Genomic DNA, 243,793 nt, shown 5'->3' with positions numbered 1-243,793 from the left:
TGAAGGCTTGAGGCCAGCTCCACCAAGGGACAGACCCTGCTCCCATCCCTAGGCCCAGGGAAATGGGATACCTCTCCATTCTGAAATGTTGATGAGCTGTGGAGGGGAGAAGGACAGTCGAGCAGATGGAATTCCTGGACAATTGTTCCAGCTGTCACCAGAGAGGACAAGCAGGAGGGAGCATTGGATAATTTACAGAGGAACAGATGCTAAGGCTTCTCTGGAACCATCTGGCCAAAAGAGAGGCCTGGGCTAGGGGTGGATGTTGTCTTTTAGATCTGAGTAAACTTTGGCCTCCAGCCCCCTGTTCCAATCCCCTCTGCCTGAATTGTGGCTTTCCCAGGAGGGCTCTGCTTCCTGAGTACCCACCTCAGAGTTCCACTTGGCTCTTATTCTATTCCTTCCTTCCTTCCTTTTTTTTTTTTTTTTTTTTTTTTTGCAGTTTTATACCTTTATTTGACAATCAGTGATTAGTTCTCATCCACATTAACAGTCTGTAGATTTTTGAAAGTGGTGACAGGTACGTAGGTAACCAGCATGTAGAGCTTGTTTGGTGAATCTTCATCCTCATTACGTTTTCTGGACAACCGCACACGGATACAGTATGGAACACTCCTTATTCCTTTGGCCCAGACAGCTTTGTTGAGCCTGGTGTCAATGCGCACATCTGGAGTTCCCGTCTCCTTCATGGCAAATTTCTGGATCTCTTTGAGTGCCCGAGGGACACGCTTCTTGAAACCCACTCCATGGATACGTTTGTGAATGTTGATGGTGTATTCTCTGGTCACTACCTCGTTGATGGCAGAACGGCCCTTCTTCTTCTCGCCACCCTTCTTTGCAGGAGCATTCTGCCGGGCCCTAGTTGGAAAGGCTACTCCTTCCTTTTTGAGCGTGGCTTCCGTCTTTGCTACCATTCCTGATAGGGTCAACTGTGACCTTGGGGACCTGTAACTTCCACCTATGCATTCCCCTATTTTGTAGTGTTTTCAACCTCTCCCCCCCACCACTATATTCAAAATTCTATCACTCATCTCCGTGCCATTTATTCGTTGAATAAATGTTTATTAAGCACCTACTATGCCTTCCATTGTTTTAGACACTGGGGATACAGTGATGAATGAGAAAAAGTCCTAGATCTCTGGAGTTTCCACTATAGGTGGGAAATGGTAATAAGCAACTATCAGATAGTGGTGAGTGCTGTAAAAGGAAACATTAAAGCAGGGTAAGAGTGAGTTACTGGGGATGCTGTTTTATAGTGGCCAGGGAAGGCTTCTCTAAGGCTGTGACATTGAGCAGAGACTCTAATGGAAGTGAATAGGTGGAGGAACATTCCAGGCACAGGGAAAAGCAACCCTAAAAGCCCTGAGTATGCTTAGTGCATTGGAAGGTGCCAGGCTATTTATTCATTAAGCATTTATTGTGTGCCAGGCACCTCCTAGGGAATATGAACATGCAATCAGACACAGTTTTTGCCCTGAAGGAGCAGCAGCTTAATGAGGGATGAACCATTTAAATAATTATAGCAGGGCAGCCCCGGTGTCTTAGCGGTTTAGCGCCGCCTTCAGCCCGGGGCGTGATCCTGGAGACCTGAGATCGAGTCCCGCGTCGGGCTCCCTGCATGGGGCCTGCTTTTCCTTCTCCCTCTGCCTGTGTCTCTCTCCCCCGCCCCCCGTGTCTCTCATGAATAAATAAATAAATCTTTAAAAATATATATAGCATAGAGTAGCTACAATGAAGTTATGTGCAAGTGATGCTAGAGATGCCCAGCAATGAAGTTATGTGCAAGATTGGACTAGAGATGCCCAGCAAAAGAAGCACCAAGTGCAGTCTTGGGTCCTGGGGAAGACTTTCCGGAGGAGGTGACAATTTGAGCTGAGGGCTGAAGGAGGCAGAGAATTTATTATAAAAGGGGAGGAGAGGGCTTGGACATGGACATTTTGAGGGTTGATGGCCTGAATATACAGGACAATTAGGAATCTGAAATCTCCAAGAGAGGTGGAAAATTAGTCTGGTGAAGGTGGAAGAGGGTGAGTCATTCGGACTTAGAAAAGTCCGAATTCGGTAAGTCATTCGGACTTACCCGTGCAAACCGAAAAACTGTTTTTATCCTTTGGATGATGGGGAACAAGTGCTAGCACTATTCCACTATATTTTTGTGTGTATATGGTTGGGTTTTTGTTGTGGTTGTTTTGTTTTGTTTTAGTACCAGAATCTTTTCTCAGCCTTCCCTCTATTGCCCTGCCCCTGCCACCTCCTTCCTTCTCCAACCGCCAGGCCTCCAAACCCTGCTTCTTAGGACATCCCCATCTTTCCTCATCACCCAGTGCCCTAATTCCCCAACCCGAAACCACGCCCCCTAGCCACGCCCCCGATGACGCGCGGCGCCCGGTGCGTGGGGATTCCCGCGGCCCTGGCCACTACCCGGCCTGCCCCGCGGCAAGATGGCGGCGTGAAGGCAGCGGGCAGCGGCAGAAAGTTTGTTGCGGGATTGGAGTAGTCGGGCCGGGAGACTAGAGTTTGGGGGGGATCGTGGGGACACTAACGCAGAGTAGGGGCGGGGAGGAGGGACTAGCTCCGGGGTTAAGAAGAGGAAATGGGATGTTGGAATTTGGAGGCGGAGAGAAAAAAAGAGGGAGATGGAGCAGAGCGGAGGGGAGGGGGCCTAGGATCCGGCGGCGGCCTTGGGGAGGGGTCCGGGGCGGGGCAAGCAGAAGTAGGTGTGCGGACCCGGGAGAAGCAGTCACAAATTGGAGGGGAATTTCTAAGCCGAAAGTAAAGAAACCTGGAGCTTGTGGCCGAGGCCCGAGTGTACTGGGCCGGTAGGAAAGAGGTCTTTCCCGTAGAGGAGGAGAGTGGGGAAGAGAGACCTGGAGAATGCTGGACAGGCTTGGTATGGAGGGAACTATAAAGCCAGTTCTCCAGACTTACATCAGCCTTTCCAGAGTTCCTATAGCATCTGCCCCAATTTCAGCTGAAGACTCAGGGGCCCCGGGGACTGGAAGAAATCACAGTGCCTGCTTGGAAAGAAGAAGAGGTAGCGATTTGCCCGAGCTCTCAACCCCAGAGCGGGTAAGGTGGCTCCAGTGACAGGCTGGCATGCTCCCGGCAAGCAGTATGCATGGGCTCAGAGTGATACCGAGAGTCAAGTAGTATGAAAAGGGCTCTTTTCTATGGAGGTTGCCCTTTGCCTGTGGTCTGTTAGTGTTCTGTTTAGATTGTACACTGATTTTTAAGAATTGGGTGTAGCATTGAACCTTGTATGCCTTCACCTGTGCAAGTGAACATGGTCAAGGACCTAGAGATCAGGCTGAAAGTACTTTAACACATCCCTGTCACAAGCAGTTTCCTACATGCTCGCTGTATCTTTTCTGATCTCCCCATCATATCTTAAGTTTGGCATCCTACCTGAAGTAGAGATTGGTGGGTGACAGATCGGAGGGGGAGTCATGAGGAAAAAGTCTCATTGTGTTCTGACACCAACTCCTGAATTTACTCTTGCACAGGTCTACTTCTTTTGATCTTTCTTTGGGTAAGAAAAGCTCATGTATTCCTTTGGGTTTGTGGATTTGGTGGGTAGGTGGGGTCAGTGGAGGAGGAAAAGCAGGTTGAGGTTAGGGAGAAGAAACCCAAGTCAGTTTATCAGTAAGGGGTCGAGTTGTCTGGTGTAAAGCTCTGGGATTATTTATTGTATCACTGTCTGTACTTGAGATCCCTGATATGTGAGAACTGTTTTACAGTCTGGATCAGTGTGGTGATGGAAGGAAAGAATTGTAGAACTTTTCTGATAGCTTTCTTCTTTTCCCATGTATTCCCCCCATCAAACCACATTTAAAGAAAATCAGTTTCACTAGCCAGACTAAGCATGTCTTAAGAGATAGTGGATTTGAGGTTAGAGAAAAGGGAAGGGGTCTGGAGCCACAAAGTACAGTGAATATGGTCCTCACTTCCTTTGATGCCTTTCCAGAGTTCCTATAGCATCCCAAGCCAGAGTTGGGGGCAGGCTTTTTACAGAAGCTCATTTCATGACTGACATCTGCTCCATGATTAGATTGGGAGGTCTAGTTTGATCCAAGACTCCTCACTAACCATGTCTGTCTCCCTACAAAAGGCTTGCTGTAGACAACCAACCCAAATCACCATTACTAGGCCAGCTTCAATACCTTCAGGTATCTGAAGAACTGATGTTATTTAGCTGTGACTCTAATAAAAGGTTGGGAGCTTTCTCTTTCTTCCTTCCTTTTTTTTTTTTTTTAAGATTTTATTTATTTATTCATGAGAGACACAGAGAGAGGCAGAGGGAGAAGCAGGCTCCATGCGGGGAGCCAGACGTGGGACTCGATCCCAGGTCTTCAGGATCACGCCCTGGGCCAAAGGTGGCACCAAACTGCTGAACCATCCAGGCTGCCTGAGCTTTCTCTTTCTGATCATTTGTGGATACTCCTTAGAGCAAGGACAGTGTGGGGAGCACACAGAGAAATTAAGATACTGACTCTGGAGCCAGAATTCCTAGTTCAAATCCTGGCTTTGCCCTTTGTAGCTTTGTGACCTTTGGAAATTGTAGAGTTCTCTGTGCCTCAGCTTTCTAATCAAATGGAGATGGTAAAAGTACTCATCTCATAAAGTTGTTGTGAGGGTTAAATAAGTTAATATATTAATGTATTTAGAACAGTGACTGACACTCCATACGTATTTGTTGTTGATCAGGTCTCAGTACAAACTTCTGCTTCACGATTGAACCTGGTGTCTCTCTATGGAGACCCTGTACTGGTTTGAGCTGCTGTCGTGATGTTAGAGAGATGAGGCACAGCTTTTGGATAGTAGAGATGTTGCATATAGTGAGAACATCTTCATGAAACTACTTAAAGTGATGTTAAAATGCCCATGATTTCCCGTTTGAAGTTGTGAAGTTTTAGAATTATCTTTGCTGTTGAGCTATAACAATAATAGTACTTATTGAGCACATTCTGTGTGTCTGGCACTGTTGTAAGTGCTTTAAATGTATTAACTAATTTAATTTTTATAACGACCCTGTGAAGCAAATACTTTTATTGTCCTCATTTTACAGATGAGTAAATAAGGGTGCAGAGAAGTTAATTTGCTCAAGGTAAAGGGCAGAGCTGGGATTTGAAACCAGACGATCTGGCTTCAGCAATTGAGCTTTTTTTTTTTTTTTTTTTTTTTTTGACTTGGTATGAAGTTAACCCTTTATTAAATATGCCTAGTGGCAATTTGCATCTCTTGTTTGTCATGATGGTTAGGTAGTAGTAAACTTTTTTGAGTTATTTCAAACATGTTTTAGGAGCTGAGATCTTCACAGCTGTCTCCTTCTGAGAGAAAAACTGGTTTAGGGACTGTGGGAGGGAGCCCTCTGCCACGTTAGCCAAATCTGGACTCTTTCTTCATGATTCAGCTTGGTAACTGCCCTTTGGAAAACCTTGGACCTGGGTTGGGTGAGCAGGCTGACCTGAGGGTCCACTCTTAGCATACCTTAAAAGGGTGTGTGTATCAGTGTAGACAGAAGTAAAAGGCTCATCTCTGACTTTGATTACGGACAGGAGCAGTTGAAGTAGCCATAGTGTTAAATTCATAGGCAATTTAATCTGGATGTCATCTTAGTTTTATATTTATTTATTTATTTATTTATTTACCCATCTTAGTTTTAAAAATAGTAGGTAGCAAACTACTACAGAGAAAACAATAGGTGGCATTTTAAACAGTGCCAGCCCCTCAGCTTCAGAGGAAAGTGGAAAACTGATGTGCTTCTGCTGAAGCTCCTGTGGTAGAGGAAGGTCCTGACGCAGTGCGCTGTCTCTTTAGCAAAGCTGGAGGCCTGTGTGTGCAGCCTTGGGGCAGAGGTGTGCCCTTGGTTTGATTGACTGGCTTTCCTTTGCCCTGCACTTAAGAATCACTCTTCCCCTCCTTCTGAGTCACGTCCTGTCTATTTAACACGCCCTCAGGGCCCATCTTTTTCTTTAGTAACTGACTGCCTGGCCAACTGAGTAGGCACGCGCCTGATGTCTGCCTGATGTCTGACCAGAATTCAGAGGAATAGGGAGCTCAAGACTTAGGGCTTTTTCTGGGAATTCCGACCTAGCTCTTGGATCACCTTTTTCTACTTATTGTGGCATATATGAGATTTTGAGAGTTAGTCTCTGTCAGTGGCTGTTCCCCTCCACCATTAACTGAGGAGCGATATATGTCAGGATAATGTATTTTATTTCGATTTGTGCTGCAGTCAGCATGCTGGAACGTGTAATCTCCACAGAGTACACCTTTGTGTTTTGGTACAAGTCCTTAGACTTCCTGGATTCTGGCCTCCTTTTAGCAAATGATTGAACTGCAGGGTGAAGGCTGATGGATTTGGAGGTGGTTCTCTGCCTTTACTGTTCTGGTTTTGTTGTTTTTGAAGTCCATTTCTTCTCTCTTTCTTTCTTTTTTAAAAAAGATTTCTGTATTTATTTATTCATGAGAGATAGAGAGAGAGGCAGAGACATAGGCAGAGGGAGAAGCAGGCTCCCCACAAGGAGCCTGATGCAGATCTAGATCCTGGAACATCGGGATCATATTCTGAGCCAAAGGCAAACGCTCAACCACTGAACCACCCAGGCATCCCTCCATTTCTTCTTTTAACACCCCTTATTTATGTGTAATCTTTGTATATAATCCCTTCACCATTTCCTCACCACCATATTTTGAGTGCCAAGGACCTCTGGGAAACTAGGCCGTGGTTTCTCACCTGGATTCAACCTCTTAACAGCTCTGCGAACTTATTCTCTGGTTTCTGGGCCTTTACACATACCAGCCGTGCTGTCTGGAATGCACTCTCTCCTTCACCCTTTACCTCCCTCTTTGTCCTTTCTTTATTTCTTTGTAAGATTTTATTTTTAACTAATCTCTACACCCAGTGTGGGGCTTGAGCCACAACCCCAAGATCAAGAGTTTCATGCTTGGGGTGCCTGAGTGGTTCAGTCAGTTAAGCGTCTGCCTTTGGCTTGGATCATGATCCCAGGCTCCTGAGCTCCAGCCCTGTTTCTGGCTCCCTGCTCAGCGGGAAGTCTGCTTCTCCCTCCCCCTGCTCTTGTGCCCTTGCTTATTCTCTCTCTCTCCCTCTCCCTCTCAAATAAATAAAATCTTTTTAAAAAATGCCTTGGCTTCTCCCCTGTTCAGGAGAGTCTACACTCTAGCTCAGCATGCAGAAAGGTTGTTTATACTCTGGCCCAAACTCAACCTTCTAGCCTGAGTTACTGTCACTCTACTTCATCTGCTCTGTGCTTCATTGCTCCTGAATTTCCCACTACTCCTGAACCTTTAGGGCCATCTATTTACTTTATTCTTTTTTGCTTGTGCATTTCCCTCTCCATGATGCTCACCTGTCTCTGAAACTCTGCTTATCCCCTAGGACCCAGCTCAATCTGTCACCTCCAGTAAGGAGTCTTCCCTGCTTTCCTTTCCTCCTCTCGGCCCCCCCAGCACTTTGTGGGGGCAACCTCAGTTCCAGCACTTACCATATTATATGGCAATTTCTCTGTTTACTTCTTGGCCTCTTTCACTGAGCTGACTGACCCTCTCCTGAAGAGGGACCCTGCCTAATCATGAGATGAGGGTGTGGGGAGTTCACAGTAAGGTGAGCAGTGTGATAGAGTATGATTTTGGAGCGAGGCCAAGCTGGCTGAAATCTTGGTTCTGCCTCTTACCAGCTGTGTGACTTTGGACAAATTACTTAACTAGTAGGACTTTTGGTCTTGTCCCTTATAAAATGAGGGTGACAATATCTTTTTTGTAGGAGTTTTGAGCATTTGAGATAATGAGTTCATGGCGTGTAGCATGGTAACAGTTACGTGAAGGATACTCAGTTAATGTTTGTTTAATAAATGAATGCTATTCTGGAAAACACAATGGATAAGAAAAGGCTTTGTTGTTTTCAAGCTGGAATAAGCCTTTTAGTTTCTGCCAGGTAGCCAGAAGCCTTTTTGAGGTGGGAGTAAAATTGGGAGAATCTTCTTATAATGAAGCAACATAAAAGATGAGGTCAGGGACATCATCCCTGAGTAGCCTATGCAAAGAGTTGATGTTTCTCCCCATCTTTTGTGTTGTAATGACTTGTCTGATGGATCACCTTTATATGAGATTGGTGGTGGTGACCTTGGTGGATATAGGTGGGGGTGTATAGGTGGTAGATTTGTAATGAAGTTAAAGCTGTGGATGACTGGATGGGGGTGTTTGAGGATTCATGTTCCCCTAGTTTTCTTAAGGACTTTAAAGATCTTGTGTCACAGAATGGACTTAACTCAGATGTTCCCCAGAAATAGGGCTGGTAGCTGGGGGTTCACTGTCCATTCTTTGCCTTTTTGTTTTTAGTGTAGTTGATAGAGCACCAGTTCCCCCAAAACACCAATGAAATGTGTTTGGAATGTGTTTCTAGAAGTCTAGACCTCTTAATTGTATAATGCCAGTGGTGCTCAAATGCCAGTTTGAGTTTACAGTCCAGATGAGGAAGATATGTTTGAGTTTTTCAGAGGGCAGCCTCCTTGTCGGGTCCTTGAACCCCTGCCCCAGCCAGGTGCCTCTCCTCTAGGCTCTGAAAACATGTCCCAAACTGTAATGCAGATGGCTGTTAACCTGTCCCTCCCCTACGCAGGGCAAGATCTTTTATCTCTGAAACCTTCTTAGGGGCTCTCCGTGGCAGGTGCTGAGCTATCCTGGTTACTGTGTGACCCAAACTGGTCCTTCCTTCTTGAAATGAAAGCAGATAGGATCTATCTGGCAAAATCCTTTGAACTCTTAGGAAGCAAGGTCCTGCATAAACAAAAGATGATAGTATTAGCAATAGCATTACCAATTATTGTCTAGAGTTGAGTTAATGTGGTTAAATGATCTTCCAGGTGCTTGGCTTTAGCTCTCTCCCTTTTTAGCCTTCTTATGTTCTTGTAACATATCCCTGAGTCAGCAGAAGAGGTTAAAAGCAGAAGTGAAGTACACACCGGTATATTTTCTTGCTAATCACCATCTTCTACAAAGTCTGGATGCTAGCATCCTCTTTGTTACTCATTAAGTTCCTTTCAGTGCCCCACAACCTGCTTGCTTTTCTGGCTGTTTTGCTCATTTCTTTCTAGGTGTACTCCATGCTCACAGCCAGGAACTACTACAACCCTAGTAGTTAATGCCTAGACAAATCAAAAGGATGAGACTGGTGACTGAAAGTGACGTGATGGAGTTCTCCCTGGGTTCTACCCCTTGTCCCTCAGTGTGGGAGCGCACATTGCAATGTGGCATATCTTCACCGATGGCATCTTGGCAGGGCTGGTGAGCGGCATTGTATGTTCAGCAGATTTGAGAGGAGATTGGGTGAGCCAGCAGGACTGGGTTGTGTTGTGTATGCTTAGGCTTCAAAGGGGCTGAGTCTTCCGGACTGGCCATGAGTGTGAAAGTGGGACCTCTTCTTTGTTGGTTACTATCTCATAAGCGCCAGCCGTTTGTGAGGTGACGTTTGGAAGCTGTAAAGGACATGGCCCCCTATTCGTGAAGAGCTTCTGTGCTTTCCCAGTGAACTGTGGGGGAAGTGACCTGCCTGTTGGGAAGTCAGTCTAGATTGCACTAGCCTCGCTGTGTGCTTCATTCAGCTAGCTTCACTCAACTAATGGTAGGATAGCTGAATTTATCATTTGGGGTACTGAACAGTGGCCTCTGTGCATTCCCGGGTAAGCCCATGGGGACTTCAGTCTCAGAAACCTTTGAGGGTCTTTACATCAGGGCAGAATCGTCAGGGCTTTCCTTTGGCTTGCTAGAGGAGGCCGTCTTCCATGCTTTGCAGTGGGATCGGAAACAGGGTTCTATCCCAGTTCTCTCTGTGCTCTTGAGCAAGTCACTTGTCTTCTCCTTTCAGAATGGGAGAACTCCACCTATTCTGTGGGCCTCATGAGGCCACAAGGATCAAAGGACATACAAGTGGAAGGGAAATGACTTCCGGGATGGTAAAGCACAGTGCAGATGGAAGGATTTTGTCCTGTTTGTCCAGGAATTCTGTTTTCATCATAAGTATGATCTATGTCCTTGCATGAGAGACTAGGCATACAGAAACATACACAAAAGAAAAAGTAAAAACACCCTCCCTTTCTTCCCCCACTGCTCCTGTGTAAGCCCCTTTCCCAGAGACAGAGAACTACCCTGTATCCTTCGAATCATTTTTCTGTGCTTCTAGACATTCCTAATTATGTAGTTCTTGTAAAATAAACACAACTCAGTAGTGGTTCATGCTGTTCTTCAGCTTGCTCTGTTCACCTAACAAGTCAGGTCAAGTAGCCCCGATTGGAGCCTCCTTCCCAGCTTAGAGGCTTCCTCTGGGGCTGGCTTCTTGGGAGGGATGCAGAATCTTTACTAGAAGTGAAGATCACGGCAGACATGCTGGTTATCTCTGAGGGATGGTTCTTCATCCTGAGATGAAGTTGTCTGGCAGGAGTGCCCTGACTGGGAATTGGGATGGTTATAAACACGGTGTGGGCATCATTGCTTCACCTCATGCATTTCTCCCTCCACCCTTTTGTTATCTATGGCTGGGAAGAGAGTAAACGTACCTGATTTCTCAACTTCAACTTCTGTTTCAATGCAGAGACAGTCCCTGATTTCTGAAACCTTGGATTACCTAGGTTACTTGCTGCCGTGTTTTGAAAGCAAACCAGACCTGGCTGGTGTTTTTCAGTTTTATTTGTGGGCGAGGATTCTGAAGGTAGCCTGTCAATGGCCTTGCCTTCTTACCAATCTAGGGAAGAGGTCAGAGCCTATAGAAGAGTTGTTCTCTCTTCTAGGTGGTTATATCCCCCTCCTTAGTCAGGCCTTGGCCTTTTGAGCTCTGGGGCTGTTGTCAGTAATACGGGGAGCCCCAGGAGTAGGCAATTGGGAATGATTAACCTAGGTTTGGAAGAATGGCCAGGCCCATATGTGGTGCCAGGGTGGTCTCTGTTCTCTTCCCTCTGCCCTGAGTCATCTCATTATCCACGGGGCTTTCCAGACAAAAGAGGAATTTTTTTTTTCCTTGCCCACATGCTGCCCTTCTCTATAAGCACAAGCAGTATTTGCTGCAACGTTTGCTGTAGCTCCTCTGCTCTAGGGGTCACATCTTGTGGTGTTTCTGGACTTCACTACTGTGGCTCCATTTGCCTTGAGATTTCTAAGCTAGAGGTTGTCATTTCCCCTAGAGTGGTTCTGGAAGTGACAGGAAAGATTTTTTCTGCTGTTTCCTGGGCTTGCTGTGATGGGAACGCTAGCCTCTCTGGGCATTGCTCATTTTGAGTGGAGTAGTCGCTGCCAGAGTCTGAGGAGCCTGGCTGCAGCATGGCTTTCCTTTATCCTTGCTCTTTGGGTTCCTCTGGGGCTAGCTCCCTGGGAAGCACCATCCCCCTGGCCTTTCAGAAACTGAAAGGTGGCAGTGTGCCACCCCTTCCCTTGGCTGGCCCAGCTCTGGGCCAGGTCATACACTGCCCCATTGTATTGTGCCTTCGATGCAGTTCTTGTTGCAGCCTCTGATCCCTGGGCCAGTTCTCTCCCGGCCCCTTGCCTTGGAGTCTGTGGGAGGTGGTGGGGTGGACTTTACTGGCACAGACATGGGATGGGTGGCAGCTGCAGCTGTGGCTGGCTTTGTTCTGACAACCCAGCTTTTGGAGCTATGGTGCAGCCTGGCAGCAGTGTCCAGGGAAAAGGCAAGACAGGAGAGCTGCACCTGGCAGCAGTGCCTCCTTCCACCACAGCTCTCCTCTCTTTTGGTTGACCAACCAGAGAGCCCTATTCCCTGGGGTCAGCCAGCTGGCCTTGCTGGTTGGCAGGGGGTATGCTGCACTTCCACCTGGCATGATTTTTGGATGGGAGAAAGCCCCAGAGGTGTCTAGTGATAAGTCTGGAGGAGCTTCCCCTTCTGAAGAGTGCAGTGTGTTCCCTCAGGCATCTTGCAGTTTGGCATTCCTTCTGCTCTCTCTTTGCAGCTCCAGAGCTGGGCTGCTCTCAACCAAGCTGTCTGTTTATATGGAGTGGCTGGAGGGCATCTGCCATGAGTCTGTCGCTAACGCTAACCGTGCTAACCAGGAGAGCTGGCTGGTTGGGGAGAAGACACTAACCCTGTGAGTCTGATGTGGGCCAGCTAACTTGCCCTGGCGGTACCACCAGCAGTGCCTCTGTCACACACGCCCTTACCCCCAGCCTGGCTGCCTCCTCCCCTTAGCTTACCTCATGCCTCCTCTGTGCTCTTGTCCTTACTGCTGTCTGTCCATTTTCCCATCTCCTTGCTGGGGTGGTGGTGGGGGGGGGCGGGCAGGAGGGAATGTGCCCCCTCTAAGGCAAGGGGAGGGGATTTCCTGTACACAGACACCTGCCCATCTGCCAGCCTGCTGCTGGCCTCTGCCAACTCCACACTCCCCTCAGTCAGTATCTCATTCTCTATCCCTCAGCTGCCTCATCCCTTAAAACAGTTGGATAGAGGTTCTGTTCAGTCTTCTTCAAGCATTATAGAGTGTGAGAATATTTTGCAGTTTCCATGCTCTGTTTCACACCTCTGAGGCAGATGGAGCTAGAGTGGGAGGGGAGTTTTCTTCTCAACTGGATAGTTGCTTCCTTTTGTCACGTGGGGAAGATTGAATGGTGTTCCCATTATTCTCACTCCAGGATAATAATTTAGGATCAACTGCAAGGTTCTCTTCAAGGTAGGGGGTTTGAGGAAAACTGTGGCCTGGCTGTGAGAAGCTCCCTGGACAGAGAGTGAAGCTGAAAGCTATAGTCCAGAACCAGGTATTCACCCGAGATATAGCTCATGGCACCTGTTGCTCCAGTAAGTGGAGTGGGTGGAGTTTGGCCCCCCAACGCCTTCCACGTGTGGAGCTTCAGGTGGACTTTAGCCGAGAAGACCTGGAAGGGCAACCTCAGTCAGAGCAGGGAGGACCCAGCTTTGGACTCCCCAGTGAGCCTGGGAGAGGCCTTGGTCTCAGATTGGGAGCCTGGTGAACAGCCTACCATGGAGAAGCTCCCACCAGACTCCCATCTTCTTCCAGGGTTGGATAGGAGAAGGGGGCTTTGGGGATAGCAGGAAGGCCAATTGCTCGGGGCTTGCTGGTGTTCTGCACAGGTAACTCCTTAGCCACCCTTCTGGCTCCAGCCTCTGGAGGCAGTGCATACAGGGTAGGCTGGGTGGGGGAACTTGGGACTTGAGAGCCCTCTGGGTGGGCTTTGTTTCTCTTGGACCAGGAGGAAGACACAGGGAGCTTCCTGCTAGTCTGGGGTGGGAATGTGTAAAAGTGAGAGGGTGTAGGGGCTGCATGGATGTGTAGGGACCCTGAGTCGGGAATAGCAAGCTGGAGTCCTTGGTTACTGGGCTCTGACCAGGAAAACAAAAAGGGCCTGGAGTGGAGGGAGGGCTGGCTCCAGGCCACCCCCTACATTGCCCTGCCCTCGGTAAGGGCATAGGGACTGCTGTCAAGTGCTGGTTGATCCTGGGGACTTTCTGGCCCTCCCTTTGTTTAGGGGGAGGTTGCTTGGATCATCATCAATTGTTGTCTTTAGCCCCTTTGTTCCTGTCCAGTGTTTGCTTGAGTGAGAGGCCAGCTGCATAGTCTTCGGATATTTGCTCAGGTGGGAGCCAGATGAGCTCTCGTAGGTCCCCAGCACTAGCTTGGGAGTCCTCAGGATTACTCTGGGGCAGAATAATTCCTAGCCACTTTGGTTTTTAAAAACCTGTCAGTGGATTCCGCTTAGAGCAGGCAGAAGGCCAGGTCAGGGCCGCAGGCAGCTTGTCCCAAGAGGGTGAGGTTGTATTTGCCCAGAGGGGGGTAGTAGGCATGGCTGTTGGAGGGGCAGCAGGGCTGGTCTGGGCACAGACTGGCATCTTCCAGCCTAGTCATCGGCCCAGAGCAGAGCCTGCTCAGGCCCCACCCCATGCTCTGCTGGCTGCCTGCCTGCCACGCGCCCAGGATTGCTAAGGGCTTTGCTCATGTACCTCAGGAACAGCTGCATGCCGGAAACTGGGGGCTGGTAGCAAAGCAGGAGGGGCATTGGGTGGGGGGCGATGTGGGCAGGGCTGAACCCAGCCAGCTTGGGTGGGATGGGCTGGATGTGCTGAAGGACTCAAGGTGGAGAGGGGCTGTATTAATGGGGGGTGGAGGTCCTTGTGGACAATCTCTGGGGCCTCCACTGGATTACCTGGCTAAAGGACTGGCCTTTGCAGGGTGGTAGTTTGTGTTTCTTTGGCCTCAATTGGATGCAGACCCTGAATTTCAGAAGCTTGAGAAGCAGCCAGATTTGTATGGCAGAAGGGTGCCCTGCCCCCACGAAGCGCTGCTTCTTCCAGACCCGTAGAATTCAGACTCTTTATCTAGGGCTTAGAGCTGAGGATGAGCTCAGAGGAGGCACTGGTCCCTGTGTGATCAGACATTCGTGTTTTAGCATTGAGGCTTTAGGAAGGGCCTGTGTTTGTTTTTGTTACTTGTGTCTTGCTGAGTTCCACGGGGCGGGGGGGGGGGGTGCATTAAGGCAGCATAAAACACAGCTGGAGTGTTCTGGAAAAGGGCTGGTTTCCTTTCATTCTCGAAGCAGTAGTGATTGCTAATTGAGTGATTCTATTTGACTTTCTTCAGGTGAATTATGAAGGAGAGCCTTAATGATTTTTGTGGTGATGTGTGGCCCATCCCTGACGGTCCCTCACTTGCTTGAGTCAGTGATAGCTCTGAGTAGAAAGGCCTGTCAGTAGGTTCAGAAATGGTCTGAACTCACCTACACTATTGGGGCCATCATTTCTTACAGAGTGTGAGTGATGTGGGGAGCAGGGGAAGCATTTGGTCTTCCTAGGGCAAGGCAAGTGAACTGGGGAGGGTGGAGTGAGGTAGTAGTGCAGAACTGGGGCAGCTGAAGGAGACCTTCCTTGGGGTAGGCTGAAGTCTGAAAAGTCAAAGAGCCACACTCCTGTCTCCTTCAGCTGGGGGAGAGCTGGGTGCTCAGACTTCCCTTCCTCTCTTGCACCTTTGACTTTGCCCTTGGACAGACCAACAGAAAAGATGGCAGAAGGAAGTGAGAGGGCGCCCTGGTTCTTGGGCTTGAACCTTCTTGCTGTTACCTACCTTCGGGTGTTGCAGAGAGTGGGAGGAAGGATATGGTTTGGAGAAAATCAGGATTCTGAAGGTTTCTCCTTACCCTGCTCCATCTCTAGCAACGGTGACCCCTGACCATGGTGGAAGGCCCTGGTCACATCCGGGCTTTAGCCACAGAAGGGAGCAGGTGTGAGTCCAATCTCCTGGTTAAAGAGGGAGGCTGGGCAAATTTTTGGTCCTCTGATTAAAGGCGACTGCCCAGTCAATGTCTAGCACACATTTTTCCTTATATCTGCCTCTGACCATCCTCTGCTCAGCTGTTCAGTGGGTTCACGGTGCAGGTTTGCTGTGCGTGCTGAGTCCCATTTCTAATGAAAGTAGACTTTGTTCTCTGGAGGCAGCTAATCGTGCCCCATGGGCTGTAATCAGGGGAAGGTATTTCATACAAGGCAGGCGGCAACAGGCGGCCTGCACTGACTGGCGGATTGCAACATGGCAATTAGGAAGCTCTCACCCCCCTCTCCCTCTACCCCAGCAGAGCTGGCTGAGGCTCTCCTCACGGAGTTTGAGTGAGTGAGGAATGAATGCTATGCCGAGCAGGAAGTGGGAGGCGGGAGGCGGGGCTCAGTGGGGTAGGGGCCTTGAGGAGAGCACTTTCCCTTCTCACTGCTGTTGGGGTGTCTCCTTCAGCAGTGCCTGAAGGGCCCCGGACCAGACTGGGTTAGCCAGAGGTTTTCACCTGGGCCTCAGCCTTGGCTCCCAGCGCACAGCTGTTCTGGTAGTGCACATGACCACATCCTGAGCTTTCTTCAAGCCCCAGTTCCTTGAAGCTCTTGGAGTCTGGGATTCTTCTCTGTCAATTTGTAGACCTCCCAAAAGACCATTTTCTTGGAGGTGCCTTGGAGCCAGCTCAGCAGCAAGAGGCCAAGAGACCCCAAAGGCTGCTCGCTTGCTTATCATAGCCCATATCCCATTCTGAGTTATCCAGCTGCTTTTCCCCGGGGACTTCCTCTTCTTGACATCGGGTTGGGAGTCCCCTTGGGCTGAAACACTCCAATGCAACGTGGGAATCTCTGGGTGAAGGAGACGTGGCCAGTGGAGGCCGCACCTGGTGGCTAGGTCTTCCCAGTGGGACTGCTCTGCTGTCTTGCAGCTCACCTTTTATCTTCTCCTGGCTGTGGGCCTGGCATCCTGCTGCTTCTTGCTTTGTTCTCCAGTGCACCTGGCATTGCTCTCACACTCCAGGGTCTGTCCTTCCCTGCTGAACTTCCAGTCAAGGACAGTGGCCTGTCAGGCCCATTGCATTCCTATGTAGTGCTAGAATTGGGTGCCACTCTCCCCCCCCACCCCCAATCACATCATCATGAGCTGGATCTAGGGCACTTAGCAGATTTCAGGAGTTGGAGCTAGGGCCTCAACATGTACTAGTATTTATGGACGTGGGGCAGGGAGTAGAGTGAGACGGACTGCCCTTCACTGCCCTTCACGGGCTTGTGTTGAGGACATTGCAGGCTCCCTAGCAGACTCTCCCTAGTAGGCACCGCCTTCTGCTTCCCCAGTTGGGAGTGGCTCCCCTCCTTGCGGCTCTGATGTATATGAAAAGAGTAGACTCTGGCCAGGAAAGATAACTGCCTGCCGTTGCCAGCACCATTCATCCTGGAGCGTCCGTGTTTGTAGTACTTCCCCTGTCTCCCTGCCAGCCACTTCCACACTGTCCCCTCAGCAGGCCAGGCTCTCTGGCCAGGAAAGCCCTGGGAGTATGTGCTGTGAGGCCAGGGAGTGGAGACTTGAGATCAAGATGAGGCAGGATGTGTGACAAGTAGAGCTAGGGCTGCGGGGCATGGGGCGAAGGCCACTCTCCTTCCAGGGAGGATCCTGATACCTGAGCACGTCAGGATGCTCTCTGCCCGCCCTCCTGCCACCCATTCAGCTGTCCTGGTGCCTAGAGGACAGAGTGGGTATTGGCAGGATAGGGCTGAGGAAGAAAAGAGGCTGGCAGTCAAGGGGGTCCAAAACAGGGCTTGCAGGGAGAGGGGACTAATGGGGGGAGGAGAAGGGGAAGGGAGCAGGCTCAACTCGGGAGCACCCCTGGGTTTTGCAGCGGTTCTTGACTGCCTGTGTGTCTTACTTTGAGTCCCTCGCTGTCCCCTTTTCTAACTCATATACTCTGTACTTACAGCCTCTGAGTATCAGCATCCAGCTATCCAGGCTGGCTTGGGACTTTCTGGGACTTTCTCTCCCCCAGGCCATGGGAGCTCCCACCCTGGGGCCCTCAGGAGGGGTAGCCCCAGGGAACCTGCGGGGGTGACTTGTTTGCTCCCCCACACCCCAGGAATGTGCTGTCCTTTTGGGCCCGCCCGGATTCCTGTGCAGGGAGTCAGCTCCACACAGCACGCCGCATGTGCCCTGTGGGGACATGTCCGCCTCACCATCAAAGGGGTGGAGGTTGGCGGCTCGTGCCTGCTGCCATGCCCCAGCTCCCCCCAGAACTCCAAGCCAGAGACCAGGCTGCCCAGACAGGAGGGAGGCCACTCCTGCTTCCCCGCCCTCCCTACCCCCTCACCATTCTTCCTGCCTCAGGCTCTGTTGGAATGTGACAGGAGTCGTGGCTAGGGCATGTCCCGACAGCGGGTACACATGCTTTAGCCCGCAAGGCTTCCCTCAGCCCCCAGTTCTATTAGGAGGATGGTGGTGGTGGCGGCGGCGGCGGCGGCGGCGGCGGCGGCGGCGGCGGCGGCGGCAGGGGCAGGATTGTTTATGCCCAAGCCACCTAAGGTTACTGCTTCCATTGGTCCCTGTGGTGACTGCTGCCCCCATGCTGCAGCCAAGCTTATTACAGGTGGGGGCAGAGCTCAGCGCTCCCAAGAACCTGCAGGGGATCTCGCAGGTCACTCAATCCAGGCACCTCTGTGTCAAAGAGTAACCAGTGCAGGACTTAGCCTGGGCCACACAGTGTGTCAGAAGTAGCATAGGCTAGATAGAGCCCAGTGTCTCAGCTCCCCAGACTCAGGCTTTCTTAGCCTGGGTGCAGTCAACATTGTATGCTGCTAATTCATTGTTGCGGGGGCTGTCCTGTGCGTGATGGGATGTTTAATAGCATCCCCGGCCTCTACCCACTAGATACCACTAGCTCTTCCCACCGTTGTAACAGCCATTCATACATGGGCAGGTATCTGGAAGGGGGCAAGTGAGGGAGGTGGGGGCTACAGAATCAAGCTTGTTGAGATTGTTCAGTCATTCCTCTGCTGCTTTTTCAGATTTTACTCTCTTGGTCCTACCCTTCCTCATTACAAATGGTTTACAACCATTACACACAGTAGTCCTCTTTGGCTCCTGGAAACATTGCTAGGATTCTCTCCCAGCATCTTCTCAGTCTCTATTAGGCCTTTTTCTGGTGTTCTCTTCTGCAAGCTGTGTTCCCCAAATCTTTTAGTTTCCAGACTCTGAGAGGCCTGGGTGATGAATAGGACAGATGTGGGGTAGGATAGGGATAAGACAAGACCAGACCTATTCCAGAATCAGGCATGTGGTAAGTGGAGACCATGAACACATACAATACACACGTGTGTTCTCTGGGCCTGTGACAGTGCTTTCATGGAGAAAGGAGCCCAGTGCTTTCTGTCCTCTCCCGCCTCCACTGCTTACCCGAGATCCCCTGCTCCATGGCTTTTCTGCCTATCTCTCCCTGGGGGACCTTCCACTTCTTGGACTGGGTAGGCTGGCCTGTGGCACTGACGGACCCGCAGCTGACAACCTGGTTTCCACTTTCTTCCCTTCTCTGGTTTCAGGAGCTATCGGCTAGAGGAAGTGGAGGGGCTGTGGGATGCGGAGAGCCGAGGGCTAACTCCAGGACAGCGGAACAGAGAGAGCTGCCGACAGTCAGATGGTATGTCCCTGTGAGGCCTGCACCCCGCCTTGGCTCCCTTCCAGAGAGGCTGGCAGGTGAGGGGCAGGCAGGTGGCCCCTTTTGGTGGGGGCTGATGAAAAGAGAGTGGTGGAGGCCAGGGAGGCTTGGCGTTCCCCACGTGGAGCCTGGGCTGAGGGAGCATCCTCAGACCCTTACTTTCTGGTTACTGGTTTATTTATTGTGGGGGTTTTCTTGAGCTTACGCTTATGGAACGTTTCCTCAGTGCCAGGTAACTGAGGTTAGTGGCTTATGTAATCTTTGCAGTAGGTCTATGAAATTGGTGCTCTTTTCATCCCCAGTTTGGAGTTGAAGAAACTGATGCAGATGGAACAGTTTTTCCCTTTGAGGCATTTTTGTAAGCCCACAAAGGCGAGCAGTGGGCTGCTCTCAAATACCTTGTCCCACTCCTAGGCTGTGTCCATTCTTCTTGGTACTCAGGCCATGGGTCCTGCCTTTCCCACCCACCTGGTCACATTGGGTCCTTGTCCCCTCCCACACTCCCCTGACAGTGAGTGCTGATATACCAGGGTCCAGGTTTCTAATGACCCCAGCAAGGGCCCAGGCCTGTGTGTGTCCCAGTGGCTCCTACGTATATCCTTTTTACTGTCCTTTTTCCCTAAGGCCAAAGGCCTCTTGCCCATGTCTCTGAACCTCCTCCTTCCTTGCTCCCCACAGCAGGCTGAGGAGCTCTCACCTCCCAGAATGACCAGTGCAGCCTCGGCTAAGAAACCATACCGTAAGGCACCACCTGAGCATCGGGAGTTGCGGCTGGAGGTTCCAGGATCCCGGCTGGAGCAGGAGGTCAGAAGACCCCTACTCTTACCCTGGCTGGTAGATGCGGGCCCCTGAGGCCGGGTGTCTGACTGACTCTTCTCATCTGAGGGGACTTCTGGGCCAGATGCTGGCATTCTCATAGATGCTTGGGATCTCCTGGCTGCAGCACTGCTGGCCAGGCCAATGTAGGTTTGTTTATAGGACAGCTGTGAGCACATATTCCTATGGCAGGGAACCCCAGAGTCTTCACAGCTCAACAGAAATGACCCCAGGCAGTATTGTTCTTCCTGCAAGAGGCAGCCCACCAGGCTGAGGGGTCCTCATTCTGGAGCCCAGGATTCTGTGGAGGAAGTGGTGCTCCGGCTTCTTCCTACTAGACCAGCTGTTCTTTGCTGTCCCTGGAAGTCCAGCCCTTCCTCCAGCTTTGCCTTGTTGGGCTAATGTTTGTTTGTTTGTTTGTTTATTTTGGGCTAATGTTTATTAAGTGCATGCTCCCTGCCAGGAACTGTGTTAGGTTCTTAGGAGGTCTTTTTCAGGCAACTGAAAGATTCTCCAGGGGTGCCTGGGTGGCTCAGTTGGTTAGTGTCTGCCTTTGGCTCAGGTCATGATCCTGGGGTCCTGGGATCAAGCACCAAGTCTGGCTCCCTGCTCAGTGGGGCACCTGCTTCTGCCTCTCCCACTCTCCCCACTTGTGTTCTCTCTGTCAGATAAATAGAAATCTTAAAAAAAAAAAAAAAAAAAGATTCTCCAAATTGGCTGTCCTCCCCCATTCGGCTTCATCTCAGGAGGAAACGAGTGTTGTAGTTGACCTGGCTGCTGTGTCCCCACTGTGTTGCCACACACACTGCATGTTTACAGAAATTGAGAGATCCTCTGTGCCTGCTGAGCATCAGGCTTACCATGGCCTGCTTTGGTCCAATTCAGGGCAGGAATGCCGTGACTTGCCCATTTTCAGTTCAGGGAACTGAATAGTCAATAAAAAGGCCAGGTATTGTGCTGGTGTCACCCTGGGGGGCATTCCCTTGGTTTTGTAGATGAGGACACTAAGGTTCAGCAAGGTTAGTATGAGCAGAGTGTGGTAGGATGGGAGCAGATCCAGGTGTCACTGGTTCCAGAGTCCTAGTCTGGGCCACCCACCTCATTTTCCTGCCTGTGATTGGCATTCTGAAGCAGTTGGCTCCATTTGGAGTGGGCCTCTTGACATTTCCCTGCTTTGTGGCTCTTGGACCATGACCAGTGTGGGGGCTTGAGCAGGACGGGGTGGGAGGTTCACAGCAGGACAAGGCTAAGACAGGTCACTCCTCACAGTCCAGACTAGTCCAGAGGCTCTCCTTCATCCATATTCTTGTTCCTTCTGAGGCTCTGTAAGGCCTGATTCTGACCCATCTTTCCTCCTGGGACCAGGAGAACTTTGTTAGAGCTCAGAACCCTACTGTAGCTTGCTTGATGACTTCACTTCTCTGGAAGTCTCTGCCATGTCTACAGGGCCCACTAGGAGCCCAGTGAACAGCTGAGAGGCTTTCTTTACCCCTGGGAGATGGAGCATGGGTACCAGAACTCATTTGCAACTTGCTCTAGAATTATGAGAAGGGTTGGAAGTGGTGTGGGTAAAGGTTAATGTTAGAAGGGATTCTCGAACCTTCTGGTTGGCATGGGAGAGTAATCTAGGCTTGTCCAGGCGTTACTGGATTGCCTCCATCTCTACAGGGCCCACTTCCATGACATTGTTTGGGCATCAGACATGGCCCTTTCCAGGGCTTTTTTGGAGGGCGGGCAGGCAGGGTGGGCCAGGGGTCGGTTTAGGGCTGAGCCTCAAGCTTCCATTCTTTTTATGCCCAGGAGCCCCTGACTGATGCGGAGAGGATGAAGTGAGTATTTGCTGACAAGAGCCTGCCCCGCCTTGCCTCAGTACTCCCTCTTAGCTTCAGGCAAGGCTGTTGGTACAGTTGGGCTTTTCATTGTATTAGGTAGAAGTAAAAGTTGGGTTGGGGTATAGGGACTCTGGGGGGGAGGCTTGATGTGGATATTCCTTCTGGAGAGAGTTTTTGTTCCATGGGCTCCAAGAGAACCTGGAACCAAGGAGGTAGGTGCTCTGAGAGGCCTGCCCTCGTCAAAGAGCCCTTCCCCAGCTCTGGCCCTCCTGTGCTGCCTGCCTCCCTGTGCCCCTTTCTGTCAGCCACAGGAGGCCTTTGGAGAGGAGGGCAGCGCTGGGCTGGATTTCCAAGAGATTAATAATGGAGCAGCCTGATTGTGCAGTGGGGAAACAGGAGCTAGAGGGCCTGGTGGCCGGCTGCTTTAGGCTGTAACCAGAGACAGCCTGGGAAGTCTTACCCCCCACAGCAGTTGTTTTCTCATTCTTTTGGGGGGTGGGGGTGGGGGTGGATTCTCCTGTCCCCTTTGCTCTCCCCACCCCCACCCCCACCAAGTTAGGCTGTTAGGCTCATGGAATCTGCTGCCCCAGATTCTGGCTCCTTCTCAGGGAGTCCCTTGCCCCCCAGTTGTTTGTGTTCATGTCATTCCCTCCTCCTTCCTGAGGCCAGCCTGGGGTCCCAGGGCTGGCCCGTCTTCACTCTGATGCCCCTCTGCCCTTGATCCTCCCCCACCCCCAGGCTTTTGCAACAGGAGAATGAGGAGCTCCGCAGGCGCCTGGCCTCGGCCACCAGACGCACTGAGGCCCTGGAGCGCGAGCTGGAGATTGGGCAGGACTGCTTGGAGCTGGAGCTGGGTCAGAGCCGCGAGGAGCTGGACAAGTTTAAGGACAAGTTCCGCAGGTGTGGAAACAAGGGGCCAGTTACACAGGCACACGTCCCCCTGTTCCTAGGAGGTTAGCCGGAAGGGGCCTCAGAGATCATCTGATTCTGATGGGGGAATGAAAGCTCTGGGAGGAGGATGACCTGCCTCCGCACCCCACCCCAGGTGGCACCTGGGTTGGGGAGGGTTGGGGAGGGCTGAGATAGGGCTAAGGAGGGGCAGGAGAGCAGATCATGACCCAGGGATCTGCTGGGTGTTCCTCCCCAGGCTTCAGAATAGCTACACGGCCTCTCAGAGGACCAACCAGGAGCTGGAGGACAAGCTGCACACGCTGGTAATCTGTCAGGGGTGGGGGGCGGTTGGGCTGGCACTGTGCTCCCAGTGTAGCAGGGGGTGGGGACTTGCCCTGGGAGTGCCACCGCGCCCCTGGGGCTTGGGGAGGGGGCAGGGGACCGCAGTGTGCCACACAGTCAGGACTGTCTTAGTGCTCACACTGTTTCTCTTCTCTCCTGTCTTCCCCTCACGCTGCTGCCGCCGTTGCCGCCCTCTCCTGTCAGGCCTCTCTTAGCCACAGCTGGATCTTTGCAGTTGCGTCTGAGTTTGTGTGTTTTCTCCCTTACCCTGGCCTCCTCCTCAGCTGGGATCTGGGGCTGCTGGGGCCCCAGCCCTTTCCCTCTGCCCACTGCTGTCCTCTTCCTTACATGAGGCATGGCACGTTAGGTACGTGCCTCCCTCCCAGGGCACAGTTGCAGAGCCTGCCCTCGGCTCAGGCAGAGGTACAGGTTGATGTCACTGCTGAATACTCACAGCTTCTCAGCTGCGGTGGCAACAAGCCCAAGCCGAGTAGGGGGAGGGGAGCCCCAGTCCCTCAACTGAAGAGCCATGAGCCTGTTGCTCCTTCCTGGTTCCACTAGATGATCTCACAGGTGCCCCCAGCTACCACTTGGCCTCACCCCTCCTCCCTCTTCTAGCTTGAGCCTGGAAAGTACTCCACTCAAAGCCCTCAGCCCCTGGGTTTGCACACTTACTCCTCCTCAGGTCCAGCTGCCTGGCCTGCTATGTAGAGCCTCTGGGTGGGCAGCTCTCGTATCGCCTCTGTCTTAGGTGGTGGCAGGTCATGTTCAGAAAAGCCCCCACCCCACCACCAGCCCAGAAAACAGGAGAGGTGGCTGGCCTCCTTCTGTCTGTCCATTGTCTGTCTATTCTGTCTGCCTTGGCTGCCCCAGCACCCGTGGCTTCCTGTGTCTCTGGGCTGGGAGGAAGTGGAGGGGAGGAAGGTCGGCTGGGGTGTGGGTGAGGTTCACACAAGTTTTGTGCCTCAGATTAAGAAGGCCGAGATGGATAGGAAGACACTGGACTGGGAGATCGTGGAGCTGACCAATAAGCTGCTAGACGCCAAGAACACCATCAACAAGCTGGAGGAGCTCAATGTACGTGTGCCATGGGGGGGCCCATGCCTGCTGCTGGCTGTGCCCTGGCCTGGCCCTGCTGCCAGGGTGAGTGAGGGGGAGGCTGGTGACCCTCGCCTCTGTGTGCAGGAGCGGTACCGGCTGGACTGCAACCTGGCTGTGCAGCTCCTCAAGTGCAACAAGTCCCACTTCCGCAACCACAAGTTCGCTGATGTGAGCAGAACACCCTCCCTGTGATGCTAGCCCTGCCTCCTTAGGACTCCTCTAGCTTGGGTTTTTATACCTCACTCTGTCCTCCTGCCTTAACTCCCCCTTTCTGCTTTGCCTTTCCTTTGCATGCATGTCTCCTCTCAAGTCCGTCAACTCTGCCACTGTCACCAGGGCTGGTATTTCTGGAACAGGAAGGGAGAGAGGCGCTCAATTTTGGGATCCCATGCAGGAAGGTGGGGGTGGCAGTTGGCCCTAAGAATATGGAGAGGGGATTAGGCCCACCTGACGGCCTCCTCACCTCAGCAGGCAAACTCTAGCCTCAGGCCCAAAGCTAGTGGGGTCTGTAGGAGCAGAGAGGGCCTCCCGAAGCTGCTGGCCAGTACGGATCCTCACATTTCTGTTTGGTTTGGGCAGAAGCCACTGCTGAGATGGGGGTGGAGATGGGAGTTTGAGAGGGCCTGGGCCTTAGTGCTCTGGGAGCAAATGCTGTGTTCCTCAGAATCTTCCAAGTTATTTCACCCCTGCTGAGCCTCAGTTTGTGAAACGAGGCTGTCCCCTGGCATGGAGTGAGACCAGCGCGCGGTGCTGGGCACACGTTGCTGCTTGTGTGTGGTAGCCATTATTTCTGAGGTAGGGAGTATTCATATCCCTCTTCCCTTCTCCCACTTTTACCCCAGCTACCCTGTGAGCTACAGGACATGGTTCGGAAACATCTGCACAGTGGTCAAGAAGCCGCCAGCCTGGGCCCCACTGCTAGCCTGGCACCGGGGGCTGTGGTACCCACGTCGGTCATTGCCCGAGTGTTAGAGAAGCCAGAGTCTCTCCTGCTCAATTCAGCCCAGTCGGGCAGTGCCGGGCGCCCCTTGGCCGAGGATGTCTTTGTGCACGTGGACATGAGTGGGGGTGGCTCGGGTGACTCAGCTGGTCCCCCGGCCCTGGGCAGCCCCATTCCACAACCCAATGGAGAATGCCACTCTCTGGGCACTGCTGGGGCTTCCCCAGAGGAGGAGTTAGCCCTGCCAACCTTTGAGAAGCTGAGCCCCTACCCCACCCCATCTCCACCACACCCGCTATATCCTGGCCGCAAGGTAATAGAGTTCTCTGAGGATAAGGTGCGAATCCCCCGCAACAGCCCCCTGCCCAACTGCACGTACGCTACCCGCCAGGCTATTTCCTTGAGCCTGGTGGAGGAGGGCAGTGAGCGGGCCCGCCCCAGCCCAGTGCCCAGCAGCCCTGCCTCGGCCCAGGCCTCGCCCCACCGTGAACCCAGCCCCCTCCCCCCAGCACTCCACGCCCCTGCCAGCTCTGAGGAGGACCTGCTAGCTAGCTGGCAGCGGGCATTCGTGGACCGCACTCCACCTCCAGCTGCCGTGGCCCAGCGCACAGCCTTTGGACGGGATGCACTCCCTGACCTGCAGCGCCACTTTGCTCTTAGCCCCACTGACAGAGACGAGGAGGTTTTGGCACCTTCCCCACCTGGTGAGAGTGGGCTTTTGCTGCCAATGGAAGCGGACTCTGGCCTTCTCAGGGAGGAAGAAGAGCTGAACCTGCCCATCAGCCCTGAGGAAGAATGCCAGAGTCTGCTGCCCAGTGACCGTGGCGCCGAGGAGGGCTCAGTCTCTTCTCAGGCTTCGGGCAGGGCCTGGGCACTCCCCAGCTCCAGCCGCCCCCAGCGCAGCCCCAAGAGGATGGGGGTGCACCACCTGCACCGCAAGGACAGCCTGACCCAGGCCCAGGAGCAGGGCAACCTGCTCAACTAGGGCCCCTGTTGCCTTCTTGCCACCGCTGCACGGGGCCCCCTGGAGGCCCCACCCCAGCACTCCCCCCTCAGGCCTGCACTGCTGTCTGCCCCTCTGCAGGGAGGGTCAGGTGGCGGCTACCCCGGGCCTTTAACTGCATCCACTGACTGGTACCAGCTTGCCTCATGGCTTTCCCCTTTTTCTTGGAATATTTACTCCCCAAAGGTAACATGCAGCTGGGGCTCAAAAACCTTCGTCAGCCCAAATTGGGCTGTTCGGGCCCTGAGGGGTCTGTTACATCAGTGTTTATCCTCCATCCCCCTTTCATACCCACGGATTTTCTTGTTTCTTTGTTTTTCCAGGGGTGGGAGGGGGATGTCGTTGGGATTATTAACCTCTAATTTCTATTTTCTGCCTGCTTTCCTCTCCCCTCAAGTCCTCTGTACGAGCTGTTGCCTTCAAGGGGCCCTTGGGGGATGAGGGAGAGGACTCACTCAGGGCTCGCCTCCGCTGTGTCCATCCTCCCTCTGGAAGGGAGGAGAGGGAGGGCCTCAAGGGCCTCAAGCTGGGCTCTGGGTGAGGCCTGGCCCCCTCCCAACCTTGGCTCTAGACTGTTACTCCCAGCTTTGGGACGTTTTCACATCGATGACTATTTTAAAATTAAAACTATTTTACTGACATGGCCTAATTTGTCTCTTAATGATTTTCCTTGTGCAGTCTTCTCCCCATTCTTGAGCATTCCCAGTCCTAGCTGAGTTCTGGTCTTCGCTAGTGAGTGTCCCCTGCCCCGCTCTGCCTGGGGTGTCTGTGGCCACAGAGCATCAGGCAGTGGGAGAAGTGCACCTTAAGTAACCTCAGCAGGGCCCCAAGTCTCCTTGAGGTAGGATCCAGCCCAGCTCGGGAGCTGGGCTCTTTACCTTAGCTATCTATGATCCTACTGGGGGTCTGTGTAGGGGGTCATCACCCCAGAATCCCAGGTCCTACAATTTGGAGCCCTGAGCTAGACCTATTCAAGACCTTTGGGGCCAGTGGAAGCTGCCTGGAGCTTGGGCTGTGAGGTGGCACTGCCCCCTAGTGTCTAACAGTTCCGATTCCTACCCTGCTGCCAGCCCCCAGTGAGCACAGCCACACGCCAGGTTGTAGAGGTCATAAAATCTCTTCCGAGCCAGCGGGTTGCAGCCAGAGCTGCTAACAAGTCCAGAGGCTTTGCCTTGGGTTCAAGTGCCCCCAAGGCTGTTGCTTAGCTTCCAGAGCTTCCCATCGCTGCCCAGAGCTACCAGAGCCCCAGGCACCACCCCCCCATTCCCATCCCAGGCCCCAGGGCCTGACCCTGATATCCGGGCAAAGTGCTGGGGACATAGACAAAATGTAATGATGTGTAGGAGCCCAAGTGGAGGGTCACATCTCGGTCTCAGCCAACAGACTGTCACCTAGTCCTGAAGTCATGAGCACCATCTGAGAGCTGGGATCTGTGGAGGGGCAGAGGGGCAGGGACACAGAGGTGAGAGGGGGCCTAGGTGTCCACACCCACCATCCCTGGTCCCACGCCTCTTCCAGACCCGGCTCCGATCAGCCCCGGGGCTCTTACCACTGGGGCACATCCAAGAGCTGCTGCTCCTCTGGTGGGCAGCAGGCTCTCGCCCCCTCTCTCGTTCCTGGGTGTCACCAGCCCCTCCCGCCACCTCTTCCTCCTCCTCTCCCTCCGACAGGAGGTCACAGATCTGCTGCTGCAGCTCTGGGCTAATGCTGTTCTCAGCCAACACCAGGCTCCGCAAAGCCGTGGGGTAGTTTTCTACCATGTCCAGCAGGGTCTGAGGCGGAAGAGGATGAACCGTTAGGGCAACCCCCCAGACCCCAAACTGCCCCCCCACCCCCCTGGTATGTCCACAGGCACACCGGCTCACCTGCACCCCCACCTCTAGCCCGTCCACAAATGTGAAGGCTTCTCACCTGAGCTGACTGGTTGGTAAGCCCCGTGCCCTCCAAGTCTAGGACCTCTAGGGTGCGGCTGGAGGCCACAGCTACAGCCAGCATCCCTGCCACGTGGTCACCTGGGGAGGCGGCACCCATGCACACGGTCACCCGCAGTCATGAGCAGGCCCGCTGACCCTCCCCACAGCCTCCCCTGTGCCCTAACAACCTTGAACCCCACCCGCGAGCCAGCACATGCTGATACCTGGCAGGTGTTCAAAGGGGCCACCGTGAATGGTGAGTGAACGGGTGAAGCAAGCCAGGCCCAGGAGGGGTGACGGGTACTTTGATGTACCTTTTGGTCATTTGGTCCTCCAAACAGGTGGCTTCTCTACTGCCTCCCAGGTTCCCCCTCCTTTTTCCCTCCCCCGGTGAGGGGGGGTTACCATGCCAAACAATGGTCCCAAGTTCTTGGATGGGGCTGGGATGGTGAGACTCACAGGGGGCTTCCTTGAGCCTCACCCAGCGGGTTGTAGTCCAGATTGAGGACGCGGACCTGGGAGCTGTGGGCCACGGCAATCGCGAGGCGGCTCCAGCCCTTGGGGGTGATGCCAGGGTTGGCACTCAGCGTTAGCTCCTTCAAGCCTGGGCAGCAACGAAGCGAGAAACCAGGATGGAGGTGGGGCCCTCTTCAAGCCCCTCCCCTGCCCTGGATCGCTGGGGAGTCCCTGGTAGCTGAGAGACACCCTGTCCCACCACAGAGTTTAGGGACCATTAGAGACCCCTGCCTTTCCTGCCCACCACAGCCTGGATGCGTGAGTCTCCATTCTGCTTAGCCCCCAATCCTTCTCCTTCCTGAGAGGATTGAAAAACATTCTCATCCCCAGTCAGAGCCCTCAGCTCTGGGTACACAGGCCCCTGCCCCCCGCACCTAGCTTTTTCATCAAGGCCACTAGCCCGTACCCTCAGCGGAGCCCCCTTGCTCACCTGACTTGGCTCCATCTGGGGGCAGGAGGCCACAGATGAGGTTGATGGCTTCATCACCCAGCATGCAGTCCCCCAGGTCCAGAGCCACAAGGGCAGGGTGGAGGGCCAGGGCTGGGTTCAGCAAGGCCAGCCCCGCATCTGTCAGGGGGCTCCCATGCAGGCTGGCGGGCGAGACCAGAGAGCAGAGGTTACTGCGGTCACCAGCCTTATCTGTAGGGGATGGAGCCCCTTCCCTTATGTGAGCCCGAGGGTGAGCAGGGCCCTTGTCCCAGCACTTGGGAGAAGCCTTGGGAAGGGAGAAAGAAAATTCTAGATTCTAAAGGAATACAGGTAGAAGAGTCTGGTTTCTTTTCTGGGGCAGGGATTAGGATCCAGGACAGAGCAGAGAAGGTGTGTGGGAGGTGGACTGAGGCTCTTCAGCGGGCAGAGTGTAGGGGCAGGGGTCTAGGCCCCAGGAGAGTTCCTTCTTGAGACCCGCGGAGCGGTCCCCAAGTAGTCAGTGCCAGCGATTAGGTGGCGAGGTACGCGCGCCCTGCCAGGAGGGGGTGGGCATCCCATCTCATTTGGGGTGGGGCTGCGGGTGTAAAGTCGGGAGGTGAGGGATGCGCTCGGAGGGTGTCGTGGACGGGCTCGGGGAGAGGGATGAGGCAGGGGCCAGGGAGGGGAAGGCAGGCTGGTGCAGAGGCGGCTACAGGAGGGCGTGTGGAGGACCCGGCAGTGGCAGGGGGCGTGAAGAGGGGCGCGGCGCCCGGGGCCCCTTGCGAGGAGCGCACTCACAAGAGGGACTGGATGGAGCGGTTGGTCCGCAGCGCCTCCGCCAGCTGCTTGATGCGGCTGGGGCTGGACACGACGCCCAGGTTAAGGTTGAGCTGCGCCAGGGACGTGGCCCCGGCCAGGGCCCGGCAGATGCGGCCGAAGTCGCGGTCGCAGAGGCGGCAGCCGCGCAGCGAGAGCAGGCGCACGGCGTTGTCGCGCAGGCCGCGGCAGATGTCCCGCACCTCGGCGCCTGACAGCGGCTCCCCCGAAATCTGGATGGAGCTGGGCAGCATGGTACCCGCGGCCGGGCCTCCGGGGCCGGGGCGCGGGCCGCGGCCGAGGTTGGCGGGGCCGGGGCCGGGGCCGGGGGCGGGGCCGGGGCCGGGGCCGGGGGCGCGGGCGGAGCGGGGGCAGAGGCGGGGGCAGAGGCGGGGGCAGAGGCGCGGGCGGCGGCGGCGGGGGCGGCGGGGGCGGCGGGGGCGGCGGCGAAGGCGAAGGCGGCGAAGGCGGGGAGCGGCGGGGGCCGGGCCGGAGGCGGCGGGCGTTGCGGAGGCGCGGAGGTCGCGGGCCGGGCTGAGACCGCGAGGCGCGGGGGCCGGGGCGGTCCGTGCCGTCCGTGTCTGGGCGACCGGCCGAGGCGCGCGGGCCGGGGGCCGGGCGGGCGCTGCTTCGTGCTCGTCCTCGTTTCTCGCGGTCGCGGCGGCGGCTGCGTGGCCTCGGCTCAGGACGTGCGGGACGGGTCTTGGCTCGAGGGCCGCATCTGCTCCCTCCCTCCCTCCGGCCCGGCTCCCCTACAGCCCCGCAGGGAGAGCCCGGGGCGGGCGGGCGGGCGGGCGGCAGCTCCGGCTCCGGCTCCGGCTTCGGCTCCGGCTCCTGCGCCGGAGCGGGCGGCGGGTTCCCATGGCAACGGCCGCGTCACCGCCGCTCGCCCCGCCCCCGGCCCGGCCTAGGCCACGCGGCCCGGCTCCGCGCCCCCCCGGGTCTGGGAGCGCCGGGGCTGGGCGTGGGCTGAGGCCGGCACGAGCAGGGGCGTGGCGGGAGGATGGAGGCGCGTCACGTGGCGATGGCCCGCGAGCCTGTCCCCAGCTGCTTCTGCCCCTCCGCCTCGGGGCCAGCCCCTCGGGCACGCCCGGCCGCCCTGCTTGGAGGGCCCGCCCCCGAGACGACAGGCGGGAGTGCGGCGGGGACACCCAGCCCCGGAGGACTCCCCCGCGCGCCCCCCGCCAAGATGGCGGCCCCGCAGCGGAGGCCCCCGGGCCCGGGGCGGCGGGTTCCTCCGACAGGTGAGCTGCACGGAGGTGCAGGGTGCAGGCGGCGGACGTCCCGGGGCACTGGGTAGCCCAATTTTAAAGGGGGTGCTAGGTCCAGCCACCTGCCTTGGTGGCTGGCAGCTGGGTTAGGTGGGCTGGAACTTTCGGGAAGGGTCCGCCGCGCGGTGCGGGTAGTGCTGTTTGCACTTTGTCCACTGGTGATGGTGTGGGGTCCTCACGTAACATCGGGTCACACAGGGCAAGTGGAGGGCACGTCTTCCTTAGGCCCGTTGCTAGGAGGAAGAGATGCCCGCCCACATTTACTAGGGTAACCATTTAAAAAAAAGAATGTAAGCCTAGTGAAGGGAGGACAAAAATTCTATTTCATCAACCACCTGACAAACTCCTTAAGTGGAACAGGTTAGAGATGCACACAGGGATGGATGGTGCTACGCTTGGGGTGGTGGTGGTTTTGAAGAGTGAACAGCACTCTTCAAGGAGGAGAGCAAACTCCTAGTGATGGCTTTGTTCCTCTGGCCCCAGTATTACCAGGACACAGCCAGGTTTAACTTCAAAGGTGTTCTCTGTCAGGAAAGTTATTCCTATGCAACACCCCAGGGGCGCAAGGGCCTTGTAAGGACACAGGGTTGAATCTGGAAGTTTTTAAGCAATTGTCATTTGTCATTGTTTCATTGGTGTCCCAAGAGTGAGGACGAGCCCGCTCAAGCGGGGTGCTCTCCTCCATCAGACTTATGGTTCCTGTGCTTGAGGCCTCCCTGCTGCTCCGAGGGTGTCCCCTGCCCTCAGGGGCAGGTTCCATATTCAGTCATTGCTTTCAGTGGTAGTCTGGGCTGTCCCACCTTCATCCTGGCTGGATGAAGGTATCAAGAAGAAAACATGTGACATTATCGCCAGTGAGAGAACAGGGAAGTGTGCAGGAGGTAGGGTGGCAGGGAGGACCACTAGAATGGCAGCTGCAGTTCCAAACTTCAATCAGTATTTTAATTACCAAGTCTATATTTAGCAAGACAAGGGGAGAGATAAAGAGGAAGGAAGGAGTAGGTGGAGAGAGGGCCTCAGAGGAGCTGAGCCACTTTCTGCACTGGCTGCAGAGCCCTGCAGTCCCGGCCAGGCCTTCCTGGCCTTGTGCCCTTCAGAAGGCCCACAGGCGTCAAGGAGTTGGCTTAAGTGGCTACAGCTCTGAGGCAGCTGCAGACCCCATCAAAGAGACACACATCATCAGTACTGTTCTTTAATCTTCCTCTGCTCCGCAGATGGGGGGATGGGGGCCAGCCAAGGGGCTCAGGTGGGTCAGTGTGATTGCAGGGTCACCGCGACAGCCTTGGCTGTGGCGTTGAGTACAGTAGCAGAGAGCCTAGCAGCAGGGAGTGCAGCAGGGATGTCTCTGGGGACCCTCTGCATGGGCGGGATGTTGGGGCCCTCCAACGTGTCCAGGATCCCTGAAAGGAGAAGGACAGAAGGTGAGCAAGAGTTGGCTGGGCCCTGCCCAGGGAGGCTGTTCCCTTCCCCCGAAGCCCAGGCCCTCCTGTCACTCACCCTCCACCACCTTGTGGTAGGCAAAATGCAGATACAGCAGGAAGAGCATGTGCAGGGCAGCCAGGGTGCCACAGAGAAGCAGCCGCTGAGTGGGGCCCACAGTCCTGGACACCAGCACTGCCACCTAGGGCCACAGGGGTACAGCTCAGAGGACCTAGATGCAGCGTGGAGAAGACAGTCCTACCCACAGGAGAATTACCTTTGGGCTCTTCCCACCCATTCAGAGCCCTTTGTGGGGTTTAGCCCAAGCTCCGGCCTGTCTTCCCGAACTCTCTGGGAGGTCAGCCCACCCCTGGCAGCCTTTTGCCCAGCTTACCATGCGGAGGGTTGAAAGCCCACCCACCAGCAACCAGAAGAGGTAGAAGAGGGCATGGAGGTGGATATTATAGGTGATGAACAGGACAATGCAGTGCCCAAAGAGGCCGTAGCCCTAGGAAACAAAACGGCGGAGAGGAAAATCGCTCAGGCTGGGCTGACCTTTGATCTCTCACAAGGACCCTGAGAAAGAAATGATCTGCTGGCCAGCTCATCCCATTCCAGCCCCTGCGGCCCCAAGACAGAGGCAGACTGAGGCCTAGCTATTCTTTTTAAAGACTACCCTTGCCCACCACCATGCTGGACTCCTTACCAGCAGTGCCAGCATCTGGAGCATGGTGATCTGGGCGTTGCACAGGTAGGCGAGGAAGTAAATGAAGGACGAGACACCCAGCCAGTAGCCGAAGCAGGTGCCAATGGCTGTGCCCATCAGGGTGCCCTCCCGCTGTGGGGTGAAGGCTCTGCTTAGTCCTGGGAGGCCTCTAGTCTCAGCCTCACCCAGGGCTTCCCTCAGGGGCTGCTTCTACCTCACTCCACCAACCTCTCCTTGGGTAGCTTTCGACTTAGGTCAGCCACCCCCCAAAGTCCTTTGTCCTGCTTACGATAATGGTGTCAGATGTCTTCATCCCATGGAGGAGGATGGCAACCAGCGTGAAGACCAGCATGAGAGGTCCATAGAGTTCACCTGCAATTTTCTGTCAACATAGCAACTCACTCAGGCTGGAGGGTTCAATGGCTCTTCTTGTTTGTGTCTTCCTGGGATTTGCCTGGTGGCCCCACCCTCTGCCCTCATGCCTCCCCCAGCTCCTCCAAACATGCTACCTTGGGTATTCACCTGGGGGAAGCTGACCATCTTGACAGGGATCATGGACTCCAGGAGCCTGGGAGAGGAGAGGAGAGATGAGAGCCAAGGCAGCACTAGGCTATGAGGTTCTGGAGGGTCTGAATCTTATTCATCTCTAACTCCAGAGAACATGCTAGATGGTAAAGGAGAAGAGAGTAAAGACAGACTAGGAATGAGAAAACAATTTCCTTGTCGCTAAAAATGCGTCCAGGAAGGACAGGCTTCTGATACCCTGCTGACACACAGCAGCAATATGGAGACCTCGGAGAGTGCACCTGGGCCTTGAGAGAGGGCTTGACAATTTACCTATTTGACCTGCTCCCCTTTAAAAGGCCAACCTCAGCAGAGAATGCCCAGAATTCAGGGCTGTGATGGAGAAGCCCTGGAAAGTTTAAAAGGAAAGTTTTACTGAAGGCAGTAGGTCTCCTGCCTCTTTCTGCTTACCATTCCTCAGAGCACCGCTGAGCATTTTCTTGAAAAACATCTTTGATGTGGGATGAAAACTCACTTCTCCCTACTTTCAAGAATTAAGTGGCCAGTTCCTATTAATACCTTGAATTTTGGTTGGATCCTATTTCTTTTGGGAAACCTGCCCTGTTCCACCCTCTAGCCTCCTCTGGGTCAGGTGTCCTTCCTGTGTGTCCCAACATAGCGAATGAGTGGTGTATTGTAATTGCACTTGAGGGCAAAGCTCCCATCTTATCTTCACCCTCTGTCTTCAGTGAGACAAAACCACTACAGTGCCCAGCACAGAGCAAATGCTCAATGATAGCTGCTAAGTGGTACTGGGTGTCTGATGGGCACTGCTTAAGTTAAAGGACAAAGAACCAAGCCAAAATTAGATCCACTTCTTGAAAAGTCATTCAACAACTATGTACCGATATTCTGGCTCAGAGACTGTTCCGGTGCTGGGAATAAAAAAAATAAAAATAAAACAGAGCTTGTTTTTGAGGCGGTCTCTGGGGAGCCAGCCCCAGGAATAAAAAAGCATAGCACTGCTGAGGTGTTATCTGTTAAAGGAAAGCACAGAGTTCTCTAGGATCACCAGCAGAGGACAGAGTGGGGATGGGGTTGAGGAATAGGGAAGAGGAAGCAACATTTGAGCTGGCTGTTGAGAGAAGAATAGTTTGCTGGATGAAGAAGAGGAGGAAGGCAATGTGTTATCACTATGTCCTGTTCTGTGACTGGTAAGAGGTATGGTGTAGCTGGAGTACAGGTGCAGTGATGAGGGCTGGGTATCTGGTTGTAGTTTGGATGAAGGACTAGATATGAGAAGGATCCTCACCTGCTTCGCACCTGGGCTGGCTCCACATCGAAATAGGGTCTCAGGATGTCGATGTTGGCATACAAGCTGAAGGCCCTGGAGGCTTGTCTCTTCCCTGCCTGCCACATCTGCAGTAAGGAAGACGGAGTGAAGTGGGTAGGTACTGCGAGAGGTTCTTGGCCATAGTCCCTGTCGCTCACTTTCTATTGGCCTTCTACACAGTTCTAATGGGTTAGGCGACATGGGGGTGAACTTTAACATCAACTCCAGCACTTGGGGGCCTTCCTAAGTATACTTTTCCACCTGCTAGGGATCCAATCCTGCTTACCTGATCTGCCACTTGCCGGCTCAGCTGTCCCTTAAAGCCCTTCATGCCCAGGAACTCCCCATCCTCTTCTTCAGCAGCAGCTGCATCAGCATCTACTTCTTCTTCACGCAGGCGCTGATGCAGTTCACCCATATCCTCAAAGCTGGAGCCTGAGGTATCATCCATGTTCTCCATGTCAATCACAGCTGAGCCCCCACCCTGTGAAGACAATGGCTTCTAGAGTGCAGGCCCTTTCTGTTCCATCCGCGGGTCCTCCTCCGTTCCTCCCAGGATTTGGGACTTTGTTCTTCCACTGCTGGGGATATGGCTTGGAATCACCATAGATCATACCACTCTCTTCCCCTCATCTGCTCTCAGAATCCTTGGTTGTCTGGCTCTCTTTTCTAGCCTGGGAAACCTACCCCCTGTCTTGCATATATGTCTTTCTTCTACCTTCCCTATCAAATCCTCAGAGGGCTGCAAAAGTGCCCGTTTTGTCTTTTCCAATCCCCAAACAAGGCTGTGCACACAGCATGGTTTTAGCCAGCGCCGGTGAATACCGCCCACTCCCTCGCCATGCCTGGCCCCGATCGACCAACAAACTTGTCTCGAAAGCAAGAGCAGGCAGGCCCAGAGGCACGAGGCCCTCTGGCTGGAGCACCAGTCTGGACCTTTGAGGTCAGCACCAGTCCCACTACCTTCCGTGTACACCAAGAGCCAAAGGAGAGGACAAGTGTTGCAAATGGAGCAGACTTCCAAGCTCCCAGGGAGAGTCCCCGCGACGCTTCAGGACGGCTGCCGGCCCTGCGGCTGCCGGCAGCCGGAGCCCTGGGGCGATTACCTGGATGTTTTCTTCGAACCCTCCCCATTCCGGGCCGGCCCCGCTTCGGGCGCCGCCAGCCGGCGCCGCCGTAGTTGCCATGTCCCTCGAGGGCTCCCGTCGCTGAAGCCCGCGCTAGTCCCGCGCGCGGAGGAGGAGTGGGAGAGACGTGGGCCTGAAGGAGGGAGATGTCTAGGGGCGAAAAAGAGCGGTGGGTTCAGCCGGAACGCAAAAAGGAGAAACCCGGATGTTTGGCCCAAACCGACTTCCGGAAGCTGGGGACGTGGACGGAGGCTGCACAGAATCTCGCGATATTTAACATCCCGGGAGGCGGTGCGTTGCCATGGAGACGAAGGAGGGCGACTGGGACGCGCGCGCCAGTTTGCTGCCCTAGTCACGTGGAGGGGTAGAAGATGGCGGCCGCCCAGGCGGTGCAAGAGATGCGGACCCGCGTGGTTCTAGGGGAGTTCGGGGTTCGCAATGTAAGCCCGTGGCCTTGAACTCGGCAAGAGAAATGAGAGTGGAACAGGAGGGATGAGTTGGGATCGGAGTTGGGGCGGGTTTGCCCTACCTGCCCCTTCGCAGACTCGTCTCTCTTTGGTCTAGGTTCATACCACCGACTTTCCCGGTAACTATTCCGGCTATGATGATGCCTGGGACCAAGACCGCTTCGAGAAGGTAGGTGGGGCTGGAGAGGGTATTGGGAACGGATCGTGTGATCTGAGCGGCCTGTGCTTTGGAAACTGCCCGTGGGATTCGCTGCGTTCATAAAACGTTTATTGAGCAATATGCTAGGCCCTCCGTGTACATGGTCTGTGCCCTGTTCGTCGAACAAGATGTTTAATCTTGTTGAAGAGCACGCATAAATGACTCCAGTATGATGTAAAGGTGGTTGGTAGCGATAAGAAAGGACAGTCGTGACTAGGGTGACCCCTGAGGGGCACTTAATCTGGAACGGAAAGCGGGGTAGCGGTATGGAAGATTTCCTTCCTGCAGGAGATGACATCTGAATTGAGCCCTGAACGATGAGTAAAATCTGAGAAAGGGTAAGGGTGAAGGTGGGGGGACGAAGACTAGAAGCTACATTATAAAGGCTTTGTGAACTGTGTTCCAAGAACGTCCAGTTTATTATTGCTAGAATGTAAAGTCGGGCAGCATGAGTGCTAGGCAAGATTGAAGTGCATCTTAGACACTGTAGGTGATAGGGAAGTTTTGAAGAGCTCTGAGCCAGATGTGATCTGATTTGCATCCTTAACTGTTGGGAAAGATCATAGAGGGTAGTCAGATTTGTGACAGAATTGCATAGAGGAGCTGAGGTTGAAGGTATGAACTAAAATGATAATCAGGAAAGTAGAGCAAAAAGGAGACATGATAAATTTGGTGACTGTTTTGATGTGGGCTGTGAGGAGGGAGTATAAAATAACCTACCTTGAGGAACTGCTTTAATGGATGGTGGTGCCATTTACTGATGAAAAATAGGTCTGGGGAAGGGGAATGATGCTGCATTGTTTCCTGAATGTGAGGTCTAGCAGGCCAGTAAAATGTGTGTTTGAAAGGAGATGAGAAGTGAGAATTTGGGAGTTTTCTGTATATATAGTTGTTAAACCCATGAGCGTGATTGAGGTCACTTTGGAGAGAGATAAAAATCCAGAAAATAGTGACTTTATGGAGTGGGTAGGAGATAGTGAATTTAGAAGGATTCATTGGAGGAGAAAGAACCAGAAGATTGGTGCTCAGAAACCAAGGCAGAGTTGGAAAATGGAGGGATTCTATCAATGCCCGATGGAGGAGTCTAGTAAGAAAGGACAGAGTAGAATGGTCTCTGTGGGTGGTCTGGTTGGAGGATTTAAATGAATAGAGGATACAAATGGGAACTTTTCAAGAAGTTCATGAAGAATTGGGGGAGAAGGGAACAGCTATGAGGTACATCTGGCCAAAGGGAGGTTCTTGGGTGAGTGGGAACATTGTTGCTGGGGCTGGGGGATATCCAGAGGGACGGTATTGATTCCACAGAGGCCAAGGCTTCATTTAGTGCATTTTCTGTCCCTGTAGAATTTCCGTGTGGATGTAGTGCACATGGATGAAAACTCATTGGAGTTCGACATGGTGGGAATTGATGCAGCCATTGCCAATGCTTTTCGACGCATTTTATTAGCTGAGGTATTTATTGGTGGGCATGGTGGCAGGGACGGAGTTGGGTGGAAACTGAGCCATCACCTTACTTGGAGAATTCTTAGGTTGCTCCTTTCATTTTCCTGAGCATTCCTCCTGAACTTTTCATCAGGTGTTTTTCTGGGAATAGGGCCCCCTGTGTCAGGAAGTAGGAGTAAATAGGGAGTCTGTAGGGTCTCTGTAGATGAATGATTTTATTTTTTGGGCAGGTGCCAACCATGGCTGTGGAAAAGGTCCTGGTGTACAACAACACATCCATTGTCCAGGATGAGATCCTTGCTCATCGCTTGGGGCTTATTCCCATTCATGCTGATCCTCGTCTGTTTGAGTATCGGAACCAAGGTCAGCGCTTGAGAAAACGAAATTGTGGCAAAATGGGAACAGCTGTCTCCTAAAGTAGATTCTAGAGGATCTACTGCCTATGTTCAAATCCTGGCTTGATTACTGTGACCATGAGCAAATCACTAATGTTTTGGTACATCAGTTCTGATCTGTGTGAACACTTGCCCTGGTCTTCTGAAATTGGAAATTTGTCCGAGGAGTAAATGAGAAGTGTAGATTAATGCACTCAAATACTCAGTCGTTCTTTAAGAGCTGCCACTTTCATCCTTTGTTCAGGGGATGATGAAGGCACAGAGATAGATACTCTGCAGTTTCGGCTTCAAGTCAGGTGCACACGGAACCCCCATGCTGCTAAAGATTCCTCTGACCCCAATGAACTCTATGTGAACCACAAAGGTGAGTGGTGGTATGGTGAGTAGGAAGGCCCACCTCTTGATGGGTACTAGTTTTAAGGACTGAGGTTTTCCTGATGTGCTTTCTCCAGTGTACTCCAGGCACATGACATGGGTGCCCCTGGGGAATCAGGCTGACCTCTTCCCAGAGGGCACGATCAGACCCGTGCATGATGATATCCTCATTGCTCAGCTGAGGCCTGGCCAGGAGATTGACCTACTCATGCACTGTGTCAAGGGCATTGGTAAGAAACCTGTGGGTTGCCCAGGGCGGGAGGGTAGTTTGAGGACAGCGGGGGGGCAGGGTGTGACTAAGGGGCTGAGGTGAGATGTCCTAACAGGCAGAAAGCCAGTGGGCCTCTGCCATTAGGGGCTTTTTGAACGTCAAGAAGGGTTTCCCCACAGTCTCTGATATCTACCCTCCAGGAAAAGATCATGCCAAGTTTTCACCTGTGGCAACAGCCAGTTACAGGCTCCTGCCAGACATCACCCTGCTTGAGCCCGTGGAAGGGGATGCAGCGGAGGAGCTGAGCCGATGCTTCTCACCTGGTGTCATTGAGGTGCAGGAAGTCCAAGGTAGGACATTTGGGATGCCATGTGTTCAGGTCAGGAGTTAAAGTATGTTTTCTGCGAAGGGAGCAGAAATAAAAAGCTTCGGGCCTAGTTATTTAGAACAGGGTTTGTTTTCATTAGGTAAAAAGGTGGCCAGGGTGGCCAATCCCCGGCTAGATACCTTCAGCAGGGAAGTGTTCCGGAAGGAGAAGCTGAAGAAGGTTGTCCGCCTTGCGCGGGTTCGAGACCATTACATCTGTGAGTATCTGGTCAGGCAGAGGGTGGGGTGGGGCGGGTCAGGTCAGTTCTGTGGCACTGCGGTTTCCTTGCAGAGTCCAGGTGTGGATTCTATAGCACTGTAGCGCAGGAGCTGGTATACAGCCCCTACCTGGGCTAATGTGTGTCTCTGCCTCCCAGTCTCTGTCGAGTCAACAGGGGTGTTACCACCAGATGTGCTAGTGAGTGAAGCCATCAAGGTGCTGATGGGGAAGTGCCGACGGTTCTTGGATGAACTGGATGCAGTTCAGATGGACTGAGGTTTCCACCGGACTTACTGGCATGGCTGGCCTCGGATGCTCCTGAGCCAAGCTGAAGATCTTGGGTCCTGACCTGACCTCACAGGCCTGCTAGAGTCTGGTGTGACTGGAGATCCTGGGTTTTCTGGGATAGTTCCAGTCTTATTTTCAGTCAGTAGGTTTTGCTAAATGTGCCACAAAATGTGACCTCATGCCTTTGTAAGGCCTTAATGTAAATAAATTCACATCCAAATAAAGATCCTCTTGTCAGAGACTACTACCTGAGTTTTAGCCCTCAAATATGGAGCCTCACCTCAAAAGAGGCTTGGCATTATTTAGCCCTTAGGAACATCGGGTTCTGGGGATACTGCAGGTTAGGGCCAAGTCCCTCTGAAGCCTTGAGGTGTGCCAAAGTTGAGGTGGTTCCTGGGAGGGTGGGGGGGGGGACGGACACTCAGCTAAACCCGAAAAAGTATGTGCCACTTAACCTATTATCAGAGGAAGTTTTTGAGGAAAAAGCGTGGTTCACAGCTGTCCAGTCACACTGGGTGGGTGCCTGGCTGACTCAGATTGTAAATTCAAGCCTCACATTGGATGATATAGAGATTACTTAAAAATAAAATCTTGGGATCCCTGGGTGGTGCAGCGGTTTGGCGCCTGCCTTTGGCCCAGGGCGCGATCCTGGAGACCCGGGATCAAATCCCACATCGGGCTCCTGGTGCATGGAGCCTGCTTCTCCCTCTGCCTATGTCTCTGCCTCTCTATCATAAAAAAAAAAAAAAAAAAAAAAAAAAAAAAAAAAAAAATTTTTAAAAAAACCTCACACAAGGAACAGCAGGACTGTTCCCTTTGGACAGTCCCTTGGAGTCTGGTCCAACGGCTACAGAGAACACTTGGGAGAAGGTATGGGCTACCTGGTCTAGGTCTGTCAGAGATAGCAATCTTTTTCTGGTTGTCATACTGTTTGAGAAAGCTTGATATAGCAGGTCCATCAGTCACAGTCCTTTGTGTCCAGTCCCCTCAGCAGGATGCTCAGGAGCAGTGACACCAGATGTCACTGGTTTGAAAAAGGCAGATGGGGCCCTTTCTGTATGAAACTTGAGATCTTTACTGACATGCAGATGTGCTTTAGAGTTAATGTTTCTACAAAAAGGTTCTATAAACAATAGAAAACTTATAGCATGAAGTCACAGGATGTTAAAAATATTACAGCACAATAAATACAACTATGCCCTCCACAGCCCCAACCACAGACAGGGGTAGGCAGCCATCAAGTCTGGAGGGAAGCCTACTCTGACATGGCTTTCACAGCTGACAGGAAGCAGCCCAAAGCACCACTCAGTAAGCAGGCATGAGGCAAATCTGTGCCATAGAAACAGCTACACAGGACCCCAAAGTCCTATTTCCCAACCAGGTTCACTTCTCCCACCCTGCCCGGGTGCCACCAGCTCACAGCCGTAGCTTGAGCCCAGGCTATTCCACTCAGTCCTTTCTGAAACCCTCATGTCAGTGGACTACACCGATGACAGGCCTCTCTGTACAGAACACAGACACACGCTATATGCAATAAGCTGGTCTACAGTCAGCAGTGACCTGAAGGCTAGGGTCCTGCATTCATGTCCCCTCTGCTTACAGGGCCATTCAGTGACCTTTAGAACAGAGTGGAGCCTCACAATACAGGTTGTGATAGGAAGGCATATTTTTTTCTTTTGGAAATGGTCCATGAGAGAAGTGATCAGGGACCTGAAAGACCATGAGATTTTTGAAGGCACCTGGACCCAACTAGTCCGAGAAGAGACCAGTGGCTTTGCTAGCTGCTTGTTACAGACATAGCTTAGCTGGCCTGCATTATCCTCAGATGCCAGTGGCATCACATGACACTAGATAGGGTACTGTGGCTCTTATGCCTGAGTGGACCCTGGGGGCTGGGGAAACCACGCTGAGGGATTGCGCATGGAATATGTGTGACCTCTAAGGGGATGTCAGAAAGCACTCCAGATCCTGGCCCAGCCCTGGTCCCCGATGGGACTATACTTGACACTGTGCCCAGAGCTTGGCAGCAGCCTGTACCATAGATCCCATCAGGTAACCAGATTCTTGCTCAAACAGAGAGGGAACTGGCTAAATTCAGTTCAGCACTCAGCACCTGACCCAGACATGCCCCGGGGTACAGGGAAGGTCTTCTCCCAGTCTAGCAGTAAGGGGGCTCAGTGGGACTTGCAGCAGCCCAGGAGCAACTCTGGAGCAAGCAGTGAGGACCGAGCCCTTATGTAAGCCCAGCTGGTTGCAGTGTTGGGTGTTAGCACCCCTAGTTACCACTCTACACAGGTGTATGGCTACATGGGTGTGGGAGGGCTTGGGGAGTAGGGCCAGTCTGCTCTAGCTTTTCTTTCTTGGAAAGTTGAAACTCCAAGTAGAATGGGAGATACCTGGAAGATCTAGACGGAATGGTGTGAGCACGAACTCCCTTTCTTGATACCTTAGATTTCGTTACCTCTGCCCTGCACCGGGGCCCCTCTCTCCAGCTTCAGACCTGGATCTCTCTCCAGGCTGACAGTGGTACAAAGTGAGGTGGCAGTGGAGAGGGGCCTAGAGATTAGCTACGAAGGGGAAGAAGAGATGACAATAAAGGCCGAGGAAGAATGCCCAAAAGTTTGATTCAGGGTTCAAAGATGGTGGCCAGGCCGCCCTCCTCGTTGTCCAGCACCTCTGTCTCCAGCATTGGCTTAGTTTTTTTGAAAAGTGAGGGAAGATTCTTAATGTGAACTTCTTTTCGGAACTGTTCTCCCAAGGGTTTCTGTGGAAGACAAATGAGAAGAATTGATGCTGGGCCCTGAGTAGTGGATTGTCTGAAAGACAACTACAGCTGGTCTCTGGTCTGCCAGGACACATGGTCTAAGACCACAGGGTGGGTCAAGCTGGCTGGGAGCACAAAGGAAGGCATGTGACCTACCCCGATGCAGCCAGCAATGAGGCGTTTGAATTGGTCCTTCCGGCGCTTGTCAGCCACTTTCTGTAGAGTGGGGTTCAACAGCTTGCAATCAAACTGGTCTAGAGAGTCCTTCTGTATGTCAGGGATCTGCTCCATCACAGCTCTTATCTCCAGGTACCTGGGACGCTGTGGAGTGGAGATATATAAAACCACTCACTGGTGCAGGCTGGGGCCCGCCACCTTTCCCATCCCCCACCACACTCATCTCTTCAGGCCACACTAGCAACCTGGCAGCTTCCTACTTTCATTATGGCCCAACTGCCTGGGAGCAGGCCCCTGGGGATGAAGCTGCAGCCAACCCTGCCTCCATGCTGTCTGACTCACCAGTGCCTCGTATATCTGGAAGGCCAGGTGGACCAAGGAAGCCATGCAGCCATCGTGTTGCCCGTGCGTCTGTAAGCCCTTCAGCACACTGGTGAAAAGCCACGTAACAGCATCTGCGAGCAGTGTCCCTGACAGCACCTGGGGACACAGCTGTGCTCAGGGCCAAAGGGGCACCCTCTGAAAGCCCCAGCAACCTGATTCTTCCAACTGATTCAGTCAGTCCTCATGAACCCAGGCTTACATAAGGGGTGAGGAGAAGAAGGGGTGAATAACCATACTTGTTTGAGCAGAGGCCAGCAGAGCTGGGTGGTCGTCCTCTGGCAGGACAGAGTATCCTTCCAGGCAAGGGAATTGAAGGCTGTAATTAATAGTGCCGTACAAACATCCTAGTGGGAAAGGATGAAGGGTTACAATGAGAAAATGAACACAATTTTCTTTGTAGGCCTATGCATGAGGGGATAGTGTTTTCATAGATAAATAGTAACATGATAAAAAAGCTACTAAAGACAAGCTTATTTCTTCTCTCTGTACATCAGGCAGTCAAGGGATCCCTGGATGGCGCAGCGGTTTGGCGCCTGCCTTTGGCCCAGGGCGCGATCCTGGAGACTCGGGATCGAATCCCACATCAGGCTCCCGGTGCATGGAGCCTGCTTGTGTCTCTGCCTCTCTCTCTCTCTCTCTCTGTGACTATCATAAATAAATTAAAAAAAAAAAATAAAAAAAAAAATAAAAAGAAGAAAAAACAATCCACATAGAAGAGAAAACCTATGTATAAGGAGACAAGCTTAGGCCTGGGGGACTGGGGTGGTGCTGAATACCACAATGTGCCTGTATGTTTTTCTGAAAGCCTTTGCCCAGGCTGGCATGGAAGACACCTTGACCTTTCCCACTCTTTTCTGGGGGCTTTAGGAACCAGGAAGTTTTAACCCATATAAAGCAGCATTATCCCAAAGAATTCTATGACGGTATCAGAGATTCAGAAAAGTGGATGCTGGTGCCATACCAGGAAAGCAGAAAAACCTCAGCTTCCCCTTCCACCCACCTCATGCTTCATTAGACATTTGCCCAGGTCTGTGAGCTCCGCCATGGTTGAGGGGGTTACCTCTGTGGCCATCATCTCATCATCTGAAAGCAGAGAGCAGAATGTTAAGCTCCATCCTGTCAGAACAGAGAAGAGTATCCTATTCTGATGGCAGCCCACCGGGTAAGGGAAAGCTAAGTATTCTGGGCTGACTGGTAGATGAATAGTCCTGGGACGGCCCACCAGCAGCCTGAAAGGGTGTAGAAGCTCCTGCCCATGGCAGGTCTAGAGATGCCTCTGGCTGTACATTTGAAAAATAGTGAGAAATGAGATTCTCTGAATAGTTACTTAAAAAGCTACAAACACTAAGGATCTTTTGTGGCTGAAGTATTTGAAGACCCCACTGTAGCAGGCACTGACCTAGTTACTGGGGATATTACCAGGAATAGGGCAAAGTCCCTTCCCTGATGGAAGTTGACATCCTAGTGAGGAAGACAGATAACAAATGAGCAAATGAAATAAAACAATGTCAGGCAATGACAAGTGCTATGAAGAAAAACAGAGCAAAAGAAAAATCCAGAGTGGCTGGGGTTGCCAGTTTTTCTAAGTTGGCCATATAAGACCTTTCAGAGGTAACATGTGAATGAGGCAAGGGAACAGGCCATGGATATAGCTGGGAGAAAAATTATACCGGTAGAAGAAACAGTAAGTACGAAGGCTCATATGGAACTGTGCTGGAGGAATACAGCAAGAGAGAAGCTAGGTGCACATCTCACCCACCCGAGACTGCTACGGAAATGGTTTCTACGTGAAACTGACCAGGCTACAGAGGGACAATATTTAGGAGTCTTAGGGCAGACCTCCGGAGGGTCACACAATAGGGCTCACTTACCATCTCCATCTGTAGGGGGAGCAGTACCATGGTCAGCACTTTTCTTTGAAACACAGCACACCGCTAAAGCAAGAAAGTGGGGTTACTGGGCTTATTGCCACCAGACAACAGCCGCCTCTGGCTAATAAATCCCAAATGGTCTTCCGGGCAGCTGAAGATGGGGGAAAGTAGAGCACTGTCCAGGCACAAAATCACCTTCACCAGCAGAAACAGAGGTGTTTGACCAGCCTGCTCTGGTCCCTGTTTAAGTTCATACAATTAACTAGAGGGAAATTATAGACTTTTCTGAGAGTAAGTGACCAAGAGGGGATGGCTGATACATCCTTGGTCTACTATGGATCTCAATCAAATAAAATGACCAAACAAGAAAAAAGAAAATTAGCCACCTTCATGTCCAAGTTTTAAAAACTTTCCCTGTTTTGACAAAATTAGGATGTTACTCCTACCACCAATCCAAATTTCTCCTGCTATTTTAGACCATTCCCTCATATTCTGATCTTACAATATAGTTTGCAATTCACAGAATGTCCTTAAGTTGATTTAATTATTTCTTAATTGATCTGTCAGTATTGCTGTCAACATGTCTTAATGCGGTTGGGCGAGTTCTGTTTCCAGAAAAAGTCTTTATTACCCCTACTTCCCACATGCCACTTACTGATTAGGTCCATGACTTCTCGGGTTAACATCCTCACCAGTTGTTCCTCTAACATCTCTTGAGACTCTGGGTTTTCATCTGCAGTGTCATCTTCTCCACTGCAGAAAAACACAGGGCCAACTTCCAATGGCAGTGCAAAAGAGCGAAGGACAAGGAACACAGTGACCCTAACCAGACTCTCTGTGCTCACTTCCTTCTTCTGGCTTCCTTTGGTCTACATTCCACACAAATGTTGAGAACAGGACAGCAGTGATCCACTGAAGCAGACATTACTACTTGACTATATCCAGTTGGCTAGAGGTACTAGATCAAAATCCAAAGTCAGTAAGGATGTCTCAGCATCCTCCTAAGGCATCCCCTATAAAGGCTTGACCAGAGTATGCTTAACAGTCACAGACAAGCAATCTACCATCTAGGCTGAGAACGACTATAACCCACTGCTTTTTAGCCCCGAATGGGAACACTTCCAAGAGAAGAGATGCTCCTTACCATAGCAGGCTCCTCTGATTGATGACTTGCCATTTCTGGGAAAGCCTCTGGGAAAACAAAAGGGAAATAAATGCTAACAGTGGGGAGGACGTTGGAATAGATAGTAGATAGTCCACTTCATGATTAAAATCAGCTGAGGAGGATTCCAAGTCTCAACAACAGAGCCTTGGGAGACCCCACAAGGTTAAACAACCAGATGTGGTTCCTATAACCTCTCCCATGCCCATGACGAGGACAGGGTATTCTATGCTTGGAAAAAAAAATCAACAATACTGTAGAATTCCCAGATCTCGCTAGACCCTCCTCATTCTTCACCCAGCTGATCCTCCTGCTTTAATCCCAGTCAGAGCAACAGACCCAGGGGAAGCACTCTCCTGACCACCTCTCCTCAACAGGAGGCTGAGAACAGAACTGGAGCCTGCAAATCTTCACAGGCAACTGAAGCAGTCTAGTTCTCAGGGGCTGCTCAACCCAGAGCCTGCTGGGGTGGCACCGCTGCATGGCCATCTGGACAGGGCCAGGAGATAACACTTCTGGGAACTGCCTTGCAAGACTTGTGAGAGGCCAACCTAAGGGTCATCTTTGCTACTCTCTCTGACCAATCTCTTACCATGTGGAGGTAGGTGAAAAGAGGTCCAAGGATTGGAGACACCAGGGCTTCATAGTGCTCCGGGGGACAGAAGAGCACCAGAGGCTTCACAAAGACCCATGGCGCAGCGGGTTAAGAAGTTTTAGCACACGAGCACATACCCCTCTCATTCTAATGCACCCCTCTCCTGCCAGGCAGCAGGTGACGCCCTTCGGCACAGTCAACCCCCAAAGGAACTGCAAGATGCCAAGGACATTCTGTGTCAATAGGCAAAACTCTTCAAGCTCTTTTCCACAGACCCCACGCTGCTGAGGAATGGATATCAGGCTGCACATTACAGGCACTTATTTGCCAGGAAAAAAAAAAAGAGGAGGGACACTTTCGTAACCAACTCCTCTTTATCATTCTCCTTATAACTTCAGGGAAGAAAGATACTTTCAAAAACATTAAAAAAAAAAAAAAGTCCAAATGAGAATGAAGTATGGGGAAGCACCCGACAGGATGTAGAAAGGAGATTAAAAAAAAAAAAAAAAAAAAGAGCTTTATCTTTCATATTTCCAAGAAGTGGGGCAATCAAGATTTAGCTCTAAGGAGAACGCTTTCAAGAACCCCCCGGGGCTGCCTTCCTGCTTTTCCTGCTGTTTATGCCAATCTTCTTGTCCGTTTTTTTTTTTTTTTAAGTTTATGATAGTCACAGAGAGAGAGAGAGAGGCAGAGACACAGGCAGAGGGAGAAGCAGGCTCCATGCACCGGGAGCCTGATGTGGGATTCGATCCCAGGTCTCCAGGATCGCGCCCTGGGCCAAAGGCAGGCGCCAAACCGCTGCGCCACCCAGGGATCCCTTCTTGTCCGTTTAATGTAGTTTATCACACACTTAGATAAATGATTCCATCCATTCCACACTGCTCAGCTCTGCCTCCTCTGGTGCCCGAGAGTGATTCCTGTCTTCCATCTTCTGGCCCTTTGGGTTATCTAGGGACTTTGGAAAGGATATGAAGCATGGGTCTGAGTCGGTAGTCAGGAATATTGTTCAGGTTGACAAAGGCCGAGCTGAGGAGCTGAGTAGCAAGGTGCTCCACGGTATAGAAGTCCTGCTGCATTGAAGGACCTGCCTTCCCTAGGATATGGAAGCTGGAAGGGAGAATCACGGCCAGTGACAAATCCCACATTTGCTCCTGCAAGCCCCGAATGCCCCAGGAATTTCTAGTCTACACTAAGATTTCTCAGCTAGAAAACCAGTTGTATTTGGTTCATAAGAGAACATCGGCTTAATCAGCAAAACACCCCTCACCCATTTAAGGGAACTTGATAGATTTAGCATCTTGTTAAATACAGATCAATAGTAGCCTTCATTACTTCCTAAGTAGTATGGATTTATAATGAAGGGTCTCTCTCTTTTTTTGGGGGGGAGGGGAGCTGGCTTGGCTGAACAGAGCACTGGGGAGTGACAATGCCTGGGGTGTGGTGGGCTTTGGGAGGGCCAGTTACCTCCCCATCCTACAACCAGGACCCAAAGACAAAGTCTGGCTAGGATGGTGAGGATTCTGATAAAATGCAGCCCCACCCACGGTATCTTATACTGTGGTCTCAGCATTTTATGCACTGGGAACAGACAAGTTAGGCGTAAGATCTCAAGTCATGGCTTGGACCAAGACATGTATGACAATTATAAAAAAGCAAAGATAAGAAAGCCAGCCAATTCATTTTGGTGTGACACTAGAATCATGGTTTCCTGTCAAATTTTTGCCTCACCTTTCCTGCACACTAGAATTCTACATCAGAAGTCCTATTCATGGCATTCCTATACAAAAGAATAGAAATAGCAACGGTTCCTTACCAGTTTTCATAGAGGGTGCAGAAGAAACGCTGCATTCTTTCCAAGACTGTTTTGTAGACAGGAGAGTCATTCAGTTCCAAGAGAGGTTGAGGTAAGCCTAAGAGAAAGATGGGTCAGGAACATGCTATCCTGCTGTCAAGGCTCTTAACCTGCCAACACCCTATGGCAGGCAGATATGGTTGGGGAGTGAGGGTGAGAAATGCTGTAAATGCAAAGCAGCTGGCCTAATATTCCACCAGAAGGAGGTGCCAAGAGCTCCCCTCGAGGTGACTGCTACAACATGGTTTTGGTGAGGAAAGTGGTAAGCTATTTAAGTGCCCAGGACTTCAGAGTAGACCTGGGCACTCCAACTTTTTGCCTGGGTTTCTCCCAATGGGACCTGTACCAAAACACACGATGACAGCTCAAGATGATCTCAATAAAGCACCGGGTGCTTTTAAAGACATATTGTGGGCGCTGTGACAGTGAGCCAGCAGAAAGCTTCAGAGATGGGCACAAGGTTTAGACAACTTGGATGTCTCTAGTTCTAACTTCTAACCACTGCCTTGCTCTCTTGTGTTCCAGCCATGAGTCATTCCTCTCTATTCCTGCACGCCTCAGGATCTTGAACCTGCCATTCTGTTTGCCCAGAATGCTCAACATCTCTTGCCTCCAACCTGATGAGGTCCTTCCTATCTATCCTTCGATGAGGTCCTTCCTATCTATCCTTCAAGTCTCCACTAGGAGGCAGTCTTCTGACTCCTCTCCAAGAAGGATGAGGTCTTCCAATAAACACATGACCACTTTCCTTCCCAGTATATATCACACGACTGCATAGTTAATTATTAACGGCAAAAATGAGTTAAAGCAACATGCAAATCAAGGTAACAACTGGGAAACGTGGTTTAGAATCCATTCTTTTTTTTTTTAATTTTTATTTATTTATTTATTTATTTATGTATGTATGTATGTATGTATGTATGTATGATAGTCACAGAGAGAGAGAGAGAGAGAGGCAGAGACACAGGCAGAGGGAGAAGCAGGCTCCATGCACCGGGAGCCCGATGTGGGATTCGATCCCGGGTCTCCAGGATCGCGCCCTGGGCCAAAGACAGGCGCTAAACCGCTGTGCCACTCAGGGATCCCCTAGAATCCATTCTTTAAAAAAATTTAACATATATAATAATTTGCTAATTAAAGCTATTGGAGCTTAGCTGTTTTTAAAGATTTATCAAGATCTTACCTGACTTAACACTTTTTTTTTCACATGTGAAAGCAGGAAAGTATGCTAATATCCTTCAGGTCAAAAAACCATGGTTTATTTATAATCTAAAGGCTCTGACACATACCAATACCTGGAGGGGTTAACACAGGGGGGAGGTAGGTGGCAGAGGGGAGAAACTGCCTCTGAAGATCTCTGTATGCTAAGATAATGAAGTAAATGCACTTGTTCCTAGAGACCCTGCTGGAACTCCATACAAAAACAGGTGGTCGAGGTCATGCCAGGTGAGAAGGAGATGACCACCCAGGCTCACTGATGCTGCAGGCTGAGTCCATTAGAGGTAAGGTAAACATCAAGAAAAGAAAAAAGATTAGATTTCTTACCTAAAATTGCAGATTTCTCCACTTCAAGCATATCCAGAGCCTTTGTGAAAGGCTCTGCCATCTTGGCTAGCATTTCTGGTGCATATAAAGTATTATGAGTTCTGCAAGAAAAATAAGGATGCTATGTGAACTTTTCCTAGTCTGCAGAAGGAAAGAATGGGTTCCATCCCGTAACTCAGTGATACTACACTTCCACATAGATGGATCTCCCTGTCAACACTACTCCCGCAGGGGAAAGAAAATAAGGTATAAATATTTAAATGTTTCCCTAGAAACGGGAATAGACTATTTGGTTGTATGGCATTCAACACCTAAAAGTGATCAAGATGAGAAGCAAATCCTGAGACAGATGGATGATAGCACAGCCTGAAGCCAGAAAAGGAAATTCTTTTATTATTTTTTAAAAAGATTTTATTTATTTATTCATGAGAGACACACAGAGGCAGAGACACAGGAAGAGGGAGGGCAAGTAGGCTCCATGCAGAGAGCCCAATGCGGGAATTGATCCCAAGACTCCAGGATCATGACCTGAGCCAAAGGCAGACGCTCAACTGTTGAGCCACCCAGGCGTCCCTTTATTCTTTTTTTAAAGATTTATTTTAAAGGAGGAAGTGGGGGGGGGGGGAGGAGAGAGAGCGAGAGAGCCTGCTCATGAATGCAAGTGGGAGGAAGGGCAGAGGGGGAGAGAGAGAATCCCAGGCAGACTGTAAGCTGAGTGAAGGGCCCAACCAGGGGCTCCATTTCATGACCCTGAGATCATAACCTGAGCAGAAACCAAGAATCAGATACTTCACTGACTAAGCCACCCACATGCCCAGGGAAATTTTTTTAAACCCGAGACAATGCTCAGGCACTCCCAGTTTGCAGACTCCTGGTGAGATAGGAGGAAATGTCAGAGGCACTGTGCTTTCACAGGCAACAACAATGGAGTAGGTAATGAAATGCCCTCATTTTTTCAGATGTTTGGTCTTTACTCTGAGAACCTGGACCTGACAATGCTTTGACAATTGTTTCTGCCTCCTGGAAGAACAATCACAGTTCCCAACAGAAGACTGAAATGACTTACCTGAGCAGTTGCTGGCTGTGTATGACTAAGGAGCAGTGACTGTGGACCTAAGCTACCGGCCAAACACAGCTGTCTACTCCTATTAGCACAGCAATGGCACCACCAAACAATCTATAGCCAAAGGGCCTATCTTATTTTTCTTTTAAAAGTTTTTTTTTTTAAAGATTTTATTTATTTATTCATGAGATACAGAGAGAGGGACAGAGACACAGGCAGAGGGAGAAGCAAGCTCCCTGCAAGGAGCCTGATGTGGGACTTGATCCCAGGACCCCAGGATCACGATCTGAGCCAAAGGCAGACGCTCAATCACTGAGTCATCCAGGTGCCCCTTCTTTTAAAAGTTAATGATAAAACATTTCAAACATAGAGGAAATCACAGAATATGATAGACATTAGCAGGGTTAAATATTTAAGATGCACTCTGAACAGATCATTTTAGACATCCTTATTTATATTTAATAAACACTCAACATCGCTTTTTGTATTTAAACATGTATACACAGTACAATCATTTAAATTAACTCCAGCTTATCTCCCCACCTCCCTGAGAGCTAATAAGTTTGTCTATGTGTGAGAATTTCTCTATGATGGACAGAAACATGCAGAACTACTGGATACTGGTGCTTTGCAACTCATGTGCTACAAATATTTTCTCCTCGTCTGTGGCCTGACTTGCTTATACTGTTATTTCCAATAGGCTTTATGCCCTCTGCTATTTTTCCATTGTGGTAAAATACATATAACATAAAATTTAACATTTTTAAGTACAGTTCAGGGGTACTAAATATACTGTTGTGCAACCACCACTACTATCTATCCCATTTTTGCCTTATAAAAGTGAAACTTGGGACACCTGGGTGGCTCAGTGGTTGAGCGTCTGCTTTCGGCTCAGGGGCTGATTCCAGGGTCCTAGGATTGAGTCCTGCTTCGGGCTCCCCACAAGCAGCCTGCTTCTCCCTTTGTGTCTCTGCCTCTTTGTGTCGCTCTTGAATAAATAATTAAAATCTTAAAAAACTAAAGAAATAAAAGTGAAACTCCATACCTATTAAACAGTATCTCCCCATTCCTCCCTCCTCCAGCTCCTGGCAACCACCGCTATACTGTCTATGATTTTGACCACACTCGGCATCTTGGTAAGTAGAATCATACAGGCTTTATCCTTCTGTGACCACTTATTTCATTTAGCACAATGTCTGTCCTCAAGGTTCATCCATGTTGGAGCAAATTGAAGAATTTCCTTCCTTTTAAAGGTTGAATGATATTCTATTTTATGTATGGATTCATCTAGTGATGGACATCTGGGTTGTTTCTACTTTTTTTAAAACTAAGTAATCTCTACTCAACAGGGGGCTCAAACTCACACCCTCCAGATCTAGAGTTGCACGCTCTACCAACAGCCAGCTGGATGCCCCTGCTTCTGTTTTAGCTGGTGTGAATCATGTTGCTATGAACTTGAGTGTATAAATCCCTCTTTGAGACTCTGCTTTCAATTCTTTGGAGAACCCAGAACTGGAACTGCTTGATCACATGGTATTTTTATCTTTCTGAGGAACTGACTGTTCTGCACAGCAGCTGTCCCATTTCACACCCCCACCAGCAGTGTGCTTCCACGATCCCTATTAGTCTGCTCCACAGAGACCCACTGGTTCCTTAGTAGTACCTTTTCTTCAATCCTCGTTCTTTCAAGATTGTTCCTCATCCTCATTAATTTCTATTTTCCTGGGATGCCTGGGTGGCTCAGCAGTTGAGTGTCTGCCTTTCAGTCAGGGTATGATCCCAGTTCTGGAACTGAGTCTCACACTGGGCTCCCCGTGAGGAGCCTGCTTCTCCCTCTGCCTGTCTCTGCCTCTCTCTCATGAATAAATAAAATCTTTTAAAAAAATTTTCCATTTTCCTATCTTGACTTCCTTTAAAAAAAAAAAAAAATAGTTTACTTTTGGTAATCTCTACACCCAACATGGGCCTCGAACTCACAACTCCCGAGAGATCAAGAGTCACATGTTCCTCTGAGGCAGCCCAAGAGTCCCTGCACTTTTTGCTTCTGTCATTGAAATCTGCCTTTGCAACCCTCTAGTGTATTTTTCATTTCAGTTATTGTATTTTTCAGCTCCAGGATTCTTTTTGGTTTCCTTTTAGGTTTTCTATTCCTTTATTGGTATTTCCATTTTGTCCACATTGTTTTCTTGGCTTTCTCCACATCTTCCTTTAGTTCTTTAAGCACGTTTAAGACCATTGTTTTAAGTCTCTGTCTAGGGGTGCCCAAGTGGCTCAGTTGGTTAGGCATTGGACTGTTGATTTTGGCTCAGGTCATGACCTCAGGGTCATGGGATTGAGGCCTGCATTGGGCTCCGCAGAGCTCTACACTGAACATGGGGCCTGCTTAAGATTCTCTTTCCCCTTCTGCCACCACCCGCCCACCACCACATACATGCTCTCTCTCTCAAAATAAATAAAATCTTTGTGTAGTAGATCTGCCATTTAGATCTATTTCAGAGATAGCTAACTCTGAAATATTATTTTCTTCTCCTTTCCCATACTGATTTTTTTTTACTATTGTAGGCTGTCTCTGTGCTAGAGATCCACTGAGGCATAAATTTATATGTTTTCTTAGGTCTTTTCTGAGCCTTTCCCTGGGCATACATAACCACTTTTCAATTTTCCCCATATATATTTAGGAATGCCCTAAACTTTAAAGTCTGACACACCAAAGGGGAAAAGTGAAAAATAAAGGGGGAGGGGGGCACCACTGGCCCTTTAAATCTCCTAGTGTTACTTATTTCAGCAGGAGGGGAAGAGCCTTGTAAAAATAGGGGAAGGTATAACCACCACTGCCTACTTCTATGTCTGCACCTGTGCTATCAGAAGTAGCCATCAGTGATCAGTACACAGATCTCCCATGGTTAGTGAACTGGGTCCTTTTTGTCTAGCCGGGTTCTGCAAGCTGTGTGCAAGCTGCTCCAGCCATAGACAAAAAGTAAATGAACAGACATGGTGTTCTCCAATAAAACTTTATTTACAAAATGTGTAGAGACCTATATTTGGCCCTTGGGCTGTGGTCTGCCAACTCCTGCTTTAGATCTAATAATTTATAATAAATATAAAGTAGGGGCACCTGGGTGGCTCAGTCAGTTAAATAAGTGTCTGCCTTCAGCTCAGGTCATGATCTCAGGCTCCTGGGATCAAGCCCCGAGTTGGGCTCACTGCTCAGCAGGGTTTCTGTTTCTCCCTCCCTCACCTGCACCCTGTGCTTGTACTTTCTCTCTCAAATAAAAAAAAAGAAAAGAAAGAAAGAAAAAGAAAGAAATACAAAATAGACTAAGTTAAACAGGGCTATGGAGATGCAATAAGCAAAATCCAAACTAAGGGAAATTATACAAGTACAAACCTAGTTTTTTTCACCAAGTAAACTGAAAAGATGATAGGGCAACTTACAAATTTAGAGACTTAAAAACATCTCAAACACTATATAAAGACCTAGTTTAGATCTTGAGTCTCCCCCCCTTAAAAAACCACCTAAAAGATTTTGGGGCTATTTCCACATTGATGAGACACTTGATGTTAAGAAATTACTGTTACTATTTTAAGATCTAATAATTGGAAGGTAGTTATATTGAAAAGACTCTGCTAGATCCTGGTAATTTCCCTTTTTTAAAAAAGATTTATTTATTCATGAAAGACACCAAAAGAGAGAGGCAGAGACACACGCAGAGGGAGAAGCAGGGCCCATGCAGGGAGCCTGACGTGGGACTCGATCCCGGGTCTCCAGGGTCACGCTCTGGGTTGAAGGCGGCGCTAAACTGCTGGGCCACCACGGCTGCTGCCTCTGGCCAGACTCTTTTAACTGGAACACTATGTACCATCTTTGGGAATCCAGTAAGGCATATTCTTACCCCAAATCATATTTTGAACTATTATTCCCCAGTATCCCACTGGATAATGAGAATTCATAACCTACTTCCTTCTAGTCCTGAAATTGCACTGTACCTTCTCTCATTCACTCTTCTCCAGGATTCCAGAAGGCTGTGTTAAGTTTCCTGACTTAGGTTCTAGTAGTTTGGAACATTCTGTTACGAGGTAACTAGCTTTTGCTAACATGAGGATGTGGTGGAAACCAGTTCCTTGTTGTGACACCCCTCTAAGTTTGTCTCATTCACAACAATCCTCTGGGGTTGGTGAATTTTATTCTCCCCACGTAACACACAAGAAAAAGGAAACTCAAGCAAGGTTGTTACTTTGAGTAGTTGCATGTCATGTGGTTGCCACTGATTTTAAGATGTAGCCTTTTCTGGGGGTGCCTACCTGGCTCAGTGGGTAGTGCCTGCGACTCTTGATCTTGGGGTTGTGAGTTCGAACCCCACGTCGGGTGTAGACATTACTTAAACACAGAATCTTTAAAAAAAAAAAAAAAGTGGAGTCTTTTGTGTTTCTCTCCCTTCCAAGAAATGAGCACAATCTTGGGGGCACAAGTGTATTAAGCAATAGTTCAATAGTACTATTAGTGTGTGTCCACGCCCATGGCTTAGTGACTCTAGGCCATACCTTGCTCAGAAAGCTCAGGTAAATCAAAGAATGACCATATGCCATGGCTCAGGACGCAGTCTTCTATACCTCTGCCTTGGTACAGAAGGAGAGCTATGACCCTGATACACATACATGTCTATCAGCCCCCACCTTGTTTCTACGCATGCCATCCTCTTGCTCATCTTTGCTCATGCTGTTTCCCTTACGTTTCCTCAGTTCTTTGCCTTATACACCTATTAAACATTCAGGTTTCAACTCCAATGTTACCTGACCCTCCATTCTCTCTTTTTAAAAAAAATTTTATTTATTTATTCATGAGAGACGCAGAGAGAGAAAGGCAGAGCCAGAGACAGAGCCAGAGGGAGAAGCAGGCTCCATGCAGGGAGCGTGATGTGGGACTCCATCCCAGGACCATGGGATCATGCCCTGAGCCGAAGGCAGATGCTCAACCACTGAGCCACCCAGACATTCCCCTGTCCCTCTATTCTATCAGTTAATTGCTTCCTGCTCAATGCTCCTAAAGGCTATTTAATACAGCCATCAAAGACTTGCCAGCCACCCTATGGTTTACAGAGGGTTTTCAGAACAATGATTTTATTAGGTTGTCACAATGCTGGACGTTAATAAGAATGAATATTTATTGAAAAATACACAAACTCTGGTTTTGTTATAAAAAAAAAAAAAGCAGCCTCAGAAAATGACTTGTGAAGCACTTCATTTTTCTATTCTCTGGAACAATTTGTGTAAAAGATAACTGATAAGACCCTTGAAGGTCTGGTAGAACTCAAATGTAAAATCATCTAGGTCTGGAGGTTTTTTGGTCTAATTTAACTACTGACATAGTTAATGGTTTAATCTTTAAGTTTTCTATTTTTCTGACTTACTCATCATAAGTTACATTTTCCCCGGAAATTATCCATTTTTTCCCTAAGCTTTCAAATATAGAAATGCTATTAGCATTTTCAAATAGGTTTATTTTATTAAAGATTTTATTTACTTATTCATGAGAGAGACACAGAGAGGCAAAGACACAGGCAGAGAGAGAAGCAGGCTCCATACAGGGAGCCTGATGTGGGACTCAATCCTGGGACTCCAGGATCACACCCTGAGCCGAAGGCAGACGCTCAAACTCTGAGGCACCCAGGTGTCCCTAGCTTTATTTTTGTTAAAATAATTTCATATAGGAGATCCCTGGGTGGCTCAGCGGTTTGGTGCCTGCCTTTGGCCCAGGGCGCGATCCTGGAGTCCCGGGATCGAGTTCTGCGTCAGGCTCCCGGCATGGAGCCTGCTTCTCTCTCCTCCTGTGTCTCTGCCTCTCTCTCTCTCTCTATGTCTATCATAAATAAATGAATTAATCTTAAAAAAAATAAAATAAAAGATAATTTCATATAACATAAAACTAACCAATTTATCTTTTTAATTTATTATTTTTAAATTTCTTAAAAAAGATTTTATTTGTAAGCAATGTCTACAACTGACGTGAGGCTCAAACTCTCAACTCCAAGATCAGGAGCCACATGTTCCACCAACTGAGCCAGCCAGGCAACCCCCAAATTAACCATTTATTTTATTTTATTTTATTTTATTTTATTTTATTTTATTTATTTTATTTTATTTATTTTATTTTATTTTATTTATTTTATTTTTATTTTATTTTATTTTATTTTTATTAATTAACTAATTAATTTATTTATTTTAAGATTTATTTATTTATTCATTCAGAGAGAGAGCGAAGAGAGAGGCAGAGACACAGGCAGAGGGAGAAGCAGGCTCCATGCAGGAAGCCCGATGTGGGACTTAATCCCGGGTGTTCAGGATCACACCCCAGGCTACAGGCGGTGCTAAACTGCTGCGCCACCGGGGCTGCCCCCAAATTAACCATTTTAAAAGTATGTAGACAATCAGGGTGCCTGGGTGGCCCAATCAGTTAAGCATCTGCCTTCAGCTCAGATCATAATTCCAGGATCCTGGGATCAAGTCCCATATCAGGGTCCCTGCTTCAATGGGGAGCTTGCTTTCTCCCTCTCCCTCTGCTGCTTCCCCTGCTTGTGCTCTGTCAAATAATTAAATCTTAAAGAAAAAAAAAAAAAAGACACTTAACTGACCGAGCCTCCAAGTGCCCCATAATTTTTTTTTAAATTATTGTTACTATTTATTACAATCATCCTACGGGGTGTGAAGTGGTATCCTATGCTTTTGATTTACATTTCCCTAATTTCTAATGATGAGGAGCATCTTTTCATGGGTTTGCTGGCCATCTGCCTATCTTCTTTAGAGAAATGTCTATTCAAGTCTTTTGACCATTTTTTGACTGGATCATATTTCTACATTTATCCTTATGGCAGCACTAACTAGTTTGATAATCGTAGCTTTGTAGTGAGTTGAGATTGAGAAGGTTGCATTCCTTAACTTTGTTCTTCTTTTTCAAAACTGTTTTGACTTTCTGAAGCCCATGTTGAGAAGTTCCCTTTCTACTCATAGTCTGCTGAGTATTTTTTATCATTGAGATTTTATCAAATGCCTTTTCGATTAAGATGATCATGTGGGTTTTTTCCTTTGTTCTATTATCATGATGTATTACATTAGTTTATTTTCATACATTAAACTACTCTTATATCCCTGGGATAAATCCCATTTGTCATGGTATATAATCCTTTAATCATGCCATTGGAGTCAATTTGCTCCTATTTTGTGAGGCCATCCAAAACTCTGCTTTAGCCTTACCTACTGCTGTGTGGAGCCCAAGGATTGGTAAAAGGTACCTCTTACTCTGAAAAACTGCAGTTTGCCACCTTTTTAGTTTCTAATTTAAGTCTTTTTTGGTGGTTTGGGAAGATGGCTAATACTATGAAATGATCTCTGATAAAATCTTTCTTCCTGATTCAGTCAAGTTTGACAGGGAGCAAACAAGCTATATCTATTTTGATTATCCTTTAATTTTGACCTCAAGATATAATTTAAAAAGCAGATATTAACATATTAGATGTTAAACATCCCTGACTCTTCAAGAGAATCTTGTATTCCTCATGGTCTCCCCTCTTCCTGCTCAAGAAGATGATGGTACCATGGTGGCTTCATTTCTAACTTACAAAAGCCAGGGCAGGAGGGCTCAGAGTATATATTGCTTTGCTATCTCTGATTTCCAGTCAGGTGCTCACAGCACGGACATTTTTACAACCCCTACTGATGTTTAGGCTCCTGAAGTATCACTTTTCATAACACACTTGGCAAGCCAGGGTTCTGTGCCTCCACATTAAAAGAAAACTAACTATTGCTCAGCAAAGAAAAAGAAACTAGGTAATAAAAGTTTTTAGTTTTGTACAATCTGTACCTATTTGAGTATTTTACACTTACAGCTTATCTCAATTCAGACTAGTCACATTTCAAGTGCTTAAGAGCCAGCCACATGTGGCTTATGTTATCGGACTATTTGACAAGGAGTTAAAACTCACAGCTTCAATATACAACTGGTGGAAATGTCAATTAGCACACTACTTTAGAAAACTATTTGTTTCTATCTATAAAACTGAAAATAGGGGATCCCTGGGTGGCGCAGCGGTTTGGCGCCTGCTTTTGGCCCAGGGCACGATCCTGGAGACCCGGGATCGAATCCCACGTCGGGCTCCCGGTGCATGGAGCCTGCTTCTCCCTCTGCCTATGTCTCTGCCTCTCTCTCTGTGTGTGTGTGACTATCATTAAAAAAAAAAATAAAAAAATAAAACTGAAAATACATACCTTATGACCCAGAAATTCTACTCTTACATGTAGGATTTCTATTCCTTTTTTTTTTTAATTTTTTTTAAATTTTTTTTTTAAATTTATTTATGATAGTCACATAGAGAGAGAGAGAGGCAGAGACATAGGCAGAGGGAGAAGCAGGCTCCATGCACCGGGAGCCCGACGTGGGATTCGATCCCGGGTCTCCAGGATCGCGCCCTGGGCCAAAGGCAGGCGCTAAACTGCTGCGCCACCCAGGGATCCCTCTATTCCTTTTTTTTTTTTTTTTTTTTTAAAGATTCTATTTATTTATTCATGAGAGACACAGAGAGAAGCAGACACAGGCAGAGGGAGAAACAGGTTCCATGCAGGAAGCCCGACGAGGGACTTGATCCCGGGTCTCCAGATCACACCCTGGGCCGAAGGTGGCGCTAAGCCGCTGAGCACCCGGGCTGCCCTAGGATTTCTATTCCAACTCAACAGAAACTATGTATATACCAAAAGACATTTCTAAGAATGCTAACAGCAGTACTACTGTAGTATTTGTAACAATAAATGCTGGAAACTATTGAAAAGTCCACCAATTCTAAATGAATAAATAAGCGACATAGTAATTACACAATAGATTACCATGCCAGCAATGAAAATGAACAAACCACAACTACATGCAATAATTTGGATGACTCTCACATACATTTGAGCAAGAGAAGCCAAACATGAAGGCATGCATGCTTCTGACTCGATTTATTAAAGCTCAGAAAACCAGGCAAAATGCTGAAAAGGTCAGAATACTGGTTACTCTTGTGGGTCAGGTAATGGCCGAAGAGAGGTGTCTGCTAAGGTTGTTTGTTCATCTGGGTGCTGATCACATGGATGTGTCACTTTGTGAAAATTCAACTACAGGCACTTATAATTCCTGTCCTTTCCTTATATCTACTTGTGCCCTTACATTATACTTCAAGATAGAAATTACTACAAAAACAAGATGAAACTCCAATAGCTCTGGATGCACAGTACTCAAAAGAAACTGTTCCATAACTATAGTGAAGATTTTTCAAAATATCTTGGTCAACGTTAACTTAAACCCTCTGACAGCACAGTGCCCCAGAGAAATGAGTAATTTGCTTTGTTCAGTTGAGATGCTTGCTCTTCTACCCTGGATAAGAGTCCAAAAACCACAGGAAAAGAGCACTAACCTGTAACTCAGAAATACTATGAGATACAGAAAAGAATCAAGGGGTGCCTGGGTGGGTCTGTCAGTTATCCATCTTTCTGCTCAGGACATGATCTCAGGGTCCTGAGATGGACCTTGGGTTGGGCTCCCTGCTCAGCGGGAAGTCTGCTTTTCCCTCTGTCCCTCCCTCTACTTGTGCTTTCTTTCAAAATAAATGAGTAAGATATTTTAAAATAACAAAATAAAAAAGAATCAAACTTTGCTTTGGCCAGTAAGAACTGAATTTAGCCATTGCCTACTTTCTCTGTAGTGTGTCCCTGAATCATCAAACATACCTCAGGTACAGTAAGCCTAGGCTTGGCCTACTTTCATTTGAATATGTAAACTCATGTGATTTGTAACAGTGACCTTTAATGTACGCACAAACTACCTGGAAGTCTTGCTAAAATGCAGATTCTGATTTAATATATCTGGGGTGGGGCCCTGATTTTGCATTTCAAACTCTCAGTGGCTTGCTGATGTTGCTGGTCTGAGGATTCAGCTTTGAGAATTAAAGACCTAGGAAACTGAGTGGGAACATATACCAAGTTCCTTGGTCATGTGCGCCACTGCATGTTTGGTCCATTTGAGGGCAGTCTTGTTATTGATAAATTCAGACAAGCTCATTTATATACCAACCAGAAGCACCACTAAGAAAGCAAGTGTCCCGTTCCCAATGAACAATTCCTCTAGTGGCAAAAATTTGGACATATAAACCTAAAGTAAAAAGTTGAGATAAAGTATAAGGAAGTAGGAGAACACAGAGAAGAGCCTCAAAAGGAGAAAAGCCATTTTGGAATCAGCCTCCACGTGCTCACTTGGAACACAAGACTTATGCAAGTGAGGACTAGTGTTATTTTTAAAAAGGAGACCCGAACTGGGAAAGAAACAAGACCTAATCCCTCATTTACTAACCACCACGATTTGAAGGAATACAAACAGATTACACTTTTGAGGTCCTTAAGGTAAAAGAATAAATAAATAAAACAATAGAAAAGCCATTATTCTAACTCACCTTATAAGAGCAAGCAAATTATCAAGAAGTTTCAGAATCTGTTCTGTGCAGGGGTTACGGAAGATTGGATTTCCACTGGGCGTATAACCCACCACGAATCCCCCAGCTTTGGCCTCTTCTAGGTCAGTGGGCCAGCAAGTTCGTTTCACAACACCCAGAATGCTATATACACAAAAGCTCATCTATAGAAAAACATAAAACAAAATATAAACATAAAGACGAAGAAAAATCAAAAGTGTTATTAAACATATGCAAGGTTACAGCAAATGTGATACCAGAGGCTGGAGAGAAGGAAAGGACCCCACCCCATCCTGTCCCTTCTTTTAAGATCAGTTTAAGAAGGGTCCCTTCATTTCTATCTTCAGGACCAGTAGTAGGCTCTAGAACATGAGGCTGTCCTTCAGAGGTTACAGTGAGCCTCTTGTAGGATCCCAATTAGAAGGTGGCCTGGACATGCTTCACAACCAAGTGTTTAGACCGCCAATATTTCACCTTATTTTTGGCTGACCTTATACCCTCCAGCTTCATACTTGACAGCTCTTGCCCTTATCCTCACTCATCATACTCCCAACCAACCTACTACTTGCCAGGTTAATTAGTAAGACTTTTCCAATATTGGAGCCAGGAAGAATGCTTATTTGAATAGTGAAGAACTGAAGAGTCTCAAGTTTACAAGTCAGACCATCTTTAGGACACTACATGCCAGACAGCAGTGGCAGGGAGGACTCCCACTGCTGACCCAATGCTGACCTAATTCCTCATTACACCTTTGGTCTTTGGAACTATTTAGAGATCCTTAAAGCCAAAATAATGACTTCAAAGAAAAGAACATCCACTCTGCTGTGGGAACTAATTCAGGAACTAGAATGACTAAAGAAGAGGGATGCCTAGGTGGCTCAGCGGTTGGGCGTCTGCTTTTGGCTCAGGGCCTGATCCTGAGGTCCTGAGATCGAGTCCCGCATTGGACTCCCTGCATGGAACCTGCTTCTCCCTGTGCCTCTGTCTCTGCTTCTCTCTGTGTCTCTCATGAATAAATAAAATCTTTAAAAAAAAAAAAAAAAAAAAAGAGAGACTAAGGAAGAAAAGAAAGGAGAAGCTTAGGGAAGTGGAGACTCCCAGATTTCTCACACACATAGGAAAAACATAAATCTGTAAGAAACTCTACAAATGGTAACACCCTACTCCTACCTGTAGCCACTGTAGCTTCCCATTCCCAGAAGAGCCGTACTCACTCGTGCACGGTTTAGACCACAGGGATCATCCAGGCCTGGGTCACAGCTCTGCCGATCAGCACCCACATAGGCAATAAAAGCATCAACATCTGACAGCACTCTGAAGGTTGGAGTGGGAAAGGCAAGTCATATCATGATTTTAAGAAGACAGTTTCTTCCACAAAAGCTAATAAGCTATGATTATTTGGCCCCAAAGAGCAGTTGTTATAGTGAGGAATTTAATCATATTGTCAGCTGTCATTTGAAGGCTGAAACTTCTCTTCCCACTTCTAAATGTCGTTAGCAAAAAGGATGCAAGCTTGAGAATGCTATGTGGGCACAGTGAGGGTCTGTGTGGCACCTATTTGGTATGGCCCCTCCTGGCTGCTCTCACTTCTCTGTACGGGCTAGGGCTGCCATGCAGACACTCTGCAGTGTACTCTGCAGCCTCATGACCATACTATCCATTTTTACTCATTTCTTCCCTTTCTCTACACCTCGGTAGAGAATAAAAGACTGCTTTTGGAAGACTTCAGATGTCACTGATGGGGCGCCACTACACCCAGATATCCTTACACTGCCACACTGGGCACAGCTCTTAGAATCTAGAATGGGCGCTCGAGTGCAGTGAGGGTCTGGGGCAAAGGCTCTCCTCTACCTGTGCATGTCTTCAGAAAGCCAGATGCTGGCCACTGGTGCCATCAGCTCCTCTAGGAACACCTTCTGACGCTCGTAGTTCTTGAATTGGTTGCTAATGAGAACCAGGGCTTCCATGAGGGCACACTTCTCCATTTGTGTCAAGAGTAACTCATTGGAGAGGAGTTGCTTCACATGGTTATAAAGCATGTCAAAATTGGGCTGCAGATTACAAAGAAAAAAACCCAAAGGTGGTGAAGGTCTAATTTTTAAGGAGAGGTGGGTCACTCAAGGAAGGTGGAAAGAGAATCAAGGCATTCCTAGGAAGGTCAGGCCTGTAAGACTGTCACTTAGTCATTTAGTTATAATGCTCTTCTTTTGCCTCAACAAGCAAGGCAATTTATGCAGGAGATGGCTCATGATGAATATTTGGGTAATTTTACTTTCCCATACTACAACTGTGGAAACAATAGGTCCTTTTTTCTATTTCAATTTTATAATATATTCACAGACAAAAATCAGCTTGTTTATATCATTAGACACATAACTACTGTGTATTTAGAGAAGAAATTTTTGGTTAATTTCTAATCTGGAATAGTACTAAATTTCCTACAGAAACCCTCTAAAAGAGGTTGGGATTTGCATCTGGCTTCTCTCAAGATTAGGCACACCATTTGGCAGTAAACAACAGCACACAGGAAAGATGTGTACATTGACAGGAAAAATCTGGTCATCTACATTGGAAAAGAACTATTCCTTTTGAAGGAATGTATCTGCATTTTTGACTCCACTACCAGGTAGGAGAGGAAGAAGGCACCGACTCAAGAATGCTTATTTGAAACGAAGCTACAGTTCCCAGTTTTCTCTTTATGTGAGGTATAATTAGGGCTGGATTTGTAGAGGAATGTAACTAAACTTGATAGGTCTCAGTGGCTACTTGGTCAGAGTGCAGTGGCTTACCAATACAAGCTGGGGGTAGTCACGACATGTCTTAATGATGGAGGAACAAGCATGTCTCCTCACATTCCTCACTGCTCGGGTTCTGGGGGCCTGAGAAGACATAGGCAAGAAACTTGGAGCACTTTTAATGTAATTTACAGATGCTGCATAGAATCACATAAAATATTTCCTTCAGGCAAATTCACAAATCAATTTTCACAACATGGGAGTTTAATGAAGTGACATTTATAGTCACTATGAATCCCCATGTTTACTGTTTTGTCTTAGAGTATCTCTTGAATAAAACACCATATTGTATGACCATCTCCTGCCTTTACTAACCCCTTCTCCTTATAAAAAAAACAATAATCTAGACTTAGGTGTTCAGCATTCATACTTTCGCTTTCCAGAAGTTAGGAATTGTTGGTTGAATTAAATGGTCTTACCTTACTTTCTTCAACAGTTTCAAAAGTGACAGATGAAAATAGCTACAAGGTAAGAAAGAAAAGGTTACTCATCAGTATCAAATGCATAAAGTATTTTTGAATAGTAGCATAAAGTTTCCAACAAAATCTCAAAAGTATAAACAATATACTAACAAAACGGTTTTCAACTGGTGTTACAAAGTTTCAGATGCTCATTTTCTCAGATAACTCTGCAAGAGGCTTGAATTCACAACTTTACCATCAAACATTTTATAAAGATGGAGATTAGAGAATCCCCAAACAATCGAAGCTATCAGCCAAACACTCAAGCTATAGTGATACTCTCTCTGATTCTACTGTGTAACTTCTCATCGACTCTTTAACCTAATACAGCGTTGACTACTGCCCTAAATCACCAGGAAGGAGTTATACTTTAACAAAGGTCTAATCAAGAAACCCAACGAAGTGGTGTCTGGGTGGCTCAGTCGGTTAAGTGTCTGCCTTCGGCTCAGGTCATGATCTCATGGTCCTGGGATTGAGCTCTGTGTGGGGCTCCCTGCTCATCAGGGAGTCTGCTTCTCCTCTCTCTGCCCCTCCCCTCTGCTTTCTCTCTCTCTTGCTCTCGTGAATAAAATCTTAAAAAAAAAGAAAAAGAAAAAGAAACCCAATAGATATTGCCTTGTTCTTAAAGAATTTCTGTTGTAATAAATGAGCCTATCTTTATGAAGTTCTGCTGATGTTTGTAACATGACATTTTGTCATTTATCTGCCCTTACCTTTTTTTTTTTTTTTTTTTAAGATTTATTCGTGAGAAACAGAGAGAGAGAGACAGAAGCAGAAACAGGCTCCATGCAGGGAGCCCGATGTGGGACTCGACCCCAAGACTCCAGGATCACACCCTGAGCCAAAGGCAGATGCTCAACCGCTGAGCTACCCAGGCGTCCCTATCTGCCTTTACCGTTATTCTTCTTTGGAGAATTCTCATTCTTCACCCTCCTCCCCCAGTGATGGTAACTCACAAAGTTTCCCTGCTTGAGCCACATGTCCAACTCTACATTCATATCACCCTCCTTCCTAGGGTTTCACCTCTGCTCTAAGCCCCTCTACAATAATGCCACCTTAATACTGTATTTTTGAGACTCTAGACCTTTAACTTCAAATAGCCAATTTACTATAGTGTCTTCTCCTGGATGTTGTACATATACTTCAAATGTAGTATTCCCAAACTGAACTCATCCCTCCTCCTCATTCTATGGATTCCATTATTCTTACTCAGGTACTGTTCTACTACTCACATAAACTGGAAACCCACAAACCATCCACACCAACCATCCCTCTCACAAATCCCTTTCTAATAAACTGACAGCATACTGAGACCCTTTCTTTAGGTATTCTCTTCCACTTCTCAGTACACTTGTCTATTAATTATAATGCCACATGGGTACAACAACTGTTTATGTGATTTTATTTCCAAAGAGAGTGCCTGAGGGGAAGTGAGGCTTTTCTACCAGCATGGTGCCTAATTTGCAGTAAGTATTGAATACCTGATGAATGACTAAATGACGGTTTTATTGGCTTGTCTCAAAGACTCTCGAAAACAGTCTCAAAAAATTAGTTCAAAAATATCCAACCAAAGTTTAAAAAGGAGATGGAATTTACCTTAGAGAAGACCTGGGGCAGGAACTCTGGTCTGTAGGTGACAAATGGAAAGAGTGCTGAGACATTAGTGAGGACACAGGACAGGATGAGAGGATCCTTGGTGTCAAAGTTCAGGACCATTTGCAACAGCTCTATTCCATCATTAACAGGAACAGCCTGCATTACAGACAATGAAAAGGATGTTGACATGGCTGATAAGCACTTCTGGTAAAATTTCCTTTAGGCTTTGGTTTTATATACTGCTTTTCAACCTGGAAATTCCAAGCATTACCCCATGTTATTAAAACTTTTCCTAAATGACGCGACCACATGCCATCTTAAGAATGTGGCTTTTCGGGAACCCTGGGTGGCGCAGCGGTTTAGCGCCTGCCTTTGGCCCAGAGCGCGATCCTGGAGACCCGGGATCGAATCCCACGTCGGGCTCCCGGTGCATGGAACCTGCTTCTCCCTCTGCCTGTGTCTCTGCCTCTCTCTCTCTCTCTCTGTGTGACTATCATAAATAAATAAAAATTAAAAAAGAAAAAAAAAAGATTAAGAATATTAAAAAAAAAAAGAATGTGGCTTTTCCTAATACTAGAAAGTGAGAACATTGCTGTTCATTAGTGCTAATACATCTTTGTGGGAAAAATTTTTGGCTACATTTTCGATTATTTCATTTGGGGGACAGACTTTTGGGGATGGCTATAATTACTGAATCAAGAGGTATGAAAATTTCTAAGTCAAATTGTTTTTCTTCTTTACAGGTTTTATCAGTTGATTCTCTGTTCACCAATATGCCCTTCTTACCATGTTCTCAGCAGCAGTTTGAGTTTATTCTCTAAAGCTTTTGCAGTAAATAAAAAGAGTTTATTTAAAATTTGCATTTTGGGATGCCTGGGTGGCTCAGTGGTTGAGCATCTGCCTTCAGCTCAGGTCATGATCCCAGGGTCCTGGATCAAGTCTCGCACTGGGCTCCCTACAGGAAGCCTGCTTCTCCTTCTGCCTGTGTCTTTGCCTCTCATGAATAAATAAATAGTTTTTAAAAAATTTGTATTTCTTCAGTTGCTAATGAGGACTGAATTTTTTCATATTTATTAATGACTTTAGTTTCCCCTCTCTATATAAATCTGATATCTTTTAACTCTTTCTTCATTAGGTTCTTGTGCTTTTATTAATTTGTGTATAAAGAACAAAATCTTATTGTGAAATATTCCAGACCTTTAGAAAAGTATAAGCAATACTTTAATAACTCTCCATGTGATGACCTGGAGATGTACAATGTTACTCATAGAGTGGCTGCTCTGTGTACATATCTTCCTCTTCAGCCCTAGAGGTGGCCACTATCCTGAATTTGGTGTTCACAATGTCAAGGATTCCATCATTTCTGTGTACTTCTGTCACAAATGTATATATTCATAATTACACAGAAAATTGTATGTTTTGGGGTCAACATAGTGTTTGTGAGAATCATCCTTGGGACAGCTGAGTGGCTTAGCGATTGGGCATCTGCCTTTGGTTCAGGGTGAGTTCCGGATTCCTGAGATCAAGTCCCACATCGGGATCCTTGCATGGAACCTGCTTCTCTTTCTGCGTCTCTCATGAATAAGTAAATAAATAAAAATCTTAAAAAAAAAAAAAAGAATCATCCTTATCCATAGCATATCCGAGTTCCTTTTCACTGCTATAATCTATTCTGTATAATCTATTGAGGGATATTAAGTTTTTTCCTTGGCTCAACACACAAGCATTCTATAGAACGTTGGTGCCTCAATGCAGATACAGAGTTTCTTCAGAACACTTAGGAATGAAGTTGCTGGGTTATAAGGCTAGGCATTTTCAACTAGTATTGTCAAATTATTCTCTAATGTTGTGATATCAATCGTACTCAAAAAGTAATGTTTAGGAAATAGACTTTTTTTATAGTAAGAGTACTAATCCCATCATATTTATTGCAAATATTGTTCCAAGTTTGCCTTTCAAAGTTTATTTCATGTTTTTTAAAAAGTGGTTAAAACCATTCACTTTTTTGTGATTACTTTCATTGTTTTTCAACTTAGGGACCTTTCCCCAAACAGTTAATTTTACCTAATGCTATTTATTAAATTATCAAATCCTTCTCAATTTCTTTGGGATGCTTATATATACCCCAGGTTGTTTCTGGGCTATTTTGTCCCAATGAACCATATCTAATGTCAGTACACACTCTGCCTTTAAAATATTACTCAGCCATTAGAAACGACGAATACCACCATCTGCTTCAATGTGGATAGAACTGGAGGGTATTATACTGAGTGAAGTAAGTCAATCAGAGAAGAACAATTATTATATGGTTTCATTCATTTGGGGAATATAAAAAATAGTGAAAGGGATTTAAAGGGGAAAGGAGAGAAAATGAGTGGGAAAAATCAGAGGGGACAGAACACGAGAGACTCCTAACTCTGGGAAACAAACAAAGGGTAGTGGAAGGGGAGGTGGGCGGGGAGATGAGGTGACTGGGTGATGGGCACTGAGGGGGGCACTTGATGGGATGAGCACTGGGTGTTATACTCTATGTTGGCAAATAGAACCCTAATAAAAATATACAAAAAAATAAAATATCACAGCTTTATATTTTACTATCTGAGGCAAATTAATCCTTATCTTTTTTAAAAAATTTGATTTTTTTCCCCTTCTAAAGCTATTCCCTGTATGGATCCATTGCCAAAGTGAGTCTTCTGGAAATATAAACTCAGCTAATGCCACTACAAATGAGAGGAATAGCTTTTCAAAAAACTATTTTTTAAAAAAGATTTTATTTATTTGAGAGAGAGAAAGAGAGAAAGCAAGCACAAGCAGGGGGAGTGGCAGGCAGAGGGAGAGAGAAAAGCAGACTCCCCTCTGAGCAGGGAGCCCAATGTGGTGTTTAATCCCAGGACCCCCAGGACCATGACCTGAGCCGAAGGTAGATGCTTCCCGCCCCCGCCCCGAAGGTAGATGCTTAACCGACTAAGCCACCCAGGTGCCTATTTGGTGGTCGTGATCTCATGGGTCCTAGGATTAAGTCCTACGTCTGTTCCTCCCTATCCTTCTGTGCACTTTCTCTCTCAAATAAATAAAATCTTTAAAACAAAGCTCTTTTAGCCAAAGAATCTCTTAGTCAAATTCTTTCACAGGCTACCAGCCAGGCTCCTCTGACAGACCCTGCATGAGGGTGAGGATTGAGAAGAAAGTGAGCAATGATGCAGAGTCAGAAACTGAAAGTAGCAAGTGGGAATGTAACAGGCTAAGATCTGTCACTTGCACACTCCTAGAACATATAAAGTGTTACAGTTTCCTTTACAAGTAGTAATTTCATCATACACACATTCATCAGAAACTCACTTTTCTTGATTAATAATGCTTCATTCTGACCCATTTCACTTTGGTGAAGAACAAAAGGTTTGGGAGTCAAAGGTTTACTTTAAGTCACTAATAAAAGCCTAAATAGGATTCTCCTGAGGAAAAGAATTTTGTTCTGTTTTCTTTCTTTCTTTTTTTTTTTTTTAAGATTTATTTATTTATGAGAGAGAATGAGAGAGAGAGAGGCAGAGACACAGGCAGAGGGAGAAGCAGGCTCCATACCAGGAGCCCGACGCGGGATTCGATCCCGGGACTCCCGGATCGGGCCCTGGGCCAAAGGCAGGCGCCAAACCGCTGAGCCACCCAGGGATCCCTGTTCTGTTTTCTCCCTATCAACTTTTCTGACTCCTACTCAGTTTCTAATTGTTACCTTTGCTTTGTCCCCAGCTCATATCTTTCTCTCATATGCTATCTAAACTTTTTGTACCTTTTGACCAACTAATATTTGGCATTTTGACCAAATATCATCATATTCAAGGACATATCATACAATCCAGCCTACAACCAACTAGGCACCCCCCATGCCCCAGTGCCCAATACTGCCAGTCCTTTCATACAATTTAAAGACAAATATATCTGAAAAATCCTGAAAATTCTTTTGATTTCCAGCAGGATCATACCCAAATATGTGGATCCATCAGTGTCTAACTTTAAAAATGGCAGGAAAGGAAACCCCAGGGCCATTTCCCTTGATTTAATAAAGGGCTTTCTTGATTAGATAGTCCCCACCTAAACATAAAAAAGGGCTCATTTAGTAAAAAATGCAGGATCCAAGAAGGATTTCCTTCCTAAACTTTGGAAAAACTCTGAATACCATCATTTCAAACTCAAATCAATATATAAGTAGATGAAGTTAATGATTATAAGTTCTAATTTGTTAACATGCCATTTGTGAGAAAATATACTGTATCCCACTTATCTTCAAGGGATTTAGATTTTTCTAACAACTAACCTGAAATATACTAAAACGTAATCATCCTGAAATGAGCAATCTAATGCTTTAACCCAGTTAATTACAGCTGCATCTAAGGTAGATAATGGGGGTGCCTGGGTGGCTTAGTCCGTTAAGCATCTGCCTTCAGCTGAGACCATGATCCCAAGGTCCTGGAGAGCCCCCATGTTGGGATCCCTGCTCAGTGGGAAGTCTGCTTCTCCCTCTCCTTCTCCCCTTGCTCATGTTCTCTCATTATCTCTGATAAATAAAATGTTAAAAAAAATAAGACAGAAAGGGTGATAGGTCACATGAAGCATACAAAACAAGACCACTGGGATCCCTGGGTGGCTCAGTGGTTTGGCGCCTGCCTTTGGCCCAGGGCACGATCCTGGAATCCCGGGATCGAGTCCCACGTCGGGCTCCCTGCATGGAGCCTGCCTCTCTCTCTCTCTCTCTCTCTCTCTCTGTGTTTTATCATGAATAATAAATAAATAAATCTTTTAAAAAAACAAAATAAAACAAGACCACTATATTCAGATCATTAAGGGAAGAGGACACTGATCAACTAACAAGAACATTGGGTTTATCTGCTATAAACTAAAAGGATACTTAATGGCAAACGTCTCTGAAGATTTTTTCAATTCAAGATTACCCTTGCTGTTCTCCCTGGAATAGTCATCTTAACCTGTACTTCACTGTATGAACAGGCTTGTCTTACTATCCCCTTAACATAAATACTAACCACTGTAGGCTTGGAGTCAAACCTGAGTTTGGGGCCCAGCCCTGCTGTTTACTAGAGATTTGAACTTGAGTATGTTATTTAATCTCTCTGATTCAACATTTCCTCTTCTGTGAGATGCATACCCACAGATTTTCCTATTCTTCTGTCAGTTCTAAAAAGATCAAAATCAGCTCAGCCGTTGAGTGTCTGCCTTCGGCTCAGAGCATGATCCTGGAGTCCAGGATCAAGTCCCACATTGGGCTCCTTGCAGGGAGCCTGCTTTTCCCTCTGCCTATGTCTCTGCCTCTCTCTGTGTGTCTCATGAATAAATAAATAAAATCTTAAAAAAAAAATCAAAATCATTATGCAATCAGGATAGAAAACACTTACTTACTTCTTTATCTAATGTCCGAAACATCTGGTTGATCACACTTTCCAAAAAAAAAGTCATGGCTTCCCATTGCACGAATGAAGACGAGAAGATGGAGCAGAGGCCACCTTCTCCAGTTCCAGCTGTAGGAGAACAGAGTTGTAAAACACAAACACATACAAGTGTGCAAACACAACTGCAGGATCACAGAAGACACCAGAGAGATAATGGGGACTTAGGGACCACTTAATTTCACAGTTGAAAGAACAAAATAATCGAATCCCTCGCAGCCTGGGGAATAAAAAGAATGAAAAGTAGAGAGAGGGCCTATCCAGCCTCCACCTTCCATAATGAGCTGTCAAAATTCACCTCTGTGAGTCCTATCTATAAAACCACTTTGAGGGATGCCTGGGTGGCTTAGTGGTTAGCGTCTGCCTTTGGCACAGGTTGTGATCCGGGGTCCAGGGATTGAATCCTAAATTGGGCTCCCTGTAGGGAGCCTGCTTCTCCCTTGTGTCTCTCATGAATAAATAAATAAAATCTTTAAAAAAAGCCCACTTTGAATATTGAATGAGGATAAACATAAGCATCAGAAACAGTGTCTGGTCAATCACAGGCAACTGATAAATATCAATTAATTTCTCCCTTCCTTGTTCTTTTTAACCTGTCCATGAGAATCTAAATAATTAGGATATTTGAGACCATAAAGAATCCCTCCATGAAAAACTGGTATAAGACACAAAATGTTGCTTCGTATCTAGCAGCCTCCTGACAACTTCAAGTTCTAGAGAACTGTGCCACCCTCAAGTTCATAGGTATCATCAAAGTACATCACTCAAACAGCAAGGTACAGACGAAAAGATTTATCTACTTTTCTTGCTTCCATATAGTATTCCCATTTACTAGCTTTATCTTGGTGCAACATATTTGGGCCTCTACAAACATTCAAGTTAACCAGATACCACAGACCTTGAGAGTCAGTTGTAAATACCCAAAACAGAATGTTAAATCCCATATATATATATATATATATATATATATATATATACCAAGTTAACTAGTGTAGCTAGTAACTGACTATAAATATGGAACATTTCTAAAGGAGTGCCTTATACCTTCTCCTGTCACCCACAGCATGCATTAATTAGTAAGACAACAGACAGAAGATATGGAATACAGAGAAGTTACCCAGCTTATGCATTTGAGTACAAAAGTGTTATTTTGATTTTGTATAAAGCAGCAGTTCCAAAAGCTTTGAGGTGGCTGAGTGATACAGAAAGTCCTTGTACTGCTTCTATTATGCCTAATGATGCATTCTTTCTGAGTTTAGGAGTGGTTCTATGCAAAAACTTAGTAGAAAAGCTTTAAAAAGTCTAGACATGCAATTTAATAAAATGGTGTCTAAACTGAAGTAATATAATAAACAATGAGCAACTGGTTGTTTTTTTAGAAAAGAAAAATGAAGGCAAGACTGACAAGGACATGTTTTTTTTTTTTTTTTTTTTAAGGACATGTTTTTACTATAATTTAAACATTTTTGAATGCTGTTAGCATGTTGTTCTGAAGTGTGGCTTACAAGGCTTATTTCCTATGTATATTTGATACAATACTTCACTAATATTTAAAAATAAAAAAACCTTACAGTTTACGGATCCAGTATCAACAGAAGTTGACAGCTGATATTTTAGCCACTCCCCAGCCATCTGGAAGCTAGTCTTAGGATCCAAACGACATGCTAACCTCATTACCTCTCCTTGTTGGGCCCGGGAGGCTGCCAAAAGAAAGACATAAATCAGTAACTGGCAGACAATAAGTACTAATGTTCATTCATTTATCCATCCCAGGTGGAAAATATTCAAAGAAACTTTTGTTCTGCGGATTTATGCCTTGAATGTAACAAATGTTCAATAAAGATTAACAAATTCAGAAATTTTCAAAAGTAAATTGTTTCTGGAAGCTGCTCTACCAGCTTAATCCTCTAAGAGGCAAACTAAAAGTGGTCTCCCATTTCTGTTGGAATTAATAACAGACAAGGTTGGTAGAGATGCAAACAATGTGGGTACTATGGTAAACAGCCTGGCGGTTTCTCAAAACATTAAACATGAAATTACTGTATGACTGAATATAGGCATACGACCCAAGAGAAATAAAAACATGTTTCTACTTGACTTGTACACAAACGGTATAGCAACATTATTATTTTTTAAAGTAAGCTAGAGGGCAGCCCCAGTGGCGCAGCGGTTTAGCGCCGCCTGCAGCCCAGGGTGTGATCCTGGAGACCCCGGGATCGAGACCCACATCGGGCTCCCTGCATGGAGCCTGCTTCTCCCTCTGCCTGTGTCTCTGTCTCTCTCTCTAGCTGTGTCTCTATGAATAAATAAATAAAATCTTTAAAAAAAAAAAAATAAATAAAGTAAGCTAGAGGCCCAATGTGAGGCTTGAACTCATAACCCCAAGATCAAGAGGTGCATGCTCTACTGACGAGGCCAGCCAGGCACCCCAATAGCAGCATTATTCCCAACAGCCAAGAAGTAGAAACGACTCAAATATCCATCAACTTATGAAATAGATAAAATGTGGTATGCTCATACGATGAAATATTGGCAATAAAAAGAAATGAAGTATTGATACATGCCACAATATTGGTGAATTAAAAAAAAAAAAAAAACCTAAGTGGAAGAAGGCGGTATAAAAGACCATATAATGTATAATCTGTTAATATGAAATGTTCAGGATAGCTGAAATACAGAAACAGAAAGTGGATTGATTACTGGTTGCTTGGAGCTGGGAAGGATGAAGGGACTGGGAATAGCTGACTGCAAGCGGGCACAGGGATTCTTGGGGTCATGAAAATATACTGAAATTGAGCCAATAGTTGCACAACTTTAAACATACAAAAAAAACCACTGAATTGTATACTATAAATGAGCGAATTGTATGGTAAACAAATTATAACTCCTAAAGCTGCTATTTGAAAAAAGGGGGGGTGGGGAGGAGAAGCAGCCAAGCTACAGAAAACCGAGAACAGACTTAGGTTATCAGAATATATGAGTTTTTCTTCTTTTTTAGAAGACCAGCAAGATAAAGTAGTATTTAATCCTAGCTATAAAAAAAATTTAAGTGGGGATCCCTGGGTGGCGCAGCGGTTTGGTGCCTGCCTTTGGCCCAGGGCGCGATCCTGGAGATCCGGGATCAAATCCCACGTCAGGCTCCCGGTGCATGGAGCCTGCTTCTCCCTCTGCCTGTGTCTCTGCCTCTCTCTCTCTCACTGTGTGCCTATCATGAATAAATAAAAATTAAAAAAAAAAAAAATTAAGTGCCTTACATATAGCTTCTATGCCTAAACATCAAAGCCCAAAGGCTGTGTGTATGTGCACACATACCTGTGCATGTAATGCACGTGCAAAAAAGAGAATACTATGCCGGAAATGAGTGCAATCTCAGTACCTGCTGCAATGTGAAACTAGAGATTAAACAGGCTGCTTGTCCAGATCTTAGACCCTTGAACATACAACCCCAAGGGTCATGCACCATGATTTTTAACACTAGATCCCATTCTCAGACTACTGGAAGAAATTCCAGGCCACTATCACTTACAGTTGAAGAAAGCATTGAAGTCCTCATCACTATCAAAATCAAATCGAGAGTATTCACAGCTAGGACTGTCTGTTTTAGAAGGAAAGCCCATCTGCAAAGAGAAAGAGAATTGGGGTAGGTGATAAAAACAGACCTACCAAAAGAGGGTTACATTCTAGGAGCTAAAGCATTTTCTAAATTTAAAAAGTATTACGGTTTGAATAAGATCTTTTATAATAAATAACTACTTCTGGTCTACCTCAAGCCCACAATTTTCTCCTAGTTTCAATAATCCTGAGAATAGTAGAAAAAAGAACACGCATTTGATATTCTCCTCCAGATTCCTTAGGGAGAGTTAAACTCTGGAGTTTAGGATGAGTATAAAGCTGTCCCAAAACAAAGTGCTAATACAGCATGTAATAAGCAAAAAAGAACTGAAAACTATTTGTCTCCTTAAGTGCTGAACCCTGGGACTAAGCACGGAACTTTGGATGTTTCACTCAAAAAGTACTAAAGACCATGGAGAGAATTAGGACAGAGTATGCCATGTGTTTGGTGTATTCCCTGAGGAATAGGTCCCATTCTCTGATTTTTATAAATCAAGGCTAAGCCATCTGTCGTCTGCCAAGAGCCCTTAGCCAATCTCAGGGGATTCAGAAGCAATTCTACCAAAGTGATGTGCCATTTGCTTTCACTTTCTGTCCTCCCTTCTCACTCACCTTCAGATCCTCACTAGATCTTCAGAAACAATCACATCTGACTTCCTCTTGGAATCTTGGCTCCACCCTGCCTGCTTTTAAACTGTGAAAAGCATTATCCCATTGCATGGGCATGGGTCACTGCTCTTGTCCTATTTCTTCCTAGCATCTAGCCCAATACTTTGTATATAAGTGCTCCAAAAATAGGAAAATGTAGATCTAATAACTAGTTTGGACTTCTTTTTTCCAGGCGAATAAGAGAATAATGCCCAAGGATGGGATCCTGGTGACCAAGATGGGCTGTCAGTGATGCCAATCTAAGTCTCATTATGTGTATCCACCTACATTCTATGTGTTGTGTGTGTGTGCTTTAAGATTTATTTATTTGAAAGAGAGAGAGAGAGAGAGAGAGAGAGAGAGAAAGCAGGGCGAGGGGCAGAGGGAGACAAAGAATCCCAACCAGATACTCTGCTGAGTGTGGAGCTCGATGCAGAGCTCAATCCCACAACTCTGAGGATCATGACCTAAGCAGAAATCAAGAGTAAGACGCTTAATGGACTGAGCCACCCAGGTACCCCCATTCCACATTTTGATTCCCACTGCCTACCTTGACCAAGTTAGTCATAGAAGCACGAAGATATTTTGGTATTATTGCTAATAGCAAAGGATCACGGGATAAGATCTCATGCCGGAAAAGGGCCCCCCAAGTCATTTGGGTTGAAGAGCGTAGAAACTAAAGGGGGAAATAAAAAAGGAAAAAAAAAAAAGGAAAACTTCAGTTGAAGGATTTGGATTTTATATAAACAAGGTCATTACTCAGCCCAGCAATTATCAATATTTTTTTATGGAAACAAATCTCTGTAATACTTCTTAATTGTCCATATTGTACTGCATCAGTAATGACTGCCTATTACAGACCACATATTGATAAGACAGGCTGTGGGTCAGGTGCAATTCCTGGAGTATTAGATGAGCTCTACCACTTTTTCTTCTTTTTTATCCTATGTAAGCTCTACACCTGATGTAGGGCTTGAATGACCTAAAGGTTAAGAGTCCTATGCTCTACCAACTAAGCCAGCTAGTCACCCCTCTACTTTAAGGGCAAAGAAGGATATGGGAATCTCAGGGTGGTATTACAAGGAAAACTTTAAATGTGGGCAATTAATTTTGTAACACAATCAAGATTTTTGCATTTAAAATGCCTTTAGTAGCAAATCACCTGGGACATACTTCATCTGACTGTACATCAGCAGACACCTGAGGGGAAAAGCTTCTGACCTAGATGGTGTGACAACCTGGCTCAGGAGGAAGACTCAACAATTGTCTTAATGAAATCACACTATTATTATTTCCTAGGGCTTCAAGAGTGACATTTTATACACAAGCTGCTAATTACTTCAAACCACAGTGCTTGATTTTGGTTTACACCTAACTAAACTTTTGAGATGTTGCCTGCATAAAGTTTACCTGACTTGGATGGGTGGTGAAAGCAAGAAAAGATTCCAGGTATTTTCCAAAGTTTGCTGGTGTTTCTACATCAGAATCCACACCCTGAGAGACAAAAAGACCACCACATTAGTGACGTTCATGGCGGGTAGAAGAAAACAGTGGGAGGAGTAGGGTGACAAACACAGCTGACTCTTGAACACAGGGGCTAAGGGTCAAAAATCCACATATGACTTTTTATTCCCCCCAAACTTAATTACTAATAGCCTCCTATAAGTCGGAGGCCTTACTGATAACATAAACTGTCGATTAACACATGTTTTTTATATATATTATATACTGTGTCCTTACAATAAAGGAAGCTAAAGAAAAAAATTGTTATTAAGGATATTCTAAGAGAGAAAATACATTTACAGAATTGCACTGTATTTATCAAAAAATATCTGTGTATAAGTGGACCCATGCAGTTCAAACCTGTGTCGTTCGAGGGTCAACTGTACAGAACTTAAACCCTCACAAATTTCAGTTCTGAAAGGACTTTATACTTCCTTGTGACCTAAGGAAGGCATCGATTCAAGGGCTAAAAACAGGAAAGGTGCTTTACCTCCTTAATCATCATCATTAAAACTCATTCTGTGGTCAAATACTAAAATGAAAAAGAGCATTCATTTCAGAAATCACAGAAAGAAAAAAATCTGTATTATTTCTTCACACCTAGACTATTCACATCTCTGTGACCAAATCTATTAAATAACCACTTGATGGTATACATTGTATGTCTGAAGCTCTATCCTCCCCTACCATTCAAACCACCACAAAAAGACATAACATCAGACGCAAATGTCGGTATCAATGTCCTATCTCTCAACTTGTAAGACAAGTTATTAAATAGTTCCCTAAAGACAGGTATTTTTAGGTCAATCACACTAACGTTTTCTTTTATGATCAATTATACAACCCTTTAAACTTGGAAGAAGGGTTTTTTATTCAAACGCGTAATATTTCATGATCTAATAGAATTTTAAAGGGTAATGCATTCAGCAAACTGATGTACTATAAGAACCTTAAGTACCAAAATTCATAAGAATAGCAACGTTGACTTTATGGAATAATGGACGTGGGTGTTTCCTGTTAACATCAATAACTGACTTGTTAAAAGAAATATACAGCATTCAACCCATTATAATTTAATCTATAAAAGTCATATGAAATAATCTGTAGGGCAATGCTCCACAAAGCTAAAATTAATGGCACGTTTCACTCATTATACAAATATAACTTTCTAAATGCTCTGATCAAATGGCCCTGAAACTCTCCAGAAAATAAGTGCTCACCAGCAATGCACAGAGCTGATTGCCCAGAGCACACAACACCTGACAGAGTCTCTTCAGGAAGACATAATGTTTTTCTACCAAGCCTCCTCCATCAGCAGTCCTGTAAGATGAGAAAATAGTGAGATTAGTTGCACATCAAGACAACCAAAAGGATTCCCACCAAATGGAGCTATATGTGGTCTGTGCTTCGACATTCAAATTTCTGTTGAGTATTAAAGTTAAAAAAAAAAAACTCAAGCCAAACACTGAAGATCAATGAAGAACAGGGTTCAATGTAATCTTATCCCTCAAAGAAGCACTCTAATTATGCACATTAAATGGTCCTTGATTATTTTGGATTAATAACATAAACTCCGGGCATGACTGCATACAACAATGCATATATTTATAGACATTCATTGATACCCAGGGAGGACTTAAAGAGACATGCCTAGGAACAATCCCTTATGCCACTGACAAAATTAAAAGGACTATAATTGAAAGAAAGAAAAGACAAGCCACAGACTGGGAGAAAATATTTGCAATGTCACATCGAAAAAAAGACTGTTATCCAAGATATATAATGAACTTTAAAACTCAACAATAAGAAAACAACCTGATCAAAAAATAGACCAAAGAGCTTAAGAGACATCTCTCCAAAGAGATACAGATGACAAACATATTTATATGAATTGCAAATTCAAATAAGATACCACCACATATCTATTAGAGTGGCCAAAATTCAGACCATTGACAACACCAAACGCTGCCAAGGATGTGGAACGAAAGTAACTCTCATTCATTGCTGGTGAGAATGCAAAAATGATATAGACACTTTGAAAACAATTTGAGTTTCTTATAAAACTAAGCATACTCTTAACAACCCAGCAATCATGCTTCTTATTTACCAAAGGAGTTGAAAACACGTTCACACAAAGACCTACATGTTTTTAACATGTTAAACCTACATGTTTATTGCAACTTTATTCATAAGTGGCAAAATTTGGAAGCAACCAAGATGTCTTCTGGCAGGTGAACGGATAAACTGGTACAGCCAGACAATGCAATATTATTCACTGCTAACAAGGAATGAGCTATCAAGCTATGAAAACACATGGAAAAACTCTAAATGCATGTTACCAACTGAAAGAAGTCAATCTGAAAAGATTATATACTATATTATTCCAACTATATGACAATCTGGAAAAGGCAAAATTATGGAGAAAGTAAAAAAGATCAGATCAGTTGTTGCCAGAGGCTGGGGTAGGGGAGGAGAGATGAATAGGCAGAGCACAAAGGATTTTTGGGGGGCAGTGAAAATACTCTGTACAATACTACAACGATACAGGTTACTACACATTTGTTGAAACCCACAGAACTGTACCTATGGAATGTACAACACCCAACATGAACCCTAAAGTAAACTATGGACTTTGGATGATTATAATGTGTCCATGTAGTTCATCAATTATAACAAATGTTATAAACTACTCTGGTTGGTGATGTTGGTAATGGAGGAGGCTATGCGTGGGGGGTAGGCATGTGGCATCACAGAAATCTCTGTACCTTTATTGAATTTTGCTATGAACTTGAAATGGCTCTAAAAAAAGTCTTAAAAAAATTATAACTTATTTGGTGGCAAAACTGGACCTGAAATGATGTAAGACTATTCACACTAATAAGAATTAACAATAACTGGGACGCTTGGGTGGCTTAGTGGTTGAGCATCTGCCTTTGGCTTGGGGCGTGATCCCAGGGTCCTGGGATTGAGTCCTGCATCGGGCTCCCTGCATGGAGCCAAGCTTCTCCCTCTGCCTATGTCTCTGCCTCTCTCTGCATCTCTCATGAACGGAAAAATAAAATCTAAAGAAAAAAAAATTAAAAGAAGTAATAATAACTAGTATGTACAGCAGCCATATTAGCTGTGTTCCAGATGCAGCGGAGTATAACGTAAAAAGCATGGGCCTCAGGGTAAGCAAGACTTGGGTTCTAGTGACAGTGAAGGACAATATGGCATTGTGGTTTCTAGTGCAGGCTCTCGAGTCTGACTGCCTCGGTTTGAATCATAGCTTTACTAACCAGTACAAGTAACACAGAGATGGGACAATTCAGTGTGAATGTCATAGTTTCTTTTCTTTCTTTTTTTTTTTTTTGAATGTCAGTTTCTATGGAACTAAAAAATGGGCCTTGGGAACAGTTAGCTGCAGTGAGTACCCAAAAGACATGTTATAAATTTAATTAACAGGACCTCTTAAAAACAGAGCTAATTTCCAGAGAAAAGAAAGCCATCATAAAAGCTGTGTTGGAATGGACAGTGAGAGATTTTAAGTAATACATGTGTATCTCGTATCTTTTCATTTCTCCCTGGCACTAAGAGTATTAAAAAAAAAAAAAAAAAAAAAAGGTGATGTGACAGCTTCAACTGTCTTTGTAGTACATACAGTTCTACCTGCCTTCCTGGTAAGAAACACATATCAGGAAATGCTCAAACATGTTTCAAAGCAATTAAAAATGAAAAAAAAAAAAAAAGTGGAAGCCATTATTTTAGAACACAGAATGTGTTTGCAGGTCCCATGCATACATTTCTCATTGAACACACTGTTCCTGCTGCTTCCAAGAGCCTTAGCACATCAGACATTGATTACTTTGAGGAGGGAGGAACATCTGGAGTTCTGCAGTCAAGGCAGGCCCTGGTGCAGACTCTGGTCCAGAAGATCAGAGCATTCTCAGGCCTAGGCACCAGCACTACTAGGAGGCTTGGGAATCACCAGAAGCAAACAGAATCAAGGAGATGAGCTATCTGGGAAGAATGGGGAAAACTGTGAAAGTGACTGAGTTTCCACTATCAAGTCTTTAAAAAGGTTTAAAAGTTCCTTTAACACTGCCTGACTTTCGTTCACATTAAAAACACTGTCACTGTCAATTGACTGCCAACATTCAGATATGAATTTAGATATATCGACCTATACTACAGAAAGGACAAAGAAATTAGAAAACACATAAAAAGTAGATACTTACTGTGCAGCAGACAGTATATAATGCATGGCAACATCCCCAAATAAGACCATCAGGGGCTTCCGGTCTTCCAACTTGCCCTAGAACCAATTTTAGGGAAACACAAATAATACAAACTTTATTATTAAAAGCCTCCAAGTACTAACATCTTCTATACCTATAAAATAAAAGATAATGATTTCATAATTTCTCACAGTCTCAGAGCTTAACTAAACACTGGAAAAAAGGCTGATCCTTTAAAATCAACACTGGGGAGCACCCCGGGTGGCTCAGCAGTTTAGCGCCACCTTCAGCCCAGGGCCTGATCCTGGAGACCCAGGATCGAGTCCTGAGTTGAGCTCCCTGCATGGAGCCTGCTTCTCCCTCTGCCTGTGTCTCTGCCTCTCATGAACAAATAAATAATATCTTAAATAAATAAATAAAAGGCTCCCCATAGGGAACTTGCTTCTCCCTCTGCCTAGGTGTCTGTCTCCTCTCTGTGTTTCTCATGAATGTATACATTAAAAAAAAAAAAAAAAAAAAAAAGGACAGTGCAGCCACCACTTAAGATTCTTGGATGTGGGAATCCCTGGGTGGCTTATCAGTTGGCACCTGCCTTCGGCCCAGGGCGTGATCCTGGAGTCCCAGGATCGAGTCCCACGTCAGGCTCCCTGCGTGGAGCCTGCTTCTCCCTCTGCCTGTGTCTCTGCTTCTCTCTCTCTCTGTCTCTCATGAATAAATAAATAAAAAGATTCTTTGATGGAACATTGAGTTTTAAATTTTAGTATTACTTTCATCTTATTTCCTCAGCATGAAGTACCAAGATTTATAGTAGTTTCAAGAACCAGGTAGCCTGGTAAATCTCTGTATATAGTGCCAATGGATCCCTAGAATATCGGCAAACTACCAAAGGGGTAGGAGCAGGCAATTAAATTGGTGTCAGGTAAAAATAAATCCCAAATTTTCCAATGGCTTCCTACTACAATGTACAATTAAACAAACACACACTCCCCTAAGAAATTCTGAGAGGACAAAAGTCAGTTTGAAGTGGTAACTTACTTTTCTGCTGACTGCAATGAGAAGACACTCAGCTGCTCCCAATTGAAGTTCCTGTTCATTCAGAAGCAGGCAGAGCATCTCTAAGAGCTTACAGTTTTCAGCAGTAATATGACTCATGGACACCCAGTCAATGTAGCCTGCTAGAGTATTCAGAGCTGCGATTCCTACTCGACAGTTTGCTTGAGCCTGCATGAAAAGAAATAACTTAATCATTAAGTCCTCACTGGTAACAGACTTCAGGAAGGCTGTGGTTATACCTGAGCTCCTTCTATTCTCTAATTCTAAAAAGAAAACGATTAAAAAAAAAAAAGTACTCTTTTAACAGCCACTGACAGGGAACTCAAAGGTCTTCTTTTGATGCACAACCACTTCTCAAACAACAGCATTCTCAATGTCTGTAAATAGGACCATATCGGCATGTGTGGCTATTTCATCTCCTTTGATAAACTGGAAATACTGTAATTCTAACTCCCTTCTACCAGTGATCACCTAAACCAAGGCTGAGGTCACCCTCCACTACATATGTATGCATCTCTGTACCTGAAAGCCTCAAAGAAGTCTCCTTCCAACTCCACAAGAGCTCTTACCTTTGACTCCTGAGAATTATCTGTCTTCTGAAAGAAAAGAAGTATAAGGATCCAATGTTTTTAATGAGCAAAAGGCTACATAATAACTTTCCACCCACTTAATAAAGTCCCTTGAATAATGATTTTAAATACAGACTCAACTTTTAAACTTGGAAAGGAATACAACTGTACATGAACATAGTAGCTGATATTCCCCCTAAGGACAGGTTATTTCAATTTTAGCAATATGATAGAAAGTTAGTATCTAAAGAGCTTACACAAATTTGTTACAACATGAAGTCCACAAAGTTTCAAAGCAAGGATTTTACAAAGAAACACAACTAACAGATGAATAAATAAGGCTCCACATGGCTAGTGATCAAAGAAACATAATTCTGGGAAACGAAATAGGGGTGGTAGAAGGGGAGGAGGGCGGGGGGTGGGAGTGAATGGGTGACGGGCACTGGGGGTTATTCTGTATGTTAGTAAATTGAACACCAATAAAAAATAAATTAAAAACAAAACAAAACAAAAAAAAAGTATGAACATTTTTCCATATTCAAATAAAGACAAGTTATTCAAATAAAGACAAGTTATAACTAGCAAAAACATATTGAAATGATGTAACATATTGAAATGAAAAAACAAGAAACAAAATGAAATGAATACAACTTATGACTATGAATGTATGGACATAACTACAGGAAAATCACACACAAAAATATCACATGCTAAATAGATAAAAATGTTCAGTAAACGTACAATTATAACTGATTTTTACCCTTATACTTCAGATTCCGTAAATAATACAAAATGCTTATAATTTACACGTACAAAATTAATACTTCCCCAAAAAACTTCTGAAATTAAAATTAAGAATGATTCCTGAAGACAGCTAAATGGGAACAGAAACAGGAGTAACAGTTTCTGAAGTACCTGAAAACTCACTGCCATTAAGACTATAAAGGATTTTTTCTTCTATAATTCCTTTTCTCAACTTTTATGAAATACATTTGTTAATAAAGGACAAGCATTAAGCCTTCATCATCAGTGATGGAGTAGAGAGAAGCAGAACCCTCTCACACCAGCATCTACTGATGTTGCCCAGAAGGAAAAGGAATCCAAGTGACGACACCCAAGTCTAGTCTTTGTATTCATCGACATCATTGTTTACCATTCAACCTACTCCCCAAACAAGAAGGAGAGAATGGAGGGAAGGAGAAAAGCGATGGAAGAAGGGATGCAACTTCTCAAGCAAAAGCTGTTGTTCCAGGTACAGAACATGGCCCTTAGTGAGCTCTGGTCTTGGACACAAGAGGCAGTCCGCTTTAACAGTTCTTTTTTTTTCTTTTTTCTTTTTTTTTTTTTTTTTAATTTTTTTAAAGATTTATTTCTTTATTAGAGAAAGAGACTGAAAGACATAGAGAGGCAGACACAGGCAGAGGGAGAAGCAGGCTCCATGCACCGGGAACCCGACGTGGGATTCGATCCAGGGTCTCCAGGATCGCGCCCCAGGCCAAAGGCAGGCGCTAAACCGCTGCGCCACCCAGGGATCCCTGCTTTAACAGTTCTGAAGGGAATGGAGACTGAGGCTAAAGAAAATCACCACAGTGGATGTGCTTCTAATGTCTCACACCATCACCAATCAGCCCTGCTTGGACATGTTGGCTAGGGCATCTAAGGAGTCTTAATTTGTTCCCCTTCTCCTAAAGATTAAATCTCCTAGAGAAGGAAAATACCTCCTTCACCCTTGATAGCCATACATTTTTAAGTGCCAATATTTTCCTGGTATTTTCTTTTGAAAAATCTTGGGGAGCTATTTTGAGGGAAATAGGCCATTCTATGATAAAGAATGGGACTTGAATTTCACCACAACCATTTATTAGGGGATCTTCAATAATTATTCTCTGAACCTTAGTTTCTGCATCCATAAAATGGAGACTATAACTTTTTGACTCTTAGGGTTGCTTTGAGGATTAAATAACACATGAAGTGCAAACAAGTATAATGCATATATTAGGTACTTACTATGAGTTCCTTCCTAACCCAAAGAGCTCACAGTACCTTCTTATCACTTGTGTTAGTAGCTGTGCTTCTCTAAAATTTACCAGGGGCATAAAAAAAAGAACTAAATTTAATTCTATTTTGTGAAATAAGTACGAATAAGAATTCTGGATCAGAATTTCTCTTTTTCTTTTTCAGGTGAGGGTAGGGAAGACAGAGGGAGAGGGAGAGAGAGGATCTTAAGCAGGCTCCACATTCAATGTGGAACCCAATGCAGGGCTGTTAAAAATAACAATGCTTGGGCAGCCCTGGTGGCCCAGCACTTTAGGGCCGCCTTCAGCCTGCGGTGTGATCCTGGAGACCCGGGATTGAGTCCCAAGTCAGGCTCCCTGCACGGAGCCTGCTTCTCCCTCTGCCTGTCTCTCTATCTGTGTCATGAATAAATAAATAAAATATTAAAAAAAAAAAAAATGCTTGGAAAGACAGTATGTGGCATGCCCTTTTCTGCAGAAGAAATACCCTGCCAGGGAGAATAAAATATAGATACTTCCCATTTTTTGAAAGTTTGTGTCATGCAACTTTGATTTTCATAAGACCCAGATTAGTACCTGTTTTCTCTAACTGAAAGAAATGTGAAGAGGATTTTTTACTTTTAAAAAAGGGCACAACATGAAAACAGCTTTCAGCACTTGTTTTACAGGAACACCTTACAGAGGCACCACTACACTCCTTCCCTAGGCACTACACTTAGCATCTCAGCATCTAGCAGCCATAGCTTTGAACTGTGTCAGTGAGCATCTGTGCTTAATCTTGATTTATTTTGCGTATCTGTTAGCAAGATGTGTCCTTAATGTGTCAGAAAAGCTAAAAAGAGGTTATTTTTGAGGGGTCTGGGAATGCTAAAAAAAATTATTCCATATAAATTAATGGTAATTTCTTCTTCATTTTATGCCATTTGGGCTCACAAAAGGTTTCAAAGGAACACTCCCCTTTCAGGTAGCAGGGAGAAACCTGTACAAAGAATCATGTGGTCAAGATGAATAAAATCTGGCAATTTCCACTGCAAAAGGGACCAAGACTAAATACAGCATCAAAATTTAATAGGGGTGCTACCCTGACCTACCGGAAATCTGGGCTTTAAATACTTTAAATATTAAGAATTAACCATTTTGGAGCCCCTGGGTAGCTGTCAGTTAAGTGTCTGCCTTCAGTTCAGACAGTAATCCAGGGTCTGGGATCAAGCCCTGTATCAGGCTCCTTGCTCAGTGGGGAGTCTACTTCTCCCTCTGCCTCTGCCCCCTGCTCATGCACTCTCTCACTCTCAAATAAATAAGATCTTTAAAAAAGAGAGAGAATTAACCATTTTTATACTATTTTAAGAATTTTCTTACTATAAAGCATTATTTTTTTTAACATAGAAACTCAATGACCTGTTACTTGAAAATTAGTTCCAGTTTTTCCTGTCATCTGTTTCTCTTTTGCTTTTAAGTTTTCTTTTGCTGAACTAGACACCCTAATTCCTTGCTGATAGATTAATTTAACCTTAAAAAATAAACAAAAGGGGATCCCTGGGTGGCTCAGCGGTTTAGCACCTGCCTTTGGCCCAGGGCGCGATCCTGGAGTCCCGGGATCGAGTCCCACGTCAGGCTCCCTGCATGGAGCCTGCTTCTCCCTCTGCCTGTGTCTCTGCCTCTCTCTCTCTCTCTCTCTCTCTCTCTATGTCTATCATAAATAAATCTTTAAAAAAAAATAAACAAAAAACCCACTCATACTAGAAAATAGAACTTTTGGGAGATAGGGTATCCCTTACCACTTGCCGGTACTTGTTTACATTTTCTTGAAGTGTGTTAAGTAGAAAACTGAAGATCTTTTCCATGTTCTGGGTTAATGTTTGCTGGATATCCCTTCTTCTTTGAGGGGGCAGGGTCTGAAAGGTCACTACATCCTCTGCCAGTCGTAGAAGGATAAACATCACTAATTCTGTTTGTGTTTCCTGTATCAATAGAAATAAGCTAATTAAACTGAAACATCCTTTTCACTATAGGTATGCCCAAAAGCTCTTTTCTGTTGACAAAACAAACTCCAGAACACCCCCTCCCCCAATAAACTGAATTGGTATAGCTGTATTTTATACCCCTTGTTTGGAAAGGGTGTCCAGTTCTATTAGCATATCAGGCCAATGCTGTGGCCACTCCCGCTTGATCATTTCTACTACGATTCGTGACAAAACATCTTTAATATGGTTCTCCTCTTCCAAAATATCCAGTGTTCCCTGAAAAAGATTAAGAGACAATAAGAGGTTTACAAGACTGAATTTAAAGAACCTAAAAAACCAAAAAAACCTGCACTGTGAAAGTGTACAGAACTCATCAGCAGGCTTGCCTTTTAAACTAAACAGAGTAAACAAACTTGCTCTCCAGGTCTGAGTCACTTGTCCTGCATTCTCATTAACCATTTTCTTCACTTGAAGCTTAAGTAAGGGCTGCATCAGCTAATAAAGTGACTGTCACACAGAGCAAGGAAGACTTCATTGTTTTCCTTTACAAACCGAAAAGACTCTCACACTGTTTTCATTTTGTAAGAGCGCCAGAGTACAGAAACAAAGAGGACAATAAGAAGCTGATATAATGAAGAGAATTAGGAGAAGCAACTAAATATTTTACTGATAATTCTAGCATTATAAGACACGCAAGAAAAGTATTTCTGGGACTTTGTTCTACTTAAGTTTGATATCAAGTTTAATGAATTAGAATTACTATCAAGTTTCCCAAGAACTAGCAAAATACAAATCCTAAATTAATAATTCTGAAGGGAATTTTCTTCTATTAAAGGCACCCAACTTTGGAGAGGAAAAGATGGGAATTCAACTTTCCATGCTATTTGTAAGAAAGAAAAAAAAAGGCTGTAGATTTTAAGCATGTTTAAAGTCATATCCTAATTCCTGATACAAATCCATCCTGCCTATTTTGTTTTGTTAAAATCATACAGTAAAATTTGGTTTGGAATAAAAGGAAACAAACAGCAAAGTGCAATCTACTTTAAATCTAAGAATCTTGTTCATTTGTTGAAAATGTTTAATATTTTCTGCCCTGTTGAGCATGCTGTTTGACCTATGCAGAACTAGTGAATTTTTACATAAATGCTGAAGAAGTCAAAGTCACACTTAGTCTAAACTACCTTTAAAACACAAGTCTTCCAACCAACCATTCCTTACATTTGCAATCAGCTCCATGACACTGTTCTTCAGATAGACTTTCTCCAATCGAGACATGCTGTTCCACCGAAACCTGGCCACCAAAATGCGTAAGGTCAGAGAACCACATTAGAAGTCTTCAAAAGAGACTAGCTTTGATTCTGTTATATTATGTTAGTGAACTAAAATATTATACTTCTGATTTTGTACCTTTAAAGAAAGGACAAGAACAGTCCATGTTCAACTAAAATGCTGACAACAGAAAAATTCTTGAGAAAAAGTTCTGTATAAGAAGTGGTCCACTAACTGAAATTTACAGGATTTGTACACAGATTAGCTGATTTTACTGATAGACCAAAAGCAAATATCTACCTGGGACAACTACAACAAATATAGTTGCTTTTCAGAAACTACAATGTTGGGGTGCTAGGGTGGCTTAGTCAGTAAAGCATCTGCCTTCAGCTCGGGTCATGATTCCAGCATCCTGCAATCGAGTTCTGCATCAGACTCCCTGCTCTGTGGGGAGCCTGCTTCTCCCTCTCCCCCTGCCTGCTGCTCCCTCTGCTTGTGCGCTTGCTCTGTCAAATAAAAAAATCTTAAAAAACAACAACACATTATTGATACCACTAACTTCTCTCTCTCTCTCTCTCTTTTTTAGACTGTGGCTAAGTCTTAAAGCTGACTCTTTTGGGAGATGCTAGGGGTAGAAGACTCAAGTTAGGAAGGGTTTTCAGGGATCCCTGGGTGGCGCAGCGGTTTGGCACCTGCCTTTGGCCCAGGGCGCGATCCTGGAGACCCGGGATCGAATCCCACATCGGGCCCCCGGTGCATGGAGCCTGCTTCTCCCTCTGCCTGTGTCTCTGCCTCTCTCTCTCTCTCTCTGTGACTATCATGAATAAATAAATAAAAATTAAAAAAAAAAAAAAAAAAAGGAAGGGTTTTCAGTTTTTCTCATATAATTCTGCTTTGGATTTGCCATTCAGAGAAGGAACATGCTCAAACTTTAAAAAAAAATTTAAAAGCGCAATGCCTAATCAGAGATTTAATTACCTATACAAAAATAAATAAATAATTACCTATACACTCTTTTATTTTAAAAAGACTCTGAGATCTGCTGGTATACAGTGGGAGCTCAATACTGATTGAACCACTATCAGCTCATATTTGTAGAATGCTTAGTATGTACTTAGTATGTATTCTACATGGATGAAGAAACTGAAGAAGAGAAAGGTTAAGTCTTGAATAAGAGTACTCTTGAGGTTATGATAATCTCTTGGGAAATCATTCCTTTCTTCTCAGTGATTGATCTTCTCTGCTCACCTAAAGATTATCTCTATGAGTTATATAAGAAATAAAGACTTGCTCTCTCACAGACTTCAATGGTACTGTCCAAAAGCTCCTTACTTGACAACGTGTTCCAGGATTTGAAGGCCAAAATGTCTGACGATGGCAATTTGTGTTTTCTCAGCCAACCTCAAGCCACAGGGGACACAGATAGGGCACTTTTCTTTAAATTCTTCACAGAACTGCAACAACAAAAGTTAGTATTTCCCTTAGGAGGCAAGAGACAGTGGGGATTAAAAAAATTTTTAAAAACTTCATCTTCTCCACCTGAGCTATATATTTAAACTGCAAAATCTAGATCAATAGTATATGAGTAAAGAACTGGGCAGCCTGGGTGGCTCAGAGGTTTGGCGCCTGCCTTTGGCCGAGGGCATGATCCTGGAGTCCAGGGATTGAGTCCCATGTCGGGCTCCCTGCCTGCAGCCTGTTTCTCCCTCTGCCTGTGTCTCCGCCTCTCCCTGTCTCTCAAGAATAAATAAATAAAATCTTAAAAAAAAAAAAAAAAAAGAACTGATAAACATTCCTTTCACTTTGATAGTTACAAATTTGCCATGCCCTGGCCAATAACATTGAAAATAGTCTGACCTATAGGAGTTAAAAATTATTTGTTAGAGATGTACTCCAGAAGTATATAGGGGTGAAATGACAACTTCTAGGATTTGATTTAAAAAAACAAAAGGGAGGAGTGGGGGTGGGAAGCAAATGTGGCAAAATTTTTATAACTCTTTAATTTAGGTGTGGGGTATATACAAGATCATTGTAGTATTATTCTCTTTACTTTTGTGTATGTCTTTAATATTTCATAACAAAAAAACAAATAGAACACAACTGTTTCTCATTCCAAATCTTGTGGCAAACACTGTATGGTGTTAAAAGTAAAGTTCCTTCCAAATGATGTTCACTGTACATTTAAATGTGACATCATTTAAAATTACTAAAAACTTTAAAAAATAACGTGCACAAGTGTTTTTCCTAATGGTCATTTCTCACAATCCACACACGTAGTTTGATGTGGGAATGAGTGCGCAATTTATTACCATCCCAATTTGTATTAGCATTCCCAAACTGCAATAGAAGAGTCAGTCCCAAGAGCTGAGCATGCGGACTCAAGAAAACTACTTTCAGGAAACCAAAGTGCCCTTGTTAAAATGCAAAGTAAGTGGTAGAAGTTCATCTTTGCGCAAAATAGCCTGAGAATAGAACAAGTAAAAGAACGTGGGGGGGAGGGTGTGTGAGAATGAGCCCAGAAATAACCCAAGACACAGAAGAGAATTAGTGAGAGGGGTAAGAATGTAAATAAAGTGGCACTAGCGGGGCTGGAGCTCGGCTAGGATGGGTCAGGAGGATGCAAGGAAACGTTTAATGCAGGGGAGACCGTAAAGAATGTAGCTGGTGTTGGGGACGTACGTGACGGGCACGTGCGCCACGGGAAGGCTAGGGGACGTGGGGCTTGGGGTAGTAAAATAGAAGCATCGGGCTGTGGTGTGGGTAGGACTAAAGAGAAGTGGGGAGAGGAGAAGAGAGGGCAGTAGCAAGTGGTAGTGAGAGGAGGAGCAGCAGGGAACCAGAGGGTCCCGAGAAAAGGGCAGGCGCGACTGGCAGAGAAAGCCCGAGTGAGAAGAAGCGCGGAGGGCGAGGAGGGGAAAGGCTAAGGGCCCCCGGGGGTTGCAGTGGGAGGTTCAAGGGCCGCGTGGGCGGGAGACCAGCAGGGCTTCAGGCGGCGGGGCGGGGGGGGGGGGCGCTGGGGCTAGGGGAGGATCTTGGGGCAGGCCCAGGACGCCGGACCCCTTCTACCTTGAGGGCTTCCAGCCGGTAGCGCTGGGTGGAGCTGGGGTCCATCATGACCGTCACCGCTTTCACCAGCTGCTCGCACAGCGCGTTCACTTGATCCATCGCCATGGCTAGTGCCACGCGCCGCGAGCGCGCACCACGGCCGTCCCAGGAGCACGAGGCACCGACCGCTCCCTTCGGAGGACCACAAGCTGGTACCGGGCCGCGGCGGGCTGGGGGGTGGGGAGCGGGAGGAGGAGCGTGAGCTGCAGAAGCTCCAGCCTGGAAGGAGCGGGGGCTGCGCACGCGCCCGACTCGCCACTGCGCACGCGCCCGCGGAAGTGGCGGCTCCCGTGTGACGGTTGCTCCTGGGTGGGCGGAGCGGAGAGCGGAAGGGCTGCAGTGCGCAGGCGCGCCAACGGCTCTTTTGCGGCGCGCGCGCTGTCTAATCTCAGTTCCGAGGGCTGGCTGTTGAGCGCGCAAGCCCTGGCTAGTCCGGCGGGGCGGTGCGGGCGGCTTCCCCAGCCAGGGTCGTCTGGGACCCGTGGTCCGTTTCTCCGTCATCACGGGGAATAAGTTTCTGGAAGCCGACTGGTCCTCTCCCGGAGACGGGGCAGATAGTCAAGACGCCTTCGTCTTCCTTGAGTGGACAGCGAGCCCGGCATCTCCGGCGTCCGTGCCTGGCAGTTTTTCCAGGTGACTGCCCCATTGGTAAGAGAATTTCGAACCGCTCGGCAGACTTTTCATGTTGTCTTGGCTGTTGGTTTCGTGCTGTAGCAGTGGCTGATGATGACGTTGGGCCAAAATTCGATGAAACAAACGCATGCTTACGGAGACGTAAAGGCCCGGTATGGTTCCCTGAGAGGAATTTTCTTGTGGGAAAGTGGTATTTTAGCTAGCTCTTAAACTTCCCTCTTCGCTTGTGCTTATTTTCGTTAGATGTGTTCTCGCCTGACGGGCACCAAACTTATTTGGTACAGATGGTGATAAGTCGAGATATTTGAAGATGAATAATTGCAATTATTGAAGGCTTGTGCAGTTTGCATCATTTGAAGTGCTACGTATAAGACTTCAGAGCAGTGTAATCCTTATTCGGAAAAGGGGGGGGGGGTTTGGCAGCGAGTGTGTTTCATTTTTTTCCATCTTTAAAAAGCTCTTGCTTTCTCCAGCAAAATACATAAACTGAAGACTTCATCAGATTCATTTTCTGTTGAAGTTTGCATATTGGGTTTGTTTACTCAATAAAATGTTTGCTGGACTTAAATCACTGCTTCCTATTCATACTCCATTTCTGCCATTTGCATCTCGTGTGGTACTTCCCTGGTAAGTTTAGTGTATGTGTGTGAAAATGTGTTTACTATTTTTATTCTGGCATCACCATCTGTTCCAGTGCAACACAAAAGCCACTTCATGGTGAGGTGATTTCTGACATGTTATGGTTGTAACTTACAAATGTTTAAAGTTACACATTCTGCCAGTTTTCAGTGAGTGGAATTTATAAGGAATTAATACCTTGATTATTCAGATTTTTAAATTTGTTGTATTCTTTCCACTAATCTTATGTGATTTTTTTTTAAGAGTACAGTTGAGTGCTTACTCAACTGTATAACCTATGTGTCTCATATTTAAATCACCAATTACTGGTGTTTCCATAAGTATCTTATATACTTGAGGTCTATTGTTTCCAGTCTCTGCTACATATTAGAATTGCCTGGAGACCTTTTAAAAATCACAGTGCCCAGGTTGCACCCTGTTTTGTGCTAGCTCAATCTATTATCTTTAATTAATTTAAATAACATCTGAGTAATATTGATATTTGGCTTCTACCACCAGAGATCGTAATTTAATTGGTATTTGTGTGTTTTGTGCTATCTCAGCCTAGCGATGGTAATGCCATGGTTAGAAATGCTTGGGGGCACACTCACTTGGGCTCCAGTGAGCTTCCCACAGACACCTCCTCTGTCCAAACCATAACAGTGACCTTCAGGAAACTTTGAAAGAAAAAAAAAAGTTTATTCTTTACAAGCCCTGGAGATCACAAGACACAGCAGTGAGTACACAGCAAGGTTACAGGTAGTGAGGGACCAAGCTAGCACAGGCTGGGGGTTTTACTGGGGTTGAGGGTGGCCATCAAGAGTTTCATGGGTGAGCTTATTTATTTATTTTAGATTTTAATTATTTGACAGAGAAAGAGAGCACAAGCAGGGGTAGTAGCAGAGGGAAAAGGAGAAGCAGGCTCTCTGCTGAGTAGGGAGCCTGATGTGGGACTGTCCCAGGATCCTGGGATCATGACCTGAGCAAAGGCAAACACTTGACTGAGCCATCCAGGTGCCTCTTCGTGGGTAAATTTAAAAAATAAGAGCAGGAGGGGCACCTGGGTGTTCAGTCGGTTAAATATCTGCCTTCAGTTCAGGTCATGATATTGGGATTCTGGGATCTAGCCCTGAGTCTGACTCCCTGCACAGCGGGGAGTCCGCTTCTCCCTCTCTTGTCCGCTTCCCTCCTGACTGCCTTCTCCCGCTCATGCTCTCTCTCAAATAAAATTAAAAATAAAATTTTAAATTAAAAAACAGCAGGAATTTAAAGTATAGGAAGAGAGAAAAAGGAAAACAAAAAGCCCAAGCACCCAAAAATGGCCAGTTATTGAAATCAACCAAGAACTCTAAAACAAAGCAGTCTCAGGTTGGGGAGGCAGCCTGACACTTTATATAGTCTTTATATAAAGTGTATATACACTATATAAAGTCTTTATATAGTGTGTGTGTGTGTATATATATATATATATATACACACACAAATGGCTGTGTTTATTCAAGATAGTCATCTTTGAAGTGGATGCCTCAGCAATCCAAGCTTAAATCAGGCATCTGCATTATGAAATAGGGATGGGGGGAACAACTGTGAGAGTTTACACAACAATCTACCCTGTGATGCCAGAGTCAGTGATGAAGACATCAACTGCCTGGATAGCTAGTATGTTAAAAGGGTTGAATAATTATACAGGCTATAGTTTGAAATCCAGTCTGTACTTATCGTCCCAAATTTGAAAGGGTCCAGCCATGAAAATAGGTCAGTGATCTTGACTTTTTGGCTAGCCCTGGAAATCTCTTCAAGGATTTGGGTAATATTGTGAAATGTTTTAACATCTTCAGCCATCTGGTATAAGTAGGTTTGAGCCTGTTCTGAGTTGCTAGGTTGTTTCATATCCAATGGAACCAGTCCCTTAGTCCTGAGAATAAGTCAGTTTAATTAAAGGGTTGTGTCTTATTTCAGAAGGTGGTGGTGCAGGTGGTTCCCCAAGTTAGGCCTGTTGGAGGGAAAAAAAAAAAAAAACAGTAAATTTAAAGATCTTACTGGCTTTATTCAATGGTTGTGAATTGGGCAGCATCTCATCTAACAAAAAGGAACTCCTGAGAGCTGTACAAAATGAAAGAATTTTATAGGCAGAAGGGGACATGACAAGAAAGTTACTGTCACAGGACGCCTGGGTGGCTCAGCAGTTGACTGCCTTTGGCTGTGTGACCCCAGAGTCTGGGGATCGAGTCCCACATCGGGCTCCCTGCATGGAGTCTGCTTCTCCCTCTGTGTCTCTGCCTTTCTCTCTCTCTCTCTCTCTCTCTCTCTCTCTCTCTCTCTCTAATGAATAAATAAAATCTTAAAAAAAAAAAAAAGTTACTGTTAGAGTGGATTGTTTCAAGTAAGCCCACCTTCCTTTGGGGGGAAGGCAGGGCATTAGTGCTGACCGGGAAATTCCAGACTGACAAGGTAGGATTACATATAAGGAGAAACTAAAATTGTAATTGGGTATTCAGTCTTGGTTTGGTGACACTGGCTTAAGTGACTTCTATTTTGGGCCTGCTGTCTCTTAACATGCTTACATGGTGGAAGTATTTGCCTCAGGCATTTAATAAGAGGTATTTCTATGGAAACAAAAGAAGAAAAAACAAAAGTCAATGCTTGAAGAAGATTATAATCCCAGTTTTTGAGTTCTGAAGGCAGCCAGTTGTGCAGATTTCTACATGTCAGGCTGAAAGCATCTTCAGATGGAGTGAGGGCAGGCAGTGCAGTCTGTAAGATTTCCCTAGTTTGCAGTTTGAATGTCTCTGGGAATCTTTTTTTGAGTGGTCTTTTTTGAGTGGTCCATGCAGCAACAGGCACAAAATTGTCTATACATGAGCTGTTGTGGTGATTTAAGTTTATATCAAGTTGTCCCACTTTAGCTTGCATGGTTTTGGGAAAAGGCAGTTTTAGTTCTTGGTGTTTCCAAGTCAGATGGGTGGGAGAACACTTGGAAATGTTAGTTTGGAGAGTTGTAGCCAAATATTGGAGGAAACTAGAAGAATTCAGGATCCAGTCTACTTCAGAGGTGGAAAACAAAACCTCAAAGACAAATAAAAGCAGTAGAATCTGATACCCACAATGGTATATTACTGAAACATTCTTTGTCTCACAATCAACTCTGTTTCTATCAGAGATAGTTAAAATAAAGCTAATTTGTTTATAAAATAAATCTAATCTCAGTAAACTTGGCTGATTATTTACATAATTGGAGTAAGAATAATGAGGACCATATAGACTTTTAAGTCTGCTTTGCTGGATTTTTTTATTTTTTTAAGATTTTATTTATTCATGAGACACACACAGAGAGGCAGAGATAGAGGGAGGAGCAGGCTTCTCACAGGGAGCCCGATGCCAGACTCGATCCCTGGACCAGGATCACGCCCTGAGCCAAAGGCAGATGCTCAACCACTGAGCCACCCAGGCATCCCTGCTGGAATTTTTCATAAGGAATCTCAGATTGTCTTCCTAGCCTTGAGAGGCTTTTAAATGTTCAATTCAGAAATATGCTAGTAGGTCTTTCCTTCAATACCTATAAATTCAGGTGAATTCCTCTCTTTTTGAGGTTCCTCAAATACCCTGAGATTCCTGAGCTTGCCAGGAAGTCACCATCTCATTACTCACCTGGTCAAGGCTGTTGGATCTGTAAGCAAGGTGCCAGGCTGATTTTTTTCCATGGAGCTTTATTGGCTCCATAAACTCAACTTTAGTTTTTTAACTATTGTGTCTATGTATGTCTTTCTCAAATATGACATTACAGTGAATATATAAATATTATATTTATATAACCAATGTTTCCAATTGTGTCCTGTTATAAGAACAGATCCTTATTGAATTTATGCAGATAATTCTATTGCCATGAAAATAAGAATATTCACTGACAGTTTTCCAGTTCTGTAGGGATCAGATAGGGAGAAAAAGTAATTGTATCATGAGTATTCTCAAAAGTATCCTATACCAAATTGTTGTAAGTCAGACATAGCTTAAGAGAGGAGATTTCCTTAAATATGGAAAAAACAATATTAAAGAAACAAAAAAAAAAAGAACCAACAATGTTTCATATAAAAAGTCATAAAAATTATAATCATCCTCATCAGCTCATTCAGTCCCATGGAATTTTTGATTTTTTTTTTTAACAGTTTTAAGAAACCATCAGTTTCTCTATCAGTTCTTATCCAGTTCAGTGATATAATCTAAAAGTTACCAGAAACCTGTATTCTAGAGTACTTGTCAGGGTCCTTCCCATGAATTTCTAAAGATGAAACACATTTGCAAACAACTGTAAATGACAAAAGACTTTTAAAAGTCCATACTTAAATATAAACAAACAAATAAAATAAAAGTCCATACTTAAAGATCTGCTGAGAGTTAATTATAATGCAGTTGACAAGGAAATTTGGTATTTTTGTGACACATTAACTTTTTTTATGAGTTGGGGCAGAGGTAGAGAAAGAATCTCAAGCAGACTCCATTCCCAGAGGGGAGCCTGACACAGGGCTTGATCTCATAACCCTGAGATCATGACCTGAGCTGAAACCAGAGTCAGACACTTAACTGACTGACCCACAGCACCCCCAAGTGACACAAAACATTTTAAAATGATAATCGAGGGCCCTTAGGTGGCTCAGTTGGTTGGGCATCTGCCTTTGGCTCTGGTCATGATCCCGGAGTTCTAGGGTAGAGCTCCTTGTCACGCTTCCCACTTAGTGGGGAGTCTGCTGCTCCTCTCCCTCTGTCCCTTTCCCTACTCATGCTGTCTCTCTCTTTCTCTCTCTCTCTCAAGGATAGAATCTTTAAAAAAATAAGATGATAATTGGAATTAAGATTGATAACATCAGAATTTGAGTAATTTCATATAGTTTCTGGAACACATATATCCATATGAGGATATGCATAAAGAAGGTTTAGCATTATTTTGTATTTGACACTGCTTCCCATGTAATTTAACATATCATTAACAGGTTAACCTCACCATCTGAAAGTAGAGCATTCCTATGAAACCTTTCATAAGCCAAAATGGTGTAAAGCCAAAAAGCAGTTAACCTTTTGTTTATATGGAAAAGTTTTTGAGCATTCTCCAACCTAAAAAATAACCGTCTTTACACTTTTCGATACTTTAGGACACATCTTGCTATCAGATGCATAAAATTAATGAAGAGAAAGCCAGATGCTCACATAGTGCACAAAGCTATGGCTGCTTGGTGCTGAAATGCTGAGCATTGTTCCTGGGAAGGAGCTTGATGGTGCTACTCTTGATTTGTGACAAGTATGCCGCCTCTGTAATGGTTCACTGTAAAACAAACGCTGTTTTCACCTTTCATCTTTTTTTCTGTAAAGGAAAAATCCTCTTCAGATATCTTTTAGAGAAAAGAGGTACTAATGTGGATCTTTCATAAAAGTGAAGTGGCATGAGGCAGACTTTCAAAAAGGCATCTGTAAGCCTAATTAATTTAACATCTGTCTTTTTATAGAGAATAAATCTTTTGAGATGTTCTATGGGCCCGCTGAAAAGTCTAAAAGTTAGTTTGAGGTCAAAAAGACTTCATTTATGAGACAGCCTGGGTGGCTCAGCGGTTTAGTGCCACCTTCAGCCCAGGGCCTGATCCTGGAGACCCGGGATAGGGTTCCACATCAGGCTCCCTGCATGTAGCCTGCTTCTCCCTCTGCCTGTGTCTCTGCCTCTCTCTCTCTCTCTCTCTCATAAATAAAAAAAATCTTAAAAAAAAAAAAAGACTTCATTTAGAATTTGATTTTTGGGAGAAGTTTGTTAAAAATATAAAAAAAGGTTTGAAACCCCTTGATTAAATAGGACCACAGGTCATTGTGAAACAATACTTGGTTGTCTGTTTAATCAAAGTGACGAAGACTTTGTAAGCAAATATGGCAAGTTAAATAGTTGTAAAAAAAAAACCTTAGCCCTTAATAGAGAAGACTCCATTTTCTATGGTAATGAAAGACTTGAATCTTTGTTTTCCAGGCAGATTACTTAAAAAGATGAAGAAAAATTTATCAGGAGCCGACCAGTAGTTCAAGTAAACAACACCCTTGAAATAAATGAAAGGAAAATAAATTTTTGTTTACACAGTACACCATTGATATTAAAGTGTATTTTTAAAAACCCTTATAACAATTCACTTTTTAAAATATATTTATTTTTAAATAATTCACTTTTATCCAGTTTGTTACATAAGGTAAAATTCTCAAAAAAAAAAAAAAATAAGGTAAAATTCTCTTTAGAATGAAAAATAAGGGAAGACTGAGGAGACATGTTGACTAAGCTTTACTACCTTCCTAAAACTGTACCAATTTATTCTTTTCCTACCAGCAGTATATGAAAATGCCAATTTCATTATTTTTAGTATTCACCCTCATGATAACTCAACAATGGAAGAACAGAAATAACAGTTTTCCTTGGCACTTTGGATTAGGTGTCTTTTCTGACCATAAAATATTGTCTTACAGAAAAATGGCTACTGGACAGGACCGGGTAGTTGCTCTAGTGGACATGGACTGTTTTTTTGTTCAAGTGGAACAGCGGCAAAATCCTCATTTGAGGAATAAACCTTGTGCGGTTGTACAGTACAAATCATGGAAAGGTGGTGGGTATGTATCATAATTATTGTAACTGTAAAATATTTTAATCCATGAGAATACATGGCAGTATGTTAGGTCCTATTTTTGAGATTTCTTAACGGCTGTATTTGAGATGGAAGATGTATTTGAGATGGAAAACAAATGGAAGAGTGGCATCTGTGACCAAAAAGTTTCTATTATGTTAAGTTAAATGTTATTTTTGCTTGTGATCATGTAATACTTTTCTGTTTCTCTCTCTCTCTCTCTCTTTTTTTTTTTTTTCCTAACCCTAGAATAGTTGCAGTGAGTTATGAAGCTCGTGCATTTGGGGTCACTAGAAGCATGTGGGCAGATGATGCTAAGAAGTTATGTCCAGATCTTCTACTGGCACAAGTTCGTGAGTCCCGTGGGAAAGCTAACCTCACCAAGTAAGAAGATTGCTTAGGGGAATGGAAGAATTGGAAATAATATTCCATGAGACTAGGAACTGATGTTTCAAATTTGCTTTGTGTAAATAACATTTGAAAAAGTTCCCTTTGGACAGCCAGCTTTTCTCTATGAAATGAAAATAGATTTTAATGCTGTGTTTCAGGAACAGTGCAGAGTCATTAAAACCTGTAACAGTTGCTGCTCTTAACACCCTTTCGGTTCCTTAATTATTTAAAAATTGGCTTTATAATTAAAACAACACCAATTCCCATGTTCTCAGGCCAAAAGTCTGAAATGTTTGAAGTAATTAAATTGACTAAAACTAAGTTTTTCCAGAGAACGATGAGTCAAACTGACATTATAGTGCAGTATCTAGAATTGCTTGCCTGAACTGAACAATCTCAAAGGAGATTACCTACTCTGTGTTCAAAGTGAGCTGCTGCTCCCCCAGATTTTAGAACATTAGTCTTAGAATGGAGACATATCTGGTCATTAGCCAAGTTAGAGGTAAGTACAAGCACCAGCTATTATAATAATCCTAATAGTATATACTGAGGATATGTCCTATGCTAGCCTGTGTTAAGCTCTCCATGGGCAAAATCTCTTAAATTTTAAATTATAAGGTAGGTTCTGTTGGGATGCCTGGGTGGCTCAGCAGTTGAGCATCTGCCTTTGGCTCAGGGCATGGTCCTGGTCCGGGAATCGAGTCCCACATCAGGATCCCTGCGGGGAACCTGCTTCTCCCTCTGTGTCTCTACCTCTCTATCTGTTTCTCTCATGGATAGATAAATAAAATCTTAAAAAAAAAAAAAAAAGAGGTTCTAGTATTACCCCTCACCTCCATGAAGAAACCAGTTTAGAGAGGTTAAATAAAATCACACAACTAGGAAATAGAAGGCTGAGGAATCAGGGATTTTTTTTTTAGATTTCAGTAGCCACATTCTCATATTAAACTTTACCTTGTAATATGGTGTGTGTAAGTCTTTGGCTTAAGACTTGAAACATCCGGGCAGCCCCAGTGGCGCAGCGGTTTAGCGCCGCCTGCAGACCAGGGCGTGATCCTGGAGACCCTGGATCGAGTCCCACGTCAGGCTCTCTGTATGATGCCTGCTTCTTCCTCTGCCTGTGTCTCTGCCTCTCCCTCTCTCTGTCTCTATGAATAAATAAATAAAATCTTAAAAAAAAAAAAAAAAAGACTTGAAACATCCCTGAACTCACCTATGAATTACAAGTCTAAAGTTGACGTGCCATAACCTATTCACCCTGGAGTTATTGCCAGAAGACAGATTTGACTGAAGATTAATATCTTAACCCTAAAGTGAAATTAATTCAGTTAATGGACATAACACTAAACTGCATCGAACAGAATTTTATGATGATGAAGACCGTGTAACTTCCCAGAAATATAGTTGACTTCCGAGTCTGATTTCGAAAAGCCATGTGCTTTAAACTGGAGTGTTTATTTTACTCTTAAAATCTTCATCAAATAGGGATGCTTGGGTGGCTCAGCAGTTTAGCATCTGTCTTTGGCTCAGGGTATGATCTCCGGGTCCAGGATCGTGTCCCACATTGGCCTCCCTGTGAAGAGCCTGCTTCTCCTATGCCTATGTCTTCGCCTCTCTCTGTGTGTCTCTTATGAATAAATAAAATCTTTTAAAAAAATAAAATCTTCATCAAATAATGAGCAAAGCCAGTTTTACCAAGTTTAGGAATTAGTGTATAGACCAGAATTACTAAGACCTGGCAATTTAAAATTATTGTTTTAATAATTAACTTATGATACCAGCTTATAAAATATGATTTGCAGAAATGTATACACATGAAATTTATCAAATATTTTTAAGATACTTTGGAATAATTTGTTCAAGCGGCTGTGAAGGAACACCAACTACTATGATAAGGTGTTCTTCCCTCACTCTGTATCATGTTCTCATGCTCTTACACACACTTGTACTTTTTTTTTTCCTTTGAGGTCTGATTATCCTTTGGTCAGCACAAATAATGATTTAAAAAAAGAAGCCAAATATTTCTCTAATTCTTTTGAGGATTTTTTAGGACAATAATTATAGTAGTTTTTATAGATGTTTTTGTGAAATGGTGTAAATATTTCCATTTTTATGATAGATTTACCAGGAACAAAGCAGGTTCAAAGCAAAGAAAATATGCACATATTGCCATAGGAAACTAGTTATCTACAGCCAGAAGAGCTACTTGTTATGTTTTAAATAGAAGGTATACATGGTAAAATAGTATCCCCCAGGGAAGGCTGTTTATCTTCAGCTTGGTAATTTGAATGTTAGTATACCCAGAAGTGATTGGACTTGGTTGGGTGTGTGTGTGTGTGTGTGTGTATGTATGTATATATGTAGCAAGGACCAGCTCACATGCTGACCCAGCTCACTGTTGAGTGAAGTATAAAATCCATGTCACTTCTGTTAACTTATAGTGAGAAATACCATTTTAAGGAAGACCAGATACTTGGGTTCATGAATCAGGGCAATGTTTCCTGTAAGTTATCTCTTATTTGAAGACAAAAGTGGAAGCAGAAAATACAATGGATGTATGAAAATAACAAAAAGAATAGGTGATCTTGGTAAAATGTCATTAAAGCATTTCTTTCCTCTTTGGAGAGATCCACAAAAACATGTTTATGGTTTGGATGCTTTCCACCTTCATAGTGCTAGGGTCACTAAACATGTTTGCCTCCATGGTTCTTCTTTTTCTTTGCTTCTGTTATTGAACATATGCCTGCACATTTACCCCTTCGTTTACATTACTATCTGATCTCTGCCAAGCCATTCCTCCCTTTAAGGAGATCTTACACTGGTTATGTATATGATTTCATTATAAGATGAAAGGATGGGGGCTAACAATCTCAATGTTGCCTTCATTTATTGCCTACACATGATAATCCTTACACTTTTTAGGTACCGGGAAGCCAGTGTGGAAGTGATGGGGATATTGTCTCGTTTTGCTGTGATTGAACGTGCCAGCATTGATGAGGCTTATATAGACCTGACCAGTGCTGTCCAAGAGAGACTACAAAACCTGCAGGGTCAACCTATCTCTGCTGACTTATTGCCAACCACCTACATTGAAGGGTTGCCTCAAGGCCCTACAACAGCAGAAGGGACTGATCAGAAAGGTACTTCCATAGCATCATAATTGCTTCTGCTTCCTGCTTTTGGAACCTGCTTTGCTTGGTCACACTGATCCTTCTTGGATTGATTGAAAGGAAACTTAAACAACAATCTGAACGAATCACAAGGACTCACATGGAAGGATATACAAATTCTCTTATTTTTCCAGGTATATGGATGTTGAAAAGCTGTGAAATCTGTATGAAATCAGGTTTCTCTTTAAATATAACTGAAGCAGGTTAGAGTTCTAGCAGTAGACTGAGCACGTCTGTCATTTGTAGGTTAATTTATAGTATTGTGCCTTGGTTTCTTTATCATTTAAGTTTTTTTTTTAAGGGGGACCTCAAGTACAGGGAGTTGAATGTCACTCAAAATTTCTTATCAATTTATAGTAAAATATTGGGGCACCGGGATAGCTCAGTTGGTTAAGGTCATAATCCCAGGGTCCTGGGAATGAGCCCCACACAGGGCCTCCCTGCTGAGTAAGGAGCCTACTTTTTCCTCTCCCTCTACCCCTCTGCCTCCCCACCCCCAGCTTGTGTGTGTGCTCTCTCTTTCTCAAATAAATAATAAAATCTTTTAAAATTTTTATAGTAAAATATCAATGGGTTGTGCAAGGTCTCTTGTATTATTTTCCTTACTTTCCCTTTCATAATGATTCCCCCCACTTCCTCCCTACCTGACCCACCCTTTGGTATGCACTGATGTATCTGGTATATCTTTTTGAATTTGTATATGTCTTTACAAATTGTACAGCGTTGCTTTGTGTATGTGCTTTTAAAATTTGTGCTTTTTAATTAAAAGATAGTATTGTGTTATAGATCTCATTCTTTTTTTTTTTTAATTTTTTAATTTTCCACTATAGTTAACATACCAGGTAGATCTCATTCTTTTTCTTAATTTTCCTTCAATGGTGATTTTATAGGTCTTTCCATGTGGTTGTATTTATGTGTAATTGATTGCTTTTATTGCAGCTTAATCCATGGTATGGATCTATCATGTTTACAGACCAATCTTCTAGTGATGAACTCATTCGTTACTTCTTATTTTTTACTGTTTATATGATAAATGTCCTCATTCATCCTCTTATGGACCTATGCAGAGATTTCTCTGTAAAATGTTTTCAAGTGGAGTGCTAGGTCATAAGGCATACACATATACTTAGTTTGACTCAGTACTTCCAAGTCGTTTCCCAGAATGGCTGTAGCTGTTACCCTATACCCGAAGTACACAAGAATGCCTATTGCCCTCATACCACACCAGCAATTAGTATTTTCTAATGTTTAAGAATATTTTCAATATGATGGCTATAAAGTGGTATTTCATATTTTTGGTTTATTTAAATTTTTATTTCTCTATCAATTGAAGTTGAGCATTTCTTCATATACTTGTTAGCTAACTGAGTTTCTACTTTGGTGAATTTGAATTGCTTATTTATAATCTTTACCTAGTTTATCATTGGACTTTTTTTTTTTTTTTGGCAAGAATTCTTTGTATATTGTGGTTATTAGTTCCTTCGTTTTTGACATTGCAAATATCTTCTCCCAAATCTGTCATCCACAAACTTTATTTATGCTATACTTTGTTGAATAAAATTATTTTAGTCCCTCAGTTTTCACCTTATGCTTTATGCATTTTGAATCTTGTTTTAGATATCCATTTCTACTAGAAGTTTATGAAGACATTTATTATAGAACCCATCTTCCCAACAATTACTTATTAAGTAATCCATTCTTTCTCAATTTCCCATGTAATACTAGGTCAATTTCTGTAATATCCTATTTGTCTGCTTCTACTCCTGCTCCAGAAACACACTTTTTATTACTGTTTGTAGTATATTTGATAGGGATTCCCCTCTGCTTTTGTTTTTCAAAATTGTCTTAGGTATAAATGTGCCTTTGTTTCTCAGTGTGCATTTTAGAATATATTAGTTGAATTCCTCAAAAAATTGTGATGGGATTATATTGAATTTATATATTACAGATTTAAATATACAGAGAATTTATATATTACATTTATATATTATAGAATTTATATATTGAATTTATATATATTTATATACTACAGAATTTATATATTAATATATTTATTATATTGAATTTATATATTTATATAATTAGCTATATATATTACAGAGGATAGTTTTTTTTCTTTTTTCTTTCTTTTTTTTTTTTTTTTATAGGCTCCATGCCTAGTGTGGAGCTCAGTGTGGAGCCCAGTAAGAGGTTTGAACTCAACAACCCTGATATCAAGATCTGAGCTGAGGGCAGCCCGGGTGGCTCAGTGGTTTAGTGCTGCCTTCAGCCCAGGGTATGATCCTGGAGACCCGGGATTGAGTCCTGCGTCGGACTCCCCGCATGGAGCCTGCTTCTCCCTCTGCCTGTGTCTCTGCCTCTCTCTGTGTGGGTCTCTCACAAATAAATAAATCTTTAAAAAAAAAAAAAAGATCTGAGCTGAGATAAAAAGTCAGACACTTAACCAGCTGAGCCACCCAGGTGCCCCAGAGAGGATAGTTATCTTAACGTTAACTTATGCCATCCATAAACATACCACCAATCTTCTGGTCTTCATTTGTGTCCCTTTTTTTTCTTTTTTTTTTCAATTTTTTTTTTTTTTTTTTTTTTTAAGATTTATTCATTTGAGAGAGAAAGCAAGAGAGCAGAGGGAGGAGAAGCAGGCCTCCTGGAGCCTGACATGGGACCCAATCCCAGGACATAAGGATCATGACCTGAGCCAAAGGCAGACATCTAACCACCTGAGCCACTCTGGCCCCCTTTTTTTTCATCTAAGCTAAAAATTTTTATCTGTTTTAGTATTTTTACTTCTGAAATATGTAATCCATTATATTTTCCTTTTTTTCCTCATCTACTTTTATTGATATAATCGCATAAAGTGGACAAATCATAAGTGTATATACCGTGACTAATTTTCACAAAGTAAACCCACTTTTGTAAGAAACACCCAAATCAAAAAACAAAATGAGAACCTTAGAAGACACACCTGCCTGCACCTCCAGTCACTATCCCTCTCCCCCTTTTCCTATAGTAACCACTGTCCTCATTTCTATTTAGTTTATTTTTAAACTTTATAAAATTGAAATCATACAGTGTATACTTGAGTCTGCTTTCACTTGGTCAATACTGTTTTTGTGAGATTCATCCATCCTGTTGTATGTAGTTGAGTTTGTTTACTTTCATTAGTGTGTAGTATTGTATTACATGAATATGACACAAATTATGTGTTTTGCTGTTGGATATTTGGGTTGATTCTAGTTTGGGGCTACTAAGACTAATAATGCTGCTATGAACATTCTTGTAAATATCTTTTGGTGAACAAATGTATGCATTTCTGTTGGGTATATGATTAGAAGTGTTCAATTGGAGGGTTTGCCTAAAACCAGTTTTAGTTTAATTGTAGTCAGCTTTAGTAGGTACTACCAGTTTTCCAAAATGGTCATACCAATTTATAATCCCACTAGTAGCATATATGAAAGTTCTGGTTGTTTCACATCCTTTTAACACTTGTTTTTTTCTGTTTTGCATTTTAGCCATTTTGATGTGTGTGTAGTGTTATCATTGGTTTTAGTTTTTATGTCCCTGGTCTTAATGAAATTGAGCACCTTTTGTAAGTTTATTCACCATTTTGATATCTTCTTTCATTAAGTGTACCTATTTAAATCTTTTGTCCATTTTTGTTGTTGTTGGATTATCTTGTCTCATTCATCTACAGGACTTCTTTATATAGTCTGGAAATGAATCCTTTATTAAATATATGTATTGCAAATATATTCTGGTCAGTGGCTTGTTTTTCATTTTCTTACTGGTGGCTTTTGACTAACAGAGGTTCTTAACTTTAATTTGATACATGTATCTTTTTTTTTTTTTCCTTTATGGATAGTATTTTTTACGTCCTAGTAAGAAATACCTACCTCAAGGTTATGAAGCAGGTCTGCATCTCTTTTCGGCCTTTTGGCTAAGATCAAGTGTATGAAGCAATTCTGCTTTTTCTAGAAACTTTATTTTGCTTTTCACATGTAGATTTATAATCCATTATGTGTGGGTCTGTAGGGGGTAAAATAGGAAGAAATTCTTATTTTTTATTATGTGATCACAGATCACCGTAACAAATATAACAATAATGAAAAAGTTTGAGCTATTGTGAGAATTACCAAAATGTAACATAGACACAAAGTGAGCAAATACTATTGGGAAAATGGTGCCAATAGATTTACTTTATGCAGGGTTGACACAAATCTTCAGTTTATAAAAGCACATTGAAGCAAAGCACAATAAAACAAGGTGTGCCTATAATTTGTATGATAATGCTTTTAATAAAATGTACTTGATGGTTAAAAATATTTTCTTAAAATTAGGGCAACAAAAATTTTGGTTTTGTGGTAATAATTAGATTATAATAGCTCTCAATGCCAGATCTAAAAGAATCTGGGTCGTAAATTTTTTTAACCAAATATCATGAAATGAATTCAGCTGGATCTCCCAAACCAAAGAATTTGGCAGTTAGAGACTTTTCAACAGGGTATCTACAGTTTTTCTTAAACATTTTCTAGTACTTTTCATAATGGCTATCTTCAAAAAGTGTATCTCCCCATCTGTAACATGTACTTTTAGAACTATTTTATAACATTCTTATTCAGAAGTGCTTTTTCAGTAAAAAGTTTTGCATGCTGGCTATAAACCAAAAGGAAACTGGATACTAACCTATAGCAAGTTAACTTCTTATGGAGGGAAACTTAAGGCAATCTGTAATTACTTGTAGATACAGTAAAGATTTGTTCAGAAAGAACTTTAAGAGAGTTTAGCTTCTCCTTAAAGTGAATTTCCCATGGGTTCCATGTTGAGAATAAGATATAAGATACAAAGTTTCTTTTTGTCATGGAACAGTTGTATAACAAATATGTTTTTAATATTTTGTGTTGAAGGGTAGTAGAACTGCCCAGGGAAGCTTGTGAGAAAGACCATTGAGGAATTATTTTATTCCTCATCCTGATAATAGCAGATTTTATCAAGCTGGAGGCTACAAATCCTTCAATTCATTCAGGAAAATACAGTGGACAATAAAAATGTGCCACTTAAAGTAGGCAAAGTTATAATACATAAACATTTGTTGATGAAATATGTCATGATTTTCTTTTCTTTATTATTCTGGGACCAGAGTCAGAAATTTAATGATGGGGCACCTAGGTGGCTCAATCAATTAACTGTCTGCCTTCAGCTCAGGTCATGATATCTAGGTCCTGGAATTGAGCCCCACATTGGGCTCCCTGCTGCTCCCTCCCATCTCCCTCTGCACCCCCCACTCATGCTCTCTTGCATTCTATCTCAAATAGAAAGGAAAAAAAAAAGAAAAGAAAGAAAGAAGAAAAATGTCATAATAAGGAAAGTTTTTCTTGGTCTTAGCTTTGTGTACCACAGTTTACTGTGTGGCTAATGCTTTAAAACACTTTATTTGTTTTTTGTTTTCTTTTGTTTTTAAAGTATAATCGCCATGTATTTTGTTTAATTATTTCTGGAGAACACTTTTTCTTCAGTCCTTAGGGACTCAGCTCCTTACATGGTTTTTAGTGGAGGTGGTGGGGCAGTACCTGCAGGTCTAAATCAGGGTGGGGGTGTTCAGTCCCTCCGTGCTTCACAAGAGTGATTCCTGACTACCTTGCTGTGAATAGCACAACTCACGCAATAATGTAGTTTCACATACAACTTGGGAAACATAGGCGTGGAAGACACTCGCTTCGGAAATGTCCCTGATGGCAGTGGCCTCTGCTATGTTCCAAACCACAAACTTCTTAATGTCTTATACTTGGGCACACAATGGGTGCAGTTGGTGCAGTGAATAGGCTGCATGTGGCCGCAGCCATTTTTGGCACAACCATTATTCTTTTCTTGGTCATCTTGGAAGCGGGACGTGAGAGAGCTGGATTTGGTTATTTCATTGGTATTTTTGGCTGCAACTCATTGTTAAAGAGCTTCCTGGTTGAAGGTCATAGTATATGCCTTCATTGGTGGCAAATCTTACCCCAACTCAAAGGGACATGCTCCTCTGTCTTCTACACCTTTTTTCTTACCTATGTACATTTTTATTAAAAATGCCAATGTTTATAAAGAAGTCTTATTTCTGTATGTATCTGTTGCTTTAGTGTGTCCAGATTAAGTTTCCAGTTGGAGTGAACCATCTTTGTATTTATAGTGCTCAGAACAGTGCAATGCCTAGTAAATGGTTATGATATTTCATATTCCTGGGTCTTCACATGATGTGTGCAACCAAAAAAACTGACAATGGGAATTAGCTGATCTAAGTACATATAATCTTCCAGAAATTATTTTTCATGGATGTGACATATTTTGCAGCTAGGGATTTGTGATTTTTGATACTAAAGTTTCTGTTCAGCTTTGCCATCCTGCCTTTCAATACAAAGCTGGCAGTCCTGCTCAGCCACACTGTGTTTCCAACTTATTTTCTGTGTCTGAAATAGTTACATGTATGGAACGTTTTAAATGGTAGGATTACTTAAAAATAATACTCAAAAACTGCCAGAGTGATATATTTTCTTTCAGGGCCATTTTGTAAGTAGTTTGTATTAGCTGAGGAACTCCTTAGTTACCACCTTCCTTTGCTCTTTATTTATGTTTAAGCATATATTGAACCTCTGAATGCCTATGCCGTGAAGCAGTTGTGTAGTAGTATAAGAAATTATAAATCATTGTTAAAGATGAGAGTCATGGGGGTTGGAGCCCTCCCCCTCTCCCCCCGATGGCTTTGAAGACACAAGTGGCATGCAATATTGTGAGAGGGCCTTTGGAGAAGGCCCCCATGGCTAGGCTCTGAGAGCTGTCCTCTGCTGATAGCCAGCAAGAAGATGGGGACTAAATTCTGGTAATAACCAGAGGTAGCTTGGAATACACTAATCAGTTCATAGCATAGAGAAGGGCACACTTAATTTCAGTACAGGGTCTTTTTTGTAGTTACGGTACCTGGAGTTGTAGATTATAGCTAGAGGTTTATCAGCTTAACCCCATCAATAGCATTTCTACACACTAAAATTTAAAATAGGAAATTGAAATTTAAAAAGCCATATTATTTGCAATAGCATTAAATCATGAAATTATTAGAGATAAGTATGTGAAATATATGTGAAAAACTAATTTAGTAAAAACTATAAAATATCCCTGAGAAATTAGATGAAATAAATGGAGAGGCATATCATGCTCATGCATCAAAAGACTAAATATTATTAGAGCTCAAGTCTCCCAAAATTGATCTAAGATTCATTGCGTTCCCTCCTAGACTCACAGCAGGATTTTGTAGCTATTGCTAAACTGAAAATTTGTATGGAAATGCAAAGGATGGGGTACCACCTGGGTGGCTCAGTTGGTTAAGTGTCCAACTCTTGATCTCAGCTCAGGGCTTGATCTCAGGGTCATGAGTTCAAACCCCACGTGAAGCCCAATGTGGGGTATGGTGCCTACTTAAAAAAGATTTAACTATAAATTTACAATAACTAGGGCAGTGTAGTGTTGGTGTAAGATGAGACAGAGGGCAGCCCGGGTGGCTCAGCGGTTTAGTGCTGCCTTCAGCCCAGGGCATGATCCTGGAGACCTGGGATCGAGTCCCACGTCGCATTGCCTGCATGGATCCTGTGTCTCTGCTTCTCTCTCTGTCTCTCTCTCTCTGTCTCTCTCTCTGTCTGTCTCTCATGAATAAATAAATAAAATCTTTAAAAAAAAAAAAAGTAAGATGAGACAGATCCATGGTACAAAATATAAAGTACACAAGTAGATTACCACTTTTTTTTTTTTTTTTTTTTTTGGTCAGTTGATTTCCACAAAGCTACTCAGATAATCCAGTATGAAAAGGAAAGTCTCTCAGTTCTAGTGGGCATTTTATACCAAAACTTGCCTGAATCTTCTGCTAGTCCACTTCAGTGTATCAGAGAAAAACCAAAATGGTACAGATTCTTATCAACTACAGAAGGAAACAAATGCTGCTTATCTTTTGTGGCTCTGTTACAGGATTGTGATATATTAATCTGGGAAAACAATAAGGAAGAAATCTAAAGCAAAGAAAATTTACCTCTAGTAGTTGAGACAAATGCCTAGAAATCCTACAATTTCAATAAATTAATATTTTTTGTTTCCCAAACCTAATTAAAAAAATGGTTTTAAAAGAAGGCTGTCAGGATCCCTGGGTGGCGCAGCGGTTTGGCGCCTGCCTTTGGCCCAGGGCGCGATCCTGGAGACCCGGGATCGAGTCCCACGTCGGGCTCCCGGTGCATGGAGCCTGCTTCTCCCTCTGCCTGTGTCTCTGCGCCTCTCTCTCTCTCTCTCTCTGTGACTATCATAAATAAATAAAAAATTAAAAAAAAAAATTTAAAAGAAGGCTGTCGGGATCCCTGGGTGGCGCAGCGATTTGGCGCCTGCTTTTGGCCCAGGGCGCGATCCTCGAGACCCGGGATCGAATCCCACGTCGGGCTCCCGGTGCATGAAGCCTGCTTCTCCCTCTGCCTGTGTCTCTGCCTCTCTCTCTCTCTCTCTCTCTCTCTCTCTCTCTGTGTGACTATCATAAATAAAAAAATAAAAAATTAAAAAATTAAAAAAAATAAAATAAAAATAAAAGAAGGCTGTCATATTTACTGTTGCTAATATATGCAAGGCACTGTACTAAGGACCTTTAGTGAAATTATATATATACATTTACACATGTATGCACATATACACAAATTATATATAATTCTCACAACAATCCTATGAGATACAGTACGTAAGCTCATGTCAGACAACGAAACTGAAACTTAGAGAATTAGGAACTCGTTCAAAGTCAATAGTTTAGTATAAAGTTAATATTTGAACACTGCCTTACTGTAGAATATTCTTTTAACAATTATACTATATGGTTACAGATAAGAGCTAAAGAACTTTAATGGGGCACCCCAAAGTTAGCTAGACAAGTTGGAGAAGACCACATGATAGATGAGACTTGAATAAGACCTAAAGCATAGATAATATTTAAGCAAAGAGAACAGACTTAAGAAGATCAGGGCAGCCCGGGTGGCTCAGCGGTTTAGCACTGCCTTCAGCCCAGGGCATGATCCAAGAGACCCGGGATTGAGTCCCTGCATGGAGCCTGCTTCTCCCTCTGCCTGTGTCTCTGCCTCTCTCTCTCTCTCTCTCTCTGTCTGTCATGAATGAATAAATAAATAAATAAATAAACAAATAAATAAATAATCAGGGAAATAGAATAAGTGATGTCTTAAGTTTGAAACATCATATGTTCTGGAAATTGTAAAGATATAACAAATTTGGGGTTAATGGAAGATTAATTGAAAGGCCAGACAGTCTTCAGTGCCAGTTTATAGAGTTGGTACTTTATTCTGTAGGTGTGAGAGAGCTAACAGTTTTGAACAGTATTTGGTATTTGAGAATATTTCATTCATGAGCATTTTGTAAAATGCATTCAGGGAGAGGGTGGTTTAGGAGGTAAGGTGGTCTGGGCAAGAATGAAGAAAACCTGAATAAAATACGGCGGATTGCAATGGATATTTGAAATTGGTTTTGTTGACTAATGGGGAATGAAAGAAAGGATCCCAATATTATTTTAATTTCGAACCCTTATTAGAAACAGGGAGTTCTGGGGTCCTTGGGTAGCTAAGTCAGTTAAGCGTCCAACTCTTGATCTCAAGGTTGTGAGTTTAAGCTTTGTGTTGAGCTCCCAGCGTTGAGCCTACTTTAAAAAAGAAAAGAAAAGAAAAGAAAGAGGGGCGTCTGGGTGGCTCAGTTGGTTAGGTGTCTGCCTTTGGCTCAGGTCATGATCCTGGGGTTCTGCGATCGAGTTCCATATTGGCCTCCCTGTTCCAGGGGAGCCTGCTTCTCCTGCCCCCTCTCCCCTCTGTCCTCTCTCTCATAAATAAAATCTTAAAAAAGAAAAAAATAAAAAAGAAAGAAATAGGGAGTTGTTTGGGAAAGAATATTTGAGAAGGAAGATATTAAAAGATTGATTTTAGTTACGTTTAGAAAGTATAGTGAACCATAGTTTGAAACTATAATGAAAAATTCAAGAAGAGTTATTCTGTGGGGAGGTGGAGATAAGAGATTAGAGTTTAAGAGTTTGGGAATAGAGGGGATGCCTGGGTGGCTTTGTGGTTAAGCGCCTGCCTTTGGCTCAGGTCGTGATCCCTGAGTCCCAGGATTGAGTCCTCCATCAGGCTCCCTGCATGGAGCCTGCTTCTCCCTCTGCCTGTGTGTGTCTCTTATGAATAAATAAATTAAATCTTTAAAAAAAGAGTTTGGGAATAGAGATTAAGATTTGCTTGTACTCAGCATAAGCAAATTGAAATGTAAGTCAGTACCAATTATTGACCGAGAGAAAAAGCATATATACAGAGTAGAATGTTGCTGAGTATCTGAGTGTTGGAGGAAGAAGACAAGCCAGCAAAGGAGAGAAGCAGCCATCAAGAGTTGGAAAGTTCTATGTGCTCATCCTTCTCCTCTATATATGTGAACCTTCAAATACCTCCCCACAATAATTTGAGTGTATTTTCTTGCCTTGCTCATACCTCATTACTGTCTCTTTAAACCAACATGTCTAGGTTTTCTCTATGCCTACCTCCCCTGCTGTATAATCATTTTTTAGGCTTTTTCAAAACTGACTAGTTCTAAATTGGATAGTAAGATATTTTCAAGGCCCTGAGTCCAAAGCTACTAATTTCAATAACTTGTCAGGAGAATCACCAGAATTTTAGCTACTCACCAGGAAAACCAGTCTCTGAAAATCCATAAATACTAACATTATTTTGAAGCATGAGTTAATTCTGAATATTTTCTAATTGAATAGCAATTCTTGAGGGAGGGGGTGTGCCAGAGAAAGTTGGAGGAAGGAAGTTCCAGAGAACCAGAGAGAGAAAACGGATATACTTTAAAATTATTGATCATGAGGGGCACCTAGGTGGCTCAGTTGGTTAAGTGTCTTCTTCCTTCGGCTCAGATCATGATACCGAGGTCCTGGGGTCAAGTCCTGCATCGGGCTCCTTTGTCAGCAAGGAGTCTGCTTCTCCCTCTGCCTTTGCCCCTCCCTCCAACTCATGCTCTCTTTGCTCTCTCTTTCTCAAATAAAATCTTAAGGAAAAATGTTTATTAAAAAATTAGCATTGGGATCCCTTGGTGGCGCAGTGGTTTAGCGCCTGCCTTTGGCCCAGGGTGCGATCCTGGAAACCCAGGATTGAATCCCACGTCGGGCTCCTGGTGCATGGAGCCTGCTTCTCCCTCTGTCTATGTCTCTGCCTCTCTCTCTCTCTCTCTCTCTCTGTGACTATCATAAATAAATAAAATAAATTAAAAAAAATTTTAAAAATTAGCATTGATCATGAAAGACAATATAAAATGTTTGTTGCATATTATAAGGTTCAGCCTAAGCTGAAGCTAAGGCTGCTGGAATTACAGGAAGCAGAAATTGATCTCTCTTTTGAGTACCAAGAAGTCTGTAAACAACTGCCATTTTGTATGTGTGAAAATGTACATATCAGGGTACCTGGGTGGTTTATTTGGTTAAATGTCTGACTTCAGCTCAGGTCACGATCTTAGGGTCCTGAGATCAAGCCCCGCATCTCCCTCCATGCTCAACGAGGAGTCTGCTTGTCCCTCTCCCTCTCCCCAGTCATGCTCTCTCTCTCTCTCTCTCTCTCTTGAATTAAAAGAAAAAAGAAAATGTACATATCTAAAGTACTGTGAAATGGAAGCATTTCTGTATTAGATAACACAAAATCCTGACTTAAAAAAAAAAATTTAAATACAACCTTTCTGTTTTTTCAGAGGAGACGCGAAAAGAAGGCTTATTTCAATGGCTTGATTCTCTTCAGATTGATAACAACACCTCTCCAGACCTGCAGCTCACTGTTGGAGCAGTGATTGTGGAGGAAATGAGAGCAGCCATAGAGAGGGAGACAGGCTTTCAGTGTTCAGCTGGAATTTCACACAATAAGGTGAAGGCTAATACTGGGTTTTGAGGAGAAACATATATATCTGTAGTTAAATACAGCAAGGATTGGTATGAATAGGGCACTTAAATCATTATATGTATACTTTGAAATGGGTTTCTATTTAGAATTTATTTTGAGGACCAAATAAAAGCCTGAGTAATTCTCTAACAAGGGAAATGTCATTGAACATGTATTTTCCTAAGAAGTATTCTGAAAAATCTGCAGAAAATCCTTATGTAGTTGTATCCAAAATATTTCCTTAATGACTGAACTATCTATAGAAAGGAGGTTAGTCTTTGAATTTTATTTATGAACCTCTTTCTTTTCACTTGCTGAATATCCTAGTATTATCTTAAAACTTCTGTGGAATTGCCTGAGTATTTTATGCTTTTGCCTATACCCTCCTTTCTAATGAAAGCAGTAAGTGAGGTGGAATAGGGACACCTGAGTGGCTCAATGGTTGGGCGTCTACCTTTGGCTCAGGGTGTGATCCCAGGGTCCCAGGATTCAGTCACACATTGGGCTCCCTGCATGGAGCCTGCTTCTCCCTCTGCCTGTGTCTCTGCCTCTCTCTCTGTGTCTCTCATGAATAAATAAATAAAATCTTTTTAAAAAAATAAGTGAGGTGGAATAATAAAATTTTATTAATTTGGATTAATTTGGATCACTATTTTAATTTAGGGAATACAGACAATTGTCAGTGATACAGGGGCAGAATAACAAGTTTACTTATTAAGTGCAGTGAGGGTCTGGGATCTTCGTCCTCTGCTGACTAGGTTCAGTAATTGGGCAGTGGCTGATTATCCCTGGTTACTACCTTTCCCCCCTCCCTCCAATTGCCAAACTATCCCACAGAGGTTTAGAGGTTTTTCTGATTGGGTGAAGGGAGGGGAAATCAAAGTCCCACTGTAGTAATTTAAATGAAACTAAATGTTGCCTAGTAGAAGTTCCAGGGAAACTCCATTGAATTTAAAGGATGATTTTATACTATTCCTACCAATTATAATTTGTGAAATGATACCGGTAAAGCACCTTATTCTCTCAAAAGAACCTTAGGAATAGATGGGGATGGAAAAACATGATCAAAGGAAAACCAAGAATAGAAGTTATGGAAAGAACAATAAGGATGGTGATAGTGGGTCCTAGTTTCCACTGAGGATATTGTGGGACACCAAGGTTTAGAGATGTCTTGAGTTTCTGGTGGTGTTTTTGTTTTTAACGTGGAAACTATTAGTTACAGCCCTTAAGCTGTGCCTGTGTTTGTACATGTGTGTTAATATTCACCACTTCTCCGTGTGGGTGAGGTTGGCAGTAATGAAGTTTTTATGCTTTTCATGCTGCAGGTCCTGGCAAAACTGGCCTGTGGACTGAACAAGCCCAACCGCCAAACCCTGGTCTCACATGGGTCTGTCCCACAGCTCTTCAGCCAGATGCCTATTAGCAAAATGTAAGTATTCAGGAAGTACATTCAATTTGACTCATATCCTTATGAAGATACTCTGGTTTCTTCTGTTCCTTATGAAAAATTGGAGTCAGAAGTAGGTAGCCAGGAAGGTAAAAGGGAGATACACAGGGAATTTTGAAAAACAGAGACTTTTTTCCTGATGAACTTTCAATTCTGGATTATCTGTGGAAGTTACTTAATCCTGAATTTTAAAAATGAACTGATTTTTAGCTCTATAGTTAATGTCCCTCTAGCCTTTTTATTCAAGTCTGTTACTAAATAACAAAACAAATAGATACTTTACTTCTTTTTTTTATTCTAATGTGATATCAGGGTGTTCGGGGCTGCTGAACTGCTCCCAAACTAGGCATGAGAGCAAAAGCCAAATAAAATGAATAACTAGGTTGTGCATACCAATGTGTGTCCTTGGCAAGGGCATATAGTATTGTAGAAGGGACCAGATGTAACAGTGGAAACAGTGAAAGTGTTATCAAGACTGTACATGAGTAGTTGCTAAATGAGTTGTACAGGTAGTTACCGGAGTTCATAGAAGAGAAATCTAAGAAAGATTTATAAAAAGACATGAGATTTTGTTTTGTCAGATGAGAATTGAAGAGCAGTTCTGATTTCAATAATGTTTTGAAAACAAAGAAGGGAAAAGTGTAAGGTATTTTCAGTGAGCTGGGACATAAACTAGTTTAACTGGACCATATTGAAGAAGATAAGCGATAGAAATAAGACAGAAAAGGTAGGTTGAGGACAGATTATAGGAAGCCTCAAAGACCAAGCTTACAAATTTTTATTCTTCTTCTTCTTTTTTTTTTTTTTACAAATTTTTATTCTTAAATATAAAAGGTTTTGGCTATGAAATTGAAATGGGATTTGTTTTGAGGTTGAACATTTTTCTTTAAAAGATTTATTTGAGAGAGCACAAGAGAGAACAAGCACAAACTGGGGGAGGGGCAGAAGGAGAGGGAGAAGCAGACTCCCCACTGAGCAGGGAGTCTAGGCTGAATCTCAGGATCCTGGGATCATGACCTGAGCCAAAGGCAGATGCTTAACTGCTTAACCGTTTGAGCCACCTAGGCGCCCCTGGGGTTAGAATTTTAATCCCTAAATGGGACAGTAGATCCTGTGTAATTGAAAGTTTTATATACAGTTGATTTAATAACTAATCAATGACTTTAAACCTTTGTTTATGCTATCGTTAATCTTCCCAGGTCCTAACTCCCAGAGTATTTTAATTTCCAGAATCATTCAGTCTTAAACTAGAAAATTAATAGTTTACAGGACCAATATGTGCTCTCATTTTCCCTTAATCCTCTGAAGACCTACTTACACAGCAAAATTTCTTATGTCTGCTGCTAACCAGATACTTATGATGTGACCTGTAAATTCTTGTCTCTCTTATTAGCCGTAGTCTTGGAGGAAAGCTAGGTGCTTCTGTCATTGAAATCCTGGGGGTGGAATACATGGGCGAACTGACTCAGTTCACTGAATCTCAGCTCCAGAGTCATTTTGGAGAGAAGAATGGGTAAGTGGTTCCTAATACTTTTCAGTCATAACCTTTATGGAGATTGGTAAATTCAAATCTAGATAAAAGCATCCAGTAAAATCTAGACCTATCTTTAACATTTGTTCCTCAAAGTAGTTTCATTCGTCTTTTTTTTTTTTAAAGTTCCCAATTTATTATTTTTTTTATTTTTTATTTATTCATAGAGACACACACACACACACAGAGAGAGAGAGAGAGAGAGAGAGAGAGGCAGAGACACAGGCAGAGGGAGAAGCAGGCACCATGCAGAGTGCCTGACATGGGACTCCATCCAGGGTCTCCAGGATCATGCCCTAGGCTGCATGCGGCGCTAAACCGCTGTGCCACAGGGGCTGCCCTTCATTGGTCTTTTTGCTTAAAAATATTAGATCACTGTGGCCTGTCAGTCCAGTTTTTCATTTACCTAAGTAGGTTGATAGGCTTGGATATATATACACCATTTTTGTGTGCTAAATTGCTGATAATTCCTTTAAAATCTTTGTATTTAGACTTAGTACCAAAAAACTTGGGGTTATGAATCAGTGGTTTGCTCAGCACTTTTCCAAAAATACAAATGATGACTTGACTTTAAAAAGCATAACCACTGTCCCTCTCCTTGGCAATATATTGCACTAGAATTCATTGAGAAGGGCAGGGATTCTGTTAGAGGTGAGGGATACTTAATTTGGGGCAAATTTTTCTTTTTCCATGAAGGAGATAAAAGGGTAATTCAATGTAAGTATTTTATTTTAATAATTGTTTTCACATTTTTTGCTTTTATTAGATCTTGGCTTTATGCCATGTGCCGTGGGATTGAACATGATCCAGTTAAACCCAGGCAACTACCTAAAACCATTGGCTGCAGTAAGAACTTCCCAGGAAAGACAGCTCTGACTACTCGGGAACAGGTAGGCAGGCATTCTTGACAAGAACATTGCCTCTTTTAAAGGGGTTAGTGGGTGGGTTTTGGTAACTGTAGGAAGTTTAGTAAGTTAGATGAGACCTTTCTGTTGTAAAGCATGAAGTTCTTTGTGTGTTGAAAATTGAGCTTGATTTATTTTTTCCATCCAAGAAAAAATAAAATAGAACTAACTGAAGGTCAAAATTGAATTACTAATTTTTTTTTTTGGTAGGTGGCAACTTGGAAGGCCTGGGATATTATGCCTCAAGTTTGTGTTTTGTTCTTTTTACTCAGCTGGAACATGCCTGAAGTTCACCTGATGGCATGCCAGCAGGAAAAGAAAATTAAAATTTTGTGCTAGGGCAAGTCAGAAGGTTTTTATAATCTGGTGATCCCTTGGTTATGGGGGAGACTTGACTTTACACTTATATTTGTGAGAGAACTGAACAAATCCTCCTTTTAGTACTATAACAAACAAATATCATTTGAAATGATATATTAAAGTCTCAACACTTTTTTAGGTACAATGGTGGCTTTTGCAATTAGCCCAGGAACTAGAGGAGAGACTAACCAAGGACCGAAATGATGTAAGATTTTCTTTCTTTATTCTTGGGGTGAGCTTTGGGATTTAAATACCAGTTGTTGCTTACCTGGAAGAGGAATAGAAACAAAAATACAAAAAGATACCAGACTAAAAAAAAAAAAAAAGCAAAAATACCAGACTAAGAAATTTTAAGAAATCTTCCCTAACACTCAACATGATCTTTTGAAAACCTATGTCTGTGAACACAAGACCTGACTACCCCATCTCCCCATCTCCCTCATTACTATTTGCTTCTACTCTTGTATATTTATCTCACCTACCTCCTGTAATCCTGAATATACAGTACATCTTCATCAGAGTACAGAGCCATTAAATAGCACACTCATTATTGTACAATAATGTACAAATGTAAATTATTGGAACTTAAACATAGTCCATGTGACAGAGATGTACTGGCAGTTTTAGAGACAGAGGATGAAGTAAAAATTTTGACATCTGATGATTAGTTTCTTTATCCTTTCCTTTAAAAAAATAGTTTTATTGGAGCACCTGGGTGGCTCAGTCGGTCGTCGTCTGCCTTTGGTTCAGGTCATGATCCTAGGGTCCTGGAATTGAGCCCCATGTCAGGCTCCCTGCTCAGTGGGTGTCTGCTTCTCCCTCTCTGTGTCTCATTCTCTCTCAAATAAGTAAATTTTTAAAAAATCTTTAAAAAAGTAGCTTTATTGATATTTTACATAAAATTCACTCATTTACAGTATACAGTTTGAACTTAGTATCAGAGTTGTTCAACCATTCTGCAATCAATTTAAGAACATTTTCATCACCCAAAAAAGAAATCCTATACCCATTAGCAGTTACTCACCCTAGGCAACTGCCAGTGTGCTTTGTCCTCATAGACTTACTATTTTGGACATTTCATATATGAGGACTAAGGCAATTTGTGGCCTTTTGACTGGCTTGAAATCTTTTGGTTAACAAAATAAATTTCAAGGTTCACTTATATTGTAACATGTATCGGTATCTTTTTTCCTTTTATGAATGAATAATATATTGTATGGGTTTACCATATTTTGTTTATCTGTTGATTGGTGAATGGATATTTGAGTTGTTTCCACTTTTTGGCTCTTATGAGCAATGTTGCTATGAACATTCATGTACAGATTTTTGTGTAGACATATGTTTCATTTCTCTTGGGTATATGCCTAGGATTAGAATTGCTGGTTCACATGGTAACTGTTTAGCCATTTTGAGGAACTACCAGACTGTTGCTGTACTACGTTACATTCCCAGCAATATAAAAAGGTTTTAATTTCACTATATCCTTATTACTGTCTTTTTCTTATTTTATCCATAGTGGATGTGAAGTGGTGTCTCATTGTGGTTTTCAAGTGTTTTATTGGCCGTTATCTTCCTTAGAGAAATTTATCAAGATCCTGTGCCCATTTTTGAAGTGGTTTATTTCTTCATTATTGCATTTTACGAGTTCTTTATATATTCTGGGTACAAGTACCTTGTCAGATAATTTGCAAATATTTTCTCCCATTCTGTTTTTTTTTTTCACTTTCCTGATGGTATTGTTTGATGTATTCTCTTGTGTTTCCACAACTAGGAGTCCTACAAGTCAACCATAAACTGTCAGAAATCATTCACAACTACCTGTTTGTCCTATGTTAGCTGAATTGGTGATGGTGAAGGTTTGTTCTTTGGTGGGGAACATAAACAGGGAGAGGATCCCAGTTGTGTTAATGGACCTGTTTGCCTTTGTTCACTAGGTGTCGCTCTGTTCTCATTTCTTTTTATAAAGTTTCATAAGGCTTTAAAAGCCTTAAAGTGGGGCTTTCCCTCTCACTTTGTATCTAATGAAGCACAGTAGGGATCCCTGGAAATTTATCTGTCTTTAAGCTTAAAATAAGGACTTTATCCCAAAAGTAATTCTGGACATGAAAGATCCTTGTCACTTCACTGTTTAAAGTATTCTAGTGGCTTCCCTTCATACTTAAGTCCTGTGTGGATTTCTTTTATTCTATAATGACCAAAATGATTTGGTCTCTGGCTACTTCTCCGGCTACTGTCTTCTCCCCCTTCCTTCTCTGCTGTAGCCTCCCCTCCACTGGCTGCCTTCCCTTTTATTTAACTCACCAAGCAATTTTGTACTTGCTGTTCCTTTGGCCTGGAGAATCTTTACTTAGATATTAAAATTTCCTCCCTCACTTTATTCAGGTCTCTGCTCAAAGGTCATCTTCTCCAAGAGGCCTTTCCAATACCCTATCACATCAGTAGCCTTCATCATTCTCTGCTTTACTCTGCTTCTTCTCATAGCATTTTGTAGTCCTTTCTATTACAGCCTACTTGTTTATTTCTGTGGCTCCTACTACAGGATTAAGATCCATATGGGCCTGGACTTTATTTTGTTCTCTCCTGTATCTCTAGACAGAAGCTGATACATAGTCAGCATTTAGTTTGTTGTTGAATAGTTTTAGTCAACAAAGACTCCTTTGTAATTGCCAATTTGTATGGTCTGAAGATAAATTCTTATTAATTTTATTTACAAAATGTACAAAAAATACAAAATATATTCTTACCCCCAAAAATAGTTGCTCTTGGTTTGTTTGCCTTTGGGGGTATTTCTTGTCACCACCATCTTTTGATTTTGAGGGGATCCCTGTGTAGACTGTTTACCTTCTTACATCTCTGCTTCTTGACCTTTATTTCTTTGTTTTGTATCAACAATATTCAATTGCTTAGACTTCACTGAAAAGTGGATCAGTGATCCTGCTCTCTAAATGCAGGCTCACTATACTGTATCTTCTATAGATAGGGTAAAAGGAGGAGGTGCTAGTGGAAACTTCTGCACTAGCAGAAGACCAGATCCACTACTCAATCTTGACATCCTCCCTTGGATCTTCCTTTCAGACAATTACTTAAATGAGCCCTTCCTTCAGTCACAAAATAGAATAAATATTGGTTATAATCTTCCTGCATGGACAGCACAAAAAACGTTCAAGAAGAGTCCCCATTTTCATTTATTCTGTCCTGTTCCTATCACCTGTCAAAATATCCTAGATATTCTAATATTTCATCATTCAGGTTCTGTATGCTCCAGTTACTTCTTCTACTAATAGCATAAATTTTTTAAAGGATTTTTTTAAGATTTTATTTATTTATTCATGAGAGACACACAGAGAGAGGGAGAGACACAGGCAGAGGGAGGAGCAGGGTCCTTGCAAGAGCCAGATGCAGGACTCGATCCCAGATCCTGGGATCACGATCTCAGCCAAAGGCAGCTGCCCAACCTCTGAGCCACCCAGGCATCCCTTTTAAAGCATTTTATTTATTATTTGAGAGAGAGTGCATGAGCAGGGGGAGGGACAGGAGGAGAGGATTAGAAAGCAAGCTCTCTGCTGAGCAGGGAGCCCAAAGTGGCACACTGGATCCCAGGACCCTGAGATCACAACCTGAGCTGAAGTCAGATGCTTAACCCACTGAGCCACTCAGGTGCCCCAGCACAAAATATTTTTAAAAATGAAATATCACTGAGGCACCTGAGTGGCTCAGTAGGTTAAGTGTCTGACTCTTGCTTTCGGCTCAGGTCATGATCTTGCAGTCCTTGGATCCAGTCCCATATTGGGCTCCACACTCAGCAAGGAAACTGCTTGAACTTCTCTCGCTCTGCCCCTCGCCCCCACTTGTGCTCTCTCTCCTCGTTTCTCCCATAAAATAAATAAGCCTTAAAAAAAAATTAAGCGTGACAATTTCTAAACCATTCTGTCATGCTGGTTCTTTTAATTTCCTCTCACACGGTTCAATATATAGAATCCAGATGTTCACAATAACTGTAGTTCTGGTCTCAATCCTTTTATATCCACAGAATGACAGGGTGGCCACCCAGTTGGCTGTGAGCATTCGTGTACAAGGAGACAAACGTCTCAGCAGCCTGCGTCGCTGCTGTGCCCTTACCCGCTATGATGCTCACAAAATGAGCCATGATGCATTTGCTGTCATCAAGAACTGTAACACTTCAGGAATCAAAACTGACTGGTGAGTTTAATTTTATCTTGTCTTTGCAGAAGACACCTGTGCCCTGATTTGCTCTAAGTCATGGGTATATAGTTCTCCAGCTGGGGTAGGTTCTTGGTGACTTTGGCCAGTAGGACCTATCAGAGAGGAATGGGAGAACACAACAGAAACCCCAGAAACAAGGCAGCTCAGTTACAGCTGCTTTGCCTACATTGGGTGCATTCCGGTTCTCAGGGGTGTGTTTCAGAGGCAGTGTACACCACAATCATCCCTGTCTTTGCTGCAAGCAGAGGGAACAACCAATTGCCTGTGTGAGTATGGAACTCAAGTTTCAAGGATACACTTAGGAACTCAACACTTAAAAAAAAAAAAAAAGGAATTCAACACTTAATTGTTCTATCTTAAAACCATCTTTCTGGATAATGAAAATGACCTAGATTTAGATTCATGGATAATCTTCATTCTAACATTCCCAACTCAATTACAAGGTCCACTGCTATAATACTAAATGTCATATTAAATTTCATTTTATTTGGTAATGAAAAATAACCAAATATATGATTGGAGTGTGTTTATTGTTCAGATATTAATGATTTTCAGTATTGGAATCCTCTATTTAACATAGCCTGTTACATTGAAAAAAGAATTCCTAATTCACAATGGAAATAAATTATGTGAGAAACATAAATTGGTTGTTTATAGATCTATGCTGAAGATTATAAATAAAAGTTTAACCTGAAACTAATGTGACATTAGTTATGTCAACTACAAATAAACAAAATTTCACTGAACACCTATTGCTTATCTAAATATGTGTTTATTACTACTGCATGTGCAGACCTACAATATGATAGGGTCTCTAAAGCTGGAATCCTTGTTCTTTGTGTGGAATAATTTATTTGACTTTTACTTCCTGGTATAGATGTTTATTTTCAAATATTGAACAGTTTCACTGAACTAAATGATAAATAGGATTCTATGTTCATATGAAACCTTAAAAATTGACAGACTCTAACAAATACTTACTGGGAAACTTACTGACATGGAAGCATCAAAATGATCTGATTATAAGACTTTACAAAAGTATGAAACCAGAGGATAGTGAGATAACTGTCATAACAATTTTATCTTATTTTATTTTTTTAAGATTTTATTTATTCATGAGAGACACATACAGAGAGAGGCAGAGACACAGGCAGAGGGAGGAGCAGGCTCCATGCAGGGAGCCGGATGTGAACTAGATCCTGGGTCTCCAGGATCAAACCCCGGGCTGAAGGCGGCGCTAAACCACTGAGCCACTGGGGCTGCCCATAACAATTTTAAAACAGCATTTACTCTTCACCTCATTGAGGGGCTAATCTGTATATAAAACCATGTTGTAGGGCAGCCCCGGTGGCTCAGCGGTTTAGCGCCACCTTCAGTCCAGGGTGTGATCCTGGAGACCCAGGATTGAGTCCCACGTCCAGCTCCCTGCATGCAGCCTGTTTCTCCCTCTGCCTGTGTCTCTGCCTCTCTCTGTGTTTCTCATGAATAAATAAATAAAATCTTAAAAAAAAAATATTGTATCTTCTGAAATTCAACTAATGTGAAAATTGTTTGAGTAATTAGACATAATGAGTTAACTCTATGACAGGAATTTCTTTTTTTTTTTTTTTTTATGATAGAGAGAGAGAGAGAGAGAGAGGGAGGCAGAGACACAGGCAGAGGGAGAAGCAGGCTCCATGCACCGGGAGCCCGACGTGGGATTCAATCCTGGGTCTCCGGGATCGCGCCCTGAGCCAAAGGCAGGCACTAAACCACTGCGCCACCCAGGGATCCCTATGACAGGAATTTCCTGACATATTTCTGAGACTAGGATAGGTAATTCCAGTTGTAGAATTTCATTCTCTAGAAACTCAATTGAAAAGTCTGTCTGAATGAGGGTTAAGCAGTACACTCTTTTTTTGTTTTTTTTTTTTTTTAAGATTTTATTTATTCATTCATGAGAGACACAGAGAGAGACAGAGACACAGGCAGAGGGAGAAGCAGGCTCCATGCAGGGAGACAGACGTGGAACTCGATCCCGGGTCTCCAGGATTACACCCTGGGCCAAAGGCGGCACTAAATCGCTGAGCTACCTGGGCTGCCCAAGCAGTACACTCTTTAAAAATAGAATGAGTGGGATGCCTGGGTGGCTCAGCAGTTGAGCATCTGCCTTTGGCTCAGGGCATGATGGGGTCCTGGGATCAAGTCCAGCATCGAGCTCCTGGCAGGGAGCCTGCTTCTCCCTCTGCCTGTGTTTCTGCCTCTCTCTGTGTGTCTCTCATGCATAAAAATCTTAAAACAAAAAACAACAACAACAACAACAAAAAAAACCAGAATGGGTAATAGGATTTTTTTCCAAGAGACTTCCCAGTCTAAATATTCTAAAGCTTTTTTGTTGCCCTGAATAAAATTCCTTCCCTCAACCCTGAATTACAGCTACTCTGATGTATCTTCTGATATATCTTATGAATACCTAGGTGTAAGGGGATCCAATTTATATATGTCTGACCTGGTTAAGTGTTTACCAAGTCAGCAATTCTCAAGATGGGTCCTAAGCCAGCAACATCAGCATCACCTAGGAACTTATTCTCTTGACTTGACTTGAATATGCCTAGGAAGGCATATTCTCTGCCTATCCCAGCTCTATTGAATCTGTATTAATCTCATACCCTAAAATTTAAGAACACTGCAATAATAGTTTCTTCTTGTGGCAGAACCATAATCACAGTCATTTACAAACTGCATCTGTGACCAGGTGCTAATCTTGTTCCTTTACTTTCTATACAGGTCCCCTCCCCTCACAATGCTTTTCCTCTGTGCTACCAAATTCTCCGCTCCTGCCCCTTCATCTTGCACAGACATCACCACCTTCTTGAGCAGTGACCCAAGTTCTGTGACAAACGTGCCAGTTTCCAGTTCAGAAGCTAAGACCCAGGGATGTGACCTAGCAGTGACAGCCACTAAGAAAGCAACTACTTCTCTGGAATCATTCTTCCAAAAAGCTGCAAAAAAGCAGAAAGTCAAAGAAGCTTCACTGTCATCTCTTACTGCCACTGCCCAGGTGCCCATGAGCAATTCACCATCCAAGCCCTCCTTACCTTTCCAAACCAGTCGTACTACAGGAATTGAGCCCTTCTTTAAGCAGAAGAGTCTACTTCTAAAGCAGAAACAGCTTAATAATCCTTCGATTTTCTTCCCTCCACAAAATCCACAGTCTAGTCCTGAAGAGTTAACAAACGGTTTTCCAACAGAGTATCCAAATTACACAGACCAAAATTTGGTCTGTCAAGCAGTACCAAAGCTAGGAACCTCTAAAACAACTCCTACAGAGCTGGATTTGACCCAGAACAGCCCAAGCAGGCTTGCTTCTTCCAGTTCTGCTCTGGAGGTGGCTCAGAAGTCAACTACAACTCCAAGTCCTATGGCAGCTGAGGACCAAGTGCCCTGTGAGAAGTGTGGCTCTCTGGTACCTGTATGGGAGATGCCAGAACATACGGACTATCATTTTGCATTGGAGTTACAGAAATCCTTTTTGCAGCCCCACTCCTCAACTATGCAGGTTGTTCCTGCCAGTTCTCAAAGCAAAAGAAATCCCAAAAGCCCTTCAGCTTCCAATAGTAAGCGAACTAGGCCTGAGGGCATGCAGACATTGGAATCATTTTTTAAACCATTAACACACTAGTGGTGGCCTCAGGCTTACTGCAGGGTTTTAATATTTTACCTGGAAACAAGGAGATGGAAATATGTTCACTTCTCAAGGAAATCTATAACTTTATGAAATTTTTAGTAAGATAAATAATCCAGTTAGGTGCTGAGTTAAAACTCCCATCTCTTCACATGCATGGATTCTAATTCCATTGCTGATAGAGATGTAAAAACTAATTTATCATTGCAGAAATACAAATGCTTTGAGTTTTTAATCATTAGAGTTTAGGGAGGCAGTGTCAGAGTACAAATATGTGGGCCTTCAAGCCTAGGAGAGGCACTTTCCACACTTTTCCTCATCTGTAAAACTGATATGCGTTACAGATTATGGGAGATTAAGGACAATGTATTTAAAGTACAGAGCTTAAAGATGGCAGAAAAAGGAACTGGATGAGAAAAAAACAATTAAAAAAAACCTTTTCCCCAAGCTCTGTGACAGGGGCAGTTCAGATAATGCTTTGACCAAAATGTGATGTTTGAGATCAGGTGAAGACCTGAAACCCTCAAGTGATAACATGCTTAGGGCAGGCCTCTGTTCACAGAAGCTGCTCAATAAATACTGAATTTGGGACGCCTGGGTGGCTCAGTGGTTGAGTGTCTGCCTTTTGCTCAGGGTGTGATCCCGGAGGCCTGGGACTGAGTCCCACATCAGGCTCCTTGCATGGAGCCTACTTCTCCTCCCTCTGCCTATGTCTCTGCCTCCCTCTCTGTGTCTCTCATGAATACATACATACATACATACATACATACTGAATTTCATACAACTAAACCCTATTTATGGCCACAATTCTAGCCACTGGCCCTTCTACCTCCTGCATTTGATCTAATGTAGAATAAGATTGTTAATGGGCCAGTTCAGAAACTGTTTAGACTGGGTAAGTCACAATCAGAACTAGATCATCTCTAGAATCTTGCTAGGCTGAGTGTGATTTTGAGAAACAGCATCAGTGTCATCCCTTGATGACACTCACCCTTGTTAGAAACTCAGCCTCACCCCTATGGAATCAGAATCTGTATATTAACAAGATTCTCCAGGGTGTTTGAGTAATACCAATCTAGAAGATGCCTAGAAGATGCCATGGCCAGTTGTGGGTTTGCAGAGGGCAATGACATTTCTTTAAACCCTGAAGTAGAATAGGGTTTATTGTAGCTTTCTGCACTTGTCCACATATATAGTACTGTATTCTTAATCTTTGTTCTTTGTTCTTATATGTGGAAAGTCAGCTTTTTTGATATGGGAAACCTTGCGTTACACAGAACCCAATTGCAAATGAACTGAACTAGGTGGTGTTGGGGGAAGTGGGTCGGAAGTATGGGGTATATATCCCTCCATCTCATATATAACACACAAACCAACTGCTTTTCAAACGTGTTTATAAATTGCAGGTCTATATTTAGTTTGAAGAAGGGAGTAGCATTTGAAAAATACTGAGTGGACCAGAAAATTATTTCTTCAAAAATATTTTCCTCTTGTGGCAGTTGAATAGTGTGTACATGGCCCTTTCCCTACCATATCTGTAGTTTCTTGAAGTCAAGAATTCTTCACAGTGCCTTGCACATAGTAGGTACTTGATACTCACTGGATGAAACATATGTAGTAATTTTAGATTACTAGAACTGGAACAGTAAAATTGTACATGCTACTGGTGGGGGGGGCTGCCTTAAACATCTTTTTATCTTAAATGTTCCATTAATATAATAAGGTATAGTTCACTGGTTCCTGAAGATGTCTCATTAAGTGCTGATCATTTTCTAAAGTCTCCTTTCTTAATCTAGTGAAAAATTAAAAAAAAAAAAAAAAGGCCTAAAATGAAGCAATACTCTCGGGTCCTATACGGATTAAGTGGAACAAATGTTGAACATGTTGGTTGGTTGGAAAGAGTCATACAGAAAAGCAAAGTGGTAGAAACTTTGGTTTTGTCGGTATAGAGGCCAAGACGGGTGGGGATAGTGGGTAACTAGTAACAATAACAGCAGCACACCTGTTTTCTTGGAAATGCCAACCGTGCCCCACGTACTGGGAATAAGCCCGTGGAAGGGACAGCACACAGACATGTAAAGGTCAGTGTTGGGTGAAAACTATAGCACCTTTTTGTTGAATACAACCTTTTCTCAGCTGTTTATCAACAGTTGCACATAGGAAGTAAATGGCTTAGTCCCCAACACAGGAGGAAGTTGGCTTCTTACAGTAGCAAGTTAAGCCACTGATATTTTTAAAAGCAGCAGAGCTTGAATAGTTAGGAAAGCTATTAATTTAATACTATGGGGGGCAGCCCCTGTGGTGCAGCGGTTTGGCGCCGCCTACGGCCCGGGGTATGATCCTGGAGACTGGGGATCGAGTCCCAGGTCGGGCTCCCTGGATGAAGCCTGCTTCTCCCTCTGCCTGTGTCTCTGCCTCTCTCTCTCTCTCTGTGCCTCTCATGAATAAATAAATAAAATCTTTAAAAAGAATTTAATACTGTGGGGACAGAGGTACCTGGGGGCTCAGTCAGTTGAGCATCCAACTCTTGATTTCAGCTCAGGTCATGATCTTGGGGTCTTGAAATTGAGCCCTGTGTCACGCACCAATTGGATGGGCACCAATTGGACGATTCTCTCTCTCTCTTTCTGTCTGCCCCCCTCCCCCACTGCTGCTTGCAGGCTCACACACTCTTTAAAAAAAAAACAAAAAACAGCAAAATTCTCCCACAGAATGCCTCATGGGACTCGGGCCACATTTATCATTAAATTTGTTTTGCAAGGACGCCTGTGTGGCTCAGCGGTTAAGCGTCTGCCTTCAGCGCAGGTTGTGATCCCAGGGGCCCTGGATTGAGTCCTGCATCGGGCTTCCTGCATGGGGCCTGCTTCTTCCTCTGCGTATGTCTCTGTATCTCTCTCTGTGTCATGAATATTTTTTTAAAAAATTCTTTTGCATGAATAAAATATTTAAAAAATTATTTTGCAAGGATCAGTACTCAAAATGCAGCCCCATAAAACAGGTCAGGTACTCTGAACACAGAAATAGGAAGAAAGGACTAAGGTTTGGCCTTCAGCTCCAAGAAGCCAGTTTAGGCTATATAAACTTCACTTCAGGCTCTATTGCATTGCTAGGGAAAGTGTGAGGGCCAGATTACCGTGACTCTAGGATCCATTCTATTAAGTAGCTGGCATGCTAATCTCCAGATCTCTGACACAGCACAGGAGCAGGCTCCTCACCACTCTGACCACAGCAAGTGGCCAGTTCCTCAAGCAGTTGGTTACCTATCTTCAGCTGAAAAGGCAACAGTTTCACTTTCTATTTTGCTCTTCGGAGAACTATGCAAATTAGCCAGAATACCCAGGTCACAGTACTGGAACACTGACTGCATGGGAAGGAGAGGAAAGGAAAAATGGTGAATGAGATACCAGATGGGTTCTTTCCCCATTCATGGCTCAGCAGTGTTAGGGTTTCACTTGTTTCTCATCCTGAAGAGGAATCTAGCCCTGGAAGCTGAGCCCGTATCTTAAGCATAAGCACAGTATGTTCAATAAAACATTTTTTATTCTGTACAATATATATGTATTTAAATATATATGTATATATATGTATGTATGGGTGTGTGTGTGTGTGTGTGTGTGTGTGTGTATGCAGAGAAACCTGAACCAACAAATCCCTGAGTCCGGGGCACCCAGGACATTAACAAAAGGAAAGGAGGGAGTCCATGCCCTAAAAGAGTAGGAAATATGGCAACATCTTTCCCTTTCCTCCAGGTTCCCTGCAACAGAGGGAGGACTTAAGTGGGAGCAGAAAGGGGGGTGGGTAAGGGTGGCAGGATGGGGAACTGTGTGTCAGGTCCCCAGTCACTAGTCTGGGAAAGTAAAACACTGATCCAGCATTAAAACCAACAAATCACTGCAGAGGAGGGGACAAGACAGATTGACATGCAGCTGACCTTCGGTATGCCAAACCTTAGCTTGGCAGCCCCACGCCTGGGCCAGCACAACAAATAGCACCTGTGGGGCCTATGAGCAGAGAAATGGGAAATGGCCCTTAAGTGAGGAAGGGAAAGGAAACAAAGCTGAGGAACAGACCTCATGTCTCAGCACAAGGTGGGAGCACTGTCCCTGTGCCATTTCTTCAGACCCTGGGCCACCAGATGGCCAGGAGCAAATGTCTTTTGTCCACAGTCAAGTAGAGATGGGCAACTTACATGGCCTTGAGAAGAGGTATAGAAAAAGGAGTGCTTTCGAGGACCACCCCTAGTTGTTGTGACAATTCCTGAAGTGCAAGGACCACACCGGCGAATCATGCCCAGTCCGGACAGTGGGGCCAAGGTGGCGGTGGTCAGCTCCCTCCAGTAGACGGGCCACGGGGTTGCCAGGGTTGATGAGCCAACCAGGTGGACACACAGCTGCTGAGCATTGCCCTGAATTCTCCTGTCTTCTCCCTCAGGACTGCCCCTCCCTGGCCACACCAAGCTTGGCACCTCTCCAGAAGTGGCAGGGAGCACAGGGCAGAGAGCACCGGTCTCTCCCTCACCTATTAACACAGAGCCGCCAACAGGGGGCAGCATGGCCAGAAGTCACCTTATATATTGTAGGGACAGCAATGGAGCTGTGCCTGCCTGGAGGAGTTCAGAAGCCCATGTTGGCCTGCGCCTCTCCTGCTGCAATGGCTTGCACATCAGTGACATGGCCGATGCCCTTGGTGACACCCTCCCGGAACAGCAGCTTGGCGCCCACCTTCAGGTATTCTGGGTGTTTCAGGAAGCGGAAACGTACCACTGCCTTCTCCCCTGTCCGCAGCTTGTCCTGCAGCAGATATGCCGTCACTGGTCCTGGACAATGTGCCTCCCATCCCGTTCTCTACCAGCCTTGGCTCTCCACCCTCAGGGGCCTATCAGGCTTCTACCCCCCCAGAGTGGGGCTTTGTCCCCTTTGTTGGGTCTGGGAGGAGTTAGTTCTTTATGAGTCTGGGGCCAGGCCTCTTTCCTTTCTGGAGGCAGAATAATTCTGACTTTCCCCTGGAAAAACAGCATGGCTGGGTCCCTCTCACCTTGGCGTGGATCTTTTCCACCACTGCTGTCTGACGTACGTTGCCCACATGTACTGTCACCTGGAAGCCTCGCCGGAACGTGGTGGCATGGAATAGTAGGACAATCTCTGCCTCGAACACTGAGCAGATGGTGGGATTCATCTCGGGGCTCACCATCACCATGCCCTAGGGAGGCCCCAGATCAAGGGCAGACCTTGCATTAGTCTCTCCTTCCCCAACCACCCTCACACCCCTGCCAGCTCCTAAACCTCTTCTTCTAAGACTTCAAACACAAAGACCTCAGAAGACAATATTCAAATATCCACTTATAACCCTTCCTATCCCTCCCATGTTCTCTAATCCTTCTTCTAATACTTAGTATTATAGGCTCCTGGACATTCAGATTGCATGACCATGAGTCATATTTAAGTATTCTGTGTATCCTAAGCTTTTTTCATACAGTCTATGTAACGAACTTCTTTGGTTAGAGACTGTTTCCTTCGAGTTCCTCTCAAGTGTCTTAGGTGCTTCTCAATCAAGCGGCCAGGTTCCCAGGCACTTCTCTTTGTGTTCCCTTCTCCAATCCATCCTCCCACCTCACCTTGCGCAGAAGTGCACGGTCAAAGTCTCCGAGGGCCAACGTAGCAGCCTGACCAGCTCGCAGCACACGACAGGCAGAGCGGTTGCGCTGGATGCTGCACACTCTCAGCTCCAGGAAGCAGCCATCGTCCGTGGGGCCCACCACCAGCTGGTCCCCCTCACGGCAAATCCCACTGCAGCCCAGAGGGCAGGTGGCACAGTGTCAGTCTAGCCACTTCCCAACACACACCGGCTTCTATGCGAGGGTCACCCAAGACATTCCCTTCTATGGCTGACTCCCACAGGAGGGGGAAGAGAGGGGTAGTGGAGGAGGCCGTGGTTCAAGGTTCAGACTTAGACTAGACAGCTAATACCTGGAAGGATCGGTAGTGATGGTGAGAGAGGTACCTGCTGCTTTGCCCCTAGATACACCCTCTGCTTTGAAAAGAGTCTTAAGGGAGCTCTCATTTCCCTACATGGAAATGATGCCAGTTGAATACAACTGGGGCTCAAGACCCATACTTCTCCTCCAGGAGCCTGGAGATTTCCAGTCAGCAGCAAGACTGTTTCTTTCCTCGTGAGACAAGAGACTAGCTTTTTTCAGTTCTTGTCGTGGTGAAAGCCCAATCCAGAAACCAGCACCACATTTAGATGGGCTCAGTAGAACTCCGGGGTCGCCCTAAGGCTGTGATCAAGTGTGTGGGTACGTGAGGGCTGAATGGGGTGGGTGGCAAGCAAAGAAATTCACCTGGAAAGTGTCCCTCCAACAACTGTCCCCACCTCTGGTACTGTGTAGATTTCATCCACCTGAAGCCGAAAAACATGCTATCAACGGCCAGCTAAGTAGACCTGGCAAGTCCAAAATCTCTAAACAGCATCAGGACTAGGTCAGAATTAGTCCCTCCCAGTTCTCCCGCTCACTGCAAGGACATGTGGCCCAATTACCTGGAACTCTGTCAGCTGCTGCATGAGCTCCTCCTGCTCTTTGCTGTTGGTGAGTGGTGGCAAGATGTTCAGAAACACTTTAAGCAGGTCCAGACTCTCTCCGGACACGCTGGACAGTGTGAAGATAGGAGTGACGCTGGACAGGGAGACATGGAATGGACAGATGAGGAAGCTTCGGACAGGAAGCAGAGGCTAGAGCTCCCTGCAAGTAACGGTGGGCTTCTGGGGCACTTCTCTCCTATCTGCTAACCTCAGGAGCTCTGAGTTCTCTCTCTGTGAGACAGCCAAGGAATGTGGCTCACAAGGCCCAGCCCAGAGCCAAGGGAAACAGCGAATGCCTGGCATAGCCCTTGGTCTCCTGGGTCCCAGGCACCGGCAAGACCCCAGGCTGGCTAGCACAGACTCCCTCCCACAATCCCAACCTGAAAAACCACAGAACTGCACCACAACTGGTCTGGCCCTGGGCTGGGACGCCACATGGCAGCCTTCCCTGTGGATTGGGGCTCTGGAGTGAGAAAGGCTTACTTGGGTGACTGGGCAAACTGCTGTGCCGCAGTGACAGCATCATCCTCGGAGGTGACCAGCATGGGGACCTTGTGGCAGCCAGGCTGCTTGAGGACCCGCTCTAACTGGCGCACCGTCCTCTCCACAGTAGTCTTGGCACAGAGGTCCACCTTGCTGACCACGATGAAGAATGGCACTTTCAGAGCCAGGGCCAGCCCTAGGTGTTCCCTGGTGGTGCCAGCTGCCTCAGAGAAGACAGGCAGGCAGCAGGAGAGAAGGGTGAGAATGTGGGAGGGGGCAGGGGGAACAGGAGAGTTCACATCTGACTCCCAGTTTTGAGGAGGCCCAGGGTAGGAGAGTCAGCACCCCCCTCCAGCCCCGTCCCTGCCCCAATGCCTCGTACCAATCCCAGTGTTAGCACTGACGAGGAGCAGGGCACAGTCGGGGCAGTATGATGTGAGGCCAAAGATGGTGGTGTGTAGGTACTTGTGGTGGCCTGCCAGGTCGATGAAGGTGATCATCTTGGAGCTGCTTTCACAGATCTCTTCTGCCGTCCGTGAGTCACTGTAATTCACCACCTGGCCCAGAGCCCAGGGCTCTCAGTGCCCCCTGCCAGCCTCCCCAACCCTTTTAAGAGTCGCCAGGACCTAAACCAGTCACTGGGAGACCCTGCCTCTTAACCCTGAGCCCCATATCTGCTTTAATTCAGCTGTTTCCCATTTGTTTGCTAAGGAGACAGAGCTTGTTCACTGCCCTCAGGGTCTTCTTCTACACTACTCCAAAAAGTCTCCACACTCTGCCCTTGGGCTCTGTTCTTTACCACTACCATCCCGTCCTCAGAGTCTGGCCCCACTGGGTCCCGCTGATTGCATGCACCTCTCCCTTGCTGTTAAAGCCCAGGATCTCGAAGCTGATGCTGGAAGTTCGGCCAGACTGAATCTCATGCAGGTGGCGGAAAAGGTTGAGCCGAGCCCGGCCCCGCCCATTGTCCAGCTCTCCCTGGGTCAGGACTCCAAGCAGAGTTGACTTCCCTGAGTCCACATTGCCCAGGACGGCCACACGGAGGTCTAGGAACTGTGGATGAATTGCCAGAGGTAAGGGCTCCAATCCCTTGTTTCTCCACCAAAGGTTGGGTTAAGGGCAGTGACACTCCCTGGGGACCAAAGGACTTGGACGCCCCCATGTTCCCGGGCCAGCCAGTGAACAACGTGCCACCACGGGGCCCTCCTCGGGAGCAAGGGTGTGAGAGGTAGGGAAGGGCGTGTGCTTACCTGTTGGTTGTCAGGGACCTTTCGTACCAGCACTTCGGTAATCTTCCGGGGCATGTCGCTATCATAATCCACTTCTCGCTCTCGGAGAACAGTGATATCTGCCCCAACCCTGTCACAGCAAGGCCACAGCTGCCACATCTCACCTGTACTCTTCTGCCCTCTACCTTCCAACCTGGCTCTGGACCACACCTCTCAGCATTGTACTTCACTTCCTACACCCTCCAATCTATCTCACATCCTTTTAAACGAATCTTAAATCAAGGAGCGAAAAAGCCTCAGTCCAACATGGAGGAGCCCAGAACACTAACCCTCCCCCCTTCAGCCCTTTGTCAAGAGGAGGCAGCAGGAAAGTCTCTCCTAGGCCCCTCAGGCCCGAGGTGACTGGGTATTCACAGGTCTTCTCCAGAGACAGATGAAGAGAACCTAGGGGGAATGGGAAGCGTACTTCTCTGCCATCCGGTGCAGAGTCTTGAGGGACGCCCGCATCTCCTCCTCAGCCAGCCCCACCAGCAGCCCATTGTCCTCTACCCCAATCTGGTAGACGGCCTCACCGCGGCCCTCCTGGAGCCGCCACTTCATCTGTGTCACCAGGTGCTCAAAGCGGTACTGGGATGGATTCACCAGCTTCAGCTTAAGACAGGTGAGGTGTCATAAGAAAATGAAGTCAGAGCTGCTCCTTCTAAACCCTCATGCCCCCCACCTGTCCTGCTACAGGGACTAGGACCTTCTCCCTTCCCACTCAAACCCCCTCATCCCTGGCCTCCTCTAACACTGAGTCCCCCTCTCTCTGACAGAATGAGGTACAGAGCCTTTTCTTTTCTTTTTTTTTTTTTTTTTTTGGTACAGAGCCTTTACCCTGAATCATATCCCTAAACTCCTATAGATCATGACGTTGGAAGGATCTCAGAAAAATCACCCCCCCCACACCCATAAGGATAACTGGCCCTTCCCCAGCCTAAGACTCACTTTATATTCGATGTTTCCATCTTCAGCCTGAAAAAAGACAGAGAGCAGTTATGACACACTGTCCTGACCAACTTCTATTTCCTTCTGATTCCTGCTGGGGCCCAGGCAGCTAACTCGAGAGAGCAGGAACTTCAGTGGCACCTGAGACAGATGCCTGCCAAAGGTTATTGACAGAAAAACCCCTCTACTCAGTCCCAGTGGACCTCTCTGAAGGAAAGGCCTCTAAGAATACAGTGAGTCACTTGTGTAAGCCAAAAATGGAACCCTAGTCCATCCTTTCTTTGATCACTGGTGGTATCCTCTTCCTAGATGCAAGATCACCCCTTCCTTCTCCCTGGGGCCTCAAACTGTTGTCCCTAGAAGTCTAGATCTGCTCTGTGTTCAGGCTGCTGAGGTCATTCTTTGCCACTGGTGTGGGAGACACCATTTCCTTCCTGCCCACCCTCTCAGCTGATGTCACCAAGAGCAAGAAGCTGCGAGAGGTTCTGGACCAAGGCCAAAGGGTGAGCTCAGCACTGGTCATTATAAGCATGCTGAGAGATGAGCCCAGGTAAAATGAGGGGCAGGGTTCTAAAGTTGGGGCTGAGATGAAGAAACTCAGAAAATGCATTAAAGGGGGCAGACTCCACAAACCAGATTCACATGCCTCAGACGAGGTAAAATCCTGAATCTATCCACACAACCACCTTTACATCTTCCCTCTATCAGCTGACCCACCAGAGAAACAACCTGTTGCATGAGCCTTCCCCTCTAGGGTGCAACAGGGTAAGAGATTTGCTTGTCCTGCCTGCCTGCATTTTGGCACTTCTCCTTGACAGTTTCTTTTTCTTTTGTTCTTCCTGTCATCATTCCATCTCTTCAAGGCCCTCTAACTCCCAGCCTCTAACAGGTATAAGGTAGATCTTTTCCCATTAGCAGAGACCTTCCTTTTTTATTGTTTTCTAAATATGACGAATTTGGATGGGTGGCTTCAGAAAAGTGGTATAAGGATGATAGTCTAGGCCAATGGTTCTCAAAGTGTGATCCCAGGACCAACAGCATTAACACCGCCTGGGAACTTGTAAGAAATGCAAAGTATCAGGGCCACTTCTGACCTACTGAATCAGCAACTCCAGGGGTCAGGCAGCAATCCAGGTGATCTTGATACATGCTAAAGTTTGAAAACTACTAGCTTAGGCTTTTCCCCTCTGTCCGCCTTTCCTAAGAGGGACAAAATAGCAGTTATTCTCTGCCTTAGAGATGGAGCAGGTGTGCAGAAGCCATCTCCACTTCCTCATAGGACAAAGGGCAGGAGGACTGTTGTCTGTTTTTATATGTGTGTGTATATGTGTACTCAGGGATAGAGACGGAACATATTGCTCCTTTCCCTAGTACTCCCCTCCTCCCCTGCCGAACAAGTTTAGAAAACTCTGCCTCTTCATCCCAGGATGTAGTCTCCCTTCTGTTGCAGCAGAAGGATGAAGCCAGGGCATTCTACTTTGCTCTTCCTAAGGCGATGAAAGTGGGATGCCTTTTCCCCATTTCTCCTCCTCGAGTCACTGGATCAGAATGGGGGGCTCCTCCCTCCCCACTCTTCCTCCCTGGGGTCCTGACACCGGAGGGCAGGTCCTCCTTGGGGTCCTGGGACCGGAAGGAAGGGTTCTCCTCTCCCCCCAGGGTTCTGACACCGGAAGGGGGTATCAATTCCCTCCGTCCCGCCTCCCTGGAGTCCCGGGACCGGAACGAGTGATTTCCTCTCACCCGCCACTTCTCACGGGGCTCACCTCGGGGGGCAGGTACGGAGGGTTGTTGGCTTTGCCCCCTCTGTTCCTTCCGTTCTTCTTTTTCCCCTTTGGGCCCCCGCAGCCGCTGCTGCCGCCGGCCCCCCTTGCCTTAAGGGTTCCGCCCACGGCCGGGCCCCCTCCGGGCCGGCAGCAGCCGCCGAACAGCTCCGATACCCGCGAGTCCATCCGCCGCTGCCGCCAGCCCCCCGCCCGGCCCCTCCCCCCGCCGCCGCCGCCGCCGCCGCCGCCGCCGCCGCCGCCGCCGCCGCCGCCGCCCCTACTGCCACCGCCGCGTCCGGCCAGCCAGAGGAGAGCGGGGTGGGGCCCTGCGCGGGCCACGCCCCCACCCTGCTTTTGCCCCGGGTCGCGTCAGAAACAGCCGCAGGGCACCATGGGAGAGAGAGTCCTCAAGCCTAAGACCTCCCCTAAATGAGCTGCCAGCTGCCCTACAATTCCCAGGAGGCATTGCAGCTCAAGGGGCCGCGGCGTGGCTTCGGGGCGTCGGCGAGGAGTGCGCTTATGCGCGCAAAGGTCTAGGGGAGCTGTAGTCTAATTTTCCATCTCCGCGCTCTGACTGGGTGTTTTCCTAGCGCTTCCTTGGGGGGAAGTTTGAAGCCCCGCGTCTGGGGGTGGGGCAGTCACCCGAGGCGGAGGGGTTACATCAGAATGAAGCTTTGTGGCGCTCTTTGGTTAGGCCCCTTAGCGAGATCGCAGACAACAGGTTTTGGACCTGGAGAGCTGCAAAATTCACGGCGACACGTCCCTCCAGCCGACTGGCTCCGCCCCTGCCTCAGTTTCTTCCCCGACAGCTGGCGTGCCGTCTGGGTGAGTCAGGCCGAATGCCAGGGCGGAGGCAGATGGTGGTTAGCCTAATTACGGCTGTTATTGTTGTGATGATTATGCCACCTTTACCCAGTAGTCACTACTTTATTACCAGGCTGGCACCCTCCAGGGGCTGGTTTTAGCAACCCGAGACACTGCGGTGCCACGGACACGAGGCCCAAACCCATAAACCAGCCTTGCAGCCCGAAGGCTACAAGGATCCCGGCAACGAGTATTACCCCTCCCCTTTGTTTTGAAGCAGAACCAATCCGCGCACAGCGAGTTTAGTTTTAAAATAGCCAGGCTCGTAGGAGGGGCCTGGCCTCTACTTGGGGCGGTGCTGGGGCTCGGGTTACGTCAGCCACTGGCTAGGGCAGTGGCTGGGGGACGTGGCCGGCAAAAGAAACTTGGCCAAGGGCCCAGGGGATTACTGACTTTTGACTTTCTTGCCATCTCTCTTGCTCTTTAGGGCTCTTGCAGTCGGCAAAGGGTAAACACACTCAGCGACAGAAACCAGTGCACAAGACACTAGAAAGGCAGAGTGGAGAAGCAGTTAGTGTTACTGGGCTGGGAGTCAGGACGCCAAGGTTCAATTCCTAGTCCCATGGCTGTCTCATGATTCACCACTCAACCTATGTCCACTTCCCCTCTTTCACAAACATCAGGATGCTTTCACACAGCCAAGAAATAAAAGAGCCCTTTCCTCCCGATCTCAATTTTCTTTGGAAGATTAGAAGCAGCAACAGTGGCTTACCTCTGGTAATCCTTTCAGAGGTTCAGACCTGGTAGAGTCCATGGCTTCCCCTCAAGACCACAAGGAAGGAGGTGGGTTATTGATCATTTAGTTGCTGTCCACATGGCATAACTCCCCAAAGCTGTGGGAGCAGAAGGACCAAAGTCTGCCAAAGGGACTGGCAGATCCAGCTAATTTTGTGGTCTTCAGTGGTTGAAAGCACGCATGACTTCACTCTTCTCAACCCTATTCAGCTAAAGGAAGATTGTGCTGCAGAGGTCAACTCCAGCCAGGGGCACCAGGATGCCAGGAAAACTGCTACTTAGAGATTGAGACTGAAGAACTCAGTAAGAGATCTCAAGAAGGTTGGGGGTTGGGAGATTCAAGACTATTCCCCTAACATTCTCACCACTGCCAGTTCTGCGTTCTCTTGATAACCAGGGCCTGCTGCATTCACCTGATAACACTCATCCTCTCATCTTCTTGGGTCTTTCAATCACCCAACACACACAATTTCATTTTGTCCCCATCCCAATCCCCTTGCCTTCTAAATGGAGAACTTCCCTTAAGACATGGGGGCGGGGGGGATTCCTGGGTGGCTCAGCGGTTTGGCACCTGCCTTCAGCCCAGGGCATGATCCTGAAGTCCCGGAATCGAGTACCACATCAGGCTCCCTGCATAGAACCTGCTTCTCCCTCTGTCTGTGTCTCTGCCTCTCTCTCTCCTCTGTGTCTTTCATGAATAAATAAATAAAATCTTAAAAAAAAAAGAGAGAGAGAGAGAGAGAGAGATGAGAGGGGATAACCTATTCCTGTATCCCAGTTTTGAACAACCTAGCTTACCAAAGACAGGAGTAAAGGCTGGCAGAAGGAGGAGATCAGGGTCCTGGGAGATGGAAGGTGGCATATATGTTTGGTTTCCTGGAGGTGTTGTTTATGAAGTGCTTATGAGGTGGTTGTATATGGGATTACACACACACACACACACAATTTTTCCTGGTATATAATCAGTCATTTATTCTTTGTGTATAGTATCTTTACATAAGTTTTAAGTTCAGAGTTAGCACCCTGTCATTTATACTTTCTTGGTTTTGTGTCATGCCTAGGGGTAACCCCACTCCAAGATTGTGAATTACTCCCCAGTATTTTCTGCAAGGAGTTTTGAGGTTTATTTTTTAAAGATTTTATTTATTTATTCATAAGAGACACAGAGAGAGGCAGAGACATAGGCAGAGGAAGAAGCAGGTTCCCTGCCAGGAGCTTGATGCAGAACTCCATCCCAGGACCCCGGGATTATGCCATGAGCTGAAGGCAGATGCTCAACCACTGAGCCACCCAGGAGCCCCTATTTTTATGTTTAAATCTATAATCCAGTTTTTATAAAGATTTGAGGGAGAGACAGCATGAGCAAGAGTGGGGGTTGGGGCAGAAGGAGAGAGAGAATCCTGAAGCAGGCTCTGAGCTGAGCATGGAGCCAGACTCGGGGCTTGATCCTAGGACCCTGAGATCATGACCTGAGCCAAAATCAAGAGTCAGCCACTTAACTGTGCCACACAGACGCCCCTAGATCTTTAATCCATTTGGAATTTATCTTTATGTAAGATGTGAGGTAGGAACTACTTTGATGTTTTTTCTTTTAAATGGATAGGGAGCTGTTTCAAGTTACTTGCTTTTTACTCTCATCGTATACTAAGATCTACGTATACATGGACCTATTTCTGGAGTCTCTCCTGTTTTATTACTTGTTTGTTTATTCCTGAACCAATACCACAGTATTTTAATCATTGTAATTTTACAGTATGTTTGGTCTCTGTTCGTACTTCCTGAGACACACCTCTCTTGGCCTCCATGACCTGACATTTATCTATTCTTCTTTATACCTCTCTGGGTACTCCTCAGTATCCTCCACAGGCTCTTCTTCTTCTACTCATACCCTAAACATTAGTGATTAGTGTCTTCAGGATTCTAGCTCATCCTCATTATACATGCCCTCCTTGGGTGATCTTATACACCCCTAAACTGATGACTCTCAAATACATTTCTGTTCCTAATGGTGTTCCTAAATACCTCTTCACTGTCCAATGGAACAGCAAACTCAACCTATTAAAAACTAGAGGAAGACCCGGTTTATTGGTGTGTGGGTATGGAGAAAAGATGAATTCAGTGTTCTCTCCTTCATTGAATGGCACAGCTGGCCCACTTTTGAACAACAGCTGCTAAACTTATAAAACCTGTTTGTCTTCATCCCTTTTCCTCTTCCTGGGATCATCCACCAAGTCATGCTTATTGGACCTCCTAAATATCTCTAGGGTTCACCCATTACTCTCCACCCTGCTGTGACTACCACAATTTAGGCCTCTTTCACCAATGCACTTAGGTAACTGTAGTCACTAGCTCTAATTGGTATCACTGCCTCCTCTCTCATCCTTCTTGTAATGTAACGTAATCTGTACACTGTGGCCACTGTGGAGATTAAATTTAATCATGTCACTTCCCTACTTAAAGCTTTCAAAGCTTCCTCATTCCCCTACAGGATCAAGTTCAAACTTTTAAAAAAAAAGATTTTATTTATTTATTCATGAGAGAGAGAGAGAGAGAGGCAGAGACACAGGCAGAGGGAGAAGCAGGCTCCGTACAGGGAGCCCAACGCGGGACTCAATCCTGGGTCTCCAGGATCACGCCCTGGGCTGAAGGCAGTGCTAAACCGCTGAGCCACCCGGGCTGCCCAAGTTCAAGCTTTTTAAAATGGCTTGTAAAGCTCTGCCATGATCTGATTCCTGTTTGTCTGCTACAGCCTTAGCTCTTTATAATCTGAACTCTTTTCTTTCCCTTTTAATTTAATTTACTTATTTAGAGAGAGAGAATAAATGGGAGAGAGGAAGAGGGAGAGAGGCTCTCAAGCAGACTGGCACTGCGTGTGGAGCCCCTGGCAGGCTCGATGTCACAACCCTGAGATCGTGACCTGAGCTGAAATCAAGAGCCCCCTCATTGAACCGACTGAGTCACCCTGGCACCCCTGAACTCTTTTCATTCCTTGAATGGAGGATGCTCTTGTCTCTCAAGGTCTCCAGGATACCTAGGCCTTCCTCTTTGCCTTTACTCATCCTATAGGTCGCAGTTTCTTGGCCATATTTCCTCTGGGGCCACCCCTCACTTCCACACCATCTAGGTTAGGTGCCCGGTTCTTCTATCCACAGCCCGTGCACGCGCCACTGTCTATAAGTCATCACGTGGTATTGTACTTCTAGGTAGCAAAACTCTTAGGACAGCAACCGCCTCCTGCTTGTTTGCCAGGATCTCCAGCACCTAGGACAGGGCCTGGCACGAAGTAGGTGCACAATGAACAGCGAACGCGGGAGGGGGAACGGGTGTGCGAGAGCGGGTGCCCTGTGGGAGACAGACTTCAGCGGCTGACACAGCCTGGGCTCCCTGTGGGGGAAGGCCTCGGCGTGCCCCTGCCGGAGCGCTCGCAGCCACCACAGGCACCAGATCCCTACGCGGCCCGGCTTCCACCAGCTGCGGCGCCGCCCCGCCCCCTCGCCGCAGCCCCGCCGGAAGTGGAGACGAGAGCTTCCCATGATGCCCCGCGGGGCCCCTATTCAAACTGCGCGGAGAAGAGGGAGGAGGTCGTGATGGCGGCTCCGGGGCCGGAAGTGCTGTGCCCGGCCGCAGTACCAGGTAAGGCCTGGGGGCCGCAGCTCCGGGAGCCTTGGGGACCTGTTTCCTTCCTACCGCTGCTAACCAGTCTTTTAGCCCACGGCCTTTTCTCTGGCCCGTCTTCCTTGCCCTCACTTGCCGGCGTTCCTCCTGGCTCTCGCTCCATCGCCCCCTCGGTCCTGGATCCCATTGGTTCGTGCCCACTCTGTCTCCCTCTCCGCGGCGTTCTGCGCCCCGCTGGATTACAGCGACTGTAAACTAGTTTCCCCAGGTCAAGGCCTCCGCTTTCTGAGCGGAGCCCTAATCGCGGCGTCCGAAATTCTCCCTCTACAACCCCCAACCCGCTGTCCCTTAAATCACCTTAGGCGACACGGTCGGGAATCTCCCCGCCACCACCCACACGGATTTTGCGGAGGGAATGTGTTGGGCTGTCCCTCCACAGGACCATGGAAGAAGACTGACTTTTTGGCTTTTAAGTTTTCATTGTCTCTTTTTTCCCTCTGCGCCCCTACTAGATTTGGAATGGTATGAGAAGTCAGAGGAGACCCACGCCCCCCAGATAGAACTACTCGAGACTACCTCTACTCAAGAACCTCCCAACCCTTCGGAGCCCTTTTACCCCAGAAACTGCATGGTGCCGGTGGTGTTTCCCGGGCCTGTGAGCCAAGAAGGCTGCTGTCGTTTTACTTGTGAACTTCTAAAGCATATCATGTACCAGCGCCAACAACTGCCTCTGCCCTATGAACAGCTTAAGCACTTCTACCGAAAACCTTCTCCCCAGGTAGGCACAGGCTTTAGGAGAAAGCTGGTGGGGAGACTGTGATTATTACGTGGTAGGCAGGTGAAAAGGGATTCTAAGAAATCTTCAGGACCTGTCAGCCTCAACAGCTGTAAGGAATGTGTTTTAGTTTCGCCCCACCCTAATCTTGGATAGTCTAACCCTCCAGCATTTTCTCATTTTCTTTTTCTAAAACCGCTGTTGTGCTGCATGTGGATTTGACCCTTCAACTTTACTGTCTTTTCTCCCCAAATGTCCATCTCTCTCTCTCTTTTTTTTTTAAGATTTATTTATTTATTCATGAGAGACAGAGAGAGAGAGAGAGAGGCAGAGACACAGGCAGAGGGAGAAGCAGGCTCCATGTAGGGAGCCTGACATGGGACTCGATCCCAGGTCTCCAGGATCACACCCTGGGCGGGAGGCAGGCATTAAACCGCTGAGCCACCCAGGGATCCCCCATCTCTTTGTTTTTATGTTTTACTTACTGGAGGACTTCCTTAACTTTATATTCTAACACTTTTTTTTTTTTAATTAAGATTTTTGTTTATCCATTCATGAGAGACCCACACAGAGAGGCAGAGACACAGGCAGAGGAAGAAGCAGGCTCCATGCAGGGAGCCTGACATGGGACTCCATCCCGGGTCTCCAGGTTCACGCCCTGAGCCGAAGGCAGACACTCATCTGCTGAGCCACTCAGGCATTCCACTTCTGTAATTTTGGGGACAATCAGAGTCTTAAGATCTCTAGTTTTGTTTATGTTTCTTTATTATAACATCTTGTTATTTCATGTCTATATTATCTTATCTGAAGATATTATTGTATTTTTTTTTATTTTTTTTATTTACGATAGTCATACACAGAGAGAGAGAGAGATGCAGAGACATAGGCAGAGGGAGAAGCAGGCTCCATGCACCGGGAGCCCGACGTGGGATTCGATCTCGGGTCTCCAGGATCGCGCCCTGGGCCAAAGGCAGGCGCCAAACCACTGCGCCACCCAGGGATCCCTATTATTGTATTTTTGAAGTTTTACTCTGTTCCTTTTATTTCTTTTTATTTTTTTAAAGATTGTATTTATTTATTCATGAGAGACAGAGAGAGAGAGAGGCTCAGAGACACAGGTAGAGGTAGAAGCAGGCTTCATGCAGGAAGCCTGATGTGGGACTCGATCCTGGGTCTCCAGGATCTCACACCCTGAGCCCAAGGCAGACACTCAACCACTGAGCCACCCAGACGTCCCTACTCTGTTCTTTTAAGTTTCTGTTTTTTCCCCCCGATTCCTTTTCCTATTTGTTTTGGTCTCTCACTTTCATGTTAGAGGCTTTTATTCTGTGTCTGGTGAATATTTAAAAATAAATCAAAGCTCTGCATAAGCTGGACCTTATGAACTGATAGACTTTACTCTAAGGATATTGGGTAGGAACCTAGTGGTCTCTTTGGAGGACTCCCAAAACATCAATATGGAAAATCTTCTCTCTGGAGGAGACTGGGTGGAGGAAATTGGCAGATGATCGATCTAAGGGTCCTCACACAGGTTTTCACTCAGTTCCTCTCTGTTAATTCTTCTGTGGTATCTAAATTGCCAATTCCTGAGCCCTTCTGGAGGTCTGCAGTGTAAATTGGTGTGCTTTCATGGGGGGTTCCCTCTGTTAGCAGTTGGTATTCAGCGCCCTTGAATTCTCCCACCTGCCTTCTATTTCCCAAAAATTTGTGTTTGTTTTTTGTTTCCCAGTTCTTTTTCGCCTTGGGAGTTTCCTTTCCTTCTCCCCTTCCTTCCTCCCTTTTTTTTTCTCATTCAGTGGTATTTCAGATGGGACCACAAATAAGCATGTGTTCAATTTTCCAGATAACTGGAAGACCAACACCAGAATCCCCTTTATTAAGCCAGATTATCCTCATCTCCTGTTGTCACTCATGGTACCGCAAAATTTGCCACCTGGCGTGCCACCAAATCTCCTTGACTATTTTAGTTGCTAATTTCTGGGTGCTTTCCTGCTTCAGATACTGTTTTTGCTGTTCTGAGCATGGGAAAAGTATGATTTTATATAAAGAATGCATTTTCCTTTTTGATATATTACTCTCTGATAAAACCCAGTGTCATGGCCATGGAAACCCAGTCCCAGAAGCCTACCACATCCCAACAGGGTTCTTCAAAGGGCATTAGCTTCCTCCTTCTTGTCCTCCCCTCTCACCATTCTTTGTCCTCACAGGCAGAGGATGCAATGAAGAAGAAAGCTCGGGCTGCTGCTGAGATGAGCAGCAGGAAATGCCAACAAGCCCTGGCGGAACTGGAGAGTGTCCTCAGCCACCTAGAGGGTCTCTTTGCACGGACATTAGTACCCCGCGTGCTTATCCTCCTTGGCGGCAGTGCCTTAAGTCCCAAGGAGTTCTATGAGCTTGATTTGTCTCGCTTGGCCCCCAACAGCATGGATCAGAGCCTGAGCACGGCAGCTTGTTTGCGCCGTCTCTTCCGAGCCATTTTCATGGCTGATGCCTTCAGTGAGCTGCAGGCTCCTCCACTCATGGGCACCATTGTCATGGCACAGGGGCACCGTGACTGTGGAGAAGATTGGTTTCGACCTAAGCTCAACTACCGAGTGCCCAACCGGGGCCACAAACTGACTGTGACCCTGTCCTGTGGCAGATCCTCTATCCCAACCACAGCCTGGGAGGATTACGTCTGGTTCCAGGCACCAGTAACACTTAAAGGCTTCCATGAGTGAATGGGGGTGCTTCTTAATTGTGAACACAGTGGCTTAAATTATCTTTCCCCCAGTGGCACCAAGTCACCCATCTCTTGCGTGGAGCTACATTTGCTTCCTGGTGAGAGGAATGCTCTGTCTTTCTAGCTGCCCGTCTTTCCTCCTTAGACTTACTGGTGGGTGGTGAGCTTATTATATGGCTGTGGCTGTCATAATTATTGAACAACATCTCTTTGAATCAAAGGTTGATTTTCCCAGAAGGTGCTGGGACAGGCATTTCTGTTCAGATTGGAAAGCAAATATGGACCCGAAGACAGACATTCTTTATGGAAGTGGCCATCTTAAGCTTTTTTGCTGTGGCCTTTCAGAATTTTTACCAGGACATAATGAACTTAAATATAAAAATGAATGAACTTGTATTAAATTATCTTGAAACTCTTGGCTTAAAGGTTTCCAGTGTTAAGACTAGAGTATTTCTGTCTTTCTCCTTGGCCTCTTATGCTTCAGGGCTTCTAGAATTTTTTATTTATTTATTTTTTAAACTGATGGTTCTTTCTCTTCATCAGCCCTAGGCCCATCTGGGAAGTTGAGGGACTTGGCTGAAGTTCTGTAATACTTTGATGTCATAATTGGGACTACAGTCCTCATCACTTACTTCCTAGCCTGATCTCCTTCCTTGCCACATAGGGGTTTTCGTGATAATTAAAGTATGTGTCCCAAAGGTCACACAGGGGATTAGGGGCAGAGACTGGACTGAGAAAACTGAGAGGGTGGGATCCCTGGGTGGCGCAGCGGTTTGGCGCCTGCCTTTGGCCCAGGGCACGATCCTGGAGACCCGGGATCGAATCCCACATCGGGCTCCCTGCATGGAGCCTGCTTCTCCCTCTGCCTGTGTCTCTGCCTCTCTGTCTCTCTCTGTGTGACTATCATGAATAAATAAATAAAATCTTAAAAAAAAAAAAAAAAAAGAAAAAAGAAAACTGAGAGGGTCTTTGCAAAGCCCATGGGATCAGTTCCTGAGGTCAGCTGTCCCTCCAGGCATGCTACCTAGCCTGTCTCCAGAGCAGTTGTCTGGTGGTCACCAGTTCCTATTGGCAGTACTGTCCTTAGGCACATCTTGCTCTCTTGCCTGTGGCAGTTCCTCCTTGGCTGCACCTCTGACTTGGCCATCCTCGTCCTTGCTGTTCTCTCCGGCCTGTTGCGGTCCTGACTGCTAAGCATTGATGCCCTCTGTCCCTGAGAACACCTGCTTATTTCTCGGAAACAAGTTGAAGACAGAGTCTTTACCATGCTAGTGTTGGAGATCGGTTGTATGTGTGTGTGTGTGTAAATGGGGACGATATACATACTATTTTTTGTATTTTAAAAAGAAAGTGTTGAGAAAACCTAAAACATGGTTTAAATTTGATACTATGTTTTATAGACACTTTACATACATTATCTCATGTAACAACCTTCCATGGTGTATATTCCCATTTTATAGATGAGCCTTGGGGAAATAGAGTAACTTGCCTATGTGGGGAAACCTGGATTCTAATCCAATCCACTTGGCTCCAGAGGCTGAGTACTGTACACTGTGCTGTATGCCCTGTGTGGTTTTCCTCTGAAGGAATGAAACAGATTCACTCCGCAAAAGGTGGTAGGTAGCATTGGAAAGCTGCAGGACTCTTCTCTGGCTTCCGACGGTGGCTCCTAGCAAGGAACCTGCTGTTAACTAGGGGTCCGTAAATCTGGAATCAATGAGAACAAAAGGTTTGGGTTATTTTCAGCATTGTGACCACTTGAAGCATATTCCACCAGTTAGATTTTCAGCTGATTCTCTGTCTGAGGATATTACCTTATGAAAGAGAAACCAGGCCATATCTTCCACTTGGGAATGGACAGGCTGAGGGGTGTAAGGGGAAGGAGAGTTTTGGACAAGGGAGTTACAATTGTTTTGAGATGGAAGATACCTTAGGCCAAGGCAGCTCCCTCAAGTTTTAAAAGTCAAACAATGCCCAGATAATCAAAACAAAGTAATTATCCGGGTAATTTAGACACTTATTTCTCTCTTGGCTTGGTGCCAGGGACCACGTCATTCTGATTGCATGAGTCCTCTCCAAAGGAATCCAGAAATGAAAAGGTCAGTTAGTTAGTATTAATAACAGCCCCCCCCCCCCATCGGGCTCTCTGCTCAGCAGGGAGCCTGCTTCTCCCTCTCTCTCTCTCTGCTCCTCCTCCCTGCTTGTGCCATCTCTTTCTCTCACTCTCAAATAAATAAAATCTTTTAAAAAATTAACAATGGGGCAGCCCGGGTGGCTTAGCGGTTTAGCGCCACTTTCCGCCCAGGTTGTGATCCTGGAGACCTGGGATTGAGTCCCACGTCAGGCTCCCTGCATGGAGCCTGCTTCTTCTCTCTCTCTCTCTCTCTCTCTCTCTCTGTGTCTTTCATGGATTAAAAAAAAAAATTAACAACAAATCTCCTCTCCTTCCCTGACAAGCTTACTGAGGCATCTTTTCACCTGTTTGACCTTGGCTGGGGACTCCAGAGGTGGATATGAAGTAGTCTCTAACCAAGAGAGTGAAGAGCCCCAGCTGCAGTAGAGTTCTGGCCTTTTATGTGTTGGTACCATTTGAACCTAAAAGCAGCGGTTGTGGGGCCTGTGGTAGCTAAATGTAGGTGGCAGGTGGTGTCATCCTTATCTTCACATGCTGCTCTCCCAAAGTGTGTGCCTGTACCTTGCCCCAGCGCCTTGGTCTCTATTTGTCACTTGGGTGGAACAGTCCTATGGGAAGGGGTGACTAGAGAGGTCTTGTGAAGACTGAGGAGAATGGAACGATGACCCCACTCTATAGGACCTGGCTTGGGGTGGGGGTGTGCTAATTGTCTTGGATTCCTAGACTTTGAGCCAAGAAGATCTCAAATTCTTTTCACACAATTGTGAGGCCAAGAAGGGACACGACTGGAGTGAAATAATAATGTCACTGTTTGTGTTGTCTTTCTTCCCAAGGCCTCATTGCATACACGGTGAGAACTCAATTATCCCACTATTGGAAAATCTCAGAAAAAGGCAAAAATACGCATGGAACTGGGACCTTCAATCACACAGTAGCGCACCTGTGTTTGGGGAAACCACGCTGTTACCGTGACAGCAGAACACGTGTGGTCCCCAACTCAAGAAAGAAAGAATACAGGAGCTAGCGTTTGCTCAAGCTTTTGGAAAGGAAGGGCTGTGCCGGGGGCGAGCGGGCCTGAGGTTCCCGAGAGGGCGGGGCCCCAGCGGCCGAGGGGGTGGGATCCTCGGAGGGCGGAGCTTTCGGTCTCCAAGGAGACGGCTGCTCCCAGCAACCTGGCGGGCGTTGATCGGAGACCCGGCGCGATGGACTCCGAGAGCCTCCTGCTGTCGCTGGAGCTGGCATCCGGCAGCGGCCAGGGCCTCAGCCCCGACCGCCGGGCCTCGCTGCTCACTTCCCTAACGCTGGTGAAGCGCGACTACCGCTACAGCCGGGTCCTTTTCTGGGGCCGCATCCTCGGCCTCGTCGCCGATTACTACATCGCGCAGGGCCTGAGTGAGGACCAGCTCGCACCACGCAAGACACTCTACAGGTGGAGGCGACGTCCTAGCAGGCCGCGGCGCCCCCCCCCCCCGCCCGGCTCCTAAAGGGGGTGTCACCTGGCGGCCGGGAAGGGGTGGGGCCTACGGGCTCGCGGCCGCGGGTGGTGAAGTCTGGGGAGACCCGACAGACCGGGGGGCGGGCCGGGGCCGAAACTTGCTGCGGAGGATTAGGGGGGCAGGTCCTGAGAAAGTGCGGAGCAGGGGCGGGGGGCAAGGAGGAGAGACATTTGGACGCGGGTGGGTTTATAATACAGGCAGGGCCACGAACGGAGGCGGAGCAAGGCGAGAGTTCCCGGAGAACGGGGACCTGTAGCCGCCAGGTGGACGCCTGACATTCCGAAGACCGCAGTTTCCAGAAGGGTCAGGAGCCTTGGAGGGTAATGAGGTGCTATTTGGAAGCGGGTCCAGAAGCGCCTTGGGTGGAGGAGTTGGCCCACGAAAGGAGGCGGCGCTCTGCTAAGTAGAGAACGAATGAGGAAGGGAGAGGAGGGATTTAGAATCAGGGAAAATTCTCCAGACGCTTACCTACCGCCCAGGGCCACCCCACCTCCTTCTTAAGTGCCCCCAGCGACGTCAGGAAGCTCACCAATTTACAAAGCAAGCCATTCAGGCCGCGGGGATTCGGAGACTTCATTCATCTGTCCACGCATCAGCCCAGCATTGATTGGTGGCCTTCTGTGTAGACTTGGGCTTACAGAGATGGCTAAGACTCACCCGTCTCCAAGTCATTCACATCCTAGGAAGGAACACTGACACATAACCCAGCAACTACAACCAAGCGTGTTAACCCCAGAGCAGAGGGGTATGCAAAGGGGGACCAAGGTGGGGCCTTCTAGAGAGCAATTAAATAAGATTGCTAAGGGAGTAACTCGTGGAGATCTGAAAGATGATCAGGGATTCCCTAGGAAAGTGTGGGGGAAAGGCACGCCAGCTGGAGGGAATGGTTCTGCAGAGGTGGCTGGAGTGTTTGGGAGAACAGCATGTAGGTAAACCTGACACCAGATGGAGAGGCCAGGGGACTGGGCTTTGTTCAGAGGCTATGGAGAGCCAGAGAGCCATTGAGGAGCCTCAAACAAGCAGAGTCTGCTCAGATCTGAGTGGGCAGCTGGGCCTGAAGTGGGTGAGCATTCAGGAGGCTGTTGCAGGGTTCGGGTGAAGGAGACTGCAAGGAAGAAGGAGCTGAGGAACGGAGGTCAGAGTTGGGTTGGAAAGATGTAAGCAGTGGCACTGGCCAGACTTGGGCCTGAATGGGAGAGGTGAAGAAAAGATCAAGGTTGACCCCTCCTTTCAGCTAAGGCAGTTGGGTAAAGGCTGGTGTCACCCCCTGGAATGGAATTCCAGAAGCAGGACTAGGAAAGCCCCATTGAACTTGGTAAGAGGTGCCTGGGGGGCAGCCTAGAGTCCGAACAAAAATTCTGGACTGAGGATGGAAATTTGGGCCTCATTTTATTCCATAAGTTTTTATTTCTTCCAGTGTCTACTATGTGCCAGGCGTTGATCCAGGCACCAGGAATTCAGTAGAAAATGAGACAAAGTCCTTGTCTTCATGGAGTCTAAATTGTAGTGTGTGTGTGTGTGTGTTGGGGGTGGGGTGGGGAAGACAATAAATAAACGCACATACATATCTAGAGAATACAGGATGCAGTACTGCTTTTTTTTTTTTTTTTTACGATTTTATTTATTCATGAGAGAGACAGAGAGAGGCAGAGACATAGGCAGAGGGAGAAGCAGGCTCCCCGCAGGGAGTCAGATGCAGGACTTGATCCCTGGACGCCGGGATCACACCCTGAGCTGAAGGCAGATGCTCAACCGCTGAGCCACCCAGGTGCCCCAGTACTATTTTATTTATTTATTTTAAAAATTTTATTTATCCATGAGAGAGAGAGAGAGAGGCAGAGACACAGGCAGGGGGAGAAGCAGGTTCCATGCAGGGAGCCCAACGTGGGACTTGATCCCAGGTCTCCAAGATCAAGCTCTGAGCTGAAGGCGGCACTAAACTGCTGAGCCACCTAGGCGCCCTGGTACTATTTTAAATAGGGGGATCAGAGATAGTCTCTCTGATAAGGTAACATTTATGAAGAGAACTGAAGCAACTGAGAGCGAGCTATGTGTTTATTTGAGGGATGAGAATTCCAGGCAAGTGCAAAGGCCCCAAGGCAGATGTGTACTCAGTGTTGGTGGAACCTCACAGAGGCTAGTGTGGCTGGAGAGGAGTATATGAGGGGGAACATTGTAGGACATGAGGTCAGAGACATAAGGGACCAGAGGGCTTTGTGGGGCATTGCAAGGACATAGCTTAATGGGAAGAAAGCTTCTACACAGAAACATGATCTGACAGCTGGGTGGGAACTAGACAAAAGGGAGCAGGTACAGACCTGGGCAGACCAGTTAGGAGGTTACCGTAATGGTATAGAAGTAAGAGTAGATAGGGGCTGAGACCAGCGAGGAGCAGTGGAAGTGGTGAGAGGTGGTTGGGTTCTGGAGACCAACTAGATAGTAGCTGGGGCTCTGAGAGGTGGGCCAGCCTGCAGGGAAACCAGAGGGGTGAGGATGGGTCTGGAATACTTCCGGCGGCAGAGGAGGGAGAGGGGAGATGGCAAAGGAAACAGAAGTGGAATGCACTTGTTGGCTTTGAGGTTCCGTGGATGTCCTCCTAAGCAGTTCTGTGGGGTGCCGGGGGCAGAAGCGACCACAGGGGAAAGGCTTCCACGGGGAAGGCCATTCTGAGATTATTGTTCGGAGCTGGAGGAGGAGTAAGGAACAGGAAAAGGCTATTTTCTGGCAGGGCAGGATTTGAGGGCTGTTGGTGTAGAAAGCCAAGAAGTTTTTTTGTTTTTTAAGATTTTACTTATTTATTCATGAGAGACACAGGCAGAGAGAGAAGCAGGCTGACGTGGGACTGGATCCCGGGTCTCCAGGATCACGCCCTGGGCTGAGGGTGGCACTAAACTGCTGAGCCACCTGGGCTGCCAAGAAGTTTTGAAGTTGAGAAAGGAGCCAGTGGAGTGAGAAGGGCAGAAAGATGAGCAGGGCCCCCTTGCCTCCGTCCAGGGCCTGTGGGTTAGAGAGGAGCCGGAGGACGCCCTCTCCTGGCAGGAGTGGGGAAGAAGGGACGGAGACCAGTGCTGGAGACCTCAGAGGTCGGGTCTTGGGGCCTGAAGCCGCTTTCCTGAGAAATGGGGGAAGGATGGCCATGCTCTTGGCTCAGGAGGCCGACTGAGCATGAATGTAGGGCCTACCAAAACAGAGGTGCCTGTAACTGAGGAATGTTCAGCTTCTAGAAACCCATCAGGAATTTCACAGTGGAGGTATCTAGGAAGAAGTTCTTGGAATTTTGGTACACATGAAGCTTTTGTGACCTTTTACAAAATAAATTTGTATTTGCCTCACACATGGGGGTGGGGTACAGCATAGGCACGCATGGCTTGGAGGGGAGAGGTGTGACTCCCAACAGTTTTTCTTGGGCCTCATCCCTCAAGAGAAGGGGCGGTGGCAGGAAGCCTGGAAACCAGGATCATGAGGATGTTGTTGGCAGCCTGAACTGTATGGAGTGGAGCCTCTTGCCCCCCGCCACGGAAGAGATGGCAGTGGAGACGTCTGTGGTGAAGGGCCGCTTCATGGGGGACCCCTCGCATGAGTACGAACACACTGAGCTGCAGAAGATGAAGGAGGGTGAAAAGGTCTTTGAAGAAGAAGTAGTGGTGAGTGAAGACAAGAGGAGGAGGACAAAGAGAGCCCAGCCCAATAGAAATTATGGTGGCAACAGCAGAACCCCACATAGCTCCTGGGTGGCAGGCTGGGCCACTCTGTCAGGAGCCTGGCTCTGGGCAGGGGGCTGGGAGGGTGGGTCTGCACTGTGTTCTAGGGTAATGGGATATGTACAGGAAGGCTCTTGTATCTTTTTTTTTTTTAAGATTTTAAAAATTTATTCATGAGAGACACACAGAGAGAGGCAGAGACACAGGCAGAGGGAGAAGCAGGCTCCCTGCAGGGAGCCTGATGTGGGACTCAATCCCAGGACCTGGGATCACACCCTAAGCCAAAGGCAGATGCTCAACCACTGAGCCACCCAGGTGTCCCTAATTTTGTTTTAAATATATACATAGAAAGAGAGAAGAGAAGGAAGTATGCCAATATGTTGTTAGTGATTATCTTTAGGAGGTGGGATTATGAATGATTTTATTTTTTTGCATATATTATAAACTATTTCTATATTACCTAAGTGTTCTACAGTGATCATGGTTGTTTTTATATTTTAAAAAAGCAAAATAAGCAACATTTACATATAATGATGGGATGGTATGTTTCTGGAAGAGTATATAAGAAACCATGAACAGTGGTTGTCTCCAGTGAGGGCAGTTGGAGGGTCAGGGATGGAGTGGGAGACACTGCCTTAAAATATTGCACCACCAGGGCAGCCCTGGTGGTGCAGCGGTTTAGTGCCGCCTGCAGCCCAGGGTGTGATCCTGGAGACCCCGGATCGAGTCCCATGTTGGGCTCCTTGCATGGAGCCTGCTTCTCCCTCTGCCTCTGTCTCCCCCCACCTCTCTCTTTCTCTCTCTGTGTGTGTGTGTGTGTCTCTCATGAATAAATAAATAAAATCTTAAAAAAAATTGCACCACCAGTATGTATTACCAATTTAAAAGAGATATTCAGAAGAATGAAGGAGGAAAAGAGGGGAGGCAGGAAGGGAGGAAATCTTGAGAGGAGGGAAGTCAAGGGCTTGCCCAGCATGATTCTCCATGGACCTAGCATCTACACTGTGGTGACCCAGGTCAGATGGTCCCTTGGTCCCTTGCACCAGAAATGAGTGGGCACAGCACTCTGGCAGGTTGGCTTGTCTCCTCAGGTCCAGATCAAGGAAGAAAACCGTTTGGTGTCTGTCATCGACCAGATTGACAAGGCTGTGGCTGTCATCCCTCGAGGAGCCCTTTTTAAGACCCCTTTTGGACCCATCCATGTCAATCGGACCTTTGAAGGTGAGTTCTCCAAGGCCTCTGTCAAGGGCTGGAGGGCGTCTTTTCCCAAGCACAGGGAACACATTTCTGGGAGTCCTGGAGAACCTGTCCACTTCCTCAGAGAAAGAACAGCTGTGGCCATACAGCTGTATGGGAGCTTGGGAGGATGTGCTCAATGGCCTGGCATTGGTGGTTGGCATGGCTGCCCAATCACTGGACCCTGACTCCTTTCTGCCTAAGGGTAGGAGAGCATTTGGCCATCTGGGTCCCTGGGCTTTGCGTGGGTCTGGGCGCCCTGCCTTCCTCACCTTCTTCATTGGTGTCTCCTTATTGCGGGGTCTGGACCAAGCCTGACTCCTTCTCCCTTTAGTTCCCTGTCAGTATCTGCCTGAGTCCTTTCCCCTCCACGTGGTCCCCATGCGTGGAGAAAGGGGGGTTGTGGGGTTTGGGGCTGACCATCCCTTCCTACCCACTGCCTCTTTTTAGGACTGTCCTTGTCTGAAGCCAAGAAGCTTAGTTCCTACTTCCACTTTAGGGAGCCTGTTGAGCTGAAGAACAAGACCTTACTTGAGAAGGCTGACCTGGACCCCTCCCTGGACTTCATGGACTCCTTGGAGCATGACATCCCCAAAGGTAATAGCCTATTACTTGGAGGACATTGGATCTGCCCCCAGGTCAGAGCAGTGGGCCATGCCGCCTGCCATTCTCCTCTGAGATTGGAACCAACGACCCGAGTGGGAACTGGTGGTTCATGGGGGGTCCTGGTGGGTGGGGGCTTCCCCCCAGAGCCTGGTACAGGGCTCAGCTTATAATAAACAGTCGGTACATGTCTGCAGACAAAAGGAAGCACCGTGTTCCATGTGCTTCCACAGACAGCAAGTCTCCCAGTGCCTCTTCTGATTTCCAAATCAATGTTGAAGGAGGCAAGTTTTAGTCCTCCCCTAAACATCTCCAAAAACCTCTCTGAAGTCCTAGCCACGCGTCCATCCCGACTGTTAGTTTTGGGGTGAGATCCAGTGCTTGGCACATAGCTGGTGTGCAGTTAAGTGTGTGCTGAGCGACGGAAGGGCAAACCACCTGCCAAGGAAATGAGTTCTGTACATTTGCTTCCTGCTATATGGAGCTTTTTAAATCTTAAAACATACAGCCTCAGAGGTCTTCCTGTTCTTGAGGGTCCAGCCGGCCCTGGCACACACCCAGCAGTTGGGGGTGGGGTCACAGAGCTCCTACATCCTCCCCATCCTGGCTGTCCAGTAGGGAAGAGCGTGTCCCGGGAGGACACTCTTACTTGGATGCTGTGTGCCAGGACAGGTGCCAAGCTCTGGGCAATCGGGGGCCAGGCCCAGGGCACCGATGCAGGGCTCCTGCCTCTTTCCCTCCCCATGTTTGGGGTTTCTGAGACCTTCTTTCACCTGCAGAGACCTGCTGTCAATGACGGCAGTGATAACAATAAGGGTAATGACAGGAATGGCAACTCCTGAGAGCAATGGCCCTGCTAGTGCTTAGGGCGCTGTGCTCAGCCCCCACCACACCTTCTCTCATTTTCATCTTCACAGCCACTCTACAGGGCGGCTACTGTTACCATCCCCATTTTACAGGTGAGGAAACAGGCTTGGAGCGTTAAACCCAAGGACACGGTGACCCTTAGACTCCAGGGCTCTGGAGTGAACTGTGGTGTCAAGTGAATTTGTGTTTCCTTTTCAGTAGACAGTGGCAATGGCGAGACAGTATTCGCCCCCACTGTGTGGGGTACCACTTCTGGGGAGCCCGGCATACTCCCAGCTGGGGCGGGGGGTGGGGGCAGGCAATGGCGGAGGCTCTGCCATCAGATGGCCTCAGCTGGGATCCCGAATCTGCCACTTACTAGCTGTGTGGCCCTGGGGCAGGCCCCCCATTACCTCATTCCTAAAAGGGAATAATGGTATTTTCTACCTCATTGGGTTGTTATGAGAACTGAATGAGTCAATGCACATACCAGATGCTTATAGTAGTGCCTAACACATAGGACTCAAACGAAAATTAGTAATTATTATTAGTGTTATTTTTAGTGGCAGAAAGGGCACAGAGGGGAGTTGGGGCAGGCCTAGGAGGACTGAGGAGGCCAAGGGGTAGGAGGCCTAGAGCAAGGTGGTGGGAGCTGTCGGCGGCTTGTGAGCAGGTCTGTGACAATACGGCGGTGGTGCACAGATGGATGGAATAGGGCCAAGTGGGGATCTGAAGGCCATTTCATGGCTTCTGCGATGCCCCAGGGCCGGCGATGGTCCCAAGTGGGTACCGGCAACCACCAAGGAATGGCCACTCTGGCCTCTGCCACATGGGGGTACCCTAGTCAAACCTCCCTGAGCATAGACGGGGGGTCCTTGAACTGTGGGGGAGATAAAGAAGGTTGGTAGGGGCTGGGGCACTTCTCTCCTGTGAGACACACTTTCCAGACTCCCATTATCTCCCCCAACTCTGTGCTCCCAGCCTGGCCGGAAGCCAGAAGGCTCTGCACGTCCTGGGTTGATACAGGAAGCCAGGCACACTGTGGCGGTGGGACTCAGCACCAAGGTCTGGGGGGTGGGCTGAGAAAAGTCCTCTTAATGCCTCTAATCTGGGGGTAGTAGCCCTGCCTGCCCCCTCAATCTGGGTGTGGCTGGAGAGCCCTGCTGCCGGCTGACTTCTCTCACCTGCAGCTGGATGCTCCAGGCCCAGGGATATGGGTGGTCCACAGTGCTGGCTGGTCAGGTGCCTGACACACAAGTGCCTCCTCCCCCTTGGAGCTTCCTCCTCTGAGCGGTGGGAGCAGAGAGGAGGGTGCTCTTGCCTTTGCAGCAAAGACCAAAGCCAACTAGATGGGGTGTGGGTCTACCTAAGGGAACCTCATCCACCCTGTCTGCCCTTTTCATTTTGGTTAGAGGGGACAAAGAAGGTAGCTGTGTCTCCCTGCGGCTGGGGTTGTAAGATAGGGAACTTTGGGGGGGTCTTCCTAAGGGATGTTGGGGTCACGCTGATGTGTCTAGTCAGCACTGAATTCACAGAATTCACTGGTAAGAACCTGGGCCTGGGAGGTAGGTGAGTTGCAGTGGCCTGAGGCCCTGGACATCTGCCCCTAAACGGTGGGTCTCAAGGCTGAAGGACCAACTGATGGTTCAGCGTGCCCTGGCATGTGGCTTTGTCCTCGGTGCTGGAGCCGTGGTGGCTGAGGGCTCCTGGCTGCACCCTGGGAAACCTCACAGTTTACGGGCCTCCAGCTCACTGCCTCCCAGAGCCACCATCAGAAAACCTCTGGACATCAGGCCCAGCACTTCCTCATGGTGACTTGCTTGGGGCCATGGTGGTGGGGGTGGTAAGGGGAAAAGCAGACACTCAGATTCAGCTCGCAGCCCCCCTTCCTCACCTGCCAGTGAAGGAGATGCTGCTGTGGGGGTGCCGTCTGCCTGGCTGCAAAGTGAGGCCAGAATCCCAGGGAAGAGTTCCCCGGGACGCCAGCACTGGTTGGGAGGACTGGAATTTGACAGTCGTTTTCTGCCCAGGTAGGATCATCGTTTCCTTTCTGGGGCTGTGGTGGACTCCACGCCGCCCGTTAGTGGGTACCGTTGAGGCTGGAGGGCTCCTGGGCCTGTGGAGGCAGGCCAGTCTTGGCTGTAGGGAGCATGGGAGGTATGGCGCCCGGTGCCGCCACTGCCCACCTGGGCTGTCCTGCCTTGCCCCGGCATCTGCGGAGGTTTGTGCGAGTGAGTAGCTCTGGGGGCAGAACTGTCCTCCTGGTGGACGGAGGGCGACCGCCAGTTCTCTGAGCCCGGGCTGCAGTCAGGTGAGAGAGATGGAGCAGTGGGTCGGGCCAGACTTCTGGGTAGCACTCTGCCATTCAGTGCTCCCCAACCGTTCATGCCATCAGGAAATGGCCACTGGGCAGGTGCTGCGTGCCAGGCAGCGGGGTGCCCTCGCCAGCAGGACACTGCTGTCCCAAACTCACAGAGGTTTGGGAAGATCAAATGAACCAGGATGGGAAGTGGAAATATAAAACGAGAGGTGCCTCATGAACAAGGTCACTGGTGCCCTGGGAAGCAGAGCGGGGTCCGGCGCGGAGGACAGAGCTCCTCTCCTTACTCCACTCGGGGGTTGGAGCCCACAGATCTCAGGAGACGCGGGCCAGGAGGGCGGCTGGGGCTCCGGCGCGCGTGAGCCAGGCACCAGTGCCCAGTGCCCAGTGCAGGCAGCAGAGGGCAGCAAGGGGCCTGCCTGCCGGGAAAGCCACCTTTAAAATGTAGTGGTGGTGGCGAGGAAGAGGGGGTGGGGGAGTCAGGAACAGGGAGGCAGGTGAGGAACACGGGGCGGATCAGCTTTCTCGGGGTGTGTGTGCAGGTGGCTCCTCCCCCCAGCCCCTCAAGCCTGGCTGACTGGTGCCCGGCCTCCAGGACTCGCCCATCAGGTAAGGCGTTCTGCTTCCCTGCCCACCGCGGCCAGGGGATTTGACCATAACTTGTGGCCCTGGTGTCAGAGGAGTGACTGCTCTGAGAAGCGACCCATGGCTACTTCTGCACGTGTGACAGGCGGTGTGGGGCTGGTCTGAGGAGAACGTTTAAAACCACCTGCCGTGGCTGGAGAGCCCGGATCCACAGTCTGGCCCATTCTCTCCCTGAACCGTAATCTCAGAGCTTTGCTGCCCTTCTCCCGGGAGGGCAGGAGAAGGCAATTACGATTTGCATGCATACCCGGCCCGAGGCTCCCACTAGCAAGGGGACACCCCTAGGCTACGCACACACAGGAGGACTTCCTGCCAACAGGCTCCATTCCTGATGTACCTGCTTGCCCTCTACCACAACCTCAAAAAACAGCTTGTCAGAGTGTCTGTCAGGGGGCAGGAGGGGCGTTTTGGGAGACTTGGGAGAGACCAGGGCCACGGGAGGGGGCTCCCCTGGAGCTCTGAGAGGAGGAGGTGGCAGTGGCTGAGCCCAGCCTTCCCAGCAGTTGCAATAAAAGTGGGTGAAGGTGACAGCAAGCGCCTGGCTCTCCAGGTAGATGCTACGTGACTCCTGGCACGTTGAGAGTCTGTGTGTTTCCTGGGCGACCAGCTGAGCCAGGGACAAGGAGAAGAGGACAGGAGTGTGACAGGAATGCAAGGGAGGGAGGGAGGGAGGCCGTGCTGTTGGCTGGCTGGCCCCTCATATGCCGCTTTCTCTCTGCCAGCACCCTTCAGCCTGCTTGGTGCTGCCCCCCTGCCCTGATGGGGGCACTGCATCTCTCTAGCATCCCTGCCGGCTTCTCCCTGGCTCTGGGAGGGAGCTGGGGTGCCCTACTGATGAGCCAGGGCCCCTTCCTCTACTGGGGCAGGAGGTAGTAGGTGGGCAGGGTTGTGCAAAGGGAGGTCAGGAGCCGGCCCTCGCCAGGGTGCGCCAAGCTGTTGGCGACCGTGAACTGATGAGAGCTGTCGAGGCTGGAGGCCTCCAGGACTTCATTCTTTCAGGGCATTTGATGGCATTTGGTCCAAGCAGGCTGCAAGCTGTCCTCCTGGCGGGGCACAGAGAAGGGAGGCAGAGCCTGGCCTTTCGGGTCACGAGAGCTGAGTGACTGGGCTCCAAGGGCAGGGACCGTCCTCAGATGATGTGCTCTGGGCACTGGAGGGGTGCCGGGGGGCGGGGGAAGGTTAGGAATGTACCTTCCTGGGGTCTGTGCTTCTGGCCGAAAGCGACTGCAGTGCAGTAGGGACACTCTGTTCTGTCACACCTCTCTCCCATGACCCCCAGGCAAGGTTGTCGGCAATGAGTGACCGGGAAAGCAGAAGGCTAGGGCCCCTGGGAGGTGGAGGGCCTCAGGTACCTGGGGAGGAAAGCTGTAGGAGCTAGGGAAACTACTACCCCCTTCTCTGGCCATAGGGACCCCTCTTCCCAGGCCATGTCCCAGCCAGAGCTCTGGCAACCCAGGGGCTCTCTTCTTTCCCGATGCTGCGCCGTGTAGGCCTGGGGGGCAGACGGGGGCTGGAGTGCAGGCCACACTGTGGCTTCCCCTTCACCTGAACAGGTGGGGATGCTTGGAAGGGTGCCACTGCACGGTGCAGAGGTGGGCTTGCGGCTGGTTGTTCTGAGCAGGCCAGCGCCAGCTGACCTACAGGCACCTGGAAAGCTCTGGCTTTGACCCGGGCAGGTGTCAGCAGCCTGAGCTGCCATCAGGTCTAGGGGCTTCTGGCAGTCAGGTCTCTCGGATGTGGGGTGGCCCCTGGTGGGTGGGGACTGAGCTGTGAGGCTGCTGGGCGTGGAGTGACCGGGGTGGGCCACGGCTGGAGGACGACTGTGGGAAGCTGGGACGGTGGAGCCAAGCAGCCGGGCTGAGCTGGCAGCCGATGAAGGCCTCAGCGCAGCTCCCAGTGCATCACTGGCTGGTCCAACACCAAAACCTTCAAAGCATTTGCCTTTCTGGCAGGGCCTGGAGCAGAGCTGCGGCTGGGCCGGGGAGAGGCCTCAGTGCGCAGGGGAATAGAAGCTCTAGATCTGCATCCAGAGGCGATTTTCCCAGGCTCCTTCCTCCCACACAGGGGCTCCCTCCCTTGGTTCTGGAGCTGGATCAGGCCCTTCCCGCCAAGTCCTCATGGCCGCACAACTCAGCTCCGGGCTGGGCTGCTCCTGTCTGGGGAGCAAAAATCCGGGGCAGAACCCAGCATACACAAGGGCTCATTAGCTGCAGCCCAGGTCCCCTCCCACCAAGCATGGCTCCTAGTCCACGGCTGCCAGGACGAGCTATTGAGCTGGGAGGCCCCAAAAGGCCCAACTTCAATGCACCTCTGCTCAGGTCTCATCCATCTCGGAGCAGAGGTTCCTGGGACTTGGGAAGAGAGCAAAGTGGCAAGACAGGCAAACTGCATCATGACTGCAGGCCACTGGTGACTGACTACTCCTCATAGAGGGTGCAGAAGCCTGGAGAAAGCCTCCCCTAGCTGGGCCCCATCTCCCCCGCCTGTGGACTCTGCTTCCTCCCCCACTCAACCTTTAACTAGACTTGCTGACAGGAACAAAATGGACTGGGGTGTGCTTCACCTCTTTTCATTTCCTTTGCCCTCCCCCTGGAAGTGGTTTTAATGAGCAGTGAAATGGCTAAAAGGCAATCAGGAGGAGTAAGGCGCCGGATAATTAAATTGTCTTCCCTTCCCCACGGGAACCGTAGCACCCGAGCCAGGCTGCCCAAGGGGCTGGGGGGCCTCTGCGCACAGGGCAGAGCTCAGGCTCCATGGCATCCAGACCTCCCCTCCGCCCACCTTCCCCAGGGTCCTGGAGCATCCAGATGGAGAGGGGCAACGCCCTGGTGGTGCTGCGCAGCCTGCTCTGGCCGGGCCTCACCTTCTTCCATGCTCCCCGCACCAAGAACTATGGCTACATCTACATGGGCACTGGTGAGAAGAACATAGACCTCCCCTTCATGCTGTAGGGGTGTGTGTGTGGGGGGGGGGGGAGCAGTGGCGGAGGCCATGTACAGTCTCAGCATTACTTTCATAAACAGCTGTGAATTTGCTCTGTTTGTTCTGTCCTGTGGCTTCTCCACACCTCTGCCTCCATCTGGTGTCCAGGCTCTGAGGACAGGCCACTGTGCCAAGACCCAGCTCTAGAGCAACTGGTGGAGGGCTGGGATGTGCCACTGAGATGGTGGTGGGTGGAAATGGTTGGGGGAGGAGGGAACAGCCAGGAGTCCTTTGAGGAGGGCAGCCCAACTCACCTCCTCACAGCCCCCAAGCTGAAGAGCTTAAGGCTATCAACAACAGGAACCCATTTGGCCCAGAAACTTCTGGTGGCAGTCATATGGCCTATTACAAAAGATTAGGGACTCAATGCTCAAGAACTGGCTAGAAATGGGCTGAAGCCCCCTGTACTTCACAGGCAGTGAACACACACCAACAGCAGAGTCCATGAGCTTGGTTTATGAAATTCCTTTGCAGACAACTCCTATCCCTCAGCACTGAGCATGGCCCAAGGCAGTCACAAGGCCACTGAGGGTCAGCCCACTGTCTGCTGTGCCTTCCCGAGGAGCTGGGACACCCTGGTGGGATGGGGAGCCCTGCCCCAGTCAGTGATACAGTATCAGAGGCCTTCTTGAGTAGGAGATGTTGTCTTTCAGGAGGGGCGACCCCACAGCCATGCGTACTTTGTTCCAGCGGTGGCCTTTATTATAGATGGGCTTGACTGAACGGGGAGACCAGCGGGTCAGGTACCTGTGGAGGGAGGGGAGGGAGGTGGCTATGAGGACTGGGGCCCATGCTGGAGCTGGGATGGGGGTGAGGGGGGTTTCCACATCTCCTTGAGCCAAAGCCTTTCAGCAGTTTCCCTCCTTGAGGAGCAGGGGCTTTTCCTGGGAGTAACGGCTGAGTGTGCCGTAAACAGATGGGCCGGGCCCTCATTGCCGCAAGCGTGTGTGGCCAGGGTCAGGCAGCCCAGGGCCACGCGCTCCCTTGATCTTTATGAGTTGTCAGTGTTTGTGTGTATACTTGCTGGGGGAGGAGGTGGAGAAAGAGGCTGCCCAGAAAGCAGATTATTCCTCTCTGGCCTCAGTCATGGGGAGAAGAGAGCTGATATAAGGCCTGGAGAGATCCTTCCCTCCTTCCCCACTTGGCTCACTCTGCCAAGGAGCTCCCCGGGGTGGCCCTAACTGGGGCAGGACCCCTGCCCCTCACCCAACCCATAAGGGGAGCCAAGGGTGAGGGCCCGTGGTACAGACCCCGCTTGGGAAGGTTCCTTGTAAGTAGGAGGGGGGTGGGGAAAGATGGCTGCCGCCCACAGTCCTTTGGCCTCCTTTGGGGATGGCCGGGGCCCTGACAGTTCCCGGAAAAGTGGCTCATGCCGGCTGGGACTGGGGTTTACTCCGTCCAGAATGAAACTCGGATCCTGTCCAGAGAGGCCCACCCTTCATCCTGAAAGCTCAGCCATGGCAAAGCCAGGCTCCTCCCCTGCCTCTATTCTAGGCTGGGGCTCAACCCAGCTGCCGCTAGAGACCCTCACATGAGAAACTTTTTCACTTAAAAAATTCATCACCTTGGTTGAGAATTTTTAGATAAAACTTTGAGAAAAACAAAACAAAAGACTGATTTATACATTTCAACTGAGCTCCCCTCCCCTGGACTTTGATTCTCTGCTCCTAGCTCCGTGCAAAGGCAACAGCTCTGAGAGGAGGTAAAAAAAAGCTGTGGGAAGCACTGGCCCACACACCACATATATTGTCAGGGTCAAGGCCCCCCACAGTGCCTCTGTGCAGTGGGTGGGACCCACGGTGGGCGGTGCTGGGGCAACAGAAGAGTACAGCTGAAGGAAGGGGAACACCTGCAGGTCCCGGAGTTGACCATCTCCCTGATTTCAGAGGGGGTGGGTGAAGAGATGGAGTGTGGGAGCAGGCTCCCTAAAAGGAATGCTCACTCGGACCAAGGACCTCAGAAGATCCTGAAGCTGACCAGGTTTTCCAGAACTGCTGCCCTCAAGCCATTCCCTCCTGCCCTGGAGAGACCAGAGGGAAGGGAAGCAAGCTTCAGCTAGCCCTGGACCTGATGCTTTGCCACATGGAACAGAGAGCTGGCAGGCAGTGGGGGAGGTGCCTGGGTGACCTCCAGTTAGCTCTCTGGGGAACACACTTCACCTCTAGGAAGAACCAAGGCTCCTTTCTACCTCTCCTGAAGGCTCAGGGAAAGGAGGATGTGTGGCTCCCCAGCAGTGCCTGGGCCAGTGCATGGCAGCTCAAGGACCTCTGGATGGAATCATAAAGTCCCTTGTTGCAAGGGAATCAAACTCCTTCATAGCCAGGACTCCCCCTCCCCCCTAGAGCGGCCTTTTGCAACCCAAGAACCCCCACACATCATCAATCCTGTGTCACGTTAAAGGACACCGGATATATGGGAGGGAGCCTGGCCTTGCTTCAAAGGCCCGAGGGCAGGATAGATTGTGTCCTTAGGCCTGCTGCTGTCTCTTTACAAGTCAGACAGGAGGGTGGGCTCAACTTCCAAATGGTCCAGAGCAAAAGCGGGAAAGACAAGAAGAGGTTAATATACCCTGCTCCCTCGGGGCTGCTGGCAGATGGCCCAGCTAGCAATGTGGGAGGTACAGGTGGAGATGGGCACGAGGCCAGGGTGCTGGCGAGGTGTCAGTGAAGACCCAGCTCTGGCCCTGTACCCCCAGTCCAGCAATCCGGAGCTGGTTTTGCCTGGCCTCCCACCCTCCGAGCCTGCATTTTGTCTGGGACAGGCTTGGAGACTTGCTGTGGATGCGGTGTCCTGCTTTGCTTCAACCATCTCTGGTCCCCTACAGAGAGCAGTTACAGTAGCAGACTGAAGAGGGGAGGGGCTGCTGATGGGGGCAAAGAAGAAAGACCAAAATCAACTTTATAGATCTGGATCTAATCTCAACCAGGGGATTACAGATCTTGGAAGCTGTGAGTGTTGTAATGTAGGAGATGGGGGTGGGAAGGGAGCTCAGGACAGGATGGCTGTTTGAGAGACAGGAATCTGCTCCTACACCAGAGGGGGCCGCTCTGCTTCAGCTGAAAGGCAGGCTGATTGATTCCAGGGTCTAGGGGCAGTCCTTTCCTCTACAAAAGCTCGGGACCTCCCAGGCCGCCACGTGCAGCTATGCAGGTTAACTGTGCGACTCTAGGGAGTGCCAGGGAGGTTGAAGCTGTGCAGTGTACGAAGTGCACAGCTATATACGGTGGCCCTACCCCAGAGAGCCCTCCCATTTCTAAGGTCTCGCTTTGCCCTTTAATAACCCCAGTGCTGGGATACTGAAAAGTTTGTTAAAGTGCTCCGACATTCCCATAGCAACCCAGTATGATGTCATAAACAGGGGATTAGCACATTCTAATGCCCAAGCAGCAGATCTTCTTACCCTCGTTGCCCCTATGCTAAGTGCCGGGCTGGGAAGGGAAGAGGAGAGATGCTGAGGCCAGCAGGGGAGGCTCACAGAAGCATGCACAGGATCAACTGGAGCAGTGGTGGGGCTAATGGGGCTCGGTGCTCAGGCTGGGAGGGATGGAACACAAAGCCAAGGGAGCACTCTAGCTTTCCTGAGCTGTGGGCTGAGCTCCGGTAAATGGCTTCCCCGGCAGAATATGTGAGAGTGGAGGGGCTGCAGAATGCTCCAGGTGTTGACACCCAGGTTCACTTACCGATTGAGTTGGGGTTTGCTCTTTGGAACAAATCCTTCAGGAAGCTGAGGCCTGTGATTTGGGAAGAGTCCTGAGGGGAGACAAGAGCACATATGGGATGGTCTTGCAGCTCCCCCTGCAGCTCCTGGGGTGGGAGGCTGGCACTGGGGGGCGAGTCTAGTGGAGACTCCAGATGTCCGCACCTCTTCCTGGAGCTGGACAGGGGACGGCTGGCAAGGGGTGGCATGGGGGCATCGCACTGATAGCTCTCTGGCCTCTTTGCCCTGAGAGGACCCGCTACCTGCTCGGTGCGCCATCTTCACACACTCCTCAATCTTGCGGTGCTCTTCCTGGCATAGGCCTGTGATCCTTCGAGGCAGCATGCCTCCACGAGGCCGGATGAACTGACGGAGCAGCAGAACATCCTAGTGGAAATGGAAAACTGCAGACAGTCAGCTGGTGGGCATTTGATACAGGGCACCAGGGCCTCGTGGTCTACAGAGGAGGCTATCCTACCCCAGCACCCAAGGGGTAGAGGTCTCCCTCAGAAGCCAACTGGAGACCACACCCTCCACATAGAGCTTTGCACATTGCTCTACCTTTATGCTAACAAAACTTAAATCCCAAGTTGGTAAGATTTCCAACCCCATTACCAACCCCAAGGGCTTCCAGCATCTCCAGGAGAATTTGAGAGATCAGAGAACAGAAACTCTTCAAGAAGCATTAATCTTTCGAGCACCAGCAGCATCTTTCGAGGTAATGATCTGTTGTTCTCCTTGGGCGAGGTGAGGGCATGTCATAGATTTCCACACAAGGGGGAAAACCAGTACTGTTTTTACCCCAAAAGCCTACATATGCTATGGGCCAATACACACAGACAAGCCCCTCCACCTTCTGCTGTTCCCCTACAAACGCCAAGCAGCATATGAGCTGAGGAGTTGAGGATTGGGGCTGTGAAGTTAAGAGCCACATCTTCTAAGCCCCCTATGACCAGATGTGAATGGATCCTCGGGCTTCCTTTAGACCATCAGACTGCTCTGGACGAGTCAAGGGCACAAGGATAAACAGCCAAAATCAAGACAAGAGACCATTTCCCCTCCAACTTTCCTAGGGTGGCTGAGGGGGTTAAATAAGCCACTGCTTCCCCCAGGAGATGGGGGGGGGCCCGCCCACCTGAAGGCCTTGCATGCCAGTCTTCATGGTTCTATTCCACAAACGGATTTGCTGCCCTGGCAGGCACCTCACTGTATAACCGCAGATCTGTTTTATTTTATTTTATTATTATTATTATTTTTTCGCAGATCTGTTTTAATCACTGGACAGCTCCTGAAGGACCCAGGCCCCTAATTCCCACCCCTGTAATCTTTAGAATCTGGTGAAAAGAACTTGGATTGGATTATCCAGGACTAATAAACCGGGCCCACAGCCCCAGCCCCCCACTGTAGGCTGCCAAGCAAGCATACAGCTTTGTGTAGCCCAAGCTAACGGTGTCCTGAGTGGAAAGGAGTAAAAGGAAAACAACTTTAGCCTTTACCTCGGAGGGGATTGGATTTCGTCTGCTGGATAAACAAAGCCAAGTCCATTTCCTGGAAACGGCTGGTAGAAAGAGTGCCCCATGGTGGTTAGGCAGGTGTGGGCTGTACTTCCTCATCTTTAGCTGGGATTCTAAGTACAGCCATGAACCCGCTAACTTCTATGTCACAAGAAACTGTGAAAACTGCCTGGTGGCCTGCAGGCTTCCCATTACTCCAGGCCACCATGAGCAGAAGGGCCCAGAGCAGAGTGAAAGGAGCACCTCCCTCCCTGCCTGTGGCCTGGAGCCAAGGCTCCCAGCCCAGGAGATTAGTTGGGTCATTCTGTTCAGATCCCATGGGCATGTGGCCCCTCCTGCTCTCACCACCTGACCGGGATCTCTGCCCTTAGTCATCCCATTCCGCAGAGCGGTACAGGAACAACTTGCAGGTCAAATTGGCCCAGAACCTGAATCACCTGAAACCTAAAAATAGGGTGCTTAATGTCACCAATAGAACTCTGAAGGACAAGTATGGATTTCTCTAGGGCTGTGTCCTCCCCCAATCCCTATTTCTAGAGAGGATGGAGAGTCAGGAGAGCAGGCTCTGCCTGGGTTTTGTATCCTTGGGGTTTATGTCCTGGCACTAATAGTAACTGGTGAGCTGAGGCGAGTTCATCAACTTTTGCATGCCTCCAAGTTCCTCATCTGGAAAACAAGGATGAAAAAGGTACCTACACTTCATAGGGATATGGCGAAAACCAAGTGAATGAAAACCTGTAAATGCTCACAACAGTGCTTGACGCGGAGCCTGTACTCAATGGGGGTTATCCACTCTTATTCACCATTGTCATCTTTCTGTGGAGGAAACAGATCTAGAGGAGCTGGAGCAAACAGGAGTCTTTGTAGCTCCAATATGGAAGTATGGAAGGGGACAGTAATGTGTCCCCAGATAGACAGTGAGGACTCTTCAAATATACCCTCCTTATTAAAAAAGGAAAGCCAAAGCCAGATCTTGATTCCATCCCCTTGGGAACAGACCCTATAAGATGGGGTTACAGGGCCCTGGTGGTCTGAACTGCAAGTGACCAGACCATTATCTAAATTAGTGATTCTCAACCCTGGCTATGCTTTAGAATCCCCTGGGGACTTTAAAAACTAATGATGGGGTGCCTGAGTGGCTCAGTGGTCAGGTGTCTGCCTTTGGCTCAAGTTGTGATCCTGGGGTCCTGGGATCGAGTCCTGCATCAGGTTCCCTGCAGAAAGCCTGCTTCTCCCTCTACCTATGTTTCTGCTTCTCTCATGAATAAATAAAATCTTTAAAACAAACAAATAAAAAAACTAATGATGGCCTGGCTCCCCCCCACACCATATGCAGTCAATGTCTGCAGGTGAGGTCCAAGTATTATTTTAAAGCTCCTTCGGTAGCCAGAGTTGAGAGTCACTGGACAAAACACTTCTAGCTTTGGTGGGTCCATGAGATGTAGCAGTGGCTGGGGTGTGGGGATGCTGCTTAAGTGTACCAGAGACCACAGCTTCCACGACACGCAGAGCCAATGCCTGTGCACAGCTCACCTCATAGCTATACTTGTGCTTCAGGTTCCACCGGCAGATGGGGCACTGGCCAGATGGGTTAGGGGAATTTGGACTTTCCTTGGGAGTTCCTGTTAAACGTCCTTCGATCTAGGAGGAAGAAAAAGACAGCCAGTGAGGGAGAGGGCAGGTGGAGCTTCAAATCCTTGAGCAACCCCCCAAATGGTGAGATGCCAGGGAAAGTTCATTTCTGGGGGCCTTGTGGGAGTAGCTAATAGGTCTCCCCACCTGAACTGTGGCAGTGGTTCTGCAGCTACTGTATACCGGACCTCGCGGTGGCCAGAGACTTGATGTGGTAGCATGCAAGAGCAGGGCAATTAGAGTTCATGTTGGTGGCAAGAAGGGAAGGGTTTGCTGTATTAGCTGACTGCTACCTTCCCTTCCTCAAACAAAACAGCAGAACATTATGCTTCCTGCTCTGGGAAAAAGTAATAAATGCACATGGTAAAAAGTTTCAAACGGTGCAGGGATACACAGTTAAAAGGAAGTCTCCCTCCCACTGCACATATCCTTCTCAGAGGAAACTGCCCTTTCCAGCTTCATTTGACAGAGGTTGAGTCTATGCCAAGGGTTTTCAAACAGGCAGGGTTTCGGCCCCCAGGGAACACTGGACAATGTTGGAGACATTTTTGACTGATATAGTGGGGGGATGCAGTGCTCTGGGCATGTAGCAGGAAAGCTCCTAACCATGCTGCAAGGTCCAGGACAGCCCCCACAGCAAAGCCCTAGCCAGCCCCAAATGCCAACAGCGCCAAGGCTGAGAAAGCCGGCTCTATGCTATGCCTTTACAAGCAGGTATTATGTGCACTCCTGCTTCTTTTCTCTCGCTCTTTAAAACACACATGGGAAGATACATTCCCCTGCCCTCCTCCTTGCTTTTATCATTTTGGATGCCACCTTTCAAATACTGTGGAGGCCACGTGTGCAATGACCTCCACCACTGCTGCTGTATCCTGTGACACAGCCTTGGAATTACGAAGTGCAATAAGCCAAAGATCTAGGAGGCGGCTCTGGTTACAAGAGGGGGAGTTTGGAAAGCCTTGCTGATTGAGGGCATGGATTATGAGAGTGGGGTTGGGACAGGTCTGGGAGGCTTTGGGAAGGGAAGCAATACTGTTTCCTGGGGGAGAAAGCAGCAAAAGGGAAAGGGAGTTGGATGTGAGGCATGGCTGTGCAGGACACTGCTACTTAACTTTCTGCCAAAGCCACCACAGCCATGCCAGATAAGGAGAAATGCACCAGGGAAAATGTGGAGATACACAGTGGATCTTGGGAGGGGGTTATGGTGGGCCTGGTGGGGAGTGTGGGGGCAGGGCTAACATTTATCGACTCCCCACTCTATGCCAGGCTCTGTGATGATAATGGTTCACATGTATCAACTCATTTAATTCCCAAGACCTCGTGAAGGAGGCATCATTTTATGGATGAAGAAAGTGAAACCCCAGAAAGTGAGCAATGGCTAGTTAGCCACGGTAGTGCGTCTCCATGGAGGAACGGATGGGCTTCCCTCCCCCAATGGGTCTCAAAGGACCATAATGTCTCCAAGTTCGTTTTTTTTTTTTCCAAGTTCGTTTTGTAAATAGGAAATTGACACCCCACCTGAAAAACACTCCATACTCAAAAGCCAAATATATTTTTCTCCACAAGCATGGAGTTTCTAGGGTGAATGCTTATTTTGGCTTTGAATAAAGGAACCAAAAGAGGTGCCTAAAGGGGATGGGGCCCCTCTAAAACCAACTGTTTTGAGGCTAAACAGTGAAAAGGCTAAGGAGTATTTTGGGGAAGACCCAAAGAGGAACCCTAAGGGCTTGTCCTGGGGATAAGATCGCTTTGGGGAGGACCAAGCTTGGCTGGCTGCCAGAAGGATTAAATCCCTGGTTGACATGGAAGTTACAGAGGCTTCTGGGAACTCAGTGGAGTGGCTGAGATTTCTTGGAAGCATGGAAGGCCATGTGAAAACAACATTGTCTTTTAGGGATTATAGGATAATCTAGGCCCCATGACTCCCTGAGGAAGGGAGGGGAGATGAGCCCTGACAAGGGAAAGGGGTGGGGGGAGTAGATGGATGAAGAATCATTCTTTCTTTTTAACCAACAGACAAGCCAGGGCGCCAGCTAGTGAGCCCAGGGCCCAGAGAGTATCACCTTTTAATGGCATCACTTAAGCAATAGCTTGGTCATTTTAGGCAGGAAAGAAAGGAGCTGAGATCCAGGCTCTTGGCCACGGGTCAACTTACTTGGGCTCTCTAGTCTCACCACTGCCTTGGTTTCCCTTTTGGAAAACTGATTTATCTCCACCAAAGGACGTATCAGTAAAGACCTCTAAGACTTTGTCACACAAAAGGCCACTTTAAACCAAAAATGGATGCCTCAGTCCAGGCACAGTGACTGTTTCTGATTCAACTACATGACAGCACACAGCTTGAAAAACATCGGACTATGGGATTTATGACAGAGGGAGCTGATCCTGACTCCAGGAGACCAGTTTCCGCCTCCCTCCGTCCCAGGCAGCTCCAAGCGTTAGAGAGGTGGTAAGTGGCCAATTCGATGATACTTACTATAGTCGTCTTCCCTTCTTGGATCTCCACCACTACAGAGATAAAGGGGAAAAATCAGGTCAGCCATTTAATAAGGAACAGAGAGTTTCAAATAACAGCTCAAATTCTACACATGCAGAAAATCGGAGCCTTTGGTCTGCACTCTCCCACGGTCCCCATCTGGAAAAGAAAGCATGAAGGGTTCACCTCCAAGTGCCAAGGCTCTATGCCCTTGAGGCCGGGCAAACCTAGATGCCCAAGTAATACCATCTCTCTGGGATTAAGGATCTCCCTGCTGTTTTTGTCTTTCTAAGCTGAGATTCATCTTGGTTCTAAACCAAGGAAATTGGCAAGACCCTGCTCTACCGTGGCAATAATGACCTTAGAGTTGGGGTGGGTGGGGGTGGAAGCATTTGAAAGACCTTCAAAGCACCTATTGCGTGTGTCCTTTCACAACGAGAATCAGACAAACATGGCTTCTGACCCTGAAGAATGTGCAGTCTCAGATACAGGACCAAACTAACACTGTTCCAGTGGCCCCTCTGCAGATAAGCAGTAAGACAACCTCACTCCCAGAACTTGGCCCGGGAAGCCATGCTAAAGCTCAAGGAGGCAGCTGTTTGAGTTAAATCTTCTGCCCTTCTCTACATGGCTCCTACAGGATTGCACTGTGCTATGTACATGGGACCGGGTGGTGGCAGAGGTGGGGCGAGGGGCTTGCAGATGCTGGCCCGGGATGAGTTTTCAGGAGAGCACTGCCACTGTAAATGGAGGGGGGGCTCCCTCAATTCTCCACCTGTTTAAGTCTGAGGCAGTCAGAGGAGAACTTGAGGGCAGGACAGGAAGTAACACACATCCGTCAAGCCATACATATTTCCTAGCTTACTTTTTAAAAAAAATATATTTTATTTATTTATTCATGATAGACATAGAGAGAGAGAGAGAGAGGCAGAGGCACAGGCAGAGGGAGAAGCAGGCTCCACACCGGGAGCCCGATGCGGGATTCGATCTCGGGACTCCAGGATCACGCCCCGGGCCAAAGGCAGGCGCTAAACCGCCGAGCCACCCAGGTATCCCCTTTCCTAGCTTACTTAACCAGGATGAAGAATGACAATTTCCATAACATTCAAAGGAAGAACCAAGCCAATGGCACATGTCTGGCAGATAGAGTCAAACAAAGGTCTTGGAGATTCCCCCTTGTTCTCCAGTTTGTTTGTTTTTTAATATTTTATTTATTCATGAGAGACACACACAAGGAGAAAGAGAGGTGCAGAGACACAGGCAGAGAGAGAGAAGCAGGCTCCATGCAGGAAGCCCAATGTGGGACTCGATCCCGGGTCTCCTGGACCACGCCATGGGCCAAAGGTGGTGCTAAACCGCTGAGCCACCAGGGCTGCCCCTCCAGTTTCTTTAGAAAGAAAGAAGCCACAGCCATTAGCATAGGAACTGGCACTTAGTAGATGCTCAATAAACATAGCTAGTATCACCAGAGCAAAACACTTGTCATGGTCCTCTTCGGACTGTTAACAGAAACTAGGGCCCCATAGCTAGACTGTAAACTGTCTAAATACTAAAACCGTATGTAAACAGCAGCTGGCTCCCACGATTAGTTTTACTCAGCTTTGGCTGAGGCAAGTCGTGCAGCTCAGGAAGAGCCTAAGGTTCTTGGGGCACCTGGATGACTCTTGGTTTCGGTTCCGGTCACGATCTCTCCCTACATCGGGGCTCCACACTGGGTGGGGAGTCTGCCGGAGATTCTTTCTCTCTCTCTCTACCACCCCTCCCCTCCACGCACTCTCCCTTTCTCTAAAAATAAAAAAATAAATCTTTAAAAAAAAAAAAAAAGAACTTGAGGTTCTTAATGTTAAGAATCTAGTAAAAGTTATGGACCTTTTCCTGGAAACATGCTCATAAGCACACATACAACCAGACGTGTGTACCTGAATGGTAATGCTAGTTTTCTCTCCGTGGTAGTGATATGTGATTTTACTTTGTTCTTTATGCTTGTCTGTATTTTCTTAAGTCCTTAAAAATAAACATGTACTGCTTTTGCAATAAAAAATAAACAGTAGAAAGAGAGAAGGAGAATGTCTAAGAAAAAAGTGAGGCAATTCTAACCCAACTGGAGGCCCTAGGCAGGCAGCATCTGTGATCACTGAGCTCTGTGACCAACACCTAATTGGACACAGACTGCCTGGAATTGTCCCCCATTTGTTTTCTGGGCAAGGCCATTCATAAAGACTCATTACTCCAAAACAACCAACCTGAGAGCCTCTCAGTGTTCCAACTCCAGATACACAAAGGAGTACCAGGGCCAGAAAGGCCCTGAGGCTTTCTCCAGAACACTGTAGTTACGAATCAATTCAAAGACAAACTAGTTTTCTCCCTATAAAAGAAAATGCGTCACCTCACACACGGATCTACTTGTTCAGAACAGAGACCAGCCTAAACGGGATGTGGGTTAGACTCAGCCTGGCTGAGTCTGGAGGCCAGCATAGCTACAGGGGGGACAGTCACTGTCATGTGTCAACCTACAGACACGGGAGAGCAGAAGCAGGGCACAGCCCCAGCTCAGCAAGGCTTCCAGGTACCCCAGAAACTTTGCAAAAAACCAACTTGGGAGAGGGATTGAAGGCAACCAGATCTAAGTAGCAACAGGTGAGTAGAGATTTTTAAGAATCCTGGGAGGAAACAAAAGGAGAGAGACATTGCTGGTACCACTTGAGCCAGCAAGACAACGATGTCCTGAAACACAAAGCAGATAAACATGTGGTTCCCCTCTCCGTGGAGGCACTTGGGTCCTAACCATGAGGTAAACAAAGCTAACAAAACACACATCACTCCAGGCAAAGAACCAAACCCTGAAGTCATCCCATTGGCCCCTGGAAAAGAGATCAAAGCCTGTGGCCAGCTCGGCTGTTCCCTAGCTCCCCACACAGCAACTCTGAGCCAGTAAATCATCATACTATATGCCAGTGGGTAAAACAATAGGCAGATGGTTATCTACTACAGACAATTTGTCAAACTAGAAGGAATGACCTGAGAACTTGTGTTAAGATTGAGAGTGATCAGGGCGTTGTCTCAGCGCAGGGGCAGGAGTCCTGGCTGGAGCCTCAAGAAGCCCCCAGAAGATTTTAAGCCTCTGAAAACAGGAGATAGGAATCAAAATAGTATTGCTTTTCAGTGTGCATACAAAAACATGGCAAAACCAAACAAAATCTGAGATCCATTTTTGTCCCTGGCCTCCTCTCCATTCAAGATGGGGATGGCCATGAAAAGCTGGACTAAGAGATTTAGGCATCAACAGACTTGTTTAGAAAAAGATGGAATCAGGAGCACCTGGGTGGCTCAACTGGTTAAGCATCTGCCTTCAGCTCAGGTTGTGATCCCTGGGTCCTGGGATGGAGCCCTGCATCTGGCTCCCTACTTGGCGGGGAGTCTGCTTCTCCCTCTCCCTCTGCTCTCTCTCTCTCTCTCAAATAAATGAAGGAAGAAGAAGAAGAAAGAAGAAAGAAGAAAGAAGAAAGAAGAAAGAAGAAAGAAGAAAGAAGAAGGAATCACCCTTGTGTTCTGAGACATGGCAATATGAAGTAAACTAAGAAAGACATGAAGCAGTTTTCTAAACTGGAGTTAGGGGCTAAATCTTCTAAGAAAGGCACTTCTCATACACATCAAATAATCCATCCTACATAAGACAACACATTTACTGAGCACCCATGGAGGGTATAGCCTGGCTCCATCTATTGTAGAGAGGTACAACAGAATAGTCTTCCTAGAAGAGAAAAGGGAAAGAAACCAAGTATGGGAGCCTCACTATGATAAAAGGCCAGGCCTCGTAAAGAGGTCCTTTGAGTACTTCAATAAATACTTAGGATGGAGTCCAAGATAACTGAATCATAACGGTCTAGAGCAAACAGTGCTGGGGTGAGACTGTAGTGAACGCAGAAAGACCTCGATGGCCACATAAACACAGACACAGTGAACTGCAGCAGAATCAAGACCCAACTGTTTAGTAAAAGAGGAAGGGAGGGCACATGAATGATGTCGAGGGCGCTGCCGTAGAAAGTACCCGGAGGCTAAGTCCTTCTTGAGCTGGAAACCAAGTCCCAAGCAGAGTAGGACAGAATGGAGTCACTGATAGCTAAAAGGTGGCACTCACAAGTCTGAGGGTAGGATCAGGGAGCAGTGTGTGTTTGGGATGTGTGACTGCGCTTCTGGCCATTGAAGACTTTTCTCAAACTCCTTTTCCACTCCCTTCTGTTTGTTTTTAATTCTTTTTTTTTTTTTTCATGTTTTTAATTCTATTACTAAAGTTTTCTCATTCTCTAATCACCTCACCATTCTTTTCCCTTGGGCCTCTGAGGGACTGTCCCTCTGCACTAGGCTTCACTGTCCTTTTTCCACTAGCAGGTGACTCCGGACTATGTCCCTGTACGCCTTTAAATCCCCCAAATCATACACTCCTCTCTCAAAGCTTTTAGCTCTCGGGCTGCCCATTCTGCCACACGCATCCTTGTCTGAAATCCTAGGTCCTCCAGGAAGCTCCTGAGCTAACTGGAGAAGATGAAAAAAATTCCCTTCAGCCTTTAATCACTTCAACGCATTCTGCACAAGCTTCTGATAGATCATTATCATTAATTCAGAGAGTCATATGTGTTTATTTTTGTTTTAAATACATTTCCTTCCCAAGAGTAATGAGGCAGGAATGAGCTCTAATACAGTCTTTCCTATAAAAAAAAGCACTAAACGATCTTCATCAAGTTAACTGATGAGAGCTTTCAGGAGGGAGAACCACAGGGCAGCCCTTCCATGGAGTACCATGGCAGTATTAGTGGTGGATAATGAAGAATGCTGGCTCTACTTCCAAGGCCACCACTTACTAGCTAGGTGATCCTGAGCAACTACTGAACTCCTCTGGGCCAGATTTCCTCTTGTGGAAAAATGTCAGTAATACCCACCTTTAAAAATTGTTGAGAAGATTGAATAATATATGTGGAAAACCTAGCACAGTGTTTGCACCAGGCATAGAGTAAACCACCATTTTTGTCTCTTCCTTCATTTTTGTTCCTTCCACTATCGTTCTTGCCTTTGTCCTTCTTATAAAACTTTAGACCAGGCTTTCTCAACAGCAGCACAACTGATATTTCAGGCCAGGTGGTCCTTTTGGGGGCCGGGAGGTGGTATCCTATGCACTGTTAAGTTGTTTAGCAGCATCCCTGGCCTCTACCCACCAGATGCCAGGAGTACCGGTCGTGACAATCAAAAATGCTTCCAGACATTGCCAATGTTCCTAGGGGACAAAACTGCCCTCAACAGAGAACCTGAGAGTCTCTACAGGTAAGAGCATGGAATGCTGGTGCTAATAAACTATGACTAAGTTTTTTTTTTTTTAAAGACTATTTATTTATTAATGAGAAACACACAAAGAGAGAGGCAGAGACACAGGCAGAGGGAGAAGCAGGCTCCATCAGGGAGCCTGACGTGGGACTCGATCCCAGGTCTCCAGGATCACACCCTGGACTGAAGGCGGCGCTAAACGCTGAGCCACCCCGGCTGCCCCAACTCTGACTAAAATTAAGTAGTACTATTTGATATTCCAAAAGGTTGGATGGTTGAATATTTTCAGCAAAACACCCAGCTTCCTGTCCATAGCTTTAAACTATGTGTGTATGGTATTATTTAATGTGTCAAATACACTAAATGGGACCACTCAAAATGAACCATATATGGAATATTTCATACCTGACACATAACAGGTAGTATATCAAGACAAAGTTTTTTTCACTTAAAGGCTTTGAAGACAGGTGTTTCTCAAGCAGAATAAAGAATACAGTAGTGGCTTCATGTAAGATCACATCGATTCAATTATTTAGCTTTTAAGTAACAGAAGAGTTACAAACCCAGGTATATATGGAAAGAAGTTCAAAGACCCATCTGATTATACAGTCCATCATTTCACAAAACCCTTCAACTGAAAAAAATTCGAATCTCAAAAACCCTTTTGTAAACAAACAAAAAACTATTCCTGTTGCCCATCCACTGGTAACATAGCAAAGAACTGTTTTTCAACTCTGAATTTCACAATGGATATGTAAATTACAGTTATTAGAGCTTGATACTTAGTAGAAACCCTCAAAAATGTTATGGGTATATGCCTATTTTGCAGCATGGGTATAGATGAAACATTTTACCATGTCCTTTCTGCCACCAGCATGATCTCTGGGAACCTTCCTCATTAATGGATTAGTTTATCTAATATTAACCAGGCAGGGGATCCCTGGATGGCTCAGCGGTTTGGTGCCTGCCTTTGGCCCAGGGTGTGGTCCTGGAGACGGGGGATGGAGTCCCGCATCGGGCTCCCTGCGTGGAGCCTGCTTCTCCCTCTGCCTGTGTCTCTGCCTCTCTCTCTCTCTCTGTCTCCCATGAATAAATAAATAAATAAATAATATTAAAAAAAAAAAAACCAGGCAATATCTGGATTTTATTGTTCTTTCTAGGATAAGTTCCATCTTCCTTTCATAGCTAAATTCTTCTAACATACCTATTTCCCTTTCTTCATGAAAGATCTCTTTGGTTTTCCCAAATTAGGACCCTGCCCTCACTTCCCCCTGAAGCTGCAAGATGGAGGCTGAGCCCAGCTGGCTGGGGCCTGGCCTTCCAGGAGCCCTGTGGACACTGCTGTTTGAAAGCTAAAACAGCTCTCTTTCTGAGACAAATCCAACAGACTTCTCATTAGGTTCTTCTCTTTAGACTTTTCTGCTCCCTCTGACAACAATGATCACCTTTTTCCTCTCCTCTCTCGATACCACTCAGCTTTAAAGGTTACTCTGGCCAATACCTTGCCAGAATCTTAAAAACGAACACACACTTCTTTTGCACATCACTCATTCTTTCTGGCTTCCAGCAGTGCACAAAGGAAGGCTATATCCTGATAGGCTTTTTCATTCTTTGCCAGATTCTATCCTTTTATAAGCCTGTTCAAGATACATTCCCCTCGTTATAACTTCCAACTGGGTTTGTTTCTGGTAAGCAAATCTCCCTATTTAATCATGTAAATACCTAACTTGCACTTATTGGAGTGTATACATACCATCTCATTAGGACCTAACTTCTTAGAAAAGGGGCTGTATTTTCCCTTTTTCCAGAATCCCTTGACAGTTTGAAGTACAGTACTTGGTCTGGAATAAGCTTCCCAGTTCAAGGCTAGAATCAGGCCGCCTTTCCAGGCTTATGATTAATGGAAAGGAGAACCACCATCCAGCATCCGTCTGTTTCAGTCGTTCGATGTCTTCTCCACATTAGCTTCCATCTCTCTGGGAGACTGGCTGCCCGGGCAGAAAAGAGCCGCCATCAGGGCACAGCATTTTCAGATGAAAAACTGGAAAGGGAGGCTCTGGGGAGGACAGCCAAATGTCCTTCCTTTATGGCCCAGGGATTTTTTTTTTTTTCCCCTAACGAAGGATGCGGCAGCTAGGAGAATACGGAAAGCAAAACTAACACGCAGACCTCTACCAAAGACTTTTCCGAATCCTGGGACACGTTTCGTCCTGCCCCTGTTAACTAAGGAGGACTTTCTTTCCGTCCTTCCCCGCCCCCACCAGTGAGAACACTCACGAGGGGTGCAAAGTCTGGTTAATAGCCTCAGGGTCTGGAAAGTGCTTTCGAGCACCTCCACAGCGCCAGCATCTCTCGTGTTTCAGAACCGCGCGAAGGAAAGGGAGGGAGGAGCGCACAGGGGTTGGGAAAAGGAACCTCCACGGCTTTCTTTTCTCAACCCTGGGAGGTAGTCGGGACCTAGGACTCACCTTCTCTGAACCCCCGAGCTGGAGGCCGAGCCCAACTGGTCGCCCTCGGGCCAGCCAGGAGCCGCCGGAACAGCCGTCCGCAGGTGTCCACCAGCACATTGACGGCCGCCATCTTAAAAACCAACGGTGACCTCTTGTGCACTTCCGCTTCCGGAACGGCGCGCGCAGCCGCAGTGGTGAGCAGGAAGTGTGCGACTGTGGGCTTCTTGGGGGAACCCTCTTGCGCTTCCATTTCCCTAGGTTTTCAGGCTAAGCTTAGAGGTTTTGGTGTCAAGCGCGTGCTTGGTTCCGAGGATCTAGGGCAGGTGTTCTAGCTCCCGTCTGCCGGTCCTTGAAGTGTCAGGTCGCTTTCGTTCCCACACAGGCTTCCTTTGTAAAATCACTTACACTACTCCTGTTTACTTAAAAGCTTTTTCTTGAGCCCAGATGTGGGTTTTCTGCTTCCTGTGGCTAAGGCTAGGCCTGGACAGTAGAGGTTGAATTGACTAGGGCTCGGGTTATGGAATGTCAAGTATCACGCAGACCTGGGATAAAACTAATTCCTACCTTCACCAATCTCCGCCCCCCCTTCACCCCCCAAACATACACTTGCCTTTCTTTTTTCAAGATTTTATTTATTTATTCATGAGAGACAGAGAGAGAGAGGCAGAGAGGTAGGCAGAGGGAGGAGCAGGCTCCCTGCAGGGAGCTGAATGCAGGACTCCACTCCATGACCCCTGGATTATGACCTGAGCCAAAGGCAGCTGCTCAACCTCTGCACCACCTAGGTGTCCCCACACACTTGCCTTTCATTCTCCTATACCTAACACTTCCCTCTGGCCCCAGGGCCTTTGCATATGTATTTCCTCTACCTGCTCTTTGACCACCTGTTAAACTCCTACTTATTTCTCAGAGCTCAGCTCAAAATTCACTTCCACATTAGGGTCTTCCTTAACCTCCCTGTTACTGAATCTCAGCACCAAATAACTCTCCATTTTAGTACTTGGCATAATTGTGGTTTTACATCTATTTGTATAATATGTGTCTCTCCACCAGACTGTAAGTTCCACAAAGGTAGAGATACTGTTTTTTGTTGACTTATATCTCCAGCAGTTAACACAGAGCTGACACATAAGTGCAATATATAGTTGTTGAATGAATGAGTAGAATCTTTTATAGGGTTGTTGTGAAGATTAGATAAGACCTAAGTGCTCAGTAAACAAAAGCTAATTAATAAGGCAGTTACTGAGGTGGCCCTTGTGCTAGGTACTTTTCATAAGTTTGAGGTACTTTAATAATCAGAAGCTTAGGGATCCCTGGGTGGCGCAGCGGTTTAGCACCTGCCTTTGGCCCAGGGTGCGATCCTGGAGACCCGGGATCGAATCCCACATCGGGCTCCCGGTGCATGGAGCCTGTTTCTCCCTCTGCCTGTGTCTCTGCCTCTCTCGCTCTCTCTGTGTGACTATCATAAATAAATAAAAATTAAAAAAAAATAATCAGAAGCTTATAGTACTCAAAAGAGAACAACTGCCTGGTTTTCCCTCTTTTGGATTTGCAGGACTTATAGCATACTCCCCTAGAGCTCCATAAAAAATGTACACAACTCATTTCTTCCACCTGGTGGATAGGATATTCTTTTCCATCCTCCATAATAAATTTGAAAGGGGATTCTCTAGTTACTGTACTCTGACTCATAGATGAGAAAATCAGGCCCATTAAATGGCAGAGCATGTTTCCTGATAAAGGGGAAGGAAGGAGCTCATCTTCCAGCTACAACTGTCACCCTGGGGGACTAGGGAGATGCAGAACTGCTGTTCCATGGGGAGCTTGAGGGATACCACCATAGACAAGAACAGTAGAAATGTGGCATCGGGTTACCGAACAACATTGCATTCAGTAAAGGCAGATCCTGGAGAGAGAGGTCAGTCTGGGTGAATGAAACAGACACATGAATTAGTAAAGGAGACAGTTTGGATGGGGTATTTTTCGAGATGTCCTGACCAGGATCAAGAAAGCCTTGGCTTTCCCTATAGCCTCCACTTTCCTTCTGTATGAGGACTGTGAGTCCTTCCTGCTTGTACCATATCCCATGTTTCTTTATGAGCCCCCAGCTACTGGTGATCCTGTAGCAACCAGAGCAGTAAGGGAGCCTCTACCCAGAGCTTATTTTGGATACAGTGAGCTGAAGTATTCAAGTGCCAACCCTGCCTTCATTATCTATTCCTGACTTAATATAATCAAATTTTATTTTGAAAAACAGCTTGCATTTTATACAGTGATGAGTAATGTGATTATTGTAGAACAAATAGAACAATAAAGTAAAAAGAAAATATCATCCATAATCCAGAGATAAACATTATTTACATTTAGCAAAATGAAATAATACTGAAATAATACTTTATTTTGTAATATCTTATTTTTCTGAACCTGTTTATTTTTTTTTTAATTTTTATTTATTTATGATAGTCACAGAGAGAGAGAGAGGCAGAGACACAGGAGGAGGGAGAAGCAGGCTCCATGCACCGGGAGCCTGATGTGGGACTCGATCCCGGGTCTCCAGGATCGCGCCCTGGGCCAAAGGCAGGCGCCAAACCGCTGCGCCACCCAGGGATCCCCTGAACCTGTTTATTATTAGTCCCTACATGAAAAAAATTCTTTGAGACCAGATTTTGCTATGGAGATTAGCCTTAATTATTTTTAAAATAAAGAATAACCTATATAAAAAAGTACACAAATTGTCAGTGTGCAGCTTGATAAATTTTCACAAAGGGAATACATTATCCACACCAACAAGTTGAACATTAATAGCAGTTCAGAAGACCCCCTGATGTTCCCTTCCAGACACTATCCCCTCTTCAAAGATAATCATTATCCTAACTTTTGGCATCACAAATCACTTTTTCCTGCACTTGAACTTTGTGTAGATAGAATCTTACATACCATGTACTCTTGTGTCTGCTTTCATCTACTCATCAACAACATGTTTGTGAGATTCACCCATATTGTTATGTATACTTGTCATTTATTCATTCTCATTGCTATATAATGTTCCACTGTGGTTATACTACAACTTATCCTTTCTTTTTTAATAGGATTTGGAAGCTTTCCAGTTGGGTCTTTTACAAATTGTGCTGTGATGAACACTCTTCTGGTATGATTTTTGGTGAACACAAGAACAAATGTCTCTCAGGAATATATCTAACAGTGGAACTGTTGGATCACAGATACTGAAAAACAGTATATTCTGGTACCAATTGTATATAAGCATTCTAGTTGCTCCACATCCTTATCAATATTTGATATCTTTTGTAATTTTCATCTTGGCCATTCTGGTGAATATGTCATAGGATTTCATTATATATTTAATTTACATTTCTCTGATGCCTAATAAAAATGAGTCATTTTTCATATGTTTGTAAGCCATTTAGAGATTTTCTTTTTTTAAAAAAAGATTTTATTTATTTATTCATGAGAGACACACACAGAGAGAGAGAGAGAGAGAGGCAGAGACACAGGCAGAGGGAGAAGCAGGCTCCATGCAGGGAGCCTGACATGGGACTTGATCCTGGGTCTCCAGGATCACACCCTGGGCTAAAGGTGGCACTAAACCACTGAGTCACCGGGACTGCCCCATTTAGACATTTTCTTCTGTAAAATGTCTGTTCAAGTCTTTGACCCATTTTATATTTGGTTGCCTGTATTTTTATTACTGCTTTGTAGAAGTTCTTTATATATTCTGGATATTTGTCTTTTGTTGGATATAAGTACTGCAAATGTCATCTCCCTCTCTGAGTTGCCTTCTATAGTATATTTTTTGATGAGTAGTACTTTCAATTTTTTAATACAGTGTAATTTATCAGTTTTTTCTTTTGTGGTTGCCATTTTTGGCATTTTAAGTAGGCTCTATGGTCAACTTGGGACTTGAACTCATGACCCTAAAATTGAGAATCACACACTCTACCAACTGAGCCAGCCAGGTGCCTCTGTGATTGCTTTCTTTCTTTTTTATTTTTTAAGATTTTATTTATTTATTCATGTGAGACACACACAGAGAGAGAGGCAGAAGGAGAAACAGGCTCCATGCAGGGAGCCTGACATGGGACTCGATCCAGATCTCCAGGATCATGGCCTGGGCTGAAGGCAGCACTAAACCGCTGAACCACCCAGGCTGCCCTGCCTCTGTGATTTCTTATTTAAATTTGTTTTCTCTTCAAAATCATGAGGATGTTCTCTTATGTTTTCTTCCAAAAACTGTATTGTTTTACCTTTTACATTAGATCAAAACTCACCTGGAATTGTTTTATTATATGGTCTGAGATTGAGATTAAGATTCATTTTTTTCATAGTGATATTTATTTATTCATTTTTTAAAATGATTTTATTTATTTGACAGAGAAAAAGCACAGCAGGGGGAATGACAGGCAAAGGGAGAGGGAGAAGCAGGTGCCCCACAAGCAGGGAGTCTGGTGACATGGGCTCGATCCCAGGACCCTGGGATCATGACCCAAGCCAAAGGCAGATGCTTCACCAACTGAGCCACCCAGGCGCCCCAACCCATAGCGATATTTAACTGACCTGGCACCATTTATTAAAAGGATCACACATTCTTCCATTGCATTTTATCTGGTGTAAATCTGTTTCTGGAATTTCTCTTTGGTCTTTTTTTCTGTCCTTTAGCATTATTTTAAATGGCTATATGCTATTTCATTGTCTGGAAGTGTCATAACTTACTTGGCCAATCCCTGGTTGTTAGGAATTTACCTCAAACATATTTTCTAAGACCTATCTCCCTACTCCAAGAATAGCATCTTCTATTTATTTCATCAGTGAGTCTTAATACTCCTCTCCCCATTTGGGTGTACTGTGGAATTTTTTAAAAAGAATTTATTTATTTATTTATTTATTTATTTATTTATTTATTTATTTGAAAAAAAGAGAGAGAGAGAGAGAAAGAGAACGAACATGTGGGGAGGAGCAGAGAGGGGAGGAAGAGAGAGAATTTGGAGCAGACCCTCAGCTGAGCGCAAAGCCAGACTCTAGGCTTGAAGCTTGATCCCACAACCCTGAAATCATGACTGGGCCAAAGCCAAGAGTCTGATGCTAAACTAACTGAGCCACCTAGGTGCCCCTTGATTTTTTTTAAAAAGATTGTATTTATTTATTCATGAGAGACAGAGAGAGAGAGGCAGAGACATAGGCAGAGGGAGAAGCAGGCTCGCTGCAGGGATCCCCATGTGGGACTCGATCCCAGAATCCAGGATCACTCCCTGAGCTGGAGGCAGACACTCAACCACTGAACCACCCAGGCGTCCCTTTTTTAAAAAAATAAACCAGGCAGCCCTGGTGGCTCAGTGGTTTAGTGCTGCTTCAGCCCAGGGCCTGATCCTGGAGACCCGGAATCGAGTCCCATGTCGGGCTCCCTGCATGGAGCCTGCTTCTCCCTCTGCCTGTGTCTCTGCCTCTCTCTCTGTGTGTGTGTCTCTCATTAATAAATACAATCTTAAAAAAAAAAAAAAAAAAAACCTGTGAAGGGCACCTCAGTGGCTCAGTTGGTTAAGCATCTTCCTTGGGCTCAGGTCCCATGTCGTCGGGCTCCCTGCTCAGTGGGAAGCTTGCTTCTCCCTTTCCCTGTGTCCTTCCCCCTGTTTGTGCTTTCTCTCTCTCTCTCTCTCTCTCTGTCAAATAAATAAAATATTTTTTAAAAAGTAAAGTAAAAGTACTGAGACTAAGAAGGAGCAAGCGCCCTTCTCTGGGGGCTGCAGAATGGTAGCTGCTATGCAAAACCAGAGTGTCTGAGGCTGTTGGCTAGTCACCCTCATGCCTAGGGCAAGCTGTTTGCAGCTGCAGTAGCAATCCTGGAACCTGGAGAGCAGCAGTGACCCTGGATGCTCGGATATGAGACAAGGGAGGTGGTAAACCGGCCACTCCTTAGCCTGACAAAATTTCCTATCTGCTCCTTCTTCAGAGCAACCCAGCCCCCTTGCTTCCACCCCATTTGCCAGGGAAATCATCCTTCTTTTGTCCGTTACTTGTCCTGGATCCTATATCTTAAATCTGGAGATAATTCAAGTCCCAAGTAAACTGTCCTAATGAAGATGTTCAGGGAAACATTCACAAGGGATGAGAAGCAGAAATGCTCATTTTTTTTCCAAGAGAAACTTAAACTGGCAGCAGAGATGATCTGGTCTAGACACTTGCCGCCAGTCACCAGGCCAGCCAGATGGGGCCAGAACAAAGGCAAGAGCTGGGAAGCCACGGGCGGGTCAGCCTATCCATGGCTTCGGGGCAGAGGAAGCTCTGGTCCCAGCTGTGGATGGAGATGCTCTTCCAGCCTTCCTCCCACCTCGCCCAGGAAGAATGGGTGGGAGCCAAGAGCCACACAGATGTTCCCTGTGAATGACAGGAGCAGTGAAAAGGCACGGGAAGGTGGGGAGAGCTGATCTAGTAGAGATCAAGATGGGAGGGGTCTGCAAGAGAAGCCAAGGGAAAGGGCCGACAGAGTGAATGACTGTCATGTTTGCTTTCTCCTAATTAATGTGGTTTCCTTACAAACCCCTGCTGATTCCCAGCTGGTTGACTCAACCATAACAACACGTGGCCTGCCCTGCCCAGGCCAGGAGCCCAGGCTGTGAGCCTCCCAAGAAGGGTCTGGTTTCATTTGCAGCAGCCACCCCTCCTCCCCAACCGGCTTTGTGCGGATGAGGGAAGGGACAGCCCCTCACCAGAGAGCATGAGAGGTTGGGGGACAGCCAGATACTGCTTGCTTTGGGCTCACCTGAGTGCTCACCTGTGTTTCCCATGACCTTTAAAAAAGGGCGGTTTCTTGCTCTCTGGGCGGCTGCCTCCAAACAGGTATGAATAGGGGTGGGTGAGGAAACCTTGGGCAGGGAACCCCTTGCTTGGTGGTGGCCTTTCTACAGGCATGCTCTGTTTGACTCAATGGTCCTACAAACAACTCAGCTGTGTCTAGAGTCCTGGGAAATTCAATGTGTTCCATCAGTTTTTCAGTTGCTTCTCTTTCTCAATGGGACTTTTATCCTGTCCAAGTTATTCATCTCATCCTCTCATTTGTTCAAGGATTAGTGTGGCCTGCAAGTATCAACTGAGTAGCTACTACGTGTCTTTTGTAAACAAATGATTACAGGCTCCAGGGGATACTCTCCAGGGGTGGAAGCTCTTGTCTGACAAAGAAACATTTTGTGAACTGGATGATTGCCCTGGGATCTATTTGCTTCCTTTCCCCTCCCCCACGTTAAAAAAACCCATTTTTTATTAGTCAAATAAAACATGTTCAGAAAAAGCACATGCAACTTAAATGTACTATATAACAGATTAATTTAAGGCAAAACGGATTCGTTTCTATGCTGGATCACTAGGGCATGCTGCTGCCTTAAAACAGCTGGGGGGGCAGGGGATATGAAAGAAAGTGGAATCAGTGAAAGCAGCTTTAGAGGTGTTTAGGACCCCAGAACCCTTCTGAAAAGTGAGGCCAGTGGAAGGAGGCTCCAGACAAAACTGCTGAAGGAGAGAAAGCCTGCTGTGCCCTTTGTATGTATTCCCTGGGCATAGGCTGGAATCCTCTCCCAGTGAGTGCACCCTACTAGGGACTCCCAGAGCTCAGCTGGCATTAGCTCACTTCAGCTTCAGCCAATGGTTGGGGCTAGTGAGACCTGCTCAACTCTGTGTCCTCGAAATTGAAGCAATCTCAGCTGTGGCTGGACCTTTGTGCAGAGAGCGCCCCTTCAGAAGGGGTCTTTACATCCCCAATCGGCTTAGGAACTTGTTGGATTTCTTTCTCTGGGTGCCTGAGTTCAATTCTTGCATACGGAGGAGATTTTTACCTTTTAGAGCACTTTGGAACTCTTGGCAGATTTTTGCTAGTAGGTACAAAATGGTGCCCTGGGCAGATGCTGCCTCCTGCTCACACATGGGAACACATACAAAAGCAAAAGGGAAGAGTTGCAGCCTGAAAATGAGGCTCCGCTCTACCTGCTGGCCACCTTAAGTCAGTTACACTCTCTGGGCCTCAGTTTCCCCCTCAGTAAGGAGGCCTATCTGGTTCTAGAATTCTGATTCCATACAGACACAGAGCGAGAGAGGTCAGTCCTTAGCTTCCTCCTGCCTACTCTGCTCCCATTCAGAGATCTCACTCACTTATTTTTTTTTTTTTGGTATATTTTTTTTATTGGAGTTCAATTTGCCAACATATAAGACCCAGTGCTCATCCCGCCAACTGCCTCCCTCAGTGCCTGTCACCCAGTCACCCCATCCCCCTGCCCACCTCCCCTTCCACTACCCCTTGTTCCTTTCCCAGAGTTAGGAGTCTCTCATGTTTTGTCACCCTCTCTGATTTTTCCCACTCATTTTCTCTCCTTTCCCCTATCATCCTTTTCACTACTTTTTGTATTCCTCGTATGAGTAAAACTATATAAAGATTGTCCTTCTCTGATTGACTTCACTCAGCATAATACCTTCCAGTTCTATCCACCTCGAAGCAAATGATGGGTATTCGTCATCTGTAATGGCTAAGTAATACTCCATTGTATATATAAACCACATCTTCTTTATCCACTCATCTTTTGATGGACACCGAGGCTCCTTCCACAGTTTGGCTATTGTGGACATTGCTGCTGTAAACATTGGGGTGCAGGTGTCTTGGCTTTTCACTGCATCTGTATCTTTGGGGTAAATCCCCAGTAGTGTAATTGGTGGGTCATAGGGTAGCTCTATTTTTAACTCTTTGAGGACCCTTTTTGAACTTGGCCACAGCAACTTCTTCCAAGATATATCTATGAAGGCAAGGGAAACAAAAGCAGAAATGAACTATTGGGACTTAATCAAGTTAAAAAGGTTCTGCACAGCAAAAGAAACCATCAACAAAACTAAAAGACAACTTACAGAAGGGGAGAAGATACTTGCAAATGGCGTATCAGATAAAGGGCTAGTTTCCAAGATCTATAAAGAACTTATTAAACTCAACAGCAAAGAAGCAAACAATCCAATCATGAAATGGGCAAAAGACATGAACAGAAATTTCACCAAAGAAGACATACACATGGCCAACAAGCACATGAGAAAATGCTCTGTCGTCAGGGAAATACAAATCAAAACCACAATGAGATACACCTCACCCCAGTGAGAATGGGGAAAATTAACAGGACAGGAAACAGCAAATGTTGGAGAGGATGTGGAGAAGGGGAACCCTCTTACACTGTTGGTGAGAATGGGAACTGGTATAGATCTCACTCACTTTGACTCTTCGGCTCTCACCTTGCACCTTGATGCTGGTGAGTCTGAAACCGACAGTCATGCTCCAGCCTGAGCTCCAGCCTGAGCTCCAGCCTGAGCTCCAGCCTCTGTCTCCAGCTGTCTATAGAAATTTCTATTTGGTTTTCTACAGGAGCTTAAATGTGCACATGTCTAAGGAAGGCCACTGCCACCTGCCTGATAAATGCCAGCAGTTCTGTTAGTCTCTCTGTCATTCACAGCATCACCATCTATTGCCCCCATCCAAGCTTTAATATTTCAAAGTTCACCTCCTGGTTTCCCCTCTTCCTCATCATCTCTGTTTCTGTCACTTTCCAATACCTTGGTTTGCCTTGCCTTTTGCCTTCTTTCCCCCTTTCCTTTTTTTTTTTTTTTAAGACTTTATTTATTTATGAGAGAGAGAGAGAGAGAGAGAGAGAGAGGCAGAGACACAGGCAGAGGGAGAAGCAGGCTCCATGCAGGGAACCCGACGTGGGACTCGATCTGGGTCTCCAGGATCACGCCCTGGGCGGGAGGCTGCACTAAACCGCTGAGCCACCAGGGCTGCCCTGAATCTGCATTTTTAAAGAAGTCCTGGAATACTAAAGTCTGAAAGTTGCTGACCAAGGGAACTAAAGTCCCAACTCCGCAGCTTGACATACGGGGGGCCTTCCAGGCTGTGCCCCCCTTCTTTCCCCCTTCTCTCCCACAGACTCTCAAAGCCTACCCTGTGTCCCTCCGCCCCGTAACTCCCACCATGTTCCTCTTCAGGGCTGCCATCCCTTCTTTCAAGGCCTGGCCCACTCTCCCCTCCTTTGTCAGAATATCCGATCTTTCTGGGTATTCTCTCTTGCCTACTGCCACTCCAGTGCTAGGCTGCTCCTACCTCTGGCTACTGGATTACATGCTATTCCACACAAGCCAGGACTCCATGGGTTGTAAGTGACATTCATCAATCCTGTAGGAGGACTTTTGCAACCTCTTATAACCAGAACAGGCAGGATTTAGTGGGGCCTTGAGGCAACTGGAGCCAGAAACTCAGAAACACTGGGCCCATCCTCTCCTTCTCTGTCTGTGTTTCTCTCTGCATTGTGGCTTTATTCACTCATTCTTTCTCCTCTCTCTGTAAGGCTGCTCATGGTTCCTAGCCTTGAGGCAGGGGTAGAGATACTAAGAATGGCAGGCCACAGAGGAACTATATGAGAAGCTGCAGAAAAGGCAAAAGAGGAGATGTTTCCCCAAAGAAAGAGGAATACCTTTTTTCAAGAAAAAAGGAAATGGTGGACAGAAAAATTAACCAATGGTCACCCATTCATCACAGTAACTATGTTAGTTAGGAGTTGAGTCAGCTATGCATGCACACACTTCAGCTTATATCCCTTGTAATGCCAGAACTTATTTAGTTTTACAGCTGTCTTAGCTTTGAGAGTTTCTGAGAAATGCCTTAATTCTGGGCAGCCATGTGCACAGCTAAGGGGTGTCAGGGGTGCTGTTACACACTGAGGAAGAGGGATGGGATGGATAATTAGCAGCCTGTGCCATGACCATAATCCATGAGGTGCTGAGGGGGGGATTTCCAGCTGATGGGGAGCCCAGTGCTATATGCAAGGTGACCTTCTCCATTTTGGGACAGCCCAAATCCACCCCTCTGTGACTTATACCGACTGGTTCTTGCTCTGCCCTCTCTTTTCTACACTATGATATTTTAGTTTTTAGAAGATAACACTGACATCCAAGTCAGATTTGGTCCTATAATGCTTAATATCTGTTTTTTTTCTCATAAATTTCAGACCTCAGCACCCTGGTGTACAGCTGTGGCTGGTCAGTATCTTCCTTAAAAATGTGAATCCTTAAGCTGGCTGGGGTCAGTGTTCCAGATATTCTGTGACCCGTAGAGGATATCATTGAAGTGGGGGCTTTTGGTACCCCCCCATTTCAACCCCCTACGTCTGTTAACATACCCAAGATTGAAAGAAAATGTGATTTCTCATGTCTGATGGGCTAATTGCCAACTAACTTCACACTTACCCTCATGTGCTTGTCATAGTTGCCAAGATGTTCGCACTCTTCACTCTGCTCCTCTGGCAGGCTGACCATGCAGCAGGTCTTTCCAAGTGTCCAGAGCTTTCACTTAATACCTTGACTGTCAGCTGGTGGATTTGCTTTTCCTTTTGACTTCTGCCAGGGTTGGGAACCATCTTCCATGTTTCTCATGGAGCTGTTTATTTTTTGTCTTCCTTTGGGTAAGATTTTTTTCCCTAAGTAAGGTAAAAGGTCTTTCAGAGCAATGAAAGCATGCAGATTGGGTTCCTTAGAAGTGGACTCTGAGGGGGAGGTTAGCACGGAATGGATTTTTTTAGGGAGTGCTCTTAGGACCCATGTTTGCTAAAGGGAGGGAAGGAAGGAAGCTCAGACCTAGGGAGGGGTCAAGCTGCAGTGGGGTCTCAGTGAAATGTTGCAGCCTCCCACAGGGAACTCGGCTGCTGGGATGAGCCTTCAGGATTGTCTCAAGTAGCAACAAGAGGGCCAGGTCTTTCAATTTTTTTTTTTTTTAAGATTTTATTTATTTTAGAGAGAGAGAGAGAGAGGATGAGCGAGAGAGGGAGAGAGCTGCTGCTGAGCACAAAGCCTATCATGAGCCAAGCCAAAGTCAGGTGCTCAACTAACTGAGCCATCCAGGAACCCCGAAAAGGCCAGGTCTTTCTATTCTGATGATTATGAGCCATTGGATGTGGATCCCTCCTTAGCTAGACATTCTCCACAGGAGTTGGCAGCTCAGGGCTTTTGGTCTGTGACACTCTAAGCAGCTGGAAAAATAGGTCCTATATTCCTGAAATGGGGTCTGAATGGTGTATCATGGCATCTACCCCAGAGTGGAAGACCTGGGGTCTCTACAACTGCTGCTGACCAGCTGGGTCAGTCTGGATCAGTCTTTTCACTTTGCTGAGCCCAGTTTCTCTTATAAAAAATGATATCTGGGGAGTCACCAGGTGGGATGGGCCGAGAGTGGGCCAGGTTCCAGCTATGGTAGGGGCTCTGCCTAAGAGGCCTGCTCTGAATCCAGAGGTGATTTCCATGCCTTCCCAATGTCCAGCTTTATCTGGTTTACTGTGTTTACAGGATGTTATTAGGGTCCCAGGCCAGGGATGGCTTCTAGATGTGCTGGAGGGAGTGCTGCCTGAGGAAGCAGCTGGGGAACTCTACTACCTGGAATGGTTTACTGCAGAGTCCCGAAAAGTCCTGGTGGGGGACAAAAGTCACAGAGCAGTTGTCAGGGTCTGAATTTTTGTGTCCTTCCCCCACCTCCTAATTTATATGTTAGAGCACTAACCCCCAATGTGATAGTATTAGGAGGTAGGGGTCTTTGGGAGGTGATTAGGTTTAGATGAGTCATGAAGGTGGAGCCCCAATGGTGAGAATTGTGCCCTTATAAGAAGAGGTTGAGGGCAGCCCTGGTGGCGCAGCGGTTTAGCGCCGCCTGCAGCCCAGGGCGTGATCCTGGAGACCTTGGATCAAGTCCCACGTCAGGCTCTCTGCATGGAGCCTGCTTCTCCCTCTGGCTGTATCTCTGCCTCTCTCTCTCTCTCTCTCTCTCTCTCTCTCTGTGTCTCTATAAATAAATAAAATCTTAAAAAAAAAAAAAAAAAAAGAAGAGGTTGAGACAGCAGTGCTTCCTCTCTCTCTGCCTTGTGAGGACCTGGCAAGAATGGAGCCATCTGCAAGCCAGGAAGCAGACCCTCACCCAGAGTCATGTCTGTTGACACCTTGATCTCGGGCTTCCCAGCCCCTAGAACCATGACAAAGAAAAGGCTGTGTGTGAAGCCCTCTGGCAGCAGGCCGAGCTGATTAGGACAGTGGTGGTGGAAGGCGAGGAGGAAAGCAGCTGAAAAACCTCTGGGGCTCACTGCCAAGGAGTAGTCAGGAGACCTGAATCTCAGTGACAGGTCTGCCCCTCGCTTGCCTTTGTGACAGGGGCATGCCCCTGGCCTGCTCTGGACTCCAGGGACCTCCTCTGAAGAATGAGGCCTGATAGGAAGTCTCTGAGCTTTTCTCTAACTTTATGATTCCCTCATTCTAGAGCTAATGTCCTTCCTTTGCTCTTTGGGTGCCAGGGCTAGGGTGGGCAGAAGGGGAGACTGGGAACCAGGGGAGCAAGCTTCCTCCTCTTTTCCTTCACTCTGGTCCTGCTGTTCCTGCAGAAGCTTTTCCGGGGACCTCAGGAAGACTGTCTTTGGGTGGAGGTAGTACGGGAGATGAAAAGACAGCAGGGCCAGTGGCCATAACCCTCCTTCAGTACCATCCTTCCTGGCTTGTGGCAACTTCTGGGTGAACTTTGGATCTGACGGTTTCAGAGTGAATTTATTAAAGTTAAGGGTATTAATAATAAAAGAATATAAACTAGATTTTATCTGTGACATGTGTACTCATGACCACATGGTATATGCTCTGTGCCCAGCTCGCGCGCGCGCGTGTGTGTGTGTGTGTGTGTGTGTGTGTGATGGAGAGAATGAGAAAGAAAAGGGAGATCTGTCATAACTTGATGTTTGGAAAAAGCCACCTTTCTCCTTTGTTCACCTTTCCTTTTGACCCCTGAGAAGATTTTTGTTTGGATTTATTACCAAATAGTTGCCAGCCTTGGGATGTGAGAACCCAGGGGAGGAAGCAGCGCCAACCTCTCTGCTCCCTCCTCTGGGTGACTAGAAGGCACTGAGTAGAAGGAGAGGGAAACTCCTTTCTTTCCTTTCTCATTTCTAGCCCATCTGACCTTTCTGTGGAACCTACATCCTGCTCCCCTCCTCTCTGAGGAACTTCAATTAGGCTTGAGTGCAGAAGGGAGATAGACGGGATGCTCCCCGGGGTGGGGTCTGGCATTGAGCTCATGCCTACCAGTCCTGGTCTGTCCTGGGGTCTCAGGGAGGGGTGGGGTGCCAGGGCACAGGGCTATTCTACAACCCCAGCGGCCCCTGACCCTGAAGGCCTGTGCATGTCATCTGCCTCAGGCTCCCAGGCCCCTAGGGTCTCTGATGGTGGAATCACCCCTTGTCTCACCATGTCCCGGGAGGCAGGAAGTGGCAGGCAGAGGGTGTTCCCCTTTCTGGAATGACCTCCCAGCTCCAGATAAGACAAATGACTTGCTTCAAGTGACATAGCCAGTTAGAGTCAGAGTCCTAGTCAATCAAATGACCTGTCGTCTAGAAATAGATTGTATTTGTTCTCTGTGGCTGGGAGGTGGGAGGGGCTGAGAACATTCTGTTTGGTTGGTCAGGTAGTCCTGGGGGACAGGGTATTCCTGTGGTCCTCCCAGTGGTCACCTGCTGAGACTAAGCAGGGCCTGCTCTGCTCCCCTCACCCTGAGTCTGCCCTGGAACTGGGGGTTGAGGTAGAGGGAAGAGAGCCCAGGGAGGAAGGAGGGAGAGGCCAGGATGGGGAAAGGCAGAAAGGAAGGGAAAGGGCTTGGGGACAGAGGGAGCCGGAGAATGAGCAAATAAACGATGTCCTGGAAAACAACTTGTTTCCCCGTTTCCAGGCTCCCTGCCTGCTTGCCTTCCCCACTGGAGACAGTAATTTAGAATAACGAGTCATAATTTGATTACATTCTCTTCCAGCCTTGCAGGGTAAACAAGGATCTCCGTGGAAGGAAGGGACAGCATGACCCAGGCTTCTGTCGCACTCTCCTGGGTCTGGACAGGGGTTTCCCCCTCCTACAGCTGTCCCTCTTTTCCTGGTGCACTTGAAATGCCTTTGGGCGGCTTCAACCCCCATTTTTTAAATTGAGGCTTCCATTCTCCTTGGGTCTCCTCCCCTTCCTCCCCCTCTTCCTCTCTGCCCTCCCCAACGACGTCCTCACCCAGAAGCCTGCATGCCGTGTAAATATTTAAACCTATCTATTATTTCCTGTTTATTGGCTGTGTAAATCCTGGGTTCATTCATTGTGCATCTGCCCTGCTGTATCTGTCTCAGAACGGGAGGCCTGAAGGCGGGTCCATGTGTCTGCTCTTCCCTGGGAGCAGCCTTCCTCAAGCTTGTAGTCAGCTGGATCGCCAATTCTGGCTTTGGTTTGTTTCCCCTTCACATTTTGTTTTATTTTGGTAAAGTAGGTATAACATAAAGTTTAACGTCTGAGTGTAAAGCTCAGCTGTCTTAAATACTTTCATAACGTTGTGCAACCATCACAACCATTCACCTCCAGATATCTTTTGTCTTGTAAAACTGAAATTCTGTCCCCGTAAATACTAAGGCCCCATTCTATTCTCCTCTCAGTCCCAGGGAATCACATTCTACTCTCTATCTCTATGATACTTATTACTCCAAGTACTCATGTGAGTGGAATCACACAGTACTATTTTTTAATGACTGGCTTACTTCACTTAGCAAAATGTCCCCAAGGTTAATCCTTGAGGTAGTGTGGTAGTGTAAGTTAGGATTTCCTTCCTTTTTTAAGGCTGATTAATATTCTGTTGTGTGTAAAACTGCATTTTGCTCATCCCTTTACCTGCCATCGACATTTGGTGGTTCCATGTTTTAACTATTGTGACTGATGCTGCTATGAACAGAGGTATAAAAATGAGGTTTTCTTTTTTTTATGACAAAAGACTACCATTTTTAGAAAGATTTTATTTATTTATTTGACAGAGCAAGTTCGAGAGAGCAAGAGAGCACAAGCTGATAGAGTGGCAGAGGGAGAGGGAGAAGCAGGCTCCCCACTGAGCAGGGAGCCCAATGTGTGGCTCGATCCCAGGACCCCAGGATCGTGACCCGAGCCGAAGGCAGACACCCAACTGATTGAGCCACCCAGGTGCCCCCAAATGGATACCTTTTATTGATTACTTGCTATACACTCAGGAGTATGTAGCCTTAATCACTTAATTATCATGAGTATTTGCCACGTGGCAACTATTCTCTGTTTTATGGATAAAGAAATTAAGGCCCTGAAAAGCCAGTTTGCTCAAGGCAGAGAAAGGGGGAGCAAGAGCCAGCACCTGCTCATGCTTCTAGCCACAACCTTTTACTGCACTGTGTTGATAATGGACTTAAAGAAGGAGTCTCAGGGTATATTACCTGCCCTGAAGCCCCAGAAAGGGCAGCATCTTTCCCTGACCCTCTGCCCAGTGAGAGTCTCCATCCTCCTGTCTGCATGATTCCATCAGGCAGGGATTCTTGCTCCTGGCTGTGCATTAGAATTACCTGCAGAGCTTTATTTATTTATTTTTAAAAGATTTTATTTATTTATTCATTAGACATGGACAGAGACAGAGAGAGGAGCAGGCTCCCTGCAGGGAGCCCAATGTAGGACTCGATCTCAGAACCCCGGGATCAGGACCTGAGCTGAAGGCAGATGCTCAACCATTGAGCCACCCAGGTGCCCCTCACCTGCAGAGCTTTAAAAGCAGAAGATTGCCCTAGCTTCTTCCCAGAGTTGAGTCCACCAGTTTCCTTGGGGCTGACGCCTAGCCATCAGGGCTTTAAAAACTTCCCCAGGTGCATCTCTATGCTGCCGGGGTTGAGAAGCAAAGTCACAAATGCCCGAAGTCCAATGGTTCAGAACCCCTGGGACACCTCCTCCTCTGCCTCCAGAGGTTCTGTTCAGTGGATGTTTGCCCCACAGACAGGGCAGCCTGGACACAGGGCCCTCTGGGGCCCCAGATGGACCCATGAAGCCTGGTCAGACCCCAGAACTAAAGGGTTTCTGACAGGCCTCTGGCTGCCAGCATTTCCGCCACCTCCCCATCAAGGGTGAGGGCAGTGAGGTGGAGGGCAGGGGTCAGTGCGTCATTAGGAGGGTGGGGAGCTGAGGGAGTGGGGAGTGCTGGGGCCCCACAGGGTGGGGTCAGGGCAGTCATCATCTATCCCCACCCCCAGCTCTCCCCTGTGACTATAGCACATCTCTCCTTGGTGTCCCTGCCCCAAGTCCCACCCGCCACCCCCCTCCCATCCCTGATGACCTGTGAAATCCAGGCTGGTATCGGAGGCCTAGGGAACCTGCAGACTGGGCTCTGGCTTAAGGTAACCAGCCTCAGGGGCTCCTTGACCGAGAGCACAGAGGGGTAAGGGGCCTCTGTCAGTCAGCCTGTCCTGGATTCTTTCCTCTGAGCCAGCCTTGAGCCAAGAACTTTGAGGTCTGAGATCAGGGTCAGTGTGAGAATAGCAGTGGGTCAGCTTGGTTCTCACAGCAACATGCAGGGTGGGGGTGGGGGTACCACAGAAGGAGGCCTGTCCCGGTTCTGGAAGACAGGTTAGCCACTGCTGTGGTTGGACTCTGCTCAGCACAGGTCTGCTTGAGATTCTTTCCCCCTCCATCTCCCTCCTCCTCTGCTCCTTCCTCCCCCTTCAATCACTCACTCTCTCAAATACATACATACATACATACATACTTAAATGGGGTGCCTAGGTGGCTCAGTCGATTAAGTATCTACCTGCAGCTCAGGTCATGATCCCAGCTCAGGTGCTGGGATCCAGCCTGGCCTCAGTGTCCTCAGGCTCCTGGCTCAGTGGGGAGTCTGCTTCTCCTTCTCCCTCCTCCCCTAACCCCCTTGTGCTCTGTCTTACATATACACATTCTGTCTCTCTTATAAATAAATAAAATATTTTATTTTTAAAAAAGATTTTGTTTATTTATTCATGAGAAACACAGAGAGAGAGAGGCAGAGATGTAGGCAGAGGGAGAACCAGGTTCCTTGTTGGATCAAGTCCCAGGACCCTGAGATCATGCCCTGAGCTGAAGGCAGATGCTAAACCACTGGGCCACCGAGGTGCCCCAGATAAAATATTAAAAAAATTATATATATATATATATATATATATATATATACACACACACACATATATATATATATATTTGAAGGTAAACAATCAAGTATCAAAAATTTTGATCATCGTGTCAGGAGGCATGGACCTACACGTGGATAAGGGGTCATACTCCCTGACTTGGATTGACAGTTTGACAAAAACACTGGAGAAGCCCTGGGTCGGTCTATCCATCAGCACATGGATCAGACGCAAGGAAAAGCATTAACTCCTGTCATTTCTGGAAGGCTTTTTGGAGGAGGCAGCATTTCAGGGAGGTTCTTGGGCAAAGGGAGAGAAGAAAGGAACTGAGTAGAAGGGCATGGGCAGGGGCTCTATAGAGCCTGCCACAGACTCAGACAATGTCTTTCTTCCCTTGGCCTATGAATTGAAGAAAGCCTCCAAAGATCTCTCTAACACACGTGCCAACCCTAGTCCATACCTTTGAGGGTGACATGGCCCCTAGCCCACCTGCCTGGAGCAGCTGGTGCAAGATGGTAGCCCTCTCTCCCTTGCTCTGCCTTTAGCTGCCAGCCCCTGAGTGACTGTGGCAGAGCTGGCTGCTGACCACCCTATCAGATAGGGGTCATGAGCCCCAGGGCCTACCACCTTCTCAGCAGAGTGGCTACTCCTACTCCTTTTCTTTGGTAACTGGACCAATAGTGCTCTAGAGTACTGAGCATCCTCTCTAACCATGAAGATGACCTTAGCTTCTGTTCACGCAACCTCAGGGAGGTAGTACAGCATATTTGTAAATTTATTTTATTTTATTTTTTTTTAAATTTTTATTTATTTATGATAGTCACAGAGAGAGAGAGAGGCAGAGACACAGGCAGAGGGAGAAGCAGGCTCCATGCACCGGGAGCCCGACGTGGGATTCGATCCCAGGTCTCCAGGATCGCGCCCTGGGCCAAAGGCAGGCGCCAAACCGCTGCGCCACCCAGGGATCCCATGTAAATTTATTATTTACCCACCATTGTGTAATAAGTGTTTAGACAGTGCCTGGCACATAGTAAATGTTCAGCAAGTATTTATTGAATAAAAGGAGCGAGACTCTGGGTTTGAATCCCCAAAGTAGACAGTGTGGGACCTTTCTGTGCTTTACTTGCTTTGTTCTGCAACATGGGGACAGTAAATAGAACCTACTTCATAGGATTCATATGTATGAAGCCTTGAGACAGCTGAGCACTCAATAAATGATTGCTGCCATTTTATTTTATTTTATTTTATTTTATTTTATTTTATTTTATTTTTTTTAATTTTTATTTATTTATGATAGTCACAGAGAGAGAGAGAGAGGCAGAGACACAGGCAGAGGGAGAAGCAGGCTCCTCACAGGGAGCCCGATGAGGGACCCAATTCCGGACCCTGGGATCACGACCCGAGCTTCAGCGAGGCGAGGGTCAAAGAGGAGCTGAAAGGCCCAGGCTGGGCCAGGAGGAGAAGCAGAATCCTGGGGTAGAAGGAGTTAAGGTGAGGGAACGCCTGATGTAAAGGACAGAGTGAATGATAAGTTAAATCTTTGGCAGGTTAAATTTGGGGTGATGGCAAGGTATTAGCAATGCCCACTCTTCCAGGGACAGTTAGAAGTACAGAAAGGAGTCTGAGTGAGAAGAAAAGGCTGAAGACACAGGTGTGGGGCACAGCGCAGGGACACGAGTTCAAGGCAGGCACTCAACCACTGAGCCACCGAGGCGTCCCGTTTGCTGCCATTTTAAATCTCTAACCTTATTTTCTGGCTCCACCTTCCTCTCTCTTACTCTCTTTGAGCCCCTGCTGAGGTTACAGCTGATACTAAGGGGAGCTAGCTAGATCCAGCATTGCACATCTTTGGGGCCAGACCAGCAATGTATAGGGCTATCTTCCTCTCCCTTCTCTTAGTATGCTTATGGGTGAAAACATGGTTCAAACACATAGAGTCAGAGTCCTGCGTGTTGCAAAGAGCAGGAGGGGCCTGCAGACTGTGAGGTTGACTGACAAAGTCAGGGTTCTCCCCTTCAGATCCTTCTATACCCTTCCAGAATGGTCTTTCTAAGCCAGAAAGAAGACCATGTCAGGCCCTAGCTTGCAACACCTCCATGCTTCCCTGGCTCTTGCAGCATAAGCTTGGGACTCTACAGGGGCCTGTGTGGCTCCCAGCTTTCTGTTTTCCTCCTCTCTCTGTCTTGTCTGTGGCTGTTACTCTTGGGCAAATCCAGATCACCTCTCCTCCCCAGCTGTCTGACATAACATGAAACATATTCTATCCAGAGAGAGGTGGGTTCTGGCTGCTGCCTGGAAAGCTCACGTCCACCCTTGCTCCCCTGCCTTAATTTACTTTTCTTGTAAGGTTCAGCACCAACATTGCCTCTTCTAAGAGGCCTTTCCTGGCTCCTGCATTGACTGGGCTCACAGATTATTTACTTATTGTGCTTCCCTGTTCAGGTGGTGTTTTTTTCCACTAGAAGGGTCCCTGCTTAGTGGGCCTGCATCTCTGGTGCCTGATGTGGGGCTTGTAGCTTAGTGAGCTCGGTGAAAGTTTATAAGATGAAGAATGGCTGTCTGGCGGGATTTGCTGGCCCACGTACTCACTGGTATATATCAAAGCTGAGGGTCGTTGCATCCTCGGGGGACATGAGTCACCTGTGCTTGGGCTGGCACTTCTGTGTGCACAAACTTGAGAGCATGGACAGTGGGGAAGGGGGTTGGGCCACCTTGGGGTTGGCAGTTTAGGAGCTGGCAGGCCCTGCCATTTTTTTTTTTTTTTGCCTGCTTCCTGGTGGCCTCCCCATGGCCTCTGACTGCTAAGCAGGGATTTGGGATCAGACCAATATTTGTCTTTCTTCAGGAGCTGTGCTACTCCCTACCTTTAACCCCTGGCATTGGAGCTATCTCCATGCTGGACCCAGTGAGGAACGCCACATGTAGGCCTCTGCCATTAGGGCTCTCAGCGTAGGCGGGAGTCAGAAGATGGTGAAAACCTTGGAAGGTGATATTTTCCAGCTTCCTGCTTCCAGTCAGGCCTGGACTGAGAGCTGTCTGCCCTTTCCTTCAAAAGTCTCTGCAGGGATGCCTAGGTGGCACAGGCGACTAAGCTTCTGCCTCTTGGTTTCATGATCTCAGAGTCATGAGTTTGAGTCCTGAGTTGGGCTCCACACTCCGCAGAAAGTCTGCTTGAGATTCTATCTCTATGTCCCTCCCCCACCCCATGTTCTCTCTAAAATAAATGGATATATAACATCTTAAAACAAAAAGTCTCTGGAGAGGGAGACTCCTTAAGGTCTTTCCCCACTTCTCAATCCCAAGCTCTGGCTGAGCTGGGCCCCTCCATCCTGGGTGTGCGGCAGCCAGGCCAACTTCTCTCTGGATAGCGTATGGCTTATATTGTGGCCACACGAGACAACTTGAGTAACTGGGAGCATATGTTCTGGGTTCAGAGTGGGTTCAAATCCCAGCTCTGCCACCTGTTAGCCGTGATGCCAGGTAAGTTCCTTAATCTTCTGTGTCTCTGTTTTCTTATCTCTACAATGGGGATGATAATAAGGCTGATGTTAGGGTCGTTGTAAAGATTGAAGGAGTTAGTGCACGAAAAGCACCTAGAAGAGTATTCAGCACATAGTAAAATGTTCAATAAATGTGAGCTGTTCTAATTCCACAGCAGCTGTCTTCCTGGAGACTTGCCGTGGTGTGCACACAAGCACTTGGGAGGCCGGAGGTAAAGGGTGAACGAGACAGGTTTCTGCCCTCGAGAAACTCACAGTCCAGATGGGAGGCAGAAAAACTGAAGGGCTGTTTAAGACAGAAGTGCCTGCCATTCTTTCTGCTTTCTAGAAATGTGGTATGTTTCGTGTTGGGGAAGTGGTTCTTTTGTGGGGAGCACTCAGTAATGGGCTCTTTGGGTGAGAAAGGTGTGGCCAGAGTGGGTGACGATGAAGTGAGGGCAGAGAAAGTTTCACATGACCTGAGGCATTCAGGAAACTTCCACGTCTGGGGCAGCTGGGCCGAAAGCGCTGTGAGGAGGGCCCTCCAAAGAGGACCGGTGGGTGAAGACCAGCAAAGAAATCTCTAAGGAGAAGTAAGTCTCATCTTGATTTTTTAAAAATTATTTTTTGCTAGTAGGAAGTGTATTTGCGTATTTCAAAAAGTTAAGTGTACGGACATGTGTATGTCATTATACGTGTATCCATATAATGAACAGTCTCCCTCCATCCCTGCCCCGGGCCACTAAGCTTACTGCCAATTTCTCATGTGGCTTCCCAGAGATCTTCTATGTATATAGGGAAACTGTGCATAAACATATTTTTCTTCCCGCTTCTCCTCTTTTCTTTTGCAAATATGTCATTCACAGTACCCTGCACCTAGCTCTGTATTTACTCAACATTTGCTTAGCTTTCTATTTCCTTAGTGATCAGCCCATGAGCAGCCGAGCTTTCTCATTTTCTGACAGCAGTGCCGTGTTCCACTGTGTTTGTGCCCTGAGGTTTATTTACCCAGATTCTTGCTGTCTCACCCCCATGGTCAGGTCGCTTCCTGCTCTGTGCTGTAATTTCCATCTATACCCTAGAAACTTCAGGAAAGTCAGCCACATAGATGTGGGCTTGGTGAGGCTTAGGAGCACATCACCACATGGCAGAGGACTTTGTGAGAAGAGGTTTGAGAGAACGCCCCATTCTCAGCCCTTGAAGATGCTGGAAAGGGCTCTGACTTCCCACAGTGTGTGGATGGCGGTTCAAGGCTTTGTCCAGGATGTCATAGGAAAAGGTAAGTCAAGGAGGCTCATGGTTAAGCAAGCATTCAAATTTGAGACACCCAGGGTACTCAAATAATGATAACATAATTAGAAATGCAGACAAATATGATAGTACAGGCTGAATTGCAAGGTCAGAGAATGCCAGAGCTAGAAGGGTCCTTGGAGACCACTGAGCACTCCTTTCTCATGATCATAATAACATAGATATCTAGCATTTACTGGGCCCTTACTCTGTGCCAGGCGGCATTCCAAGTGCTTTGTACCCATTAACCCATTATATCCTCACACTAAGCTTTGAGGTGGAGGCTACCACTGTCCCCATTTTAGATAAAGAAAATGAGACTCAAAGAGAATATGTAACATTCCCAAGTTCACAAAGGTAGTAAGTGAAGAGCTAGAAGTTAAAACTTGGGAGTCTAGCGTGGAACCCATGCTTTGAAACGTCCCATGTTCTATCTCTTACACAGGAGGTAGAGGTGAGGAAGAGTCCGGAGGAGCCCCATGTCTTGCTACATGGCAAGTTGAGGGCAGAGCCAGGGAGGGTCTAGAATCCATGATCCCTTCTAGAATCTTCTCTCCAGCATACTGTCTCAGCTTGCCTGGAGAACTGGGGAGCAGAGTGGTGTCGGGAGAGGACCAGCATGAGTTTGGCTCTGTGGAGTTGAAGAGAAAGGCTGTGATTAGTTCTAGGTGGTGATCACGGGGACATCCTGGTGCTTGGAGTCATGTTGAATAGCCAACAATGCAGGTTGGTCTGGAATGCATCCTGAAGATCTCTACTGTTGATTCAAGACATATATCTGACTCTCAGTGCTCTTCCAAGTGTGGTTTATCCACTTGGTGGCTTCTCTGTGGCCCAAATGGGCTCCTTGCCCTGTCCCTAAACACACCAGGTCCCTCTCTCCCCACCTACCATCAGTGGTATCACTTACCACATGAGCAGGCCCCACAGGGGTTTTGGGGGTAGGAGGCATTCACTCAAGGAAACAAAGAAACCACATGCAGGTTAGAACTGCATACACTGTGAAGACTCCTAATATTCTCAGCATCCCCCCTGTCCCTGCACCGAAGTCTAATGGAAGTGACTTGGGGGTTGGAGATGATAGCTTCAGGACTCTCTGACCGCTTCCAAAATGGGGCACATCCAACTGTTCTCCTAGTTAGGCTATGGAGCTCCCCACCTTGCTAGTCCCTGATCCCCAGTTAGAGCCCAAGCATCTGTCTGCTGTAGCTCTGAGCCCACCTGCAAGTCTATCTGTGATTGAGAGATCAAGCCCATTCTGGCTGGTGAAGACTCTGATGCCAGTCAGGGTGGCTGTCCTGTCTCTGCTCCCAGCACACTCCCTGTGCCCTTCCATAGTTTTGCTCATGTTGGACTCATTCAAGTGCTGCGAACAACTCAAGGACATATGAGTCTCCCAACCCCCACCAACAGTGCTTGGCACTTAGTAGGCAATCATGAATGCCCCAGGAAGTGAGGGTGATGAGTGAGTCCTCCGGCCTGCCACTGGGTCTTAGAGGAAGGCTGCATACTTTCTGTTCTCTAAATCTGGTCCTTGCTGAGTACCCCCATTCCTGACTCCCAAAGGAGCTCATGGTTCTATCCATCCTGCCTTTCTTTTTTTTTTTTTTAAAGCTTTATTGAGATGTAATTCACATGCCACACAATTCACTCACTGAAAGTAATGGTCCAGTGGTTTCGGTCTAGTTGCAAAGTTGTGCAACCATCACCACAATCAGTTTTAGATCACTTTTATCACCAATCCGCCTGTCTTTTGGCAGCACTCACCCTCTTTAGGTTTCAAACACTCACAGGTCTTCCTCAGCTTAAAAAAAAAAAAAGGGCCTCTCTTGACCCTGCTCTGCACTCTGTGGCCATTGTGCAATATGTTTCTCTCTCTTCATGACTAAACTTCTTGAATGAGTGGTTCCCACCCACTGCCTTAATTTTCTCTCAGATTCAATAAACATTTTTTTACTTAAAATTTTTTTAAACTTAAATTCAAGTAGCCAACATATATCAATAAACATTTTAGAAAAACATCTACAGAGTGCTCTGCCAGAGGTTTTCATATATATATATTCTTATTTAATCTTCACAAATACTGTGTGAGCTTAGAATCATTATCTCCAGTTTAGAGGCAAGAGATCCAAGACAGAAAGTGACTTGCCCAAGGGGTGTGGTAAGGATTTGAACTCAGGTCTGCATGAATGCAGAGTTGATGCTCTGCCCAGCTGCATACCATCTTTGCTACAAAACCAGCTGCACAGCCAACCTGCTGACTTTCCCATTCATTATTTGGGCGAGGGGCTCCTTGAATCCTACCACCCCTCAAATGACCTTGCTGTTGCAATCGGATTAATGCCTTTCATGCCAGGCTCATTTTTTTCTTCAGGCCTTTGTTCAAGCTGTGCCTTTCACTGGGCATCCTTTTCCTTCCTCCTTTCAATATGGGAATATCCGAAAATTCTTTTTTAAAGGATCTGGCTTAGATCTACTTTCTCCACGAGAACTCCCTGTATCTTTGATCAAGCCTACCTGCTCTGGAGGGCTACAGATTGTCCTGCTCCTTATCTAACAGCATGTTCTTGTTATAGAAGTTGCTATGGGTACAGTTCCAAATCTCCTGGGACTCTGGAACCACATTGGTGGCCTGCAACATGTACCTTGCTGTGTTGCGGAAGGAGCAGGTGCTCAGGAAGTGTTCTGTGAGGATCCAGGAGATATGGATGCATAGGTGTTTTCAATTGTGAAATATATATATATTTTTAAATTTTTTATTTATTTATGATAGTCACAGAGAGAGAGAGAGAGAGAGAGAGGCAGAGACACAGGCAGAGGGAGAAGCAGGCTCCATGCACCGGGAGCCCGATGTGGGATTCGATCCCGGGTCTCCAGGATCGCGCCCTGGGCCAAAGGCAGGCGCCAAACCGCTGCGCCACCCAGGGATCCCGTGAAATATATTTTAAGGGTAAAGTAAAACTGGTGTCTAAGCAGGGCAACTTATGTATGCTGTGTGCTCAATGATTACTGTTTGCATTAAGTTGAATGACCACCCTTCCCCCCACAACAGTATATTGCTAGAGATACTGGAGGCATACTTGTACCCTCTTCTGGGTAAAGAGTCTCCAGAGTAGGGACTATGTCTGTCCCTGATCATTTTCCTGGGCTTACTTAGCACAGGATGACACATGGCAGCCCTCCAAAAGTGTTGACCAAAAGAATGGATTTACCTGAATCCCCTAAGATGTGCTGTGCTAAAGGTGTCTTGAGGATATATACTAGCTCAGTTGCCTCATTCATTCAAGAAATATTTATTAAGCACCTACTATGGGCTAATCATGGTTCTAGGTACTTGGGAGGCAGGAACAAACAAATGGATTTGCCTGCTCACATGGAACTGACATTCTAGTGGACAAGGGAGACAATAAAGAAGAAAACATAAAAATAAGTAAATCATAGGGCAAATTGGAAACCAATAAGGGCTTTGTAAATCAAATTGAATAGGATAAAAGGAGAAGATTGAGAGTATTGATGGAGGAGTGGTTATGGAAAAAAAACAGCTTGGTCGGAGTAGGCCTAATTGAGAGGTGAGATTTATGATTGAAGGAGAGAGCCATGGGGATATTTGGGGGAAGGACAGGCCAGGAAAATAGCTGAAGCAAAGGCCCTGAGGCAGGAGTATATCTGGAGTGTTTGAGGCTGGCAGGGCTGGAGCAGAGGGAAGAGTTGGGGGAAAAGGAGATCAGGTGGTATGGGTTCTGGAGCTCATTGTGAGGCCTTGGCTTTTACTCTGAATGGCAAATAACACTGAAAGGTATTGAGTAGAAGGATGAGGTTGGATTAAAGGGTTAATCCTAACTCTGGTTACTGTATAGACAGTAGGGCTCAACAGCAGAAGAAGGGAGACCTGTGAGAGGCCATTGAAATAATCCACAGAGAGGGGATGCCAGGTTGGTGCAAGCAGTGGTTGGGAGTGGTGCCTACTGAATATATTTTGAAGGTAGAGCCAACAAGGCTTTCAGATGATTGAAGGTGAGATCGTGGGGACATGTGTCAATGGTAGCTCCAAGATTTCTGGCCCAAGAGGTTGGAAGGATGGAGTTGCTATTAGTTGTGCTGGGGAAGCTGTGAGTGAAGTGCATCTAGAGGGAAAGATCAGAAGTTTGGTTTTGGACATGTTGAATTTGAGCAGTCTAGTGGGCACCTGGTGGCGCTGATGCATAGGCAGTTGATTATTCAGGCCTGGGATCCTTTGCTGTGAATGAACTTAAGTGTGTTCTTTAGCACCTGTGCAGTGCTGCTGCCAGGCACAGAGGGTGCTGTTCCCATAGACTGAGAGCCCATGGAGGATGGGGTGGCCCCGCTTCTAAGGCTTGGTTTCCTCTTTGGCAAGAATGGTATGATAATCATCATTTGGGGGGCTGTGGAGGGGGGTTGAATGAGTTAGTAGCCACAAAGCATTTCACACTCAAATGGTAGCTAAAATATAATGAAGAACCAACTTGGATCAGCTCCCACAGACCAGTCATTGGATGAGTTAAGGGAGTTCAGACCAGGGAGCTGGGAGAGGAAAAGTCAAGAATGAGGCTGGAGCAGGGTATGTGTGACTTCATTATTCCAGGGGACTGGAGCTTGTGGGGCAACAAGAAGGGGGGCCACTCTGGATGGGAGTATAGGGGCCATCCAACTGCAGATGACAGAACAGCTCCTTGGGTTGGGACTGAGTGACTATTCTGAGTGTCCCAGCCAGGATGATGAGTAGCAGGCTGTCTGGTTGCCTGGGGACACTGCCCCTTTATGGTTTTACCCATAGGAGCTGTTAACCAGTCCTCAGCTTTTGAAGACACATGTGTTCGAAGAGGAGAATGTAGGATTTCCTTTGCTTTTCTTTCAGGCTCAGCACATGGCCTGGTGTACAGTAAGCCTTCGATGAATACTAATATCTGTTCTTCCCTCCACATCTATAAAAAGGTGGCTAGGAGAACTGTCTTCCAGAATTGCTGTGAAGATGGCATGCAAAAGCATATAAGGAAGCATCTTTACAGTGGTGATGACATTTAACCTCTGGGATAATCGAGTCTCAGAGAGATGTTCAACAGTTTCCCTGAGGCCACAGGTGCTATGGGGTAGAAGGAGGTGCGGGGAAATCTCCTTCAGGAGGGCATCTTCCACCAGTTTAGGAAGTGAGGAAGGCAGAGCTGAGCAGAGAGGAGGAAGGGTCAGACTCCATCTGGGGAAGGCATGCCTTTCAGAGCTGGCCCAGGTGTAGGGTAGAGGCCCTAGGGAGTGAGACTCCAAAAAGTGGGCCAGGGGTGGGAGCGATGGGAATGTGTCCCACCAGCTTCCCAGCAGCTCTTAGAGAGAAGGGAGCGAGTGTCTGTAAGTGTAGACCAGACCATGGAACTCTTCTGCCAGGGAGGTGCTGTCCCTCCAATTGTACCGATGAGGCTGCTCAGGCCTGGAGAGATTTTTTTTTTAAAGATTTTATTTATTTACTCATGAGAGACACATGCAGGGAGAGGTAGAGACACAGGCAGAGGGAGAAGCAGGCTCCATGCAGGGAGCCTGACATGGGACTCGATCCTGGGTCTCCAGGATCAGGCCCTGGGCTGAAGGCGGCGCTAAACCGCTGAGCCACCCGGGCTGCCCAGGCCTGAGGAGATTATTAGGACCTTGCTCAAGATCACATAGAGCAACAGTGAAGCAGCTGGGATTGCAACCCAGCTCTACTCTACCACAAAGGCTGCCTTCTCTCCACTACACCACAAGGACGTTGTGACCCCCAGGCAGCAGAGAGCTGGATACTGTCAGATGACCCTTTGGCAATCTCTTCCGGCAGAAACATTCTCTCAGTCTCTGCTCCTAGTCTCCCTCCACGCTTGCCCCTGCCTCCTCCCCATCTTTCCCTCCTCATTACTCAACCCCTAGTAACCCTACCAGCTGTCTGCAGGGCCAGGGGGGAGGAGACAGGCTCCTCTGGGTGACTCACATGAACCCTCTGCAGCCTGCCCACCTCCCTCCCACCCACCAACACAGTTGGTGAGGACCTCCTCCTCCAACCCTGTCCTCTGCAAGCATCCATGACTGAGGGGTACTTTCCCAGAATTAGCCACCAAGAACAGCTGGAGAAGGGAGGGGGGATGTGGGAGAAGAGATGGAAGCTAACTGCTTCCAGATGTGCCAGGGCATGAAAGCCAAGGGAGCCTCCGGTCCAATGGTCTCCTGCTGTGGCGGGAAGGCTGGGATGGGCTAGCCCCCACGACCAGGACTTCAGAGTTGCCAAGGCAGCTGGGCAGATCCCCTCCTCGAAAACTGCATGCACGTCCATGTGTGCGGAGTGGGGGAGCCCTCCGTGCTGCACCTGCAGGGGCCTATGGGAAAACCCCTGCGGCCCAGCTGCTCTCTGTGGCTTGGTTTTTTGCTTTTTTTTTTTTTTTTTTAAATCCAACTATTATTTTATTTATATTACTATGCTGAAGTTACATGGAAGAGACAACCCAGCAGCTCTGCCCCATTTCAGGAAAAGTTTCCAATCAACACCAATTAAGTGGTGACAAATAACTAGGAATGGTGACATCTCTGGGCCAAGACTGACACAGAAGAACGTGCTCTGGTGCTATGGTTCATCCCCATCAGGACCGTAGTGCCATGGCCGACACGAGCCATGCAAACACTGAACCTTTAGCACGTGTCGAACATTCGGATCTCTTCTCTGAAGCTAGCAAATCAAGTGAAATAACTGGGTTAAATTTTTTTAAAAAAAATGAAGCCCAAATAAGTGTAAAACCATGCTCTTCTCACAGTTTCCTTTCGTTTTATTTTATTTTATTTTATTTTATTTTATTTTATTTATTCATGAGAAACACAAAGAGAGAGGAAGAGACAGGCAGAGGGAGAAGCCGCGGGACTTGATCCCAGGACCCCAGGATCACGACCTGAGCTGAAGGTCAACTGCTGAGCCACCCAGGCGTTCCTCCTTCTGAAATTAACACAAAACACACCTTTTCCCTAACAGGTTTATACTGACCCTGTCCATTGGCTATGCTGCCAGCGGCTTGGTCCCTGCTCAGCGGCTTACCAGCCCTGACATTCAAGGTAAATTGTGCAGCTCCCTTAGCCAAAAAGTGGTTTCTATTTCTTGAAGTTAGTATTAGGGTTAAATGTCATAATCTATGCAGAACACTTAGCTCGGTGCCTGGCATGTGGTCTGTTATTATCGTTTAGAGGATGCCTACCTTGTTTTGGAAGCTATGCACCTTGTCTCTGCACCTTGGTAGTTAGTTATGAGTACTCCCATTCTTATGAGAGGAAATCAAGGCTCGGAGAGGTTAAATTACCTGTTCAGGGTCACACAGGTGTTAAGTGGCAGGGCTGTGACATCAAGGCCTAAAACCCAGGCTCAGTACACCATATCCCTCCCTGTGTGTTTCTTTACTATTTTTCCATCCATGGTAAAAAAAAAAAAAAAAAAAAAGTCATAGGACCTGCTAGGGGCTGGGAGGGGTGGCTCATCATTTTCATTCCTGCTTATCTGAAGAGATGAATGATTCAGAAAAATCAGTAAGAGTTTGGGGGTTTGAGGGGCCCTGGAAGGAAAAAGCAAATGCCCTAGAAAGGGGCTGTGAGAACAGGAGTTTTCAGGAACGTGGAAGGAGCAGGGGACAGGGTGTCCAGAAGTTGGAAGGAGTCCAGGTTGTCCTAGGGTGGCCCCAAAGAGTACCCGGAGCCCCCCTGAGCAAAGCCCCAGGGTCCATTGACCGCTCTTTCTCTCAGTGTGTGTTTCTGGCTTTGCCAGTTGCTGCTCCCCTTCTGCACGTCTTCTCCTTGGCTGGGGCGGGGTGGTGGAGGGTCTCCAGAATTCCCCTTTGTCGAATGGGGAGGACAGGAGAGCAGGGAGGAGGAGAACCAAGAGTGAGGGGGGCCAGAGATGGCCAGCAGGGAGGCCCGCGATTGGCCTAGCTCCCAGGGCCCGGCTGAGGAGGGAGCTGCCTGCCCCTCACCATTCCCTCCCCCTGCCCCCCAGGGCTCCTTGGCTGCACGGCCTGCCAACTGGGCCCCCGCCAAGCTAAACAGCTGCCAGGGGGAGAGGAAGAAGCATTTCCGAGCAGTGAGGCCCCTGTGGACTCCGACTCAAGCCTAGAATCCCCCTTTTATCACCGCCAAGTGAGAAAGAGAGTCTGTAGACATGCATACAGGCATGCAAGCGTGGCACCAGAGAGCCTGGGCACGGGATCCGAGGATCTGGGATGCCATGGAGGTGGGGGTGGTCTGTCCAGGAGCAGGCTTGGGGAGGGACAGAGGAACAGGGACCATGACTGTGCCAGGTGGTCAGAAGGTTGGGGAATTAGGTTTGGCTCACTCAGAGGTGGGGGTATGTGGGAGTAGTGGGTGGAATAGACCCCTCCCCTCCAAATTCATATCCACCTGAAACCTCAGAGTGATCTTACTTGGAAATAGGGTCTTTAGGCAGCCGGGGTGGCTCAGCAGTTTAGCGCTGCCTTCAGCCCAGGGCGTGATCCTTGAGACCCGGGATCGAGTCCCATGTCGGGCTCCCTGCATGGAGCCTACTTCTCCCTCTGCCTGTGTCTCTGCCTCTCTCTCTGTGTCTCTCATGAATAAATAAATAAAATCTTAAAAAAAATAAAAAAAGGAAACAGGGTCTTTGCAGACATAATTAAGGTAAGGATTGAGACGGCATCATGCTGGATTAGGGTGGGCCCTAAATCTAGTGAAAGAATCTGTGTAAGAAACAGGAAAAGACCATGTGGGGGAGAAGACTATGTGAAGATCCCCAAGAAGACAGGGGCCGAGGTTGGAGCTCCAAGCCAGGAATGCCTTGAGTCACTGGAAGCTGGAAGAGACAGGGAGGGTTCTCCCCTAGAGCCTTGGGAGGGAGCATAACCCTGCTGACACCTTGATTTCAGACTTCTGGCTTCCAGAACTACGAAGTGAATATATTTCTGTTGTTTCCAACCACCAGATTTGCGGCAGTTTGCTATCACAGCTCCAGAAAACTAGTATAGGGAAGTATATGGGGCAAAGGTTGGGGGCAGGTGAGTATACCAGGGCTCGATAAGAAAGGCTTGGAAAACAGAGTGAAAAAGATTTATTATTTATTGTGCTACAATTCTGTGCCAGGCACTTTTAAAGATGTTTATCTCAGTCCTTACAATGATCCTGCCAGTAAGAATTATGATCCCCATTCTTTGGTGAGGTTGAGACCCACATTTGTTTTCTAATAGCTGAGATCCCAGTACTGCATCCTCTGTCTCCCACCCAAGCCTGGCCTCTTCCCACTTTCTCTTAAGGGGAGCCTCAGCAGCTTCTAGGTCAGATGGTACGTGCTTCAGGTTGGGGGGAAGGCCTCCAGAGGTTTAGGAGGGGAATGTGTTGGGTCTCATTGTGGAAGAGGGCAAGGAGTCATTACCCCATTTTTCTGGGGCCTTCTGTGACTCACCACTGCTTCTGTAGCCCCCAGGGACACTTGTGATGGTCTGTTCACATCCCTAAGCCTTAGGGAGGGGAGAGATAAGCCTGCTTCTATTTACCTTGTTCTAGCTGCTGCAACCCCAGCACCAACCCCTCTCACCACCAGCACCTCCCCCACCAAAATCACTAGTACCATTCCCACCATCAACACCACCTCCGTCACCATAACTACCACCAAAACTGCTAGAACCACTGTCAGAGCCGGCACTTCCACATCCTGGTAGTCACCTCCATTACTTCTGCTCTACCCCTGCCGCCACCACCACAATTGCCCTTGCTGTGGGAAATCACTGAGAGGCTAGAGGTGGGTAAAGGGATTCAGGGGGGATGTCCTGTGATGGGACAGCTGAGCAGAATTTAGCAGGGGAGAAGTAAGAGTCAGGATGTGTCTGGCTGACAGACATGATCCATAGTAGAGGACTGTTCTGAGTTCAGTCTTGTGAGAGGAGGTGAGCCTGCGTGGCTGGAGTAAACACTTAGCGGGACAGGCTGTCTTCACAGGCGTGGGTTCAGCGGGTGGAGGTTGTTTGAGTGACATATCCAGGCCCTGCCTGGCTCATGCTAGTCTCCGGGGATGTGGATTTTGGCGGGTCCCTGGCTCCTGGCCACCTGCTTGGCCTGACTGACCATGGCAGTGAGGTCATGTGAGTGGCTGTACTGGGAGCACTGAGGAGCAGGGACAGGAGGAGGGGGCCCGCCCTGGCTGGAAGAGGAAGAAGGCCTCTCTCCCCAGGCTGACTCTTCATCAAAAATGATGAAGTAAGCATGTCTTGATGCTCATTGCCTCAGACCCTCCTCCCCTCTGCCTGCCTGGCTCCTCACAGGCTCTGGTGCTATGGGCTCTGAGTTTCTCTCTCTGAGACACCTGGCTCTTCAGTTCAGCCACCCAAGGGAGCTCCTGGACCAGACAGCTCTGATTTGGGGAACAGGGAGAGGCTTGACTATGAGAGCGGGATGTCCCATTTCTCTACTCAGCTGCAGCCCCACATTCCACATCAGGCCAAGAGTGTGTGTGTGGGTGGTGGTGGGGGTGGGTGGGGGCGGGTGTGGAGGTGTGGCAGGATATTCCAGAGGCTCAGGCCACAGCTGCCCCCCTCACCCCTTCCCTGCATGCCCAGCTATTTCCATCACCTTTAAGGATGGAACTGATCAGCTCTGGGAACAGCCTCTCTCAATCCTTCCAAACCCCTGAGCTGCCCAAATGCCTGGCTAATCCACCCTCTAGGGGGAAGTGGGAAACAATGCTATTGTGGGATGTGTTTATCTCTGCATCAGGCGTGAGAACCCGGCAGACTGGCTGGCGACTGGAGGGGCTGTGGGGCCACTGAGTCCCAGAGACAGGGGATTGGAGAGTGGGGTCAGTGACCACTGTGGAGGGGCCTTGGCTTGCCCCCCACCCTGGGAAGTATGTGTGGCTGAGCCACCGCCCACTTGCCACTACAAATCATTCCTCAGGGGAAGGCCTTTTACTGGGTTGGGAAAGACTTTGGCAGGTCAGGAGAACTTTATGATGTCCACACGATAGTGACAGCAGGTGTTTATGAGGCACTTACTACATAATCAATCCCTTTCCAAGTGCGTATTGATTCATTTAATCCCCCTAATATCTCTTTGAGAGTAGTACAATTACTGTTATCTGTATCTTACAGTAGAGGAAACTGAGGCACAGAAGGTTATAACATTCCAAAGAAGGTTATAGTGTTAATGAGAAGTGAGCCTGGGATTTGTGCCCCATCTTTCTGAACTTCAGAGCTTATACTCTTCTCTACTCCAGGGTGGGGTGGGGGTAGGTGCCCTCCTGTAAAGTCCTGAGTCCCCACTCCAAACCTGCAGACCCCTGCCCCTTCCCCAGTGTACTACCCGGTGTGGTAAACAGCACAGAATTGGGAGCCAGGTGGGGCGACTGAGTGGCTCAGTCGGTTAGGTGTCCAATCTTGGTATTGGTTCAGGTCATTATCTCATGGGTCATGGGCTTGAGCCCTGAGTAGGGCTCTACATTCAGGAGGGAATCTGCTTCAAGTTTCTTTTCCTCTGCCTCTCCTGCCCTGCCCTCTCTAAAATAAATAAATAAATCTCTCTTTAAAAAAAAATGATTTTACTTATTTATTTGAGACAGTGAGAGAGTATAAGCAGGGGGAGTGGCAGAGAGAGGGAGAAGAAGACTCCCCACTGAGCAGGGAGCCCAATGCAGGGTTCGATCCCAGGACCCTGAGATCATGACCTGAGCTGAAGGCAGATGCTTAATTGACTGACCCACGCAGGAGCTCCTAAATAAATCTTTAAAAAAAAATGGGAGCCAGGCTTTGCACCTCTAGCATGCTGTGTGGCTGTTGGCCAGTCCTTGCTCTCTGCCTCAATATCCTTATCTTCTCTGTGAAGTCCTTACATTGAACCTGCTACTTCCTGAAGCCCTTTCCAGGTGCTAACTGGAGTTGAGCCACCCTAGCTTGGAACTACTCCTGTTTGTCAGGCCTCCCTGGTATCAGCCTGCCCCTGGGAATGGCTGGGAGTTAGGGAGGAGACAGTGGCCCAAAAGATCTGTGTGCCTGGACAGCCCTTGTGTGTCCCTGTGGCAGCCGCCTCTTTCATTCTTCTCTGTCAAGAGGAGGAGCAGTGTCACAGATCAGAGATAATTGCCAAATTTTCTCACTTACCCAGACCCCCATCTGGGTGTGGGGTGGGACAGGAAGAGGGTCTGCTGGCATCCAGTCCTCTCCAGGCCTGGACTACCCCTGGCCTTCCCCCACAAAAGCAGTGGTAGGGATAGGGTCAGACCCTCGGTTCTCACTACCCTTCCATCATCTTTTCTCCTCTGGTCCCCAGAGCACCTGGTGGGCAACATCTCAAATTATCCTCCTCATGCACTAAGCTTTTTCTTCTGCTCCAAACCACACATCCTGGAGAGCTTTTCTATTTCTCCAGTAGACATTTGCTAAGTGCCCGCTATGTGCTAGGTACCATGCCAGGTCTAAGAGACAGGGATCAATAAAGCTTGAATCCTGCCCTGAGGAGCTCAAACCAGGTCCTCATTCCTTACTCTTTATACTTCATCGGTTAATACACACCCTCATGCCTTTGGAGGATCACCAAAGGTGGAGGACAGAGATGGAGAAAGGGATTTTCTGGGTCTGAAGCTCAGAGGAGACCTGGGGGCACCAGGGCAAGCAGCAAGAATGGGAGCTGGAGATGGCAGGCCCCACAACAGATGTACCAGGCCCTGGAACCCCTTTATTTGGACAGCTTCCTGGGCTAGTGCCTGAGTGGGAGGAGGATGATGGGTGCTATCTTCCTTCTCACTGGAAGAGACTTCTAGCAAGACAATAGCCTGTTTGCTGAGCTGGGATCCTGAGATCTGTTGGGGCCAACTTGGCTGTGGCAAACAGATAATCCCAGATGATCACCTCTTTAAGGGAAAGAGAAGTAGAGTCATAGAGCTGGGATGGAGGCAAGGGAGGGCAAATTTCTAGGTAGGGGAGTTAGACTTCATTAGAGAAGCTGGTGAGTCTGAGGAGTTGGATCTGGTTGGGTTAATCTGTTATGGCAAGCAACTCTAGGGACTTGTGAAATGGGTAATAATCTCATTTATAATATTAAGTTCATTCATCCATTCATTTCATCAACAAGGCTTATTGAGTGACCGCTTTATTCCCGGCACTATATTAGGCAACAAGGATTTAGTGATAAAAAGATTCAGCTCCCGCCCGCTTGGAAATTGTGTTCAAGTAGAGAGAAAGACAATATATTGTTTACTATATGAACAGTTGACTTCGATACAAATTTGAAAAGTGTTAGAAAAAACAATAGGATGCTATGCTATGAGAATTTATAGCGGTTCATCCTATCTGAGTCTGTGTGACTGGGGAAAACTTCCCTGAGAAAGGACACTTAAGCTGAGACTTTAGTGTGACATAGAATGAGAACAGTGTGTTAGGTTCAGGTTCAGCTGTGACAGAAGAATTTCACAAATAACGGTGGAGTAAACAAAATAAAAGTTTATTTATCTCTCACATGAATGAAGCCCAGAGCTAGGTACTCCAGAACTGCTGGGGCATCTCCACAGCTATCAGGTACTTAGGTTTCTTCTATCTAATGATGTCACTCTGCCATTCTCAAATACACAGCTTCCAACTCATGGCCCAAAATGGCTGCTCCAACTCCAGCCATTATGTCCATGGTCAGTGGGAGGAGAAAGGAAGAGGGAGAAGGCATGCCCCTTCTTTTAAGGACATATCTTTGTCAGTAGACACATCATTTCTACTTGTATACCACTGTCCAGATTTTGGTTATATACCTAGCTAGAAAGGAGGCTGGGGAATTTGTCTTTATTCTGGGCAGCCATGGATCTAGCTACATATCAGCAGTTCTATTACTCAAGAAGAAAAGGAGATGACAGGTAAAAGTCTATGCCACAAGGAATTAGCTGGGTGGAAGATGGGGTGATTAAGATAAGAGTGTCAGAAGGAGGGACTGCCATGTTTGAAGCCCCTTAAGCAAATAGGGCATTGAGAATGACTCAGTGACTCCCTGTTCCTGGTGTGGTCAGCTGACTGAATGGTGATTGTATTTGCTGAGCTAAGGGACCAAGAAGAAGGAGCAGGTTTGGTGATCAGGACAAGTTCAGTGTTGGACCCATTGAGATGAAGGGCCTGTGAGCCATCCATGAGGGAGGCTCATCATTACACAGTCTGGACTCAGGAGACAGGTCTATATTGGGAATTGTTGACATATCAGTGGCAACCGCGGCCATTATAAGAGGGAATGAGAAGGCCGAGAGAACAGTGTAGAGAAGAGAAAAAACCTAGGGCACAACACCAAGAACCCAGAGAATATGTTCACTCTCATTTTATGGCCCCCTGGTCTCTGGTTCCCTTTTGGAGCATTCTTTCCACCATCTTGTGGGGCAGTAAATCAGATGATCTGCTCCCCCACTCCAGAATTTGGAAGGATCCCTAGAGACCTGCTCCTCCAGATCCTCCCTCTCACCTCCATGGGATGGCCCAGGGACTGCCATATGACCTAATCTCAGCTGGACAGACTCTCCCCTGGGACCGAGCTATCTTGAACACCTGACTTTAGCATGGAAGAGACCTTTGGAGTTCAGCCAGGTAATTTCTGTCCAATTTCCAAGTGAGGTATTCTAGCCTTCCAGTCAATTCCCTAGCTAAGTCCTCAATATTTTTCCAGTAAATTCTTCAAAAAACTTTTTTGGCTTGTAAATGCCAGGGTTGGTTTCTGTTACTTGCAAACAAAGAGGAGCCAGCAAAGGAAAATGAGCCGGACAGGACTTCAGAGAGGCCCGAGAAATACCAGGGGAGTGAGAGTTCACAAAAATAAGCAAAAGAGTATATCTTGAAGGAAGGAGTAGCCAGTGGTATCAATTTTTATTTAAAAAATGTCCAGTATGTCTAAATAAGCATAGGAGGAAAAGGCAAGAAGGAGACACAGTTGTTAACAATGATTAACAATGATGGGGAGGCTTTGCTAGATCTCTGTTTCAAAGGAAGGAACTCAACTCATACTTGCTTAAGACAAGAACAACACAAAAGAAATTTATTGGCTCATGATCACTGAAAAGTCCAGGGGTGGACCTGTCTTTGGCACAGTGCGAATAATGTCATCAGGTCTGGTCTCTGCTCTCCTGTGTCAGCTCCCTTCTCAGGTGTCACCCCCTCAGGCAGCACTCCTGGCAGTTTCTGCCAGACACATGCCCACATTCCACATCCAGAGTGGAAAACCAGTGACTCTTCCAGTAAACTCCTTGGAGTAGCTCTACCGCCTGGTTTGGGTCATATGTCTTTCTTGAACCAATCACTGTAGCCAGGAGGTTTTTGGTGCCCGAGTGGCTGGTCTTGAATCACGTGACTCCTGGAGCTAGGGGGCGGAGTCCTCTCCATCTGAAACACTTTTACTGAGGGCCTGTGGTTTGCCTAAAATAAATCTAGACACAATTCAGCAAAGGGGATGGGTCCTGGGCTTGACAACCAAATTTGCAGTCCATTTCACCAGGGGGAAGGTTGCAGATGGCCACATTTGGGTCACAGGGCCATACCCAGAGGGCATGGGGCAAGGCCCATTGAGGCATACTTCCTCAAGGCAGTGGGTACTAGGCAGACACTTGCATGTGTAGGTAGTCTCCGTGGTGGGCAGGTGCAAGAATAATAAAATAAGTGTAGTTGATATGTGGATGAGCTCTGAGGTCAGTGACTGTATTTGAATCCACCTGGATTTGCCATTTACTATTTTACTTTGGAGTCTTGGCTCTTATCTGAAAACTGGGTTAATACAGAATAATGCTTACCTCTTAAAATTCTTATGAGAATTAAATGGAATAATCTACATTAAGGGTTTAGCTGTGTTCCTAGAAGACAGTAAGCATTCAATGAGTGCTAATTTTTTTTTAATTAAGTAATCTCTACACTCAATGTGGGAATTGAACTCACAACCCTGAGATCAAGGGCCAGATGCTCCACCGACTGAGCCAGCCAGGCACCCCAGAATGTTTGCTATTATTATAATGACCTTGGGATTTTGTTTCACCCCCTTGGTAGGAGAGCAGGCAGTCTTTGGAGTCCCCCATTGGTCATGCCATCAGAATTCCCTGGTTCAGACCTCAGAATTCACTAGTAGGCTCTATCACAGCCCAGCCAGGTTCCAAACCCAGGGATGGGGAAAAGAGTGGAGACCTGGTGGAAGGGTGTGACCAGGGTGAATCCCAATAGGGCTGCATGGAGGCCAGCAGGAAGAATGGAGGGCCAGAGATGGGGGAGGAGGGGGAGGACTATGGGGAGGGGTGATTTTGGGCACAGCCAGCAGGGGTCACTGCAGATCTAAGTAACCTCAGGGAGGCTGTGGCCACCCAAGGGCCCTTCGACACTACTCCCTGCCTTTGTAACTGCCATCACTGGGATGCAGGGCTCAGGCCAGTTCTGGGCAGTGGGATTGGGATTTGGCTCACACAGTTGGAGGTGGCCATCTAGGGCAGCTGCCCTTGGTGGGCCTGGGCTGTTGCTCCTCAATGGAGGCCCTAATGTTAGGTGTGTGCCTAGATTTCTGCCTCACTGGGACCCTGAGTTCTGGCAGTACCTAGAAAGTATCTTTTGAGATGCTTCCCCATAAAGAGCTCTGAGACCAAATGAGCTTCCTTGTCTCCTTCCTCTTCTCAGAGGGTCGTGGCCCAGATTAGCGTGTTTGAGGCTCAGAGCAGTCCTGCAGGCGAGAAAACCTGTCAGACTTTGGCCCTGGATTCCTGGGCTTATGGGAGCCCTTTCACAACACACTGAGGGAAACACTGGTCTGAGGCATCGTCCTGGGCAGAGGGCACATGCCCTGGGAGGTTAATGTGTCAAACCCCAGCTCTCCGACCTTTTATTGCAAAGTAATATGGAACACATGTCTGTTGTGGAGAATTGGAAAAAAAAAAAATCAAAAGCACAAAGAAGAAAATTGCTTCCCCCACCTGCTGCTCCTTAGCATTACCTCAGAAAGCTCTGGGCACTGCCCCCTCTCATCCTGGGGAGGAGGAGGTGACCTGTGGGGCTCCCTTCTGGGCATACCCACTTTGGCTGCAGAGAAGCCCCATCAGAAGAGGGCCCTTTATTTTTTAAGATTTTATTTATCATGAGAGACACAGAGACATAAGCAGAGGGAGAAGCAGGCTCTCCGTGGACCCTGATGGGGGACTCGATCCCAGGACCCCAGGATGATGCCCTGAGTCAAAAGCAGACGCTCAATCACTGAGCCACCCAGGCGTCCCAGAAGAGGTCCCTTTTAGAGGTCAATTTATCCAACCCTGCGTCTCCACCCTGTGCAGTTCTTGCCTCCCTTTCTTGGGGACATTCCCAGGGGTAAGAAGAGGATGTTGGTGGTGGCTTAGCGGGTGTTGAGCGGCGTGCAGGAGTCACGGGCCTTTGGGTCCTGAGCGTGGAAGATCTTCCGATCTAGGTGGGGAAACGGGCCCTGAGAGGGGACATGGCTTAGTGGGGTTTCACAAGAGCCCGCGCTGGAGCCCGCAGACTCCTGGGTCCTGGCCAGGCGCCCTCCCCACCGCTCCCGCAGCTCCTGATGCCAGGAGGCTGTACGCAGGGGCCGGTGCCCCCGAGCAAGGCTGCGGTTTCCTCCGCGGGCCGCTCGGGCCACCCGGGGTGTGTGGGTGCCGGGCGCGCGCACTACGGTTGTGTAACGAGCTCTGGAGTGTGTGCACGCGCTCCGTAACCTGATGCAACAGGGAAGTCGCGGTCCCGTGAGCCGGGGTGTGGGCGCTTGGCTGCGGCCCAGACCACAAGGAGGATTTGGCTTGTGGTTGCGGAGGCCGGCACGGGGGTCGCAGGGCTGTCTGCGTCAGGGCTTGTCCATTCCTGGGTGCCCACATCCTGGTCCCTGTGGGCACAGAGCTTCAAATGGGGCTGCCTGGCCAGCTGATGCTGGGGGTGGGGGGCTGGTGCAGAGAGGGGGGATTTGCCCCATCCTCATCCTGTTTGCCTGGATGCCTGTTGTGATGGGGGTGGGGGCAGGCAGGGCTTCCTCCCTCTGGTTCCATCTCTTCCATCTCTTCCTGGTTGTAAAACTGACCCCCGCCCCCCATCCCCAGTCCTGGAGTCCTCACCTCGTCCAGGTTGTTTTGCACAGCAACATCTGTCTTTCACTACCTCCACCTTCCTGAATCCCCCAGGCCTCTCCCCACCATGGTCTTTCCTGCACACTCTCCCCTGGGGTTCTCCAAGCAGAATGGAGGAGGATAAGAAGCAGCCACACTGCAGCCAGGCGAGATTCCAACTGCCCACTGCTATTTCTGAACAGAATGAGAATGATCTGTGTTCTTTCCCAGCCTCTGTGTGCTCAGATGAGGGATGGGAGCAATGATACTTCTGCCACAGGGCTGTTGAGAGGCATCCTAGGATATCTAGGAAGGGATCCCGTGAATGAGAGTTGCCCTTTCACTTAGTCCCACAAGAATCGAGCATCTGGGCCCCCTCACTCACAGCATCTCCACTGGGCACTTTAAAGAGCTAGGGGCCGTGGAAGGTGATGAGCGGTAAGAGCAGTCGCTATCCTGCCCGCACTGTGCCTGGTGAGGCTCTCCGTGGTCCCCTGCGAACCTTCCTCCCTCCCTTGTCCTCCAAGAGGTGAGGTATGTTTGTTTCTTCTATCTCTTTCCACCTGCTGCAGTCTCTCAGAGAGGTGGCATGCTTCTGTGTGACCAGGGGGTTGCAGGGCTAGGAAAGGAAGGGGAAGAAGGGCATCTGTGAACAGTGTCCTCACCTTCCCTGGCTGGGCTACACCTGTGCGCGCACCCCCCCTGGGGGGGGTCTCCTCCTCAGTACTCCCAGAATGCTTTGTGTCTATCACTTTATCCTGCACTAACTGCCTAGTGTTTTGATGATGTTTATGTATCTATTTTAAAATAATGATAGATAACATAGAGTACTTGGTGTGTGCGCTAGGCTTCACATATATTAACTCATTTCCTTACAGCACAGGTATGTACAATTATTATCTGCGAGGAAGCTGAAGCTCAGAGAAGGGAAGTGTCTTGCTCAAATTCAAATAGCTTGTGTTAATCTCATCACTGTCTTATCACCCTGGTTTATTTTCTTTAGAACCTTGATCATAGATCGTTGTCTTCTATTCATGTGTTTGCTTGCCCATTGTTTATCTCTATCTATACAGCAAGCTCCACGGGGCCAGGGGCTTTGTCTCTCTTATTCGCATTCCAAAGTCTTTCCTCGCAGATGGTAGATGCTCAATAAATATTTGTGGAAAGAATGAGCCACTGAGCCGCTCAGTGGCAACTCCTTGAGGGTATGCTGTGTGGCTGTCCACCGTGTTATGGTCACATTGCCCAGCACAGACCCTGGCCAACACAGTGCTCAATCAGCAGTTTGCTAGATGAATAGAAGAATGGAAGGGGGTCCAGAGAACTCAGAACTGCTCTTCAGACTCCAGGAACTAGGGAAAGATCTTCAGCCACAGGAAATATGGGGGAAGAATTTATTCTTCCTGGGTGTCTGTTTTGGTTTCTCTGTGTGATTTTGTGTGTGGGCACTGGGTACACAAAAGGGGAATGTATGACAAACAACCCCTGGGAGAAGACTCTAGTTGCTTCAGATCCAAAGGCAAGAGATATAAACAGAGCATATATGTGTGTGGCCCAGAGGAGGCTCCTAGTAAGTGACGAATACATGAGGGAGGAAGTGAGTGAGTCAGTGGCACAGTGAGCTTCTCGAGGACAGGCACAGGCATAACTTTTCTTTGTAGCCTTAGCCACCACCATAGGCCCACATCATGGCTTGGTACATGTTTGCTGAATGAATGAATGGACGAATGAGTGCCAAAAGGAACAAGTTGGTACCCAGAAATATGGAAATGAATAGAAAAGGTGGGTCTTGCGAAGGACCCTACAACCTTAGTGAACCAGACCAAGGTTCCTAGTAAATGATGTTCTCTGGGTCTTGCTTTGGTTGCATCACCGCCACAGGCCTCTTTCTTCAACTGTAGAATGGGAATGCACATTGTGATGGGCCAGGAGACCAAAGTCAGAGGACTTTGAGAGCTGTAAAGAAGCTACAGAGGTCTTGCAATGGGATTTTCCTCTTCCTCCCCACGAATCACTATTATCTTCATCATGATTATGCTTAGGCTCATCTTCAGACCTGGTCTCCTGCCATTGGTATGCCAAATACTGGAGACCCTGGAGACAGACAAATCCACTTCCCATTCAGAGATAATTGCTGTCTGATTTGGGTTCCACTTCTTTCATGTATTCATTTTTCTCCACTCTCCAAGCCCTCAGTCCGTACCATCTCCATCTTCTCTTCCCTCAATGATTGCTGATTGCAACAGTCTTCCCTACTGGCCTCTCAGCCTCTGGGCTCTTTCGCATTGCCATTAACTAATTTGCTTAATATGTAAATCAAAACCTGTCACTCTCTTGCCCTTACTCCAGGAACTGTCTAAAATTTTTTTCAGTAATGTGGCCCCTGGAAACACCTCTTTTCCAGGCTCCCCAGGGTCCTCCAGCCATGCGATATGCTGCTAGTTCCTATAATAGAGCATGATTTTCATGCCTTTTTGCCTTTGTTTGTGCTGTTCCCTCTGCCTAGCAGGTCTTTCCCAACTTTGTCTCTACGGTGAATGCCCAGTCATTCATTTTCCCCTCAGAACAAAAAAGGCATAGTTGCCCTTTCTGGTTGTAAAAGTGACACGTGTTTATTGTAAACAACTCAAACAATATAGATTACACCAGGAAAAATAAAAGGCGATATTTTCTCTTCCCACAGTTCCAACAATTGGAGACAACGATTGTTAAAGTACAATGAGCATTGTCATGAATTTTTTTCTGTGCAGATATATGCATATATCTTGAAATGCATGTAAATACACACATACAAAAATGAGATCATTTGTGCTATTTGGTAACCTACTCTGTGCCCTAAGTGAAATATTTTGGATCTTTTCTTGTGAATAAGCAGTTTTACATAATAGTTGTTTTGTTCTTCAAAACTCAATTTCAATGGATGCCTGAGTGGTGCAGTCGGTTAAGCATCTGACTCTTGGTTTTGGCTCAAGTTGTGATCTCCAGGTGGTGAGGTTGAGCCCCATGTTGAGCCCTGCACTCAGCACGGAGTCTGCTTGAGATTCTCTCTCCCTCTGGCTCTCCTGCTCATGCTGCTCTCTCTCAAATAAATATTTTTTAAAACCCCACCTCAATTCCAATTCAAATGTTTACTGTCCTGGAAGGTGCTCCTGGTTCTCCCCTTCTTCAGCCCTCACCGACAGTGCCCCTCCTCCTAGGACTCATTGTACCTTGTACCTCTTTCTTTGAAACCTTTCCTGCTGTGTCATCATTTGATATAAAAGGCAAATGAACAAAATAGTAATCATAAATCTATGTTAATGGGCACACAACATATAAAGATGTCATCTGTGACAATGACATAAAGAGAGAGAGATGGAAATGTAAAGGAGCAGAGTGTTTGTATGTTGAAACTAAGTTGGTATTATTAAAACTAGGTTTTTAAAAAATTTTTATTTATTCATGAGAGACAGAGAGAAGCATAGACATAGGCAGAGGGAGAAACAGGCTCCCCATGGGGAGCCCGATGTGGAATTTGATCCCAGGACCCTGGGATCACGACTTGAGCCGAAGGCAGACACTCAACCACTGAGTCACCCACGTGTGCCAAAACTAGGTTATTATAGGGGCTTCTGGGTGGCTCAGTCAGTTGAACTCCCAACTTGTGATTTCAGCTCATGGAGTCAATGGGATGGGGCCCTGCCTCAGGCTTCTGGCTCAGAGGGGAGTCAGCTTGAGATTCTCTCCTCTCTCCCTTCCCTACTCACACTTCCTCTATCTCTCTAAAATAAATAAATAAAACTTAAAAAAATAGGTTGTTATAAGTTTAAGTTGTTAATTGTAGGGGCACTTGGGTGGCTCAGTGGGTTTAGTGTCTGACTGCTGATTTTGGCTCAGGTTATGGTCTCAGGGTCCTGGGATTGAGCCCCATGTTGGGCTCTGCATTCAGTGGTGGCGGGGTGGGGGGTGCTGCTTCTTTTCCTCTCCCTCTCCCTCTGTCCCTCCCCCTGTTTGCACTCTCTCTCTCTCTCTAAAATAAATCTTAAAGATATTAATTGTAATTCCAAGGTAACCACTAAATAAATAATAAAAATACATAAAAAAGAAGGGTATCAAAACAGTACACTATAAAAAATCAACTAAGTGAAGAAAAAGGCAGTAATGAAAGACTTGGGGAACAAAAAAGTATGACATACAGAAAATAGCTAAATGGCAAAAGTAAGTCACTCTTTATCAGTATTCACAGTAAATGCAGATGAATTAAATTCTCCATTAAAGGACAGAGATTAGATTTTAAAAAATTACATGTTGTCTATAAGAAGCTCAAAGGGCACAGAGATTGAAAGTAAAAGGATGAAAAAGATATCCCATGCTAATAGTAGCTAAAAGAGCGTTGGGTGGCCTAATACTGCCATATAAAAGAGACTATCAATCAAAAATATTTAAGAGACAGAGGGCATTATATATTAATAAAAGGTTCATTTCAGCAAGTAGAACAATTATAAATCTCTATACACCTAAAAGCAGAGCCCCCAAAGCAAAAATTAACACAGTTGAAGGGAGAAATAGATAATTCTACAATAATAGTCAGAGACTTCAATAACCCACCTTCAATAGCATGTAGAACAATTGGACAAAGCCAGTAAAGGAATAGTAGTGGACTTCAACAACACTATGAGCCAATTAGGCCTAACAGACATATATAGAACATCCATTTGATAATAGCAAAGTACACATTCTTCTCAAGTGTACACAGAAAATTCTCTAGGATAGATCAATATGTTTGCCACAAAACAAGTCTTAACAAATTTTAAAAGATTGAAATCATGCAAAGCAACTCTTCTGATTGCAATGAGATGAAACTAGAAACTAGTATCAGAAGAAAAAGGGAAAAATCCACAAATATGTGGAAATCAAACAACACACTTTTTAAAAAAGATTTTATTATTCATTCATGATAGTCACAGAGAGAGAGAGAGAGAGAGAGAGAGGCAGAGATATAGGCAGAGGGAGAAGGAGGCTCCATGCAGGAAGCCTGACGTGGGATTCAATCCCAGGTCTCCAGGATCGCACCCTGGGCCAAAGGCAGGTGCTAAACCGCTGCGCCACCCAGGGATCCCAAACAACACACTCTTGAACAACCATTGGATCAAAGAAGAAATGGCAAGGAAAATTAGAAAATATATCAAAATTAATGAAAATGAAAACACAGCATATAAAAACTTATGGGATGCAGAGAAAGTTCTCAGGAATTTATAGTAAAAAATACCTACTTTTTTTTTTAAAGATTTTATTTATTTATTCATGAGAGACATAGAAAGAGAGAGAGGCAGAGACACAGGCAGAGGGAGAAGCAGGTTCCATGCAGGGAGCCCGATGTGGGACTTGATCCTGGGACTCCAGAATCATGCCCTGGGCCGAAGGCAGGCACTAACCTGCTGAGCCACCCAGGGATTCCCAATGCCTACTTTAAATAAAGAAAAAGAAAAAGATCTCAAATCAACAAGCTAAGTGTACACCTTAAAGAACTAGAAAAAGAAGAGCAAAGTAACCTTAAAGCTAACAGAAGAAGGAGCTAATAAATATTAGAGATAAATGAAATAGAGGATAGAAATACAATAAGGAAAATAAACAAAACCAAAAATTCTTTGTAAACATCAACAACATTAACTAGATTGACTAAGAAAGAAAGAAGACCTAAATGACTAAAATTAGAAATGAAAGTGGGGACATTACTACTGACCTTACAGAAATAAAAAAAAAAAATTATAAGAGAATACTGTGGGGGTGCCTGGCTGGCTCAGTCAGAAGAGCACGTGACTCTTGATCTTGGGGTCATGAGTTCGAGCCCCAGGTTGGGTGTACAGATTACTTAAATAGCTAAAGCTAAAAAAAAAAAAAAAAAAAAAAGGGAGAGAATACTATGAACAATTATATGCTACAAATTGGATAACCTAGATGAAATGGACATATTTATAGACTCATGTAAACTTCCAAAATTGACTTAAACAGAAATAGAAAGTATAACAAAAAGATTGAATCAATAATCAAACCCCATCCAAAAAAAAAAAAAAAATATATCCAGGACCTGATGGTTTTACTAGTGGGTTCTACCAACCAGGTAAAGGATTAACACCAATCCTTCTCAGATTCTTACAAAACATTGAAGAAGAGGGAACATTTCCAATTCATTCTATGAGGCCAGCATTACCGTGGTATCAAAACCAGACAAAAACAATACAAAAAAAGAGAACCACAGGCCAGCCTTCCATAAGCATATAGACGCAAAACTCCTTAACAAAATACCAGCAAACCAAATTCAGCATTTTATTAAAATAGTTAAAATAATTAAGTCCAACCAACTGAGATTTATCCCAACAATGCAAAGATGGCTCAATATAAAAAAAAATCAGGGGTACCTGGGTGGCTCAGTCACTTAAGAATCCAACTCTAGGTTTCAGTTTAGGTCATGACCTCAGAGTCCTGGGATCAAGCCCTGTGTCAGGCTCTGCACTCAGCGGGAAGTCTGCTTGAGATTCTCTCTCTCCCTTGCCCTCTGTCCCTCCCCGACTTGTGTATATGTGAGTACAGACATGTTCTCTCTCTTGAATAAATAAGTAAATCTTTTAAAAAAACGAGTCAGTGTAATACACCATGTTAATAGAATAATGGGGAAAAAAGACACATGATCATCAATTGATGTGGGAAAACACATTTGAAAAAATACAAAAACTTTCATGATTAAAAACAGTCAATAAACTAGGAATAAAAGGAAAATTTCTCAACATGAGAGAAACCATTTATGAAAAACCCACAGTTAACATTCCACTCAATGGTGAAAGACAGAACGTTTTGCCCCTGCAACCTGAAACAAAACAAAGATACCTGCTTTTTGTCACTTCTCTTCTATACTATAATGGAAATTCCAGCTAGAGCAATTAGGCAAGAAAAAGAAATAAAAGACATCCAGTTGGAATGAAAGAAGTAAAACGATCTGTTTATTGATGTCCTTACCGTCCTATATATAAAAATTACCTCAAAATGGATTAGTCACCCAAATTTAAGAGCTAAAACTTTAAAACTCTTAGAAGAGGGGCACCTGGGTGGCTCAGTGGTTGAGCGTCTGCCTTTGGCTGAAGTTGTGATCCCAGGGTCCTGGGATCAAGTCCCGCATCAGGCTCCCTACAGGGAGCCTGCTTCTCCCTCTGCCTGTGTCTCTGCCTCTCTCTGTGTCTCTCATGAATAAATAAAATCTTAAAAAAAAAAAAACTCTTAGAAGAAAACCTAGGGAGAAATATTAAGACCTTGTATTTGGTAGTAATTTCTTTAGTATGATGCCAAAAACACAGGCAACAAAAGAAAAAAGATTAATTGGACTTCATGAAAATTAAAAGCTACCACCAAATTATACACTTAAAATGGTAAATTTTATGTTTTGTATACTTTACTATAAAAAAAAAGTTAAAAAAATAACTAACCTAGAGAAAACCCTTCAATTTCACTTTATATGTTTACTGTCCTGGAAGCCTCTCCAGGTTTTCCCCTTTCTCTCCTCCCCCCACCCACAGTGCCCCTCCTCTGAGGACTCATTGTACCTTGTGCATCTCTATTTAAAACCTTTCCCAATTATAAGGTCATTATTTGTTTACAAGCTGGTTAGAAGTTGGCCCTGTCTCCCCCACCCCATCATGTGTTCCCTGTGGACAGTGTAGCACAGTGGTTAGGACCCCACGGCTTAGAGAATAAGTTCATATCTCCACCCTGCCTCTGACCACTGTGTGGCTACTGGCAAATTCCTTAACCACTCTGGGCTTCTACATCCTCATCAATAACATGGGGGTGATGAGAGCACTTACTTCTCAGGGCTGTGCACCTAAATAAAGGTCTTAGAAGGATAGTAGGCACACAGGACCTGCTCCATCAACATTAGCTATTGTTTAGCAAAACATAGATGGCTAGACTAGAAAATGAATGCAGTAACAATCCTTGCTCTCCTCCCAGCCATCCCCAGAGGATGGATGGATAGGATCTATCTCTCTGTTGTAAGCAATTGAATGTTCAAATGTGTGGGGATGTACCCCAGAATGGGGAGAGGCAGGAGCAAGCCCTTTGCTCCTCTTCCCTGGCCCTGTCCTCCTGGGCAGACGGCCCAGCCCCAGCCTCCCACCCCTGCTGGGGTGGGCAGGGAAGATGAGACAATACTGCCTCCCTGTCTTTGGGATGTCATCCCCAGTGGCAGCAGAAGCCCCACTCTTCTTTTCTCCCTGGCTTTTGCCGGTCCTTAAAGTGGGCCCCTGGGCGTGCCCAGGTTGGGGAGGATGGGAAAGCCTTGGATTGGGGGTGAGCATCAGTCACTGCTGCCATATCAATCAGGGCCCTTTCATCAGCCGGAAACAGCTGCGCCCGGCTGCCCCGACAAGTCAACAAGTCCAGACGGGGGTTCCCTGCCCCTCCCGGCCTGCTCCTCTTGCCCCCCTTCCCCAGATGACAGTCACTCCTATCCTTCCCCGGATGCAGGGGACAGGCTGGGGCAAGCCAGGAACACACTCAGTTTCCCTTCCTTTGCTGCCCTTCCCTGGGGTGACACTACCTCCTCCCCTCCCCCACCCCGCCTGCCCTGAGTCCCCGGGACCTGGCTAGGGTGGTAGCTGGAGGGGTCAGCAGGAGAGGAGCCCACGGGAGGCTGACTGCAGTGGTCAGGCCTGAGCTCCTTAGGCAAGATGCTTTAACTGGAACCCTGGGGCAGCCCGGGTGGCTCAGTGGTTTAACGCCTGCCTCCAGCCCAGGGCCTGATCCTGGAGACCCGGGATGGAGTCCCAAGTCGGGCTCCCTGCATGGAGCCTGCTTCTTCCTCTGCCTGTGCCTCTGCCTTTCTCTCTCTCTCTGTTTGTCTCTCATGAATAAATAAATAAAATATTAAAAAAAAACCTGATTTGCTTTATAAAACAAAAACAAAAACAAAAAAACTAGAACCCTGGAACAGCATGGTGGTGGCAGGACCCCAGAGCACAAAGTGGGGAAGGCATACATCCAGGGTCACACAATGGCTGGGTTAATGCTAGAACCTAGAGCTCCAGATGCTATTTTCTTTCTTTTTGTGTTTAAAGATTTATTTATTTATTTGAGAGAGAGAAACAGTGAGTGAGTGATAGAGAGGGGAAGGAGGAGGGGCAGCAGGAGAGAGAGAATCTCAAGCAGACTCCATGCTGAGTGCAGAGCCTGACATGGGGCTCTATCTCATGACCCTGAGATCATGACCTGAGCCGAAATCAAGAGTCACATGCTTAACCAACTGAGCCCCCCCCCCCCCCGACACCTCCAGATGTGACTTTTCTTTCCCTTAACTTGCAGCCTTGGCTTCCCCATCTGTGTATGGAAGGACTGCTGAGGGGAAGGATTACTGACTCTCTTCTAGCTCTGATACTGTGGGTCTGCTGAGAGTCTCTCCTCTTTGCCTCTGATTTTTCCCTGCTGAAGTGCCCAGGTTTGCTGGTGGAGGTGGCAGGGGGTGGGGTGAGGGAGAAGGACCCTTCCAGTAGGTTCAGCCTCTGTTTTCAACAATATACCTGCCCTGCTGCGGACCAGGGGTAATTGTGTAGGGGAGTACCTGGTCTGGACAATGGCCAGATTCGTTCTGTTGGGTTCACGGCTCAGCGATCTGCCCACTGGCCGATCCAGCCTAGACTCTGACAGATGCCTGATATATTTGACTTCTGGCAGCATATGATTGTTTAGGGCAACCCCAAGGTGTGGGGAAGGTGTGTACAGCTATGGAAGCAGTGACCCAGACAGGATCCATGGGGGAGTCAGGATCCCAAATAGAGTGGGTAGGGAAGGGGTGACTAAGCCAAACTCAGAATCACATATCTGACGGTCCAGGCTGATGTTGCCCTGCCCCATACCCCCCTGAGGGTCAGAACCTAGGCTGGAGTCTAGAGGGGTCCCTAAGTTCAGAAAAATGCTTCCCTGTTGTCCTGTTTGAAGGAGTGCAAGGCCCTCACGACAAGAACAGCCAATATCTTCCTTTTTGACCAGCATCACCAGACGCCGGTTAGTTGAGGGAGGAAGGCTGTAGGAGCCCTAGGGTGTGCTCTGGGACCCCGGGGCTCTTCTCTGGGCTCCACACCACCCCCTACCCCAGGCTGCATGACTTTAGGTGAGTCACTGGGACTTTTTAAAAAAAGATTTATGTATTCATTTGAGAGGGGGGAAGGTAGGGAGAGAGGGAGAAAATCTTCAAGCAGCCTCCTCCCTAAGTGAGGATGCAACGTGGGCTCAATCTCATGACCCCAAGATCACGACCTGAGCCCCACATCAAGAGTCGGATGCTTAATGACTGAGCACCCAGGTGCCCAGAGTCACTGGGACTTTGCCTCTCCATCTGCACAATAGGTCCTTGCCCTGCCCTCGAGTAGGTGTAGAAATCTCTAGGAAGGAGAGGATGGGTTCTTGGGACGAGATGGTCCTTTAGCATTTACCCACCTCTCCTCACTCCAAGGCCTGAGGCAGCCTCCGCCAAAGAGATAATTGTCAATTAATCCTGAGTCAGAACAGCTCCATCTCCAGAGAACATCTGACACAGCAGTGGGCAGGCTGTGGGCCCTGCCCTCTGAGAGTTTACTGTCAGAACCAGTCAGAGGTTACAGGCTAGGGCAGAGGCCTGGTTTAGACCTGAGGAGGAGGGGAAGGAGGAGCCCCCACTGCTACTGCCTAGACGCAGTGGCTGGCCAGATACATCTACTTCCTAAAACCACAGAAGGCCTTCCTGGACTAGCCCCCAAGGCAGCCATGTCCTTTGTCCTGCTCTTATCTCTTTCTACCCCTCCTTCACCGCTGGTGAATGAACTCTGTCTCCCTTGCAGGCTGAGAGCACTTGTGAGCACCTTGGCGGCTGCTGTCCTGGGGGCTAGTGCGATGTCTGCCATGAGAGATGTTGACTTGGTGCAGGCAGGGATGGCTGGTGGCACCCAGTCCCTGCCTGCTTCCCTGGATCCTGGACATAGCTCCTGGCCTGGGCTCAAATACTTCAGTTAGGGGGAATAGTATAATATTACAAGATCACGGGCAAGTGTGTTTTGGGAGGGTGTGGGATCCAGAGAAGGGAGGATATGAGAAACAGTTTCAACCAGAGGGAAAGATGGGTAGACACTCAGAAGAGTGTCTCAGAAGAGTGGAAGGTAGGGTGTCAAAGAGGTCCCCTAGGAGATCCCCTCAAGCTGTGGACCCTTCTCCTTCCTGCAATTCTTCTAGCTTGAAGCTGAATGCTATAAGCGTGGCGAGTCCTCAGGTATAAACATTTACTCCCAGGAAACTACTACCTCACATCCTTGCTGGCTCCCCGTTTGGCATGGGGGGGTTGAGGTCCCAAGACTCTCTCTTTGGGAGAAAGAACCTGGTGCTGGGGACTTAGAAGGTCTAAGGGAGGCCTGGAGGCCAAAGGAGCATAATAAGGTCTAGCAGGGATGCATATGAGGGGGTGTGGGTGGGGAAGGTCTTAGACAATAGGTGGGCCTGACTGGTGGGGAGTGCCTTGGGTATTCCCTATCCTCACTCTCACCCCCCTCACAAAAAATTGCCAGTTGAAATGCAGGGTTCTCAGTTATATTTGAATTTTAGAGTCCTTGGCTCAGTAGGGTGGGGTGGGAGGCTCCCTGCATTAAGAATAAATAACAAATAATTTTTAGTATATCTCAAATATTGCAAGGGACAATAGGTGTCCTGTATTTTTAAAAATTTATTTATTCATGGGAGACGCAGAGAGAGAGGCAGAGACATAGGCAGAGACGTAAGCAGAGGGAGATGTGGGACTCAATCCCAGGATCCTGGGATCACAACCTGAGCCAAAAGAAGACTCTCAACCACTAAGCCACCCAGGCATTCCTGTGTCCTGTATTTTGATTTGCTAAACCTGGCAATCCTAGCCCTACACCCACCATGGCCTTTGTAAGGACACCTGTCTCCCTAGGGCCGCCTGGAAGCGGGGAAGGCCCGGGCTCTCGTGGGCTGGCCGCCCTGCTCCCAGCCAGGCTGAGAAGGGCCCCGTGCTGGCTCCGGGGCTGGTGTCTGGTGCTGCACGTACCGACGGTGGCTGTGGTGAGCGGCGAGGCAGGGTGTGTGTGGAATGGGGGAGGGGAACCAGGCACTGGCTGAGCCAGAGAGACAAGGGAAAATTTTTCTGTGGGTTCCTGTCTTGTCCCCTCCCCAGACTCACCACCACTTGGGGCCCTGAGTCATTGAGGCAAGGGGATGGGACAGACCAAATTTTTCCACTCAGCCCCCAGCCCGGTACCACGGCTCACCTGATCAGCCCCGCCCACACAGAGGGGAAATTCCAGTCCTAAATCCTGTCCGGAATCCTCACCCTGGCCAGCCAAGTCTGCGTTGGGGGTTGGGGAGCTACTGGGGCCAGGGGACACCCCTGGGACTCCCTTCTGCATCAGGAGGAGAGCAGCTTGCTTAAGGAAGGCTGCTGTGGGTGCAGCTGGATGACTCCTGGGGGTCGGGAGGGTGGGGGGGGGGGTCGGTGCTGGGCCGGGGCCTGGGCCTGGGGACAGCAGAGATGTGATATCCAAGGCTGAGCCAAGGACAATGTGGATAAAGGCACATTGAGGCCTCGGCTGACACCAATTTAGAATGTCCTGAGCTCCAGCATGCATATGTGTGTGTGTGTGTGTGTGTGTGTGCACATGTGCCCACGTGCAGGCCTGCGCTTCTCATCCAGTTGCTGGAGGGGCTGTAATTTCAGCGCTGTTGCCAACATAAAGCCCATGTTCTTTAGCCTGATGTTCAAGGCCCTTTGTGTTCAGACCTCAAAGCACCTTCCCGGGGTTGGTTATCCAGGGCTGCTCCTTTCAGGTGCCCTGGGCTCCCGTCCAGGTCCTCAAGCTCGAATGCCTTACAGGGGCCAGACAGGTAACCGGGGACAAGGGAAGTGGACTGGACTGGGGGGGGGTGTGCTACTCAGCTTCTCAATGGTTGTTGCATTTCTGGAATTTAAACCTCCAGAGCCCGTCCTCTCCCACCCCCAGCCTCATTGTTTACCTTCTGGCTCTGAGGATGGACTGCGCCTTTTTCAAGGACGCTGCGCAGGCCAGTGCGGGTGGGCCAGACAGAACACGTCTGAGGGCCGGATGTGGTCCCCGGGTGCCAGTTTGCAACCTCCCCTCTGGCCAAATTGCACCTTTCCTGTTTCTTGCATATACGCCCCTCCCATTCCTGCCTCCGTGCCTTTGCTTCAGCTGTTCCCTTGGCCCCGAATGCCCTCTGCCATCTCTGGGTGCCCCAATCCCATCCATCTTTCAGAGGCCAGCTCACAGGCCACTGGCCCATGAGGCCCCTATAGCTCTCCGCCTGCCTGATCCCGCCATCCTCCGGACACCTTTTATGACCCAAATAACTTCCTGCTGTACGTTAAGGTTATTTATATTCCTGTTGAATTACCTGTCAGGGTTGGTTCTGTGGTCAATTAACTTCTGACTGCCTGGCACAGAGAGGCATTCAGTAAATAATTGTTGAATGAATGTCGGAGGGGCAAAAGTAACCACTCCCCCCACCCCCCACCCCCGCCCCAATCCCTTTGAGTCAGAAGGGCTCAGATCATGGCCCCGCGAGTTTATGATAGCTATGTGACTTAGGGCAGCTTACATCGTCTGAGCTTTAACTCCCTCATTTGTAAAATGGGTATATTAGTAGTATGTACATCTGGTGATAGTCTGAAGGATAAATGTGTTAATGTGCAAGAAGCACTAAGAAGTGTGCCAAACACATCCCATAAGTAGAAGCCATCATCATCATCATCCATCTTGTTATTGGCAAAGCTCAACTGCTGCCTCCTCCATGAAGCCTTCCCCAGTCTTGTAGTCAGAATGAATCTCTCCCTTCATTGGATCCTGCTGTACTTTGGCTGCCTTGTGTTATAATTAATAGTCTGTATTTGACTCTCCCAGCAGATTGTCACCTCTTGAAATAAAATCTTTGAAAAGGGTGCGGGGGGAGGGGGTGCCCGGGTGGCTCAGTCAGTTAAGGGTCTGCCTTCTGCTCAGGTTATGATCCCAGGGTGCCGGGATCGAGCCTTGCATAAGGCTTGCATAAAGCTCCCTGCTTGGCCAGAGAGCCTGCTTCTCCCTCTCCCTTGGCCTGCCGCTCCCCCTGCTTGTGTTCTTTCTCTGTCAAGTAAATAAATAAAATCTTAAAAAAAAAAAAAAAAAAAAAAAGGACTGTCACCTCTTGGAGGGCAAGTCTATGCCTCGCTGATCTTTGTGTTTCTCAGTCATTCATGCAGCAGTTATTGAGTGCCTTCAAAAGCCAGGCACCGTGCCAGGGCGTTGGAGATACACTGGTGAAAGATATATCCCTTATAGTGCTTGGCTCTGTGCCTGGGTCAGTCTTCGCAGTCCCCTTCTTCCAGCTACCTGGTGTCTCCTTGCATCGCTGGAAGTGGGCTGGAATGGGGTGGGCTGGAACAGGGTGGAGGGTTAGAGCCCAGCAAAGCCCAGGCTCCGCTGACCACTGAGGGGCAGCTCTACCCACAGTGCAGCCCTTCTGTGCTAAGACAGCAAGGTTGAGCTTGGCTCTCAAGCAGCGGTGAGCAGGCAGGAGGTGGGGTGCCAGGTCTCCTTGTCTGCCTTGGGTCCTCCAGGTGGGGATTGGGATGGTCCTGGCAGGTCCAGTGCTCAAGCTGGGTGGAAACCACCCCCAGCTCCTGTGTCAGCCCCAGGTTCCTGCACCCCTGCATCCCCAGAGACATTCAGCTTTAACTTTGGATTCATGGTGTGACCTGGAGAGAGAATTGGGAACCAGATGCTTACAAGCTCTAGAGCCAGGTACCTGAGTATGACTTCAGTAAGATACTTGGCCTTTCTGGGCCTCAATTTTCTCATAAGAGGAATTATGTGAGTTAATACCTAGATAATTTGTTTGCATTATTTTGGGTTACTTGCACTAGGCTGGGAGGTAGTAACCCAAGGGTGATTTCTGGCCCACTGCTTATACCCTGTGGGACTGTGGATAAGCTGTTTTCCCTGTCTGGGCCTAAGTCTCCCAGGCTGTGAGATTGGGAGTGGTATGTACTCATCTCCAAGGCTCCTTTTGCCTCTGAGAACCGTGGAACTTAGGATTCTCTCCCTGGGGTCCAGCCCCTGCAAATGGGGCTTGCCTTCTCCCTTCCCAGGGACCGATTTCTCCCTGTCAAATAGAGAGACCTGATCCACTCACATCCCAGGGATCCCAGAACCAATTCCCCAGTTCCAGCTTCAGTCTCAGGACTTGAGTCCCCATGGCCTGCCTTGAACCCTGAACTCCTCTTTCCCCACTTCCCTGTATACATGGGGCTAGGCTCGATGTCACCCAAAGCAGCAGCCAGGAGGCAAGGAGAGAAGGGAAAGTACCTCTGAAGCTCACCTGCAGGGATCTGAAGTCTGAGATGGGCAGGAGGGGCAGCTTGGTCATTAAGGGCCATGGCTGTGAGTGGGATTCTGCTTGTGTGGCTCTGGCAGGCCCTATCTGAGTCCTGGTGGGCCACAGACTGGAGGGGCCACGTTATTTTGGCCTCACACCTAAAGCTCTGCAGGATCTGTCAGGTGAAAGGGACAGGGGTGCTGAAAGTGTAGGCTCCCCTCTGCACCCAGGGCAGAATGCAGGCTCCCTCCCATAACCCCATAAATCCTTGGTCCTCATTAAAGACCCTAATCCTTCTACCTGCCCCCTGGCTGCAGATGCAGAGGCCTCTGCCCCCAGGTCTAGTGGGGAGGGCACAACAACTATGGATTCCTTGTCCCCTCCCCGACCCCCACCAAGAAGACTGGACTTGGGCACCTGACTGAGCCGCCAATGGGCATCTGGGGGCCACCAGGATCCCAGGGTGGTGCTTCTGGGAAGTAGAGGAAGGAGAAGACCGGGCTCTGAGGGCCGTCCCAGGAAAAGAGGGAAAAGAGGAGGTGGTGGCAATGTTCTGACCAAGTGGGAGAGTCCCTGGCAAACAACACTTCTCCCTTGCCTTTGCCCCTTGCCACCCTGGAGATCCCCCACTGAGGGGTGCCTACAGGGCTGGCGTGGGCACCCAACTCGGCACCTGTGGTACAGCAGAGCAGTGAAGGCCCGGGAGCCAGGCTGGGGTCCCTTGGTTTCCTCAATGGGGGTGATCACTTCCTCACTTGCTCTCTCCTCCCCTCCTGGGGCTAGGCATGAGGGCAGAGGGGAAGGCCAAGGGGAACGCACCCTTTGGCAGGTAAGCATAGCAAGTGCTGGAGGAGGCTGGGGCCAGCATTGGCAATTGGCTCCTGGTCCTATGGCCCAGTGCTGGCCTGTACCTTCCATTTCCATTGGCCTAGAGCTTCCTGGTGGAGTGTGGAGCAATCCTGCTCCTTCCCTTTTACCTCCATTCCTCCTCCTCCCCCAGGCGGCTGAGAGCAGCTTCCCAGGGCTCTTCTTTCAATAATGCCTAAAATGGGCTTCACTGGGAGGCCGGAGGTTCTCAGTGCCCACCCATCCCCCATGTCTACCCGGTGCTAGCTGGGGGTGCTGGGCTGGGGGCCGTCAGAGATTCCAGGGAGAGACAACAGCCTATCATCAGGCAGCTAGCTCCCAGGCCGATGGGCTGAGACACGGGCTTGCAAACAGAAACCTATACTGTGTGTCATCCACTGTTGATTCAAAAGGGCAGGTGGTCCGTTACGTAGACTGTGGACATAATCAACTATATCTTGTCAAAAGCAAGACACATGGTCCATTTCCGCCCCACCGAAAAGAAAGAACACTGCTAATTAAACTATGACACAGTGCCTTCTTGTTACTGATTGCAAGGCGCATCCTGATTTCAGTGATGTTAAAATGTCAAAAATGTGTGTCAGAGAACAAAAATAAAAGTTAAAAACATTTCTCTTGGCCACACGTTTCCCTGCATCTAATAGCGTTTACTCAGAAGGGTTGTTCTGAGGTTTTTAGGGGATTAGGCATGAAAATTAGCAATGAGCCTGGCACACAGGAAACGATCACTAGATGGTCTCTATCGTTGCTTTTGCTGTTTCTATTTACACGAAAGTCCTTTTTGCTAATTTTGTACTGTTTAGAGGCCAAGATCTCTGAGGACACAAGTGGCTAGAGGCAGAGGAGCCAGGAGAGCCAAGGAAGCAGTGTGGAGGGGGTGCTATTCCTTGGGTGAAAACTACAGTGTCCTTACAACCCCCATCAGAAGGGCTCAGCCCCCTTCAGATGAGCCCAAAGACTGCAGTTGCTAGCCTTTCTGAAAAGTGCCACCCTGACTCATGACCCCTGTCAATCAATCAATCATTGGGTCAATTCATTCATTAAGACATTTCTTGAACACCTGTGCCTTGGGTGGCACCGCTAGATCCCCGCCTCCAGCATCCCCCAAGTGGCCCCAGCCTGGCCTCTGCCTGTTAGGGGTGGTACCCAGGCCTCAGCTATTTGAACTGGCACATCAAAGGTGGAATGGCCCTGACTCCTCATTAGGTTTTTTTTTTTTTTTCCCATAGATCAGCCGAGAGGGGCAGCTCCTCCCGTCTCTCACCATCCCTAATCTCACCCATGACAGGGGAGGACCCCTTCATTTCCCAGATACTCCTAGGCCTTTATAGATGCTGCTGTCTGCCAGTACATTCTCAGCCATGTTCTGTGCAAAGCCTCCTGTTTGCTACTAAAAGGGTTTTTAAAAATTGTTTATTTAAATTCAATTTGATTAATATATACTATATTATTAGCAAAGATTTTTTTAAAAGATTTTATTTATTTATTCATGAGATGAGAGACACAGAGACTTAGGCAGAGGGAGAAGCAGGCTCCTTGCTAGGAGGCTGATGCAGGACTCGATCCCAGGACCCGGGATCACCTGAGCCAAAGGCAGACACTCAACCACTGAGCCACCCAGGTGTCCCTAGCAAAGAGCTTTTAAGACCTTTCTTCAGGAAGCTTCTCTGAGAATGCCTGGCTCCTACTCAGCTATTTCTTAGTATACCTTTTTTTTTTTTTTTTTTAAAGATTTTTATTTATTTATTCATGATAGTCACAGAGAGAGAGAGAGAGAGAGGCAGAGACACAGGCAGAGGGAGAAGCAGGCTCCATGCACCGGGGGCCCGATGTGGGATTCGATCCCGGGTCTCCAGGATCGCGCCCTGGGCCAAAGGCAGGCGCCAAACCGCTGCGCCACCCAGGGATCCCTCTTAGTATACCTTATTTCTTAGTGCCTTTAGGACTTTGTCTGTACCCTACAGACTGAACCCTTCTGAGATGTGGGCTTCTTTCCTGCCTCTGAGTTCCTGCTCAGAATGTCATATGCCAGCAGCGCAAGGATAGGTCACCTGGCACTAGGACACAACACCCCCTGCCAACCCCTCCTTTAATTCTGAGTGTCTACCTCCCAAACCCCTGTGTTGTGCTCATGGGAACCAGGCACAGTGACAGGCAGGGGTGACCCTGTCCTCAGAGGCCTCTCAACCTACTGGGTGGTAATGCTCTCTCCTGTCATACTACTTCCTCAAGCCCTAAATCCCAGCTTCCTCCAGTGGAGACCCATCTTGTGCCCCCCTCCCTGTCAGATGGGGGTATTCCTCTCGAGGGAGACAGGCTTTGTGCTAAACTCTTCAGGACACCCTTGACTCCCACCAGCCAGCCACAGAGCACTGGCTAAACTCTGTCCTCGCTCTCCCTCCCTGCCCAAGCAAGCCCTCTGTTGTTTATTGTACAAGGGCAGACCCCAGGGGCCGAAGCCTTTCTCACACCCAGGACTGAGCTGTCCTGTCCTCAGCTTTCCAAGAACAGTCTCCATTGAGTGCTTACAGTTGTGAAATGATCCTGCTGGGCCCTCCAAGAGATGAGGCCATTTGTGGGCTGAGTGGGCCACTGCAGGCTGCCAAGGGTCAGGCTGGGGACCTGCGGGAGCCAGGGCTCAGGCCTCAGGCTTAGGGAGGGCCCATCTCCTCCCAGCACAAAGACTCTAGGAGCAGGAGGGAGCCCTGGCAGAGTGGGGAGCCAAGCCCCTTGGGCTGCCTCCCTCCTGCTTTCCTTCCCACAGGGGCTTCTCTGGAGGATATGACACTCCTAGCTGGGCGGGGGGGGCCCAGAGTGGTTTCAAAACGAAAATGCAGGTCTCTTGTTCAACAACAGAACATTCAGCTGAGCATGGGGACACATCACATACCCTACTGGAGGCACCCTGGGAGTCCTGCCGCTGAGCCTCACATTGTGCCAAGGACAGGTTTGTGGCCCAGCGGTAGCTGCCACCTCGGGATGGAGACTTGGACTCCTGCTCCCTGTCCCGTGCTCGTTCCTGGGCTGCACTGCCCTAGCAAGGCCTTCTCTCCATCCTGGGCCTTCTCATTTGCCCTGTCCTCCACCCTCTGCTTCTGAGCCTCCAGAATGATCCTCTGTCCCCCCGCCCAGGGGCTCTTCTCTTTCAGGGAGCCTCATTTCCTGTTTAGACCAGTTTTACCTGCTGATTATTACAGTGCTTCTTACCCCTTCCAGGCTCACTCACACAGCCTTGCACTTGAACTTCTGCATCTTTATTGATGTGTTAGTCTATGTTAATGAGAGATAAGGGCCTCCAGACCCTTATCCCACCAGACCCACCAGACCTTTCCAGGTCTTTCTCTTCAAGACTAGACTCTCACCTAAAAAAAGAAAGAAAGAAAGAAAGAAAGAAAGAAAGAAAGAAAGAAAGAAAGAAAGAAAGAAAGAAAGAAAGAAAGAAAGAAAGAAAGAAAGAAAAAGACTAGGAGCTCTCTGTGGACAAGGTAGGCCCTTCATTCAGACTGGGACTCTCTGCAGTTGGCAGTTCCTGGCCCCACTCTGGGCTGGCCACTGCTTGCCCTCAGTGGAGGAACTTCAGAAGTTGCCCCAAGGGGTGACTGTGCCCCTGTGCTGGTGCCCTGTTGGCTGTGCATGTTGTGGGGTACTCCTGGGTCGTCTGCCACCTTCTCTGTCCTTTCCTGATCAGAGGCAGCAGAGTCTGTAGGTGAGACTGGTTGGGGGTGGCAAAGGAGCCAGAAGTGAGGGAAGAAAAGGGGGCCATCAGGAGGCAGTCTGGCCACAGGCTCCTCTGCTCCTCCCTGCAGGGCCCCAGAGGAGAGTGGGCTGCCCCCTCAGGGTGTGAGTGAGGAGGGCTGCTCTCGGTCTGGGGTCAGGGTCGAGGGAGCGGCCACTCAGCTGAGGCCCGTCACTCAGAGGCAGGGTTTGTGGTATGTGGGCCGGCAGGGGAGAAGGGAGGGAATGTGAGGAATATCCTGACTCAGCAGTCACCCCCCCCACCCCCCCCCACCCCCCCCCCCTCCGCCCGGCTCCCAGCTCAGGGATGGGTGTTGGGGAGGCCTGATTGTTGAGAACATGCAGATGGTGAAGGCCCGCTGTCCCTCCCTCTCCGCAGCCCCATTCCCTGTCTGCTGGGCTGTATTTGAGAAGGACCTTGGGGATAGAAGTCAGAAACACTGGTGTCCCCCCAAAGATATTGGGGACACAAGGAAGAAAGCTGAGGGGGGGGGATGTGTGTGTGTGACCTTTGACCCAATCATAGCCATGAATATTGGTGACATGCAAAGGAATATCCCTCTTCCCAAATGAAGAGGACTTCTCTGTGGGGACAAGGTAGAGGGCAGTATGAAGGAAGGGATCAGCTAGGGAGCAATGTAGGGGAAGGGGGAGGGCATTAAGAGTGAGAAACAGTGGCCTGGACCCTGGGCCCTGCTGAGTGGGAGGATGAAAGCCTGCTTCAAGGTATCTAGATCTCTCTTCCACAACTTGAATATAAGCTTGGCTAAGGCAAGGACTATCTCATAACTTCTCTTAATTATCTGACAACCCCTCCACAGGGCTGGGTGCATAGTAGGCATTCTACCCAAGCCTGGTCGTGAGTATACTGAAATTATTTTTAAAGCGGTCTTGCAATATCAGGTACCCCAAAGTAAACTCATACCCATAATCCCAGCTATTTACATTTCTCCTTGTACCTTCCAACATCTTTATAGGTATATGCTTACGCAAGGCTGGCTTATGTAAACTCAGCCTGAGTCAAGCTTTTCCAGCAGCCTTGGCGGAGAGAGCGCAGCAGCCAGCCGACAGGGTGTAAACTTGTGTGTCACGCAAGGAGGGCTGGTGGCACCCTCACTAGGCAGGTTTCCATCCTCCCCCCATGTTTACATTGCTGCCAAGCAGATACCTGCCTTCGTTTATCTCCTGATTTGCAAGGATTCTGACTTATGTAAAAATGGACTTACAAAAAAAAAAAAAAAAAAAGGACTTACATAAGATTGGCCAGAACAGAATACTAACCTGGTTGGGGCACCGCGTGTGTATAATAGTGGTTGGTTGCCTTCGTGTACAGATGCCTACTGTACCTGCAGCTGGAAAACCCTATCTTAACACTAAAAAATTCCAAAATGGAACAGAACTCCAAAGGGCAGTTGTTGTAAAGACAGGGATCCATCATTCGGGAAAGTCTGTGAAGGCAGCAAGCTATAGTGAGGTGAGGAATAATTTGAGATGAAACCAGGTATCATTAATCTCTCTAGAATCTGCACAAGTCCCAAACAAAAATAGCAACTATATGGAGGAATAATACTCATTCCACTATGGGAGCAAAGATGTTCATGTTATTATTTCTTTTTTTTTTTAATTTTTATTTATTTATGATAGTCACACACACACAGAGAGAGAGAGAGAGAGAGAGAGAGAGAGAGAGGCAGAGACACAGGCAGAGGGAGAAGCAGGCTCCATGCACCGGGAGTCCGACGTGGGATTCGATCCCGGGTCTCCAGGATCGCGCCCTGGGCCAAAGGCAGGCGCCAAACCGCTGCGCCACCCAGGGATCCCGTTCATGTTATTATTTCAAGTGGAGGGACTGGGATCCATTACGGGGGTGGGGGGAAGTCATCTGTAAGCTGGTGACATGATGCCCTATTTAACTGTCCCGCTGTGGGGGGCAGTGCATGTGAGAAATGCAATGGGGAGACACTAGAATTTTGCTTGGGAAGATTCAGTGGTCCTTAGGGGAGGAGGGGGAGGTTGGGTGGCGGAGAGGAGCTGTAGTGATGTCTCAGATCTGTAGATCCAGGGGAGTCCATTCTGAGAACAAGTACCTTTGTGTTTGACCTTGAGTTTGGAGTGGGGGTGGGGAGAGGAGGCAGGCAGGGGCCAGATCATTCAGACTCTCCTGGTGATGCTAAGCCAGGCTCCTTAACTTTAGAGAGGAGACTGCTTCTCTAGATATGGAGCAAGACAGCTAGGGAGTCCCTCCCTGTGCTGAAGTCCTTCTTGCTGTTGTTTCTGACCCATCTCGTCTTTGTTTCTCTCCATTTTATATAATTGCTCATCTTGCCCAGGGCAGCTGGATGTAGATCTTCAAGCGGCAGTTCCAGGGACCCTATTCCCAAATCCCAAATCTGGGCCTGAGGTCTGACAAGTCCCATGAGAGCTATGGAGATTCTGAAGCAGGACATATAAGATAGTCAGGGCTGTTCAGAAAATCAGAACCTGGAGCAGAGCAAGTGGAGAAGCTGGAGCCCACTCCCACCTCCCTTTCGTGCTGTGGCCTCCTGCCTCCCCATCAGGGGGCTGGAAAAGGTCTGTCCAGGCGACTGAATCTCTA

General features: G+C 46.9%; 11 protein-coding genes, 1 long non-coding RNA gene and 1 pseudogene across 34 annotated transcripts; 5 read left to right on the top strand and 8 right to left on the bottom strand.

The window, feature by feature from the left end:
- Window positions 1–456: 456 nt before the first annotated feature.
- LOC140636422 (large ribosomal subunit protein eL31-like) lies at window positions 457–914 on the bottom strand. The gene has a single exon (XM_072831636.1). The coding sequence runs from the start codon at window positions 912–914 to the stop codon at window positions 471–473; it is 444 nt and encodes a 147-aa protein (XP_072687737.1). The 3' UTR covers window positions 457–470.
- Window positions 915–2,348: 1,434 nt separating this feature from the next.
- Window positions 2,349–26,527, top strand: TJAP1 (tight junction associated protein 1). 11 transcript variants are annotated; one of them, XM_072832892.1, is made up of 12 exons: window positions 2,376–2,475; window positions 2,972–3,069; window positions 11,973–12,107; window positions 18,848–18,945; window positions 19,642–19,767; window positions 21,580–21,608; window positions 22,350–22,511; window positions 22,759–22,825; window positions 23,049–23,078; window positions 23,814–23,921; window positions 24,030–24,113; window positions 24,788–26,527. In XM_072832892.1, exons 4-12 carry the CDS (start codon window positions 18,943–18,945, stop codon window positions 25,868–25,870), a joined length of 1,692 nt encoding a protein of 563 aa, XP_072688993.1. In that variant the 5' UTR covers window positions 2,376–2,475; window positions 2,972–3,069; window positions 11,973–12,107; window positions 18,848–18,942; the 3' UTR covers window positions 25,871–26,527. The 11 variants fall into 11 exon arrangements, with proteins under 11 accessions (XP_072689002.1, XP_072688994.1, XP_072688993.1 ...); XM_072832893.1 differs by lacking the exon at window positions 2,972–3,069 and having other exon boundaries at window positions 2,371–2,475; XM_072832891.1 differs by lacking the exon at window positions 11,973–12,107.
- Window positions 26,528–26,986: 459 nt separating this feature from the next.
- LRRC73 (leucine rich repeat containing 73) lies at window positions 26,987–29,813 on the bottom strand. Its single transcript, XM_072832913.1, has 6 exons — window positions 29,525–29,813; window positions 28,748–28,908; window positions 28,283–28,405; window positions 27,800–27,900; window positions 27,438–27,660; window positions 26,987–27,318 (listed from the first exon to the last, which is right to left on the bottom strand). The coding sequence occupies exons 1-6, from the start codon at window positions 29,794–29,796 to the stop codon at window positions 27,248–27,250; spliced, it is 951 nt and encodes a 316-aa protein (XP_072689014.1). The 5' UTR covers window positions 29,797–29,813; the 3' UTR covers window positions 26,987–27,247.
- A 1,920-nt stretch (window positions 29,814–31,733) lies between these two features.
- Window positions 31,734–36,150, bottom strand: YIPF3 (Yip1 domain family member 3). Its single transcript, XM_072832907.1, has 9 exons — window positions 35,882–36,150; window positions 35,062–35,259; window positions 34,755–34,861; window positions 33,461–33,506; window positions 33,228–33,320; window positions 32,939–33,070; window positions 32,627–32,740; window positions 32,311–32,434; window positions 31,734–32,213 (listed from the first exon to the last, which is right to left on the bottom strand). The coding sequence occupies exons 1-9, from the start codon at window positions 35,960–35,962 to the stop codon at window positions 32,065–32,067; spliced, it is 1,044 nt and encodes a 347-aa protein (XP_072689008.1). The 5' UTR covers window positions 35,963–36,150; the 3' UTR covers window positions 31,734–32,064.
- A 36-nt stretch (window positions 36,151–36,186) lies between these two features.
- POLR1C (RNA polymerase I and III subunit C) lies at window positions 36,187–40,110 on the top strand. Its single transcript, XM_072832909.1, has 9 exons — window positions 36,187–36,342; window positions 36,467–36,538; window positions 37,913–38,020; window positions 38,242–38,374; window positions 38,651–38,770; window positions 38,859–39,011; window positions 39,193–39,342; window positions 39,460–39,576; window positions 39,736–40,110. Exons 1-9 carry the CDS (start codon window positions 36,274–36,276, stop codon window positions 39,852–39,854), a joined length of 1,041 nt encoding a protein of 346 aa, XP_072689010.1. The 5' UTR covers window positions 36,187–36,273; the 3' UTR covers window positions 39,855–40,110.
- An 807-nt stretch (window positions 40,111–40,917) lies between these two features.
- On the bottom strand, window positions 40,918–92,289 carry XPO5 (exportin 5). 2 transcript variants are annotated; one of them, XM_072832881.1, is made up of 32 exons: window positions 91,988–92,289; window positions 90,254–90,375; window positions 88,871–88,943; window positions 87,791–87,928; window positions 87,467–87,649; window positions 83,674–83,700; window positions 83,087–83,272; window positions 82,052–82,128; window positions 79,055–79,154; window positions 77,742–77,825; window positions 76,882–77,007; window positions 75,598–75,688; window positions 73,643–73,771; window positions 72,025–72,143; window positions 66,619–66,774; window positions 64,981–65,022; window positions 64,556–64,645; window positions 63,618–63,817; window positions 62,981–63,080; window positions 61,749–61,930; window positions 50,217–50,317; window positions 48,633–48,729; window positions 47,790–47,926; window positions 46,817–46,914; window positions 46,207–46,253; window positions 45,718–45,815; window positions 45,063–45,125; window positions 44,192–44,274; window positions 43,428–43,535; window positions 43,150–43,287; window positions 42,787–42,951; window positions 40,918–42,630 (listed from the first exon to the last, which is right to left on the bottom strand). In XM_072832881.1, the coding sequence occupies exons 1-32, from the start codon at window positions 92,090–92,092 to the stop codon at window positions 42,493–42,495; spliced, it is 3,603 nt and encodes a 1,200-aa protein (XP_072688982.1). In that variant the 5' UTR covers window positions 92,093–92,289; the 3' UTR covers window positions 40,918–42,492. The 2 variants fall into 2 exon arrangements, with proteins under 2 accessions (XP_072688982.1, XP_072688983.1); XM_072832882.1 differs by lacking the exon at window positions 83,674–83,700.
- An 80-nt stretch (window positions 92,290–92,369) lies between these two features.
- POLH (DNA polymerase eta) lies at window positions 92,370–128,173 on the top strand. 4 transcript variants are annotated; one of them, XM_072832884.1, is made up of 11 exons: window positions 92,370–92,674; window positions 99,764–99,904; window positions 100,168–100,302; window positions 103,231–103,448; window positions 115,263–115,432; window positions 116,773–116,876; window positions 118,288–118,407; window positions 119,192–119,315; window positions 119,830–119,895; window positions 123,721–123,890; window positions 126,681–128,173. In XM_072832884.1, the coding sequence occupies exons 2-11, from the start codon at window positions 99,768–99,770 to the stop codon at window positions 127,573–127,575; spliced, it is 2,139 nt and encodes a 712-aa protein (XP_072688985.1). In that variant the 5' UTR covers window positions 92,370–92,674; window positions 99,764–99,767; the 3' UTR covers window positions 127,576–128,173. The 4 variants fall into 4 exon arrangements, with proteins under 4 accessions (XP_072688985.1, XP_072688988.1, XP_072688986.1 ...); XM_072832887.1 differs by lacking the exon at window positions 126,681–128,173 and adding an exon at window positions 124,104–124,301; XM_072832885.1 differs by lacking the exon at window positions 103,231–103,448.
- GTPBP2 (GTP binding protein 2) lies at window positions 95,132–138,838 on the bottom strand. Of its 2 annotated transcripts, none has more exons than XM_072832890.1 (12): window positions 138,620–138,838; window positions 136,857–136,883; window positions 136,336–136,520; window positions 135,891–135,999; window positions 135,496–135,693; window positions 135,023–135,197; window positions 134,641–134,860; window positions 134,116–134,251; window positions 133,919–133,977; window positions 133,193–133,364; window positions 132,613–132,777; window positions 95,132–95,270 (listed from the first exon to the last, which is right to left on the bottom strand). In XM_072832890.1, exons 1-12 carry the CDS (start codon window positions 138,803–138,805, stop codon window positions 95,265–95,267), a joined length of 1,638 nt encoding a protein of 545 aa, XP_072688991.1. In that variant the 5' UTR covers window positions 138,806–138,838; the 3' UTR covers window positions 95,132–95,264. The 2 variants fall into 2 exon arrangements, with proteins under 2 accessions (XP_072688991.1, XP_072688990.1); XM_072832889.1 differs by lacking the exon at window positions 95,132–95,270 and adding an exon at window positions 131,101–132,368.
- LOC140637392 (small ribosomal subunit protein eS26 pseudogene) lies at window positions 95,133–110,273 on the bottom strand (annotated as a pseudogene).
- Window positions 138,839–143,694: 4,856 nt separating the features above from the next.
- Window positions 143,695–147,759, top strand: MAD2L1BP (MAD2L1 binding protein). The gene is made up of 3 exons (XM_072832914.1): window positions 143,695–143,851; window positions 144,346–144,611; window positions 146,816–147,759. Exons 1-3 carry the CDS (start codon window positions 143,806–143,808, stop codon window positions 147,326–147,328), a joined length of 825 nt encoding a protein of 274 aa, XP_072689015.1. The 5' UTR covers window positions 143,695–143,805; the 3' UTR covers window positions 147,329–147,759.
- Window positions 147,760–148,704: 945 nt separating this feature from the next.
- On the bottom strand, window positions 148,705–151,530 carry LOC140636989 (uncharacterized). Its single transcript, XR_012034250.1, has 2 exons — window positions 150,405–151,530; window positions 148,705–149,037 (listed from the first exon to the last, which is right to left on the bottom strand). It is a non-coding gene; the product is annotated as an uncharacterized lncRNA (long non-coding RNA).
- Window positions 150,613–163,346, top strand: RSPH9 (radial spoke head component 9). Of its 3 annotated transcripts, XM_072832910.1 has the most exons (7): window positions 150,613–150,893; window positions 151,158–151,280; window positions 154,439–154,604; window positions 155,753–155,882; window positions 156,348–156,494; window positions 157,418–157,459; window positions 163,102–163,346. In XM_072832910.1, exons 1-7 carry the CDS (start codon window positions 150,667–150,669, stop codon window positions 163,260–163,262), a joined length of 996 nt encoding a protein of 331 aa, XP_072689011.1. In that variant the 5' UTR covers window positions 150,613–150,666; the 3' UTR covers window positions 163,263–163,346. The 3 variants fall into 3 exon arrangements, with proteins under 3 accessions (XP_072689011.1, XP_072689012.1, XP_072689013.1); XM_072832911.1 differs by lacking the exon at window positions 151,158–151,280 and having other exon boundaries at window positions 150,619–150,893; XM_072832912.1 differs by lacking the exons at window positions 151,158–151,280; window positions 157,418–157,459 and having other exon boundaries at window positions 150,620–150,893.
- Window positions 163,347–163,734: 388 nt separating this feature from the next.
- Window positions 163,735–180,555, bottom strand: MRPS18A (mitochondrial ribosomal protein S18A). 6 transcript variants are annotated; one of them, XM_072832926.1, is made up of 6 exons: window positions 180,397–180,554; window positions 172,613–172,644; window positions 170,038–170,145; window positions 167,156–167,377; window positions 166,974–167,043; window positions 163,735–164,040 (listed from the first exon to the last, which is right to left on the bottom strand). In XM_072832926.1, the coding sequence occupies exons 1-6, from the start codon at window positions 180,506–180,508 to the stop codon at window positions 164,033–164,035; spliced, it is 552 nt and encodes a 183-aa protein (XP_072689027.1). In that variant the 5' UTR covers window positions 180,509–180,554; the 3' UTR covers window positions 163,735–164,032. The 6 variants fall into 6 exon arrangements, with proteins under 6 accessions (XP_072689027.1, XP_072689024.1, XP_072689023.1 ...); XM_072832923.1 differs by having other exon boundaries at window positions 167,254–167,377; window positions 180,397–180,553; XM_072832922.1 differs by having other exon boundaries at window positions 163,971–166,156; window positions 167,254–167,377; window positions 180,397–180,555.
- Window positions 180,556–243,793: the final 63,238 nt, after the last annotated feature.

Source organism: Canis lupus, chromosome 7 (assembly GCF_048164855.1).
Source record: "Canis lupus baileyi chromosome 7, mCanLup2.hap1, whole genome shotgun sequence".
NCBI classification, from domain to species: Eukaryota; Metazoa; Chordata; class Mammalia; order Carnivora; family Canidae; genus Canis; species Canis lupus.
Note: the sequence above shows the minus strand (reverse complement) of the source record. Positions and strands in the feature narration are given on the sequence as shown.

Bases quoted from the DNA above. Each gene is read 5' to 3' on its own strand.
- LOC140636422 (XM_072831636.1), bottom strand. From the start codon at position 914: ATGGTAGCAAAGACGGAAGCCACGCTCAAAAAGGAAGGAGTAGCCTTT.
- TJAP1 (XM_072832901.1), top strand. The intron at 19,768-21,579 runs GTCAGAAGACCC...TTTTATGCCCAG, and splicing joins GATCCCGGCTGGAGCAGGAG to GAGCCCCTGACTGATGCGGA. The intron at 24,114-24,787 runs GTGAGCAGAACA...CTTTTACCCCAG, and splicing joins GCAACCACAAGTTCGCTGAT to CTACCCTGTGAGCTACAGGA.
- LRRC73 (XM_072832913.1), bottom strand. From the start codon at position 29,796: ATGCTGCCCAGCTCCATCCAGATTTCGGGGGAGCCGCTGTCAGGCGCC. The intron at 28,909-29,524 runs GTGAGTGCGCTC...CTCGCCCGCCAG, and splicing joins CGCTCCATCCAGTCCCTCTT to CCTGCATGGGAGCCCCCTGA. The intron at 27,319-27,437 runs GTAAGAGCCCCG...GCCCCTCCACAG, and splicing joins CTCTTGGATGTGCCCCAGTG to ATCCCAGCTCTCAGATGGTG.
- YIPF3 (XM_072832907.1), bottom strand. From the start codon at position 35,962: ATGGCAACTACGGCGGCGCCGGCTGGCGGCGCCCGAAGCGGGGCCGGC. The intron at 33,321-33,460 runs GTGAATACCCAA...CTATGTTGACAG, and splicing joins AGATGGTCAGCTTCCCCCAG to AAAATTGCAGGTGAACTCTA. The intron at 33,071-33,227 runs GTAAGCAGGACA...TTCACCCCACAG, and splicing joins AGACATCTGACACCATTATC to CGGGAGGGCACCCTGATGGG.
- POLR1C (XM_072832909.1), top strand. From the start codon at position 36,274: ATGGCGGCCGCCCAGGCGGTGCAAGAGATGCGGACCCGCGTGGTTCTA. The intron at 36,343-36,466 runs GTAAGCCCGTGG...TCTTTGGTCTAG, and splicing joins GGGAGTTCGGGGTTCGCAAT to GTTCATACCACCGACTTTCC. The intron at 39,343-39,459 runs GTAGGACATTTG...TGTTTTCATTAG, and splicing joins TGAGGTGCAGGAAGTCCAAG to GTAAAAAGGTGGCCAGGGTG.
- XPO5 (XM_072832881.1), bottom strand. From the start codon at position 92,092: ATGGCGATGGATCAAGTGAACGCGCTGTGCGAGCAGCTGGTGAAAGCG. The intron at 72,144-73,642 runs GTAAGGTTTTTT...GTTCTCCTACAG, and splicing joins TGATACTGGATCCGTAAACT to CTGGAACTGGAGAAGGTGGC. The intron at 50,318-61,748 runs GTGAGTTAGAAT...TTTTTCTTGCAG, and splicing joins AATTTGCTTGCTCTTATAAG to AACTCATAATACTTTATATG.
- POLH (XM_072832884.1), top strand. From the start codon at position 99,768: ATGGCTACTGGACAGGACCGGGTAGTTGCTCTAGTGGACATGGACTGT. The intron at 99,905-100,167 runs GTATGTATCATA...TCCTAACCCTAG, and splicing joins AAATCATGGAAAGGTGGTGG to AATAGTTGCAGTGAGTTATG. The intron at 100,303-103,230 runs GTAAGAAGATTG...TACACTTTTTAG, and splicing joins GGGAAAGCTAACCTCACCAA to GTACCGGGAAGCCAGTGTGG.
- GTPBP2 (XM_072832889.1), bottom strand. From the start codon at position 138,805: ATGGACTCGCGGGTATCGGAGCTGTTCGGCGGCTGCTGCCGGCCCGGA. The intron at 136,000-136,335 runs GTACGCTTCCCA...TTGCTGTGACAG, and splicing joins CTGCACCGGATGGCAGAGAA to GGTTGGGGCAGATATCACTG. The intron at 133,365-133,918 runs GTGAATTTCTTT...TCTGGGCTGCAG, and splicing joins GTTGGAGGGACACTTTCCAG to TGGGATTTGCCGTGAGGGGG.
- MAD2L1BP (XM_072832914.1), top strand. From the start codon at position 143,806: ATGGCGGCTCCGGGGCCGGAAGTGCTGTGCCCGGCCGCAGTACCAG. The intron at 143,852-144,345 runs GTAAGGCCTGGG...CGCCCCTACTAG, and splicing joins GTGCCCGGCCGCAGTACCAG to ATTTGGAATGGTATGAGAAG. The intron at 144,612-146,815 runs GTAGGCACAGGC...TTGTCCTCACAG, and splicing joins ACCGAAAACCTTCTCCCCAG to GCAGAGGATGCAATGAAGAA.
- RSPH9 (XM_072832910.1), top strand. From the start codon at position 150,667: ATGGACTCCGAGAGCCTCCTGCTGTCGCTGGAGCTGGCATCCGGCAGC. The intron at 155,883-156,347 runs GTGAGTTCTCCA...GCCTCTTTTTAG, and splicing joins TGTCAATCGGACCTTTGAAG to GACTGTCCTTGTCTGAAGCC. The intron at 156,495-157,417 runs GTAATAGCCTAT...TCATCTTCACAG, and splicing joins GGAGCATGACATCCCCAAAG to CCACTCTACAGGGCGGCTAC.
- MRPS18A (XM_072832922.1), bottom strand. From the start codon at position 180,508: ATGGCGGCCGTCAATGTGCTGGTGGACACCTGCGGACGGCTGTTCCGG. The intron at 172,645-180,396 runs GTGAGTCCTAGG...TTATCTCTGTAG, and splicing joins AGCTCGGGGGTTCAGAGAAG to TGGTGGAGATCCAAGAAGGG. The intron at 170,146-172,612 runs GTAAGTATCATC...TCTTCCTCCTAG, and splicing joins AAGAAGGGAAGACGACTATA to ATCGAAGGACGTTTAACAGG.